Source organism: Schistocerca cancellata, chromosome 3 (assembly GCF_023864275.1).
Source record: "Schistocerca cancellata isolate TAMUIC-IGC-003103 chromosome 3, iqSchCanc2.1, whole genome shotgun sequence".
NCBI lineage: Eukaryota > Metazoa > Arthropoda > Insecta > Orthoptera > Acrididae > Schistocerca > Schistocerca cancellata.
Genome location: NC_064628.1, coordinates 509,770,988 through 510,059,345, shown reverse-complemented (window position 1 = coordinate 510,059,345; position 288,358 = coordinate 509,770,988). Strand labels below are relative to the sequence as shown.

The 288,358-nt window shown below is 42.8% G+C and overlaps 6 protein-coding genes across 6 annotated transcripts; 5 read left to right on the top strand and 1 right to left on the bottom strand.

Annotated features, from left to right (window-relative positions):
* Nucleotides 1–3,333: 3,333 nt before the first annotated feature.
* Nucleotides 3,334–7,591, bottom strand: LOC126175297 (cuticle protein 12.5-like). The gene is made up of 2 exons (XM_049921964.1): nucleotides 7,535–7,591; nucleotides 3,334–3,662 (listed from the first exon to the last, which is right to left on the bottom strand). Exons 1-2 carry the CDS (start codon nucleotides 7,544–7,546, stop codon nucleotides 3,363–3,365), a joined length of 312 nt encoding a protein of 103 aa, XP_049777921.1. The 5' UTR covers nucleotides 7,547–7,591; the 3' UTR covers nucleotides 3,334–3,362.
* Nucleotides 7,592–31,715: 24,124 nt separating this feature from the next.
* LOC126175299 (cuticle protein 38-like) lies at nucleotides 31,716–37,112 on the top strand. The gene is made up of 2 exons (XM_049921966.1): nucleotides 31,716–31,750; nucleotides 36,768–37,112. Exons 1-2 carry the CDS (start codon nucleotides 31,739–31,741, stop codon nucleotides 37,053–37,055), a joined length of 300 nt encoding a protein of 99 aa, XP_049777923.1. The 5' UTR covers nucleotides 31,716–31,738; the 3' UTR covers nucleotides 37,056–37,112.
* An 18,217-nt stretch (nucleotides 37,113–55,329) lies between these two features.
* Nucleotides 55,330–59,509, top strand: LOC126175301 (cuticle protein 38-like). Its single transcript, XM_049921969.1, has 2 exons — nucleotides 55,330–55,363; nucleotides 59,214–59,509. Exons 1-2 carry the CDS (start codon nucleotides 55,352–55,354, stop codon nucleotides 59,478–59,480), a joined length of 279 nt encoding a protein of 92 aa, XP_049777926.1. The 5' UTR covers nucleotides 55,330–55,351; the 3' UTR covers nucleotides 59,481–59,509.
* Nucleotides 59,510–72,139: 12,630 nt separating this feature from the next.
* On the top strand, nucleotides 72,140–220,485 carry LOC126175298 (cuticle protein 12.5-like). Its single transcript, XM_049921965.1, has 3 exons — nucleotides 72,140–72,181; nucleotides 74,386–74,676; nucleotides 220,404–220,485. The coding sequence occupies exons 1-3, from the start codon at nucleotides 72,170–72,172 to the stop codon at nucleotides 220,410–220,412; spliced, it is 312 nt and encodes a 103-aa protein (XP_049777922.1). The 5' UTR covers nucleotides 72,140–72,169; the 3' UTR covers nucleotides 220,413–220,485.
* LOC126175296 (cuticle protein 38-like) lies at nucleotides 218,126–220,485 on the top strand. The gene is made up of 2 exons (XM_049921963.1): nucleotides 218,126–218,257; nucleotides 220,107–220,485. The coding sequence occupies exons 1-2, from the start codon at nucleotides 218,246–218,248 to the stop codon at nucleotides 220,410–220,412; spliced, it is 318 nt and encodes a 105-aa protein (XP_049777920.1). The 5' UTR covers nucleotides 218,126–218,245; the 3' UTR covers nucleotides 220,413–220,485.
* A 28,330-nt stretch (nucleotides 220,486–248,815) lies between these two features.
* LOC126176383 (uncharacterized) lies at nucleotides 248,816–266,422 on the top strand. Its single transcript, XM_049923541.1, has 3 exons — nucleotides 248,816–249,009; nucleotides 263,203–263,329; nucleotides 266,077–266,422. The coding sequence occupies exons 1-3, from the start codon at nucleotides 248,816–248,818 to the stop codon at nucleotides 266,362–266,364; spliced, it is 609 nt and encodes a 202-aa protein (XP_049779498.1). The 3' UTR covers nucleotides 266,365–266,422.
* Nucleotides 266,423–288,358: the final 21,936 nt, after the last annotated feature.

The window sequence follows — 288,358 nt, the reverse complement described above, 5'->3', positions numbered from 1 at the left end:
TATTCCATAGCGGAATATATTCTTACGAAAGGGCATAAAAACCACTTCAGAAGTACGAAGAGCCTTTCCCACTCATCGACATACTTGGTCTGAGTAATAAAAGAAGCGATAGAAGTTCGGATATGCACCAGAAATTTTTACAGAGACGGAGGTTACGATCTGATTGGTGCCTCGGTACGAGTACTTGAAATCCATCGTTTTCAAAGTAATAAGACCACAAACATAATTATTGTGGGATATGTGATGCTGCGGATGGTCGCCGTTCCACTTTGAGCCCTCAGAAACGGTGGGGGATAGGGGATTTACTGCCTCACTGACGATTTTCTGCATTTGTGCATCCCAATCCCGCTCTCCAAGTGACGTCAATCGGTGAGTAGCTCTTAGAATACCAAGCCACGTCCCCTCGAGAAATGTCAGGTTTGAACGCCAAAGAAAGTCGTTCTTATCATCGAAAGCTGGAGCTTTAACTCATTTTCGGCGCGGTACCCTCGAGAAATGACAGGTTTGAACGCCAAAGAAAGTCGTTCTTATCATCGAAAGCTGGAGCTTTAACTCATTTTCGGCGCGGTATGGACACCGAGAAATTTTTTTCGCAAATATGCCGCCGCGAAGAACTTCGATGTCACGTCGAGAGTGTAGTTTGCTAAGTAGGTTGTCGAGCAAAAATTCTACTATGAAGTCACATATACACGGTCAAAGCTTCTTCATTTTTTTAAAACAGCCGATAAAATTCGAATTTCTTCTGGTATAGTTGATTTATGTGTACTCTCATTGACTTTTTAGTTTAACTGTATGGGTGACGTCCGATTTCTTTGTCACAGCAGTAAACAACGATCGGCATATGATCTGATCGGTGTTTTTCGGCTGCTACCACGAAAATAGAGTACCAAGAAAGCCAAAACGAAACACAGATCAGTGATGTATTTTATCTAAATAATTAGGCACAGGGTTCCGTGTAAGTGATCTACCTTTGAATAAAGGTAGACTTCCTTCACCTATGATTTCGGAAAACAGCTCATCTTTTCTATTTTCTTCCATCTCCATGTCCCATTGTGAGCAGTGAACACTAAAATCACCAAGTACTATTTTAAATTGTCTCATTGAGATGATGGCCGCAATCAGGTGATCTTTCGTCATCAGTTCCCTCTGCAATCTATGTACAGTGACAATAATAACAACACTGCTATTCATATATATAAACGTGAACAGAAACAAGAAAATAGAAAGGCATCACACCCAAACTGCAAAAAGGCATGTAGTGGCAAATTAAAGTGATTTATTTATGGATTTAATTAGGTACATTCCATGTACCGATTGGTTGTAGTTAAACTCACTGGGTTCTAAGTCCTGCAGTGCGTGCTGTGTACACTGCAGGAAGCTGAAACATCGTAGATACGGTCATTAATCGGCGCGCTTGCGGAGTGTACTGAAAAAAAGAGAGCAGCACTTCAGCTTTCTACTGCAGGGTGAAAATATGGTGCTGCTGGCAGTCAGAATTGGAAATGTTCCCTGTTCTCTCTTGTTTTGGCGTCAGTATCCTGTTTGCCACTTGGCTATGCATGTTGATTTCTTTTGAACTGACTGTTGGCGAAGGGTTAAGAAGGTTGAAGTTTTCCGCACGAAGTGCAATGTCTACTGAGAAGGAAGATCTTGCACTGCTGGTAAAGAACGGCAGCAATCGCAGCGTGGGAATGAAGGCGACAAAAACAGCTGCGAAGAGGCCCCACGTCAGTAAATGGGCTACAGAAAATGATGAAGAGATTTGAAGAGACAGGTGAATTAGATTGATGCAGCAGGAAGAGGAGATCGCCCGTTCACGTGGCAGATGTTGGTGAAGTTGCTGCAACTGTTGCCAACCGCGCAGCACGTGCCCCAAATTCTGCAGCCAGTGCTTCAGCTATGTCACGGAAATTCTCTCTGACCTGGTCAACAGTTCAAAAGTCCGCTCCGATAGCTAAGTGGTCAGCGTGACGGATTGCCGTCCTATGGGTCCGGCTTCGATTCCAGTTTGGGTCGGGGATTTTCTCCGCTCAGAGACTGGGTGTTGTCTTCATCATTTCATCCCCATCCGGCGCGCAGGTCGCCCAATGTGGCGTCGAATGTAATAAGACCTGCGCCAAGGCGGCCGGACCTGCCCTGCAAGGGGCCTCCTGGCCGATGACGTCAAACGCTCATTTCCATTTCCAACAGTTCAAAAGATTTTACGGCGCATTTTACACTGGTATTCCTACAAGAGTCACCAAATGATGCCTCAAGATAGGCTGCAACGCCGTGACTTTTCTCTTTATTTTTCGACACTCATGGAAACTGATGACATGTGGCTGAGAAATATTCTTTCGAGTGACGAGGCACATTTTACTCTGCACCGTGATGTGAATGCATGACAGAACTGTCACGTATGTGGTTCTATATGCCGTACGTTTGCAGGAACATCCACTGCACTCAGATTATGTAACTGTTGTGAATGTGTAGTGTGGTTTCATAAATTTCTTCATTCTCGGTCCGATTTTCTTAGAGGTGATTACAGCTCACGGGCCTGTCAGACATACAGTGATGTATGCACATAATCCTCCTTACGCAACTAGTTTGACAGTTTAAATAAATCTCCGCGTTTTCAGACTGATGAGTAAAATACAAAGGTCTGAGCAGCAAGTACAGTTGCGTCGATAACATCATTCAATATTCTTTCAACATTAAATAATTTTGGTAGATCCTGAATTTATCCCATTTAATCCAGAAAATTATGATGTAAAGCTAAATTCACTGATCAGATCTAGGCTGCAGCCCGTTGCTGATCACCTGGTATTTAACCCATGGAGTTATTAACGTAGGTATGAAGGGGAATGTGAACAGTACATTATTTTCATTGTCACTGATCTACTTTTAAAATTAAAAGATAACTCGATCTTTCGGAGAAGCGCGCCAGTTGTATTCATTAGGGTTAGTGAACATTCTTCGAATTCTGGCGCAAGAAAAATTCTTGGCGGCATCAGAACTCGATCATGGGTCTTGTGCGTGAAAGACTCACATGCTGAATACTCAACCACATTGCTGGATTAAGTAATGTGTTACATGTCAAAAATGAAATATTCTAAGGGATTACAGGTTTGTGGTGTCTGGTTTCAGGAAACGCTTTTCCTTCATTTTGAAGGATAGAAAGTGTTAAGTTTTGGTTGCGTGCATAACAGTAATTAAGTGTGGGCGAATGCTAATTAATGTTGCCATTTTTATGCATAAGAATGGACATGCCGTCCATTATTGACGCCAGTAACGAATTACGTATGATAGGTCAGGGTGTAATTTTGAAGACACTGATTGTAATAAATACTCCACTTTATTGTCGACAAGACACAAGTTAGATTTTAGTGATATTTGAGAATCGGAGCAGCGACAGCAGGTGCAGCATAGGCTACTGGTGCGTGGATGGCGGGGGCGGCGTAGGCCACGGGGGCGGCGGCGATGGCGGGCGCGGCCAGGAGGCGGGCAGTCTGCGACACGCGGTACGTGTTGGCGTACGAGGAGGCGGCGGGCGCCACGGCCACGGGGGCGTGGGCCACGGCGACGGCGGGGGCGGCCACGGCAGGCGCCACGGCGACGGCGGGGGCGGCGTAGCCTCCCAGGTAGCCGGCGTGGGCGGCGGCCACAGCGCACATCAGGATCACCTGCCGGTCGTACACAGTTGATGATTTGACTTTTTCACAGTACTGGATGAAACCATATTCTCACAATGAAAGAAGCACACATACAGTTTTTTTTTCTACATGTTGATGCAAGCTTGGCCGTCACGTTATCAAAACACTGCTGTGCACCTTCGAAAAAGTACGTCAACTGGTCTCTGTAATGTCGCCAGTCAGAGCATAGAAATAAAGTCAAGAAACATTGATATGTATATGAAGACCATGTGCCAAAAGGTGTTTTACCTCCATTAACCATCGCTGTCAAAAAATTTAAGAAGTATTTATGATTTGTAATTCGATAGTCAGTTGAAATAGACATGTTACGAATGGACCACCTAACGTTTTAAGAACTCATCATTTTACAGAAATTTCTGTTATCAACGAGCTTGTCTGAGTGCTAGGTTCTTTCACGTTACGTTTTTTTGTAATGTATGATACTAATCTAAAATTTTACGCTACGTTATATAATCAGATAGAAGTTGAACAGGTAACAAGCTGTAATACGAAAAAGCGACATTTAAAAAGATGATAATTTGATATTAAACCGAAATGTAAGGAACGATAAAAAAATCCGTTTGAGGGCGTTGCTGCAGGTTATATGCGAATACATAAACACCAAGATGTACGCAACGGATTAGTGGCATATTCGTGTCTTTCCGACCTGAATGCCGTACATGCAGACAGTTGAACTAAGGTGACGTTGTTATAATAGGAGTCCAAAAAGTATCAAAGTGCTTTTATACTTTCTTCTGTTGCCGAAGGACTAACACGGGTTGCCGAAGGACTAACACCGGGAAACATGCATCGGAGAATGTGGAATGTGTATGGAGAGGCATGTCTGCCGAAAAGCACTGTTGCGTAGTGGAGCGCCAAGTTCCTTGCGACAAGGGGTAGTGATACGTCAAGGGAACGCACACTCCCATATCGCAAATGTCGTAACGCTGAAGTTACGACTACTCAAGTGGAATTCACTCGAACATCCGCCCAACAGTCCTCATGTATCCTCAGATTCCTTAATTGAGGCCTTGAAGTGTCGACAATTCCCGTAGCATGAGGATGTGCAAAAGGCAGTTATGGACTTCTTCACGCAGTAGCACATGGTGTTTTATTAAACGAGTGTCTTCAACCTGGTGCGTCGGTGAGATGATAAGCTCAATGCTTACGGCGACTTTCTCTGATTGGGTACCGATTCTGGACTGCATGGCCTTCGAACGGAAACTTTTTGACCGCCCCTTATATATAAGATTTTGTATTACATATCATTAAAGAGCACACAGAGACTATGACCTAACTACTGCGATTCAAATTCTAGGCTTAAAAATAATAATTGAAATACTCGTATTTTGTGGAGACGTCTATGATTATTTGTCCTCTCCAGAAAGCAAGGAATATGGACAACTAAATAATTATGTACATAATAACAGAAAACAAGTACGAGATTTTAACTTAACGTTTCAGGTTTTTTTTTTATTCGTCGCTATTGATTTAAAGAGTACTATGTGCATCTAAACTTTCGTATCAGATGAAAGCTATACGCTGAAAAGGGACTTTATCTCGAATTTAGACTGTTACAGAGAGTGTTCCACTAAATCGACTGACGGGTAAAATAGATTCAATCACTGAGACGGAACACAGTGTACTACGATGCCAATGCTTATTTTTCAAATTCTGGGAAGGCTTTTGTAGTAAGGTTGGAAGAACATCACAAACGAATTTCGAAAACAGTGCTTACCTTATAAGTTTCGTAGTAAATATTCTGTAGGCGTTGCAAAATGTGACGTCGTTAATGGTGATCCATTTGGAGAATGCAAACTTCAACCGCCCGGAAAAGTCAAACTTACTGAAGTATTTCGGACTATTATGCAATAGCCTGATGAATTTCTTATTGGAACTGTTGGAGCCCATTCCCGTTCTGCGGAGGACCTGCTCAAAGGGGGCGGGGGGGGGGGGTACTTCTAACTGAACTAACATTCCGTTGCCGTGTGCTAGAGCTACAACCCCCTCCCTACCACTCCCACCGCTCCTCCCGCCGCCCCAGCCCCCTCATCCTTTGAAAGGGGGCCAAACTATTGGTTTCAACAAGATATCATGCTATTCATCTGACCGCGGCACAAGAGCCCGTTATATTTTAATAATGATGATCCTCTTGGAGGATGAGACTATTTCAATTTCCATAATGAAAGGATCTTATGGCATTGCTGTCCGGGAGGCCCCATCCGGGTACGTTCGCCCGCCAAGTGCGAGCATTATTTCATTCGACGCCCCACTGTGCGACTTGCATGCCGGTGATGACGATGAACTGATGAGGAGGACAACACAATACCCAGTCCACAAGCGGAGAAAATCTCCAATCCTGCCGGGAAGAGAACCCGGGCCCGCTGGATGGAAGGGAAGCACATTACCGTCCAGATAAGCAGGCGGATAATTTCCATAATAATTTGTAACAACCTCAACACGAAATCGTGCTGCCCAAGAACATATCACGTTCATTCGAAATAAGCAAAATTTTCAGACTTCGATGAAAAATCTAAAAAAAAGGTAACTTAAATATTTAATTCCCATGAATATCTATAAAAATAAGTTTAGAACGCTCGGACAGTAGTAGATGAGTGAATTACTACAGAAACAACAAGTATTCGAAATCCCTAGTTACATATTCAACGACTAAGACATTTCACAGGCAATCTTAGAAGAATTTATCTACGCTGAAATGGTTTCATTAAAATAGATAAGGCGAGAAAGTGTAGGAGCTCTCTATTTATTTCTCTCTCTCTCTCTCTCTCTCTCTTTCTCTTTATTTCTCTTTCACCCTCAACCTCTTTATTTTCTGAAATTGTTCCCATTCCCAGCATTATGGCTACGCATTCAATAACAACAATTTTCTATGGGTAGATACTACTGTCATCACCACGCACCATTAACACTAAGCTCGGGGAAAGAAAAATTTATTTGTCCGCAAAGTGTATCAGTTTTTTACAGTGTGTTTACGCATTTTATTTATATGCATCGTTTCTAGGACGAGTTTTTGGACTGGTCTGGTATTTGCCAGCCACTTGTGGAAAACAGTTTATAAATTTTGCAGGGAGCGCTTTTTTCCGAAGAAATGGTCGTCAGTCTTATCATTGTGTGACTCACTTCTCAGCTACATGTTGAGCTATACTAGGAGAATCAGATGACAAATGATTTAAAAAGATTGATTATTTTACTTTATGAAGAACGCAGACACATAAAAGACTTCAAGAAAGTTTTAAAATTTTTTACATGGGGGACTGATGACCTCAGATGTTAAGTCCCATAGTGCTCAGAGCCATTTGAACCATTTTTTTTACATGGCTGGAGCAGCAAACGTCGAATGAAATATCCTTGTAGAAATAGTAGACAACCATTAAGTTGCAAATTGGAAGGTTTATTAAAACCCATTTATCATGGTTTCAACGTTTATAAAAACGTGTTCTTCAGAAGTAAAATATGGACAACTGGATTACGAGCTGTGACAGAGGTATGTTAAAATGTAGTCGAAAGGCGTCCTGAAATATGAAATTTTACCTCCATATTAAATTAAAACATGCACAACGTGGGTTGTTGTCGTACGATACTTCCTCGCCAATGTACAGTTAGTGAGGGCTATGTTTTGACGTACCTCTTTGACAACATGTAACCCAGTTGCCCACTTTCTCCTCCTGAAGAAGATGCATTTGTGAGCGTTGAAATCATGGTAAAGGGGTTTTAATAGACCTTTCAATTTGCAACTGATTGGGTGTTTACTATTTCTACATGGAGACTTCACGAAAAGATAAGTTACGGAGAGAAAAGAAGTAAAATGGAGTGAAACTTGTTGAGTCGACGTTAGGACTTACCAGCTTGTACATGTTGGGTAGGTGTGAGTACAGCGGACTGTGGCGACGGACCGCTGTCCGCGCCTCTTTATACCGCTGCGCCGCCGCCCCCTAGTGGACCACTGGGTCAGCGCGGCGCTCCCGGCCTTGACGGCGCCCCACACCTGGCGTAACTGCCGCCGCCCGTCTCGCCTTACTCACTGCGCTATTTTTCTACTAGCCGACTGCACAGCGGTATTCCATCCCACCAAACCACCGAGATGTCCCATTTTCATGACGAAGCATTTCAGTAATTAAAACACTAAGAATTCCGAAGGACCTTAGCCGATTTCCCTTACTCACTTAAAGAGAGTTCCTAAATGGTCCCTTAAAAACAGTTCCCTGGGCTACACTTGTCAAACCTTGGGCTCAATCTCTGATGACTTAAATGTTAATGAAATGTTGCACTCTCCTAATTTTATCTTGTATATAAAAATAAATTTTGTGTTTTCAGCCAAACATATTTCACTTATAGTCCTCGAGGCATCCTTCTGACAGGAGCTTCACGTTTTGACGTGAACCTATTTTCTTACTCCGATTTGAGCTTCTGCTTTTCAGTTTAGTTTGCTCAGTTATTGTTATACAGCCTAACAATGATGAAACTTGCACCTACATTATGATTAAAACTCTTCTGGGTGTTGCACCAAGTCACTGTATAAGGTACTTTAATTATAGAGTTAAAACCAACATTTCGACAGTACTGAAACGGCTTTCCTCACGATAAGACTGGTTCTTCTTCAGGGCAAGATTCGTTCTGGTGGAGAAAAGGTGACTCTATTTATTACAGATGATCGGTGTCAATAGTCATATTTTTGAAACATTATTGGCCCTAGAGTGTAGAAGGCTAGTCATGACGAATGGGGAAGGGTAGGAAAGAGGCTTTTTGTGGCTTAACCGGTATGTCAGTGATTGGCGACAGTCTAAAAAAAATCAGCGCTTGGCTTTTGGCGGGCATTTTTTCTTCCTGGTGTGCACGGAAATGCACGAACAGTTTCCTCTCTCTCTCTCTCTCAGTCGCCTCTCGAATTTTACACTGACGCGTCCACGACTCATTCGCCATCATAGAGACTTAGTGGAACAAGGTAGGCTGTCCATAGTCACTGTGGTGTTCCAGTATCGCAGATTTCTTGTGCTGTGATAATGACACATGGTGTTCATGCTCTGCTACTCGTGTGCTAACTGGTCTCCCTGTGCAGCTACATTAGTTGAAGAATCAATAAGCCTCTCCCGATTGAGAGTACTTATGTAACAAGGTACGAAAGAGTGTTTATATGCAGTCTCCAAAGTAGGAGACAGGTAACGCAGAATTTAGGGTGTAAAGAGGATCATAAGTCGTTTTGTCTAGCAGTTTTCGAAAGCTTGCATTACTACGTGTTTTGCTTGCTTCTAAATATGCACGATGAATAATAACTGTTCTACAATAGGAAAACCCTTCCTACAAGAAGAAATGGGTTCATCTCACATCTGATACGGCTACCAGGGATATTTAACATGGCACTGGATAGAGCAGAAAAGGCAAAATATTTATGAGGTTGACGAAGATTTCAATAACCGAAACTGTGTAAGGATTTTGGATGTAGTAATTACGTGGTTGGATATATTATCACATCAAAAGAAGAGTTAGATGACAGTATTAAACATTTTGCGAAGATTTTTATAAACAATAATATACACAATTTTCTGATCATAGCACTGTTCCAATTCAACTTTTGAGAGAGCTTATGTATCTTTCATTTCAGGAAAGTGTAGAATATGTCCTGGAAAACTGACGATACCACCATTAATAATGCCACCATTGTAATAGCACATAAGGTTAAGCATTACGGAATTGTGTGATCATCAGATTGCCTTTTATCACAGTTCAGAGCCAGTTTTGTACTGGGAATTAAAGACATGAAATGTATTATTGTTCATTATTCAAGTGTGGTTTATCGACGCATCAATTTAGATTTCGAACTATTTTCATAATTTACTTAATTTCTGGAAGGTAAGAAGAGGATTTACTTTGGTGCCAAGGTTTTTAGTATGTAAAATAAAGATTACCTTCATTACGATTTTCGTATTATATTTCCTTCCTTATTCACCATTCTCACGCTGTGTACGAGGTCTAATCTACTATTTGCAGAAACGTCCTCTGCGCAGAGTGGCCGGGCGGTTTGAGGCGCCATGTCACGGATTATGCGGGCCCTCACGCCGGAGTTCCGAGTCCTCTCTTGGGCACGGCTGTATGTGTTGTTCTTAGCATAAGTGAGTTTAAGTAGTCTAGGGACCGATGACCTTAGCAGTTTGCCCCCTTCGGAATTCACGCACATTTGAACAGAAATGTCCCCACTATCTTCTTTCTTTACCCAGCAGTCCCATGTAAGTCTCTCTTATCCCCAACGATGCAGGAAAATACTCGTGTCAGCCACAGTTTTACTTTGCGAGTGTGTCGTTTGTTAACTCTTTTTGTGGCGCGTCTCAAATAGAAACTAAAACGACACATAATTCACAGGAAATGACGATGTATGCAGGCAGGACCAGACAGAGTATACAATGAGAGGCTGTGACACGTTGTTCAGCACTCCATGCGATGCCACACTGTACTATTATCCACCATATTTTCGGAAGTCACTGTGTACGAGTGACTAAAACGAAGAAGTACCTCCCCATGCAACTAGAATTCGGAAATCGGTCGCGTGGCATCGACTTCTTGCTGTGTAGTGCGATCTTTGTACCGGCCGGAGTGGCCGAGCGGTTCTAGGCGCTACAGTCTGGAACCGCGCGATTGGTACGGTCGCAGGTTCGAATCCTGCCTCGGGCATGGATATGTGTGACGTCCTTAGGTTTAAGTAGTTCTAAGTTCTAGGGGACTGATGACCTCATAAGTTAAGTCCGATAGTGCTCAGAGCCATTTGAACCATTTTTTTGCGATCTTTGTGTTGACCGCCAACTTTACAAAAGCGTTGTTATGGATCCAATGTTAGCTAAATATTTGCGACAAAGAAGCTACAAATATGATTGCTGCATATTTGTGACAAACAAGACTACAAATATCACTGCTGCTCGTTTCATTCGCTGTAATTTAAGCTGTGCTCTTAGGTTCTTTCCAATTCACGGTCTCTGAAAATGCAGCGAATCTGGAAATAAACAGCAAAGTATTTGTGACATACAAGAATATAAATGTAATTGCTGCTCATTACACTTGCAGCAATTAGATTAGATTTCTGCCCAACGACACACTTTGAAATCGCAAAATATGATCGATTGCAGGGCACTCTCGCTTCTGATTTGGTGTCATGCTGCTTAATGTTCTTAGGGAAAATGATCTTTATTACTACCTGATTTCATACATCATGATGAAATGGTGAGCAGGAGTTGTTACTCTTGCTTGTGTGCTCTAGTGAAAGAATAGCGATAAGCTTCACCTGCATTCAAAGGAATAGGGTACCGATTTAAACGACTGCAGCAAAAGTATACGGCGACTGATGGCCGAGGGAAGCGCGTTTTTTTCTGTGGAACCTGGGTGAAAACATTTGCTGACTGCCGAGTTCCACGGTCTCATTGTGCAGAAACGTTTATGTGGCGCCGGTCGGTTGCTGGTCGCGTCCAAGTAGGCTGACTACCGCCGAGAAGTGGCCGCTGCAATAGCCAGCGCATTGTAGACCGGCAAGGCAGTTCATTGTAGACCGGCATTAAAGCAGAGGATGGGACTTGTTAGGCAGGAAGCCGACGAGACAACTGCAAGCTTTCTGCGAATTTCTGTGGGACAGGCCACTGGCGGCCAGACGTCCAGACTCGGTTACAAAACATATTTGTGAAAGTACAAGGCTTTTAGCGAATTTACGGCGGTTCTTTGGAAACTTACAAATGGATGCAACAGGGGAGATAACGAGCTTTTTATGGAGGGGTGTGGTTCCAATCCGGTCATGTTGTTAGGAAAAGACACAGCATAAGTGCGTGGGAAAGAGGCCGCGAAGCTGAATCTGTTTTTTTCTTTTCCCCAATCAACTTTAAAGTCTCTGATTGGTCAAATAGACGAATGCAGAGCAAGGAGCAGTATGCTATCTGCGAATGCTGCCCTACAGCTCGTGATTGGCTTGTGCTAAAGTTGGAGTAGTCTAAGATGTAAATGTGCTTTGCTACCGTCCTGGCGAGGTACGCGGAGAGAAAGAGAAGAGGTCACTCTTGTACTGGCGCTTTTCTAGTAAAGAACTGCAGGTCTCCACCTAAACGGTGAGACTTGCTAGTGCGCCACTTGGAGCATGTGCCAGTCACCTTCTGAACCATCAGAGGTACTGCTTCTGGCATCACACACACAATGAATGATTCATGGGTGTACTTATTTGTCTTGAGTCGGCCGTCTAAACATTTGACACATTACGTCACGCATAGTCGCGGGACAGAGTCAAATTGGTATAGGAGACCAGCAAACGGGTCCACCTGCTGACTGGAATCCATCGAGGCTCATAGAGAAGTACCTGCGTTCCGAATTAGCCGAACGCGAGACCGCATACTTGCATTTTTCGGGCGTGCGCCATTAACAACAGATTCCTGCCATCCATGACTTCAGTCGCCGAACGCATCGTGATGCGCCACTCTGACCAGGGGAAGGGTGAAGTATTCGCTGCTACGGCGTAGGGCTCCAATATATGTTCCTCAGCACCCTGTTCTTTCGAACCATACTTTTTTTTTGGAATAGTAGAGTTTAGATGCTTGATTGTGGAGTAGTTTTTGTGGCATACACCGGATTCACGTGTATGAAGTAAAAATGTAAATGTCATATGACTAGGGCCTCCCGTCAGGTGGACCGTTCACCAGGTGCAAGGCTTTGAGGCCACTTCGGCGACTTGCGCGTCGCTGGGGATGAAATGATGATGATTAGGACAACACAACACCCAGTCCCTGAGCGGCGAAAATCTCCGACCCAACCGGGAATCGAACTCGGGCCCTTGGGATTGACATTTTGTCATGCTGGCCACTTTTTTTCCATTTTGTTCCTTGCGTTTGGTCTGGGCGGACGTCACAAGACATCCGTTCAACTTGGTTGTTGATTCTTTTGCTCAGTTTCTTTTATTACAGAGGCCGAACGGCCTTCTGATCGAACACGCTGAGCTGCCGCGCCGGCGTCACTCAGCTACCTAGGGCAGACACGTGTATGAAGTCACATAGAACGAGTAATGTTGTGGCTAGTGTCATGTGTCGATCTCCAGCTGATCACTTTGTCCGCCATTGATCCCATATTAGTGAAAGCGTTTGTCAAATGAAAAGGTTTGTGTGACCTTTCTTTAGTCATTCTTTTGTCTCGTGATGTTAAGAATGACTAAATCTTTTGTCATTTAGATCACAAATTCTCTCGGTGTTATGATAAAGATTACCTTTGCAATTTTATTAAAGTCCTGATTACAGAAGAAAGTGGCAGCCTTTCAAATATTCCGAATAAAAACGGTGAAATATTTGTGGCAAAAATTATGTAAACATCGTTGCTGGCTGTTTAAAAAAAATGGCTATGAGCACTATGGGACTCAACTGCTGAGGTCATTAGTCCCCTAGAACTTAGAACTAGTTAAACCTAACTAACCTAAGGACATCACACACATCCATGCCCGAGGCAGGATTCGAACCTGCGACCGTAGCGGTCTCGCGGTTCCAGACTGCAGCGCCAGAACCGCGCGGCCACTTCGGCCGGCTCTGGCTGTTTCACTCGCAGCAGCGTCGTCTTCCGTTTCCTAATCCGAATGAAGACACGAAATAGAAGAAATTAATTTCTGATAGAGTGTGCTCTTATATGCGGATAACATCGAACGTTGCAGAATATAATTCTATTTCACGAATAAGAAAGCCCTAGCGGGTGTTACAAAGGCGAAGACGAAAAAAGAAAAGAAGAAAACCGTGTATCAGGACGCGAACATATTTCCTTAGACTCCCCTGTCGCACGTCTCTAGCCTCGTGACCACTCCGATCAGTTACCGTTTCGACAATTATTATCGTTCGTCTTAGAATTTCCTTAGGAATTGACAGTCGATGGCGTTAAATGATAACAAATCGTACCCAGGGTGCCGTGTTTAAGATAAATCTTCAATGAGCTCTGGCCCTAAAACAGCATAGTGTCATAACACGGAAGTTGTAATACGGTAACAACGAAATACGATGAATCCTCTTAAAATTAACGAGGATGGGACGTCACGTGACCGATTTCCGATTTCAGACGAACGCCAGTCGAAAGTGTTTGTGGCTTCCTAATTTTAGTCAGTCGCCACCCTGTGGCTATTTTAAAAGCAAAATAGCACGTGTGCGAACTTGTAAGACATGAAATCATGCCTAAAGTTTACGCAGTGCATAACTGCACGCAGAGGAGCAGTGAAACTACGAATATGTCTCATTTTATGAGCGTACTGTTTAAAAATATTACCTGTTACCGGTTTCGTTAACTTCTGCAGTACAAGAGCACAGAAAGAACATGCATGTGTTTAACTTTACTTGAATATGTGAATTAATTACTTTAAGCTAGGTTTTGTAATTTACTTATGCACTATCATGTACCACGTTTCTTTGTTTTGACTTCCAACAACGTGGCGGAGGGTTGTTTAATTTGCTTCACTCTGGTCACAGTGCTGCCTGTCTACGGTTCTCTATCTGTTTGGACAGGGCTGGCATCCATGTAATCCTGAGAACTTGTCATTCTAATAAGTATTCATTGTTTAAAGAGTTAACAAATGTATGCTAGACAAATTACAATTGAACGAGGAACTCTTAATTGAGACGGAGTAAATACAAGGGTCTGCGGCAGCGAACTGGGCAGTAGCGATGAATAAAAGATCGGTGGTTCTCTCGTTACGGTCCTGTGGCGGGTGGTAACGAGAACGAGTTGCAGTAATGCCCAGGCGGACTGGATTACGCGTGCCTCGAGTGACCCAGTGAGAGGGCGGGCCGTGTAAACCGCCAGACTCCGCCCAACTGTGCCGGTAGCCCGTAGCTCGCCGCCTTCCCCTATCAATATGAAAATCTCTTGAGTGTAAGGTTTGGGCAAAATAATGCGAGCACCCAATATATATACATATATATAGCGAAGAGTGGCGCTAAATGGACTTAATCCCTCCGACGATCAGTAATTAAAAATCCTGCATCACAGTTCCGAACAGTCTTAGCTACTGGCAATCGCACTGTCAGCAAGAGGGTCTAATACATGGGTGTCTATCACAGACAGAGATATAATCAGCACGAGTACACTATCTGTCTCCTCCCAACCCTGAAAAAGAAAAAAATTAGGGTTCTGTACCTCAGTCGATAAAAACAGCAACCTTATAAGATCACTTCGTTGTCCGTCTATTAGGATACCTTCTTCTCAGAAACTTTTAATACTTTTTAATACTCGCAAACTCACTCATCAAAACCTATAGAGATCCTATTGACATAGAATCACGAAATTTGGTAAGAACCAGTACTTCACAATACAAGTAAATGAAAAAAACCCGAAAATTGTTAATTTGTAATTATATCCTTTTATGCCATTTGTTGACAATCTGTTTGTCTGTCTGTCTGTTAAGACCCGTTTTCTCAAGAACGGGCAGAGGTTTCAAGATGAAACTTATTTCAGTACTATCTATGGTCCTTTGGTGGTGCGAAACCATTTATGCTTCTAAGCCAATGCAATCAAAAGATACTCCCATTTATGACACATATTTTGTTACTCACGAACTAAAAACCTATAGATGAACTGTCTACATACACAGACAGAACTCGCACTTGTCCGGTTTCTTTCGCCTGCAGTCTTCTGACTGGTTGGATGCGGCCCGTCACGAATTCCTCTCCCGTAACAACCTCTTCATCTTGAAGTAGCACTTCCATCCATGTATTCAATTCTCACCATTCCCTTACAGTTTTTACCCTCTGCAGTTCTGTCTATTACGGTGGATTGGTCGATTCGTTGGAGGGAACATACAACGAGGTCATCGGTCCATCGGATTAGGGAAGGATAAGGAAGGAAGTCGGCCGTGACCTTTCACAGGGACCATCCCGCCATTTAACTGCAGCGATTTAGGGAAATCACGGAAAACCTGAATCAGGATGGACGGGCGCGGGTTTGAACAGTCATCCTTTCGAATGCGAGTCCAGTGTGCTACCTACTGCGCCACCTCGATCAGTCTAGTACAGTGAAACGTATTATTCAATGTCATAACATATTATCTATCATCCTGCCACATCTTCCTTTCAGTGTTTTCCATATGCTTCTCTCTTCGCCGATTCTGTAGAGAATCTCCTCGTATCTCAATTAATCAGTTCATCTAATTATCAACATCCTTCTACAGCACAAAATCTTAGACGCTTAGATTCTCTTCTTCTTCGGTTTTCCCACAGTGTGTGATTCACATTCATACAATTCTGTGCTCAAAACGTACATTCTCGCATATTTCTTCCTTAAGGCTGACCTCTTTTGGCCGGGAGTGCCCTCTTTGCTGTGCCTGTCTGGTTTTTCCGGCTCCTCGCTTCGTCCCTCATTTGTTACTTTGCCTTGAAAGTAGCAGAATATATTTACTTCACGTACTTCTGTTTCCATAATTTGATGTTAAGTTCCTCGTTAATCTCATTTCTGCTACTGCTACATCCGTCATCTTTGTGTTTACTCTCACTTCGAGATCTAAGGGTAGCTGAAATACAGATAGTCAGGAAGCCAATGTGCACTGCCACCCACCCAATAGAAAAAAAACCACGAGTGAATGGAATATCAGAAAAAGTGTGCGATTGGATTGGAGAGTTTGTAGCAAGCAGCGCATAGCATGTCATTCCGAACGGAGATAAGTCTTTAAGGAATAAAAGTAACTTCGATCGTGCCACTGGGGAGTATTATAGGACCCTTAAATTTCGCAATACATATGTAAATGATTTAGTCGATAACGTTGGAAGTTCCATGAGGCTTTTGGAAGATGATACTGCTGTATACAGAGAAGTTTTAGCGAAATGCAGGAAAAGCTGGTGCAGGGAGTGGCAATTGTCTCTCAACATAAACAAATGTAACGTATTACGAATACATAGAAAGACCGGTTATTGTGCGATTACAAGTTTGCAGAACAATCACTAGAAGCATTTACTTCCATAAAATACTCGTATCTAGGAGTATGCGTACGGAACAATTTGCAGTGGAACGACCACGTAAAATTAATCGCGAGCGAGGCAGTTGCCAGGCTGAGATTCTTTGGAAAAATCCTCAATAAATTTAGTCCACCAACACAGGAAGAAGCTTACAAAAACTCGCTCGACCAGTACTTGAATACTGCTCGTCAATATCGGATCCGTACCAGATAGGACTGACCGAACGAGCTGACGCAGTGGTTAGCAGACTGGACTCGCATTCGGGAGGACGACGATTCAAACTCACATCCGGCCACCCTGAATTAGGTTTTCTGTGATTTCCCTAAACCGCTTCAGGCAAATTCCGAAATGTTTCCTTTAAAAGGGCACGGCCGACTTCTTTACCTGTCCTTCCCTAATCCGATGAGACCGATGACCTCCCTGTATGGACATCTCCCCGAAATCAACCAACCGACTAGATAGGACGGATGGAGGAACTAGAGAAGATCCGAAGAAGAGCACAGTGCGTTTCGTTACAGATTCATTTAATAAGCACGAAAGCCTCATAGAAATAATCAACCAACTCCAGTGGCAAATGCTTCAAGAGAGGCACTCTGCATCCCGATGTGGTTTATTGTTAAAGTTCCGTGAGCGTACGTCAACAAATAATACCTCGCGAAAACACTGTGAAGATAAAATTAGAAAGATTCGAGTCCACACAGAGGCTTACTGGCAATCGTTTTTCCCGCGAACTATTAACAACGGAGACAAGAAAGAGGAAGTGACAGTGGTACGAAAGTACCATATGCCACGCATCGCAAGATGGCTTGAGGAGTATACATGTAAATGCAGATGTGGAAGTAGATGTAGATGCAGATGTAGATTTAGAAAGGGCTGCAGGAAAAAATTTAGAAATAGAGAAAGAAGGTGTCATTGGAAGGAATGCTTTAGAACACGAGCAGGTCAATGTAAAATTCAGTGAAACTAGAACAAAGAAAAAAAGCGTCAGTAAAAGAGTGGAAGACGAATCTAATAGTTAAACGCTGAGGAGAGAGCGGGAAGAGCACACTGAAAGTCTATAAGAGCAAACAGTTCTGACGAACTAATAGAAGAAGAAACGTGAATCAATATGGAAGACTTAATTGACTTACACTACTGGTAATTAAAACTGCTACACCACGAAGATGACGTGCTACAGACGTGAAATTTAACTGACAGGAAGAAGATGCTGTGATACGCTAATGATAAGCTTTTCAGAGCATTCACACAAGGTTGGCGCCGGTGGCGACACCTACAACGTACTGACATGAGGAAAGTTTCCAATCGATTTCTCATACACAAAATACACAAACAGCAGTTGACCGGCGTTGCCTGGTGAAACGTTGTTGTGATGCCTCGTGTAAGGAGGAGAAATGCGTACCATCACTTTTCCGACTTTGATAAAGGTCGGATTGTAGCCTATCGCGATTGCGGTTTATCGTATCGCGACATTGCTGCTCGCGTTGGTCGAGATCCGATGACTGTTGGCAGAATATGGAATCGGTGGGTTCAGGAGGGTAATACGGAACGCCCTGCTGGATCCCAATGGCCTCGTATCACTAGCAGTCGAGATGACAGGCATCTAATCCGCATGGCTGTAACGGATGGTGCAGCCACGTCTCGATCCCTGAGTCAACAGATGGGGACGTTTGCAAGACAACAACCAGCTGCACCAACAGTTCGACGACGTTCGCAGCAGCATGGATTATCAGCTCGGAGACCATGGCTGCGGTTACCCTTGACGCTGCATCACGGACAGGAGCGCCTGCGATGGTGTACTCATCGACGAATCTGGGTGCACGAGTGGCAAAACGTCATTTTTTCGGATGAATCCAGGTTCTGTTTACAGCATCATGAAGGTCGCATCCACGTTTGGCGACATCGCGGTGAACGCACATTGGAAGCGTGTATTCGTCATCGCCATACTGGCGTATCACCCGGCGTGATGGTATGGGGTGCCATTGGTTACACGTCTCGGTCACCTCTTGTTCGCATTAACGGTACTTTGAAGAGTGGACGTTACATTTCAGATGTGTTACGACCCGTGGCTCTACCCTTCATTCGATCCCTCCGAAACCCTACATTTCAGCAGGATAAAGCACGACCGCATGTTGCAGGTCCTATACGACTGCTGCTACGGCCAGCATATTCACCAGATCTCTTACCAATTGAAAACGTCTGTTCAATGGTGGCCGAGCATCTATCTCTTCACAATACGCCAGTCACTATTCTTGATGGACAATGGTATCGTTTTGAAGCTGCATGGGCAGCTGTACCTGTACACGCCATCGAAGCTCTGTTTGACTCAATGTGCCGGCCGGGATGGCCGAACGGTTCTAGGCGCTACAGTCTGGAACCGCGCGACCGCTGCGGTCGCAGGTTCGAATCCTGCCTCGGGCATGGATGTGTGTGATGTCCTTAGGTTAGTAAGGTTTAAGTAGTTCTAAGTTCTGACCTCAGAAGTAAAGTCCCATAGTGCTCAGAGCCATTTGAACCATTTTTGGAATTGGTTTCATGCTTATCACACGATGTGATCGGCGATTGGAAACGTTATGTCACAGTGGTTCCAAAGTGAAACCACATCCTTAAATCAACTGATTGTTTAAAAAGTCCGGCACACAGTTTTAATCTGCCAGCAAGTTTCATATCAGCGCACACTCCGCTGCAGACTGAAAATCTCATTCTGGGAACTGATTGTTTACTTTTTCACTAGTTTCTTCATATATTCGTTGCTTATTAAGATCATAAAGGTTAATGCTGCGAATAACTTCAAAATTATATTTTTTCCATACTGTTGGTACAGGGAAGTGTAAGAAAAGTAAGGACACATTCATAGGATTTAACGATCTAGAGAAAGTGTTTGAAAATGTGAAATGGTAAATATAGTCGAAAAGCTCAACTAAAGCAACCTATGGGTAATGTCGTGTAATACACGAAGAAGGAGAATGGAAGATCAAAAACAAAGAGCTCGGATTAGAAAAGACAGGTACATATCATTTCCCCCTACTGTTCAATCTATACATGACGGAAATAAAACATGGTTTTCAATAGTAGTATTAAAATTCAGGGGGGAAGGAACTAAGTGACAGATTCACTGATGACATTCATTTCCTGTGTGAAAGTGAAGAAGAATTGCAGAATCTATAGAATAGAACGAACAGTCTAATGTGTACACACTCTAAACTGAGAGGCCACCGAAGAAGGATGAAAGTAATCAGGAAAAGCAGAAAAGTGATTAACGATGTACTTAATGTCGAAATTGGTACCCACCACGTAAAAGTAGCGAAGGAAGTTTGCTACCTTGGAAGCAATATATAACACATGACACACAAAAGAAGGAGGACATAAAAATCAGGCGAACAGGAGCAAAGAGCACGTTCCTGTGTAGAAGTGGTCTACTAATATCAAACATAGGCCTTAATTTGAGGAAGAAAATGCACGTTCGGTGTGGTGTCGTCCAAAGCAAAGTTGGCACCTGTCAACGCGACGACAAGAAACGATAGTCACTGCAAGCCGCATCCACGAATGAGCGACACAGGCATACTCTCGCCCACAATCGTTTCGCTACGCCGCCGCATCCATTCTTCTACTTACGGCCGAGCACAATACCTCTCTGCCCAGTTTTCGATTATCGACTAAGATGATAGCATCGTCTTCTAGTAGGTCAGAAGTCTCAATAGTGTCTTAGGCAGAACTGTAAGTGAAGTAATGTCAATTGTTCATCTAGTGAAGAGACTTGCATTTTGTCTGTACCAAGTGTGGTGTTCAGAGACAGTTGTAGATACTCATGGCAGTCCTATGGAAATGGATTGCACAAAGTTAATTAATTCTTCTTATCGATGTCATAATGAAACGAACTAATATTTCACGTGTTGTTGCATACACTCGGTCTCGTCCCGGAGGGACCAAAGAACCCACCGTTGTACCGGCGAGTGTATTGTCTTCGGACACAGCATTTGGAACACAGTATTGTCTGGAAGTGAGCTGTGGACTCTGGAAATACGGAGGAAAGACTCGAAGCGTTTGAGAAGTAAGAATGTTGAAACTTAGGTAAACTGATGAGATATGGGGAAGTGCTTCACGGAAAAGGAGAGGTGAGTAACGTGTGGAAAACGTTGCCAAGAAGAAGTGACAGGATGATAGGACATGTGTTAAGACATCGCGGAATAACTTCCATGGTATTTGTACTAACAGAGAGCTGTAGGAGAAAACCGAGATTGGAATACTTCCAACAAATAATTGAAGACATTGGGAGCAAGTATTAATCTGAGATGAAATGGTTGACACAGTAGAGGAATCGTGGTGAGCCGCATCAATCCCAGCCATTAAAAAATCAATTTTGTGTACTCTGTAGGCTATTCATTATGTTCAATAGCTCCTACAACTCTTCTTCAGTTTCACAAATAATAACCATGTTATCAGCGAATTTTTATCTTTGATATTCATTATCCTTGGTTCTCTTCATGAATTTTAATTCCACTCGTGAGCCTTTCTTTTATTTCCGACATGGCATCTACAGTATATAAACTGAACTGTAAGAGCAAAAATATACATACCTGTCTTATATCCTTCCTAATACGAGCAACTCCGCCCTGGTCTTCCGTCCTTGCCGTTTCCTCCTGGATCTTCTACATATTATATACTACCCGTCTTTCCTTATAGCTTACACCTATTATACTTGGAATTTCGTAAGTCTTGCACCATTTTATGTTGACCAACGCTTTTTTTTCTAGGTCGACAAATCTAATGAGGGTGTCCAGTGAGGATGTCCGGATTTTGATTATTTCTATATCTCTTCCTGTGTACATCTTACAATTCAATATCCAATTTCGAAATCACTGTCCACCATCATGTATTACAGCTGGAATCTCCCATGTGTCCCGCTCTTTTACATCTATAGCTCTTCACTTTGTGATTTGTGAACAGTGCATTCTCTATTAATGGCTGAAATTTGTTGCAGAACTCAGTTAGTCTTTCTGTCATTCCTCTAATGAATACCATGTTATTGCGTTACTCTGCTTCCAATTCCTGTTCATAATAATTCACTCTCTGCCTTACTTTCCTCCTCATGATGAATCCTACTCCCGTTACTAAATTTTATGCTGCTGTTTATTTGTCCGGTATTCGTCCGACCAGAAATCCTGATTTTCTTTCCACTGATACCCGCTATATTTATACTTGGCCTTTGCATATACCTTTCCAGATTGTCTAGCTACCCTATCAGATTCAGACATTTGCTGTCCCACGTTCTGAATTGTAGAATGTTACCCTTTCATTGTTCTCATGGTTTTCAGTCCCTTGGCATTCTCTTCCCGGAGGTCCGAATGAGGGACTAATCTATAATTTTTTGCAAATCTAGAAATCGTCGTGATACTTTTTCAATTACAGACCACTTGGCCTGTGCATATACACTGTATGTCTTTACTGCAGTCTTTTCATCATATTCTGCGTCCTTAAGTTCTTGATCATTGCACATTCTTCATCCTTTCAGAGACAATAACCACTCCAAAGGCAAGAGTGTATCCCCAAACACTGTCTGCTCCGCCGCCCTTTTCGAGAAGATCATTGGCCGTCGATATGTCAGAAGTTATCGCTGATTGTTTTTGATCGAACTGGCTAATCGCCAATGAAATACAGATATTATAATAAAAGGAAAAAAACTTCACACAGAAAATAACGTCGTACAAGAAATATAATACTGAATTCTAGTCAAATCCTAGATCTGTTATGAACGCTTTTATCGTAGAATGTGATATGTAGGTAGATGATAAATAATTTACACTACAACAAGTAGACAGCAATTGAATACAATACTATTCGTTTTTTATTTAAGTAGCACTTTTTCGTCTCCTACAGTGTGTGTGTGGGAAATTTAAATGTGGATGAATATGAGAGAAATTTTAGCATCGTGGCCGAGAAGAAGGTTTAGACAACCATGGATAAGAGATTTACTGTTCCTATGTCAATTACTTACGCGTTTCTGCCTCTCGTTGATTCTGATTTGAAAGTTACTCCTTCAAGCGCCAGCCACTTTCACAATTTTAATAAATATATAGTGAGAACAGAAGATTTGGCCATACCAGGACTCGGATTTCCTCGTAATTGCCATCAGCCACATTAATCATTTGCTGCAACAGTCCACCACAAAAACAAATAATTGAAGCCGTAGTTGAAGGGAAAAGTTCTCTGGCCTCAAACACATTCACACACACACACACACACACACACACACACACACACACACACACACAAAATTAAAAAAACAAATAAGTAAACAGAAAAAGAAGTAGTTAAGTAAATACACTCCTGGAAATTGAAATAAGAACACCGTGAATTCATTGTCCCAGGAAGGGGAAACTTTATTGACACATTCCTGGGGTCAGATACATCACATGATCACACTGACAGAACCACAGGCACATAGACACAGGCAACAGAGCATGCACAATGTCGGCACTAGTACAGTGTATATCCACCTTTCGCAGCAATGCAGGCTGCTATTCTCCCATGGAGACGATCGTAGAGATGCTGGATGTAATCCTGTGGAACGGCTTGCCATGCCATTTCCACCTGGCGCCTCAGTTGGACCAGCGTTCGTGCTGGACGTGCAGACCGCGTGAGACGACGCTTCATCCAGTCCCAAACATGCTCAATGGGGGACAGATCCGGAGATCTTGCTGGCCAGGGTAGTTGACTTACACCTTCTAGAGCACGTTGGGTGGCACGGGATACATGCGGACGTGCATTGTCCTGTTGGAACAGCAAGTTCCCTTGCCGGTCTTGGAATGGTAGAACGATGGGTTCGATGACGGTTTGGATGTACCGTGCACTATTCAGTGTCCCCTCGACGATCACCAGTGGTGTACGGCCAGTGTAGGAGATCGCTCCCCACACCATGATGCCGGGTGTTGGCCCTGTGTGCCTCAGTCGTATGCAGTCCTGATTGTGGCGCTCACCTGCACGGCGCCAAACACGCATACGACCATCATTGGCACCAAGGCAGAAGCGACTCTCATCGCTGAAGACGACACGTCTCCATTCGTCCCTCCATTCACGCCTGTCGCGACACCACTGGAGGCGGGCTGCACGATGTTGGGGCGTGAGCGGAAGACGGCCTAACGGTGTGCGGGACCGTAGCCCAGCTTCATGGAGACGGTTGCGAATGGTCCTCGCCGATACCCCAGGAGCAACAGTGTCCCTAATTTGCTGGGAAGTGGTGGTGCGGTCCCCTACGGCACTGCGTAGGATCCTACGGTCTTGGCGTGCATCCGTGCGTCGCTGCGGTCCGGTCCCAGGTCGACGGGCACGTGCACCTTCCGCCGACCACTGGCGACAACATCGATGTACTGTGGAGACCTCACGCCCCACGTGTTGAGCAATTCGGTGCTACGTCCACCCGGCCTCCCGCATGCCCACTATACGCCCTCGCTCAAAGTCCGTCAACTGCACATACGGTTCACGTCCACGCTGTCGCGGCATGCTACCAGTGTTAAAGACTGCGATGGGGCTCCGTATGCCACGGCAAACTGGCTGACACTGACGGCGGCGGTGCACAAATGCTGCGCAGCTAGCGCCATTCGACGGCCAACACCGCGGTTCCTGGTGTGTCCGCTGTGCCGTGCGTGTGATCATTGCTTGTACAGCCCTCTCGCAGTGTCCGGAGCAAGTATGGTGGATCTGACACACCGGTGTCAATGTGTTCTTTTTTCCATTTTCAGGAGTGTAGAACTCACACCCATTCACCTAGACACACTACACACGCACGCACACACACACACACACAATTTCCTAGATATAATTTTTATAACCATAACATTCCCAGTCTTAAAATTTCTGTTAAATAACTGTTCTACATAAAATTCTATGTGGCAGCAGTAGACAAATTATGAAAGAAAACAGCTGCAATAAAAAAACATGAAAATCCAGGAAAACTACAACATATGGTTACAAGGTATATACAAGGTGATGTGAATTACCCTTGCAAACTTCCAGGACTTGTAGAGGGGAATGATAACATAATATTTTGAGTGGGAACCCATACCCGAAAACGTACTGTTTTCGTGCAACAGCAGTTTGAAAACATGTTTGCTACGGAGCTATGGAACATGGGGTAAGTTACGCCGTATCGACTGATGTCATTTGACGTCGATCCTACGTGTCTGACCAGGTTCGAGCCTCATTCACATGTGTATGGGTGTAAGAGCAACATGACTGAATCACGTTTGCAGAATGCACCGACATGAGCCTTCTGAATGGCGAAGCTCATGGTAATGGAGGAGCTGCTCGTCGTCTATGCCAAGGTCTTTCTCCACCATCGCATACCCTTTTCGCCACAATTACACATCGGTTTCGAGAAAGGATACCTTCGCAGTCAGCAGGCGTGACTGTGGTGCTCCAAGGAGACGCCGCACATCCACACTGAAAGAGGCCATACTGCATCATGTTGAAGAGAACCCGTCAGCGAGTACATGAGCAATTTCTTTGGCTATTAATGAGTGGAGCTGTAAAACAAGAGGGTACTCGGCTAAGCCTAATCAATTACTTGTAAAGGTGGTCGCGTTACCAACATGTTTTCAAGCGGCTGTAGCACGGAAATGGCACGTTTCCGAACATGGGTTCCAATTCAAAATATTATCTACTCACTCCCCTCTAGAAGTTTAAAAAGGGAATTTCCGAACACACTGTATGCAAAACTTTATCGGATTTTCTAATTTGTAAATATTGTCTTAAAAACGCCAATTTATATGTGTAAAAGTAGTAAAGAGCATTTCTCCTGTTTTATAGAAAGATAAAAACCCCATTGATTACCGTGAAACTTCAGCGAAACATGACTATGAAATAAAAAGAAAAAATAAAATAATTGCGTTTGGCTCAAGATGGACTCTCTCCAAGAAATATCAAACGGACAGAAGAGCTTCGACCTCCAGATGATTAATAATATTTGTTTTCTATCGAACGCGAGATAATAATGTACTGACTTTTAGTCAAAGAAGTCACTCATAGATCCTTTTTTCGTTTTTAATTTTTAATTTTCATTTTAAATTAATTCCGTCCTCCGTCTCTGCACCTGCGTCTACATTTATACTCGGCAAGCCGAGCGAGGTAGCGCACTGGACTTCCATTCGGAAGGACGCCCATTCGAATACCCGTCCGACCACACCGATTTAAGTTTCCTGTGGTTTCCCTAAATCACTTAAGACAAATGCCGGGATGGTTTCTTTGACAGGTCACGGCAGGTTTCCTTCCCAAACCTATCTTAATCCTAGCTTGCAGTCAGTCTCTAACGACCGAATTGAAGACGGAACGTTAAACACTTATACTCCCTTTTTTTTTGTTCCAGTCGCGAATGGTTCGCGGGAACACCGATAGTTGATAAGTATCCTTATGATATCATATCTCTCTGATTTTAAGTTCATAGTCTTTCCTCGAGTTATACATAGGAAGAAATATAGTGTTTGACTCTTCGAAGAATGTACGCTCTCGTATTTCTAACAGTAAAGCACACTGCGATGCAGAACGCCTCTCTTGTAGCGTTTGCGACAAGAGTTGCCTGAGCATCGTCCTGAAGCTTTGGTGCATACTAAGTGAACCAGTGACTCAAGGCGCTGCTCTTCTTTGGATATTATGTATCTCCTCTATCAGACTTATTTGTCACGAATCCCAGACTCGCGACGGATATTCCAAGTATCGACCGGTCGAAGATTCTCCCAATGAATTTCAGACTGGCATCTGTCTTACTCACGATCAATTTTACGCGGCCGTTGTACTTCAGATCACTCCGTACATATACTACTCGATATTTTATGAACTGACAGCTTCCAGTGATTCTTCTAGAATTGTGTAATCGTATAATAGTGGGTCTTCCTGTCTATTTATGTGCAATACATTTATTTATGTTGAGGGTCAACGGATAGCCACTGCATCAAGCGTAGATCCTCTATAGATGTTCCTGCATCTCAGTACATTTTCTAACGCTGAATTCAACACCACCATCTCCGAAAAGGCTCTAGGAGCGTCCGACTCTATCCACTAGGTTATTTATGCAGGGTGAACATCAGTAAACCCGACAAACTGCAGAGACGAATTGCTGACTGAAAGCGGAGGAAAAAAGGTTCTATGAATATGTGTCCGGAAAGGCACCGTTGCCACGATAGATGGCCATGACGAATGAAAACTCCTCTGACCACGAGCCGTGTGTTCCTTGCACGTTGAAGGTCTTATGATGGGCCCAGCGCACTGTAAGCAGCAGAAAACTTCAGTATTCCTGTTGGGAGACAAGCCGAGATGGTATTTGTGTATGCCAAGCAGATGGAAACGATCGAGATTCAGCACCGCTGTACCAAAACAGGTACCCTCGCAGACACCAACCACATCACACAACTTTTCAAGACCTTTTTGGGGTCCTTTCGGACAGACGGACGTGCAGGAAGGCAGCGGTCTGTGCGTACACTATTTTTGGAGGCCCGGGTTCTACAGGATAACGACGTGATCCCCTGTACAAGCTGCAGGCAAGTCGCCCGCCAACGTGGTGTAAGCCAAAGTACGATTGTGTGTATGCTGCACGTCATCCCTATCACCTGCAACAAGTTCAAGGATTATCAGCAGCGGATTCCCCTCAACGGGAAGGATTTTGGCGATGGTTTTTGCACCAGAGCATCACAATTATGATATTTCTGTCATCAGTACTCTTTACCGACGAAGCAGTCTTTACGAGAACTGGCATCTTCAATCTGCATAAACGTCATCTATGGGCTACAGAGAATCCTCAGGGAATAGTTTAGGCGTCATAGCATCGATTGAGCACCAGTGTGTGGGCAGGAATTCTTGGCAAGCAAAGACTTGGACGGGTTATTATTCCACAACGCCTGGACGGAGCAGGATACCTGGGCTTCGTGCGGAATCCTCTGCCTGGGGTGCTTGAGGGTGTGCATTAAATGCGACTTGTTATGTGGTTTGTGCATGACACAGCACCTCGCCACTTCCACATTGGAGTTCGACGACACCTCAAGTCTTCCATGGACGATGGATACGGCGCCGATGCCCTGTAGAATGGTCTGCTGCACCACCGGACTAAAACCCTCTGGGTATTTACCTCTGGGGCATCTGAAAAGCATTTTCTGTCTGAATCAGTTTCTGAGGTGCAGACCCCTCAACAGCGTGACTACGACTCCTGTGACCGATGTTGTTGTTGCACGCTCACCGCCCATTTCCAGACTCATGTTAATAGGATCTCTCTTCCACTCATGAGGTACTCTTCGCTCCTATGGCCCAACTACGGTACACTGCTGCTACGAGAGGGGCAAGTTCTGTCGCATGCTCTTTGCAGAATCGTAATGCTGTCTCGTTGGGTTCATTGGTCTTTGCGCTGTTTAGTGATTTCAGTTGCTTTTCCGCCCTGTGGTCACTTACTTCGATATTCATCACTGAGCTGCTCGTGCGACGATTTAAGGGAAGCAACGCAGTACGATCACCCTCAGCGAAAGTGTTTTGAGAAAAAGAGTCGAGTATTTCGACCTTCATTCTGTCTTACTCGAAACTACGCCGTCGTGGTAACGCAGTATCTAGACAGATAGCTCCGATCCTTTCACTATTTTAAAATAATAAGGAGACTTCTCAGGATTTTCTGCAGACTATGTAGATAGAATTTTAATTTCATATTCGTTGAATGCTTCATACATGGCTTTCTTTACACTGTCTGTGATTTGATTCGGATCATGAGGTTGATAGCGGCTCGTAAAGAGCCGAATAAACAATTTTTTCTAACTATATTTTTGAACGGAACGGCAAGGAAAAAAGTGTTCCCGGTCGCACTCTCCGCAGTGATATGGTGATATAAACGCGGAGTTTATACTTTATCAGACGATGTAAGTGTCATAATTAATTTAAATAGACGAACAGCGACAGATACATTTGTTAATGGTGTTCCTCGAAGAATTATTCAGCGGTTCTGCACAATAGACTTGTCTCTGGTTTCCCGAAAAAGGAAAGTATGTTCAAAATAATGACTCTGAGCACTATGGGACTTAACATCTTAGGTCATCAGTCCCCTAGAACTTAGAACTATTTAAACCAAACTAACCTAAGGACATCAAACACATTCATGCCCAAGGCAGGATTCGAACCTGCGACCTTAGCAGTCCCGCGGTTCCGGACTGCAGCGCCTAGAACCGCACGGCCACCGCGGCCGGCTAAAGTATGTTCAGTTATGTGCAATGAATAGGATAATACCAAAAATATCTGCAGTAAATAAACAGGAGTCAGTATTGTACAATGTTGTAGGTTTTTGGTGATGTATTGCGAAGAGAATTTTATTTGGGAGTAACTTACTACTGAGCTACTGTAGCAGGTGAGATCACCGACATACTATAATCGGTACTTTCAGAAACAAACAGATCAAGAGCTTGTTACATTTTACATATTACCACCAAATAATATCTCATGACTTAATGTTTCGGGGCAATTCATCGCATAGTAAAAAAAAAAAAAATATTTATTGCAGAAAAGACGGCAATAAGTGCAACATATATTGTGTAGACTCTATGGAACCAGGTATTCTAAACGCAGCTTCCCGAAGTACATAATACACTACTGGCCATTAAAATTGCTACACCAAGAAGAAATGCAGATGATAAACGGGTATTCATTGGACAAATATATTATACTAGAACTGACATTTGATTACATTTTCATGCAATTTGGGTGCATAGATCCTGAGAAATCAGTACCCAGGACAACCACCTCTGGTGGTAATAACGGCCTTGATACTCCTCGGCCTTGATACTCCTCGGCCTTGATACTCCTCAAACAGAACTTGGATGGTGTGTACAGGTGCAGTTGCCCAAGCAGCTTCAACACGATACCACAGTTCATTACGAGTAGTGACTGGCGTATTGTGACGAGCCAGTTGATAGGCCACCATTTACCAGACGTTTTCAATTGGTGAGAGATATGGAGAATGTGCTGGCCAGGGCAGTAGTCGAACATTTTCTGTATCCAGAAAGGCCCCTACAGGTTCTGCAACATGTGGTCGTGCATTATCCTGCTGAAATGTAGGTTTTCGCGGGGATCGAATGAAGGGTGGAGCCACGGGTCGTAACACATCTGAAATGTAACGTCCACTGTTGAAAGTGCCGTCAATGTGAGCAAGACGTGACCGCGACGTGTAACCAATGGCACCCCATACCATCACGCCGGGTGATACGCCAGTGTGGCGATGACGAATACACGCTTCCAATGTGCGTTCACCACGATGTCGCCAAACACGGATGCGACCATCATAATGCTGTAAACAGAACCTGGATTCATCCGAAAAAAATACGTTTTGCCATTCGTGTACCCAGGTTCGTCGTTGAGTACACCATCGCAGGAGCTCCTGTCTGTGATGTAGCGTGAAGGGTAACCGCAGCCATGGTCTTAGAAGTTGATAGTCCATGCTGCTGAAAACGTCATCGAACTGTTCGTGCAGATAGTTGTTGTCTTGCAAACGTCCCCTTCTGTTGACTCAGGGATCGAGACGTGGCTGCACGATCCGTTACAGCCATGCGGATAAGATGCTTGTCATCTCGACTGCTAATGATACGAGGCCGTTGGGATCCAGCACGGCGTTCCGTATTACCGTCCTGAACCCACCGATTTCATATTCTGCTAACCTTCACTGGATATCGGCCAACGCGAGCAGAAATGTCGCGATACGATAAACCGCAATCGCGATAGGCTACAATCCGACCTTTATCAAAGTCGGAAACGTGATAGTATGCATTTCTCCTCCTTACACGAGACATCACAACAACATTTCACCAGGCAACGCTGGTCAACTGCTGTTTGTGTATGAGAAATCGGTTGGAAACTTTCCTCATGTCAGCGCGTTTTAGGTGTCGCCACCGGCGCCAACCTTGTGTGAATGCTCTGAAAAGTTAATGATTTGCATATCACAGCATGTTCTTCCTGTCGGTTAAATTTCGCTTCTGTAGCACGTCATCTTCGTGGTGTAGCAATTTTAATGGCCAGCAGTGTAGCACTAATGAAATTTCTCGTAAGTTATTTACCGGAATTTGAAAGAAAATCAGTGCTCTCAGATACAGTACAGAATAAGAAGATCATTTTCTTTACTTAATAATAACGTTTTCCCTAACACGCGGAATTGCTCAGTATGCAGGTACAATAAACTTTCCCCAGTTACACGAAATATTTCACTCGTAACAAAGTAAACTTTAAATCTATTTTAATACAACTTCTTCTTTTCAATTATTCGCAGGTCGTGGTTTTGAGGTAGTGTTCTTGCTTCCAGTGCACGGGGTACAGAGTTCGATTCCCGGCGGGGTCAGGGATTTTTCCTGCCTCGAGATGACTGGGTGGTGTTGTGTCGTTTTCATTATCATCATACATCCTCATTACGGTCGGAGGAAAGGCAATGGCAAACCATCTCCACTATGACCTTGCCTAGTACGGCGGTGGGGGGTCTCCCCCATCGTCCCCTACGCTTCTCTGAATATGGGACCTCACCATCATCTATCAATTATTTGTGTTATTTCTTCGCCAAAGATGTACTTTTAACAGAAAGTAATGGAATATGGAGTACAGAATAAAAAAGTTTAGTTTTGTTTTAAACGTTAATGTTTTTATGTGTCACCTGAGGAATGTCAATTGCTAATACGTTCGTTTTTATTAACTTTAGACTACTGAGCCGCTTTGTAGTATATAAGCTGATGGGATGAGGCGATAAAAATAAAGAAATTACGAAGTTTGTGAATCGACTAGTTCCACATTATACCGAAAGAAATCGTGTAAATGACATACGTAACATGATGTTAATGTAAGTACTGCAGTAAGAAGCAATAACTTTCTTGCGGCGGAAGTCTACGGTCAGAATATCGATGACTTACCGGCAACCAAGAGTTCTGCCGTCAGACTAATGACCCTAACGAGAGCGAGTATATCGCGAATGGGTCAAGAGCACAATGGCGCGAGGTGGGGCCGCCACGGTCTCTAACTGGACCGCCGCCACGGAAACATGACCCAGAGCCAGCGAGCAGTATATAAGGCGCACCGTGCCAGGGGAGGCATCAGTTGCCCGCAGCCGACGACACGCACACCCTCATCATGTACAAGCTGGTGAGTACGCGGTCCGAACAATTACACTGAGGAAAACAGCTGACACGGGCTGCATGTTGGCCTTTCGTAGGAACAGAAAAATCCCTGGGGGAGGGGACGAAGTGGTTTTCACGAACAGAAGGGAGCCTCGTCCACGAGACCCAGAAAACAGTAGACACCGGCGCCTATGTTGATGTCATATTCTCTTTCCATAGGGTGTTCGATGCAGTTCCGCACTGTCTGTGCCAGTGTACGGAACATCAGACCAGCTTTGTGATGCGTTGTAGAATTCCTAGAAAACAGAGTGCAGCATAACCACCTTACTGGAGAAAAATGTTCTGACCTAAAAGCAGTTTCGGGAATAGTCTCCCCAAGGGAGAAGTAGTGACTTAAAAAAAAAAAAAAGAAAGACACGTTATTACAGAAAATATGCTGTTTATTTACTAGCTTTGCCCATCTTCACAAGACACGTATCTGTATTTACCATATGGCTGGTGTGGACAGTTGTATCTATGTCACCACACTTGAATGTATCTCATATCCTCTTTACCCTGCTCCATGTGGTACACGTGACAACGATACTGTATATACAATGGAGAATTTGTTCAAATTCCTCTGACCACTATGGGACTTAACTTCTGAGGTCATTAGTCCCCTAGAACTTAGAACTACTTAAACCTAACTAACCTAAGGACATCACACACATCCATGCCAGCGGCAGGATTCGAACCTGCGACCGTAGCGGTCGCGTGGTTCCAGTCTGAAGCGCCTAGAACCGCTCCGTCAATCCGGCTGGCGAGAATTTGTTGTTATTGGATTACACAATGTGTCGCACAGGCTTATTTGGCGTAGGTGTTATAACGTCTTTTTTTTTCAATACCTGAGAGCTGCAGGACGCATCGTACTGGTAACGTTTACAAAAGTCGAAACGCTAGAAAGGTGTATCGGAATGCAAGAATTGACAGCAGACAGTCGACACTTGCAGTTATTGGCAGTTGACACACAGCTTAAGAAATGTAGCATAATGCGCATAGATAACCGGAAAGAGCCATTGCTGCATGATTGCATTATTGTCTAAAGCAGTCACATGCATTAAATATCTGGAAATATGGAGAGTTTGTATACGGAGCAGTTTAAAGTGGCACCATCAACAAAAACTAATACTAGGAAAATAGGTTTCAGACTGAGATTCATTGGGAGAATGTCCAAGAAGGACGAAGGAAGTATCTTACGAAATCCTCTTCAGAATGGTACTTCGGTATTCCTCGTCAGTCTGGAATGCTTACGAGATAAAACTGATCGACGAAATAGGTCCAAAGAAGAACGGCGAGTTTCATTGAACGTTCGTTCATTAAAGACAAAAGCATCACGGACATGAGGATCATATCCAGTGGTTGACGTACGACAGCTGCGTTCTTTCTCACGGTGCGGTTTAATGTTAAAATTCTGACAGAGTACTTACCTAGAAGACTCAACCAACATATTGCTTTGTCCTGCCTCTTGAAAAGATCATAAATGAAAGATTAGAAAGATTTTAGCTCAGACGGAGGCTTGTCAACAATCGATCATCTCGCGGCCTATAATCAACTGCAACAAGGAGGGCGGCGAAAAATGAGAATGGTACCTCAAATACCCTTCGCCACACACTATAAGGCAGATTATAATATATGCCTGAAGATGTGTAAATGGAAGTGCAACAGTGTCCGAAATCAGGCGCCGGTGAATAGCTTTGCCTTTCAGATGGCACAAACTGATAGCCGAAATTAACGCCACTATCCAGCGGCCAAATCATCATCTACAATGTTACACATCTCACTCCGGAAATACTGTGAGACGGTATCTAATGTAATCTAGGACATTGGCTTAAGATTAGTGATCTACAGGGTGAATCAGAAAGTACTTCACAACTTTGGAATGATACAGAAATGTACTGAGACAATTTACACAGTCGGTTGGTGTGTCATTTTGCAGCAAACAATCTCAAGTTTCACTCACATAGTGCACCAGTACCCTATTCGGCCACCAGGAATGCCAGCGTAGCGCAGAACTAAATTGGCTACTTTCACTGATGCGAGCGTGCTCGATGTGTGTTTTCGTGTCATGAAACGAACTCAGCAACATCTGCTCGGCGTAAATTTCGTATGTGTGTTCTTCTCCTACAAACAATTTAGCCGATCTGAAAAATCGAATCTACCCTGCCGTTGCGAAAGCTACGCCCGATTTGCTGCAACGAGTGTGGGAAGAAACTGATTACCGGTGGGATGTTTGCCGCATCGCAAATGGTAGTCACATGGAATGAAAATGTCACTTGACACTTTTGTGCAAAACTTGAGATTGCTACAAAATGCAAAATATACCGATTCCGTAAGTTATCTCAATAAATTTATATGTCATTACAAAGTTGTAAAGTCCTGTTTAGCCCACCTGTATAATTTAATGTCATCACTTTCCCTTCACCTAGCCAGTGAAATGTTATCCCTTAAATTTCCTTCTACTAGCACAATATGAGCACGCTACTCCTCAGTGGAACCCCTGGGCACGACCATGCGTTAGTAATTTCGGCTATGTAGCTTGGTTCATGGAAGGTTTGCTACTACAAACAGATTTTACAACCTATCCGAGGAGATATATGAATGGGAACACTCTTACGTGACTGAATAAGGTACAAAATAGTCATTTTATTGAGGGTGAATCCCTCTTGCTTCACTTTAAGAATTCACTATTTAATTAGAACTCCTGAAGACACGAGTGCCTAGCTGGAAATTTTTGTAGAACTGTTACTGGAGTCAAGACGAAATAATGTTTTGTTCAGCATTGAGACTACAAAAAGTTTTACATAAATTTTGCAAATCATTCTCGATGATGTTTAAATTTCCAAGAACCAAAGATACTCGTGTTTTAGATAGTAACTCTCTTGTTTCATTCCTTAACAACAGCATCACACTGTTTTAGTACAAAGCGATTTGTGTGAGTTTAGTCCAAGTTTCACGCATGCTGTAATTAACTTCAATGAATACAATGCTTTTGATTTTATCATTTTTGCTGAGAAACCTAGAAAATAAAATTACACAGTTGAACAGAGGCGTTTGAATTCTGTGATGTTTCTTTGTTACTGTCTTGTGGAGTTCAATAAGCGTTTGAAATATGTTCTGCCTGCTATATCATTACAAATAATAATGAATCTCAAATGTAAAAAACAAATGCTTTCAGGTTTTCCATCACTGCGGTCTGGAATAGGTTTCGAGTGCTGGAGTGTTCTAGATTCTTGGTTCCGTAATCTTATTGAGAATTTACAAAGCCATTGCGTAAAAGTGAAAAAAAGTGAAACTACAGTTTACAGCTTATAAGGGCTTCTCCCTATCTATAACTACATGCGAGCTAACTGCTATCTACCTAGCGATAACGAAACTATCTTAGTTATTCAATTATAAATTAAGAATGTGAATACGACAAGAAAGTTAGGTTAGTGTTTCGTATGTTTCACAAGATAATGCAGTATCAAATGTGGTACTCTAATTAAATATGTACCACAGCAAAAACGTTGTAATTACATTTGCATTGCGCTACATTATTGTGGACACATTCTTTAATTTTTCGAAAAAGCATGTTTACTATTTCGACTCTCACGTCCATTGTGTCCATATCTTTAGCAGCACATCCCTGAAGGAATATCGACATTGACGGTGTACAGATTCAAGAAAGCCAGAATCGAAATTCTTTTGGAATAGCAGAACGCTTCATGTTGCTATTAGTTCTCGGAATAATCATTATTTTACTGCTTCTGCGGTGAACACTAGCCGGCCGCTGTGTCCGAGCGGTTCTAGGCGCTTCAGTCCAGAAGCGCGCGATTGCTACGGTCGCAGGTTCGAATCCTGCCGCTGGCATGGATGTATGTGATGTCCTTAGGTTAGTTAGGTTTAAGTAGTTCTAAGTTCTAGGGGACTGATGACCTCAGATCTGAAGTCCCATGGTGCTCAGAGCCATTTGAACCATTTGGTGAACACTACAGCCGCTAACGAAACTAGAGAAACCATATCTTACTGTACCACATAGAGTGGCTAATTTACAGTTTTCGTCAAAAAATTGTGAAAATGCCATATAGATTATAAGCCACATCACAACTACTTTACTTTCGAAACTTCCTGGCGGATTAAGCTGCGTGCCGGACCGAGACTCGAACTCGGGACTTTTGCCTTTCGCGGGCAATTGCTCTACCGCGAAAGGCAAAGGTCCCGAGTTCGAGTCTCGGTCCGGCACACAGTTTTAATCCGCCAGGAAGTTTCATACCAGCGCACACTCCGCTGCAGAGTGAAAATCTCATTCTGAATACTTTACATTCCTCTGAGAAGTTGCCAAGTGACAAATGGTCGCCAGGAAAATCGATAATAACTCAGAGAGGCAAGGTTCTCTTTTCACATATTCACTTGAAACATGTGGGATCCTCATTAGAAATGTATTCGTAGTCTTCAGATTACTGGTCATTGGAGTTTGGTATTTAGGAACACGTAACAGCCGGCCGCGGTGGTCTAGCGGTTCTGGCGCTGCAGTCCGGAACCGCGGGACTGCTACGGTCGCAGGTTCGAATCCTGCCTCGGGCATGGGTGTGTGTGATGTCCTTAGGTTAGTTAGGTTTAAGTAGTTCTAAGTTCTATGGGACTTATGACCTAAGATGTTGAGTCCCATAGTGCTCAGAGCCATTTGAACACGTAACATATAAAATTTAAAGGCATCGGAAGTGAAGGAACTAACCTACATTGGGAAGTAGTGTTTAACATTCAGTCAATGATGAGTTCGTAAGAGACAGAGTATAAGTTCGAACTGGAAGAGATTCTAGCATGAAATGTATCAGTCCCTTTCCAAAGGAATAATCCAGTTATTCACATTGGGATTTAGGAATCCCGTAGCAAATTATACGTAATTTGCTTGACCAGGGGGAGATTTGAGATCATATCCAGAACGTGTTAACTTCCGTGTCATGTTGCTTGTATCAGAGATAAGTGTTATTCTTTATCATAGATTAAAACTGGTTCTTTTGCAGGTGATCCTTCTGTGCGCCGTGGCCGCCGCCCACGCCGGCTACCTGGGAGGCTACGCCGCCCCCGCCGTCGCCGTGGCCCACGCCCCCGTGGCCGTGGCGCCCGCCGCCTCCTCCATCGCCAACACGTACAGGATCTCGCAGACCGCCCGCGTCCTGGCCGCCCCCGCCGTCGCCGCCGCCCCCGTGGCCTACGCCGCCCCCGTGGCCTACGCCGCCCCCGCCATCGCTGCTGCACCCGTCGCCTACGCTGCCCCAGCATACGCTGCTCCCGTTCTCAAGGTGCACTAAGCAAAGCACCTCTGAAGATCGAACAAGATATATTTATTCAATAAAGAAAACATAACTACAGAAAAAACTGTGCTTTTCTCTTGATAATCCATATCCACTACTTTATTAACCTGTTAATGTAGTAAAACTTAGGACAAAAAAGTATTAAGAACATAGATCGATGGCTCTGATCTTGTATAACATTTGTGTATAAACGATGAGTGAGGTGGTGCAGTGGTTTCAAAAGGCTAGTATCGTCTTTCCAGTTGAGCATGGTGTTTTTAATTTTAGGAAGTATCCCAAACAACGAGGTAGAGCAGTGGTCTGATACTGGTCCCTTATTCGGCAGGAAGGCCTTTCAGTTCCCATCTACCCATTCAGATTTAGGTTTCCATTATCACATTAAATTGCTTGAGGTGAATGCCTGGAAAATTCCTTTGAGAAGGTATTGCCAATTTCCTTCTCCAACTTTCCCTAATGGGCTTGGGAGCCGTCTCTAATAACCTTATTGTTCTTCCTAGGCCATTAACATATCTGATAGGAGAGAGGTACATTATTGTTATTTTGTTTCTTTTGCCCATATTGGGTTAAAATATTCAAACTTGACATAATATAATTATAAAGGTGAAACATTTACATAGGTTTTTAATGTTGACAAAATATTTAAAAAGTAAAGTGTAGTTCTTTTTGGGTTTTGTGAGGAGCAGTGAAATGAAAACCGAACACTCACCACTACGGTACCAGGGCATTATTTCATTCAAAAGTAGACACCGCACTCGTTACGACATTTATCCCAGTGGGAGACGAGATGGTCAATTCATATTTTGCTGACACATCCAAAACCGCATCAACTCTTGCACTTCGTCGTCCTGCTGAAACCGACGTCTTTCTTCACTTTACCAAAGATGTGAACATCACACAGTGACCGATCTGGGCTGTACGGAGGCTACTGCAGTGCTTCCAAACCAAATAGTTGAAGTGTGTCCTTCGCTCGTCTGGCAGTGTTTGGGCGTGTACTATCATACAATAGGATGATACCGTCTGACAGCATTCCGACAGCCTGAGGCCAAATTGCAAAACCAGCAATGGAAACATCCAACGTCTCTCCAGCCAAACAAATCCAAAACTATTCACACGAGTTCCATTAAGGTCCTGATGACCTCCTTCTTCGAGTGCAGGGCCACTCTGCTCGTCGAGTTCCTCGAGCTTGGAACCGCATTAAGTACACAGCACTTTGCTGAAACTTCGACGTGTCATACAGTCAAATCTCCCAGGAATGCTGTCGGACTAAACGATAACGACGATAACGGCCGCCCCGCAACTGCCAACTGGACGAAGGCTACGCTTCTACAATTTTACTGGGAAACACTGCAACATCTTCCGTACAGCCCGGATTGTTCACCATGTGATTTTCAAATTTGTGTGGACCTGAAGAAAGAGATTTGTAGACTTCTGTTATAGTTGGACAGAGAAGTGCAAGAGTGGGTGAGATTGTGGAATTTAAGGGGCCGACCACGTTTTACGAAATAGGACTTGATGGACTCGTCTCCCACTGGGATAAATATCTCAACAAGTGTGGCAATAGCTTTTGAATGGAACGACTGCATGGTCCCTTTGTGATGGGTGTTCGGGTTTCATTTGACAGCCCCTCGCTTGGCTGTGGCCAAGCGATTCTAGGCGCTTCAGTCTGGAACCGCGCGACCGCTACGGTCGCAGTTTCGAATCCTGCCTCGGGCATGAATGTGTGTGATGTCCTATCGTTAGTTAGCTTTAAGTAGTTCTAAGTTATAGGGGACTGATGACCCATAGTGCTCAGAGCCATTTGAAGCATTTTTTTGAACAAAAAAAAAAAAAAACGAATCAATAATGTAACGTAGAGAGGTGAACATCTCAAAATGAAGCACTGCAGATTCACCAAACGTTCAAGAACCTGCACTGCGATACTTTTACTACGCGAGAGGGAACGTTACATATTTTGCCATGTTGTATGGTATTGATTAAAGAAGCAGGTAGGTAGTAATCATGAAGTTGGAAGCAGGGGTTGGGATGGATGACATGAACGGTAATAAAGAATGGTATTGGGGTATAGGATGGGTCATGAAATGGAGAAGATAGCAACATGGAAAATTTGATAAGAAAGTGGTGGGATAGGGAGACGGGAGTTAGAGCTATTAGTACGAATTAAAACACGTGGTTTTCATTATCTGGGAAGGGTTATCAGTGAAAGTTTCGTTAAGAGAGGATATGAAGTTTGTGTGCGTGTAGTTTTGGAGAGATGCTACAGTATAGATGCGGCAACATATCAGAACTGGAAATTTGATAGAGGAAATGAGCCTTTTAGAGTTTCGGATAGAGTAGGATATATAGAGATGTTCAATGTCAGCGACGAGATGGTAAACGATATATATGTTGAGGAAGGTAAACGGTTGCAGACGATAAGATGGAGTGTATAGCATTCGAGTATTTGTATCTGTAAGGTGGCAGCTTGAATGAATGTTAATTTTATATGCCTGTAGATGCATATGACACCTGACATACTTCAGTGATAGTGAGCAACTTTGCCTATCAAAATGTAGAGTATGTAATGCCAAAAGTGATGACACACGATTCGGTGGTATTGCCACACCTAACCCAACTCCTTCATATCAATGAGCAGAAGACGAAAAAAGCTACTGGAAGAAACGTTTTAGCTTGGGGACAGACACAAGTTGCGCAGTCATGGCCTGCATACAGCTACGGTGAGCCACAGCGACAGGACAACGAACGCACTGGGCGATACATCGAAGGGATCAGGTAGCGGCCCAGTGGAGAAATTCTTTAGGAAACGGTATTGGGGAATTTACAGATGGATACAAACAGGCCAGAGACGCACCTGATCACGTGAAAGGCCCGTGTCGCTCTTGTTATGTACACGTGTAACTTTTAGGCGTCAGGAGTGGGCACAAAATGTCCGACTGGCTGAAATAAATTCGGAAGGAGTAGAAGTGGCGATATTTCGACGCAGTTTAAAGGTAGTCCCTTTGCGACTGGCGGGGTAGTTTTCACAACATGAAAGGAAAGTTCCCATTGGTCTGAAAAATCCGTGACGTGAAGCACGGAAGGGCACATGTAGGGGACAGTTTGCTACGAAAGACACAATACAGAAAACTTTGGGAACCCTCCTCTGAACCAGCGTCAAGTGTATAACAGGGTGCATCACGCTCTGCACGACGCCAAAAGAGGAATTTCTGTGTGAGCACTGCATTCACTTTGGCTGACATTCAGCTAGAAATTAGCTGAAGAGTCGTTGAGCTCCGATAGCGGAAAAACGAAACAGCCACGTAGTTAATTGTTCTTGCGAGAACTGAGAGGGCGTTGAAGCATACACACTGCTCCATCTATGCAAGTGTATATCGCCATATTTTCCAGACTATGGACGAGTGCATGTTTTCTCGCTTAGCGAGAAACATAGGACAATTTAGCTGATAAAGTTAGTAAAGATTTTGATTAGCTTTTTATTGGATTTTCAGAAGTCGAGAGCAGCCATACAGCTGACAGCACGTTGTAGCTGAAGGTAGATGCCGCTAGCAGAGGCATAAAATTGTTGGATCAGCAGCTTGCATCCACTGCGAACATGAGCAACCTTGAGTACTCTTTTGCACATCTTGTCAAAAAAACTAAACAGCCTCTATAGACTTGATTGTCATCCTAAATAGTACAGAACTTAGAACCGGAATCGGATGATTCGTCGTAATATTGACCAACTCAGACAGTGCTTCACTATCTAGAAGTAAGAAAAAAATCTTGTTGAGAACCTTCTATTGAAATTTGATGTTGTTGTGTCCAGAGTTATTTCTGCTACTCAGGACGTAATACGCTATCTTCAAAATGTCCTGAAATTGCCATATCACAATCTACGTAAGCCCGTGTACTTCTTTGACAAAAAAAAGAAATTAAACAAATTTTGTACAGCGAAACACCTATGTGCTCTGTAATAGAGTAAGGGTCCACTTCTAACCCCTAACTAACGCACTCACAGGATGTTTTTGCTGATTTCTGACGAATGTGAAAAGGAGTGGAGTGACAGATAATGGTGACACTGCCAGGATTCGAACCTGGAATCTTCTTAACGAGACCATTACTTGATCGAATATACACTGCTTAGCAGAAAAATTAAAGCACTCAGGAGGGGAGAAGGAAACGAAACTTCAGGGATTGAGAGGGTATGTAGTGTTATTTCATTGATTAGAAAATGAAGACCAATTTACAAAGAACTTGGCAGTATGAATCCACTTGAAACGTCCCCTTAGAAAAAATTGTACAAGACTGTGCTTAAACTGACACACAACATTTTTAGCGCAACGCAATCTGACTTTCAGAAATCCCTACAAAAGAATGGCCCTGACTAACATTAACCTATACCTTTCACAAATCACTTACCTCACAAAAACCTTAATTTCTCAAGCTACTGCAATACAGCGAGCGCCACAACTACCAGCTAAATAAAACATTCAAACTACTGAAGGCACTAACTACTGGTAGGCATAGTTAGCAAATGAAAGATTTTAATAGAGAACAAACAATGTATTTACCTTAATAGTGTTGAAAAACCATAATATACATAGCAGTTCATAATATCCAGTATAACAAATTTCAAAACTCCGCCATCTCTCTCCCCACATCCACCACTGCTGGCGGCTCACCTCCAACTGTGCAACGCTACGCGCTGTTCACATCCAGCTGCCGCTGCCCAACACTACAATGGCAGACAACAATGCAAACTAGCCACAGACTGCACACAGCATAGCCAGTGATTTTGATACAGAGCGCTACGTAACGTTGCCAATAAGAAAACATAAACAGCCTACTTATACACTTATCAGTATGACACCACACCCCCTTGCCCAGGATACCTGCACTTATTCCACAGAAAACGGTCTCAGAAAGTCGTTGTAGCCCCTCCTGGGTAACCCAGCCCTCAACCGTTTTAGATGGTCCTGGATATTGTGGATGCTGCCCCTGTGACAGAGTTGTCGTCCGAGATGGTCCTACATGTGTTCTATTGGGGACAGCCCTGAAGACTGTGCTGACCATGGCAAGAGCTCAACATCACTCAGACAGTTAATAAAGACATGCACCATGTGTGAACGATATTTGTCATGTTGAAAAATGACATCACGATACTGTCACATGGCATGGCATCAGGACACATGATGTTCGTGACGTACTGTTCTACCATCTAACTTCTCTGTCACTACCAGGCGTGACCTGAAATCACACTGGATTGCTCCACACTCCATGGCGCTAGCAGTAACACCGCTGTGACTCTCCAAAATATTGGAAGACTGAAACACCTTTCCAGGTCGCCTCTGTGCTCGCCGGCAACGGTCATCCAGTGTAGTGCAGAACTGCGATTCATCGCTGAAGGCAGTGTGACGCCATTCGTCAGCATCCAAGTTTCCCAGTCCCGGCACCACTCTAAACACAGCTGTTTGTACTGTGGCGTCAACAGAACCATGGAACAGTAATTCCCTCTAGTACGGCTGGTGCTTGTCTCTGACCAATGGTGCATGTTAACACACAATTTTGGAGGGGGCTCATTACTTGTATTACGAGTATTAAAAAAAAGTGGTGTCGGAGAGAATAGGCCAAGTGAAATTTTCATAGGTGTGGAGGGTAGTGAAATGTGCACCCTCTTGATGAGCCAGTACAATTCCAGTAGCTTTTTCTATTGTGGGATTTCTATCAGATGGTTTGTCCAAGGTGTTTTAATGTGTTATGAGAGGTGTGAAACGATACCCCATTTCTACTCATCTTCCCCAATAAAGTTCCCCAAGTCTATAGAATGTCGTTTATGTGGTATAGTCCATATATCGAGGTCCGGTAACAAAGTTGGCACCTCGCTTCGATATTACAGAAGATAACTAAGTCTCGCTGCATACTGCAACGGTGAATGGGAGGCGTTGGCGAAGCTACAGCTCTAAGTCTAACGCTAAACTCTAATAATGAACATTTGTCTGTGTATTCCAAGTGAAGAGTTATGTAAATTTGTCTGTATCCATTGATACTTTAATATGCAGAGGCAGTTGTAACTGCGCAGAACATCCTTGTCCAATGAGTTATGCAAAGTTAAGTAAATCTTCATATTTATCTTGTAATGAAATGAACTAATATTTTAAATTTTCTAGTTCCCATTCGTTCTCCTTTCGGAGCAGGTAAACAAAAAAAAAGTGCAGCTACCAGGAAGAATGGCGTGAATTAGTGAATGAGTCCATATTCGACATGTCGAGGTGGAATATATATCAAGAATAAATGATTGTACCGTATACGTCGTACGTACAGTTCTGCCAGTGCCCTCCCTTGCACGAGTAAGAAAAACAGTAACTTACAACGTTCACTACTTAAGAGACTTCAGACGAAATTCAAATGTGAAAACATGCGCATCTAGGATGTGGTAGTTTGCGTACCGCTCTCCGTTCCCCCTTAACCGTTCTAGTCGGAAATGGATCGCTGGAAGAACGATTGTTAATAAGTCACCGTTTAAAATCAAATCTATCTCGTTCGTGGTTTTTTCTCGAGGTATACGGACGAGGGAGTTGTATATTAGTTGATTCTTCTTGAAATGTATACTCCCGGAATTTGAACACTAAACACACTGCAATGTTTAACGCCTCTCTTGCAGAGTTTGCCACAAGACTCGACTGAGCATCTCAGTGGCGCTTTTGCGCCTAGTTAATGAACCTATAACTAAACGTGTTGCTCTTCCTTGGATCTGTTCTGCCTCTTCCATCAGCCCTACCTGGTGCCAATCTCAGACTCACGTGCAACATTCAGATACTGCTTGAACGATGGTTTCGTAAGATACACTTCTTGAGTATTCTTCCAATGAATCCCAGTCTGGCATTTGTCTTACCCGCGATAAGTTTTATGAGTATGTAGTCGTTCCACTTTGCTGGGTATTTTATGGATATAGGGTATTTCTGTCCAATTACACATTAATACGTTACATTTGTTTATGCCGAGAGTCAAACGTCAATCCCTACACCAAGCGTCGATTCTCTGCAATGTTCCTGCGTCTCTGCACAATTTTATAGCTTTTCGACATCTCTGTACACAACAGCATCATCCGTGAGAAGCCTCATGAAACTTCCGACGTTATCCGGTAAGTCAGTTATACACTATCTGATCAACAGTAACCGGAAAAATAATAGTGGGCATTAATATGCGCTGTCCCCACACTACGCCTTTATTCCTGCGTGAACTCTGCTTGGAACACCGTTAGCTAAGTGTCTTAATGAGAGTGAAGGATTGGTTCATCAAGAGGCAAACACAGCGAGGGTAGTGATGTTGGATGCTTTGACCTGGAGCGAAGTCGACGTTCTATTTCATCACAAAGGTGTCCCATTAGACTCAATTCGGGACTCTTGGCAGGCTAGTCCATTTCAGAAATGGTATTGTCCACAAAGCACTGGCTCACAGTTGCTGCTTTATGACAGCGTGGATTGTCTTCGCGCTACAGTCAGTCATTATATCCGAGCTGTAACTCTACTGTACGAAGTACTCAATGCTGTAAAATGTGTTCATATCCCTCGGCAATTAGCGTTTTCTTAAGCGCAACAAGGAGACCACGAAAACCATCCCCATAACGTAACACCACTTCGGCCGTACTTCACTGACCACAGGCAACTGAAATCTGGTTTCGCAGGATAGAGCGGATCAGGTAATGGTTGTGGATGGGGCCGAAATCAGTTACTGTTAGTTGCACAAAACACACAAACTTTATTTTCCTAAGAACCACTTAATTATACATTGCCTTAGAAGGATCAAACTAAAACAATACGGCTGAAGGCCTAATTAAGAAAACTTGCGAAACCTCCTGGGCTGAAGGCCCAAAGCCACACCAAAATCAAGAATGGCTGAAGGTCTGAACACAAGATATAAAAATTGCTATAAAGAATACACACGGCTAAAGGACTTATTTAAAAAAGATATATTTCACGTAAATACTCGGCTGAAGGAAACACACAAGACACTGAACAACTCAGGGCTTAGGGCCTGGGTAACAAGAATTTCAGATAAAGGAAATTTTAAAAAAAATTAGTTTTAATCAAATTAATTTTCAAAATTTTAATTTAAGATGGCTGAAGGCCTTATCTTAAAAACATTTCACGTGAAAGCTCGCCTGAAGGTCACACATTGGACATTGAACAACTCAGGACTTAGGGCCTGGATAGCAAAAAATTCAGAGAGAATAAACTTCCTTTTGTGACGACTCCCTAACCCAAGGTCCTCGGCGGTACTTTTGGGGCAGCCCCCACAAATTGTATAAAGCGTGGGTAGTGACCAGGATGTAGCTATGTCTGTTGGCCGAAAAATAATTAATGACAAGAATTGCGCCAGCTAGAATGAAGAGATAACTTATCTTTATTTCTGACGAAACGTGCACCAGCAATACAAGTCCAAGTATTACCCAAGAGTAATCCGTGTACTGAGCCTAGTCGAATACAATAGCAACTATCACACTGTAATGGCTCAGCTATATACTCCACGAAAGGCTAGCAATAGACAATCGACAGTAGACTGTCCGTCTCGGGGCCAGCTCTCCTCCTTATATGCAAAAGGCAGAGGGCGCTGCGGACCCGAGCTCAGCCACGGCGCGACCTCTTCGTCGGCGGCAGCGCCCTGAGAAGCCGACGCCCGCGACAGGGACTATGGCCAGCGATGTCACTGTTGGTTGGTTGGGTCCGTGGATACAACACTTTCAAAATTTTAGTTATTAAACAAATCAATCTTCATATTTTTAATTTAAGTCGGCTAAAGGCCTTATTTAAAATTAAAACAAACTAAATTAATAAACGGCTGAAGGCCTCGCACAGTAGACCAGACTAAAATGAAAATCACAATCTAAAACCAACAGAACAGTGGTGTTCAGATGTGTTCCGAGGGTCGGCCAGAGGAGGTAGCTGTAACGTAAGGTGAGGTGAGAGAGGCAGCCAAGAGTAAGGTTAAATAATAGGATGGCAACCCGACCCAGGGACAGCTGAAGGACCGATCAACAACCTAATCAATTCCCTTCCGCCTGACCAACGGTACGACAACGCAAATTATGAGCCAAGGACGAAGGTACCAGCAGCACTACATCTTCCAAATTGGCGTCTAAGAACAGCCAAGGCACAATAACTACGGTTAAGAAAAATATATGAAGAAACAACTAAAAGACTGTCGAACTACACGCCATGCCGCACAGCATCAGCACGGCGAGGAAAAACACACTGCTGGAAAACTAGGCTAACGACCAGAGAAAGTAACTGGAGCGTTAACGGCCACAAGGCAGAAAATACTGCTGGTGCACTTCACTGATAAGTAACAACCAATTTAATAGTTAAACATCATACAGGAAGACGGCTGCAAAATTTTCCCGACTCCAACACACCATACGCTGCTGCTAGCCGGAACAGCCCAGGAAGCAACAATCGATAATAAACGAAGAGATGTCACAGCAGTTGAGGTTTCATAACAGGTTGACTGATCACTCAACTGGTTCGATTCCTGGCGGGGTCAGGGATTTTCTCTGCCTTGTGATGACTGGGTGTTGTGTGATGTCCTTAGGTTAGTTAGGTTTAAGTAGTTCTAAGTTCTAGGGGACTGATGACCATCGATGTTAAGTCCCATAGTGCTCAGAGCCATTTTTTTTTATCACTCAACTTCAGTGACCAGGTTCGGTGGGCAACCAACTTGGTAGCTCTTGCAGCTATTGCCTCACAATCCGACCGCGCGTGCACGCTGCCAGCGGTCCCGGCCTGACATTGCGCGGCGGAGACTTCCTCGCTGCTCTGTCCCAACGGACTGACTGCCACACACACCACCACGTGGAAACACAGCGGTCATACCAAAGACGGTACAGTACTAGTAGTATCGATAAGCGCTGCTGCTGCCACTGACAGAGGCAAGTCAGCAACTCGTTATGGTAGTAGCTCAGGGAGAAATAAGACGCCCCTCGATTGCGACAAAATGCCAAAGAACAAACTACATCAATGCGTAACGTTCTCCAACCAATAGCCAAACCGGAACCCGGCCATCGGATTGCCACACAGTATGGCGTGATTCATCACTCCAGATCACTCGATTCCATCCAGTTGCTCATTACATCACCTCAAGCGTCGCTTAACGCTGACTACAGAAACGTATGGCTTATGAGGAGCTGCTCGATCGTTGTATCCCATCCTTTTTAGCTCCAGAAGCTAGCTGGATTGCTGGTTGCACTTTAGAGCTCACGAGTGATTCCTTCCGTTGATTTCATGAGACTTTTGCTACCGCTCTCCACAATGATCGACGGTCCCTGACCATCAGTACCTGAGGTCAGTTCGGTCATGGTTTAGCATGGTTGTTGCTTTAGGGTACCACATCACCACTAATCGATTTGGGGTGGCTTTTCAGTGGGGTTGAAATGTACTTCATGGATTTGTTACTCTGGTGACATCCAATGACTAGTCGCGTTCGAAGTTACTGAGCTCTCCTTAACAGCCCATTCTGCTATTACTGTTTCTCTACTGGCGGCATAATACGCCCAGCCTTCTTTTATACTGGCAGGTCCTCCTGTCGTGACAACTCGGGGTCAGTTCTGCATTACATTGGCGTACTCGGGTACTGTCGATCAGATGGTGTATGCATCGTGAAAAGTAGTAGGCATTTAAGATTCCATTCGTGTACGTCTGAAGCCATATCTACGCCTGAAGATTTGTTTCCGCTGAGATTGACATTACGTTTCCTAGAAACTCTACATAAAAACAAAAACCAACCAAAGTTGTAAATTTCACTTTCTTTATTCACTCGATGACTAGTTTTGGACGGGACCCACTTTCAAACCATCATAATATCGTCAAAAATAGTATTTCCGAAAATACAAAAACCATGTCAAAAATGTGCAAATGAACAGTTACAGCATATACGGAACTATATGCTGTAAGTATATGCTGGAAGTTCGTAAGAAGTTCTTCAGTCCAATCATACAGGAGGCCTTATATTCGGACCGAGCGAGGTGGCGCAGTGGTTAGCACACTGGACTCGCATTCGGCAGGACGACAGTTCAATCCCGTCTCCGGCCATCCTCATTTAGGTTTTCCGTGATTTCCCTTAATCGTTTCAGGCAAATGCCGGGATGGTTCCTTTGAAAGGGCACGGCCGATTTCCTTCCCAATCCTTCCCTAACCCGAGCTTGCGCTCCGTCTCTAATGACCTCGTTGTCGACGGGACGTTAAACACTAACCACCACCACCACCTTATATTCGGTATGCCTTTATTATTTTCACTAGCCGGAAATGTGTCGAACGCGTTCTGGATATCAAGAAAACCGGAATCTGCATCGGTTCCGATATCTACTGCTTTCTGGGTCTCGAAGACGAACAGAGTGACCTGAATACATACTATCGCTCTTTTCTGAAGCGATGTTGTTATGAGAATTTTAGTCTGCAGAAATGTAATATCCGAGGAGGAAACGTCTTCCAAAATGCTACTAAAGACTTACGTCAGAAATAGGTCTATAGTTCTGAACGTCCACTCGACGATCCTTCTTGAAATCTAGAATGACCTGCGCTTTTTATCTCGTTCACTAGCAACGCATCGTTCCTACAGCGACTTTAGGTACACTGTTGCTAGAAGAGAAGCAAGTTATTTCGCGTAGTCTATCTAGAATCGTATTGGTATCCCATCAGGGTCAGTGGCCGTTCCCCTGTTGAGCAATTTTAGACGTTTTTCTCTCCAGTACTAATTTACTTCGGTATCTGTCGTTCTTGGAATGGTTTAAAGAAGGAACCATGGTACGAGGTTCATCAGCGAAATAGTTTCGTAAAAAGGTGTTTAGTACTGTTTAGTATTACGACCTTCTCTGTCATTTCTCATGTCGATGTCATTATGATCAATCCGTTTAACACAAGACCAGACTAGGTTTCGCTGAACGCTTCACGCATGTTTTTTGTTTTCGTTTTACTTGCCAGTATGCCTCATTGACGTGCAAGAGAGAAATATCAGATAAAATGAACAGTTGCCGAGAAAATGGTATGCAATACCAGACTAAAATTCTTCGAAGAATGGGTAGTACTATTACTCAGTAGCCAGTACAGTCATTCGATATGTTGCTCGTCGGTTACATGTTGGATATGTTCGGTCGGCTGGTTGTTTGTCACAGTCTTACAACAAATAACTGCTACTGGTTGGACTCTCTCACGAACTGTGTGGAGAGACATTCGTTGGAAATACACCAGGCCTCTAAATACGACAGCTTCCCGCTTAGAGTCTCCAATTGCAGCTTGTGCTGGCCTCTCACCATACCAAATTCCCCGACTCATAGATTACATTACTTTAATAACCATCAATTGTGTACTGTCATGTATCTAATCTGAAGATCACAGAAGAATAAATTTTATAGGAGAGCAGAATTACTGCTGAAAGAACAGAATGAGTTTAACCTAAATGCTTATTTTTATGTATTAAGAAACCTACTAGTTTGAGCAGCGTCGAGCGCCCCAGCGGATTGAAATAAGGTCGTGGAGTCGGCCGTCGGCGACGAGGAGACTGGGCCTTCCTCCGCTTGTTCCTCCGCTTGTTCCTCCGCAAGAGAACAAGAACGTCAAACAGAGAAGCCACGACATGCTGCCATTGAGGTCCCAATCCGTTTGTATAAACGACAATCGATTTTCTCATTTTTAATTCATAGGCTCTGTTTCGTAAATTGCCTCATAATTACGGTTACGGTAACTGATTTACCATGCTGGAAGATTTCATTTTACAGATGTTATTTTAATCTTATACTTTTTAGACTGGCTTTGGACAGCTGTACGTTTTACTTTGGCAGGTTAGCAGCTTCACATGTTTTAATGTCAGACGCTCGTTTTCTCATGTTAAGAAATTTTAAATAATGACTATGTATACCACATTTTAACCATTACATTTGCGATACTAATTAATCATGTCCCCTAGCATCGTGCCCTCTGCTGGCCTCAGTCTCTTTGTATAAATACCAGACGCATTCTGATCGCCACCAGCTTTTGCTATGTACCTACATGTTTAGTTTGATACTATGTCAGAATATTTTATGGTATGTACTGCTGTTAATCATGTAAACACTTCTTATCTTTCTTATGTAGCACCAGGCCTTTTATAGATTTAGCATCATCAAACTAACTAAGTTGGTTACACATTGTTCTTGTCTGTAGCAGATCTGAAGATGGCAATAGCCGACATCGGTAATAGTGAAGTGGAACAGTTTGTGTGATCAAGATGGACCTGTTGTTGTTGTTGTTGTGGTCTTCAGTCCTGAGACTGGTTTGATGCAGCTCTCCATGCTACTCTATCCTCTGCAAGCTTCTTCATCTCCCAGTACCTACTGCAACCTACATCCTTGTGAATCTGCTTAGTGTATTCATCTCTTGGTCTCCCTCTACGATTTTTACCCTCCACGCTGCCCTCCAATACTAAATTGGTGATTCCTTGATGCCTCAGAACATGTCCTACCAACCGATCCCTTCTTCTGGTCAAGTTGTGCCACAAACTTCTCTTCTCCCCAATCCTATTCAATACTTCCTCATTAGTTATGTGATCTACCCATCTAATCTTCAGCATTCTTCTGTAGCACCACATTTCGAAAGCTTCTATTCTCTTCTTGTCCAAACTATTTATCGTCCATGTTTCACGACCATACATGGCTACACTCCATACAAATACTTTCAGAAATGACTTCCTGACACTTAAATCTATACTCGATGTTAACAAATTTCTCTTCTTCAGAAACGTTTTCCTTGCCATTGCCAGTCTACATTTTATATCCTCTCTACTTCGACCATCATCAGTTATTTTGCTTCCCACATAGCAAAACTCCTTTACTACTTTAAGTGTCTCATTTCCTAATCTAATTCCCTCAGCATCACCCGACTTAATTCGACTACATTCCATTATCCTGGTATTGCTTTTGTTGATGTTCATCTTGTATCCTCCTTTCAAGACACTGTCCATTCCATTCAACTGCTCTTCCAAGTCCTTTGCTGTCTCTGACAGAATTACAATGTCATCGGCAAACCTCAAAGTTTTTATTTTTTCTCCATGGATTTTAATACCTACTCCGAATTTTTCTTTTGTTTCCTTTACTGCTTGCTCAATATGCAGATTGAATATCATCAGGGAGAGGCCACAACCCTGGCTTACTCCCTTCCCAACAACTGCTTCCCTTTCATGTCCCTCGACTCTTATAACTGCCAGCTGGTTTCTGTACAAATTGTAAATAGCCTTTCGCTCCCTGTATTTTACCCCTGCCACCTTTAGAATTTGAAAGAGAGTATTCCAGTCAAAGATGGACCTGTAAAATAAAATTTCCTGTGTCTCATATAAAGCTCATTACGATCACAGCTACACTTCTTTGTTTTGTGATTTTCGCAAAGGTTACCAGAGGTCCTCATGACAAGCAACAGGTTACGTATAGTAACGGCAAAAAATTTAGAGTATGGTCTATGCTAAACCTTTTGGGTCTGTTGGTGGTCTCAATCCGTATCTAGACCTCTGCCATAGGAATAGTATTTACATCCTAAGGAGCTCACAGCCACCGTCATTCAAAAACCCTCTGATCACATTGTATTGATGCTTCTCGGACTACATGAAACGTACACGATAATTGTAAATGTATAGCCCTTTGGATCTAATTCCTTGAAGTCGCACTTTTGCAGAGAGATAGTGGCATCATGCGGACACATAGCCACGTGTGATGCTGATCATAATTCTTCTCTTTGGGGTACCTCAAATTTTGTCCGAAGTAAGAATAGCGACTCGAAAGTGTCAGTTGAAGAAAGTACAAAGTGTTCCAAAGCTGCCTAATCTAAACTGTTTTTACACAAAGAACGATAACAACAAGCTCATGAATGTTACTTAAAATACCTTCACTATGTTGTGGTTTGTATCATTCAATGAAGAATCAGATACGGTCGCAGAACACAATAACTTCTGTGGAAAAAAAACCTACTATTGTATTAATGGTGCAAATAATTCAATTGGTCGTGGGAGTATATGGACCAATTACTAATACGACTGCAACTGTTCAAAATAAACTTCTGACTTCCGGCCATATATTGGGCTATGTTCGCCAGTTTGTTACTCGGTTTTCTCAGTGCTGTGCAGATATTCGCTCATGTCCGTCTCGTCAGGAATGCATGTTTAAAAACTGACGAAAATGGAGAATTCTGTGACCTGGAATTTTAACAACGTCGCTGGCAATACTTTAACAGCGTCTGTTGAAGCGTATACTTAGCATTCGCCTGTGTGTTTAACTTTTTAGTTCTGAGAGAGTACATTAGGAAGACGATGTCTCTGGATTAATAGCCGCGCGGGGTAGCCGCGCCGTCTAGCGCGCCTTATCACGGTCCGTGCGGCTCCCCCCCTCGGAGGTTCCAGTACTCCCTAATAGAATGACTACGTGTGTTGTCCATAGCGTAAGTTAGTTTAAGTTACATTAAGTAGTGTGTAGGCTTAGGGACCGACGACCTTAGCAGTTTGGTCCCATAACTCCTTACCACAAATTCCCAATTTTCTGAATTAATAACTCCCAAGAAGGTTCCTTGAGCTCAAGTTACTTTGAGTAAGTTGGGGAAGTTATGTATATCAACTTGACTCGCGTAAACAGTGTCTCAACAGCTTTTACCAGGCTATTTGGGTACTGATATAACCCCGGCAACAGAACACTACCACAGTCTACCAGTTACTTTAAAGCATAATTATGTGCTAAAAGAGAGATCACAGCGGCTGATGAACTCGTGCAGTAGTAGGTTAAGCATGTGAGTTCTGGAGGTCGCTGTGCTCGTGAGTTCGTAGCTACTTCCAGTAGCCCAGGTGAGTACAAGCCAGAGTTCTCTAGTGCCTCCTGAAGTGGTCGTAGCCACCCCTTCAGTTTGTTCCGTTTTTATACAGACTCTAAAATTGTACGTTCCCACATGTCAGAAAGAACAGATGCCATCTTCATATAGTTAAGGTTAACCGGCCATTGACCTCCTTTTCTGAGCTGGATGCACACGCATTGCCCGAACTCTTACGGGACTCGGTAAGATTGTCTGCCGCGAGTAATGAGTGTAATGGGCAGGGACACTATGAATGTAGTGTGTGCACATTAAGTTGGGAATGTGAGTCTCACGGGGAGCGTGCAAGGGACAAATCCCTGCAGTCACACTATTCTCTGTTTCCTCGGTGGCTCAGATGGACGCCGGCACGGTAGCTCAGCGTGTTCGGTCAAAGAGCTGGTTGGCCTCTGTAATAAAAAACTGAATGGAAGGATCAACCAACGCACTTTAACGGATGTCATGTGACGTCCGCAACGACCAAACACAACGATCAACAACGAATAAAATGAAAAAAAAAAGATGGATAGAGGGTCTGCCATGTAAGCAGGATGTATATCAATACCTGACGACAGCTTAGGGTCTTGATTTAATTATAATTTTATTATTGATGTTGACGCTGCATGAGATACAAATTGTAGTATAAAGAAAACACTAGAATATGTATGATATGGTAGCTACAGAGGGATATAAAGATTAGCACAACACAGGAAGAGAAAGGAGTTGACATCAAACCAGGCGAAAATCGTGTTGACAAAAGAAAAAGAAAGTGGTTCAAATGGCTCTGAGCACTATGGGACTTTACTTCTGAGGTCATCAGTCCCTTAGAACTTAGAACTACTTAAACCTAACTAACTTAATGACATCACACACATCCATGCCCGAGGTAGGATTCGAACCTGCGACTGTAGCGCCTAGAACCTCTCGGCCCCCCCGGCCGGCAAGAAAGTGGTCAAACGGTTTTATTGCCTAAGAAATATTGGCAAATCTGATGATTTATCAGATCAGCGTAGATTGTCAGATTTGTTAGGATTCGTCGAGCTAGGTTTCAAAATAACTAAAGCAAAGACGAATTTCATAAACAGGAGAAGCATGATTTATCAATAGCACTAACCAATACCGAAGTTCATTTCAGTACGGCTAAATGAAGTTGGCAGAGTAGGAGGCAGTGAGTGTGCTTGTTTTCAGGACGCACGTTCGTGTCAGTATCTGAAGTATGTTCTTGAGAAAGACGCAGAAAATAGTTTCACTGATTCTGTCGCGCTGTGTTGAACTCCAAATTCCACAAAACGTGTATTCGCTCTTTTGTGTAGTAGAACTGGACTGAATCCTATAATTCAGGATAATACTCTGCAGGTTCTTAGATATAAGTTCAGCAATGTGAGTTTTCTTCAAGCGAGAGTATTGTCTTTTTAAATAGTTTTATTATTGGCTATGCAGAGCACTTTCATAGCGTCAGTAAAATCACTCTTTCGTCCTTTTCTGTAGAGTTTAATTGAAAACAGATCCTCTACGTTATCTGCACGGTTTTGGCAGTAGACTCAAAATATTCCAACAGTTTCGTGTTATCCTCCATGGTACTCACAGAACCATTTGAAAAGGTGTTCGAGCAACTCTCAGAGCAGTGGACTACAAAGTGTCCGACTGGATTGCAGAAGGTACATTATGAGCCGGCCGGGTTGGCCGAGCGGTTCTAGGCGCTACAGTCTGGAACCGCGCGACCGCTACGTCGCAGTTTCAAATCCTGCCTCCGGCATGGATGTGTGTGATGTCCGTAGGTTAGTTAGGTTTAAGTAGTTCTAAGTTCTAGGGGACTGATGACCTCAGAAGTTAAGTCCCACAGTGCTCAAAAAAAAAAAAAAGAAGGTGCAATATGGAACAGAAGTAGATTTTGTTCATTCCTTCTATAACCCATGCTTGATTTAAGTGTAATACTTGACAATGCAGCAAAAGGAAGGAAACAAGCGTTTAACGGCTGGTCGACGACGAGACCGTTAGAGTTGGTGCATGAATGGAGATGGAACTGCGATGACATTGGCCACCCCTCTCCAAGGAATCATCCACGTATCAGATTTAAGCGATTTAGGGGAACCTAATTCTGACTGGGCGTTAGAATCCTGGGGGCGAGCCGACATATTCACCACTGCACTACCTAACAATGCAGATTGCAGTACAAAGTCTAGTCCCCATACATTTAAAGTAACACTCCATCACAGAATTCTGTTGTGCTGATCGTCATGTTTTGTTGCAGTGGTGATAGTACACGTCAAGAGCAGTGCGTTTGACTCGAGAACGCGAGCAGAAGTAAAACGAGATCAAGAGCACGAGTGCGCAATCTGTGCCTGCCGATCTAGACTGCTAAATGGTCACACCGCGAGGCCTCGCGTCCACTGGCTACGCGCTATATAAGTCCGCCGCTGCAGTTAGCGGCACCAGTTGCTCGCAGACGACAACCGACTCTCCCACACCATGTACAAGCTTGTGAGTATCCCTCTCTCTTGCTGCGTGTCTGAACGAATGTGGGGGTAATGAAACTGTAGGTCAGCTGAACATACGATTTCTAGAACTTTTTTGTCGTAGATGAATGTAAGAAGTTACAGCTGATAGCAACTACAAGCTGACATATGTTGCAAGAGAACTGTCAATAATAGACTACTAAGATTTCTACACTCGGAAAGTCTGAAATAAGACAAGATATGCTGTCTTGGTCTCTGTATTGTGCAGTGTTTTTTCGGTTTATAAAACTATTATGGTACTTATTTAGCCGGCCGGGGTGGCCGAGCGGTTCTAGGCGCTACAGTCTGGAACGGCGCGACCGCTACGGTAGCAGGTTCGAATCCTGCCTAGGGCATGGATGTATTGCGGCAAGAAAAAGGAATAAAAGTGAGATAGTGTTAATACTTTCGACCTTCTTTACTTACTCTGCATTACTGCAGATGACGTGTCACTGATCACATTTGTACTGTGCATGCAGTACACGTGAGGTGCCTAGTTGTTTCCACTGCCCTGTGTGGAATACATAAGTTCTTGTACACTTCACTAAACTGCTGTCTTCATGATGATGATGTCCCCAGCGCAGAAAACAGAACGCAGGTCGTGGGTTCTTTTTCTTGAGGCTGAAATTAACTTCGCAAGGAACTGCTGCTACGAATAAACTATAACTCATTTGGGATGCCACTCGCGTTTTTATTGATGTAGACACGAGAAACTATTCTTGATCACAACGTATTGAACATATCTTTCAACAGTCATTATATCTGTCTAAAATAACATGAAATACATCCTGCCACAGACAACATGTCTGTCTACTGGAACCGTCAGAACTGGAGTAAATAAAATTGTATGAAACAAATACTTCTATAACACACAACATGTCTGTCTACTGGAACGGTCAGAACTGGAGAGCCGGACTGCCCGAGACACTTCGCACGCCAAGCCAGCAAGGCGTGACCCGAACTCCACCGAAGTGCATCGGCAGTAATATCGTCAGTCTTTTGTTTTAGTAATACTTTGATTTCAATAATTTTGAAATGACGGATTGATAGCTGGCTGTTGAGAGATGTTTATTTTAAAAAATGAAGTAATTTGGATGACAGGTTTAATTAATAATAGCAACTAAAGTTTAACGTTTTGGCGCCCCACCGCCGAACACAGCAGCCAATCACAGAGCAGCGGCGTCATGCAGGCGGGCTTTCTCACGGGAATGGTACCGAATCTAACATCTGTCACCGGTACCTCATCCCACATTGCGTCATATCTAGGCTTCTTGCTTCTCTACTGCCCTGGGAATAGCTTCCTGGAGCCTAATATGATGGCTGAATAAGCCAGAAATATTACAGTGTGTGATGTCCTTAGGTTAGTTAGGTTTAAGTAGTTCTAAGTTCTAGGGGACTGATGACCTCAGAAGTTAAGTCCCATAGTGCTCAGAGTCATTTGAACCATATGAACTTATTTACATTATTTGTAAACACATTATGGAGTAATAGGCATAGAAATGAATAGCTTTATGTCAGTCAGTGATTACTCAGACAAAAGGTAATATTAGTTCATGTCTCCTTCTCGTGATCACGTACATAAATCAACAGAAATCTTCCAAAAGTAAAAGAGTTTTTAAAATTTACTTACAACTTAAACGTATAGTGAAGAGAAATCATCAGACATATTTACTAAAGGTTTCCAGTTCTATGATTCTCAGCAATCCTGCACTAAACGTTAGAACAAATGCATGTAATCTGTCCCCTTGGAATCTCTTTAAGAAACATCTGAAATCGATTGAACCGAGATCCTTTGTTCAGTAAGGAGTTATTCAAAACCAGCAACTATCCATAAATTAACCATGGAATGATAAGAAATGTTTTAAGAAACTGAATGTTTTAAGTATTTTTCTACAAGAAAATCAGTTCTATTGCTTCATGTAGGCTGTTTACAGTTCCTGTCATACGCTTGCGAAGGTTGTAACTAAGGTTCTGCGTAAGGACTTTTGTCTGATAACGAAGGACTCACATTGTTAATTTTTGTGATATATCTCGATCACATTTAGTGTTAGCAAGTGAAATGGTGCAGTGCTAAGGTACTGGATTCTTACTTGAAAGGATGGTGGTTGAGAACCTCATCTGGGCATTTAGATTTTTCATGGTTCCTTTAAATCATAAAAGGCAACTAATAGTTATTTTTATAGGACCCAGGCGATTTCCAATTTATCTTTCTTAAGCTTGAACTTGAGCTAGCGTTTGTTGTTGTTGTTGTTGTGGTCTTCAGTCCTGAGACTGGTTTGATGCAGCTCTCCATGCTACTCTATCCTGTGCAAGCTTCTTCATCTCCCAGTATCTACTGCAACCTACATCCTTCTGAATCTGCTTAGTGTATTCATCTCTTGGTCTCCCTCTACGATTTTTACCCTCCACACTGCCCTCCAATGCTAAATTTGTGATCCCTTGATGCCTCAAAACATGTCCTACCAACCGATCCCTTCTCCTAGTCAAGTTGTGCAACAAACTTCTCTTCTCCCCAATCCTATTCAATACCTCCTCATTAGTTACGTGATCTACCCACCTTATCTTCAGCATTCTTCTGTAGCACCACATTTCGAAGGCTTCTATTCTCTTCTTGTCCAAACTAGTTATCGTCCATGTTTCACTTCCATACATGGCTACACTCCAGACAAATACTTTCAGAAACGACTTCCTGACACTTAAATCTATACTCGATGTTAACAAATTCCTCTTCTTGAGAAACGCTTTCCTTGCCATTGCCAGTCTACATTTTATATCCTCTCTACTTCGACCATCATCGGTTATTTTACTCCCTAAATAGCAAAACTCCTTTACTACTTTAAGTTTCTCATTTCCTAATCTAATTCCCTCAGCATCACCCGACTTAATTTGACTACATTCCATTATCCTCGTTTTACTTTTGTTGATGTTCATCTTATATCCTCCTTTCAAGCCACTGTCCATTCCGTTCAACTGCTCTTCCAAGTCCTTTGCTGTCTCTGACAGAATTACAATGTCATCGGCGAACCTCAAAGTTTTTACTTCTTCTCCATGAATTTTAATACCTACTCCGAATTTTTCTTTTGTTTCCTTTACTGCTTGCTCAATATACAGATTGAATAACATCGGGGAGAGGCTACAACCCTGTCTTACTCCTTTCCCAACCACTGCTTCCCTTTCATGCCCCTCGACTGCCATCTGGTTTCTGTAAAAACTGTAAATAGCCTTTCGCTCCCTGTATTTTACCCCTGCCATCTTCAGAATTTGAAAGAGAGTATTCCAATCAACATTGTCAAAAGCTTTCTCTAAGTCTACATATGCTAGAAATGTAGGTTTGCCTTTTCTTAATCTTTCTTCTAAGATAAGTCGTAAGGTCGAGCTAGCGTTTAATCAATAATATCGTCGTTGTCGATGGGAGGTGAAATTATAATTTTCTTTCTTTCCCTTCGCACTGAGCGTTTAAATGTTATGTCCACTTGATGTTCTTTGTTTTGTAAATTCGACGTACACTAACTAGTTCTGACCCAGTGTACTAATTCTCTCAGTATATACATTTGTGAAACGAATGTGATGGTCATCATAACGACATGTTTCTGTTATTAACTACATAACAAAGAATAATACTCTAGTCAGATAAAAAAGATACAGTTTTACTTTTCCCTACGAAAGATGTAGGTCAATTCCTGGACTATTTTTCTACGTGAAACTTTCTCTAATGCGTCTCATTTGCGACCTCTAGGAGTGTGATCTGCCGTATTAACTGTATGGTCAGCCTGACAACACCGTAAATATTACCGTACATAGTTGTAAAAAGTGACTTCATATGGTGTTACTTGCAGGTGATCCTGATGTGCGCCGTGGCCGCCGCCCACGCCGGCTACCTGGGAGGCTACGCCGCCCCCGCCGTCACCGTGGCCCACGCCCCCGTGGCCGTGGCGCCCGCCGCCTCCTCGTACGCCAACACGTACCGCGTGTCGCAGACCGCCCGCCTCCTGGCCGCCCCCGCCGTCGCCGCCGCCCCCGTGGCCTACGCCGCCCCCGCCATCCACGCACCAGTAGCCTACGCTGCACCTGCTGTCGCTGCTCCGATTCTCAAATATCACTAAAATCTATCTTGTGTCTTGTCGACAATAAAGTGGAGTATTTATTACAATAAGTGTCTTCAAAATTACACCATCCCCTATCATACGTAATTCGTTACTGGAGTCAATAATGGGCAGCATGTCCATTCTTATGCATAAAAGTGGCAACGTTAATCAGCATTCACCCACACTTAGGTTATGGCTGTGTACGCATCAATTTTTTCCCTAGTGAGTACAAATTTATTCGAAATCTAACGTTTTCGGTTAAGTACTCATGTAACTTATCTCCACTTTCACCCATTGTCTGCCTTAACAAGAAACACTTTACTACTTCAGTACAATTAAGTGTTGCATTTTATTGTACACTCGTAGTTGTTTAAAGAGCTGTTCTACGCGTCGTCCTGACAATGGATTCAATAGTGCACTCGTCTCTGCAAAGAGCTAAGACTTCTTCCAAATAGCCCCAAATCGTAAGAGAAGGTTGCGCGGTTTTTTTGCTGCAGTTCCTCAACGGTTTCAATGGTAATGCTGTACAATTCGCTTTCTAGAAGTTTCCAGCCAGAAAAGTCCAGAGAATTTAGGTGAGGTGATCTTTGACGCCAAAGTACGGCTCAACGTATCCATCTTGAATCATATTTACACGTTGGATGTCGTCTTACATCAACAACGATATGGCCTAATGAGAGGATCACCAAATCACACCTTCCCCGAGAAGTGTTGCTGTCATGGTGAGTCATGAACAACATTTAGGTTTACGTGAAACCAAAGAATGTTTGTTATGGACGTTAAATACACCATTATTCTGAGCCTCGATTCGTGTTTTAATAAAATGTTACTTGTAAGAGGATGGCTGGCTGCAGCCAGTTTTTTCATCCACTGAAAAAAGAGGTTCTCAAGGACCAAAGTTCCTGTGACTAAAATATGGAACGTCATGGAGATAGGATGGATATAACGAATAGCGTTGTAAAATTCCCCGTACAGTACCAGTAGTGTGACTCGGTACAGAAACATGTGTCGCTATTGTTCTCGTCGTATTTCCTGAAGAGGTTTAAGTGATTGTTAAACATCCTCATTTTCGGGAGCGCGGCAGACTGCAAACCAAAGAGGCCCGGGTTCGATTCCCGGCCGAGTCGAGATTTTCTCTGCGCAGGCACTGGATGTTGCATTGTTCTTACGTTCGTATCGTCACAACTGACATTCCACAACTGAGATGGCTGTATGGCAACGTTCCGAAAGCCCATAAAAAAGAAAAAGAAAGTACTTCAGGTGAGATGCGTGCTGGTTTTCCTTCTCGTTTCACACATGCGAAGCGTCCCTGTTGTCGGAGGGGTGCATGTAAATCTACGACATTCTGCCTGTCTTCGATCAGGATTTTTTTCGGAGCAAACATACAGCTTGCGACTTATTAACGTCAGCGCCACCATCCATGAAATTCCTGTCTGCATTCTCTCCGTTGCTATAACGTTCCATTGGGATACACATAATATTTTGTAGACAGATGACGTGACTGATATGACTGTGCACTGAATCCATTCCATACGTCCTGTACGTACGGTCTGACTTAAATTCCACACCCTTTCTCGGTGATGTTCATTTCTGCAAACAACATCACATCACGAACCGCTTCAAGAACGCAACGAGTGAAGCATAACGGTACTGAGGATGAATGAAGCCAGTGGCGGCTGGTACCCACCAATGACAATCACAGCGTAAACGACTCGTATGCGGGCGCACGTTAACTGGGAAGTTTTTCTTCCGTTATCGCATAGCTTCACCTAAGTTATTTGTTGCTGTTACTATAGATGACTTTGTGTTTACTACATATCAAGGAGAATTATGTTTTTTCGTCAACGTAAGTACTGTTATCAGTACAAATAACCATTCAACAACATCGGAAATTGTATGTAATGTAAAAGTATTACTGATCAGCGTTTTACAAATGGTTTCTCTCTTAATTCAAGATAACACACACACACTGTCACACATACAGCCACAACAACAACAACAGCAACACACACACACACACACACACACACACACACACACACACACACACACACACAAACGCGTGCGCGCGAGCGCGCGCGCGCGACAGACAGTGATTGCAGACCGAGCGCCGCCACACGGCAGGTCTAGAGAGACTTCCTAGCACTCGCCACAGTTGGACAACCGACTTTGCTAGCGATGGTTCACTGACAAAATACGCTCTCATTTGCCGAGACGATAGTTAGCATAGCCTTCAGCTACGTCATTTGCTACGACCTAGCAAGGCGCCATTACCAGTTACTATTGATACTGAGTCATGTACAGTCAAGAGCGACGCTCATCATTAATGGATTAAAGTTAAGTATTCCACCAGCTACGTCCGTTTTTCTAAAGTCTAATTTCCTTGTCCTGTTCCAGACCTCACGCCAGCCTGCGTGAGCTAAAACGCGTGCCTTTCCGCTTCCTCTATTACCCGGTGTTGGCTCTCCTGCCAACCCACAACAGAAAGAGAGAGAGAAAGAGAGAGAGAGAGAGTGGATTCTGAGTTATGTATAATAAAGGATATAACACAAGTGATTAATTTAATGTTTAAACAAGAGTTTCACGATCCAGTCACATTAAGGTGACCACGACCTATGTTCTACGTCAACGTGCAATAAGCACTCACAGACGCAGAGTTGCAGCAGTAGCAGTGAAGGGTATTGAAGCGTGTCAGGAGGAAGCGGATGAATGCTGCAATCGTCAAATGTGTGTGAATTCCTATGGGACCAAACTACTGAGGTATTCGGTTCCTAGCCGGCCGCGGTGGTCTAGCGGTTCTGGCGCTGCAGTCCGGAACCGCGGGACTGCTACGGTCGCAGGTTCGAATCCTGCCTCGGGCATGGGTGTGTGTGATGTCCTTAGGTTAGTTAGGTTTAAGTACTTCTAAGTTCTAGGGGACTTAAGATGTTGAGTCCCATAGTGCTCAGAGCCATTTGAACCATATTCAGTTCCTAGACTTACACACTACTTAAACTAACTTATGCTAAGAACAACACACACACCAATGCCCGAGGGAGGACTCGAACATCCGGCGGGATGGGCCGCGCTATCAGCGACATGGCGCCTGTAACAGCACGGCCACTCCGCGCGGCTGCAATCGTTGTCGTAATTCGAAAACGGAGTAATTTATCTGACATCTAAAAGTACATGGTGAATGGCTTTTTGACCAGGGCTGGAAGCATTTCTGAAACGGATGAAAGTGCACCGGCCGTGGCAAAATGGGACTATCCAAAACCGACGTTGAGGCAACTATGGTTCACCACGTGTCATAGATGACAGGGGTTAAAGAAGGCTGTGGCGATGTATACGGGTGAATAGACGTGTAAATGTTGAGCAGCTGACCACCTATATGTATCAAGGGGCTACCAACTGTGTCTCCTAAATGACATTTCGCCGGAAGTTGCTCCCTGTGTTCCCCCACAGCAGGCACCTCGTTCATCCACCCATCCTTACCATTGTTCTTTGCGACGAAGGCTGGAATTTGGACGCGTGTCGCAACCGGACGTCCACTGAGTGGCCACAGGTGGCCCTTACAGATAAATCACGTTTTATGCTCAACAGGCATAAAACGTCTGAAAGCAAACACGGTGCAACGTCGGGAGGTTCCAGGCTCGAGCAGGGTCCTTATGGTCTGGGAAATGTTTTCGTTGCGGTCCCTGGATGACCTCGTCATTTTGGAAGGCACAGTGGATCAGCTAAAGCCTGCATGTATCCTTGGGGATCATGTACACCCATACATGCAGTTAGCTTTTCCTCGACACGATGGCATCCACCAGCAGGAGAAAGCGATTTGTCACACAGCTCGCAGTGTACGGGCGTGGTTTGAAGGGTGCGGGGATGAGTTTACAGTAATGTCCTGGCCAGCAAAGTCCTCGGATTTAAACCCAATCGACAATCTGTTGGACCACCTCGATTGGGGTGTTCGCGCCACGGATCCTCAACCGAGAAACCTAGCGCAGCGTGGCAATCGGTACCTTCCAGAAAATCACTGACTCTTCCTGCACGTCTCGCAGAGGTCCGCGCTGCAAAATGCGTATTTTAGGCATTTGACGGGTGATAACATTAATGTGATTCGACAATGTAGATAACTGTGTCAGTGGCGTGGAGTTACAGCTGAAATCGCTACAACTGAACAAAGCTCAAGAGTCCGCTGGAGTCCTCATCAGATTCTACACAGAATATGCGGCTATTTTGGCCCCTCTTTAACGATAATATGCCGCAGATCAGACGAACAAAAAACTGTGGCCAACCGTTGTATTTGACATTTCTTTGTTGTAGAAAACATTCTGAAATCAAACTAACATGATATCTGGAACCGAGTGAAATCTCCATTCCAGCCAACATGAATTCCTGCTACATCGGACATGCGAAACTCACTTCGCAGTTTTCTCATAGGGCACCCTGAAATCCATGGATCAAGGTAGTCAGGTAGATACTCTACTTCTTCATGTCGGAAAACCATTTGACCAAGTACTACTCCAACCATTATGAAGAAAATTGCAACCTCATGAGGTATCAAATGAAATTTGTGACTGAAGGTTTATTGGTCCCACAAACGTTTGTGCTACTGTAGTTAACGTAAGCAGACACTTAACTCAGTATTGGTAAATTATGAAGCTTCAATTTTATGCTCAGGCATGACGCCAGGTACTTGTAGCACTGACAGGGTATTCCGTACAGGCTGCTCTATGGCTGGCCAGACGCCGGAAACTCGTCCGTGCGGAATTCTTGCAGCGTAACGTGCATTATCGTTGCTCACCATTGATTTAGCCTATTAGTGTAACTTTTTGGAACTTTCCCCCATCTTTCTCTGATGTATACGACGGATTTGCGCATAAATTCATATTTTCACTTAAGATCACAATTCTTCTTCAGTTTCTCTTTCTAAATGTTGCACTTTCGTATTCTTTTGTGCTGTCTGAGTTGACACGTTGTCCGTCGTCGCCCGGTACCTCTGTTCTTGTTCCTGCAAGTTTCATCTTGCAGTATGTACTGCCTCTGCCATCTGGTCATAGGTCTTCTGACAATTCCATCGATGTTATTTCCTATCCTCGGGTAATTCATTGCGCAGTTCTTTCCTTAATTGAAGGGTTATCACGCTTGAGGTTCAAAATGATTCAAATGGCTCTGAGCACTATGGGACTTAACTTCTGAGATCATCAGTCCCCTAGAACTTAGAACTACTTAAACCTAACTAACCTAAGGACATCACACACATCCATGCCCGAGGCAGGATTCGAACCTGCGACCGTAGCGGTCGCGGGGTTCCAGACTGTAGCGCCTAGAACCACTCGGCCCCTCCGGCCGGCCCATGCTTAAAGGGCTAAGCGTCAGCATTATATAGATTGTGTTTTCTGCTTCGTTAGGTGGTATGCGAACAAGACTTTCACATACCAAAAAGTCTGTCTTCAGTGATGTGTAATGTAGGTGATGAGAAGCCCCCCCCCCCCAAAAAAAAAAAGGTTCAAATGGCTCTGAGCACTATGGGACTTAACTTCTGAGGTCATCAGTCCCCTAGACTTAGAACTAGGTAAACCTAATTAACCTAAGGACATCACACACATCCATGCTCGAGGCAGAATTCGAACCTGCGAGCGTAGCGGTCGCGCGATTCCAGACTGAAGCTCCTAGAACCGTTCGGCCACACCGGCCGGCTGTCGTTTTGTAGCTTGTCTATTTCGCGTCTTCATTGTCGGTACAAAAATATGAATAATTCAGGAAAAGGAAGCGGTAGAAAAACTGTTAACTCTAAAAGAAGTCCGTTATTGAGAAAAGAGCAAAGGTGAGGAAGCATTTAGTTTCTGATAATGTAATGAACACCATTACAACAACTGGCAATAAGCAACCATTTAAAGTTGTCCGTATGAGAGGCAGTTATTTTGTGAATTTTCGGCAATGAGCTGACATGATCATTATTAACACAACTAACGCAACTAAGACAGTCGCAATAGTTCGCGAGTGAGCTGTCGGACGTCAGTGTCCAACAGCCACAATATGTCAGCAAACGACCGCGCTGCCATCGTCAGATAGGTTGATGAACTAACTGACTGACGGAGTGCCGGCACCGCGGTTTTATCTTCTCCTCGCTGTCTCTGATCGGTCGCACCATCGGCCGTTTGCGCCTAGCATCCCTAGCCACGTTCCTGTCGCCGACACAGTGTTTCGTCCTACTGGTGGTTGTGCGGTACAAGCGCTAGAGCTGCTTGCCGTCCTTGTTGATAGTATGTCCGTCCCTTCCGAAGGTGCTGCCGCTTTTCACGAATCGTCCTACCGCTAATGTCGGCAGTCAGGGCCGTCGTCTTGTCACCGGGTCCTCAGTAAGAGGGGATCGCAGGCTACTTAGACTTTGGATAAACAGCTGTGTTTCCATGAGGACTGTGATAACCTGATGAAAGAAAATTAAAATTCGCGACTGTGGCAAATAAACACACTGCTGCCCATTAAAACAGCAATACCAAAAAGGATAGTAAATTTTACTTATTTTGAATACACAGTGCGGCATAAAGGAAGCATGATTATCCCTGCGGTGGGCGCGTGGCGGCATACAGTACCGCCAACTCAGTTTTTTTTTTCCGTAATTGAGTTAGCGTGCCAAGTACACAACAGTAGTGATATATATGCTTCGATGACATTGTCAGTCGACAAGTTTCACAGTTGTCGCATTATAAGACAATTCATAATATGGTTCAAATGGCTCTGAGCACTATGGGACTTAACACGTGAGCGCATCATTCCCCTAGAACTTAGAACTACTTCAACCTAACTAACCTAAGGACGTCACACACATCCATGCCCAAGGCAGGATTAGAACTTGCGACCGTAGCGGTCGCGCGGTTCCAGACTAAAGCGCCTAGAAACGCTCGGCCACAGCGGCCGGCCCGTTCATAATAGGCGTGACTGATCTGTGAAGTGGTCAACTACACTGAGGCGGCACTGCCTACCTCACGCGCCCGGTGATGTAACTAAATGTGGCGTAACCTTTCCTGAATGTCTTGAAGATCTGAAGCTATATTTTACAAAAACACTTCGAGTGAATGATTGTTTGGTTACTGAAGATTAATATTATACTTTTCCTATTGTCTTGAAGGTCCGTCCCAAAGAAAGGATTGACGGCAGACGAAATTGAGCGACTTCTTCTGGTATCATCTGACGAAGAGGATTATGCTGATTTCTCTTACAGCGATGATGAAGCAGAAATAATCAGGGCTGAAGATTATGTCAGTGAATCCCGAACGGCGGGAATGAAGTGAATCAATTACCAAGTGATGAATGCCATTTTTATACTGGTTAAGGACCACGCAACATTATAGATAAATAATGAGTCAGTGGTGCCATGTAAAAAACAACGTAAGAATAAAATCAGTGTCTTACCTGGTCCAAAACGCCGCAATGCTACAGGAGCTAAAACTGAAATTGAAATTTTTCTCAAATTTTTTGTTCCTGAGGTAGTCGATGTTGTTGCGAACACCAATAAATATATAAACAACAATAGATCATCTGTCAATTACGCGAGAGACTTACACTGCAGAAATACGTCTGCTCCTGAAATAATGGCTTTCTTAGGAGCACTGTTTCTCATTAGGGGAAGGCACAAACGTATTAGAGCTATGGGCATCAAATGGCACAGGGATGATTATTTTCAGGGCAGCATTTAGCTACAAGCGCTTTCTGTTCTTTCTCCGGTCGCTGAGGTTTGATGATACCTCAACGAGAAAAGAGCGGCTTCCAGTTGACAAAATGGCTGCCATCGGTGATCTCCACTTTGCATTTCTGAACAACTGCAGAAATAACTGCAGTTGTTCGGTTTCGTGGACATTGTGATTTTGTGCGGTACAAGCTCAATAAGCCTGCCAAGTATGGTTTGAACATGTGCGCATTGTGCAATAGCAAGACATTTGTAACTTTGAAGTACACTGCAGCAGACACTATCCTGGACCATATGTTACATCTAACGACCCTATGAATATTGTGAAAAGATTAGTTGAACCAATAAAGGGCACTAACAGGAATGTATCAATGGACAACTATTATAGCAGTTATCGTTTAGGACAGTGTCTTCTAGAAAATGGGCTAACCCTCATAGGATCACTGGAAAGAACAAGAAGGAAATTCCTCCGGAATTTTTGCCAAGCAGGTCGCGAGAAACTGTAAACTGTCATTTCGGATTTTAAGATGACCTCTGTCTTGTTTCGTGCCAAACGAAAAGAAACGAGGCTGCGTTTTTCTGTCGTCAGTGCATGAAACTAATGAAACAGACACTTCTGCAGGAAAGTATATTGTGAATCTGAACTACAATTCAACCAATGGAGTCGCAGATACTGTTGATTAAATGTGTACATGAAATTTATACGTTTTGATTGGCTGTGATCCAGCAAGCGTACGCTATTTAATTACAGGATGTATATACAGCCACATCTGTTGCACAAAACTTTTGTCGGTGGACCATGGATTCTATTCCACTAGTTCAATCTTCATCAGAATAAAAAATTACATGGAATACATGTATCACATCATGGTTAAAAGCGTCTGAGCAAAAATGCTCTCGTCAAACAGAAATGTCACAGGAACAAAAACTAAAGTGTAAAAGTATAGCATGATTTATCTAGTTGACAGTCATGTTATAATGTACATGTAAAAGAAGGGAACTAGCTTTTCGACTTATCTGGCAAACTTACGTGAATCAAAACATCTTGCCATATTCGCACTTGTTTACTTGTTAATATTAGTTCCCAAGTCATGGAATATAGCGCATTGGTTCAAGTAATGTAATGTAACGTTATGTTGTGTAACACAACACATACCATCATGTAATTCAACATGACATTTGTCGTGCAGTATGACAGAAGGTGTCATTAAAGTTCAAGGTGCATGCATCCCCACTCTGGGATACTTCCTATTATACTGTACATGCACCTCCCCCTTTCCCCACCACGCCTTTCGGATCTTTCCCAATGCTGATGCATCCCACTCTCTATAAGAACATAAATTTGTGTCTGTTTGTTCTTACACCCCTCACCTCACATGTAACAGGGATTGGGACTAGGAGAGTTCATTGAGCTGGAAAAGTATGGTTAACTCGTACAAAAGCATGAATATAAAAAAGTGTTTTGATTTAAATATGTTTGAAGCTTCGAGATAAGTAAGAAAGCTAGTACCCATCTTTTACATCCCTAACTCCGCCTAGGATACATTCTCCTCTTTCTCTCTCTCTCTTTTTTTTTTTTTTTTTTCATTCTGGTTCCCAACTTTTGTCCTATCGTAATTTTAACATTAGTCATAGCATAGCAACCGATATAGATTTTGTTGACTCGATATATGTTTTTGTATTGTCTTTCGAATCGTGTTGCTTATATCGTGGCAACGGATAAATCTTTCAAGAAAAAGCAAGAGGACCATTAATTACATTGTCCACCTTTTTAGAAAATTTAAACAGATTCGCACAGCTCTGAAAATTAGAAGTGGCGCGCATAAAGAACTCTAAAAAAACGTCTTTTTCCACGCAAAATGACAATGAAGCTAGATTTTGGAAATCCAATTTTCAGTTTTATAGTAAGAATTCATTTGTTATTTGACTCCATTTAAACCGTTTCTGCGCATTCAGTTCACGAAGGAACGAATTATACGCGCTACATTTAGATCGAATGTAAATCACCGTATCTCGACGATGCAATTAAACTACTGGATAAAAAAAATCGTTTTGACACTATTCGCCTACGCGCAAGGTTTGAACCGCTTCGAACAAGTTTAATATACAGAAGTGTCGCTGAGAAACCTCCAAAAACAAATTAAAACGTGGTATCTAGACAGAGAATCAAAAATGTTGAATAAAGAAAGTATGTTTTAACTTTATCTATTCATCTACCTTCGGGCATAGTTTGAACCTATTCGACAAGTTTAAAGTATGGAAGTGGTGCACTCCAAAAACCCTAAAAAAGTGATTATTACACTTCAAATCCTAACAGAGCAAGGTTTTTTCAAAGTGTCAAAACATATCTTAGACAATGGTCCGATGCACTGGGGGACCAAATTTTAACCATCATTCTCTCTCGAGTACAGAGTCTGATTTTGCACATAAAATCGGAACGAGGGTAATTGCTTTTGCATTAATTTCAGCCCAAAAACTTTTTTCTTCAAAAGGAATTAATCGAATAGCACAGCTTGCCTGGGCTCCAGCTCCAGCTATAGTGAAACACGGGTTCAAAAATTTTGATAGTGACCGCCGGTCCGGGATTAAATAAAAGCATTTTGCTCTGTGTTGCTCACTCAAATAGGAACCGAGCACCAAGATCCGCCATCCCCTACATAAACCACGATTCTTCGCGTCCCCTCTTCAGATGTATTTGTTACAGCGCACGATAGAAAAACAAATACTTTCCCTTGACCATATGGGTTTGCCACTAGGTTGAAACTACGTCCACTGATAAAGTGCAGTCGTTCGTGTTATGTACAGAACCATTTGAACACGAGCTTGACAACTTCCAAAGTGCACTACGGAAATATTGTTCAGGCGGTAACGTCAGAGTTATTAAGTGTACGATCGGATTATAGAACCTACATTACGAAATTAAAAACATGGGAGAATAAGAGTTATACTATTCATTCCTTTTGTAATTATTCACGATTTAAGTATAATACCTGACAGCACAGAAAAAGAGAGATGATAAGTGTTTAACGATCCTTCGACGTTGAGGTAATTAGAGATGGAGAATGAACTGAGACTGGGCAGAGAAGTGGAAGGAAACCGGCCGTTCCTCTCAAAGGAATCACCTCTGTATTGACCTTAAGTGATTTAGGGGAACATAATTCCTTTCGGAGATCAGAAGCCTGGTTATCTCCCACCTGCCCCCTCCCCCCACTCCCCCCCCCCCCCCCACCAGTGGGCGAGTTGAGTGATTTACCACTGCAATAACTAACATAGCATATTGTAGTTCAAAGACTTTTTTGTGATGCATCCCACATACAGGGTGAAAAGTATTTGAACCGACAAACTCTGGGAGGTTGTAGGGGACATCAAAACAAATATTTTTCCCTAATGTCATTTTTTCCTATGAGGAGTATTTAAACCGGTAGAGGAATATTTTCCATTTTTTTGTGACCAAGACACAACACATTAACACAACCCAATTTCAGTTACAATAGATTTTCAAAACTGCCTCCATTGACACGTAAACAAAGATTACATCGTTGGATCATGTTCTGTCTGACGCGGGCAAAAACCCCAGGTGTATCCTGAATTGTTCCTGCTGCTGCTACTATCCGGGCAAACAGATCCTTTTCTGATGAAACAGGAGTTGCGCAAACAAGGTTGCGCATCTCTTCCCACACAAAAAAGTCCAGAGGACACATATCTGGGGATCGAGCAGTCCATGGTACAGGACCACCTCTGCCGATCCACGTTTCTGGGAACCGTCGGTCCAGAAATCGACGCACACGATAGCTGAAATGTGCCGGCGCCCCGTCATGTTGGAACCACATACGTTGTCTTGTAGGGAGCGGGACGTCTTCCAGCTATTCTGGCAATGCTCTGTCGAGAAAACTGTAATAGCGCCTGCCATTTAATGGCCGAGGTAGCAGATACGGCCCAGTTAAACAGTCTCCAACAACACCAACCCACACATTAACGAAGAACCGAACTTGATGAGTGCTAGTAACATGTGGGTTATCCTCACTTCAAACATGCGAATTGTGTATGTTGAAGACTCCATCTCGCCCGAACGTTGTTTCATCGGTAAACAACACGGACAATGGAAATGTAGGATGCATTTCACACTGTTCCAGGTACCGCTGCGAAAATTGTGCTCTGGGTGTATAATCAACTGGTTCCAGGTTGTGGACACGCTGTAAGTGAAATGGAAGTAACAACTGCTCTCAACGGACTGTTCTTACATTCGTCTGATTCGTCCCCATGTTACATGCAGTTGCACGAGTGCTGATTGAAGGATCCCGCTCCACATGCTGCAAGACAGCTTCCTCAAATTTCAGCGTTCTTACCGTGCGACGGTGTCTTGTCCAGGTAATCTGCTAAATGACCCGGTATCACGCAGACGTTGGTACATAGCAGCAAAGGTCGTACGATGCGGGATACGGCGATTAGGATATTGCTGATAAACCTGCTGTGCAGCTCGTCTGTTGTGGTGCGCTACGTAGTACGCACCAACCATATCAGTGTACTCACTCCATGTGTATTGCTCCATTAGTAAACAGAGACAATGCACTACTACACTGGTGGACAGCAGTTGCCTACAACTGAAGATCATAACACGGCCTCTAACAACTGAAGAGCGGTATACGGCCACCAGCGGTTTAAATAATCCTCCTAGGAAAACATGACATTCGGGACAAATATTTGTTTTGATGTCCCCTACATCCTCTCAGAGTTTGTCGGTTTAAATACTTTTCACCCTGTATATTTAAACGAGAACTCTCCCAGAAAACTCTGATGAAGCGATCGTCGTGTTCCGTTCCGGGGGTGATAGTACACACCAAGAGTAGTGCATTTGTTTCGAGAACGCGAGCAGAAATCGAACGAGATCAAGAGCACAACTACGCAATCTGCGCTCGCCGACCTAGACTGCTAAACGGTCACTCCGCGAGGTCTCGCGTCCAGAAGCTGCGGGGTATATAAACCCGCCGCTGCAACTTACCGGCACCAGTTGCTCGCAGACGACAACTAACACTCCCACACCATGTACAAGCTTGTGAGTATCCCTCTCTCTTGCTGCGTGTCTGAACGAATGTGAGTGGTGAAAATGTAGGTCACCTCATGCTGAAACTCTCTTACCATTCATGAATGTAAAGCGTTATAGTTGATTGCAACTGCAAGATGACATATGTTTAAAGATAACGGTCAAAGTTTACTAGAAAACAATAGGAATTGGTTCTTTAGAAATCAGTCTGGACTCAAAGTTTTTAAGGCAGATGGTCATTGTATTTGTTCTTAGGGCTAGCTCGTACGCTCAGAAGGCAGCGCGCTTAACATGTGAAATCCGTATTGTGCAGTGTTTTTTCTGGTCTATGAAACAATTACTTGATTACATTACTTATGAAGGCATTATGAAGTAATAGACACAGACAGACATGGTGCACCAAATGTTGGCCTAAGTCGTCGCCAGTAATTTGGTGCTATTTGCTGTGCATATAGTTAGCTTTTTCGTATTCTACACGGTTTTTAGATTATACTTTTGAAAAATCCGTCATTGTACATAATTATTGACTTTTGTATAATTAGAATTTTATGTTAATCGTGTACATGTGTGGCTTTTGTTGTTCAGTCCTTGTAATACTGTGATTAACGATGTATAAAACCCAGTTATATGGTTTGCCACGCCACAGCCGTTGTGGTTCACCTTAACAGTATCGTGTATAATAGGTGGTGGTTGCGAGTGCATGTCAAGAGGTAGTTCAAAATATTTCGAGATTCACTTTTAGATAACAGAAATTTAAGTGACGGTCTAATAGTGTTGGCTGAAAAAAGTACTCGTATGGTGCCTCATTCAGTATAGAACAGAAATTTTATCTGCGCTAATTCTATCCACAGGGGATTTTTCTCGATTTTATGTTTGCGTCAGCGTTCCTTTGTGTTCTGAAAGCTATATAGTGTAACAGGTTGGACGCCATACTTCACCACAGGAAAAGCTGAAAAAAATGGCTTTTAGATATCTTTTACATGTCACTTTTGCTTTCTATCGACTGTCGAAGAGGAATTTTTGTTATAAAATGTAGCTTTATGATAATCAGTGGCTGCAAGCACAAAAGCAAAAATGATTTTGCCTGTCCATCTCGCCATCCTTTACACTGATGAATAGAAACCTTCCAAAAATAAAAGAGGTTTTGGAAAATTTACAATAATTGCAACTGAAACATACAATAAAGCGAAAATATCAAACGTTCATTAAAGGTTTCCACTTCCATGCTTCTGAGCAATCCTCCAGAAAACAAAACAAATAAGAGAAATCTGTGGATTCAAATCTCTTTATAAAACGCCTGGAGGACACAAGAACAACTGAACTAACATCCTGTATTCAGTAAGGAGTTACATAAAACCGGTAACTACCCGCAAATTAAACGCCCTAGAAGGGTAAGAAAAGTTTTAAGAAATTAAAGATTTTAAGAGAAAGTCAGGAAGTCAGTTCGGTTGTTACATGTACAGTGCCTACAGTATATATATGTAGAGGTTACAGCTAAAGTTGTATGTAGGAACTTTCGTCTGGAAACGAAGTACTCACAGTGATAAGTTTCGGGATATGTCTCAACCACATTGTTACCAACCGAGGTGGCGAACCGCTAAGGCACTTCAGTTTGAGAGGGTTGTAGTTGGAAACCGCATCATGTCATTCAGATTTAGATTTCTTATTGTTTGTTTAAATTATATAAGGAAACTACTGGTTACCTTAAAGGGATGTGGGCAATTTCCTACTCTGTCTTTCCTCAGTTTGAATTCCTTCAATAATGACATTGATTGTCTACAGGATGTGAAACTGTATTTTCCTTTCCTTCCTTGCTCACTGAGTGTTTACATGTTACATCCATTTGATGTTCTCTGTTTCGCTGACAGCACATACTATATGTGTGGCAGGCGTGATTCATCACACAATTGCAATTTTTGAGCGAGTGTACTTCAACTCTCTCAGTATATAGAACTTGTGAGCGAGTGGGATGGTCATCAAAGGAAACGATAATACTACAACGAGAGGAAGGAAAACAGATTCGATTTCGTTTTTCTTCATAAAAAGGGACGGTCAGTTTCTGGACATATTTTCCAATATAGAACTTTATCCATCAGTTTCCGTTTACGACCTTTAGGGCAGTGACAAGTAAATTTTTGAGTATGGTCGGCTTGACAATACCGTAAATATTATCGTACATAGTTGTAAAAAGTGACAGCGTATGGTGGTATTTGCAGGTGATCCTGATGTGCGCCGTGGCCGCCGCCCACGCCGGCTACCTGGGAGGCTACGCCGCCCCCGCCGTCGCCGTGGCGCCTGCCGTGGCCGCCCCCGCCCTCGCAGTGGCCCACGCCCCCGTGGCCGTGGCGCCCGCCGCCTCCTCGTACGCCAACACGTACCGCGTGTCGCAGACCGCCCGCCTCCTGGCCGCCCCCGCCGTCGCCGCCGCCCCCGTGGCCTACGCCGCCCCCGCCATCCACGCCCCTCTGGCCTACGCCGCCCCTGCTGTCGCTGCTCCCATCCTCAAAGTGCACTGAAGTGAATGCACCATACTAATGGAATTAAACTACCTAAATGTATTACTATTTATGTAAGAAATAAAAAGTTATTTAATTATATTTCCGATCTATGGGTATTTTATACTATTTTTTAATTTACATGTACTTATTAACTTAAACCAATTTTCTGCCAAAGGAGAAATCACTAACATTTCGATATCAGGACCACACGATACATGGTGTTCATTTTAACAGAGGACAATGGAGGATCTCGAAAACTACACATCAGATCAGAAAAAGTTATAATACCAATTTCTTTGTTTGGCAGAACTTCCAATGATACCTTAATCGACCCGTCACCCACCCCGTGAGCAGGTGGCGGGGGGAAATTTTGAAATATTCAAATGGAACCCCATTTTTTTTTTATTGCAGATTACGATTCTACGGCAAAATCCAATATCCAGTGGTACGTGGGACCCCACCGTCATGCTGCGCAGGTAGGAGGGCCAGTCCTTAATAACTTCTAATAGGAAACCCCATTCGCAATGTTGTACTCCACCGACATATCGAACAGGGGACTACTCGACGCGCACTGTGGCTATGGCTAGAGACGAACGCTGCTCTACTTTTCCAATTAGAGTAAGTGTTCAAAAATACTACCGCCAACATCAATACACCTAGTGATCCCCTTTTCAAGTGACCGTACACGTCACAGAAGAATATCTGCGAGAATGTCAGCTCAGATGTTTCTGATGTGGACGACCTCGTTCCAGACCGTAGCGCCTAGAACCCCTCGGCCTCCCCGGCCGGCCGATGAGCTAAGGAACAATGACAGTATGAGAGAAAGACATTATGAGTGTGTAACGGAACATATTTAAGGCTTTACTGTACCGAAGTATGCGATACCCTCCAAATTCAACCAGTTTAACGAGTATTTATGATTATAGCAAAGGTATTGTGTATGTTAACAATGATTGCATAACATGTCTCCATAAACAGTCAACCCAGTAAATTATACTGAGTAACTGACCCACACAAAAGTTAATATCACTTGATCACTGATACAGCAAATGTCATCATGTAAAAACACTAAGTTCATCTTAAATAATTAATATGAAGTACGAAAAATAGTCGACAACTTAGGTATTTTGGATCTCCTTAAATAAAAATCACCCAGTGAAACCTATTTGTTCACTAGGAGCGTTTTCACTCAGTATTCACGAAATCAATCCTATTTTAGACGAAAACCAATGTAATTCTTAAAAATTCATGTTCATTACTTATTTATGCAAATTAGAGAAGTCAATTGACGAACTTCTAAAAAACGGCCTTTTTGTAACAAAGAATTATTCTGTCAAGTCAACAAATTTGTCTGTCATTTTAATAACATGTTAAATTATGTCACTCGATGCAAATTAATAACTTTTCTGCACAAATTATGATAATAGATGTACATGTGACTTGTAAACTATATCTCTTTTTAGTAGTTCTTTGACAATGTTATAAATACAAGCAGCAAGAACGGTCGGGAGGCAGTCGGAATGTCACTTGGGTAAAGTGTGTTTGTGTGTTATTGTTTGAGGTGGATAAACAATGCAAAGAACATGTAAAGAAAGTACTACTTTGTGTTGTGTCATGGTCTTTGGTGGACAGTGGAATTAAGATGGCCACCAGAGCAATAAATATTTGAAGTTTACATATTTGTTGGTTTCGCTCGTTCTTTATCATCAAAAGCATATAGAAAATACAGGACCTCATGTTTTTAACCCTAGACAACCAGATGTAGAGCCAGCATCAGCATCGAGAGACAGCAGCGATCCAGCAAGTAGCAGCGATCCAGCAAGTAGCAGCGATTATTACAACACAATGCATTTTAATGGCGCCAACCTAACATCAAGTGCTAACAAGCTCCGTAAATGGGAGTGAAATAGTGCGATTATAGCAATTAGCAATATCTACGACCAGGCGACCATTACAAAAGTGGGGGCTCAGCTGGGATCGTTAAGTGCATCGATGATAATAGTGCAGCGATAAAATTCGTAAGTGCCTAGCAGTCCAAACTAGTTTATTTGTGCAGTGTGGCAGCAGTGAAAATATGTCAAACGGAAAAAACGTGTGTATGTGCGACTACGAAAAACAATCATCACAGCGCTCGGAAGATTAACGTCTGGATTATGTCAATGGAATTCATCAATCAAGACTTCAGCTTCGACAAAACCGAATAGAAGTGAAGAAAGCCAACAGGAACACCGATCACGACATCATAGCTACATATAGCAAGGTATTTTGTTGTTGTTGTCATTTAAAATAATTAATAGTTAACATGTCTCTACCTGAGAGGGATGAGATCGTAGGAAATGTAAAAATTGAACCAGGGGATGGTGAACAATTAAACTTAACAGAGTGGCTAGCAGCCTTTGCAACTCAAATAAGCTCGCAACTTAAACAATCGAGTGAACAAGTAAGTTCAAATTTTGATCTATTAAATACTCATCTCAATGAGAAGTGTGAGGAAATTAAAACTACCCTCAGTAAGGACACTAGAGAACAGTTGATACACTTCAGAAAAGAATTTCAAGTTAAAGTTGTAAGTTTAAATGAAAACATACAAGCTATCACAGACAGCATTGCTGTCATCTATAACAGAGTAGATACTGAAGCTAAAAGATTAGATCAGAGAATAGATAAAACATCAGAAAACCTTAAACAAGAATACAACCTGTATACCACTAATGTAGATACAAAAGTAGAAAATATACACACTAAATGTACACAATTGGAGGACGCATTGATGTCCAAACAAACGATTTACAATAAAAATACAATGTATGGGCACATCCAAGTGAAATGCTTTCCTGGTGAAAATCTGCACCCTATTGACTTTATTCACCAATGTAAGGATATGTTTGTTGTAGGAATGTCAGATAACATAAAAATTAAGTTAGTAAAACGGTTTCTAGAAGGGGTGGCCCTATCCTGGGCAAATGAGAATAATGATTCTTGGAATACTTTTGAAGAGTTTGAAGCTAAGTTTATTTGCAAATTTTGGTCACAATCCATACAAGCCAGATTAAAGTCAGAATTTCTAAATGGACCAGTGTATAGAGGGAAAGTAGGGGGAATGCAAAAATTTTGCAGAGATCAATTGAAAAAACTTGCTCACTTGAATAACTCTTTTGATATTATGACACAAATTGATGTTTTAAAAAGAAGGTTACCAGACAGACTGCAGTGGGAATTGGTCCATGGACCAGACGATTCAATGGAAGAGTTCCTGAAATTTGTAGATAGATTAGATAGGGCCTTAGAAAATAACCAAAGTTTTGGCTCTGGCAACAACCAGTATGGGGGGTGGAACAGGAATGTAAATAGAGATTATTATGGGAGGAGAGACTTTGAAAATTCTGGAAATAATGCTCCAAATAGGGGAGATAGGAGATATGAAAATGATTTCAGAAACAATACACAGGAGGGAGGATGGAGGAGAGATAACAGGAATGATAGAAATAGGTATTGGGGAAGAGAACAAGATAGAAGGGGGTTTGTTGAAAATAGTGAACAAAACGACAACTACAAATGGACAGACCGAGGGAACCAGCCGGGAAACGGTTGCCAGTCCCACTAGATGTCCGTAGTTTTGGGGCTAGACAATATTATGACAGGACAACACATAACCGAAACTGGAAAAGGAGGGGATACAATGTAAAGAGTAAGTACCATGAAAATACTGATGTTGTTAGAATGAATAAATTAGAATTTAATAAAAGGTTTTGGGATACTATGAGTAAAAGTGATACACTTAATAAAAACAGTGTTCAAGCACAGGTAGTTAGTGAAAGTGGAGAAGTTGAAGGTATTGCAGAGTTCCATAGTTGGGCTGAAAAAGATGCTGGTGGTAATAACAAGTCAGACACACCACAAATAGAATCTATTTTGGGGGGTTTATTTGATAAGAAGGGGGATGACGAAGTGTTTAATGGAGCCAAAGACTCAATTGCTGAGATTCAGATACATAGGGGGGAAACTGAAGATGGGGTTGTTGTGGAGGAGGAGGAAGAAGTAATAGACATTTAAATAATGATCCTAAATCAAGTGATGTTATTGATGAGAGTGTGGAGGGAGAAATAAAAGTATTTGTAGAATTGAAAAGTGATGATGAGGTAAAGGTAAGTGATGTGACAAACATGGGTAATAATGAGGTTAATTTAAGTGAAATGCAGACTAGGGAATGTGTATCTGAGGACAAGCTATTGCCGATTGGGAACTATGAAACACTAATCTATGAGAATGGTAATAATAATATTAAAGAAAATATGAAGGGATGGAATGTAAATGTGTGTTTTCAAGAAAAAGGGGAAAAGTTTTTAGAAGTTTTGTGGAACAACTATGGACACTGTATAAACAAAGATGCCTTTTGGAAAGAATTAGCAAAGGTAAGTGCAACCTTGTATCCTACATGGTGGACAAGAATCCGTAGTGGACTTTATAAAAAAGGGGGTGAAAACAGTAGTTGGTTAAGTGACAACACAGTGTTACAAGGAACAGATGAGAACAAAGGTTTATGTTTAAATGTCAATGCTTTGCAAACAGAGAGGGATGTGTCTAAGTGTAGGAAAGAGACATTAGACTTAGGAACTAAAGAAATTGAAAATGATCTATTGTTTGAAAGTACTGAAATAGACAAAGATGTTGAGCTAGGTTGTCCATATGTTAAAGTAAACATTGACATTGGTCCATTTGAAATAAAAGGAAGCCCACATCTTAATGCGTATAGACTTATCTTTCCCAGATCAAGAAGGTTATTTGGATTAAGAAACATCACTGAATTGAAACCATATAAACATGATTAAGCACATTTCCCTGTTTGAATACAGTTACTTACCCATTTTCCGTAAAGCATGTTATCAGCAAAGATTTTACGGGGTGTGTCAAATAGCAACTACCACTCATCCTACAGACCCTGGAAAAGTTCCAGATCTCTGAGAGAATGGTTTTATATTTTTATTGTCACTATTGAATATTAAATTTTGAGACATCTTCTTTACTTGCAATGGGCAAGAAGGTGACAAACATTTATTACTTTCCTTTTGTATTGTTGAATATGGGACATACTTGCACCAAATAGAAGACAATGTAAAAATCGTTGTGCAAGACCCATCATTTTGTTACTATTGTGTTCTTAGGCATAAGATTTGTGTACAATTTTCTACAGCTAATCAGACGTTCACCAAGTTTGATGTTTGTGTTATGTTGTGACAAATTTAAGTGTCCAATTTTAGTATTAATATGTTCTTGTACTGTCTTGACTATGTGTCTCAATGGGAGACAAGATTTTTTTAATATTTCCTTGTTTTTCAAATGCATATTATACTCATACATGTGACTATTCTAGTGTTTGTGTTCATATATCATGTCCATACGTATAATTAGGTTCTTTGTTTTCATTTCTTTTCTGTGGCTCAAAAGAGCAGACAGTTGCAATATTTTCCTATGGACATATGACCTGTCCATCTGTGTAATATATTTATGTTCCCTCTATTATCTTGATTTGAAATAATTTACATATATTTTTTTTATATCTTAAAATCGCATGTGTTATATTTGTGTCTGTGTTTGATTATTTTCCATGTGGCTCACTGGGAGCAAAGATTAACATTTTTTTTACTTTCATATATTACTAATTAATTTTATTATGCTGTCATAATGAATGACATAACACAAAGTGCATTTGAAACAACACAACTAAAATATTTGCAGGAAAAAGTCATTTTGAAATGGTGTAACGGTCATTGCATACATACACATTATGCATAGTAAAACAAAACAAAAAAATTATTAAAGTAGTACTTTTCCAAATTTTAACCATTTGACACATTTGTCCTAGTCGGCTAATATCATTAACATTCTGTAAATGATATTACCCGAGGGGGGTATTGTAACGGAACACATTTAAGGCTTTACTGTACCGAAGTATGCGATACCCTCCAAATTCAACCAGTTTAACGAGTATTTATGATTATAGCAAAGGTATTGTGTATGTTAACAATGATTGCATAACATGTCTCCATAAACAGTCAACCCAGTAAATTATACTGAGTAACTGACCCACACAAAAGTTAATATCACTTGATCACTGATACAGCAAATGTCATCATGTAAAAACACTAAGTTCATCTTAAATAATTAATATGAAGTACGAAAAATAGTCGACAACTTAGGTATTTTGGATCTCCTTAAATAAAAATCACCCAGTGAAACCTATTTGTTCACTAGGAGCGTTTTCACTCAGTATTCACGAAATCAATCCTATTTTAGACGAAAACCAATGTAATTCTTAATAATTCATGTTAATTACTTATTTATGCAAATTAGAGAATTCAATTGACAAACTTCTAAAAAACGGCCTTTTTGTAACAAAGAATTATTCTGTTAAGTCAACAAATCTGTCTGTCATTTTAATAACATGTTAAATTATGTCACTCGATGCAAATTAATAACTTTTCTGCACAAATTATGATAATAGATGTACATGTGACTTGTAAACTATATCTCTTTTTAGTAGTTCTTTGACAATGTTATAAATACAAGCAGGAAGAATGGTCGGGAGGCAGTCGGAATGTCACTTGGGTAAAGTGTGTTTGTGTGTTATTGTTTGAGGTGGATAAACAATGCAAAGAACATGTAAAGAAAGTACTACTTTGTGTTGTGTCATGGTCTTTGGTGGACAGTGTAATTAAGATGACCACCAGAGCAATAAATATTTGAAGTTTACATATTTGTTGGTTTCGCTCGTTCTTTATCATCAAAAGCATATAGAAAATACGGGACCTCATGTTTTTAACCCTAGACAACCAGATGTAGAGCCAGCATCAGCATCGAGAGACAGCAGCGATCCAGCAAGTAGCAGCGATCCAGCAAGTAGCAGCTATTACTACAACACAATGCATTTTAATGGCGCCAACCTAACATCAAGTGCTAACAAGCTCCGTAAATGGGAGTGAAATAGTGCGATTATAGCAATTAGCAATATCTACGACCAGCCGACCATTACATGTGGCAGTGGAATATAGTTATCAGTGACAGGATAGTGCCGGGTATAGAGTGAAGGAGACAGTGCCAGGGGGGTGGAATAAAGAGAAAGTGGAAGCGAGTGAGAGTCACTGATAATGAGACACACAGTATATGACAAAAGCAACGAGGAAGACAGAGAGAGATGGTGACAGTGAGAAGAGGCCTCAGTAGTAGCAGCGAAAAAGGAATGAGATATTATCAGTAAGAAAGAGCAAGAAAAAGAGACAGTGATAGTGATAAAAGACTGTAGTAGTAGGACAGAACGAAGGGGCTGTGGCTGTGACACAGCAAAGAATGACGGAGAGACACGAATAGATAATGACAAGCTTTTGGGCTGGATGCGAGAGTGAGAAAGTGCAACTGGGAGTGGGTGAGTATGAAAAAAAAACTAATATGTTCGTATTTCAAAAGTTTTAAAGGTGCTGAGGAAAGTAGAACGAGGCAGCTGTTACCCCGTTTTTCAGTCACAAGCTTTTAAATACACAGAAAAGTTTTCGTTTATTTTTTGCTCCAACAGAAGCATCTTTCCCCTGGTAAAATGTTCTTTCTGAACTGATTGGCTGCAGGCAGTTTCATCCACTGGAAACACGAAGCTCAAGGACCAAAGCTCCTATCACTAAGACAAAGAACTGTTAGAGATAGTAGTATGTCTACAGTGAATAGCACTGTAAAATTCTACATACAATGCCAGAAGTGTGAGTTAGTACAGGCATATTTACCACTGCTTTTCTCGTCGTAGTTCCTCAGCTTCGGGAGTAATGCTGCAGGCCTTCTTGCCCACTATTGTCGGAGGGATACACGTAAATGTACGACTTTCATGGTATTTTTGTCGATACGTACATATAGCTTCTGATTAATCACCGTCAGCCCTACCTTCCGCTGTGACTCCACCTACCACTTTACAGACATACGACGTGTGCTACGACTGTCAACTGTATCCATTCTATCGTGCCTGTATGTACGGCTTGGTTACAAGAGTTCTGTAAAAACACCGGATTGATGATAGCTTCCAGTGCACAACGAGTAAAGCGTAACGGTGGTTATATGGAATGAAACCAATGGCACCTGGTACCCATCCATTCACAATTATCACATATCAAGCAGAATTATTTTTTCGTCTACATGAGTACTACACTCGGTTCCAACAGCATACAACAGTCGATATTGTGTGTATGCATGTAAATGCATTACTGATCGGATTTATACAAATGGTCTCACTCTTAATTCAAAATACACAGAGATAAAGACACACACACACACACACACACACACACATACATACACACACACACACACACACACACACACACACACACACACACACACAAATAGAGAGCGAGAGCAAGCGCGATCGGGGGGGGGGGGGGGAGAGAGAGAGGGGGGGGGGGGAAGAAAGGACGGGATTTGAGTATTTGAGGTATGAATATCAAAGGATGCAATCAATTGATAAATGTAATACTTAAATAAGAGTTCCTAATTACCATTGTATCTTTAATATCTTTTAATGTTACCTCGGGTAGGACAACTTTATTGCCTGTAATATAACATACAGTCACCATTAATCTTTATTTTGCAGTTTCCATTACCAACTTTAGCCCATATAAACAGGTACTCATCAGCATTTAATTTCTTCTTCTTTCTAGTACTCAACACAAATGGCATACTGGGAATAAGTGTACCATATGGCACTTTAGCTAACAGTCCTGTTGTCTCTGCTATACTCCAAGTCTTCCAAGCCAAAATGTTAGCATCTGGAAATGCTTCAAGGCCACCATAGTCACAATGATTACCCCACACTACAGCTATTGTCAACCATGTACTACCTCCAAACAGAGCTTGTACATCACATGTGAAGTTCAGGCGGAGTCCTCGAAATACATTAGGACCTCCAATCAACTGCTGCTTGTTAAACTGTCCAGCCAAATCAATATCAATAGCCTTCAAAGCACGATACACAGGAACGCTGCGCCGTCAGCGACGACGCCATGCACGTCGCAGAGGCATTGCTGTGGCACGTTAACACAAAGTTACGGAATAGGAAGAAAGCACACGAGTTCACTGTTTTGTCGGTTCATTAGAAACCTTAGCGAAAAACTAATCCGTATGCTACCATAATTTACTTATTTGCTCTGAATAGTGACTTATGTAATTGGGTTATGGAACAAACCCTAAATAAGAAAGGAAGCTCTCATTGCACGGAAATGTGAGAATGAATTATATATGGTACTGACTAATGATTTTCTTCCAAACAGCTGTTCAAGGAATAATGTATTTTCCCTACATCATCACAGTACATTTATTCTCACATGATATTTATTGGAAACATGGCATTGATATGAGGAAAAATTAATTCCCCAAATTACAACATTAGAAGTAAAATGGTCGTTACTCTTACTTAAGACTTACTTCAGAAAAGAAAGAAGTCAAATACGCTGCCAACTAAATGTTTAACTGCTTACATTATATTAAAAAACCGATTAGATATCTAGGTCAAATTCGAAATTCAGTCAATAACTTCCTTAGAGGTATCTTCACTTATTTCACGGACGGTTTTTTGAAACTTCCTGTGAGATAAAAACTGTGTACTGGACGTAGTCTCGAATTCCGATCCTTTGCCTTTCGTGGGCAAGTGGTCTATCGACTGAGGTGCCCAAGTACAACTGAGGATCCTTCCTCACAGCTTTACTTCCGCTAGTGCCTTATCTCCTATCTTCGAAACTTCGTAGAAGCTCTCCTGCGAAACTTACAATGTTAGCACTCATGGAAAAAACGATATTGTAAAGGCATCACTTAGCGACAACGTAACGGATGTTCCCAGGAATGTTTGGAAGGTACGAGCCGAGGTCCTGGCGGAATTAAAGCTGTGAGGAGGGCTCGTCAGTCATGCTTGGGTAGTCCAACTGGCAGTTTGCCGTCGGTTACGGAGTGGCGAGGACGTGCGTTTAGGTTCCCGTCGGCCACGTGTTGCGCGGGAACTTGTTTACTTCGCGTGGGCGTGAGTCGTTAACCACAAGTTCACTAACGCAACATTGAGCACTTCCACAGGAAGAACACTATTGACATTACGTTCCAAGCAGTATGTATACCATCCAGAGCATATTAAGTAGGAAAGTTTTTGCATGATGAACTCGATCTAGATCCACAGGACATCATTGGTATCAATTTCTTTATCACGGCCAGTGTCGTCAAAGATAAGACGACCAACGAAGGTGGTAGACAGCGCTGCCAGCAAGCTCCACATATCAGCCCTGTTACCATTGAACATGCAGGCCTAGGCATGAGGACCCTCCGTGTTTCCGAGCTACCTTTTGTGGTACTCGCTGATGCGGTTATCCCCAATCTTACGCGGTACGGGACTGTCATTAGCCATGGGGCTGAGAAGTGACAGACTTTTACAACGTATCCCGTACTCACTGGAGTAAGACAGGGAAAACTTCTACTCACGAAGAGAGTTACTTCCTACTTAAATATAGTCGGTTGTCTTACAGTTATCATGTAATCCGGGCAACCGCGCGCGTGCTCAGGATGTGGACAGGAGGATCATGTTCGCTCCGATTTTGTGCAGCAAATCACCCAGATTCTACACGCGAAGCGGAACACCATCATCGTCCTTCGATTCTACCATTTACTTATGTTCAAATGACGACGACTACGGCGTCTGGCGGTGGGGGTCGGGATAGATTACCACTGTAGACTGACGGATACGTTATTGATGAGGCATAGAGGGAGTCGCCAGGTAGCCTCGAACAGCAGGGAGATGGCCCCGAACACGATGAGTGGACGGATGTTGATCCACGAGTCGTGACAACCCAAGCTTTTCTCTCGGAAGGGGCAGTAAATTCGTATCTACATAAATTCTGTAGTCTCACGTAATTAATCAGCCTTCGCTCTGCAAACAGAAGAAACGCAACCGGACGACGCCTGACGACTGTCTCTTGTGAACGCTTACACACGATCTTACTGGTCTCCGTCGTGTCGTGGACGCACCTATTACGATGGCGTCGGTCGATAGTAATCCCCGTTTCGGAATTGAGTCTTTTGATTTTACTTCGCCTGGAAATCCGTTCGGATATGGAGGAAGCAATGGAACACGGTCGCAGCCGCAAGGAAACACGACAAGGGCGTCCTGGGTAACCACTGTAATACACCGGCAGCGTCTCTCCTGAGGATCGTATGCGGACGACGCGGAAGACGACTTTTTGGCGGACTCAGTACTTGTTGTAGAGGGAAAGCTACACCCTCACCATCATCGCCCGAGGAAGGAATATTAACAGAGACGACAGAGCGACGCTGGGTTAAGTCAGCACAGTTCGTATTGACAACTGCCACTACCTTAAGAGGGCGAACGACAGTCATATCGAAACGCGACTATCAATATCAGCATAGTCCGGTCGCGCGAAGCTGTCATTGTTACGCGACGCACTTCATGCGGCCGCCACTGACGTGGCCTTACTGCGAAAGGTATACGTTCTTGGCTTCCTGGACATGCATACCTCATGGGTCGGATATGGGCAGTGGCGTCGCAGTTCTTCTCAAGGAAGGTTTATTGGCCACTAATGTAAATACCTACCGAATGCCCGAGGCATGGCGCTTACGGTCCAAGGAGCACATTTCGTCTACGATTACGCACCGTCGGGTGTCGGAAAGAGACGTGGACGTTCACTATTCTTTGATGAAGGTTAGTAAGTTGATTTGAAGAGCAACTAGTGCGGTCATCAGTACCATCTTTGCTGAAGAATTAATGCAGTTATGCAGAGACACGACAGATGGTATGATAATCGGGGGCGATTTTATTTGTACACCATCTTCCTCACCGCTCACGAAGCCCAGCGCTGTCATTCACGAGCTCGGCTTGATAGACACTTTCGCCAACATCTATGTTGATACACCGGGTTTCATGTACTTCACGAAACATTCGTCTAGTAAAATTAACGCGGTATATACCGTCCGCTGCCTCAGGAATGCGGGCACGGCAGGCGAGCTGTGGCCGGCAGCTTTTACTGACCACACTGCTTTCGTCTGTACCCACACGTGGACGCTACCAGGTGGGGTACAGCCACAACCTGTGGAAATTCAACACTGCTCACCTCGCATCAGGGGGTGGTGAGCGACAAGTAGAGACTGTGCCTATGTCGACGAGGGGCGTACACGTCAGCTTTACAGTGGTGGCTGGACTATGTCAAGCCGAGCCTTCGACGTACCTTGAAGACATTTAGAAGTGAAGCTGCGACGTGGAGGAACAGTACTACAGAGCTCTATTATGTCATCCTCAGGGAGTATTCTTCTATACTTCCATCACATGACCGCCAGATAATTGTAACCAAGCAAAAGCCAAGATTGTGACGTTGAGCTGTCAGCACTGGGAAGGGACAATCATTCGCATACGCCAAACGGTCGCAATCGCCAACGAACGGCCCTCCATGTACTGTATAGCCATGGAACGAAGGCCGGGGCACAGGAATTTGATCTGCGAGATGGCGATACAAGACGGTGTCCGCCAGATCATGCACCCTTAAGCGGAGAAGGTATCCGATCCAGAGATCATTGCTGCACTTGCTGGTTTGATACTGCGACGGTACAGCCCCCAGAAAGGCGCCTTATAAACTTCGAGAGCAGATGCGGATCAGCGTGCCGAGCTGGTTGTATTCTATATGACTATTGGTGCAGCGCGAGTTGACGTTTTACAGTAGAAGTGCGGGCGGTAGTGAATCACGTGCTGGCCATGCGTGGCCGCCTAAAGCGGCAATAGCTTCGTAGCTCGTCCAATAGATGTCGGAGTTCTTTGAGCTCTGCAGTCACCATGTATGAGAAATTCTGATGCTTAGCAGACGACAAACCTTGCTCTGAAAGCAGGTGTTGGAAGGCCTTTGGGGAGAAAAATGATGGTAACTGGAGCCATAACTAAACGAACTTATTAAAGACAGAAAATCACATATCTTCTAATAAAATGTGAATCAAGTAAGATACTGTAAAGCCAGTACAACAAAAATAAAGGGAAAATTATAGTGGATGTAAGGGTATAAGTGCTTCCTAAGTGCATTGAATAGAGACCTATCCGAGAACTGAACCAAAATTGTGAAAATATTTATCACAATTTTGGTTAGTTACAGTTAAAAAGTGTTAATATTTTAGGCCGGAATGTGCATTCAGTGCTGAAAAATCAGCAAATTTTGCCTCAAGATTAATTTATATCTTGAAATAGCGACAGCAAAAGAAATAACAATAGTTAGGAAAAGAGAAATAGTTTCATAATTAGTTGTTTATATTTATTAACAATAATATTACCAAAAGTAACATTTGTCACGTTAAAAGCGTAAGTTATGCAAAAAGCAGTATGTGTACCAAACATCTAACTTCAGCATGAAAAGATGATAAAATTTGGAAGTGATTTCTTACATAATGTATATATCGACAGATTTATATTTCCACATCTCAGAAAGCAAATATACTTGATTTGGCTCATGTGAACTACATGAAAACATAAATATCAGCCGCACGGGGTAGCCGCGCGATCTGGGGGGTTTTGTCACGGTCCGCGCGGCTCCCCACGTCGGAGGTTCGAGTCCTCCCTCGGGCATGGGTGTGTGTGTTGTCCATAGCGTAAGTCAGTTTAAGTTACATTGAGTAGCGTGTAGGCTTAGGGACCGATGACCTCAGCAGTTTGGTCCCATAAGACCTTACAACAAAATTTCCATAAATATCCTGCGGCCATATTGATCCCGGGCAGCCTGGTTTGAGTAGTATTTGCGAGTAGTTTCTGCGTAAAATGGACGGGCGGCGAGTCGATCACTTCGTGAAAGTACTGAGATTTTTCTAAGTGCCGGTTGTGGACAGAAAATTTTCGAGTGTGTCGCCAGTGAATATTTAGATATCTTCGAGTAGATCCCCGGTTTAACATACACACACGCAACACAAGCAATACACAGAATATCTTCGACTTAGAGTATTTTTTCGTCGGGGGACGATTCCAAGCTCTGAAACTTTACTGCCAATTTAGAGCGTAAAAACAGACTTGTGATTTGTGCCAGTTAGCATCTGAGAGCTTTAACTGAAGCAAGTTGGACTAAGAGTTTTTCGAGGCTTTGGTGTGAGTGAGGACCTAGCTGCGATGCTGCCTGATTATTTACGTTCTCGCATAGGATTGGTTGGTGTTGATTACACTTGATTCCGCTGGTCATAAGAAAAAATAAATCTAACGATTTCGTGAAACTCTTGCGAGTTGCCCATTTTATTACGGAAAACGATGCATTTTTGATTGGTAATTGTAATTTTCTATTGAATAATTTGGGCAAATACGACGAATCAATGGTTGGCCCCTAGAAGTTAGCGCAGTCGGGCTTTAGAAAAATCCACCTTTCACTGTGGCGTGTGGTGGTGTGCTGCTAACTAAAAGTTTAATGTATAGATAATTTGCACTGTTGTGCTGGAGGCCCAGGGCTGTTTCAGTGATCCACTGGATATTGAATTTCGAATGACATAATTTTGATTCAGTGCTTCAGTTTTACGTTTACATTTTCATGTTAGATACTGCATTTATAAATTAGTGATCAGTGCAATACAGTCGCAACACACGCTACGCTTACTCCGGAACTCTAACAGGAACTGCTAGAACCGGTGCCTGAAGAAGAAGTGTTGGATGCCATAGGAAAATGGGCACCCAATAATACACTGGGTCCGGAGGGGTTTCCCTTGGAATTTTATAAGGACGTTCCGGAGGCTGTTAGTGCCCTATTGGACGACTGTATATCAAGAACTCATGAAGCCGGACGTGCAATCTCAGGCTGCCTTTGTGGAAGGTATCATCATCCCGATACGTAAACCTCGCGGAAGATCACGTATTAAGGACTAGTGTTACTACATTTGTTGAACTGTGGCATGAAAATTTTCATACGCCTATTGGCGTATCATATTGAACTCAGCGTAAGACGTCTAGAATCCTATTAAAGGATCAGGCATCGATGGGTGGGACGCATAATAACCGTGCCGCTCTGTCTCACTTCAGGGATTTGATTACCGTCGCTAAGATGTGTCGTTTACTTGGAGCTTTGGCTGTGACAGACTTGAGTCAAGCATCTGACTGCGTACTTAACTGTTGCCCTCCAGAATATGCACTACCCGGCCGCTTTCGTCGAGGTGGTGCTCCTTCTGTTACACGGCGCAACATAGAAAGTACTTGTCCACAGTAGATGTTGAAAACCTTGCAGATTCGCCGCTGTGTTACGCATGGATTCCCATTTCGACGATACTGTACGCCGTAGCAGTTGGAACCGTTGTTGTGTGATATGCGAAACAGCCTGACGGATTACCTATCGTTGGCACCCTTTTCAGGTGCACTGCGTACGCAGATGATCTGTGTGACTAACATGACGTCCGCAGAGGCGTGGAGTGTAGAAGTGTAAATGTTCATAAATCTGTGGCTTCGAATATTCGCACTGACACCTGTAAGCGCCGGCCGCTGTGGCCGAGCGGTTCTAGGCACTACAGTCTGGAACCGCGCGACCGCTACGGTCGCAGGTTCGAATCCTGCCTCGGGCATGGATGTGTGTGATGTCCTTAGGTTAGTTAGGTTTAGGTAGTTCTAAGTTCTAGGGGACTGATGACCTCAGACGTTAAGTCCCATAGTGCTCAGAGCCATTTTTGAACACGTAAGCATCGTCCCACTCAGACTGCGCTACGTAATCCGTTGTCTTGGTATCAACGTCACGGACGACATCCCACGCAAGACACCGCTTAACTACCGGAGCCTCTCGCGACGTATTCGTGTTGGACTTGTGGATGCTTGCGCCCTGACTTTGGACCTTCTTCAGCGGACCGAATTTCTTAATGTCTATGAGGCATCGGGAATTCCGCTTGTAGCGGAGGCGCTACCAATGCCTGAACACACAACTCGGAGCCTCATGGCTGCATTCGGTTCATTTGTCAGTGCTATAATGATATCTAAGGTACGATACGACTCCCTCACTCTTCCTGGGGAACGCTACGGACTTGACCACACCAGTGTTCGTGATTGAGCGGTGTGCACCTCAAGCTTTGAGGGCGATGCCCGATCACTCTCGCAGGCGTACTGATGAACCCTATGGCACCGTCTTCCCTTGACCCTCCGGTGGCGCTCACCGAGCTAGTGGTGCCATTTTTCTATTTTACTATTTTGAGAGGTTTTAGCTTGAGTATAGCGACCTATGTGACGTTCTCCCTGTCTCTCTTTTACCAACGACGAGTGACATCTATCGCACCGTCGGTCTCCCATTGTCGTCCAATAGACATATAACGTGTATTGTGGGAGGAGGGGGGGGGGGTAGCATGGTGCACTGTCATCGCCATAACGCTAGTTTCAGCCTTACGCTTTGGCCTGGTACGTCACAGTGAACAATAAACAGATTATTCGAGAGCAACTCCATAGGATCCATCTTATAGATTCGCCTTTATACATATAGGGTAAAGTTCAGCATACAGACGAACACCGGCTACATTGTGGGCTGGAAGAAGAGAACTGCTATTTTGTTGTAAAATTTTGCCTTTTTGATGGGTGTCACCAGCTTGTGTCGATTTACTTACCCTCGTACACTTGGACGATGTTTATTACCCGAGGACGAAATGTAGCACCGATACGACGATCAGAAGCAACCGGATTCATTGTTTGTTTGGAGGTGGTGTCATAGATCTCACCGATTTTTGGAACTATTTAAACGATCGTCATTTTGCTATTACAAAGTATCCTAAGTACAGTTCTTGTGGAACGTCTCCCACGATCCGTCTCGCAGCTGGATCATTCACGGCAGGAGATGAATTTCATACACCACACGTAGTTAATTGATCAGATAGTAGTACCTATCCGACGTTACGAGAAGGTGTGCCTTGAAGATGAGGCGGCGCTCGTAGAGTATCGATGCTGCATGTGCGGTTTCCAAAGGTCACAAGTCTGCTTTAATCTGCGAGGAAGATTCATATTAGAGCAAATTATGCTGCAGAGTGAGGCGATGAACTCAGTGGGTTGTGCACTGTCAAGCTTCACTGTTTGGGGTGTCAGGCTCAGGCTGAGTATACCATATAATCAGATAACTCATGATTTCAATACACTGATTTAGCATTGTATACAATACAATACCAGACTGTGAGTTACTTATCCATATGCAGAGACCATGCAAGGGCCCATTTCTTCGGTCTGATGTCATCTCAGTTTATTGTCGCTGAAGCCTACTTCCTGTGGGCTGGTCGACAGCCGTATCTGTCGAGTGACTCACGTTTGCTAGGGCCAGCGACCTTCCGCCTGATGGAAACAAACGTAGCAGGTTGGAAATTCTGTAAGTTACACATATATTTGTGAAAAGAGTATCAAAATTCTAAAAACATTATGTTATCCTTCAGATGTAGACAGAATAACATTGCGAGGGACTATAATTTATAGTATATATATATGAATCACTTTTACGAGGGAATTGGACAATAATGGTATTGCAATACAATACTAACATTATTCGTATATAGAGAGGTTCATATACTTACGGTCCTAGTTTGACAAGGATGGGCTGTGTAGTCGGTCGCAGCCCTAGTGTGGTAACCATTCCTGTATTTGTCTAAAGTAATTTAGGGAAACAACGGAAAACCTAAATCAGGATGACCAGACGAAGACTCAATCTCTGGTCTCCCGAAAACGAGACCGGTCTGTTTAAAATACAGATACTTCATTCGGTTTACCTCTTGTGTACAAAACAGTTTTGCAAAGGAGCTATTTAACAATGTAAAAGGCTGTACATTCTTATCATGTCACTGCACACACTATCCACACTATACTATCATTATTTCATAATGTAATACTGCACGATGTCAACCAACATCAGGGCCATACCTCCAAAGGTTGGTTTTCATTTCACGCGCAGCAGTTTCCTATTTACTAGCCTGAAAAACTGAATCAGCATGCCTCTATAATGAGTGAGATGTTGAGCTCTAAAAGACAATGTGTTTTTATTACACACTGCATAGCTTCGAGAGTAAGATTTACCAGAAGGAAAAAGCAAAGAAGAAGAAAACATCGTGTGAAAGAGATATGTAATGATACAAGGTGTCAACTTGGCTTCCGCCGTTTGCCGATAGGTGGCGACAACGGTAAGTAACGGTCGAAAGAAACAGTTCGCAGACGTCAGGCAGTTAGTTTGGAACTCGGTCAACATAACATCATTCAAACCTTAGTCGATTTGTGCCTGCATCATAAAGTTGTTCTTGATTGAAAATGTCAGTTAACAAGCCTAATTCTCGTTATTTGCGGGAGGTGTTACTGTTTTGTTTCAATATGAAGAAAACAGCGGCTGAGTCCATTGAATGCTCTCAAGTACGTATGATACAGACGATATTGATGAAAGAACGTGTCGTGAGTGATTTCAACGCTTCAAGAACGGTGATTTTAACGTCGTGGACCAGCATAGTGGTGGAAGAGAGGATGTCTTCAAGATGCAGAATTGGAGACATTGCTGAGTGAAGATTCGCGTCAAACTCAAGAAGAATTGAAGAATTGGCACGATTAGTGGGAGTGACACAGAAAGTCATTTTAAAACCTCTCAAGGCTATGGACATGATTCAGAAAGAAGGAACTAGAGTCCCGTGTGAGCTGAAACCAAGAAACATTGAACGGCGTTTGTGTGTTTGTGAACAGTTGCGTCAGAGGCAAAAACGGAAGGGATTTCTGCATCGTATTGCGACCGAGGATGAAAAATGGGTTCATTACGATAACCCTAAACGCAAAAAATCATGGGGATATCCCGGCCATGCTTCCACGTCTACGGTCAAACCGAATATTCATGGCTCCAAGATCATGCTCTGCATTTGGTGGGACCAGCTCGGCGTCGTGTACTATGAGGTGCTAAAACGAAGTGAAACAATCACAGGTGCTCGGTATCGAACGCAATAATGCGTTGAGCAGAGCATTAAAAGACAAACGGCGGCCGCTATACAGCGAGAGGCACGATAAAGAGATTTTGCAGCACGACAACGCTCGGCCCCACGCTGAAAAAGAGGTCAAAACGTACTTTGACACGTTAAAATGGGAAGTTATACCCCATCTGCCGTATTCTCCAGACATTGCTCCCTTTGACTATCACCTGTTTAGATCAATGGCGCATGGCCTGGCTAGCCAACACTTCCGATCTCATGAAGAAGTCACAAATTGGATCGATTCGTGGATCGCTTCAAAAGACGAACAATTTTTTCGACTTGGAAGCAAAGTTGTACACCTTGCGCATGTTTTACTATCGTTATTGTTGTGTTACTTTTTATACTACAGCCCATTCCAGGTTATCTACTTAATTCTTCATTTGCATAGAATGAACTGATTATCAAATAATCTTTACCTGTGTTTATGAGCAAGTTACTTTTACTAATCTCTTTAGTCTCCTATTACACGATTTTATTGCTTGGTAGAACTGCTGTTTCGAGGCTTATTTTTATTCTTTCTCGGTAAATGTAAGTCCAGTCTAGATCTTGCAATGGATAGTACAGTAACTCAGGATCTCGAAATTCTAAAATTTTCATTTTATGTACCTCAGTGACACCAGGTGCTTGCAGCTCTGCCAGAGTATTCTGCACAGCCTGCTCTACGTCTGCTCAGACGTCGGAACGTCGTCCGTATGATTCTGGTAGCGTAACACACATTGTCTTCTTCTCTTCACTTATTTATCCCGTCAGTGTGCCTTCCTGTGACTTGCCCCGTATTTCCGTTATGTTGTTGACGCCTCTGCACATGAAATAGACTGGTTAAACTTTTATATTTTTACTTCAAATCACTTTTTCTTCAGTTTCATCAAGTCGCACTTTTGTATTCTGCTTTACTATCTGTGTTGACACGTCGTCCGTCATCACATGGTATATTTAAACAATGTTGCAGAGGCAACGAAGAAAGCATACCAAAGTTTAAAGGAACTCACAATGCACAAGATTGGCGAAGAGTTGCAGAAGCTTTCGGAGTTTGCTGACACAATAGCCTCATACTCAGAAATCGTTAACAACAGCTCGCTCGTTGAAAGATCCGAAACCAAGTTGCACAAGTCACACCAATACCCAAAGTAGGTAAGAGACGTAATCCGCTGACCCATGTCATGTCGATTTGCAGTATTGGGAGAATATACTGAGTTCGAATATCATAAATTACCACGAAGAAAACGATTTATTGGCAAATAGCCATCACGGATTTAGGAAATATCGTTCTTACGAAACACATTTAGCTCTTTACTATCACTAACTAATGAGTGCTATCGACAGAGGACGTAAAACTGATTCCATATTTTTAGATTTCCAGGAGACTTTTGTCACCGTTCCTCACTAGCGATTTCGAATCAAACTGCGTGACTGTGGTGTATCATCTCAGTTATGTAACTGGATCCGTGATTTCCGATGAGAAAAGTCACAGTACATAAAACAGACGGAAATCAATCGAGTAAAGCAGCTGCAATATCTGGCATTACCAAGGAAGTGTTATGGGCCCTCTGTTGCTTCTAGTCCACATAAACGATTTAGGAGACAATCAGAGCAGCCCTCTTGGATTGTTGCAGATGATGCTGTCATTTACTGTCTTTTAAAGTCATCAGATGACCAAAACGAAAAACAAAATGATTTACACGAGATATCTGTGTGGTAACAGGTAAAAATGGTTAAACCGATTTACATGTCCAAGCTGACAAATGTACAAATGTGTGTGAATTCCTAAGAGACCAAACTGCTGAGGTCATCGGTCCCTAGACTTAAACACTACTTAAACTAACTTAATGCTAAGAACAACACACACATTCATGCCCGAGGGAGGACTCAAAACTCCTGCGGGAGGGGCCGTGCAATCCGTGACATCCTCGGCTACTTCGCCTGGCTCCAAGCTGACAGACTGGTCTTAAAGTTCTAATCAAAATTTAACACTGTCTTTTGAGAGAGCTGATTAATTTAAGCGACACAAGGGCCAAGAAATGGCCCGATTGACCAGGAAAAACTTGATTCAGAAAGGGCAAGACACAAAAGGGATCCAAGCCAAAAGACAAAAATACGCGAACTCTGAAAAGATTTAGGCTCACGCTAACCAGGGAAGAATCAGGTCAAACAGGAGTCACCGTGCCATAGAGCTGCTTCACATAGGCTAACAGCAACGGTGATTCTTCAATTGCTGTCCAGTAACATGGTGCTGCCGTTATGCTCACCATCAGACCGGGCCATTTGCACGCATACACTGCAGAAACAGTAGCCGACTCATCAGGCAACAGCAGGTCTCTCGTAAAATAAGCGTCATGCGACAAGATTTCAAATGGTTCTGAGCACTATGGGACTTAACATCTGAGGTCATCAGTCCCCTAGAACTACTTAAACCTAAGGACATCACACACATCCAAGCTCGAGGCAGGATTCGAACCTGCGACCGTAGCGGTCATGCGGTTCCAGACTGAAGCGTCTAGAGCCACTCGGTCACAACGGCCGGCATGCGGTAAGAAGACGCCGAAAAACACCGCCAGGTCAATTATTACGATAATACACTTTCAGCAAATAGCTGGCGAAACAAGCCACCAAGAGTAAGGTACAACAGTCCCGCCAAACGCCGACTAACAGTTTAAACTTATAATTTCAAGAATAGTACAATGTAAATGCTGGCAAGAACCAAGAACAAGCATTTCAACATAACGAAACTAAAAACATGCTTCACGTAGATTTTAAATAAGCATCTTAACTTCCCTTCCGGGTTGAAACGCTGGTGCTATTAATAATATAAGGTCAGATACCAGTACAAGACGGCCTGTAGAACCATCCAGGCTCCAAGAATCAGGTGAGCGTGTCGCCTCACAACGCCCAAGGGAGCCAACACGGAAATTTTTACAGCTCTCCGGCGGCGCACTCGGCATACTAGTGGATCTGGCCTTATTAGAATCTAAAAAAATAATTAAAAGAGCACATTAATTATAAATGTTCATGACAGTACCAGCAGCAACTGCGTCCACTGTCACATTCCCACTGCATACACAGACGGTGACAGTAATAATGTTAGGTACCATTTAGCAAGCCAAAAAATGAAAAACTATCACCACAGTCGTCACACCCGGGAACTACAACGAAGTTACTTTTCAGGAGAGCAACACAGGGCGCTCAGCGAACGCAGGTGGGCAGGCTCAAACAGTTTGAGTAAGAAAGACACGCCACTCTACGTCGGATCCAAACTTTCCGGAAGGCACGGATTCAGAATTCAGGGAAGAACCACGTAGGGCAGGACAGTAACAACAGGGTCCGCTAATGCCGCCAAACTGAATCACATAACACGGGGAGACCACAGGAGAGAGGTGCCCTTTCAGAGCACCGGAATAAGCCCAGTTAATCAGAGTCGATCCAGTTGCAACGATTCCGTCAGAGCAAATCGGTGAAGACGCCGATCACCGGCGCGTGACAAACACATTTCCTCCACCCGACTTCCTTCCCCCTGGTCCCCCGGTGACTGTGCGTTCCACCACTCGTCCGCCTCGCAAAAATTTCAGGCCGGAAGACGCGGCGCAAGAGCTCCTCCCGGCGACCAGAGGAGAAGCCAACCAGAGATACGATCTACAGACTGAAATCGATACAAGCCGACACGGTTCACATAGCAACTGTCATTAAACTCGGGCTTACAGCTACCAAATTCAAATTAAATTACCTTTTTTGAAGTGCTGTCTCTTTATACAGGGTGAGAAGTATTTAAACCGACACACTCTGGGAGGTAGTAGGGGACATCAAAACAAATATTTTTTCCTAATGTCATTTTTCCCTATGAGGATTATTTAAACCGGTGGAGGCCTTATTACGCTCTTCAGTTGTTAGAGGTCGTATTACGATCTTCGGTTGTAAGAGGGCGTATTACGCTCTTCAGTTGTAGGCAACTGCTGTCCACTAGTGTAGTAGTGCATTGTCTCTGTTTACTAATGGAGCGATACTCCTGGAGTGAGTACACTGATATGGTTGGTGCGTACTACGTAGCGCACCACAACGGACAAGCTGCACAGCAGGTTTATCAACAACAATATCCTAATCGCCGTATCCTGCATCATACGACCTTTGCTGCTGTGTACCAACGTCTGCGTGATACCGGGTCATTTTGCAGATTACCTGGGCAGCGACGTCGTCGCACGGTAAGAACACTGCAATTTGAGGAAGCTGTCTTGCAGCATGTGGAGCGGGATCCTTCAATCAAGACTCGTACAGTTACACGTAACATGGGAAAGAATCAGCCGAATGTAAGAACAGTCCTTCGAGAGCACTTGTTACGTCCATTTCACTTACAGCGTGTCCACAACCTGAAACCAGTAGCTTATCCACCAAGAGCACAGTTTTCGCAGTGGTACCTGGAACAGCGTGAAATGCATCCCACATTTCCATCCTCTGTGTTGTTTACCGATGAAGCAACGTTCTGACCTGATGGAGTCTTCAACATGCACAATTCGCATGTTTGGTGTGAGGATAACCCACATGCCACAGTTACTAGCGCTCATCAAGTGCGGTTCTTCATTAATGTGTGACATTGTGTTGTTGGGGACTGTTTAATTGGGCCGTATCTGCTACCTAGGCTATTAAATGGCAAACACTATTACAATTTTCTCGCCAGAGCATTGCCAGAATTTTTGGAAGACGTCCCGCTCCCTACAAGACAACGTATGTGGTTCCAACATGACGGGGCGCCGGCACATTTCAGTTATCGTGTGCGTCGATTTCTGGACCGACGGTTCCCAGAAACGTGGATCGGCAGAGGTGTACCATGGTCTGCCCGATCCCCAGATATGTCCCCTCTGGACTTTTTTGTGTGGGGAGAGATGCGCAACCTTGTTTACGCAACTCCTGTTGCATCAAAAGAGGATCTGGTTGCCCGGATAGTAGCAGCAGCAGGGGCAATTCAGGATACTCCTGAGGTTTTTGTCCGTGTCAGACAGAACACGATCCGATGGTGTAGCCTTTGTTTACGTATCAATGGAGGTATTTTTGAAAATCTACTGTAATTGAAATTGGATTGTGTTAATGTGTTGCCTCTTGGTCATAAAAAAATTAGAAAAGTGTTTGTTGGTTTAATTAATTTGCCGCCAGAGAAATCTTCCTCTACCGGCTTAAATACTCCTCATGGGAAAAAATGGCATTAGGGAAAATATTTGTTTTGATGTCCCCTACAACCTCCCAGAGATTGTCGGTTTAAATACTTTTCACCTTGTATGATTATCTTACAAATCATACTTCATCCTCAGCTATCAAATCTCTGTGCGGTACATCCGCTATTCAGCTGCTCATTCCACCATGATCCAACAGCCTCTCTTAACGATTCCACAACTGCTGCTACTTAAGGCTGTGAGTCGACTCGATTGTTACCTATTAATTTGCCAGCGCTTTTCTCAATAATGAAATCTTTGGAAACCAGAGACGATATATCGCTCATCTGTTCAGCATGCAAAGATATTTAAGGTGGCAATATTGCCAAAAATCAGCTAATTTTCATTAGGTGTGCATTCAATGAGCCATTGAGAGATAATATACCAAAGTAACTATGATTTACTATTATTTCATTTAATGTATAAACCTTACAGCAAAGGACTTGGAAGAGCAGTTGAACGGAATTGACATTGTCTTGAAAGGAGGATATAAGATGAACATCAACAAAAGCAAAACGAGGATAATGAAATATAGTCGAATTAAGTCGGGAGATGCTAAGGGAATTAGATTAGGAAATGAGACAATTAAAGTAGTAAAGGAGTTTTGCCATTTGGCGAGCAAAATAACTGGTTATGGTCGAAGTAGAGAGGATATAACATGTAGACTGGCAATGGCAAGGAAAGCGTTTCTGAAGAAGAGAAATTTGTTAACATCGAGTATAGATTTAAGTGTCAGGAAGTCGTTTCTGAAAGTATTTGTATGGAGTGTAGCCATGTATGGAAGTGAAACATGGACGATAAATAGTTTGGACAAGAAGAGAATAGAAACTTTCGAAATGTGGTCTATAGAAGAATGCTGAAGATTAGATGGGTAGATCACATAACTAATGAGGAGGTATTGAATAGAATTGGGGAGGAGTTTGTGGCACAACTTGACAAGAAGAAGGGACCGGTTGGTAGGACATGTTCTGAGGCTTTAAGGGATCACCAATGTAGTGTTGGAGGGCAGCGTGGAGCGTAAAAATAGTAGAGGGAGACCAAGAGATGAATACACTAAGCAGATTCAGGAGAATGTAGGTTGCAGTAGGTACTGGGAGATGAAGAAGCTTGCACAGGATAGAGTAGCATGGAGAGCTGTATGAAACCATTCTCTGCACTGAAGACCACAACTACAATAACGTAATCGTGGCCATAATTTAATCAAGTTATAGGAAGTTAACAGAACAATAACAGCATAATACGTCAGGTACGTGGCGTTTCCCTAGGCGCATACAAAATCAACAAACTTCAGAAACGCGATCACACACTTGCTGAACACTTTCAAGGGAAGAGAGTGTCTAAGGAAGGTTGTAGTACCTCGAACGTTGCTACCGGGACAAGAGCCGCTGCATCAGTGACCGCCGTGTTGGCAGTTAGTGGCGCTCCATACGTTGTTGAACTTGCTGTGTGAATATTTTTCTTGAAGATAACAAGCCTATCTCCTGACTCAAATACCGTGACGTGGCTGAATGAATCAGCACACGCAAGCGAAGAATACATACGCCCTCTCAGGTGCTAGCCGTGTGGGGCCATTGAGATCTTGCATGGCCATGAGTGTTGTCCTCCTGAATCCCATATCGCGGAATAATAAATCGGAGCCTCGACAGGTCACGCCCTTACAGATGTCGCACTTCGACTCGTTCTGATACTGTCTCCACCGCCTTGCGTAACACGAACCAACCAATATTAAAACGCCGCTTATGATTAAGAAACGCTCTGTGTACTCTTTCCTTACATACGGAACACTGAAGGCGTTATTTCTGGCTACATCGAGCTTTTGGGCTGAAACTTCCTTTGTTTTCATATCCAGACATGTGGCACATTTTATGCCGATTTGGCGTTTGTTCTTACCGCCTTCACGGTTCTGCGGGTTTAATGGCCAGTAGTGTTATATTTTTGAAGCATGTTAGCGTAGATTCCATAGCCCGAATAAGACTCACAAATCAGGACTTTTTGAGAACAAAACGGGCAGCCAAAAACCCACCACTTCGTCAGCTGCTTTCAAAAGCTTCTGCAGTGCATACTGAAAGTTGGGCTTCTTGAGTAAGCTCTCTTTGCTTGTTTGAATTTGCCTGCCGCTCTGTTTTGAGGCAATAAACCGCCTTCCGCTGGGTTCTCATAGTCTCTATATCATAACCTGACGGCGTACTGTAGTGATCCGTAGATCATAGCCAATGAAAAATTTCTGGAATGAAAACGCATACTCACGAGCAGAGCCCATTATATCTTTTATGGCAATGAAACATAAATTAATTACCAAGAGTGTGGTGTCACCGCCAGACACCACATTTGCTGGGTGGTAGCCTTTAAAGCGGCCGCGGTCCGTTAGTATACGTCGGACCCGCGTGTCGCCACTATCAGTGATTGCAGACCGAGCGCCGCCGCACGGCAGGTCTAGAGACTTCCTAGCACTCGCCCCAGTTGTACAGCCGACTTTGCTAGCGATGGTTCACTGACAAATTGCGCTCTCATTTTCCGAGACGATAGTTAGCATAGCCGTCAGCTACGTCATTTGCTACGACCTAGCAAGGCACCATTACCAGTTACTATTGATGCCGTAAAACATGTACCGTCAAGATCGATGTTCACCATTTATGGATTAAAGTTAAGTATTCCACAGCTACGTCCTTTTTTGCTAGTCTAATTTCCTTGACCTGTTCCAGACCTCACGCTAGCCTGCGTGAGCTAAAACGCGTGCCTTTCGGCTTCCTCTCATAACTGGTGTTGGCTCTCCTGCCAACCCACAACAAAGAGAATATTTCCAATGGTGATAAAACGAGACTAAATGGCAAGCTGAGTCTTTCATAAGTAGTTACAAGATGTAGTGAATCTTCAGTACATAAAATGAAATCCTTCGAAATAGAAAAGAAAAGAAGAATAAACTTCAACACACTTTCTCTTCTTTTCATACCGAAACTGTCCAAATATTATTTAAATAGTAAATATGACTAAGTTGTTCGAACTAGTTAGTGCGATAATTTTTGTAGTCATTGGCTTTCGTTCTCAAAATTACACTACTAAATTCATACTGTGAGTAGATTATCATGTGGTGCTCCAGATTTTAGTGAGCAGTCCAACCTTATTTTCCACCTGAGTGAAATCAGACAGACCATGGAAGTATATGATTTAAGTATGCATTTCTATACGACGTATGTACTAAAATGTTTTGTTTTTCTCTCTGTTTCATGTCGTACATCGTGGCAGGTGGTTCATCGATGTTCCACCGATGCAGTAATCATAAGAGCACCGACAGTCTGCGACGGCGAGAACATTGGGTCTTGGTTCTCAAGGTGCCCTCTGTGTATCATTGTAAAGTTGATGTTTAAACCGAATCTATAAAAATGTATTAGTTCGTAAGAAATCATGTAATGATCATTTCTGTCGCGTCTATTTACTGTAAATAAAAAGAGAATTATTTAAATGTGTGTTAACTGCGTCTAGTAAGTAGTGTAGTCATTGTACCAATCGGAAAAGACTGAGGTTATTACAGTTTGACTCACTTCGAGTTAACGTTTAAAAATCAATAGCTGATGCATTTGAAGGAAGAATAGGCCTTCATTGCTAACCTTGTGCTGATCCATGAACATTACTGTGAAAGTTATTAGTGATCAAGTTATTTTGGGAAAACATTTGAAAGGGGTGTTAGTAGACAGTGTGAAACAGCCGCTCTCTGAACGACTCCCACAGCTACATAGGCTAGCGTGCTCACTTATTAACGTTAATGAGCTTAACGTCACTTAACAGTACGCCAGTAGGCACATATGGTAAAGTATGACTGAAGTAACTGGCACTAAACATAGCTTAAACCATGTTTTCAGTTATAAAGGGGGCTAACACCTCTATAACTAAACAGGCACTAGCCTGAACAACGCCGACAATAAATGCCAGCATACGGAGGTAGCTTTAGAAATAACCAGCGCTCTAAAGAACTGGAACAGTTCTCGCTGTAGGACTTTGCAGATGAGACATCAAGAAAGCCACTGAGAAAAATGAATGACCACGACAACGAACATTCGTTCGTTGTTCCTGGCGCAATACAAGGGTAGAACTTAATAACTTATGCACGTCCGTAAAATAACCAGCATGAGCAAGTATACCAATTGTTCACATAGTAAAATCAACAAAGATTCGTTCCTTACAAGCTGCTAAGAAACAACGACAATCCTCAAGGATCTCAAAACAACAGCTAATACTAGGCCGACAAATTATAAGCCACTAGTCGTTCACTACCAAAATACACACGACACATAAGTGCCTAATCACAAATTATATGTTCAACGTGTTCAAATGTGTGTGAAATCTTATGGGACTTAACTGCTAAGGTCATCAGTCCCTAAGCTTACACACTACTTAACCTAAATTATCGTAAGGACAAACACACACACAACCATATCCGAGGGAGGACTCGAACCTCGACCGGGACCAGCCGCACAGAAATTATATGTCAGTGGCTCTACCTACGATGGAGCTATAAACAACTCCTGAAAAGGTAATATGCGATAGGCCAGGAACACACCCACCAACAAAACCACTCTGACAACAAATTAGCATTGCCAGCCGCAGGAAACAAATTCCAGCCTGGTGCTGATAGAACTTGGCCAAAACTAATCGGAACTTTCGCATTTCAAAATAAGTTACGAACCAATGTCACAGTGGAGAAAAACAATTCAAATAACTTCAACTTCCAGACGCGTATGCACAGGGTCTAACACTGTGCCGATTTCGTTGCAAATGCTCGAACTCACTACGTGAATACGGCTACCACAATTACGGACACGAATACAGTATGCCAATCGGATTGCGTAACTCAGGTATCAATGTACAGCTCCCTGTCCTAAGCCTCTGGAATAACTTCCGAGCACTAAACCTCCAAATGTCTCGCACGCAAGGCAAACGTAAGTATCCCATTAGGAACGTCATATAACGCTAGAAACCTCTCAAAGCGATCAAAACGATATCATTAGACGTGGTGCCAATTTCTGCCGGTAACACACGATCACTGGTGCAAAACATGAGACCGACACAAAATGAAAAACTCCCTACACCTGGTTCGCACAGCGAACAAGCACAACACGTATTCCTAATCACTAGCCAAGCGTTGTTTGCTAACCCACCCCCAGTGGAGCCAACGAAACTCAGAACGCGTGATTCATGATAGTTTAGGAACACAAACACCGACCAATTTTGATCAGAAAGGTGCGAAGTAGAAAGTCGTTTGCGGTAGCGCCAGCTGCAGGCAAGCGCGGATGTTATGCCCTACAAAATATAGCACAAGCGACGCAACATTGCGAGGTGAGACAGCCCCGTGAGGTATAGAAAGTTGACACAGCACTATATGAGCATAAGAGCGCGGAAACCTTTCGACACCAGTGGTTGCCCAACAGTTTAGTATACAGTATGTGCCGCAAGGCATAGCAAAAACCAAGCAAATTCAAAACTTCCAGCCTCAAGCACGCTAGCTTGCCTAGGTATGAAAAATCTCTATACTAATATACCACTGGAGGAAACTATTAAAATTATTTCCCACAACTTTGCTAGGAACAATTCCAGTGGAGAAACATATTAGTTAAATATGAAAATAAATCAACACTAGCCGAGACGTAACATAAAAGGTGCTGGGGTAAGGCCAAGCAATATTTCGGAAAACTACACCATGGGCATTATTTATGTGATATTGTCAAATATTATTATTCAAAGACATAAGTCCTATAGTCCTATGAAGTGAAGTAACTACCAGGTACCAAATGGAAATCGAACAATAACTAATGTTAAGTGCATTTACTCTCGAATTCTATAAACGCCGGTGTGGCCGAGCAGTTCTAGGAGCTTCAGTCGGAAACCGCGCGACAGCTACGGTCGCAGGTTCGAATCCTGCCTCGGGCACAGATGTGTGTGATGTCCTTAGGTTAGTTAGGTTAAAGTAGTTCTTAGTTCTAGGGGACTGATGACCACAGATGTTAAGTTCCGTAGTACTCAGAGCCATTTGAACCATTATTATAAACGTTTCATGACTAGACAGCGTTATTAAACGATATATGTATACTCATGAAATTGAATTTGTGTTAAAACAACAAAGCTGAAGTCGCTCAGCTGCGGATGAGGAAAGAATATACACTCCTGGAAATTGAAATAAGAACACCGTGAATTCATTGTCCCAGGAAGGGGAAACTTTATTGACACATTCCTGGGGTCAGATACATCACATGATCACACTGACAGAACCACAGGCACATAGACACAGGCAACAGAGCATGCACAATGCCGGCACTAGTACAGTGTATATCCACCTTTCGCAGCAATGCAGGCTGCTATTCTCCCATGGAGACGATCGTAGAGATGCTGGATGTAGTCCTGTGGAACGGCTTGCCATGCCATTTCCACCTGGCGCCTCAGTTGGACCACCGTTCGTGCTGGACGTGCAGACCGCGTGAGACGACGCTTCATCCAGTCCCAAACATGCTCAATGGGGGACAGATCCGGAGATCTTGCTGGCCAGGGTAGTTGACTTACACCTTCTAGAGCACGTTGGGTGGCACGGGATACATGCGGACGTGCATTGTCCTGTTGGAACAGCAAGTTCCCTTGCCGGTCTAGGAATGGTAGAACGATGGGTTCGATGGCGGTTTGGATGTACCGTGCACTATTCAGTGTCCCCTCGACGATCACCAGTGGTGTACGGCCAGTGTAGGAGATCGCTCCCCACACCATGATGCCGGGTGTTGGCCCTGTGTGCCTCGGTCGTATGCAGTCCTGATTGTGGCGCTCACCTGCACGGCGCCAAACACGCATACGACCATCATTGGCACCAAGGCAGAAGCGACTCTCATCGCTGAAGACGACACGTCTCCATTCGTCCCTCCATTCACGTCTGTCGCGACACCACTGGAGGCGGGCTGCACGATGTTGGGGCGTGAGCGGAAGACGGCCTAACGGTGTGCGGGACCGTAGCCCAGCTTCATGGAGACGGTTGCGAATGGTCCTCGCCGATACCCCAGGAGCAACAGTGTCCCTAATTTGCTGGGAAGTGGCGGTGCGGTCCCCTACGGCACTGCGTAGGATCCTACGGTCTTGGCGTGCATCCGTGCGTCGCTGCGGTCCGGTCCCAGGTCGACGGGCACGTGCACCTTCCGCCGACCACTGGCGACAACATCGATGTACTGTGGAGACCTCACGCCCCACGTGTTGAGCAATTCGGCGGTACGTCCACCCGGCCTCCCGCATGCCCACTATACGCCCTCGCTCAAAGTCCGTCAACTGCACATACGGTTCACGTCCACGCTGTCGCGGCATGCTACCAGTGTTAAAGACTGTGATGGAGCTCCGTATGCCACGGCAAACTGGCTGACACTGACGGCGGCGGTGCTCAAATGCTGCGCAGCTACCGCCATTCGACGGCCAACACCGCGGTTCCTGGTGTGTCCGCTGTGCCGTGCGTGTGATCATTGCTTGTACAGCCCTCTCGCAGTGTCCGGAGCAAGTATGGTGGGTCTGACACACCGGTGTCAATGTGTTCTTTTTTCCATTTCCAGGAGTGTATAATCGCCGGTGTGGCCGAGCAGTTCTAGGAGCTTCAGTCGAAAACCGCGTGACAGCTACGGTCGCAGGTTCGAATCCTGCCTCGGGCACAGATGTGTGTGATGTCCTTAGGTTAGTTAGGTTTATGTAGATATAAGTTATAGGGTACTGATGACCACAGATGTTGTCCCGTAGTACTCAGAGCCATCTGAACCATTATTATAAACGTTTCATGACTAGACAGCGTTATTAAACGATATATATATACTCATGAAATTGAATTTGAGGTAAAACAACAAACCTGAAGTCGCTAGCTGCGGATGAGGAAAGAATATATATGGGGCTCCAGATTTTAGGGAGCAGCACCGTTCTTACTTTCTCCTATTTTTCCCTTGAACCACATCCGGCAAGGTAAGAAAAGTGTATTATTTACTTATGTCGGAATGATAGCCTCAGAAAGTTAGAAAAAGGAAAAACTTAATTTCTTTTGAGTGACGTATTTTCAATAATACAGCGAAATTGTGTCCTTTTAGTATGTGAGTGTAAATTTGACATTGGTAGTCATTCAAAAGTAATGACAGAACAATAAAGATACGCGAAATTTAGCCTGTTATGCTTATTTATTTACAGTTTCATATTACAGATGTGTTTGACAGAAAATGCACATAGAAATTTTAAGGAGTAACGAATCTCACATTCGCATAGCTGACACTTAAGAAGGGATTGCGGATAGGTGGCACTCGGTGGGAGTGTGGAACGGCCATGAGGCGTACCGAGATAGTCCGTGCAGCTGCGATAATGCTGTGCCTCGGATGGCGCAGTGGTTATCGCACCTGCCTAGCAAGCGGGAGATCCAGCATTCGAATCACGTTGCGGTACATACACTACTGGCCATTAAAATTGCTACACCAAGAAGAAATGCAGATGATAAACGGGTATTCATTGGACAAATATATTATACTAGAACTGACATGTGATTACATTTTCACGCAATTTGGGTGCATAGATCCTGAGAAATCAGTACCCAGAACAACCACCTTTGGCTGTAATAACGGCCTTGATACGCCAGGGCATTGAGTCAAACAGAGCTTGGATGGCGTGTACAGGTACAGTGGCCCATGCAGCTTCAATACGATACCACAGTTCATCAAGAGTAGTGACTGGCGTATTGCGACGAGCCAGTTGCTCGGTCACCATTCAAAATGGCTCTGAGCACTATGGGACTTAACGGCTATGGTCATCAGTCCCCTAGAACTTCTTAAACCTAACTAACCTAAGGACATCACACAACACTCAGTCATCACGAGGCAGGGAAAATCCCTTACCCCGCCGGGAATCGAACCCGGGAACCCGGGCGCGGGAAGCGAGAACGCTACCGCACGACCACGAGCTCGGCCACCATTAACAAGACGTTTTCAATTGGTGAGAGGTCTGGAGAATGTGCTGGCCAGGGCGGCAGTCGAACATTTTCTGTATCCAGAAAGGCCCGTACAGGACCTGCAACATGCGGTCGTGCATTATCCTGCTGAAATGTAGTGTTTCGCAGGGATCAAATGAAGGGTAGAGCCACGGGTCGTAACACATCTGAAATGTAACGTCCACTGTTCAAAGTGCTGTCAATGCGAACAAGAGGTGACCGAGACGTGTAACCAAGGTGCCCCATACAATCACGACGGGTGATACGCCAGTATGGCGATGACGAATACACGCTCCCAATGTGCGTTCACCACGATGTCGCCAAACACGGATGAGACCATCATGATGCTGTAGACAGAACCTGGATTCATCCAAAAAAATGACGTTTTCCCATTCGTCCACCCACATTCGTCGATGAGTGCACCATCGCAGGCAGTCGTGTCTGTGATGCAGCGTCAAGGGTAACCGCAGCCATGGTAACCGAGCTCATCGTCCATGCTGCTGCAAACGTCGTCGAACCGTTCGTGCAGATGCTTGTTGTCTTCCAAACGTCCCCATCTGTTGACTCAGGGATCGAGACGTGGGTGCGCGATCCGTTACAGCCATGCAGATAAGATGCCTGTCATCTCGACTTCTAGTGATACGAAGGCGTTGGGATCCAGCACGGCTTTCCGTAGTACCCTCGTGAACCCACCGATTCCGTATTTTGCTAACAGTCATTGGATCTCGACCAACGTGAGCAGCAATGTCGGGATACGATAAACCGAAATCGCGATAGGCTACAATCCGACCTTTATGAAAGTTCGAAACGTGATGGTAGGCATTTCTCCCCCTTACATGAGGCATCACAACAACGTTTCACCAGGCAACGCCGGTCGACTGCTGTTTGTGTATGAGAAATCGGTTGGAAACTTTCCTCATGTCAGCAAGTTGTACGTGTCGCCACCGGCGCCAACCTTGTGTGAATACTCTGAAAAGTTATTCATTTGCATATCACAGCATCTTCTTCCTGTCAGTAAAATTTCGCGTCTGTAGCACGTCATCTTCGTGGAGAAGCAATTTTAATGGCCAGTAGTGCATTTCCGCTTGTCGCCGCTGTTCCGCTTATTGGCCCGCTGCAGCTGACACTAGTGATCCCCCTTCAATTTACATGTAGTGTTTTACAGCTGCGGGCTCTGCGTGGTGTCTGTTATTTCGAAGGAACAGGCACCTTGCATTCATATATATTCTGAAAATGGTATGATTTAGTTTGGTATGCTGCCCTGAAAAGTAACGCAGATATGTGTGGAGTGAAAAACATACTGTAATATAATAATATGACGTCACCCTGATGCCATATTTAGAATGTTCAAGTGTGTGGGAATTCCTCAGGGACCAAACTGCTGAGGTCGTCGGTCCTTAGACTTACACACTACTCAAACTAACTTATGCTAAGAACAACACACACACACACACACACACACACACACACACACACACACACACACATGCCCGAGGGAGGACTCGAACCTCCGGCGGAAGGGGCGGCGCAGCCAGTGACGTGGCGCCTCAAACCGCGCGGCCACTCCGCGCAGCGATGCCGTATTTACTTCAGCGATCTGTGTACTGTACATTGTGTCATTTACAAAATGTTACGGCGGTCTATCCCATAATTTAAGAGATTGTCACGAAAACTGCTGTAGCTTCGTATTCAGAACTGCTTCTGATAAACTGCTTGTCCACCCAAAATATCTCTGGAACAATAACAGCTATTGGAAAACGACTTTCACCGGAATCAATGTAGGGCTGGGGCCCATGAATGTACATATTTGGAAACATTCTAAAACGAAAGCATATGTGTTTTTTAACACAAACTTATGTTTTTTTAAATGGACCTCCTATATTTTTTCTTCAGCAATCCATAGAATGACAAATCACATATACAATGGCGTTGATTTCATCGCAATATTCCCATTACATCCCGAGATATTAAGACGCGAAGTTGACGCTTGAAACACCCGACAGGCGCCACTAGCGCACGTCCTGAGGCTCAGGCGTGAACCCCATGCTGCCCGTAATCGCGATGTGATTGACATGCGTAATCACACTTCCATACTTATCAAGAGGTCCGAAACGAATAATACGGTCTGCTGCCATCCTGCATTAACGTCGTACATTCCAGCAGGTATTTATCCCATTGGCTAGGGGTGATGCGGTTCTGTAACATATCTGTGTACCGCAACGTTAGTCACAAAGTTATCTTCGCTTATCGTTAATCCGTTACTAAAAAGGTAATGCCGTTCAACGTTAAAACTTTAGTTTACTGTACATCTAGCGCAAGTGACAGTTAATCATTCACTCGTAGTAGTAAAATTTATGTTGATGGTTTTAGTGAAACGAGTAAGTGGACTAAAAGTTTTACGGTTGTTTAGGTAAAAATGTTTTGCTTTGGGAAGTTCAGGTAGGACATAGAAGATGAATGTAAACATGTTTAACCAATTACTTTTATTATCACATAATTATCAATGTTATGTTTATCTAATGCGTTAAATGACAAATTGTTGCAAACAAATGTTTCTTAACATCACTGGGTAAAATGGCCCTTTGTAGAAACTTCCACTGTGATACCAGCACTACATACTAAACATAGCGTTCACATCTCATGCTCAAAGTGATGCCCATTGGCTGGCATACATAGGGTCACTTTGCGGATGAAGGATGCCCTACTTCGTGCTACTGTTTCCTCTTTGATGGCTGTACAAGCATCAATAATGCGTTGTTTCATGTCCTCTGGTGTTGTTGGTTCATGTTGGTAAACAGCATCCTTCACTGCTCCCCAAAGAAAATAATCCAGCGGTGTGAGGTCCGGAGATCGGGCAGGCCACCTAACTGGGCCACCTCGTCCAATCCACCTACCAGGGAACTTAAGGTTCAGAAGTCGTCGTGCTCGTAAGGCGTTATGTGCAGGGCATCCGTCATGCTGATACCACATGACCATTCTCCGGTTCAGAGGTACGGTGTCCAAGAGAACAGGAAGATTGTGCCGTATAAATCTGGAGTGTTGTCTGCCATTTTGGATGCCATTTATAAAGAAAGATCCCATAATGGTATTTCCAATAATCCCACACCAAACATTAACTTTCCACGGACGTTGATGCTCTACCTGACGGAGCCATTTTGGATTGTCTGCGGCCCAATAATGCATATTCCTCATAGTGACAATTCCTTTGTTGGAGAATGATGCCTCGTCGGTAAAGAGAACATCTGCAAAAAAAAATTGGATTAGTCAGAGGTTTTTGCTGAGCCCACCGACAAAATGTTACCCTTTTGCGGAAGTCATTTCAATGAAGATCCTGGTGTAAATGAACATGGTAAGGATGAAATTTATGTCGTTTAAGAATACGATGTGCACTTGATTTCGACATACCAACCTCATGTTCAATTTGACGTGTGCTGATTTGAGGATTCACAGCTATGGTAGCGAGCACAGCAACTTCAGCACGTTCATCTGTGCGTGTTCTAGGACGATGTCGAGGTCTTGGATTTAAGCTTCCCGTTTCACGTAGACGAGATATGAGACGACCAAACATCCGGCGCGAAGGCGATGGCTTGTCAGGGAATCGTCTTCTGTACAGTCGTTCTGCCTGAAAAGCATTTCGTCCACCTACAACAGGATACAGTACAGGTATGTAGAGTAGGGTAGAAAACAGACATATTAACTTAATAATCATAATGTTCGCTAACAGTACTATCAACAAACAAGCAATCTCATAACGTATTTCCAGTCAACGTACATTCTCCATAGATCAGCAGCATTTCTACCATATCTTCATGTATGTACATTATACTGTACAGTATAAGTTCCACAACACAACGTTTATTCACAATGTGTACTACCTCCGTGCCGTCACTAGATTACTCTGATGCACGACTACACTGGTAAGCGGTGTACTGCACGCCAACAACAAATGGGATGCTCGGAGGGTGGTGGAGTACGGGAGTTTGCATGGCTCGCAAATCATAAACAAGGCGAAGTGGTAACTGTGGCAGTAGTGGGAACTATGCTGGACACTTGACTAGGTAGAGCCAGGCCCTTAGCGACAGGCACAATGGGTCATATAACGCATTAGATAAACCTTATTTTGGGTGTGCAGGATAAATAAGACAACCTGATGGGTGTACACCGATCGGTACTGTTTCACATTGTGTACGTAGATACATAAAACGCACAAGAGGGAAACCATTATGTGCTTATGAGAGTTGATGGCAGCAGACCGTATTATTCGTTTCGGACCTCTTGATAAGTATGGAGGTGTGATTACACATGTCAGTCACATCGCGATTACGGGCAGCATGGGGTTCACGCCTGAGCCTCAGGACGTGCGCTAGCAGCGCATGTCGGGTGTTCCAAGCGTCAACTTCACGTCTCAGTATCTCGGGATGTAATGGGAATATTGCGATGAAATCAACGCCATTGTTTATGTGCTTTGTCATTCTATGGATTGCTGAAGAAAAAATATAGGAGGTCCATTTAAAAAAACATAAGTTTGTGTTAAAAACACATATGCTTTCGTTTTAGAATGTTTCCAAATATGTACATTCATGGGCCCCAGCCCTACATTGATACCGGTGAAAGTCGATTCCAATAGCTGTTATTGTTCCAGAGATATTGTGGGTGGACAAGATAGCTGGTAGGTAGGTAGGTGGTTAGTGTTTAACGTCCCGTCGACAACGAGGTCATTAGAGACGGAGCCCAAGCACGGGTTAGGGAAGGATTGGGAAGGAAATCGGCCGTGCCCTTTCAAAGGAACCATCCCGGCATTGCCTGAAACGATTAAGGGAAATCACGGAAAACCTAAATCAGGATAGTTGGAGAGGGGATTGAACCGTCGTCCTCCCGAATGCGAGTCCAGTGTGCTAACCACTGCGCCACCTCGCTCGGTAGATAGCTGGGACACCCTATATATATATATATATATATATATATATATATATATATATATATATATATATATATATATATATATATACTGCTATCATATAGAAAGCTACACAAAGCGATGGAATGTGACTATTAAATGGTCTGCGTCCTGTCCTGCTTTTCCTCCGCTTGATATTAGGTTGAATATGACACTAACACTAAATGTGAGAGTATTTAAGACACAAATGTTAAAATTATTCGTGTTTTTTCACACTTTGGTCTCAATGCACTATATGACACACACACACACACACACATATATATATATATATATATATATATATATATATATATATATATATATATGGTGTCCCAGCTATCTACCGAGCGAGGTGGCGCAGTGGTTAGCACACTGGACTCGCATTCGGGAGAACGACGGTTCAATCCCCTCTCCAACCATCCTGATTTAGGTTTTCCGTGATTTCCCTATATATATATATATATATATATATATATAATTATTCGTGTTTTTTCACACTTTGGTCTCAATGCACCATATGACACACTCACACACACACACATATATATGGTTAGCACACTGGACTCGCATTCGGGAGAACGACGGTTCAATCCCCTCTCCAACCATCCTGATTTAGGTTTTCCGTGATTTCCCTATATATATATAGGGAAATCACCATCCTGATTTAGGTTTTCCGTGATTTCCCTATATATATATAGGGAAATCACCATCCTGATTTAGGTTTTCCGTGATTTCCCTATATATATATATATATATATATATATATATATATATATATATAGGGAAATCACGGAAAACCTAAATCAGGATGGTTGGAGAGGGGATTGAACCGTCGTTCTCCCGAATGCGAGTCCAGTGTGCTAACCATATATATGTGTGTGTGTGTGAGTGTGTCATACGGTGCATTGAGACCAAAGTGTGAAAAAACACGAATAATTTTAACATTTGTGTCTTAAATACTCTCACATTTAGTGTTAGTGTCATATTCAACCTAATATCAAGCGGAGGAAAAGCAGGACAGGACGCAGACCATTTAATGGTCACATCCCATCGCTTTGTGTAGCTTTCTATATGATAGCAGTATAAATTATAATTGAGATCGGTAAAACGTGGGGTGCGAAAGAGAAACCCTTGAAGTTCTCTGACGCTATACGTACTACGATAATTAATACGTCAGTAGCCGGTTCAGTTGAAGAGGAATGAACAGCTCTAGAAAGGCCAATCAGGGAAGAAGGTTCAAGTTTGCCATTAAAATTCAAGGTGAAAGGATATCAGTGAAATGATTCGCTGATGACATTGCTATTCTCCGTGAACGTGAAGAAGAATTAGAGGGAGCGTTGAGTGGAACGAACTCTCTAATGAGTACAGAATGCGGATTGAGAGTAAATCGAAGGAAGACGAAAGTAATGAGAAGTAGCAGAACTGGGAACAGGGAGAAAGTTAATGTCAGGATTGATGATCACGAAATAGATGAAGTTAATGAATTCTGCTACCTGGGCAGCAAAATAACCTATGATGGACCAAGCAAGAAGGACATACAGAGCAGACTAGCACAGGTAAAGATGGCATTCTGGCATTACTGGCCAAGATAAATCTACTAGTATGAAATAAAGGCTTTAATTTGAGGAAGAAATCTCTAAGAATGTACGTTTGGAGCACAGCCTGCCTGGCAGTGAAACATGGATTGTGAGAGAACAGGAAAAGCAGAGAATCAAAGCATTTGAGTTGTAGTACTACAGAAGAATACTGAATATTAGATGGACTGATACGGTAAGAAATGAGGATGTTCTCTGCAAAATTGGTGAGGGAAAGACTATATGGGAAACACCGACAAGAAGAAACGACAGGATGATAGGACATCTGTTAAGACATCAGGTATTAACATCCATGGTATTAGAGTGAGGTGCACGGGATAAAACCTGGAGAGAAGCACAGATCTGAATACATCCAGAAAATAAGTGAAGATGTATGTTGCAAGTGCTATCCTGAGACGAAAAGATTGGTACATAAGAGGCATTCGTGGATGGCTGCATTGAAACCATCAGAAGACTGATGACCCCAAAAAAATGGGAAAAATCAAAATTATGTAACGTTTGATATCAATAGCTGAAAGTATATCCTAAGAAAATCGAAACGCTTGAGGATCATGAATATTTGTAGTGCAGTACAAAGAAAACAGTGTACTGTAAGCAAAGGTACAGTTCGTGTTGCTGCTGGGTAAAATGACAACAGCAACAAACCTGACGAAAGAAATCTTGTTTATAATATTTATTTATCTTTTTTTTATTTATTTTTTTTTTTTTTACGAAAGGCATGAAGTCTTGAAGTATCTGTTTGACAGAGTACATTGCAACCTCTAGTTTCAGGTCCACAAACAATACGATATTCAACAGCCAAAGTAATAAGAAAGATGAAGAATATAGTTCCGCACATCAATTGAAAGACATTCTTTTTACACAAACATTACATTCCTGCACGTATTGTAGGGAAATGTAATTTGTAAATAATCCTCCAGAGAACTAAATTATAAGCCAGTCAAAGCTCCGCAGGCTGGCCATGACGAGCCATTCAGTACAGGAGAAAACTTGTTATTTATTAATGCAAAACTAATACTGGGTAGTACCCCATCTTAAGCAGTATTTTATTTTGATATTTGTAAGGTGTTGTATACCCTGCAAAATGAAGTGCACTGAAGTTATACACCTCCTAATATCGATATGGCATCAATAAATCACATGATTTGGGGCATTGAATGGTTGTTTTAAAATATTATTTGTTTCATGACACAAAGTCAGTAGGCAAATATACACAATGTTAATTTATTCCTGGACATTCCTGGATGATACATAAGCATTGACGACAGACGACAAAAGTAATGGACTATGAGGACGATGAACATAGAATTAGAGTCAGGCGGTCATAGCAGTCAAATGGTAGGACAATCCACAACATCTTCGAGTGCTCTGAATAAACATACAGCTACATTTGGCAAGCCTTTCTGCTTACACAGCAAGAGAAAATATCATTCTCCTTGAAATAAAATTCCAGGGACAGCGAACCTGACAAGACGAACGGATCGTCCCAGCCATATCTGCTTGTGTAGACTGCAGCTATTTTTGCGCATCATCACAACGCCCGTTGAATCAGGGAATTTGGGAACTGGATATAGAGTTAGAGTTCAGTGCTAAGTAGTTAGCTGTTGTGCAGCCAGTTACAATAAAAAGTAGGGTATTTGGCTCTCGATCGCTGGCGGATAGCGAATGGGATCAAGAACGCACTGGCGTAACGCGCTACCGGTCCAGATTGCAAACGAGACGACAGAACTGCGAGCACGGGAGCCACTCCTATATAAGCTCACGGCGATTCTGCTCCACATCAGTTGTTTGTAGACGACAGCAGACCTCTCACATCATGTACAGGCTGGTGAGTATGTAGCTATGTCCACCACCTGAAGTCAAATACAAGAAAGACCACCCACCGTGCATGTACGGTATTCGTGTGAAGTAAAACTTTGATTTTAACATACAGGCAATAACTTGTTGGAATTTTTTTAATTTGATAATACTGGTTATTAAAAGTCTAAGACAGCAAGTATTGAGTAGCAGGTGGTTACCTACATTCATACATTCTTATGCAACTCAGTACTTCGGCTTGTGTAATGGCATGTAATTAGTGTGCATCGTGCACCGTCGCCGTATTCTTTTTCAATAGCCACTTAAAACAAAATGAGTTTCGTTTTTAATTTTTTTTAATTTTTTGAGTCGTCAGCCTTCTCACTGGTTTTATGCAGCCCGCCACGAATTCCTGTCCGGTATCAACCCTTTAATCTCATCTCAGAGTAGCAATTGCGATTTACATCCTCAATTATTTGCTGGATGCATTCAAATCTCTGTCTGCCTCTACAGCTCCTTCTGTTACCAGGGCACTTATCCACTGAAGTTTTAAGAGATGTCCTATCATTCTGTCCCTTTTCTTTGCCAAGAAAACATACTGTACTGAAAAAAACTAATTTCAGTGAATAGTTAAAATTGTGGACATTTATTGTTTTATGTCCGCCATTGACGAATGGTGCATAAGATCCAAGCACAATTCTGGTGGACGTTATATGAATCCGCAAAGATTAATATTCCTGCTTATTTATGTTTTTCATTTGTATGTTACAGTCTGTTTAGAGACACGCGGTAAGGTTCATTTTCACAAAACATTATGGTAATTACGATTTACAGCATATTTACTCCAGACATTAAGTGACGTCAGAAGTTCATCCCGTTATCGTATCAGAGAGTTTCAGATATACGATAGTAGAGTACAGGGTCATGTATTCCATGTTTTGGTTAATTAACATGTATCTGACATCAGCGGCATAGTATAGCTGGTACAATTTGCCAATTAGTGCTTCCGTTTGAAGGAAAGGATACGTGGCTTTCGAAAGGCAAGAGGAGTTGTCAGCGGGAAAGCGCTCTAGTGGAAGAATGGTACAACGGAAAACACAAATGTTTCTCAACTTGTAAGATTCTCACTATAGTGCTGCATTCTCTTCTTAATGTTTGACGTTTTGTTACAGTACCAAGGTAATCATTTGCCAATACCGTAGACTCATTAAAGTCATAGTGCTCAGTTTTCTGTTTGTGACCACATTAATAACAATGATAACATGATATCGGTTTTGATACTTGAGTAAGTTAATTTCTTCATTTATAGGTCGATTTTCCTCGAAAGATTCTAATATCGCTTTATATTAACAGAACTTCATATCAAGTAAGATTTTATGCTCTAAGCTAATTGAAATATGATACGGAACTCTTAATTTGGAATGTCTAGCCCAGATAAGAAAGAATATGAATATAAACGTCGCCTAGTTGAAAAAAAACACTTGAAGAGTTGTAAGAAAAGGGAAAATTAAAGAAAAATGACAAGCAAGCGTAGTGTATAGCTCCTTGGTTAGATATGAATAAACATCGGATGCTTGGAAATTGTAAATGCAACTGCATATGGGACTCATAAGGGTCTTTATATTTTGTTACATGGACTGGCCTGTGAAATCATTCGATTTGTGTGAGACTTCCTGAATAATGACGATTAGTTTGCATACTAAAGTTCAGTGGCAAACTCATCATCGTACTGAAACTGGGCTGGTCATGAGTCGTGCTTGTGTAACTCAGTCTAATGGCGGCGTCGTGATTAAGTGGCTACGGTGTTAAACTGTAGACCAGATGGGCCATGTTCAACCCTCCCTCGTGCAACTCAATTTTTAGTTAGTAATTTGTGCGACAGCAAATGGGGGGATTTGCTAACGCCACAGATAATTATGCGTCGAGTTTGATAGTACACCCCCCCCCCCAACAAATTATCATAACGAACTCACAGATTGGTTGTCTAAACACCTTAGGAAAGATCTGATCTTTATACATATACTTAATTCTGCCGACGCGGTTCCTCACCGTGTTCGGTCAGAGGGTTGCTCGCCCTCTGTAATAAATAACTGAGCAAAGGAATCAACGATCAATTTCAATGGATGTCATGTGATGTCCGGCCATACCAAACGCAACGAACAATATCGGACAAAATGAAAAAAAAGTCGGTAGAGCACTTTCCCATGAAAGACACAGTTCCTGAGTTCGAGTCTAGGTCCGGCAAACGGTTTTAATCTGCCAGGAAATTTGATCAACATACTTCTTTCTTTTATTTTATTTAACTGTTACGCCCTGTCATCGAGATAGTCATGTTAATTAATAAAACTGCTGTTGGACCTACTACTTTCTTTTCTTTTATTCAAGTTCGACGCTCTGTCAACGAGATGGTCATATTAATTAATACAATTGGTGTTGGAGTAGAACATGTGACTACATGTTACTTGTGGGCTGTGTAAAACAGAAGTTTTCCGAAGAACTATAGGAAAAATTTAGCTCGTTTCCAGTCCAAGCTTTGTAGTGAAAGCACACTAATTGTAGTAACGTAATAGGTGACTAAAATTAGTCCTCTTACTTCCTCACCAGGACCTAATTGAGAGACTAGCAATTTCTACACATGAACGATGGTCCCTTCCTGTTGCAGGTGATCCTTCTGTGCGCCGTGGCCGCTGCCCACGCCGGCTACCTGGGAGGCTACGCCGCCGTGGCCGCCCCCGCGGTCGCCGTCGCTCACGCCCCCGTGGCCGTGGCGCCCGCCGCCTCCTCGTACGCCAACACGTACCGCGTGTCGCAAACCGCCCGCCTCCTGGCCGCCCCCGCCATCGCCGCGGCGCCCGTGGCATACGCCGCCCCCGCCATCCACGCGCCTGTGGCCTACGCCGCCCCTGCTCTCGCTGCTCCCCTCCTCAAAGTGCACTGAGTGGGAAGGGGCTGTGTCACTGATATTCCACACATAATGAATCATCTTTATTTAATAAAGACATCATAAACCGAGTACATGTAATTTATGTTCATTCCTTCTATCACTGCGTTTCAATTATACAGTCATTCTAATTCGTAGTTAAGCCGTGTTAAGTCACTGTTGATCATAACCTTATAAAAATCGAGGAACATCCAGCAGAAACCAGCGACACAAAGGTATTAATAGAGGTTTCATACAGTATGGGCATTCGGGTCACCAAGTACTGGAGAATAATTGCTGTATTACTTTCAAGCCTGGTACACACCTATCCCACTACTGTTGATGGACCTCTGTGTTAAGCCATTCCTGCTGCCAAAGCATCAATTTTGAAGGCGCACTGAGTACAGAAGCAGTCAGTAAAGAGCTAATGGGCATGCCTTTTCCGCGCGGATTCGTTCGCTGATGAGTTCGATACAGGTACTGAACACACGTTCTCCTTCCCTTCCAAGTGTCCAACTCATCCGTCCACCTCTGTCTGTCAATCTCTTTCTTCACACCCTCTCTGTTTCCTCATCTCCTTCTCCCCCTCTCTTTGTCCATTTTCTCCGCCCTCTTTCATCCATATATACACATATACATTCTAATTTATACATATAACCTATTAAGGAGACTGCCTTGGATTGTAAGACCTAAGTTTCAGATTTTGTTTGATCCATAACATTAGTATGGCTCAAATGGTTCAAATGGCTCTGAGCACTATGCAACTTAACTTCTGAGGTCATCAGTCGCCTAGAACTTAAAACTAATTAAACTAACTAACCTAAGTACATCACACACATCCATGTCCGAAGCAGGATTCGAACCTGCGACCGTAGCGGTTGCTCGGCTCCAGACTGTAGCGCCTAGAACCGCACGGCCACTCCTGCCGGCAAAATTAGTATTATCTCTGGGCGAAAGAATAATATATGCTAATATTGGGTTAGCAAGATGGATGTTTGACAAACAGAACTCAGTACGTTATACCGGATGGCGAATGTGCCCCAGAAATGAATATAACATCTGGTGTCGACCAAGGAAGTCTAATCTACATCATGTACCACAATGCATCTAATAGTTTGTGGCGAAGGGTACTTCTGGTATCACTAACGGATTTCCCCTTCCGTATTCCATTGACGAATGGTACGTGGGAAGAATGACTGTTGGTAAGCCTTTGTATTAGCTGTGATTTAACGATTTTTCTCGTCGTGGTCTTTTGAATAGATGCATGTGCAATGAACTTATGTTTTCCGACTCATCCCAGAAAGTGCGCTCTCGAAATTTCAGTTGTAATGCACAACGCCTGTTTTGCAAAGTGTGCCACTAGAATGTGTTTAGCATCTCTGTAACGCTCTCGTGACGACTAAACTGATCCACTGACGAAACGTATCGCTCTTCGTTTGATCTTCTACATCTCTCGCAATAGACCTACTTGGTAAGGATTCCAAACTGATGAACAGTACTCAAGATTTGGTCGAACTTTCTTGATGGATGACATTTCGTTAAGACTCTTCCTCAGTCTGGCAAGTGCTTTTCCTAATATTTGTTTTATAGGGCCATTCCACTTAAAGGTGCTCTGGATAATCACTCCTATCATTTTACGGCAGATATTGTTTACAGCAATTTGTCGCCAGTACTGCAGTCGTACAATATTGGATTCCTTTCCTAAAGCGTTGACAATAATTGCATTTATTTACGTTCATGGTTTTCTGCTTGTGCCTAAGCATACATGTCCTCTACACGTCATTCTGCAATTCGATACTGCCTTCTGGAATTGCTATTTTCTTATAGACAACTGCATCATCTGCGAACAGTCTTAAAGAAGTTACGATGCTTTCTAGTAGACAATTTGTATACATAACTCCTGGATCTGGTCGTAAACCTGGCCCGATAATCTGTTAGATAGTGTTTTTTGCAGTAAATGACAGTGCGGTGTGGTGTTAGTTGCCTTCCTGAAGTCAAGGAGTACGACATCAACTTCAGCGCCGTTGTCTATAGCGCTATGGATCTCACGGTAGAACTGAGCGAGCTGAGATCCAATACCTCTGTTTGCGGAATACATGTTGATTTTTTATAGAGCAGATTTTCGTTTTCCAAAAATTCATAATTTTTGAGTATAAAACATGTTCATAGTTCTACAACAGATTGAGGTCAACAATACAGGGCCATAATTGTGAACATCTGTCCTATGACGCTTGCTGAAAACGAGAATGACCTGCGCTTTTCTCCAGTCGCTAAGTACCTGTCGTTGCTCCAAAGAGCTACGAAAAACTGCTGCTAGAAGTAATAAGACTTTTAATGTTCTCAATATGCGTAAACAATTTATCAGAAAGATTCAGCAACAATATAAAATTGTAGGCTGAAGATGTCGTTCTCGAAACTTATGTCGTTACATGACTGAAAGGAAATGGAGGACTTGGACGAAATTTTCGTTTGGCTAATGAATTGTGGCTCTCTATAAAGGTGGACAGAGGCGATATGAAATGAATAGATCTTTCACTTCTAGGGAAGGCGAATGGAATATGTAGATTTGTTGGGAGGTTCTGGAGAAATATTTGCAGGGCAAATCGAATGGAAAACACTAGTGCGACGAATTCCAGAATATTGTCCCAGAGCTGTAGTCCTCATCAAATAGGCAAGACAACATACGCCGAACAGATCTATTGACTTGCTGTATAAAGCGTCGTTTCTCCTTCGCCCAATACATGGCAGAGTAAGGAAGATGGAAAATTAGGATTTAACGTCATCTCGATAAGAGGTCATTAGAGACGGAGCACAAGCCCGGACGGTTTCGTAAATGAGAAAGGAAATTGTCCATGTTCTTTCAGAAGAACCATCCCAACATTTGCTGTAAGTAATTTGGGTAAATAATGAAAAACCTAAATTTGGGTGATCAGAACGGGATTTTAACCGCCGTCGTTCTGAATGGGAGTTCACAGTGTTCAGCGCTGCGCTGCCACGCTAGGTATCAATGGAAAATAACAGAAAAAATCTATAATATTGGTATAACGTTCCTCCACCATGTTCTACACAATTGCTTGTGGAGTATACAGGATATTTTACGAATTCCCTTACTGGCATCTACTTGTAATGGGGACTTATTAGGTAAAGTTTTGATGAGAAACCCATGTTCAGAAATGTACCGTCTGGATACAAAATAACTTTGAGGATCCAATCGCTTTCAAATCTCCGCTTCACGGTACTCACACAAAATGAGAGGGGGGCCCGTTCACATATGATTTTCGTCCTGCTAAACGTCTCAGATAATATGGTGAATTAGCAGTTATGAGTGCTGACGGAGGACTCCACAGACGTGCACTTGGGCTTGTGTACCGTGTGTATGAAAGCACGTGTCGCAGATACACCTTGCGCAACGAACATCTGGGCAGTCACATGGAGCAGCCCCTGTGAAACACTCTTAAGCTTTTCCGAGAATTGTCGCCTGTGCCAACGACCAACTACATGCCACGAATCTACCAAGTAATTAAATTAGATACATTTACCTAACCCAAGGCGTAGAAGCTGTAGTGTTAACATCCACTGCCTCAGGTGAAGACCATGTAATTCATATCACGCGTTCATCTACCCTCCAGGTGCTGGCTCACACTTGGTGGTTATTCCTCAGGAGATTACAAAACAGAATCTTCTTGAAATCATTGCTGTTTCCAGCGGGTAATCTGCCTTTTTGTTACACAACAGTCTCTCCTCTCATCTCCTCCCTGCCTGAGGCCTCTGGGGAAGTATTGCAGCAATTGCTCTACAGCTTGCGGTTCCTGCTGCAGCTCGCCGTTATGTGTCGTGTGAAAGCTCACTCGGTGTATCGATTTGTTGTTACGCCAGAGCATAATGGTTCGTTAACGCAGATTGTATAAAAACAAGGGCTGTAAGAGAACCTAGCTGCGTATCTGCGATCTGTTTGAATTAAATGAACCGACCATAAACTGAGGTACCATTATCAGCAACGTGAAATTTTTACAACGGTACATAATATTCTTCCAAATTAACTGAGCTATAGTAACGCACAATGCATGAATAGGTAAACTTTCGATTAAAGTTATGTGTTGGCCATTAGATTGTTACTAATATGCTCCTGAAATGGGATAAGGAGCAACAGTTGCAAAGATCGCAGGCAATTCAGTAATTATTACTCGTTTCTAGTGGCTTTGAAACATCATTGCTATAGACTGTTGATTTGTTGAAACAGTATCATTGTATTTGCAATCTAAGACGCCTCACTGTCGTTGTTATTGTCATTCGTATTCAGTATATGAATAAGAGTCTAGGGGACGATTGAACCTTCCATAAGTATTTCTTTGTTGTTGTGGTCTTCAGTCCTGAGACTGGTTTGATGCAGCTCTCCATGCTGATCTATCCTGTGCAAGCTCCTTCATCTCCCTGTACCTACTGCAACCTACATCCTTCTGAATCTGCTCAGTCTATTCATCTCTTGGTCTCCCTCTACGATTTTTACCCTCCACGCTGCCCTCCAGTGCTAAATTTGTGATCCCTTGATGCCTCAGGACATGTCCTACCAACCGATCCCTTCTTCTGGTCAAGTTGTGCCACAAACTCCTCTTCTCCCCAATCCTATTCAATACCTCCTCATTAGTAACGTGATCTACCCATCTAATCTTCAACATTTTTCTATAGCACCACATTTCGAAAGCTTCCATTCTCTTCTTGTCCAAACTATTTATTGTCCATGTTTAACTTCCATACATGGCTACAATCCATACAAATACTTTCAGAAACGACTTCCTGACACTTAAATCTATACTCGATGTTAACAAATTTCTCTTCTTCAGAAACGCTTTCCTTGCCATTGCCAGTGTACATTTTATATCCTCTCTACTTCGACCGTCAACAGTTATTTTGCTCCCCAAATAGCAAAACTCCTTTACTTCTTTAAGTGTCTCATTTCCTAATCTAATTCCCTCAGCATCACCCGATTTAATTCGACTACATTCCATTATCCTCGTTTTACTTTTGTTGATGTTCTTGATGTTCTTATATCCTCCTTTCAAGACACTGTCCATTCCGTTCAACTGCTCTTCCAAGTCCTTTGCCGTCTCTGACAGAATTACAATGTCATCGGTGAACCTCAACATTTTTATTTCTTCTCCCTGGATGTTAATACCTACTTCAAATTTTTCTTTTGTTTCCTTTACTGCTTGCTCAATATACGGATTGAATAACATCGGGGAGAGGCTACAACCCTGTCTCACTCCCTTCCCAACCGCTGCTTGTCTTTCATGCCCCTCGACTCTTATAACTGCCATCTGGTTTCTGTAAAAATTGTAAATAGCCTTTCGCTCCCTGTATTTTACCCCGGCCACCTTTAGAATTTGAAAGAGAGTATTTAAATCAACATTGTCAAAAGCTTTCTCTAAGTCGACAAATGCTAGAAACGTAGGTTTGCCTTTCCTTAATCTTTCTTCTAAGATAAGCCGTAAGGTCAGTATTGCCTCACGTGTTCCAGCATTTCTACGGAATCCAAACTGATCTTCCCCGAGGTCGGCTTCTACCAGTTTTTCCATTCGTCTGTAACGAATTCGCGTTAGTATTTTGCAGCTGTCACTTATTAAACTGATAATTCGGTAATTTTCACATCTGTCAACACCTGCTTTGTTTGGGATTGGAATTATTATATTCTTCTTGAAGTCTGAGGGTATTTCGCCTGTCTCGTACATCTTGCTCACCAGATGGTAGAGTTTTGTCAGTACTGGTTCTCCCAAGGCCGTCAGTAGTTCTAATGTTGTCTACTAATGGGGCCTTGTTTCGACTTAGGTCTTTCAGTGCTCTGTCAAAGTCTTCACGCAGTATCGTATCTCCCATTTCATCTTCATCTACATCCTCTTCCATTTTCATAATATTGTCCTCAAGTACATCGCCTTGTATAGACCCTCTATATACTCCTTCCACCATTCTGCTTTCCCCTCTTTGCTTAGAACTGGGTTTCCATCTGAGTTCTTGATATTCATACAAGTGGCTCTCTTTTCTCCAAAGGTCTCTTTAATTTTCCTGTAGGCAGTATCTATCTTACCCCTAGTGAGATAAGCCTCTACATCCTTACATTTGTCCTCTAGCCATCCCTGCTTAGCCATTTTGCACTTCCTGTCGATCTCATTTTTGAAACATTTGTATGCCTTTTTGCCTGTTTCATTTACTGCATTTTTATATTTTCTCCTTTCACCAATTAAATTCAATATTTCTTCTGTTACCCAAGGATTTCTACTAGCCCTCGTCTTTTTACCTACTTGATCCTCTGCTGCCTTCACTACTTCATCCCTCAGAGCTGCCCATTCGTCTTCTATTGTATTTCTTTCCCCCTTTCCTGTCAATTGTTCCCTTATGCTGTCCCTGAAACTCTGTACAACCTCTGGTTCTTTCAGTTTATCTAGGTCCCATCTCCTTAAATTCCCACCTTTTTGCACTTTCTTCAGTTTTAATCTACAGTTCATAACCAATAGATTGTGGTCAGAGTCCACATCTGCCCCTGGAAATATCCTACAATTTAAAACCTGGTTCCTAAATATCTGTCTTACCATTATATAATCTATCTGATACCTTTTAGTATCTCCAGGATTCTTCCATGTATACAACCTTCTTTTATGATTCTTGAACCAAGTGTTAGCTATGATTAAGTTATGCTCTGTGCAGAATTCTACCAGACAGCTTCCTCTTTCATTTCTTAGCCCCAATCCATATTCACCTACTATGTTTCCTTCTCTCTCTTTTCCTACTGTCGAATTCCAGTCACCCATGACTATTAAATTTTCGTCTCCCTTCACTACCTGAATAATTTATTTTATCTCACCATACATTTCTTCAATTTCTTCGTCATCTGCAGAGCTAGTTGGCATATAAACTCGTACTACTCTAGTAGGCATGGGATTCGTGTCAATCTTGGCAACTATAATGCGTTCACTATGCTGTTTGTAGTAGCTTACCCACACTCCTATTTTTTTATTCATTATTAAACCTACTCCTGCATTACCCCTATTTGATTTTGTATTTATAACCCTGTATTCACGTGACCAGAAGGCTTGTTCCTCCTGCCACCGAACTTCACTAATTCCCACTATATCTAACTTTAACCTATCCATTTCCCTTTTTAAATTTTCTAACCTACCTGCCCGATTAAGGGATCTGACATTCCACGCTCCGATCCGTAAATGCCAGTTTTCTTTCTTTCTTTATACCGTTCAAATTTTGTTTGTGCTTTAGTGATTCTGTGGTAGATTTCATGTTCAGAACCTTATAAACAGATGGGAATTCTATAAGTATTCTTCCGACTAACAAATTACTGCATACTACGAGCTTCATAAAGAAATAAGAGTATACCTGAAGAATTACCAATAACTCTATCCACACTCCATTCTATCGTAGGTTTTGTAGGACCGTTTATCTAAGAGTTAGGTAATTTAAATTTAAACGTGTTGCAGAACTGTACATCAAAATTTTCTACAAAAAAGTATAAATCATTTATAGTTAATGCCATTTGATACTCTGAAGCAAAAATGCTGTAGTGTCAGAGGATATTCGAAACTGTCAGCGTAATTTGCAACAGTAATCTCCTAAATTTATTATATTTGACGTGTCTTGTCAGGATGGTGGGCTTGTGGCATTTTTCAATAATTCTTTAACCTATGTCCTCTTTATAAAAATTACTACTTCATACGCAACAAAGGATCATTCTTCTGTACTCCAGGCTACGGAAGAACTGTTAGTTTTTGGAGCCGTAGCATATACTGTTTTCAGTGTAATACCTGCTATACAATTGCAAATAACGAGCTTTTGATGCAACTTTTACCCACACAACTGGTCACTTTCTTTCATTATTAGCATCATGCTGCACGATCTACAAACCTCACAGCTATATACAACGTGCTGTAATTCTCTTAGTATTTACGAATACATGTCACCGGATGGTTGCAGCTAATGATGTTTTCTAGTGGATAGTCACTGCCTTTTTACATTTTGAGCGATGTGAAGATGGTAGTAGACAGCAACCGAAACTAGTTATCGTGCATTAATTGTAAAAGGAAAATGTTGTTTAGGCACTAAAAATTTTTTACTTCAAAATATTTTTATATAATAAACTACATTAAGACCGCCTCTCCTCCCTGACAATGTCAGGCTTCACCAATCTCCTAAATGTAGGGTGGAGATGCTGTTAGACGCTTTTGACCCTGGAAGGAGAATATTGTACTTGGAACAAAGAATCAATCATAATTGCTAGCATGAAGTTATAGAACACAAAAGTCAAGTCTGTATAAATGATAACAACTGAACATAGCGAAACTTCGGGTTATTCGTCTCTTTATGAAGCACATTCCATAAGAACTAGACATGTAAACGAGAATTCCAATTGATTCTGCATATAGAGTTAGCAGAGGAGTGTATGTAACAGGGATTAGAAAAGTGAAAGAGAAGAATGCGGAACGAATTACAGGAAGAACTGACATTACTAACAGTGTATTTACAAGCAGGTTCAGATAACGCAGACAGAACCAGATTAAGCTTAAGTATACGAGTTGTAAACCAAGTTTAAATAGAAGACTGTGACATAGATGGAAATAATACCTCAAAAACGTTTTCGAGCGGTAGAACTGTCTGAATGAAATGACAGTCTTCAAAAATTCACATTTGTTTTCCAATTTCACTACATTACTATTAGAATAAAAGATACATAACCTCACAGTCATTTGATTCTAACCCCAGCAATAGCTTAGAAAAGTGGCAATAAATAGTTTTCGTTTCATCATTTTTACAATAATATTTAACAGGTGCTCAATTTGTAACGTATTTCGTCAACCTACATCTGTAATACGATAACAAGACGTGCAGAAGATATTGTAAAGATCTGACACCACATAGATCGGCAGATCAGTAGTCAAATCGAAACCAGCTGTATTTTGGCCACCATCTTGTCCACTGCACTACAGATTTGTTTTTGTGATCGTGTTTCGAAGTTACTGATACGTTTGTGCAAAACTGTAAACAATGGACAAGAAAGCCAAGACATTCACAGAAATGGAAACACCTCAGCTCATCACAACGAGACTGCCACGCCGTAAGAACAAAGTGAGTGACTGTTACAAAACACTTTCATGCAAACATCAGTCCAGCTTACAATGTGACACCACCTCTTACTAGGTTTTCTCTTCCTTCACACGATAACCACAGCATTTATGAAAAGACTGTTTAACATCTGCATGATCCTATTGTGACACTGTTTTTGTAATGCCATATAGCCTGATGATGAGGTATACCCTCGAACCATGTCGCACAATATATAAATAACACATTAGTTAACAAAGTTTGTGACTGGTAGCGGTAGTTAAAATCCTTTACATACTTTTTTAGACAGTGACAGTCGAAAAATAAAGTGGCTTCAAAGACAGGATAAAACTCGTAGACCCCACAGAGCTTAACGTCTCCATTGACGGACAGTTTACTATCAACAGCATTACATGTACCCACTCCAGGAGACACTGCACAAAGGTTTGTAATTTAATATAAACTCTGGCACACGGCTTGGAGATTATTTGCTTTTCGCAACCATCTCTAATCCCCTGGCAGGACAAGCACCGGAAATAAACCTATCTTTCACCACCTGGTTTCCATCTGGCTCCAACCAAACCAAGCGCCACCATACAGGTATGCTAAGCTCCCTGTGCTATGGGGGATGATGAAGATTTACTTGGTCTTACGGATTAATCATAAACTGGCATTAGTTTCATCTACAGCTGAGCCAATGTGATCGTTCCACACAATATTCATGTAGGTTCTCACTCCAAAATATTTGTATAACATGACTACCAGTACTTGTGACAAGTTAGTGCTTTGTTTTCAAGAAGTACTACAAGGTAATTAAATATACTGAAATGGATCCGGATAGCAAAGGCATGGACATGGGTGTGGTAAGGGCTGGTTACCCAGAAAAGAAATATTTTTTTCAAACAGTAACATTTATTTCTCAGAGTCGTTTTGTTCCTTCCCTCTTTTCTTAAGGTTATTTGGTACAATGGTAATCCTTATATAAAAGCAACTCTTCGTTAACAATAAATCATCACATCAATTTACTGAGCTCAGTTATTACTGCTTTTATCTTAATTTGAAATAAAAGATTTCAGCTATAAAAAAAGATAGAATTAAGAAAAATTCAATATTCAGTATGAATTACCATAAGATTTTGTTAATCAGATAAAACTTAACGCTCTGAAAGCATTCTTCCAGTTTCCATTTATATTTCGACGCTAACAAACATGAGAGCGCTTCTGAATTTGCATCCTCCAGATTCGACTGTCAGAGAGAAACTTTTCACTTATTTTTCATCTTTCCTTCGTGACAAGTGAAAATGACCCAGCAGAAGACATATTTTCTGTGGTGTCACCGCCAGACACCACACTTGCTAGGTGGTAGCTTTAAATCGGCCGCGGTCCATTAGTACATGTCGGACCCGCGTGTCGCCACTGTCAGTAATTGCAGACCGAGCGCCACCACACGGCAAGTCTAGAGAGACGTACTAGCACTCGCCCCCAGTTGTACGGACGACTTTGCTAGCGACTACACTGACGAAGTCTTTCTCTCATTTGCCGAGAGATAGTTAGAGTAGCCTTCAGCTAAGTCCATGGCTACGACCTAGCAAGGCGCCATTAACCATTTCTAGAGAGAGTCTCACTTGTATCATCAAGAATGCTGTATACAAATGATGGATTAAAAGTTAAGTATTCCAGCAGCTACGTACTTTTCTTTGTAGCATTCATTACGTGTCCTGTTTCAGGCCTCGCGCCCATCTGCGTGAGCTTGGCGCGTGCCTTTCGGCTGCTTCCGGGTGGCGTGGCTGTCTTGCTTCGCCACAACATTTTCCTCAAGTAACCTCCTAGGTGGTAACCAAAGATACGAACCAAAAAGAATAATGATGCAAAATTATGGTTAAAAAACCACGAAACTAAGCGGGTTGCGTCATGTCATAGGCACCGTGAGGTGTGATATTACGGTGCTCAACATTACATTTTTCTATTTTAGTAATTGACTGCTAATCTTTTCTTCATGGTGATATTTTGGAAAAATTTATCTGCATACTACCGATTTATATGCTTCGTCTTTGATAAGTCCGTCATCTGCGAATAGCCATTAAAGTATGACACGAACAGCAACGTTGCTATCAAACTCCCCTGGGGCACATAAGCTATTACCTTTAGTCAGCTTCTTCTGGATGAGCACCACAGCATTGACAAATTTGAAGAAAGACATCGTTTCGCCAGGATCCATATTAATATTCTACTTTCTTTGGTATTACTTGTTTTGAGCGCTGCTCCTTTGCTACTGCATCTGAAATCGTTTTAACCCACTAACACAGCACTAAATTAAATGAAAATTACAATGTAACAAACCTATACGGCTGTACGTGACGTAGTCTTTCGGTGAACGCAGTTATCACCTATAACAGAGGTGCATACCTCTTCCCAGTAATGAAATTTATGTTTTGGATCATGCACTATGGCGAGAGTGTTATACGTTATCAGATATGGCACATCATTTTTATTTGGCGAGGACAGTGTGTCGGCATCTGTTATAGATAAGTACTGTGTTTGGGGAAACACTTCATTCATCACAGCTGTATAGACATTTTTATATTGTAACTTTCATTTAACGTGATGGGCTGTTATGTTTTTACATACACTTGAAAATGAGGCAGGTTCGAAACCAGTAGTGCTTAAAACAAAATAGTTCTAATGGCTCTGAGCACTATGGGACTTAACTTCTGAAGTTAACAGTCCCCTAGAACTTAGAACCTAAGGACATCACACACATCCATGTCCGAGGCACGATTCGAACCTGCACCGCAGCGGTTGCGCGGTTCCAGACTGTAACTCCTACAACCGCTCAGCCACTCCGGCAGGCAGTGCTTAAAACAGAACAATTTTAAAATACATCCTAATGGAACGATGTCTTTCGTCAAAATTAACTTTGTTGTCTGTAGATGACTCTCCGTCCTGCATGCCACACTTTCTTTCTGTTCAGTGACAAATTTCCTGCACTGTAAGATAGTTTCCTTTGAAAGCGTCGAAATGAAACTGAATGAAAAGCTTTGAGTAGTTTCAGTAGAGGTATTAAAACACTGTTCAACGGGATAACTCGTGACAAAGAGCTGAGTAATTTGCCACGCGGGATTAGCCGAGCGGTCTTAGGCGCTGCAGTCATGGACTGTGCGCCTGGTACCGGCGGATGTTCGAGTCCTCCCTCGGGCATGGGTGTGTGTGTTTGTCCTTAGGAGAATTTAGGTTAAGTAGTGTGTAAGCTTAGGGACAGATGACCTTAGCAGTTAAGTCCCATAAGATTTCACACACATTTGAACATTTTTTTGAACCTGAGTAATGCGATCAGTGTAGCTTTGATTTGGATTGCTGCGCTGCAGAAATATCGAAATCGATGTAACATTTGCTGAAGTTCCCCTTGTTCTCTTTGAAACGGTTCCATTTTGCTGAGATTTATCCTCTCCATTGAAATACCACAGTGGCAACTATTAGACGAATAAGAGAAGAGCATACAATGACACAGTGATTTGTACAGTATTTTGGGAGACTAGGAGCGTCCTCTAGTGGCGGATGGGGGATGCCACCAGTTATGGTGCGGTGACCCGAATAACCAAGAACTCAGAATGCTAGAACACACCCTCTCAAGGGAAAAAACGGAAGGTGGGCAAAAATATGGAAACATATTACCATGCCTACTATAGTGTGAGAAACCGTTGACATTCAAAACAACTTCCAGTGGTCTCAGAATGTATAAATACAGGTCGTGCATAGCTTTGAAGAGAATCTTATACCATTTTTCTTGCAAAACAGTGGCAAGTGTAAGCAACGATAATCGAGGTAAATTGCGACAGCGAAACTTTCTTTGCAAATTAGGCCACGGAGGCTCAATAATATTGAAATCTGGTGCCTGTAGTGGCCAGGGAAGATGCGACAATTCATCGTAGTGCTCACAAATCAGTTCTGGACGATGCGAATTGTGTCAACAGGGGCTCTATCGTCTTGTAACACAGCATCGGCGTTGGAGATGAAACATTGCACCATCGGATGGATTTTACTGGCCAAAACTGCCACAGAATCCTTCTCAATAATGCGACCTTGGGGCCCCGGAATTGCACCATGTATCTACCCAGACCATCACCGAACCTCAGCAATGTTTCACATTTCAGATGTAAACTCAGCCAGAAACTGGATACAGTGTCAAACAAGACTCATCCGACCAAATGATTGTCTTTCATTGCTCCATAGTCCAGGCTTTATGGCTTCGGCATCACGTTTTCCTGTGTGTGGATTTTTATCACTGATGAATGGTTCTGGAATTTGAGCTCGCCCTTCAGTTCCCTGCTCATGTAATGTATTCGTGTTGTTTCGGTGCTGACAGGATTCGCAAGTGCGACATTCATTTCTGCAGTGACTTTTGCACCTGTCGTCCTCTTATTTTTCGTCACCATCGTCCTCAATGACCGTCTGACATGATTACCCAACACATACTTTCGTCCGTGTTGTGACTTAGCGGCCGATGTTTTTCCGCTTCTCCTTGTGTGTGATGCCTCCTGAAACGCTAGTCATTTCGACTACCCGGTTTACGGAAATATCCATCATCGATTAGAATTCACTTACCTCAGACTTAATGCACTTACAATGATACAGAACACTGTTCTGACCATGAATGACACTTTAAAAGTGTTGGGAACATTGAACAGGTGCCGTTTGTGGTCAAATACAACATTAAAACCGCTTCTCCTTGTGTGTGATGCCTCCTGAAACGCTAGTCATTTCGACTACCCGGTTTACGGAAATATCCATCATCGATTAGAATTCACTTACCTCAGACTTAATGCACTTACAATGATACAGAACACTGTTCTGACCATGAATGACACTTTAAAAGTGTTGGGAACATTGAACAGGTGCCGTTTGTGGTCAAATACAACATTAAAACCTGAAAACTTGTCTAACATCTGAATTTATGTTCAAACATGCACGTCTCGCCGTGTTTCCATGCTTTTGAGCTACCTCTATAAATATGAACATCTCAGCTCAGAATAACGGGGTGGAGATCTCAGCGGTGGTACTGTGACCAACGAGACAGGCAGCCCTCCAACTCGGGTTAGTGCCAGAGGAGTATGTTACTGTGAACAGTTCAGTGATAGGGTTGATCTCATTAGAATCGACACCAAACCAACACCGGCAACTATAGTTCAAGAATACATGCCGACATAGCTAGCTGAAGACGAAGAGATAGAAAAAATGTATGAAGTTACTGAACGGGTAATTCAGTACGTAAAGGGAGACGAAAATCTAATAATCGTAGAGGACTGGAATGTGATGATAGGTGAAGGAGGAGAAGAAACGATTACGGGAGAATGTGGTTTAGATACCAGGAATGAGAGAGGAGAACGCCTAATTGAATTCTGCAATAAATTTCGGCTTATAGTAGCGAAAAATCTGTTCAAGGATCAGAAGGAGGCATACTTGGAAAAGGCCGGGTGGTACGGGAATATTTCAGTTAGATTACATCATGGTTAGGCAGATATTCCGAAATCAGACACTGGACTGTAAGGCGTACCCAGGAGCAGATATAAACTCAAATCACAATTAGTAGTGATGGAAAGTAGGCTGAAGTTTAAGAGATTAGTCAAGAAGAATCAATACGCAAAGAAGTGGGATACGGAAGTACTAAGGATTAAAGAGATACTGTTGAAGTTGTCCGAGGCTAAGGAACAGCTCAGCAGGCAGTTCAACTGAAGAGGAATGGACATCCCTAAAAGGGGTAATCACAACGTTCGGGAAGAAAAACGTAGGTACAAAGAAGGTAACTGCGAAGAAGCCTTGGGTAACGGACAAAATATTTCAGCTGATCGATGAAAGAAGGAAGTACAAAAATGCTCAGGGAAATTCATGAATATAGAAATACAAGTCAGTTAGAAATGAAATAACTGCAGGGAAGCTAAGGCTAAACGGCTGCGTGAGAAATGTTAAGAAATTGAAAAAGAAGTGATAGTCGGAAGTGCTGACTCAACATACAGAAAAGTTAAAACAACCTTCGGTGACATTAAAAGCAGGGGTGGTAACATTGAGAGTGCAATGGTGATTCCAACATTAAATGCAAGAAGACAGCGGATAGGTGGAAAGAGTACACTGAAGGCGTCTACCAGGAGAAAGAATTATCTGATGGCGTGATAGAAGAAGAAACAGGAGTCGATAGGTTAGAGATCAGGAAGCCAGTATTAGAATTTAAAAGGGCTTTGGAAGACTTAAGGTCAAATAAGGCAGAAGGGATAGGTTGCAATCCATCAAATTTTCTAAAATCATTGGGGGAAGTGGCAACAAAACGATTATTTACGTTGGCATGGAGAATGGTATCAGTCTGGCGATAAACCATATGACTTTCAGAAAAACATCATCCGCACAATTCCGAGATAGCAAGAGCTGACAAGTGCGAGAACTATCGCACAATTATCTTAATACCTCACGCAGCCAAGTTGTTGACAAGAACAATATACAGAAGAGTGGGAATGAAAACTGAGTATGTCTTAGATGACGATCTGTTTCGCTTTACAGAAGTTGAAAGCACCAGAGAGGAAGTTCTGACGTTGCGGTTGATAATGGAGACAAGACTAAAGAAAAATCAAGACACCTTCACAAGATTTGTCGCTCTGGGAAAAGCGTTCGACGTTGTCAAACAGTGCAAGATGTTCGAAATTCAGAGGGAAATAGGTTTCAGCTACAGGGAAAGAAGGATAATATACAACATGTAGGAAAACTAAGGAGGAACAATAACAGTGAAAGACCAAGTACGAATTTCTCAGATTAAAAACGGTGTAAGATAGGGATGTAGTCTTCTTCCCATACTGTTTAATCTATACATCGAAGAAGTAATAACGGAAGTAAAGGAAAAGTACAAGAGTGGAATTAAAATTCAAGCTGAAAGCGTGACAATGCTAACATTCGCTGATCTCAATTCTACCCTCAGTGAAAGTGAAGAAGAATTACAGGATCTGCGGAATGGAACGAATAGTCTAGTGAGTACAGAGTACGAATTGAGAGTAAATCGAAGAAGGACGAAAGTAATGAGAAGTAACAGAAAGGAGAGCACTTCAGCAAGCTAACTTCAGGATTGGTGATCACGAAGTATATGGAGTTAAAGAATTCTACTAAGTAGGCAGCCAAATAACCCGTGGCGGATTGAGCAAGACAGATATCAGAAGCAGGTTAGCAGTGGCGAAAAGGGCATTCCTGGCCAAAGGAGGTCTATTAGTATGAAACAGAGGCTTTTATTTGAGGAAGAGCACAGAATTGTTTGGTAGTGTAACACGGTGTGAGTGAAAGCAGGAGCAGAAGAGAATCGAAGCATTTGAGATGTGGTGCTACAGAAGGATGTTGAAAATTAGGTGGATTGGTAAGGTAAAGAATGAGGAGGGTCTCCGCAGAATCAGCGTGCAGTGGAATATAAGGAAAATCTTACAAGAAGAAGGAACAGGATGACAGGGCACCCGTTAAGACATCAGGTTTTAACGTCCATGGTACTAATAAAAGGGATCTGCAGTCAGAAGACTGATGACTAAATAAACAGGGGGGGGGGGGGGAGGGGGTCAAATTAAACGAGACATACGAATAAAAGAAAGTGAACTGTTTGGTATTTGAAAAATAATCGCCATAACTATTGAAACGTTTGTCCCGCTGTAACAGAAGGCGGTCAGTGTCTTCATGGAAAAATGTTTGCCGTTTCCCACGGAACCATCGTTGTACCCAGGCGTACATCTCCTCGTTCGGAACAAATAGACGGCCATAATGTATTTCTTCAGCGCTCCAAAAATATGAAAATGGTAGTTCTGTAGCTCAATGATATCGTCCATCAACACTCCTGGTCGTTTGGACCTGATGGCGCGTGTCACTTTTAGCAGACTGTCCTCGTATCGCTGTGCGTCATTTGTGGCTCCTTGAACCAAAAAGTTTGAGAAATAAAAGAAAAATGTCATCTCGACTTTCCCGTGTACATAGCTTTGGATGTTTCCTCAAGGGGGGGGGGGGGGGGGTTGAATCCATGTTATGTTCTTCCATTTTTGGCTCTGACGCTTGCTCTCCATTGTTCTCCAGCTCAAAATGATGACACCATGGTTCATCTACCGCCACAAAACGGGACAGAAAATGATATTCTTCATCATCGTGATAGCGTTCCAGATGCTGCACTGATGTCGACATTCTGTTCTGCTCCTCCGTCAGGCTGCGGGGAATCCGCTGCACACAGATTTTCCGGAACTTCAGTTGCTATGTCATCATAGCGTGGATTGTACCGTGGCTGACTCCCAACCCTAGTCGAACGTCTTATACCGTGCACCGTCACTCGCGTCTGAGGGCAGAATGAACCGCAGCAATGACAGAAGTGGTAACGACACGGTAAGGGTGTATTGGCTAACCGTTGTCTTTCACTGACACCTGACCTTCTCGAAATCGAACTCTAGCCAAGGGCTGAGCAGCATTGTGCTCTTTATCTGTTCTATGCGAGCAGCTGTCACAAATTGTATCTGGCGTGCCTCCAGAATTTGGGCGCACAGCAGTCCGATTGGCTAAATTCGGAGCTAATTAACTCTAAAACGAAGCAACATCTCTAGATTATTTTTGTGAACTGTTATTTCTGAGCACAACCGAAACTACAACATCCTTAAAAATTTTCAGACTGTTTGTGACCACACATCATTATGGTATATAGTGGATTCTCTCAAAACAAAAGCGCCTGTGGTAGTGTAGCAATTCCAGGTAACGTAATAAGACTATGATGCAGCTACAACTATGTAAATGACATAATTGTTACATGGAGGTTACCTTTCTGTAACTGGTGTATATGCAACGGAAAAATTGAGAAAAGAAAAGACCTGGAAATTTTATGACAATCTCCGAACGGAATTAAAGAAAAAGTAAATAAGACAGACCATGCGATTACATGTGGTGACCTAAACGCGAGAACCGGACGTCAAACAGTCCCAGAAGAAGTTGGCACTTTCGGATAACAAATCATCAGTGATAACGGGTGGGAGATAAGACAGTTCAACACATACAATAAACAGAAAATATGTAATTCCTTTCTTAGAAAGAAAGACATAAATAAACTTAGCCGCGCGGAGAGGCGCACTGTTAGAGGCGCCATGTCACGGATTGCGCGGCCCCTCGCGCCGGAGGTTCGAGCCCTCCCTCGGACTTGTGTGTGTGTGTGTGTGTGTGTGTGTGTGTGTGTGTGTGCGTTGTGCTTAGCATAAGTTAGTTTAAGTAGTGTGTAAGTCCAGGGATCGATGACCTTAGCAGTTTGGTCCCTTGGGAATTCACACACATTTGAACATTCTTTGAAATAAACTTATGTGGACAGCATGAGGTTTTAAATCAATTAGAATACCTTTTTGGAAATTCAGAAATGAGGAATTAAATACAAGGCGCAAGAGTGTATGGAGGAAGAGAAATATATTCATACCAATTTCTCTTAGGTGGAAGGTTAACTTTAATAGCAACACAGAAGAAATTTGCTAAAACGAAACCAGCTTCTTTGGAAGACGATTCCAAGTATATTTATTACAGAAAGATAACATCAAAAATTTTATCGAAAGAGACTACAGGAAAACCTGCTAAAAATTCCAATTGCGGATTATTTGGAGGCAGAGTTGAGCAACATAAAAAACTATGCAAAGAGCAGCTTTGGAAACAGTCAGTAAGAAGAAACAATTAAAAAGGAGAAAGAACGTTAAAAATTTTGCCAAATTCTACTTCATTAGTAAAGCTTGACATTGTCTGGATGGAGGCAGCAGTATTAACGTAATTCATACAATAACATTTTTTTTCTAGAATAGCTTTTACAACCAGATCGCAATTTAAATTACACAGTTAAAATATGTTGACTAGTTTCGACTGCTTACAACAACCATCTTTAGGTCGTTCACATCGCAAAAACGAGTTGCAAATGCGTTGCAAAACGTAACCAATAGTAGCAGCCATGCAACTAATATGCATTCGTATTACGGACCAACAATACCAGGACAGTGCGCTAATAAAAGTGTCATCGAGAGCGAGTCAGGTTTTAAATCATAATTTCGAAAGGTGCAGGTAATAATGAAGGAAAATGGCCACTTGCATAAGTGTTACATGCAGCTTGTCATCCTGTTTCGCCTAAAATGCAGCGAGCCCAGGTTCGATTCCTGGCCGGGTTGAAGATATTATCTGTTCGTTGACTGGGTGCTGTGATGGCGTCTCCTGAAATCAGACTTGCAAGTCGGCGGCTGAACTTACCCGAAGGGGGCCTCCCAGCCATCAGTGCCACAAGATCACTTCATTTTTTTACCTGCAGCTTGAGCGATTATGGTTTAAAACCTGCTCGCTATCGATAACGCTTCTGACGGCATACTATCCTAGTCTTGTTTTCCTGTAATACGGATGCTTGTCACTGCACAAGTGTTGCTAATGGCTACTATTTTCAATGCATATTCAACGGGATTTTTCAACTTGAACGAATGAGGATGATTGTCGTATGTGACTGAAACTAGTCATTATGTTTTAATTGTATCATGTAAATTGCGGTCAGTACACTAAGAGTTCCTCATATAGAAAAGTTATTATTCAATGAAATATATTTTCCTTTGCGAATTTTGTATGTAAAATAGTCCACTACATGACAGTGTTTGCGAGCGACTTAGTTGGCGAGATAAAAAAGCTTACGTTTGAAAATTAGGTAACTACACATTTACAGCCTCAGAGGGTGGCTCTAATATTGGCAGACATTAAGCATGTCTTTGAGCACGGCCTAATATGGATATAACTAAAATAACCAACCATGTAAATACCGGTCGATTGCATTGTACGTCTAGTTGCAATGTAGTCCATACATGCTTTCAGATTAGCCTACACCAAACTACTGTTGTGAATTCAGCCCCTCGGTCCCAGACTGAAATCGACTAGGAATATTGACATTTGATGCATACTATCTATTTATGAAAATACAGATCTTCAAAATTCTTCGAATTAATGTTTCACGCTGCAGAGGCTTGTGTTATTTCGAAAAGTTCTTATAAATTAAAACTATTAGCGTCACCGGGTCTCGAAAACTGGATATACAAAAGCTTCTACAGAAATATAGAAAAAGAAAATTAAAAATGTACAAATCGAGTTATTTGTTTTAGAAATATCTCATGGGGCGTGAATGTAGGTCATTGAAGTCGATGATTAAAAGCGCTATAACGGGGGTGATCTAAGTGACTCGACTAATTGTAAGTATGGAAAAACTGAAGGTATTAAAACTGTTTCAGACTTGCTGAAAGAGAGATCTGTTACTCCATTCACGAACTGGTCAATTAATCTTGATAGATATCTTGAAATGGCGCTCACTGACACAAGCTAACTGACTTTCAGCTATGTTACTGTACCCTGTGGGTGTCTGGATGATCCTTCTCGAATATCGCCCAGCACGTTCTGTTTGGCGTGCAGTACGAGCTAGTCGTCCTGTTTCGAGAAGACTTGGCAAGCAGAACTGCGCACGATAATTTCTGTGACGTTAGATAAGCAGGATATGAGGTACTGGCGGAAGTAAAATTGTGAGGACGGGTCATGCTAGGTACATTCGTCAGTAGAGCACTTGCCATCGAGTGGCAAAGGTCACTAACCATGTGTGATTCATTGTCGTGTAGAAGGGAGAGAAATATTTTGAATACTACCTTTCTGTTGCTGTCTTCCGATTTTCCTGCGAGTTGGGCCAAGATATAAGAGGTATAATAGATATAACTGATAAAACAGATTTTCGGTCTCGATCTACTCCATGGGCGATTTTTATTTTTATTTTTTACCTTTATACCAATTCCTTTGAAAACTTGTTGGAAAGTGATGTATTTCATAGACGTCAATCTTCTTGTCTGAAAGCGCCTGACCTCAGTGCACCCAGATCTTCAAAAATACTTGCAAGGAATGTTGATAGCGTGACGCATTGGGATAGGGGTCGATATGTTGGATTTTCTGTACACATTGTTGTCCAGGGATGTGCATAATGTAAACTTAACAGCTTCTCCGACAAAAATCGTTCGTAGTTACCTCAAGTTACATGCATTTAGATGTTGAGGAAGATTAATATAGTTCATTTGTTCCTAGTTGGAGAACGAAGTCTTTCACAACACCACTTTTCTATTAAACGTTCTCAGACTTTTTACCACGTCATTTTATAATAAAACATCAAGCTTTTGACGATTACCTCCACCATCTTCGTCAGGTGAAACCTGACAGTCAAAATGGTTGCAGCGGTGGTCTTATAAAGCTCATAGGCGGATTCTGTTTGGTCGGTAATTACATAAACTGATGCTGCCGTAGATGGCGTCAACGTCAGCGCTGGAAGCGCTACTATTTCCGCCGTAACGTAAACATTCCGAAGAACATCTCTGAATCTCCTTTGCACCAAGAGCTCGCTTCCATGCACCACTAAGATTATATCCGCTGTCACGGTTGAAGAATTTCTCACGGTTTCTTATTTCCACAGCCACTTTAATTGCGGAATCCCAGTATGTTGGTACCTGGGACAAAACTTTTGTATTGCCAAATGGTACTTTATGTTTGTCTGTGAGGCTGTGCTCGGTAACTTCAGATTTCTCCAGTTCTCGATGTTTAATATGCCGTTGATGTACTGCACAGCTATCGAAAATAGTGCAGATGGACTGACCGGTGCAATGGCTTCTGTACTCACAACGAACTTCGTAAATCCCTGGGATCTTGAGGCTGAGTGTGTCCTTAACAGGACGTAGCATCTCCTTTATCTTCTTAAGAGGTCGGAAAATAGATCTCACACCTCGTCTTCCCAGAACTCTGCGTATTATGCTGACTGTAGCGCCTAGCATATAGCAAACACCCTGTCTTCTGTAAACTGAATCTTTCTCTCTAGACTGGACTGTGTACTGTTCTGAAAGTTCCTGATAAATTAAGACTGTCTTTCTTGGACAGTTCGCTTACCAACTGAGTTATCCAGATGAGACACACGATCCATTATCACAACTTCAGTGTTACACGTACCTCTCTCCTATTATCCAACTACGCAGAAACTCTTCTGCATACCTTGATGGATTAACAGTCCTGGGAGAAAAGATACTGCGAACAAATGGCTTAACCAAAGTGTACTGGTTTCTGGAAACTGTGGTATTTCAGTTTCTTTTTTTGTAAATTTATAACTATTTATTAGTGTTAGCTTTACTTCGTTGTAGAATATTTTTAAGGACTTTTAGAGGAAACTTTCTTACAGCTAGTAGTCTAACACGTATGATGTATACATGCAGACTGAAGCGACGAATAAAAATCTGTACTAATGCCGGGATTCGAACCTGGGTTTCCTGCTCACTAGGCAGATGTGGTAACCATTTCACAGCCATGACACAGCGACCTTTGCATAACTGCACGGACTACCCTAGCATGTCTCCCTCCTCAGCACAAATTCCCATCCATCCTCAGCCCAATTAGCATTCCCACTAAACACGAACAGAATTGCAGATGCTCTCCAAGTGTATTGGAATAGCACTTCGGCATCGAAAGAAACGGGAATTTGGAATTGTGGAGGGAGGCGAGTTAAGGTAGTTGTCCAATGCCACTGTGCCAGTTTGTTGTAGTGGTTAGCGCATCTGCCTGCTGAGCAGGCGATCTGGGTTCAAATCCTGCTCTCGGCACAAATTTCATTCATTGTATCGGTCTGCATGCTTGCATCATAGATGTTTGACAATTTAAAAGGTCTTTGGAAGTGTATACACTCCTGGAAATGGAAAAAAGAACACATTGCCACCGGTGTGTCAGACCCACCATACTTGCTCCGGACACTGCGAGAGGGCTGTACAAGCAATGATCACACGCACGGCACAGCAGACACACCAGGAACCGCGGTGTTGGCCGTCGAATGGCGCTAGCTGCGCAGCATTTGTGCACCGCCGCCGTCAGTGTCAGCCAGTTTGCCGTGGCATACGGAGCTCCATCGCAGTCTTTAACACTGGTAGCATGCCGCGACAGCGTGGACGTGAACCGTATGTGCAGTTGACGGACTTTGAGCGAGGGCGTATAGTGGGCATGCGGGAGGCCGGGTGGACGTACCGCCGAATTGCTCAACACGTGGGGCGTGAGGTCTCCACAGTACATCGATGTTGTCGCCAGTGGTCGGCGGAAGGTGCACATGCCCGTCGACCTGGGACCGGACCGCAGCGACGCACGGATGCACGCCAAGACCGTAGGATCCTACGCAGTGCCGTAGGGGACCGCACCGCCACTTCCCAGCAAATTAGGGACACTGTTGCTCCTGGGGTATCGGCGAGGACCATTCGCAACCGTCTCCATGAAGCTGGGCTACGGTCCCGCACACCGTTACGCCGTCTTCCGCTCACGCCCCAACATCGTGCAGCCCGCCTCCAGTGGTGTCGCGACAGGCGTGAATGGAGGGACGAATGGAGACGTGTCATCTTCAGCGATGAGAGTCGCTTATGCCTTGGTGCCAATGATGGTCGTATGCGTGTTTGGCGCCGTGCAGGTGAGCGCCACAATCAGGACTGCATACGACCGAGGCACACAGGGCCAACACCCGGCATCATGGTGTAGGGAGCGATCTCCTACTCTGGCCGTACACCACTGGTGATCGTCGAGGGGACACTGAATAGTGCACGGTACATCCAAACCGTCATCGAACCCATCGTTCTACCATTCCTAGACCAGCAAGGGAACTTGCTGTTCCAACAGGACAATGCACGTCCGCATGTATCCCATGCCACCCAACGTGCTCTAGAAGGTGTAAGTCAACTACCCTGGCCAGCAAGATCTCCGGATCTGTCCCCCATTGAGCATGTTTGGGACTGGATGAAGCGTCGTCTCACGCGGTCTGCACGTCCAGCACGAACGCTGGTCCAACTGAGGCGCCAGGTGGAAATGGCATGGCAAGCCGTTCCACAGGACTACATCCAGCATCTCTACGATCGTCTCCATGGGAGAATAGCAGCCTGCATTGCTGCGAAAGGTGGATATACACTGTACTAGTGCCGACATTGTGCATGCTCTGTTGCCTGTGTCTATGTGCCTGTGGTTCTGTCAGTGTGATCATGTGGTGTATCTGACCCCAGGAATGTGTCAATAAAGTTTCCCCTTCCTGGGACAATGAATTCACGGTGTTCTTATTTCAATTTCCAGGAGTGTAGTTTCATTTGATTGAAGCATCTGAGTCTTGCTTTCAGGCGCGATCCCCCGTTTCGATCGATGCTGAGGTGCTACTCCAATACAATTGGAGAGCCTTTGCAATGGTGTTCGAGTTTAGGGAGCGTGAGTGGGTATGTGGATTGAGGAGGGAAGTGTTCTAGGGTAGTCCGTGCAATTGTGCAAAACCACTATGCCAGACTTGCAAAGGTGTCTGGAACTATACAGTTTCGTTTGTCTAACACATACTTAAAAGAACTTCAACAACATGGTGGGTAGTATATCTTATCGGTTCCCAAGCAAATTCCAGTTTTTTTAAGCAGTGAAAAATTTAAATTTGCGATAATCTGGGACTCGAACCCAGATTTTCTGCTTACTGGGAGCAGTATTAACTATAGAGCTAGATGTGCCTGCCTCTAAGCATGACTCAAACTTTCATTGTCACTCATGTTTCTCCCTATGATTTCCGGACACTAATATCACAAGTCGTCTCGCGTGGTATCTGGAAATATCTCCACTATGGGACTGGAAGTTGTGGAGGGCCGTTATTACCCTGCCACAAGGGACGTATAGTAAATTAATCAAATGCAGGAAATGAAGTGAATAAATACGAGGATGAATTGAACGACAATTCAATGACATGAAATGATATCAATCTATATCGTTCCGATAGGCTGCAGTGCATGTTTAAAGCTGGCACCATCTCATGCCGTTGAATGTTCACTGATTTCATCCACATCGATCTGTTCATTCAATTGGAATACATACAATTCATTTTCATCTATTTTTGAAGCGGAGAAAACTATCGTGATCAGTGCTTTACCAGCATTTACAGACATGACTTCTGCATCCAGATAGACTTCTAGAGATGAAGACACTGTCTCCTTCGTTCACATGAAACTCGTCTTAACTTCCTCGTGTACATCATCCTCAGTTGCTCATTTTTGTAAAGATTTCGCTGCAGATGTTGAGAAACATGAACGGAAGAATTATGCCTAGACACTCTCGCGAATAAGATGTGAAAATACATTAAATGTATTAGAAGTTGCTAATTTTGACAATTATCAGCAGTATTATTGATTAACGACAATGAAAATTTGTGCCGGACCAGTATGTGAACCCGGATTTCCAACTAATCGCTAGTGGTAGCCTTACCATTTCATTTTTAATTTTTTAAAGCTTCAACCAGAAGACCATGTCTGCACAGGAACTATGTCAGTTGAGCGACGGCCCCGAAGTTCGTCTTTACTCAGGCTTGCTTTCCGATTTGTTTTGCAATACGTAGTAAGTCATCCTATGCGTCATTTCCCTACCTTTAAGAAAAATGTCTCCTCTATACGGTTATACACATAATGGATGTACGACTACAGATTGTAGACACATGACTGACGACATACTGGAATTTGGGTCTGACGGTGAATGACGTTCGGATAGCTAATTGGTAAGGCGACCTCTCGCGATAAGTTGGCTCTGAGCACTATGGGACTTAACATCTGTGGTCATTAGTCCCCTAGAACTTAGAACTACTTAAACCTAACTAACCTAAGGACATCACACACATCCATGCCCGAGGCAGGATTCGAACCTGCGACCGTAGCGGTCACGCGGCTCCAGACTGTAGCGCCTAGAACCGCACGGCCACTCCGGCCGGCTCGCAGTCCGGCGTAAATTTTAACTGTAGTTAATGAGTTATACAGCTGATGGTTGTCCATATTTGAAACTTCGAATACATTTAATGTACGAATATTTCGTAACGTCTGTAGTCACCGCAGTGCCTGTTTCTTCGAAGACGCATGCAGTTTCGTAGATATGTTAATGGTTGTGAAATTAATTTTAATTGTACTTCAGTGTACGTGCAAACGATGTGACCTGCATTACTCAGTAGTAGGAACACCGCTCCATTTAAAAATAAGTGCTACGTTCATCTGTATGTAATTGTACTAGGAATTTAAATGATGTGCCATATAGTAATCTTATATCTTTCTACAGCATATCATGAAAGAGTGATGTTGATTGGCAAGCATCTGTTGCCTCTATAATCACAATATTTCAGTCCGAGATAACTTTATATTTTTGGTTCATTGATTATGTGTGATCACTTATTTTACACCAACGCAAGATACCACTCCTTCTCAAGATACCTTGCCTGACAAGAGGAGTTAAGGACACAGAAGTCTTTGCAAATGCTCACATTTTGGTACACATATATACCTTTGTGAGGTATGTAAATGGTTATTGAGAGAACTCGGTTGGCACAATGGCACGTCACAGACATCCTCCATCCTCACGTATTACCTCTCATGTGACAGTATCGTGGTGCCAGTTTTAAATAATACAATGCTACTCCACACATGGCAGGTGTCTCAGTGAACTGTATTCCTGATGTTGAGGAATTCCCTAGGCAGTATGATCCGCAGTTCTGCCCCTGTCGAACATGTGTTAGTACGTCAACTCCATCCCAGACATTCGGGATATTAAGGACCAGTCACAACAGCCTCTGTTGGTCCATTGCGCATGCGGGACAGCAGCTGGTCAAATATTTACCAAGGAAAATCGGCAAACAACCGTATGTTTTGGAAAGTTATTTTATTGAGACAAGCAGTCTCGGCATCTCAGTAATGTCGTCTTCAGGCCCCATACGCACTTCATGTGTAGACAGATGTATCGATACTTGCATACTGGAGGCATCAGTACCTGAATACCGTGAAATCATTTTTGAAAGAAGCACTGGAAAGTACATGAAGTGCATATGGAGCGTGAAGGTGGCACTACTGGTTGTCTAAGTAAAATAACATATTAAAACGTACGGCTCTTTGGTGATTTTCCTTGGTCAATAAAAGTCACAACAGTTGTTGGCCGGCCTGCCTCAAGAGAGGCTACAAAGGCTACGTGCCACCCTACCGAACTGAATCAGTGGGTCCATCCGGGCTAAAATGATGCACTGTCATACTAATGAATTGGCTTATGCTACCAAGTTCTTTGTAAATTTGACTCGAGTCTGTAATCACTCCAATAATATCATATACCCTCACAGCCTGTGAAATTTCATTTCGTTTCCTACGCCCTCTCCCGGCGCCCCACTTTTCTTTTGTGAGGCACTGTATGTATGTCTCTTATCCATTACCTCGAGACTGTTAGATCTAGTCATGTATATCAAACAACTGTGGCGGAACTCGTAGCGCTAATTCCATACTGCGGGGAGTGAAATGTTGTACAAATAGAACTGTATTCTCTGCTGTATCTGTACGAGCTCGCAGAGAGGCAGATGATCAACTCCTGAAGTAATAGATGATCGACACCAGGACCCGAAGCGTGGGAAAGCTCTCCGAGAGTAGACAACTCTGTCGTTGAACAAAGGCAGATCGGAGGATCTCCCTTATCAGAAATGGTACCAAGGTCCATTACGTCAAGTAGTAACATTTAACATCTGAGTTACTGGAAAACCAACGTAACAATGCTGAACCTTTGCTCATGTTGCCGGCCGCGCTGCTGCTACGGTCGCAGTTTCGAATCATGCCTCGGGCATGGATGTGTGTTATGGCCTTAGGTTAGTTAAGTTCAGGTAGTTGTAAGTCTAGGGGACTGATGACCTCAGATGTTAAGTCCCATAGTGCTTAGGGCCATTTGAGCCATTTTTTGCTCATGTTGATGCTTTATAATTGCAGTTTCATTTATTAAAAATTAATCTGCACAGAATAATAAATGAATTAGCTCACTACTACGAATATAGGTAGGTTTGGCCAAGCTATAACGAGAGTGTGCCTCAGACAGGCATGTGGAAACAAACTCTGTCTAGTAACAGTCACCAATCAGCATTCATGACGTGAAAAAGTGTAATAAATGATAACATCCAAACAGTTGCAGGATAAAGATTTATTGAAATCCTTGACCACGGTTCCGGTATATCTAAATATACCTTCATCAGAAGCAAAAATACATTAAAATTACGTCATGCAGTGGAGATGCATGAAACAATCGTGCCAAAGGTGGCACCATAAGTTAAAATTGAAATATCACCTCCATCTGTACAGCATAATTATAAAGAGATCAGTACTGATAGTATATTGCGTTCGAATTATGCTGTACAGATGGTGGTGATATTTTAATTTCAACTACAGGTGCCAACTTTGGCACGATTGTTTTATACATCTCCACTGCAGGATGTGATTTTAGTGTATTTTTGCTTATGATGGAGGTATATTTAGATATACCGAAGCCATGGTCGATTTCAATAAATCTTTATCCTGCATTATCATTTACCGTGAAGATTTTAACAGTTGCTGCTTCAGCCATGTTTAAAATTTTGATTTATAATAAATGGACTAGTTATTTTCAAGTAAGTGAAAGTAATATAAATGATAAATTTCGCTTGGGAAACGTTAATTTGATTAAAATATTAGTATTTAAAGACAGTGAATTCATGTTCAATATTTGTGGTGCTCGAGGTAATACGATCAGGCCTGGCGAACAGTACCTTAATTTATGAATTGCGAGTGGCTGTTACTAATGATTGATTGTTTTATATCCTCAGATAAGGGTTAGCACACCTCTCCCGAGCATGGCTTTTGTAGACTTTCAAGACGATACTTTTCAGTTAAGTAACGCCTTAGTTGGCATCACAAGTCTGAGTGCACCTTTGTCTGGTCCTCTCACCAAGGAAAAGTCCATGGTAGTACCGGAAATCAGAGTCAAGTCCACTGAGCTGGTATCACCAGACACAAGAGTTGCCTTATTTCACTTAGTCGAATGAATAAGGTTGCATTCCTTTTTCATGAGGTAAGGACTTGGAACATTATTGTCGTGACCGTACTAGCAATTCCAACATCAGCACTTAATTTCACTGTTAAAGACTAATGTTTGCAGCGGTGACCTAAGAATAGAGGAAATCCAGTGGGGACGACGAGAAGCTTTAGAAGATACGAGGTAAGTAAGCCTCTTCCCAAACAACCAGCGAAACACCTTGCTCAAACTGCTAGGATGTACTCGTTCAGTTTATGAAACGCACAGCTCTATACGCATCTTCACATAAGGTACGAATTACGGTGTTAGTACATTTAGACACAGTAATGGATAATGGTAAGAGGGTTCTCTACGTCGAGTTCCTCAGTAGAGGATGCCAGAAAAGAGGAACTGCTGTTGATACAGGATACGGGGGATGTATGAAATCAATACAGGTTTTGATGTAAATTTTTCTTGGCAAAAATAACTGTTAGCTTCGAAAATAAGTTTTACATGTTAGCCCATTCTAGCAAGATGTTTGTATTATAATATACTTCTGCGTCTACTTAAAAATTTTAATCCCGTTGGAAACCAGTCGTCAGTATAACGACATTCATTAAAACCAGAGACTTTTTTTCTTCTAGTATAACCTTATGCTCAAGATCTGTATGCACCTTATTTCCTTTCATGACTGGTCAAACTACTCTCTGCTAGGAGGACAGCAAGCATTTACCTTCAGATTGACATGCTCTCTCTGCTGTATATTGATATGTTTGAGAAGGGGGTAGGTAATGTAAGCAATATAGCTTCCAAGGTTTGAAAAATATCTGCTAAATAGTAATGTGCTCACCAAGCACACATGTATAAGAAAGTTGTTGAATAAGGACGTCTTGCATTTTATGTGTGGATAAGCCATAATCCAAGAAGTGAAAACAGACCTGAAAATATCAATCCATGTTTTATGGGGATCATAATAGTGATTAAAATATTGCATTTAAACTTCATAATGTGCATTGCTTTCTCCAAAACGAAGTAGTATTAAGACGTTGACAATATTAATATCTCGTTTCACACAACTTCATCTCGGCATAAGCTGAAATTTTGTTGTTGTTTTGGTCGTCTTCAGTCCGAAGTTCTCCACGCTAATGTTTCCTGCGCAAGCCTCTTCATCTCCGAATAACTACTGCAACCTACATACTTCTGAATCTTCTTAGTGTATTGCTCTCCCTCTACGACGTATACCACCTCCTACCCCCCATACTTGCCTCCAGTACTAAATTTATGATTGTGTGATGTCTCAGAATGTGTCCTACCAACCGATCCCTTACTTTAGTCACGTTGCGCTACAGATTTCTCTTTCCGTCAATCCTCTCCAGTTCATCCTCATTAGTTACGTGATCAACGCATCTAATCTCCAGCATTCTGCTGTAGCACCACATTTCGAAAGCTTCTATTCTCCTCTTATCTAAACTATTTATGGGCCACGTTTCACTTACATACATGGCTATACTCCATACAAATACATTCAGAGAAAACTTCCTGATGTTGTTGTTGTTGTTGTTGTTGTCTTCAGTCCTGAGACTGGTTTGATGCAGCTCTCCATGCTACTCTATCCTGTGCCAGCTTCTTCATCTCCCAGTACTCACTGCAACCTACATCCTTCGGAATCTGCTTAGTGTATTCATCTCTTGGTCTCCCTCTACGATTTTTACCTCCACACTGCCCTCCAACGCTATATTTGTGATCCGTTGATGTCTCAGAACATGTCCTACCAACCGGTCCCTTCTTCTGGTCAAGTTGTGCCACAAACCTCTCTTCTCCCCAATTCTATTCAATACCTTCTCATTAGTTATGTGGTCTACCCATCTAATCTTCAGCATTCTTCTGTAGCACCACATCTCGAAAGCTTCTATTCTCTTTTTGTCCAAAATATTTATCGTCCATGTTTCACTTCCATACATGGCTACACTCCATACAAATACTTTCAGAAACGACTTCCTCACACTTAAATCTATACTCGATGTTAACAAATTTCTCTTCTTCAGAAACGCTTTCCTTGTCATTGCCAGTTTACATTTTATATCCTCCCTACTTCGACCATCCTCAGTTATTTTGCTCCCCAAATAGCAAAACTCCTTTACTACTTTATGTGTCTCATTTTCTAATCTAATTCCCTCAGCATCACCCGACTTAATTCGACTACATTCCATTATCCTCGTTTTGCTTTTGTTGATGTTCATCTTATATCCTCCTTTCAAGACACTGTCCATTCCGTTTAACTGCTCTTTCCTTTGCTGTCTCTGACAGAATTACAATGTCATCGGCGAACCTCAACGTTTTTATTTCTTCTCCATGGACTTTAATACCTACTCCGAATTTTTCTTTTGTTTCCTTTACTGCTTGCTCAATATACAGATTAAATAACATACTTAAATCTATATTCGATGTTAACAAATTTCTCTTCGTCAGAAACGCTTTGCTTGCCATAGTCAGACTACGTTTTGTATCCTCTGTACTCCTACCATCATCAGTTATTTTGCTCCCCAAATAACAAAACTCATTTACTACTTTAAGTGTCTCATTTCCTTACCTAATTCCCTCGGCATCACCTGATTTCATTCGACTACATTCCATTTTCCTCTCTTTCATTTTGGTGATGTTCATCTTATATCCTCCTTTCAAGACACTGTCCATTCCGTTCAGCTGCTCTTCCGGGTCCTTTGCTATCTCTGACAGAATTACAATGTCATTGATAAACCTCAAAGTTTTTATTTCTTTTACCTAGACATTAATTCCTGCTCCAGATTTTTCTTTGGTCTTCTTTAATGCTTGGTTGATGTACAAATTAAATGCCGGCCAGGGTGGCCAAGCGGTTCTAGGCGCTACAGTCTGGAACCGCACGACCGCTACGGTCGCAGGTTCATATCCTGCCTCTGGCATTGATGTGTGTGATGTCCTTAGGTTAGCTAGGTTTAAGTAGTTCTAAGTTCTAGGGGACTGATGACCTCAGAAGTTAAGTCCCATAGTGCTCAGAGCCATTTGAACAAATTAAATAACATTGGGGATAAGCTACAAACGTGTCTCACTCCCTCCTCAACCACAGCTTCCCTTTCATGCCCCTCGACTCTTACAGCAACTGTCTGGTTTCTGTAGTTGTAGATAGCCTTTCGCTCTGTGTCTTACCCCTGCTCCCTTCAGAATTTCAAAGACAGTGTTACAGTCAACATTGTCAAAACAGAAAACGTATCTTCTAAGAGAAGTTGTAAAATCAGTATTGCCTGCTGAATCCAAGCTGATCTTCCCCGAGTTCGTTGAAATTTTATCCTTCAAAATTTTAAAAATTCATTTACTATACAGCTGTGTGCAAGGTATGAATGTATTAAATTAGTCGCAACCACATATTATAAAGACACTTGAAACTCCATCGCTGAATCAATTGTTTCTCAGTACGTTTGAAAGACGCTCTCCAGCAAAACCAGAACAAGGAGTTTCAGATTCTCAAAGTCCCAACAGTAGATGGAAGGGACGGGTAGGCATAAATGCAATACAGCTGGTTTACTAAATCTTTAATAAATAAAGATGATTCACTGGGTTTGGCACGTCACTTAGACGCGTCGTTCTCAGTGGACCTTGAGCAGAGGAGCAGCGACAGCAGGGGCTGCGTAGGCCAGAGGGGCGTGGATGGCGGGGGCGGCGTAGGCCACGGGGGCGGCGTAGGCCACGGGGGCGGCGGCGACGGCGGGGGCGGCCAGGACGCGGGCGGTCTGCGAGATCCTGTACGTGTTCGCGATGGAGGAGGCGGCGGGCGCCACGGCCACGGGGGCGTGGGCCACAGCGACGGCGGGGGCGGCGATGGCAGGCGCCACGGCGACGGCGGGGGCGGCGTAGCCTCCCAGGTAGCCAGCGTGGGCGGCGGCCACGGCACACAGAAGGATCACCTGTGACACAACATGATTGCGTTAAACATCTCAGGTGAACTTGAATGATGCTATAACAGTACAAATAGCACGTCTCATATTGCCTGCAAATTTACGGTTTTAGTTTCATAAATTTATGTTCATAATATAAAGCCAAGGGATGTAGAAGATGGTGTTTGAAACGAATTTGAGTGTTTTTGAATCCCAATTATTTCATGGGTAAATTGCAGAAGAAAATGTTTTGCCACTTGCTTCTGCCATATTTTCTGTAATTTCTTCATGACTTTTCATATATTTCATTTAAATATGTAGGACTGCTATTTTTTGTGACTTTAAAGTCCTATTTGTTTCAAAGAACTGTATGAATAACATACATATATTGTTCTACCTTGCAATGATATTCATCAAATATTTCTATAACGCACGTGTTATCTTTAATCCTACAAATGTTTTCTTTTATTTTACAATTTCTTTTCTTTTACGGGGATTAAAGGGACCAGACTGCGATGGTCATCGGTCTCTTTTCTTTTACGGCTATTAGAACTTGATAATTAGGTCTCTGTGACTATCACAATCAGTGAAATTACACTCACCTCTGGAAAAAGGTGGGAAATCAGTTCTGTGAAATTTAGCATTGCGACAAACTGGGGTGGTGACAGTCTCAACTACATTACAAGGTTGTTGATTTTAGATTGTGTGCTAGGATGTCTAGCTAAATAAATAACGGAGTTCAAAAATATTAGTAATTAATCTACGTTCTATTACTCTATCAGTCTGACGTGTGGAACGCTGTTGCTAATGGGATGTGTTTGTTGGTGAGGTTTACTATTTATGCTTCTGATTTTTCTTCCATCAGGCAAAGGATATCATCCCCAGATTCTCACTGCATCTGGAAAATTAGGCAAAAAAAAGTCGTTTTTAGTTTCCAAAAGAGAAATTTGAGAAGAGTCTATGTAAAGTAATTTATTCTTGTGAATATTTTTATGGGGCCATCACGGAGTTGCCGTCGACGTGAGGACTGAAGATGTCAACAACTGCTAAAAACCGGTACAAAAGGATAGAAGTGGGTGAAATGAGAATGCTGTGTTTGTTGTACAGGTCACCAGAAATTGAATATGAGGGACCTTAAGTTACTGAAGTGTCTCAGAAAATTCAGGAGCGAATGATGTGTAATGACATATGACGGGAAGAGAGCAGGTTCACGTTCCAAGAAAGGCGGTGGAGATGACACTAAAAAATTCCAAGGGAAGGGGATCATAGAAGAGGAAGATCATTTGTATTCGAGAGGGCCGAAGTGAGAAACAAACTTAGCTTGCATACGATGCTTTCGTTTAGTGTCTCGTAAAGTCACCAAATGATGAAAACCAATTGCAAAATAATTTAGACAAGATATCTGAAGGGTGCAAAAAGTGGCAAATTGACTCTAAATAATGAAAAATGTGAAAACATCCACTTGAGTACCGAAAGGAATCCATTAAATTTCGATAACATGATAAATCACACAAATGTAAAGGCTGTGAATTCAATTAAACATTGTACTTAGGCTTTACAATTACAAATAACTTAAATTGGAACAATCACAGTTTATGATCTGGGGAAAGCAAACCAAAGATGGCGTTTTATTCGTAGAACACGTAGAAGATGCAACAGGACTACTAAAGAAAGACTGCCTACACTACGATTGTCCGCTTTCTCCTGGATTACTACATCAGATAGAACTGACGGAAGACTCTGGAAAAGTTAAAAAAAAAGGGGGCCGTTCGTTCCGTATTATCGCGAAACAGGGGAAAGAGTTCCACCCATATGATTCGTGAGTTAGGGTGGCAATAATTGAACCAAAGCGTTTTCCGTTAGGGCATGATCTTCTCATGAAATTTCAGTCACCAACCTTCTCCTTCGAATGAGTAAATATTTCATTGGCAGCCTCCTACAGACAGAGGAAGGATAATCATAATAACATGGGAGAAATCAGACCTCGGACGAAAAGTTTTAACTCTTTTTTTGTGCCGCAAGCTGTTCGAGAGTGGAACAGTAGAGCAATGCCTTGAAGGCGGTTGTATGCACTCTCTCCCAGCCACTACAGAGTAGTCATTTACATGTAAGTAGACGTAAAAGGTCACACACAAGACTGGTAGAATTCCCATAAACATTAACTCTGCACAAGACACCTAAAGAAGCAGCACAATAACAAAAATAAGGTTGATGAAAATATACTGATGACTGCTGGACAGCAGGAAAAAGATAGAATATAAAGATTCAATCCTTAGTGTCAGCTTGGAAATCCTCGGGGTATAATCAGTTGTCTAATTGGAAAACACTTTCTTCCTTCATACACAATGGACCCTATCGAAGGGTGTGAGGTTTACGTGTCTTTTACTGTCGGTCCCTGTAATGGGCATATAGGTATTGCTGTGTCATACTTGTATTTTATGATGATGAGAGAATAGATACGGAGTAATATGATGCCAGCACGTTGTTTTTTTTTTTTTGTTTTGGTTTTAGGGCGCAAAACTGCTATGGTCATTAGCGCCAATGCCAGCACGTGGTATACTTGTCTGTAACTGCACCTGGAGGCAACCGGGCTTAAAGCCTCCATCGAATGAACGGATCGTCAAGCGGGTGATTGAAAAATACCACTACCATAGAACACTGGCCATTTGTGATGGACCCAGACCAAACAAGACTAACAGAGGACCTTGAACGAAAGACAAAGAGGGACAGCACCTACCAGTGAAGGTTTGCTTGCTCCAGGGGAGAGTATCACTCAGATTTGGAAGAACGTATACCTTCTGACGTCTGAAGGCCGATGGAAAATATCATGCGGAAGCCTATTCACAAACTTTAGAATAACAAATATGAGGAATGTAGGAATGCACAATTTCCCCGTATGTTCCACTCCCTTACCGACCGTAAACTAAAACAGAATAATTAAAGTACACACAGCGGTATTTAAGCAATCATTCTTCCCGCGCTGCATACGCGAACAGAACACGACGAAAGCCTAAGACGCGGATCAATGTGAACTACCCTGTGTCATGCGCTTCACTGTATTTTGCAGAGTATCGACGCAGATTACAACAGTGCCACATGCCTTTGCTTGACGAGACATCGTGAAACGACGAAAACTTAATACACGTCATTGGCGCAAATTTGGTGATCAGTTACTATATGGCACCACGTCTCCTCTTTTTGACGGCCAGACGCTGGTGGAGGAAGTTCGTTTAACCAGCACGATTCGCAGAGCAGCACCTCACAGGCGTGCGTTAGCGATCCCCTCTGCGGAAGCGAAAGATTTCTCGTTCTTATGTTTTTTATTCATTTATGTCAAGATGGTTTGGTTCACGAGAAAAATTAGGAAAAGCAGATTCATTCAGTGCTGAAGTAATAAATTATTTGTTGAAATAAACGGTTTAGCTCTCTGCTTAATGCACCATGGTAAACAGTAAGCGAAACTTGATACACGAGCTCGAGTGGCTAAATAACAGCGTAGAAAATTTGCAAAGCTGGGTTTGATAAAATGACATAATTTTGAATGAAAGAGACGGTCTAGCTGCAGAATAAAGACGAGTGACTGCTTCTAAATACGTTGTAGATACCAGAAGAGTTCAGAATGATCTGGATGTATAGAAGGATCTGACTGTCCGGCTGGAGAGCCCTTGAAGAGTAATGTTTTGGTAAAGGCCTGAGTTTGCATTATGTTTATAACTAGCAATTAGAAAAACGTGGCTATGATTCATTGTTTGCATAAAGTGTGTTATAAAACCTGTGTTCGTCTCAATCCAAGATGATTTTTAGGGTTCTGTACCTGAGTCGGTAAAAAAGGAATCCTTATAGAATCACTCTGCTGTCCGGCTATTTGTCTGTCCGTCTGTCTGTCCGACTTGTAAGACCACTTCTCTTCAGGAAGAACAGTACAGGTATCAAGTTCAGATTTATCTCGCATACTAAGGCATACAGACCCTTGGTGATGTAAAATAACTTCGTTTCTGAGTCAATGCACTCAAAAGAAACGACCATTTATGTCACATGCTTTGATACTAGAAAACTCACTCATGAAAACTTATAGCGTACTTCCCGTTAAACTAGAATCATCAAGTTCGGCATGGATCAAAGTGTCAAGCTTACATTGCACTTGTAATCTGTCAAAAATCTCAGGAACTACTGCACGGACATTGACCTGGTTTCCAGAAATAGGTAGAGTGATTCACGAGGAAGATTTTTGTAAATAATTTACAAACATTTCGTGCTAAAAGACTGAGCTACTATGAAGTGAAGTGCTCAGCCGCAATGAAAACGATGCCTTTGCCTACCGTGCTGACAGTCTATTCCTATGACATGTACAGCATCTGTAGTGTTTCGAAGCAAAGTAATGCTGGTGATCAGTGTGGGATTGCTCTTCCATTGTTTGAGTTGAGGTTCCATTATCCCATAAGGTATCCATTGAAGCGTTCCGTAGAACAATTCGACATATGCGCAACAACAACAGCCCTATGACCGGCTGTACCCTTTTCCTCTCTTGTGACTGTCGTCAAACTTTATCAGTAATCGCAACGGGGACAAGTGCAGAGAAAGTTTGGTTCGGTTGTCTTGGGGGAGGAGAGCAAACAGTGAGGTCATCCTCCCGAATGCGGGTCCAGTGTGCTACCACTATGCCACCTCACTCGGTCAGAGAAAGTCAACGCATGGGCAACTGCCAGTTAGCGTAGCATGTTAACAGAACTCAGAAGTTAATAAAATAAGTAAAAAATTACAAAAGCAAATGCAAATAACAAAAAAAGAAATTACTTAAAATCAAAACACTTTCGAAAGTCTTGAAATTCCCTGGACTGATATCGTGCTAGTATCGATTTCGATAAGAGGCAAAAACTGTCCAGATTCTCGTATCCTGGGATCGGTGGACTGTCTATATGCGTTATTAAGTTCATACGGAACCCTCGGTGCTCTATACCTACTCTCACTTATACGGACCTTTAGTGGTTTCCCCTCTCACCAGCAGCCTCAGTACACTAGAGGCCCAGTCAGTTCGCATGTCTGGCTGGGTCGTGCCACTCACCAGCTTGTACATGATGGTAGGGCGTCTGTTGTCGTCTGCTGGCAACTGATGCCGTTCGCCCGCCTGTCCACCTTATATACCGGCCCTCTGTGGGTCAGGCGGCCTCCAGCACCCGCACTTGCAGTCCGAAACCAGGCTTTCGCAGCTCTATGCTGTCCTTGGTCTCGTTCCGTTTGACTTATCCAGGTGTAGTGTAGCTGATCCCTTCCGTAATGTGATGATTTATAATATAATTTATTATGTCTACAACATTGCTTCCACCGTTTTGCAGTAGACGACAGTAGCGGCAAGTGGGGTTCAGGTGGTTGGTCATAGGAGTAAAACAATAAGCTCAGGCATCTGTAAACATAATGCCATAAAAATATTAGTCGATTTGTGATCGCATCGTAAGGTTATTCTCCATTAAGTACGTCAACTTACGTACCCATTTCTCGCCATTTGCGGGAAGTTTTAATTTTCTGCTATAATATGAATAAACCTGCGGCTGTGTCTCTTAAAATGCTGGGTAAGACCAATGATGAGGGAACTACTAGTGGAAGAACGTGCAGAGAATGTTTTGAACGCCTTAAGAACGGTGGTTTTGATGTCGAAGATCGGCATGGCGGTGGAAGACAGAACGTTTTCGTAGCTACTGAAATAGACGAAGACAGTCACAAGACATCATTATCGAAAGCAACTGATGCGTTCGAGCCCAGCACTGAAACACAAACGGCCACAATACAGCGACAGACATGTAAAGGCAATTTTGCGGCAGGTCAGTGCTCGACCCCATGTCGCAAAACCCGTCAAAATATACATGGAAACGTTGAAATGAGAAGTTCTATCCCTCCCACCATACTCTCCATACGTTGCCCTCTGACTACCACCTTTTTCGATCAGTGGCATACAGTCTGGCTGACCAGCACTTAACAATCATATGAACAAGTGCAAAATTGAATCGATTCATGGATCCGCACAAAAAACGCCCAGTTCTTTCGCCACGGGATTCGTATGCTATCCGAAAGATGGGAGAATGTGGTGACCAGCGATGGTCAATTCTATGAATCACAATTTTTTATAAGTTTTTCAAAATAAAACCCCGAACTTCGAGAAAAAATGGTGGAAGCAAAGTTGTAGACCTTGTATGTTTCATGTACGCATGATGTAAAACAAAAAGGCGCTTTGACATCCAGTAGGCAAACGAGGTCATTAGAGATGGATCTCAATCTCAGAACACAGACGAATTTTCTAAGGATTCGGTCACGTCCTAGTCAAAGAGACCAGTCTGGTACTTGCCGTAAGGCTATACGAGTATATGGAAACCACACAAGCCCTAGGTTTCTTTCATCTATCGCTGGATAGGATTTTCAACTTCGGTCCTTCCTAAAGCGAGTATCTTAACCACTGCTCAACCTGCTTAGTATCTGAGGTACAGCCACTGAGCAGTCTGTGGGGAGAGGGAGGGTGTTACAACATTGATTACGTTACCCAAGTTACACTACTCATTCATTGTCACTGATGGATATGTATTGTCGATTAGTAAGCTGATACTGTTTATTGTTCCTGACTACAGGAATTAATTTTTTGTGTTTTAGTCGGTTAGTGTTATGCGCTGTGTTGATCATAGGAGATGCCTGTATTTTAACATCGCAATCTACGTCATGTGTTTGGTGTTAATGAAAAAAAATTGTGTTTGTTAAAGAATTATTTGCAAAATGTGCTGTGATATTTGGATCAGAAGCTGGCCTGATTATGGGACTTGGTACCAAAACAGGTTGCCAGTAGGCAAATTTATAAAGTACAACTATAGACCAAAATAAATAATTACGAAATACAATGAGATTTTCACTCTGCAGCGGAGTGTGCGCTGATATGAAACTTTGCCTTTCGCGGGTAGAGCACTTGCCCGCGAAAGGCAAAGGCAAAGGTTCCGGATTCGAGTCTCGATCCGGCACACAGTTTTAATCTGCCAGGAAGTTTCAATTACGAAATAGTTTCGCATTTTGCGACTATCAGTTGCCGTCAGCTGTTAACCACACACCAAAATTTGTGCCGGACCAGGACCCGAACCTGAATTCCCGCTTAGTGTGAGCGGTCCCCTACATCACTTCAACTCTCTGAACACGTCCTTAGGACCGATCCAAACCTCCATATGCCAACTCTTATTCTCTCATAATTCCTGATACTGCACAGGGAGACAAATATATCGTCATTTTAGCCTGTCGAGGCAGGGATACATTACTGATGGCTACAATGTTTCTATACAGTGTCTTTACCTTCACGATACAGTGTCATTCAGACATTCATACATGGACTTTGTATTGTAAAGGTACCTACACTGTATAAACACAGGCATTCTACCGATCAATAAAGTAAATACTGTTTTGTTAAAAGGGATATGAAAGTATCTGTAAACGCAGCATTGCTCCCGTATTAGATGTATGATCTAAGGCGGAACAAATACGCTATTCATCGAGCTACAGTCTGATGATGATGATGTTTGGTTTGTGGGGCGCTCAACTGCGTGGTTATCAGCGCCCGTACAATTACCCAATCTTTGCTCAGTCCAATTTCGCCACTTTCCTGGATGATGATGAAATGATGAGGACAACACAAACACCCAGTCATCTCGAGGCAGGTGAAAATCCCTGACCCCGCCGGGAATCGAACCCGGGACCCCGTGCTCGGGAAGCGAGAACGCTACCGCGAGACCACGAGCGGCGGACAAAGAGAGCTACAGTCTGATATGCCGCTAAAGAGCCCCTTGAACTTGCCTCAACAATATATTTGATGAGAAAGAGATGTTTTCTCGTTGCGTGAAGTGCATTCCTATCAAGTTCCGTGCCGTATGGGGCAACCACGACTAAAGAAGATATCCGCTACCACCACCTTTGGTTTGTATTGATTTAAAATTTCGTATGAAACCAGTACTAGAATCTTGTTTGCCATTAGAAGTGCCGTTTATCAAAATGTTGCGCTATGTCGTAGATAACTAACAGAATTTCCTCTGTCACAATATATCTATCGTTTACCGTTTATCGCGTTCTGCGTACAACGCATTCATCGTACAGAAATTTTATGGCTTGGTCATTATAGTAATTTACGTAGTCCTTCCCATTTTGACTCTCTTATAACTCCCAACGAGGTGAACCTAACAAGAATTTGAGTGTATCACACAGGAGGAGATTTCTACTTTTTCACACTACGTACAGAATGAGAGCCATAGATCTACATAAACATGAGGATAGTGAAGAAAAGTAAGACCTATGTGCAATGAAGTTCCAGTAAATTGTCATACAGCAATTAGCATTAATTTTGATTTTCGTCTCGTGTTTGGTGATGATAAGAAGAATTTTTACAGGCCAACGAACTGCTTCGGATGAAGTCCTCTTGCAGACAGCCACTCCTTTTTCCTCATATATACATCAGCTTGCAATTGGTAACAAATCCTGCCTTCTGTACATGGTAAACTCAGATATAATTCCAGAAAGTCGTGTTGATCATTAAGAAGACTTTCTTAAATAATGCATGCAACGGCTAGAGGACACCATGTACAGTACAGTAGACACTCCATATTGTTGACTTTTGCCAATTACATGGCCTTTTCTTTTTTTGCTGCGGTCTAATGTAGAACATTTCTCACCGCATTACGACATGTCTACGGGGACTCCTTAAATAAACAATATTAACTTATAATTAACTTGTACATACATAACGTAGTAGAATAAGATGAGTGTATGAAAGGAACCTGAATTCCGTGGCGTAGGTTCCAAAATTAAAAGAATGATCTTATGCTACTCACACCAAACATCTAAAAAAGATAAGTAAAATAGAGGCAGGGACTATAAGCCACATCAATGAATATACAGATCTTTGTCGTCAATGTTCTCACTGGTCTGATGCAGCCCTGAATTAATTCCTCTCCTCTGCCAACCCCTTCATGCACACAAGCACTTACACTCAGATTCCTGATCACTTTTTGCATATGTTCCTACACAGCTTTTATTCTCTACGCCTACTTCCAATACCATGGAAGTTATTCCTTCATTATGAACGTAAGTCCTATCATTCCGTCCCTTCTCCTAATTCCTAATCGTATTTTCCACGCATCCCTTTACTCGCCATTTCTCGGAGAACCTTCTCATTTCTTATCAGGCCATTTTATTTTCAGTCTCCTTTTATAATAACGCATCTCAAACGCTTCGATTCCCTTCTTTTATTTGCTACACAGAGTCCGTGATTTACATACATAGAGTTCTGCGCCCCAGTTACATTCTCAGAAAATTATTCCCGAAATTACGTACTATGGCCGGCCGGAGTGGCCGAGCGGTTCTACGCGCTACAGTCTGGAACCGCGCGACGGCTACGGTCGCTGGTTCGAATCCTGCCTCGGGCATGGATGTGTGTGATGTCCTTAGGTTAGTTAGGTTTAAGTAGTTCTACGTTCTAGGGGACTGATGACCTCAGAAGTTAAGTCCCATAGTGCTCAGAGCCATTCTTACGTACTATGTTCGATAATAATAGACTTATTTAGCGGGGAATGCTGCCTTGGCCTGTCCTAATAGGCATCATACACCCTTTTTCTTCGTCCTTAATGCATTATTTTTTCGAAGGTAACAGAATTCCAGCACTTTGTCCCAATTTTGATGGTTTATCGAAAATCTTATTTCTGTTACTCCAATTTTCGCCTTTCTTTGTTATACTCACAGCGCGTAATCTGTGCTCATAAGACTGCTCACTACACTAAACAGGAACTTTAATTCCTTCTCACTTTCACTGAGAATAGCAATATCACCGGCAGATATTTCCATTGGTATACATTCACCCGGGATATTAGTCCGTCTCCTGAAGCTTTGCTTTATTTTCATCATAACTTATTAATTAAGGTATCGTTTGAACGATGGTGAAGAACGACTGCGTCCCTGCCTTATGCCCATTTTACTCTGCGATATTTTGTCTACGTATTCCACTCCAAATTTTCCCCCTTGGTTTTTGAGTGTACTGTTTATTGCCCTTCTGTGCTTATAGGCTACACTTGATCCTATGAAGCAGTCTTGGTCTTTATTTTTTTTTTAAAAAGACGTCTTGCACTATCAAGCATAACGCCAGAACTGCTTCTGTGATGGCTTTACCTTTCCAGTCTGATCCTTATGCATACATCAAAGAATTTTTGCATCACTTCTGTTCCCAGAACTCCTGAAGATAGACGTTGACTGTGGATATTGTGTCACAGACACAGTCACTTTGACTGTTCAGAGATGTCACTAAACCTCCCAAAAACAACCATGTATGAACAGCGCGTATTAGACGGAGGGAATCCGACAGGCGATCAGTTCCAGTCATTCCACCAGGAAGGAGGTACACGGCTCGTGTTATCTGTAGTTCAACCATGCCTAGACGATCAATACCGCGGTTAGATGGAGTCCGCATTGTTACTTCGTGCCAGGAATGGCTCTCAACAAGGGAAGTGTCCAGGCGTCTCGGAGTGAACCAAAGCAATGTTGTGCGGACATGGAGGAGATACAGAGAGACAGGAGCTGTCGATGACATGCCTCGCTCAAGCCGCCCAAGGGCTACTGCTACAGTGGATGACCGCTACCTACAGATTATGGCTTTATAGTGAGGGCTGCGCGACGCTTGATTGCGAATATTAACACGTCTTTATCTCGGAATGCATATGTTTTCGGACCCATGTTTGTTAGACTTATTTTTCTTGCTTCGATGAGTACTATCACCTATCGAAGGATTCGACACCTTTTTTTGAACACCCTGTGTAAACCAGTGTACAATTACAAGGAATTTTATATACATCTGTTGTAACCAAAAGATGTCGAAAATATTTTGCCAATTTTAAACATTATTTTATCTCCCTGGTGGGTCTGCAGGTAGTTTCCACACAATACTTGCTTATCACTTTACCGATGCAATCCGTAATCGTACTGATGAACGAAAGGAAAACTTTCCCTTTGGGTGGCTGTCGTTCCTCGTCGATCCTAGTTCTCTCCCTAGAGCGATGTGCTCGATCTATGTCCTTGTTGGAATACCGGTTCTTCTTAAATGTCGACCGTAGATGACACTTAGCCCTAGGGAGAGAATCAGGATCGACGAGGTACAACAGCCATCCAAAGGGAAAGTTTTCCTTCCGTTCATCAGTAGGATAACAGATCGCATTGGGAAAGTGTTAAGTAAGTATGGCGCAGAAACTGCCTTCAGACCCAACAAGAAGGTAAAAGAATATTTAAGATTGGCAAAAGATGTAAGACATCCTTCGGCTATACAAGGGTATATACGAAATTCCCTGGAGTTGTAGACTGGTTTATACAAGTACCACAAAAAAAAGTTTTAACACCCACCTGATAGAACACAAGAGGAATTCCTGTCTGGGACATACGAATGAATCGGTCGTAGCGGAACATCTTTACCAAGAGGATGACCATTAAATAAAATTCACTGGAGACGAGTGTCATATCGAAAACATCTCAGTATTACGTCTGTGTGTGTAGAGAGGCTAAAAATTGGTTCAAATGGCTCTGAGCACTATGGGACTTAACATCTGAGGTCATCAGTCCCCTATAATTTAGAACTACTTAAACCTAACTAACCTAAGGACATCACACACATCCATGCCCAAGGCAGGATTCGAACCTGCGACCGTAGCGGTCGCGCGGTTCCAGACTGAAGCGCCTAGAACCGCTCGGCCACACTTGCCGGCTGTAGAGAGGCTATTGAGGTTTATAAACATCGCAGTAATTTTAACAGATAAGAGGAAGGTGTCAAATTAGATAAAATTTGGATGTCAACTTTGCAACGTAATGGCGAAGAGCGATTACTGGGTTAATCCCAAAAGTAAGGTTCCCTATTTTTTATAAGTACATAGACCCGTTTATTTCTACAATGATTTATATCAATTTACAGCTTGAACATTTAGCTATTTTTCGACATAATTACCATTTTCGTCGATGCATTTTTGTAGATGCTGTGGCAGTTTTTGTATTCCCATGTCATACCAGCTCGCCGCCATGCTGTTCAGAAAGTTATGAACTGCCGTGATTGTTGCTTGGTCTCAGGTTTCGTCATCCGTGACAATTGAGTCCAGAAAGTTATTCTGTTCGGCTGCAAGGCGGTGAAGAAATGCGCGGGAAACATTAACTCGTTGCCGCATGTGGTCCTGAGTCGGTATGCGTGGCACCCATCTTGCGCCCACCTTCCGTTAGTTCAATGTTTCCGTTAAAATTCTGTGCGTAGTGCTTTGGGAAACTTCAGAAACCAACGTACAGTGATCATCCAGGGTGATCCACCGATCTTCACGCATGCTTTGCTCAACCTTCAACACTGTCTCCTCAGAAATTGATGGTCTCCCGCTGCTTTGTTCGTCATGAATTTCGGTCCGTTCGGCTGCAAATTCTCTACACCACTTAAGAACATTTTTGACATCCATGCACGACTCACCATACACTTCCGTCAGTTGGCGATGGATTTCAATCGGCGCAGTGCCCTTTGCGTTCAAAAATCGAATAACTGCGTGCAGTACGCACTTGGCGGTAACATCCAACGGGAGCTCCAATCTCTACGGCTGTCAAGCCAAGACTGGGCGCCTCAGCGCAGCGTGCGCATGTTTACACACAGCGCGTGCAGCACTCTTCATAGCAGTGTGACCAACTGCCACACAAACAGAGTTCTGTACTTATAAAAAAAGTTGGAGACCTTACTTTTGGGATTACCCTTGTACTTTCAATCGAGAATGTTGGCACTAACAAAGATAATTTCATAGATGAAGTCACGTGATGGACTGTGGTGTTCTCTACACTGCCCATATATTCGGCGCATCGTCGAGCTCTAGTAGCAGTTCGTCACTTTACATCTGAAGATGTACCTCACATTCAAGAGAAAACATTAGGAAAAATTTTATACATCGATCACAGCCTATTGGCTCGGAAGTTTTAAGCGATGTCAGTATCAATCTTGAAAGCTTACATTATAGCCTACAGTTTGTTTCTGACTGGCTGGGTGAGAATCTCGTTTCACGTTATTGTATAGCTTAGCACAGTCGGAGGTGGGTAGGTTCTAACGTCGTTTCAGAATTTGACGGAAAAACTTCAGGAATGGACTCCTCATATAAAAAGAAGAAGCCTAGTAAACATGGCTTCTAAAATGTATACCTTAAGAGCTATGAGCACTTTTTTATTTCGGTAACGTGAAACAAATCTCTTTTTAATGCAAGCTCTTTGCTTTCCATATTTTGGGAGAGAGTAGTATGGAATGAAACAAGAAAAAAAATCCAGTAAACATGGACTCTAAAACGTATATGTTAGAAGATGTGAGAACTTGTTGATATTGGCTACTGTGAAACACTTCTATTGAACTTGCTCATAATTGTTAACATATGCATTTTACGGCCATTGTTTACTGGACATTTGTTATTGCTTTGCTTCATACTACATTTTCACAGAATATGGAAAGCAAAGAGGTTTTAGTAGATATGTTGCACAGTATCGAAGATGAAGAAGTGCCCGTAGGTCTTAAGGTATGCATTTTAGAGCCCATGTTTACTAGACAATTTTTCTTCCTTTTACATGAGGAATCGTTTCCTGAAACTTCACAGAAGCTCTCCTAGTTCTGCAAGGTTCGCAGGAGAGCTTCTGTGAAGTTTGGAAAGTAGGAGACGAGGTACTGATGGAAGTAAAGCTGCGAGGACGGAGCGTGAGTCGTGCATAGGTAGCTCAGATGGTAGAGCACTTGTCCGCGAAAGGCAAAGGTCCCGAGTTCGAGTCTCGGTCCGGCACACAGTTTAATCTGCCAGGAAGTTTCATATCAGCGCACACTTCGCTGCAAAGTGAAAATCTCATTCTGGAATGCAATAAGTAGTTTACACCTTTCAATACTGTGTACGTGGAGATTATCTCCCTCTAGTTATATACCGTTTCTTGCGTGGGAATTTCTATGTATGATAATCACTTGCTTTCTACGGAATAAATACAGTACAGGAGACACATGAGACAGATATTCAACACAAAGGAAGGAAATAGAAGTTAGGCCTATACACTGAATTGCAAACCCGTATCCCCATATCACTGATGTAGATTTGTCGTAGAATTTTGGAACATATATTGTGTTCGAGCATTATCAATTACCCGTACCTCAAAGAAAACGATTTACTGCAATTACTCAACACCGCTTCAGAAAATATCGTTCTTTCTCTTTATTCATGTGAAGTAATGAGTGGCATCGGCAGGTGGTCCCAAATTGTTATTTCTAGAGTTCTAGAATGGTTTAGGCACAATTCCTCAAAACAGGTTTCAAATCCAGTTGCCTCAGTTGCTAGATTCGGGATTACCTGTGAGAAAGGTCACAGCTTGTAGTAACTGACGGAGAATCATCGAGTCGAACAGAAGTATTATCTGCCGTCCACAAGGAAATGTTACAGGTCCTGTGCTCTTCCTAATTCGTATAGGCTAAACGATTCGGGCTACTATATAAGAGGGTCTCTTACACTGTCTGCAGATAATGTCGTTTACCGTCTCGTAATGCCATCAGATGTTCAAAACCAATTGCAAAACGATGTAGACAAGATATCTGTATGTTGCGAAAAGTGGCAATCGACTCTAAGTAATGAAAAGTATGAGGTCATCGCAATTGTACTAAAAGGAATCCGCTAAGTTTGGGATACGTTATAGTTCAATTAACTACTTAGGGTTTACAGTTACGAATAACAAACTGAAACGATCATCATAGATAACGTTGTGGAGAAAGCTAACCAAAAACTGCGTTTTATTGACAAAACACAAGATTCAACAGATTTGCTAAAGAGATTGTCTACACTACGCTTGTCCGTCCTCCTCTTGAGTACTGCTACGCGGTGTGGGGTCCACATCACACAAGACTGACTTAGGACATCGACAGGGTCCAAAAAAGGGCAGCTCGGTCTATATTATCGCTAAATAGGGGTGAGAGTTTCACCGACATGGTAGGCAACTTAGGGTGACAATCATTAAAACAAAAGCGTTTTTCGTTATGGTAGGATCTTATCAAGAAATTTTAATCAGTAACTGTCTCCTGCGAATGAGAAAATACACTCCTGGAAACTGAAATAAGAACACCGTGAATTCATTGTCCCAGGAAGGGAAAACTTTATTGACACATTCCTGGGGTCAGATACATTACATGATCACACTGACAGAACCACAGGCACATAGACACAGGCAACAGAGCATGCACAATGTCGGCACTAGTACAGTGTATATCCACCTTTCGCAGCAATGCAGGCTGCTATTCTCCCATGGAGACGATCGTAGAGATGCTGGATGTAGTCCTGTGGAACGGCTTGCCATGCCATTTCCACCTGGCGCCTCAGTTGGACCAGCGTTCGTGCTGGACGTGCAGACCGCGTGAGACGACGCTTCATCCAGTCCCAAACATGCTCAATGGGGGACAGATCCGGAGATCTTGCTGGCCAGGGTAGTTGACTTACACCTTCTAGAGCACGTTGGGTGGCACGGGATACATGCGGACGTGCATTGTCCTGTTGGAACAGCAAGTTCCCTTGCCAGTCTAGGAATGGTAGAACGATGGGTTCGATGACGGTTTGGATGTACCGTGCACTATTCAGTGTCCCCTCGACGATCACCAGTGGTGTACGGCCAGTGTAGGAGATCGCTCCCCACACCATGATGCCGGGTGTTGGCCCTGTGTGCCTCGGTCGTATGCAGTCCTGATTGTGGCGCTCACCTGCACGGCGCCAAACACGCATACGACCATCATTGGCACCAAGGCAGAAGCGACTCTCATCGCTGAAGACGACACGTCTCCATTCGTCCCTCCATTCACGCCTGTCGCGACACCACTGGAGGCGGGCTGCACGATGTTGGGGCGTGAGCGGAAGACGGCCTAACGGTGTGCGGGACCGTAGCCCAGCTTCATGGAGACGGTTGCGAATGGTCCTCGCCGATACCCCAGGAGCAACAGTGTCCCTAATTTGCTGGGAAGTGGCGGTGCGGTCCCCTACGGCACTGCGTAGGATCCTACGGTCTTGGCGTGCATCCGTGCGTCGCTGCGGTCCGGTCCCAGGTCGACGGGCACGTGCACCTTCCGCCGACCACTGGCGACAACATCGATGTACTGTGGAGACCTCACGCCCCACGTGTTGAGCAACTCGGCGGTACGTCCACCCAGCCTCCCGCATGTCCACTATACGCCCTCGCTCAAAGTCCGTCAACTGCACATACGGTTCACGTCCACGCTGTCGCGGCATGCTACCAGTGTTAAAGACTGCGATGGAGCTCCGTATGCCACGGCAAACTGGCTGACACTGACGGCGGCGGTGCACAAATGCTGCGCAGCTAGCGCCATTCGACGGCCAACACCGCGGTTCCTGGTGTGTCCGCTGTGCCGTGCGTGTGATCATTGCTTGTACAGCCCTCTCGCAGTGTCCGGAGCAAGTATGGTGGGTCTGACACACCGGTGTCAATGTGTTCTTTTTTCCATTTCCAGGAGTGTATTTTGTTTGCGGCCGACTACATATGGAGGAAGGCTCATTCTAATAAAATGAGAAATAGCAAGTTTAAGAGTTCCTTTTTTTTCGCTGCTGTTCGAGGGTGGTACTATAGAGAAATGGCTTGAACAGGGTTCGATGAACCTTACGTCAGGAGTTGAATTCTGAAATGCAATGCAATCATGTAGATGTGGTCGTAGATGTAAAGTGGCACTACACTAATGTTACAAACGTCATGAGATACCCCCTAATATGGTTTAGAACCTCGTTTTGCCCGGTGTAGTGCAGTAACTAGGTATGGCATCGGCTAAATAATTCGGAAGTCCCCTACAGAAATGTTGAGTCATACTGACTCTGTAGCGTGCATAACTGCGAAAGTGTTGCCGGTGCAGGATGTTCCGAACAAACTGACCCCTCGATTATGTCCCATAAATGCCGATGAGATTCATGTTTGGTGATCCGGGTGGCCAGTTCTGTCGGTAGAATTGTCCAGAATGTTCTTCAAAGCACTCGTGAACAAATGTGGTCAAGTGACATGATACCGTAGTTTGGCAACATTAAGGCCATCAACGACTGTATAAAAATGCTTTCAGTATTACGTAACTTCAGTGAGTGGTTAGAAATCACTTTTTCAGTCACTCAGTGACCATACAGGCACCGGAACGTAAGATAAAAGACAGAAGGACCAAATACTGAATTCGGTCTTCAGAAATTGTTTCACCGCTAAAGATCGTAATATTGTTCCTCGTTTCAACCATCGCACGAACGTCGGAATGGCAGATGTTGAGCTATCCCACTGCGAAATAGAAAAGGAGCTATGGTCACTTTCTAGTGGAAAGGCATCAATTCCGGATGAGGTACTTGTGAGATTCTACAAACACTAGGCGAAAGAACTTGCTCTCCTTCTACCAGCGGTTTACCGTAGTTCTCTGGAGAAACGAAGGGTACCTAGAGACTCGAAGAAAGCTTAGGTCACTTCTATTTCGAAGAAGGGTTGTAGGACAGACGCATATAATTTTGGCCTGTATCGTTGACGTCAGCCTGTTGTAGAACAAGAGAACATGTTTTACGGTCAAGAGTCATGTCGGTTCTGGAGAAAAAAAAATCTGCTCTATAAAAATCAAGATGGATTCCACAAACAGAGATCTTGCGAATCTCAGCTTTCTTTGTTCCTCCATGAGTTCACAGCACTGTAGACAATGGCGCTCAGGTTGATGCGGTGTTCCCTGACTTGAGGCAGACATTTGGCACCATCCCGCACGGCCGTTCAGAGAGTATCGGACCAGATTTTCGACCAGATTCAAGACTTCCTTGGCGATATAACTCAACATGTCGCTCTTAACGGGACAGAATCGAAAGGACCGTTACCGTTTACGATGCATGTAAATGTTCTGGTAGAAAGCGTCGGGAACTCTTTAAGACTTTTCACAATGATCAGATTGTCTATAAGATAGTATTAACGCCAGAAGACAGTATCGATATTCATAAAGACCTACAGAGAACTGATGAATGGTGCAGGCTCTGTCAGTTGACCGTGTACGTAAATAAACGTAACATAGTGGGCAGACAGGGAAAGAAACCCACATCTGTACAGCTACGATTCGGCTGGAAACAGTACCCACTGTAAAATATCTAGGAGCTGGTTGGCTGGTTCAAATGGCTCTGAGCACTATGGGACTCAACTGCTAAGGTCATTAGTCCCCTAGAACTTAGAACTACTTAAACATAACTAACATAGGGACATCACAAACATCCATGTCCGAGGCAGGATTCGAACCTGCGACCGTAGCGGTCTCGCGATTCCAGGCTGCAGCGCCTTTAACCGCACGGCCACTTCGGCCGGCTATCTAGGAGCAACTTGAGTATTGTTCACCTCTCTGGAGTCCTTACCAGGTAGGGTGATAGAGAAAAATCAACGGCCGAGCGGTTCTAGGCGCTACAGTCTGCAACGACGCCACCGCTACGGTCGCAGGTTCGCATCCTGCCTCGAGCATGGATGTGTGTGATGTCCTTAGGTTAGTTAGGTTTAAGTAGTTCTAAGTTCTAGGAGACTGATGACCTCAAATGTTAAGTCCATTAGTACTCAGAGCCATTTTGTTTTGAAAAATCAACGAAGAGCGTCAAAAAAACTCCAGTGGCAGGCGATACGAGAGAGATTTTGTGGCTCACAGAGAGCTTTACTACTGAAATTTCGAGAGAATATTTCCGGAAAGCGTCGAACAACCTATTACTTCTTCTGACGTACTTTTCAAGAATTCAGCACTACGAGAAAATTCGAGAGGTATGAGCTAATACAGAAGCTTACCGACACTCCTTCCCAAGCGCTACTTGCGACTATTATAGGGAAGGGGACATCAGTTAGTGGTACGACAAATATATGATGTACATGTATATGCAAATCCGCAATGCATACAATTTCGATATCTGCTGTCTTTCCTGTTACTGCAGTTTTAAACATTAACACTGACCGCTGTAGCTGATTATGAAAGACAGGAAGATGGTGCCCCTTATATCTATTCACATGTGTCTACAGTTGCAAGTATCGTATAGAAACTGGAAGGAGATCAAAGTACTGCGAGAAATTTGCGAAGGCTCATTTCGGAACAGTAGATGTAACTAAACGAGGAATCAAGTACATATCACTTATGCATCACAATCATGTCACAAGTATCGCCAACACAACACGTATAAAGACTTCATTAGAGTCAGTAGCGCCCACTAACCCCTCTGCTGTCATCAAGTTGTGGTGATATCCAGTACGCGACCAAGGGCAAGGTGGGCGTACAGTTACAAATTAACACGGACGCGGTGGGCTGACCTAGTCAGCTTCGGATTCGCAATCGGCAAACGCTGAACCAGAGCGCAAAGTGGATCAAGAGCAGCGTCTGCGGGAGCTGTGGCCGTGTAGAGGCAGAGGACGAGGGCGTGGCTCGCAGGCCCCACAGCTACCGCCCGCTATATATACCGACGGCGAACCTGGCTGCGGCACCTGTTGCTCTCGCCGGACAACTCTCATCACAACATGTACAAGCTGGTGAGTTGCCTGCGCGATGACACCTACCTCCGAGTGACTTAGGCCATTACTTCCCTTCTCTTGTTTCTTAACGGTTTCCCTACGCTATGGCGCTATTTCTATCAGAACAAATTACGGCACCCAACAGACTATTGAATAGCCGGTACAAATGAAGATTAGTCATAAAGTTTAAACTGTTGTCGTCTTCAGTGCAGAGACTGATTTGATGTAGCTCTCCGTGCTACTCTATCCTGTGCAAGATTCTTCATCTCCCAGTACCTACTGCAACCTACATCCTTCTCAATCTGCTTAGTGTATACATCTCTTGGTCTCCCTCTACGATTTTTACCCTCCACGCTACCCTCCAATACTAAATTGGTGATCCCTTGATGCCTCAGAATGTGTCCTACCAATCGATCCCTCCTTCTAGTCAAGTTGTGCCACAAATTTCTCTTCTCCCCAATTCTGTTCAGAACCTCCTCATTAGTTATGTGATCTACCTATCCAATCTTCAGCATCCTTCTAGAGCACCACATTTCGAAAGCTTCTATTCTCTTTTTGTCTAAACTATTTATCGTCCACGTTTCACTTCCGTACATGGATACACTCGATACAAATACTTTCAGAAATGACTCCCTGACACTTAAACCTAGACTCGATGTTAACAAATTCCTCTTCTTCAGAAACGATTTCCTTGCCATTGTCAGTCTACATTTTATATCCTCTCTACTTCGACTTCATTAGTTATTTTGCTCCCCAAATAGCAAAACTCCTTTACTACTTTAAGTGTCTCATTTCCTAATCTAATACCGTCAACATCGCCCGACTTAATTCGACTGTATTCCATTATCCTCATTTTGCTTTTGTTGATGTTCATCTTATATCCTCCTTTCAAGACGCTGTCCATTCCGATTAGCTGCTCTTCCAGGTCATTTACTGTCTCTGACAGAATTACAATGTCATCGGCGAACCTCAAAGTTTTAATTTCTTCTCCATGAATTTTAATTCCTACTCCGAATTTTTCTTTTGTTTCCCTTACTGCTTGCTCAATATACAGATTGAACAACATCGGGGATAGCCAACAACCCTGTCTCACTCCCTTCCCAACCACTGCTTCTCTTTTATGTCCCTCGACTCTTATAACTGTCATCTGGTTACTGTACAAATTGTAAATAGCCTTTCGCTCCCTGTATTTTACCCCTGCCACCTTCAGAAAGAGAGTACTCCAGTCAACATCGTTAAAAGCTTTCTCTAGGTCTACAAATACTAGAAACGTAGGTTTTCCTTTCCTTAATCTATTTTCTAAGATAAGTCGTAGGGTCAGTATTGCGTCACGTCTTCCAACATTTCTACGGAATCCAAGCTATCACCTCCAAAGGAGTAAAGTTACGTAATTAATGTTCCCAGTCTTGGTACACAGTGTAATGCCCGCGCCACTGCATTACTGTACGCTGTTAGAACAGCCTTAACGAAATGGCGCAGCCCATCTCCACTTTATCACTGGGTTGTGACATGTCACTACAATGAAGCAAAAAGTTTCCTACGTGCTGTTTTTGTGTAATAATTAATACTATGTTACTCCGTCGTATTCTAGTACGTATGTGCCCTAGGCTTTTCCTTTCTGGTGCTTTTTACTCGCCAAAGTTTTCTGTTTCTGAACGTATTGGCACTTATTTCTGTTTCTTACTAACGCTTCGCTTCATAGTTTTTGTTTCTCTTTCTTTCTACTACATCTCGACTTCAACCAGTAAGGCAGCAATGTGGAGGAGACGCTGCTTATGATTTTGGTATGACACTGGTGCAGAACCCAGCCTGGCCTCACTGATTTACGTTACTTCTGTTTCTAGCAGCATTTATGTCAGCTGAAACTGCTAGCGAGCCTATAATCTCGTTTCATCCTCTACGGTAGCTTTGTTTCTTATCTAAATATCAATATCTGTTGGCGAAAACCTCTTTCGCCCCTAGTTTGCTATCTTCAGCTGCAACAATCGACATTTTGTTCCTTGGTATGCCATCTATTCCTGATGGCACAGTGTATGCTTTCTTCCAATGTGGCAGACGTTTTGCTCCATCATCGCTTTCTCTCTCCCTGCTAGTTGTATGATTGCCGCTTTATTTAATCTAAAATTTAAATTTCGTGCTGACTAACACGTAATTTGAATTTAACAGATATTTCGTCTTTTCTGCTGTGAGCGAGGATAATTGAATTGAGTCAGGAGGTGTCACTTTGAGTATCTTTTTATACTATTTAACTTTAACATTGACATGGAGTAGTTGCAAGAACGAAGAACTGCACAAAAGACAAGGTGTAGCAAGTGGAATGTATCGGTATGTATTACTCCTTGAGTTCCGTTGGTATGTTACGACAACTGCGTCTTATAAAAGCGGGACGTCAGGATCGGATCGCAGTTCGTTGTTTGCCTAAGTCGTGATGTTTCTGCAAAGTAATATAATGGGAATGGCGAAACATTTCATGCAATGCGATTCAAGTGATAAAACTGATATTCACCAGATGATTTATTTTCCGACAAAGCCCTCTTTGTGCCATGTTATACGAATTGACAGTAGCAGCTCAGTAGCTATTATGATGGTTGTATGACCTAGAACAATGAGTGGCGAAGTCTCCGTGAGGCATTGCTGACAGTATTGAAGAGTAAGGGCAGCCAATAATTTCATTCACTCACAAAAATTGGAAGCTGTATTCTGCCTGGTCCACGATACACATACAGCCACAACGGTTTGAACGGAAAGTACATTTCTAGAAGTTAATATATTTACTCGGGAATGTTCTGGTTACAAAATTATTAGGAGGACAATGGTTTTAATTACTTTTTAGTGAGTTTTCCAGTGGTGACAAAAACTTATAACATGACAAGCACATTTCACATTCTGTAATTAGGAACTGATATCATCTACCCTAGTCTCCAGATGAGATAGTGCAGTAAAGAGATTTGAGTGTGTCACAAATTTGCGTCATTTAAAGTATGCAAAGTACTTTTATGACTTTTCTTTTACTGGAGAAATATTCTGATCTCTATTTTATCAGCCCCCCTCCTCTCTCTATCTCTTTGTCTTTCTCTGTCTCTCTACCACCGTTTCTTACTCCCCTCAACCACCCAATCCATACTCACACACAACCATAAAAACAGTACAGATAACTTGCTACTATCTGCAAGAAATTGTAAATTCTGCATTCAGGAATTCCATTTTACTTCATTTTCTTCATCCCTCTTCTGTCGAATAACTTATCTCAGCTGTTGGTGTTACTGCCTCTATGTCTCGTTTCTGAAGCCACTGGAACAAATCCACAATTGTGGACGAAAAAAATGCTTGAACAGCTGCGTTCAGTGCAGTTTTTTGCCTCTTACAGTAATTGTCATTCATAGCCAAGACATTCATTTTTGGTGATGTAATGCACAAATCACAGACGTGCTCGCGTATCAATCGATTTATCTTGACTGGCTACACTATACAGACACGAGCATCTTCACATATTTGTAGCTCTAGTTGCACCATGTTACAAGTGAGTAGCACCTCTTGCCACCACTGCCAACACGGCCTCCTGTAGAGCTGTGAAATACACGTTGTCGCAGGTGATCCTGATGTGCGCCGTGGCCGCCGCCCACGCCGGCTACCTGGGAGGCTACGCCGCCCCCGCCGTCGCCGTGGCCGCCCCCGCCGTGGCTGTGGCCCACGCCCCCGTGGCCGTGGCGCCCGCCGCCTCCTCCATCGCCAACACGTACAGGATCTCGCAGACGGCCCGCGTCCTGGCCGCCCCCGCCGTCGCTGCCGCCCCCGTGGCCTATGCTGCCCCCGTGGCCTACGCCGCCCCCGCCGTGCACGCCCCTCTGGCCTACGCGGCCCCTGCTGTCGCTGCTCCCATCCTCAAGTTGCACTGAGAAGGGCAAATGTCAGTGATGTATCATCCATTCTGACTCATCGTCATTTAATAAAGACCTCATAAACAGAATATATTTAATCTACGCTTCGCTATTGCTTCTCTCCATTACTCCAGTCCTGTAGTTTGCCCTAAATCGTAGTTAAGCCATGGTAAAACATTGTTACTTCTTAAGCTAATATAAATCGTGAAACCTCGAACAGGAAACAACGAACACCAGGTGGCAGGCGGCGAAATCACTAAGTGTTGCAGTCACCCAGTACTGGAGAAAGACTGCTGTGTTGAATGTTTGTCTAAAGTGGAACCTAATGATGGGCTAAGCAGTTCAGGCAGCAACAATGGACACACAGATAATATGGCACAACACAATGTTCTTTGAGTACCCAACGGGCATGTGGAAACATGACGTAATGTCTTGGTAGCTGCTCTGTACGTGTCGAATCTGAAATTTTGACGATTTGTAAGGGTACGATTTATTCGGTTTCCTACCGCAACTACCTTTTTTCAGTGAAACTATCTTCACAACAATGCAAAATTCTGTAATATGCAAGATGGGGTTTCTCGTAGGTACCTACGTACAGATGCAAAACATCTGTGATTTCTTTGTGTCGTTGCAGGAACCGCTTGGCAAAGAGCCATTGTACTGGTCTTACATTGTGTTCAGTGAACCTATCCATAAATCAGTGTATCGATCTTAGCTTGTAAACAACACTGATAGAAAAACAAACTCGATACAAAACGCAGTATTACTGAATGCAAGGTTGATGCTGAAGAGTAAAGCAGGTATTAGTGTACCTATAACATAGTACAAGATTGCCAATATAATCCTTGCAGCACGAGATGGCCATGTTCACCTACTTGCCCAACTGTTGGAAAATGCAACAAGCGTGACAAATTATCACACAGATTTACATGCTGTACAGTCTACAGAGTATAGCAGTAATTTCAGGGAAGACTTCATATTACACTGAGAACGTCGATACAGCAAAATCAAGCAGAACAGGAACTCTGGCAAGATGCAAACAATTTTCCAATCCCAAAGCCTGACATGGTTAACCTCTATCTAGTCAGATTACAGAATGAGCATCGACAAATGAGAGCTCTTGGAATTCAAATATCGAATCGCAGCACTGAATGACAAACTGCGGAAGAATCGAAAATATAAAGGGATATTTTTCTAAGTATGCGGGAGCATAGCGTTCTAGTACTTACTATTGCAACCATTCATTTCCTTATTATATCGATATCCTTAAGAACTTAAATATTCGGTCATAAAGAAAGAGAATGCACTTACATATAAGCCCTATGCAATGGTGAGATAGAACAGCACGGGCGCGTATTCCTTCAGCTGTCAAGTTTTAACTCAAGAGAGAGATTTTCTTCTGTTTTTAAAATAATGAACTTCACTGAGTTTTAATTTTAAGTATCTGATTTTAAGTTTCTGATGACAAAAGAAACACTAGACTCTCTCAAAAACTGATCATTTGCTTTTTACTCTTTCTTACTGTCTGATTTTTCAGAGACTTCCGTTTATTTACAAATACGTATGTGAACGTTAACATGACGTAATTTGGTGTTTCATTGAAAAAATGACATACAAATAGGAAAAGTAGAGAACGCATATAATTTACAGTAATTCAACAACTGCTTTGTAACACTTACGATGAGACCAATTACGTGGGACATAACACAAACATGGGTATGTAGCTGCAACGGAAAATTACTTTCATAATTATTTAATGACAAAGACAATTAATTTGCGCACGACATGAAATTTTCGACCAACAACAGTACATCATATTGCATTTAAAAACAGAAAAGCCGATGATGACAGAAATGCAGAGAGCAAGGTAGGACGACAAATGACCCTTGGAGTTCCAATAAAAAAGAATGCAATGTAAAAAAAGTATCACAAATGAATGGAATAAGTTTATGTGTTCATTTTCGTCGCTTTCTGTTCGAAGATGTATTAGTAGACCACAGTGTGATTGCACTTGCGAGGACTCTTCTGTCAACTTATCATGATTTCTTAGCTTGATATTTCCTGAGAACATGGTGAACCGCTTGATAGTACACGCACAAATGTTCTGACAATATGCACAGTGCGATCCATTTTCTTCAGTCGCCACTGTAGTTATTTGCTGTAACATAACCACATGTTTTCTGTAATGGCCGTGGGCCGCCAAGTGCAATATAGTGTGGTCAGGCAGTAGATGAGTTTGCTTCTACACAAGTTACACAGTCGATACATAAAATTCTGTGTATATATTTTCACAGCAATACAAAGCACTCCAAATCAAACGAAATGCAGTTATTCTGTAATAATTGACCGGAGACCAAACGACGCTACTCTTCACCTGCATCAATACTCCATATGCCATCTGACGGTATATGGCGGAGGACGCGGAAACGTCCCCTTAGAAAAATTAATGAATTACTGTGCTGATAAACCTCTTACATTATTTGATTTTCAAACAGCTGAACAAAACTGAACGTACTCAGACATTACTCTCTTTGCATATTCTGATCAACACTAAACTGACACACAATATTTTTAGCGCAACGCAATCTGACTTTCAAAAATCCCTACAAAAGAATGGCCATGACTAACAGTAACCTATACGTTTCACAAATCACTTACCTCACAAAAATCTTCGTTACTCGAACTACTGCAATACAGCGAGCGCCACTACTGCCAGCCAAATAAAAGATTCAAACTACTGAAGGCACTAACTACTGATAGGCATAGTCAGCAAATGAAAGATTTTGATAGAGAACAAACAATGTATTTAACCTCAATAGTGTTGAAAAGTGATAAAATATATATCAGTCCATGATATCCAATATTACGAATTTACTCTTTCTGATGGACACACGTCCAGATCGTCCGCTCTCAAAATTCCGCCATCTCTCTCCCCACATCCACCACTGCTGGCGGTTCACCTCCAACTGCGCAATGCTACGCGCTGTTAACAGCCGACTGCCCAACACTAATAGCAAATTCCATCAATGCCACCCAGCCACAGACTGCACACAGCACAGCTACTGATTTTCATACAGTGCGCTACGTGGCGTTACCAATATCAAAACCTAAACAGATTACTTACAACACTTCTGACTAACTGATCCGCCTCTCCTTTCCCTCTTGAGACTAGGACGTGGACAGATTGATTGTCAGTAAGTCTCTGTATTATCTCTAAGTTCTCGAATTTTCTCATCGTAGTCATTACGGGAGGTGCATCTCGGAGGAATGAATATGTTGTCCGACTCTACTCGGAAAGTATTCTCTCGAAATTTCAGTAGCAAAGCTCACCGAGGCTCACAACACATCTCTTGTGCGTCTGCCACTGGGGTTTGTTGAGCATCTCTGGTACCGCTCTCGCGCTGACTAAACGATCCCATGGGGAAAAGTGGCGCTTTTCCTTCATTTCTCTCTCTCTCTCTCTCTCTCTCTCTCCCCTATCAGCTCTACCTGGTAAAAGCTCCAGAGAGGTGGAGGTGAACAATATTCAGGTTAACCCAGTGGGTTTCTTGTCCTATGTATGCGCAGTATGTTGCATTTGTTTACGTTCATGTTGACAGAGCCTGCACCATTCACCAATCCTCTGAAGGTATTTCCGCATATCTATACTGCCTTCTGGCGTTACTACTTTCGTATAGACAATCTGATCATTGCGAAACGTCTTAAAGGCTTCCCGACGCTATCTACCAGAAAATTAACATGCACTGTAAACAGTAACAGTCGTATCACACTTACTCGCCTACTCCCGAAACTAGCTTTATATTTTTCGACTCTGTTCCGTTAAGGACGTCGTGTTGAGTCCTATCGCCAAGGAAGTCTTGAATCCAATCGAAAGTCTGGTCCTGTAATCGGTAAGCTCTTTTTTTTTCTGCGGTATGGTGTCAAATTTACCGAAGTCAAGGAACACCAAATAAACCTGAGCGCCGTTGTCTACTGTGTATGAACCTCATGGAGGAACAGAGCAAGCTGAGATTCGCAAGATCTCTGTTTGTGGAATCCATGTTGATTTTTATAGAGCAGATTTTCGTTCCCCAAAACCGACACTGTTCTTGAGAATAGATCATGTTCTATTATTCTACAACTGGCTGACGTCAACGATACAGGAGTAATTATGTGCCTCTGTCCTGCGGGCCTTTTGGAAACGGCAGTGATATAGGCTTTTTTCCAGTCGCTAGGTACCCTTCGGTGCTCCAGCGAACTACGATGAACTGCTGGTAGAAAGGGAGTAAGTTCTTTCGTGTAATGTTTGTAGAATTCCACTGGTATCTGAAACCAGTCCTCATGCCTTTCCACTACTAAGTGAATCTCGCTTCTTTTCTATTCCGCGACCGGTTAGCTCAGTATCTGCCATTCCGGCGCTCGTACGATGGCTGGAAGGAGGGACGGTATTACGATCTTCTGCAGTGAAACAATTTCTGAAGACCGAATTCAGTATTTTGTCCTTCTCTCTTTTATCTTACGTTTCAGTACCTGTATGGTTACTAACTGATATAAAAGGTAATTTCTAACCGCTTACTGATTTTACATAAGACTAAAAGGGTTTTTAGTCAAGTCGGTAGACAAAATGTTACTTTCAAAGTGAATTAACGCTACTGTCATTGGTCTCCTTTCGCTCACTTTCACTTCGTTCGCCTTTTGTTTGTCACTTTGGTTCTTAATTGCCTTGAATCTGTAATGAAGCTCTTTTTGTTTATATAGTTGTTTCCTTACACAGCTTTTAAACTACAGTGGGTCTTTCCCCACCCACAATAGATTACTCTGAACTTGCTTGTCTAAGGTACTGTTGCAGGTGGGGTGCCAGGAGGTGCCGTATTAAAACTTGGCGAGAACTTTCCAAATGATTTGCTTTATTCCACTACAGCGCTCTGTTCACCTCGGTCTGCATCACTGTGACTGCAATGCTGAGGAAGCAACCCAGTGGCCTGTGCAATGCAACGCTGTGTCGTGCCAGCCTTGGCCGGCCCGCTGAGTCCTGATGACGTCAGGATGGCGGTGCCAGCAGCCGACTCAGTGGCCACCGTCCCCATTGACTCCACACTGCTCCGCCGGTAGCTGTAGGCCGACCGCGCTGCTGCTTCTTCCTCGCTGGTGTAGCTGAGAATGCGGCGGCAATGACCACCTGCGATCCGGCGTCCGAATCTGCGGCCCTCGCCTCGGAAGTCTCCGGCATGTGTCGGGAGCCGAGCCAACGGTAGCGAGCCGAAGAGTGGCCTGCCCTGGCTGGCTGCGGACCCCACGTCAGCCTCAGAGGATCGAACCAACGATCCGCCGTGGACTGGGAAGCTGGTGCCACATCTATTGCTGCGTGTAGCACGGCGGTGTGACTAGCCTCGTCATACAGAGCTGCCACACTTGAATGACTCTCGTTGGAAAACAACACCTATTTATACTCGGCTGTGCGCCTCTGTTTCGCCAAGAGCTTAGCTTTGCGTCACGTATACATAACACTTAGGTTGGCCCTCTTCTGCCTGTGAATTGCGTTATGGAAACTGCTGTGTGCGCCCTCTCCAGCACTTTTACGCCCCCATGGCCACTATTTGCCTTCGCAACTGCTGGTATGCTAACTTACTGCAATCCGGCACACATCTGGCCGTAACTCGTGCTCCAAATATCGCACAAAACTAACTTTCCCTATTATAAACGGTGCTGCTGCTACATTATTCCCCCCTTTGGATAGACCCAGTCCCTGGTACGACCTTTAACTAGCACTTGACTTGTGTGGGACGGCGCTTATGACATACTTACTAACTACTAGAAAACTTGGACGTGGTCTAGTACTCCCAAGCACATGACATGAGGGGAAAAACATAAAAAAATCCGTAATGGATGACCACTCGTCTGAACGCTCGTTCAACCCCTCACCTATGCCCATGGAATCCAATCTACTGGGACTTGGACTACCCTCAGATCCCTCTGGGAATTGGCTCCCCACCTGATCAGAAAGAAAACAACATATAACAAAATTAAGGCTGCGATGACACTTGGCACAGAGGTGTTGAAAATGATCGTTGTTTTCCATTGTCTTTCCCTACACTGAGACACAAGATAAACAAGCTGTTCGGCTAATATGCACCCCTCTTGCTCTAAAATAAACTGAATTACGGATCTCAACAGACCTATCTCCAGAGTTTGATTTAACAAGGTCAGATTCTGCCTTGGCAAAAACTCTAAAGTGGTTTCTGGCCAGTACAGCTGTGGCTGCATAACATTCAATTGCGTGACTCCTGAAATTTTCGCTGGCAGATGGCTGGTTTGTCCTATTATGTTACACTTAGTACCATTGATTAAAATTCTGCTTCCTTCGAGATCTACACGTTTCGCTTCCGTAAACACGCCTTGCTCAAAACAACTTGCTACTACTACCAAATTCTGGTAGATGGAGAATATCCAATGCATCCCGACCTGTTCCAAGCTCAATTTTGGCTCTATGATGTCCCATGGACAGTCTATTCCTTTCACCCTAACTAAAAATAACTGCACCGTGCATGTGTCCGGATTGGTGCTTACCACCCTAGCTGGACATATCGTTACCTTCCTCTTCGGAAGGACTGCTGCCCCAGAAGGCTCACAATACTCGAAAACACATATACGAAAATGCAATGCCTAATTACTCTGCACAAACCTAATGATACAAGACACGAAAACAAAAAAAAAACTACAAATATTCTACTACTTTCTCGATCGCAAACGATACGTTACTTCATGCTGTACTCTATCTTCCTGGTTTTCTCTGCGCTAAACACCTCTCTTCACTCTTTCTTCCTCTTTCCTTCCTGTGACACGACTGGAATCACATCCGGGCAACCCGTAAATGGCCGTAACCGCCCAATGTGTACTATCGTCGTTCTAGCTGGGAGCAGAAGCTTAACATTAACGGGAGATGTGGTTTCAACAACTTGGTATGGTCCTTGATACCGCGTGATGAACTTCTTAGTTTTTCCTTTTTGCATGTAGGGGCTGGACAGCATTACCCATAGCCCCACTTTATACTGCGGTAAACTTCCTTTCCTCGTCCTTGCGAATTGACGTACAGATTCATCAGTCCTTCCTTTCTGTAGCTTCACTAAATCAAAAGGTGATGGCGTTTTTCGCCTGTACACTCATATGGAGACAAACCGGTATTTGTATGGACTTTTGCATTGTATGTGCATACAATATGCTTCAAATACTCATCTCACTGATGGTGATAAGAATCCACATAAAAACTCAGCATCTTCCCTATTGTTCTGTGTACCCGTTCCGTCCTTCCGTTGGCCTGTAGATGCAACGTGCTCATCCTCAACTTCTTTACCTTCAACAATTTGCCAAGTTCCTTCATTAAATCCGACATGAAGTTGGTCCCTTGGTTAGTAATTATCGTGTCCAGTACACCAAACTTCAAAATCCAGTTGTTTACTAACGCTTGCGCGACCATTACTGCCTTTTGATTTGGCGTAGCCACCATCTCCACATACCTCGAAAAATTGTATATTATTGTCAGAACGAATCTGTTCACCGATGGTGTTCGCCTAAAAGGTCCTAAGACATCAATCCCCAGAAAAGAAAATGGACATGTCGCTTCCTCTAATCGTTGCAGCTGTATCTGTTTCTGACTCAAATCTGCTCGCTGCGCACATTGTATACAATTCTTGACATACTGATCCACATCTCCTTTCCTACGTACCCACCCTCTCCGCCACTCTCCTATTCGTCGCTCTACACCCTCCATGACCGGATAACACGTGATCATGTGCTTCCTTTAAACCTCATCTCTCAGCTTCGCTGGCACTACTACCCTAGGCCCTAACTTCCTTTCCCTGCACAGAAGACCGTCGTCCATATTCAACTGTGGCTGCGTCCGACACAATTTACAATCGTTGTCCGCGTCCTGTAATTTTTTACATACTGCTATCTCATAACCTATGACTTCTACTTTTGCCACCTTCCTACTTAGTGCATCCGCATTACCGTGCTTCTTCCCAGGCTTGTGCACCACCTCATAGTCGAATTCACAAAGCCTCACATTGCATCGAGCAAGTCTAGTGGACGGATCCTTCAACCCCAACAACCACTTCAACACAGCATGATCTGTCACTACCCGAAATCTTCTCTCATATTAATAGCATTTAAAATATGTGATTCCATAGATTACGTTAACATCTCCCTCTCTATTGTTGAGTAATTCTTCTCTGCTGCATTCAACTGCCTAAACGCATAGACTGCAGGGTGTTATTTCCCATCAATTTCCTGACTAAGAACACACCCTAATGCTTGATTCGATGCATCGCGTGCTAGTTTAAACTCCTTTTCAAAATCTGGAAACACGAGATCCGGACTTGATGTTAACACTTCTTTCAGCTTGTCAAACGCTTTCTGACACTCTTCTGTCCACTCAAATTTTACACACTTCCATAATAATCACGTCAATGGCTGTGCTAAATCTGCAGAACCCTTCACGAACTTTCAACAGAAATTGCAAAGTCCAATGAATGACTGCACTTCCTTAACTGATTTCGGTTCCCGAAAATCCCTTACAGCCTGTACCAACCTCGGATCTGTTCACACTCTCTCCTTACTGATAATATGACCCAAATATTTAACTTCTTCCAATGCGAAATGACGCTTCTCCAGACTCAACGTCAAACGAGCTGCTCCTAACCTCATAAAGACTTCCCTTACCCGCTGTCTATGTTGCTGCATACTACCTGAAAACACTATAATGTCATCTAAATAGACAAGACACTGCCGTGGTTTCAAACCCCTCAAGACACTGTCTAGAAACCTCTGAAACGTTGCCGGAGCGTTTTTCAAACAGAATGGCATTCTAATGTACTGGTAATGGGCTCCAGGTGTAGAGAAAGCAGTTTTTGGACGATCCTCTGGAGCCACCTCTAACTGATGATAACCACTTGTTCAATCCATCATGGAAAAGTACTGGCACCGTCCTAAGTGATCCAAAGTCTCCGATAAGTTTGGAATGTGGTATATGTCCGTTACTGTCTTATTATTGAGATATCGGTAGTCACAACAGAACCTGTATTTCTTAGTTCCATCCATAGATTTTTTTAGGCACAACGACAATTCCCGCTCCCCAGAAACTATTATTATGCTCTATAATACCGTCCGCAAGCTGCTAATCAATGTAATCCTCCACAATCGGCTGCAGATACCTCGGTATTCCGCACAGTTTACGGTAAACAGGCGCTTCATTCCCTGTTGGTATCCTATGTAGAACTAATGGATTGCTGCTAACGGCCCTTGTGGAAAAAAACAAATCCTTAAATTCCCACAATAATTCTTCCATACGCTCTCTTTCTCCTCCTTTCAAATACTTAATTTTGTCACACAAGGCAGTTCTAGCGGCAGTAGTGGTTGGTCGCTTCGCCTAGCTCTCTAACACCAATCTTCGTCAACTGGCACATCGAAATTTTCTACTAAAACTGCTTTACTCATATTCGCGTCTACAGCACTAAAATTATCCACATTCACGGGAACCACTCGCCCGTCGTTCCCCTCCTGTACGCGTACAACACTACGTTTCACTAACTCACATTGAACTCAAATCGTCATTATCCTCCAATGGTTCAATAACACATACTGTACCCACAGGTAGATTCGACTCCACCCTTACCCAAAGCGGTTTCCTGGTGCCACTAGAGACACACTCATGCGAATTAAGCCTTAATGCTAATGTACGCTGTTCAATTGGGTTGTTCATTACGTTGAACGCCCCTCGCGACAGCTCTGCATCGACAACAGTTTCCCATAGCTGAAATAACATTCCACCAAGTTCCACAGTTCGTTGTCCAAGGTCAATTTTTGCATGATGTTGATGCAAGAAATCTACTCCTACGGTCATGTCGTAGACCTCGCTTACCCACGGTACCACCTCCATGCATGCATTAAATCGGACTTTCCCTATGTGAAAACCAACTGTTGCCGACCCCAAAGGCGTGATCTCCTTATTCCCCACTCCGCGCAACCTGTAACGTGGTGGGTCTAACTTCCTTCGTCCCATTTTATTCTTAGTAGCCACAGACATTTGCGCCCCTGTGTCCAACAAAATCTTAAACTTTTTAGTTCCTATGATCCTACCACTGAACGTTCCACCTCTGCATACGTATACGTAGCATTGAAATTAAACGGGAGCTCCCTTAGGTGGGTCTTTCGCCCCCTCTGCCATTTAGCGCTTGTCCACCTCTCCTATCTCCACTTCTCCATCCTCCACGCAGCTCACTTCCCCTCCCCCCCCCCTTACTCTATTCCTTGGTGACTGGGTACATTGCCTCTTCACATGTGCTGTACGACCACACTTAAAACATTTCACACCCACTGTAAACACTGTTTTCCTCTCGCACGCCCCTGTTGCCACGTCTATTTCCTCACATTGAATTGCCACCTGAATGGCCGAATACAAATCTTTCAGATCCCCTTCACGCACTTTCCGTGACATATGCGCTGGTAACCCCCTCAAAAATACATCAAGTGCCCTTTGCTCGGCCTCCTGCAACAGAACACCGTTTGCCTCAACACTCTGACCCAAATCGTAAGAATACTCATTAATTTCCCTTTCGCCGGCCGTTGTGGCCGTGCGGTTCTAAGCGCTTCAGTCTGGAACCGCGTGACCGCTACGGTCGCAGGTTCGGATCCTGCCTCGGGCATGGATGTGTGTGATGTCCTTAGGTTAGTTAGGTTCAATTAGTTCCATGTTCTAGGCGACTGATGACCTCAGAAGTTAAGTCGCATAGTACTCAGAGCCATTTGAACCATTTGAATATCCCTTTCCTGTCCGAAAATATTTCAATTGTCTCCCCCTGTCTCTTTGACATTGTACTTAACCTCTCTCTAAAGTACCGAGTGCTATTCTGTTTTATGTACCTTTGCAAAAGCCCTTCGTTTAACTGCTTAAACTGTTCTGCCTTCCTTAAGGCCTCAGAACACCTTACATATGTCTTTGCTTCACCCGTTAATCTAGTCTTGGCTACATGTAACAACTGTTCGTCAGACCAACCATTCATCACAGCTGAAATTTCCAACTTCTCCACAAACGAACGCACATCCTCAGATGCCTTGCCAGAAAAGGGAATAATCAAACTTGTGGCAGCTGGATCGATTTCCTGCACCCTAGGCAACAACGACTGATCAGATGTGGTATCCCGCTCACTTCTAGATGCTAATTCACTTCTCAACTGTGTATTGTCTGCTACCAATTGTGCTACCTATTCCTTTAAAATCCGCACCGCTTCTGGTTCTGACACACCTTGCGTCCGTAACTCTGCCATTGTGTTACTTTCGTTCCCAGTTAGTCCCAAAACAAAACAATTAAGTAGAAGAATAATCTGCCTTTCTACGACTTCACATCATCATACTCAGTAACATCAAACTCAAATTAACACCAAAATTAATTAAACGCCACAAAACAATGTTACTCACAAAGCGCACTAACACTTACTAGCCGGCCGCGGTGGTCTAGCGGTTCTAGGCGCTCAGTCCGGAACCGCGGGAGTGCTACGGTCGCAGGTTCGAATCCTGCCTCGGGCGTGGATGTGTGTGCTGTCCTTAGGTTAGTTAGGTTTAAGTAGTTCTAAGTTCTAGGGGACTGATGACCACAGATGTTAAGTCCCATAGTGCTCAGAGCCCAACACTTACTTGGACAACAAAATATACTATGCCCATGCAAACATCTAAAAATGTGGCTTGCCGGGAGCATTACTCGAAAAAGCAAAAAATGGAAGAAAACGTCCAACACTTATAAAGATCAATTTTCTCAGCACTCGCCGTATCTTGTGACTGTACTGCAGGCAGTGGGCTCGAACATAGTACTGGACAGATGACGTCCGGTATTCTGACACCAAATGTTGTAGGTGGGGTGCCCGGATGTGCCATATTAAGACTCTGCGAGAACTTTCCAAATGATTTATTTGCTTCCACTACAGTACTCCGTTCACCTCAGTCTGCATCACAGGGCTCTGCAATCCTGAGGAAGCACCCAGCGGCCTGTGAAATGCAATGCGGTGTCGTGCCAGCCTTGGCCGGCCCACTGAGTTCCGATGATGTCAGGATGGCTGTGCCAGCAACCAACTCAGTGGCCACCGTCCCCGTTGACTTCACACTGCTCCACCAGGAGCCGTAGGCTGGCCCCACGGCGGCTTCTTCCTCACTGGCATATCTGCAAACGCGGCGGCAACGACCGCCCACGATCCGGCCTCCAAATCTGCGCCCCCTCACCTCGGAAGTCTCCGGCATGTGTCAGGAGCCGAGAGACTGCCAATGGTAGCGAGCCAAAGAGTGGCCCACCCTTTCTGGTTGCAGACCCCGCATTGGCCTCAGAGGGTCGAACCAATGACCTGCCGTTGACTGGGAAGCTGACGCCCCATCTGTTGCTGTGTGTAGCCTGGCGGTGTGATACGCCTCGCTGTCAAGGAGAGCTGCCACACCTGAATGATTCTCGTAAGAAAACAACACCTATTTATACTGGGCTGTGCGCCTCTGTTTCGCCAAGCGCGTCTCTTCGCGTCACGTATGCATAACACTTAGGTTGGCCAGTGGCCCTCTTCTGCCTGTGACTTGCGCCATGGAAACTGCTGTGTGCGCCCTCTCCGGCAGTTCTACACCCCTGTGGCCTCTGTTTGCCTTCGCAACTGCTGGTATGTGTAACTTACTGCAATCCGGCCAGCACCTGGCTGTAGCTTGTGCTCCGAATCTCGCACAAAACCAACTTTCCCTATCCTAAACTGTGGTGCCGCTTCATTATACTGAACAATGCTTTTGAATTTTTTTAATTTTTCCTCCACATCTTCGTTCACAGTGCTATTTGTTACTGAGATATTCTGCAGTTTGTATTCTGCCACTCTTCCTAAGCAAAAGTAATATCCTACCTTTCTTAACATTCCTTGTTATACATGTTGTCAAACCTGCTATCGCAGCCTTATGATTACTGATACCGTCCTCTACGTTAGGCCGGCCGGGGTGGCCAAGCGGTTAAAGGCGCTACAGTCTGGAACCGCGCGACCGCTACGGCCGCAGGTTCGAATCCTGCCTCGGACATGGATGTGTGTGATGTCCTTAGGTTAGTTAGGTTTAAGTAGTTCTAAGTTCTAGGGGACTGATGACCTCAGAAGTTAAGTCCCATAGTGCTCAGGCCATTTGAACCTCTACGTTAATTGATTCGATAAGTTCAGGACTGTTGGTGGCTAGGAGGTCCAAGACGTTACTTTTTTGAGTTAGTTCTCTAATTATCTGTTAGAAATAATTTTTGGAGGAAGTATTGAGAATAACGTCATACGGATAATTGTCTGTGGTAACAGTTTTGATAGCATGACTCTCCCAATCAGTGCTTGGCTAGATGAAGTCATGGCAACTGCACAATCATGAAAGTTACTAACGATATTCTGCAAGTTCTTTCTGAAGCGCTCTACTACTGTATCATCTGACTTTGGCGGTGTATAAAAGGATCCTATTACATTTTTGCCCGACTTTTCATGCTTAATATCACCCAAAGTCATTTACATTCAGAATTCGTAAAAAAATTCACTGCATGCTATCGAATTTCTTACTACAATTAACCCTAGCATTACCAACGTATTTTTTGTTACATGTAATACCAACGGGGGGGCCTCAAAGGCTCATAAAGAATACCACAATTTATTTTATCATAAATCAAGTTTATTTACTTCTGATACCTCTAACAACAATTCAAAATGCTTAGACATTGTTTTTGTATACTGGATAATAAAAGATGTTATTATAATAGGAATAAAATGAACAAATCACGAGATTCAGTTTATATATTTTTTGGAATAATGTTTCAAAATAGTGTTTTCTTATAAAAACGACTTTTTTAATTCGATACACTACATGAAGCAAACAAAATTTACTGTCTCATTCTGCAACGCATTTTTCACACAACACTGTCTTCCTGCAGTGTTTCCCACAGACGTGTTTGTGGCACTGAGAGCAGGTAACAGTTGACTTTCCCAGCTTGTTGTACTTGATCTTTTTAGATGCAGCTTCTTGACAGCATAGGTGGCACCGTCCACGTGTTCCTGGTTCTGCTGTTGAGGATAATGGTTCTACAGAGCAGCTGAGCTTCCGTTGTGTGATGCTTTCCATTGCCATTATTACTGGCTTCTGAAGTCCATACAAATTTTGTGCCCGTTTATCTACTTGAGATCTTATTAGTTCGAGACCTAAGTTAGTGATAAAAACTCTTCTGCGGTTTAGCAAATTCTTTTTCCAATTCGGAAAGTTGAGGAGGAAGAGTGAATATGCATTTATTGCTGCTATGTCAATGAGTGTGTAGAAGAGGGACAAAGGCCATCTTCTAGTTCCTCTCTTTGTGCTGTAGTGTCTTGCCATCTGGTCTATGGTGTCCACGCCTCCCTTTGTAGAATTATAAAAAAGATTTATGTTAGTCTTTTTTGAGTCTTCATTCAACACCCCTTCTGAGTGATAAGTTGAAAGCATCAACAGCAGTCGTTTTGGCTTCTCGCGGACTAGCGTTGATGCAAGAGTAACTGGTGGCCTCTGTGTCTGAGGGTCAGTATAAGCAAAGATGGAAGAGTGTAAACTGCGGCCAGTTGTAGTCTTCAGCTCTTCAGGTATGTGTCGTCTGTTAGACTGTAGGGTGCCAACAAGTGTGAGGTGAAAATCATTCCATAGAGTCTCAGCAAGCTCCACTGAAGTATAGTACCGATCTGTGGTAACATTACGGCCTGATTTTTCAATAGGTTTTATTAGTCTCTTTACAATTTCCATCGGTCCATTTGAATGCTGTGTATTTCCTGACTTGCCTGTATAGATGTCCATGCTGATCACATATCTAGTCTCAGAATCAGACAGCATTCGAATTAGAATGCCGTATTTTCCAGGTTTTTCTTTTAGAAACACCTTGAATGGACAGCGAACACGGAACAAAGACAACATCTCATCCACTGTTGTATGTAGACCAGGAATGAAATACAATGGAAGTGAAGAATTGAAGCTTTCAAAAATTTCCCTCATTGGAGCAAACTTGTCAGTCTGGCGACGAATTTCTCTTGTGTTCTTATCATCAAACCTCAATATTTTAGTCAATTCGAAAAATCGGGTCCGACTCATTGATCCATAGTACACTTGTCGGCCCTGAAGCAAAGACCATAAATCTTGGACAGGTATCTTATTGTCATGATTTGAACCCATGATTAGCAAGAGTCCTATATAACAAAATAACTCATCTTCATCTGTGTGCTGAATACCTAGTCGAGAAGCCTCTTCATTTGAGTGTAGTTTTATTAGATTCATAATTTGAGGTGTAAAAAAGAGCTCTATAGCCTCTTTTGGAGACGCAATTCTTCCTTGTTGTCGTAGCCCCATTCTTTCTCGCACTATATTTTGTACAGAACGCCGATATTGTCGAGATGGCTTCGTAATATACTCTCGTCCACTTTTTGCAATGAATTTATCACATTCCGTATCATTATCATCTGGTGGATTGGCTTCAACCTCATCTTCATTCTCAGACGATGAATCAGTTCTAATTTCTTCCACATCATCATCCACTTCACTTTCCTCTAAATCTGATTCGTTCAAAACTTCTTCTAGCACTCTTTCAATGGAACTATCACGTAAACGATGTCTACTCATGTTGCTGGTTCAACAGCAGCAGAAACACTGAAAATAACAATGGTCCGCTTCATAATAATATGTCTGAAGGCAACAATGCCAAAATTCGTTTCATGGTAAGAATTTGAAACGAGAGACTCAACCTCGTAAATCTTTCCTTGCTATTACCAACGGGTGGGCTTCTAAGGCCCACAGAGAATTAAATCAAGTAAATGAATTTTAATTACATTTTTATTCCGAAATTCTGTAATGACTCAATAGTACATTCAATAACGAACAATTACCTTTGCTTTCAAGTTCATATATCAAAGGGTGTGGATACAACATAGAAAAACTGAGTCAGTGGGCCTACGAGGCCCCCCCGTTCGTAATTCTAGGGTTAATATGCTGCCGACATTGGCGAATAACCTATCCTTACGGTAAATATTCCAATACAAATGAAATATTTCGTTCCTTTTCTCTTCTGGTTTGAACTAACTTTCTGTTCATAATATTATCTGGGAATTTTAACCATCAATAAGCGCTACTAATTCTGAGATCTTTCCTCTGATGCTCCTGCAGTTTGCTAACATCATATTCATCTCCTCTGGAACAAGGGAACACTACAATACTCCACCCGAAAGCAGAGGGCGGAATCTTCGCAGCCAATACTATCTCAGAATCTACTTTCACCCCTTTCACCTGCTCCAAAACAGAGGATTGGGATCGATCCTGGATACGATGCTACAAATAGTGAGGTTTCAAAGAACAAAAAATATAAAACTGCGAAAGTATCACGGAAGAGCCTCCGGAAACTTGCCTGCGTAATTCATGTAATTCAAGTGTACTCCGTACAGCTATCCGAGTCGAAGTGTCTACCCAGTTTAGGACTCGGTAGTGCTTCTCGGGTCTTCTTGCGACCTTTGTGCCAACGTTTTTACAGCTGCCTCTGTCGAGCTCTGTCCTCTTAGATTATGAGCGGAGATGTCAGAGAGACCAAGTAGGAAGTGATTAATGTCAACGGCTTAGCTGGTTTAGACTGGGCAGCCGAGGTGAACGTAAGTTCCCACTGATAGAACCTTCCTGGCCTTTGTTTCAAGAAACCACGGGACATCTAAATCAGGGCTGCAGGACACATTCAATTTTAGCGTCATCAGTGCTCTTCCTGCTGCTTAATATTTTTCGAAGCTTGCTTAAAATTAATCACAAATGTAATCCCATTTTCATTTTAATTTTGCCAGCCCCCGGTACCTGAATGGTCAGCGTGACGGATTGTCAATCCTCTGGCCCGGATTCGACTCCCGGCTGGGTCGGGGAATCTTCTCCGCCCAGGGTTTGGGTGTTGTGCTGTCCTCATCATTATCCTTTCGTCCTCATCGACTAAAGGTCGCCGAAGTGGCGTCAAGTTGAATAACCGGCACCCGGCGAACGGCCTGCCTGATGGGGGGCCCTAGCCGTACGATTAAATAACATAAATTTTAATTTTTATTCCTGTATCAACATTAACGTACAAATGCGCTACAACTTTAGTCTCATATTCTTAATACGAGCTGTAACCAACATGTTTGTTGCCCTGTACTGGGACTTGCGAAACCAGTGGCTCATTGTTTACAGGTCTGCAGTACTCACTTTGACTTCTTCAAACTCTAAATGTCCTCAGATTTTACTGAAGTCAAAAACTAATAGGAAAAGCTAGGCAGCACTAACTCTATGTGAACGGAAAATAATTTCAAGTGACAATAAACGATGAATGTTCACTCTGTCATTAACAAACGATCTTTCTGGCCATTTATTATAGCAACACAACATTCTTCAAAGCCCTAGCGTGTTCTTGATGTATACTGACAATATATTCAAACTATGCGTCGGTAAGAGTCTGATATTATCCGAAAAAAGATCGGAGTACTACCTACCCACATAAACTTACTTAATCCAAAAGCAAGTGCCACATAAACTAAGTTCTGGCGTAGTCTATTCAGACTGCGCTGATAATCCGGTAATTCCAAAAATAAAAACTCGAAATTTACTTCAAAACGGTGCTAAAAATCTTCAAGGTCTAAATTGTGCAGCTAACAAGACACGCAGACTGACAAAATGGCTCCCTACAGACGGCCCTCCCTGTTTTGTCCTGTAAAGGCAGCGCTTTTACACTACGCCGAAATGACTGCCCAGCACCCAGTTGGTTTCTTTTGAACAGGTTCATCATACTGTGCAGTACTTCACGCGGACATATTGCCTGCCAGTAAAGTTGCTGGTTGCTTTTACTAAATTTCTAGTGTTTTTGTTGTCCTCACTATTACTAATTTTTGTTTCCTGGTTGCTTCTACTCTATTACGCTATTATTCAGCTAACTCTCTAGTAGGCCCGCTGCATAGTTTTGGCGTTCGCACTCTCGACTGCGCTGGCCAATGTGATGGTCTTGCGAGTGTCGGGACTAGGGAATAATTTTGCTGCGTGGACCAGTCACAGCTTCATCCTCACTTCTGCTGTAAGCGCGGCCTGTTTATCACATGCTTGTACTGTATGTTGAAATTCAGCAGGCAGGCGAGTCCAAACAAATAGGTTCCCATTGGTCAATGCCCCACCACATCATTTGGGAGACCACGTTGAAGCTGCCTTCTGTTCTGTGTTGTCCTATTCAATGACTGAATGCTCTTTCTGGGTTATTTCTCGTACCTCTCTCAGTTATATTTCTCAGCTTATAACAAAATTTGTTTACTGTTCATTTAAATTTTTATAATTTTTTTGCTTTAAAATTTTCGTAAATTGGTACTATATTTTCCTTGGATGTAAAGTAAAGTGTGCTCTACTGGAGTTTGAAGTTCTTGGCATTGTATGTGAGAAATGTATGTAAAATACTACGTAAATTGTTTATTCCGTTAAATTATTTTCTGACAACGTTTTATACTTAAAATCGTTTGTGTGTATAATTGTTCATGTTGATGTAAATATGGCAGTTTAAGAAATGATCACGCTTAGGACCAATGTAAGAAGTAGGTGTTATATAAAAGCCAGTGTCCTTTTGTTTGAAGCGAAAGTGGCTCTGGGGAGTGCAAATGATGGCAAGGGCGAATTGGCGCGCTACCTAGAGCAAGAGCGGGAAGCAAGTTATACAGTCCGTAGACAGCAGTGATTGAGGCAACACTTTTGTGGAGCAGGGGAAGCTTTGCCTGTAAATTCGCACAAAAATGCCTCGGATGAAGACTGCAAACGGCTTGCGGCATTCCTGCGAGTTGCTGGGCTACTGTACGTAAAACTGAACGACGCCAAGAAGAGAAATTGAGCCCATACAGCATGTTACTTGCAGACCGTACTGTGGGTAGTGTAGTCGTCATAATTGTTTGCCACACCCAAGCCTACAGCCACCAGATAAGATTTTTTTTGTATTTTTACTTTTGTACAGCGTGAATCATTACTTTAATCTGTGTTTTAATAATCATTCTTGAACGTTAAAGAAACTGGTTCACCCTATAATTTCATGCTAATCATACACCTTCCTGGTTTTTTGATTAATCTGAGTATCCTGTTTTACAGACTTGTGAAGGGCCAAGTTTATATAAATAGGCACAATTTAAATTGTTTTTGTGTAAATAATGAAAACATTTTCTTAACCATAGCAAAGAGTTATAGTGAAGATCTTTTTACGTAAAATTCAATCAAAACGAAGCCAAGTTACTAGAATCTATTAAATGACTATACAGAGATAGTTCAAAGAATAATCGCTTTTGAAAGTTAATTCCAGTAAGAAAGAGGTTTTGTTGAAGTGAAGTGTTAAGTATAAAAAGCGTGTGTTTTAGTATCTACGTATTTTAGTATTTAAGTTTGTTGATTATAGAAAATGCTTTTCTAAAATCGCCCCCTGGGCCATATATTTTTTAGCTTCCTTGAAGTTATCTACTGGGACTTTTCTCTTTTAAAACGTAATGTATAAGGCTGTAGTCCAACAGTGTTTACGTAGAGTAATATTTATGTCAAGAGGTAACTTAAACAGTAGCAAGAAAGTGGGAAAAATTCATACTTCTGCTTTTCCAATACTTCACTCTTTCATTCCCTGGATAGGCTAGAGACCGTTAGTACATGTTTTAAACCACTAAAAGAACTCGGAACTGAGTTGTCTTAGGTTTAATATAATACTATTCATATTGCGTTTCTTTCTAATCGCTGGATAAGATCTTAGGAAAAGAACTGAATAGTCTGATTTACTTAACCATTAGACACAACATTCGGTCAAATACTGTAAGAAGGGTAACTCTATCGATTAGCTTTTCCTATTAACGGGACTATCCTTCCATAGTATACATCATTTGTAAATTATTTGGAAATTTGTAGTAAGGTCGTATGGGACCAAACTGCTGAAGTCATCGGTTCCTAAGCTTACACATTACTTAATCTAACTTAAACTAACTTACGCTAAGGACGACACACACACACCCATGCCTGAGAGAGGACTCGATCGTCCGACGGGGGAAGCCGCACGGACCGCAAGACACCTCAAACCACTCGGCTACTCCGCGCGGCCTTTATTTGAAAACTAAGCTAAATTTTAGGCTAGTAAGAGGATTTTACGTGGCTTTCCCCATGACAGGACTCTTTCTTCTGTTGGGGTACAGTATACGTGGCAACATAGAGACAGGGTCTTGTGTTATTTAGGTGAAAGCATACAAAATTACTATAGTAATGGTATGGTTATAAGCTCTGGTACATTTTCCAACAATTGATGTTATAATCGGGCAAAGCGTAACATAATAACCATGTCAAAAATACAATGAGGTTGCTGAAATCTGCAGAACTTTGGATAGCGGCTTTTACCATTCCTTAAATTACATACATATACTAGTTAAAATGATTATAAGGCCACTATGATAATGTTCCACGTCAGACGTGTTACTCAAGTTAATATAAACTGAAGAGCCAAAGAAACCAGTACACCTGCCTATTACGTGTAGGGCACGCAGAAGTGCTGCAACACCACGTGGCATGGACTCGACTAATATTTGAAGTAGTGCTGGAGGGAAATGACACCATGAATCCTGCTCGACTGTCCATAAATCCGTAAGAATACGAGATCTCTTCTGAATATCACTTTAGAAGGCATCCCAGATATGCTCAATAATGTTCATTTCTGGGGAGTGGACGTGTTTAAACTCAGAAGACTGTTCCTGGAGCCACTGTGTAGCAATTCTGGATGTCTGGGATGTGTCATTGTCCTGATGGAATTGCCCAAGTCCGTCGGAATGCACAGTGGACATGAATCGGGCAGGACGCTTACTTAAGTTTCACCTGTCAGAGTCGTATCTAGACGTTTCGGGGGTTCCAAATCACTCCAACTGCACACGCCCCACACCACTGCAGCTTCAATAGTCCTCTACTGACACGCAGGAGCCGTGCGGAGTGGCTGCGCGGTTAGAGGCGCTATGTCACTGACTGCGCGGCCCCTCCCGCCGGAGGTTCGACTCCTCCCTCGGGCATAGGTGTGTGTGTTGTTCTTAGCATAGGTTAGTTTAAGTAGTGTGCAAGTCTAGGGACAGATTACCTCTGCGGTTTGGTCCCTTAAGAACTCACACACATTTCACACATTTGAACATTTGAACACGCAAGGACCATCGATTCACGAGGTGGTCTCCGTACCCGTACACATACATCCGCTTGATAGAGTTTGAAACGAGCTCGTCCTTCCAGGCAACATGTTTCCAGTTATCAACAGTCCAACGTAGATAACTACCGGCCTAGGCTAGGCGTAAAGCCTTGTTTCATGTAGTCATCAAGGGTACACGAATGGGTCTTCTGATCTGAAAGTCCATATCGATGATGTTTCGTTGAATGGCTCGCACGCTGAGACTTGTTGATGGCCCAGCATTCAAATCTGCAGTAATTTACGGTAGGATTGCATTTCTGTCACGTTGAACGATACTCTTCAGTCGTCATTGGTCGTGTTCCTTCAGAATCTTTTTCCGGCTGCAATGTGGGAGATTTGATGCTTTACGGATTCCTGATATTCCCGGCACACTCGTGAAATGGTCGTACGGGAAAATCCCCAATTCATCGCTACCTTGGAGATCCTGTGTCCCATCGCTTATGCGCCGACTGTAACATCAGATTCAAACCTACTTAAATCTTGATAACTTGCCATCATTGTAGAAGTAATCGATCTAATAACTGCGCCGGACAGTTGTTGTCTTATATAGACGTTGCCGAACGCAGCGTCGTATTCTGCATGTTTACATACCTCTGTATTTGAATACGCATGGCTATAACACTTTCTTTGGCGCTTCAATGTATAACTGTGATATTATCTTAAACGATTCTAGTGCTGGATGTTCAATGTGTGGATGTGGTGTGTTGGCAGAAGAGCCAACACCGTGTTGCTAGAGGAGGCCGAAATGCACGCGTTTAAGCTCACGCAGACTGGCGTGAGGTCTGGAACAGTTAAAGGAGTTGAGTCTAATAAATAAAGTACGAAGCTCTTGGAATACTTAACTTTAATCCACAATTTGAGAACATCGGTCTGACGGTACAGGCATCACTCGATGAATAGCAATTGAAGATGGCGCCTTGCTAGGTCGTAGCAAATGACGTAGCTGAAGGCTATGCTAACTATCGTCTCGGCAAATGAGAGCGTAATTGTTAGTGAACCATTGCTATTAACGTCGGCTGTACAACTGGGGCGAGTGCTAGGACGTCTCACTAGACCTGCCGTGTGGCGGCGCTCGGTCTGCAATCACTGACAGTGGCGACACGCGGGTCCGACGTATAATAGCGCACCGCGGCCGATTTAAAGGCTACCACCTAGCAAGTGTGGTGTCTGGCAGTGACACCACAGGATGCTTAAAGATGTGCAGTCTATAGCTTGTCCCGTCTTTTGGTTTCAGAGCTCGTCCCTTCTTGTCGAATTCTTATAAACATCTACCATTTTGTCTTCCTGTTTACACATGTGCTCTCGATGCTTGGAAACATATAAAGAATATCAGAAAATATGTCAGAAATACACCAAACCTGACATTGAATAAAACACTGAAATTATCAGGTTTGCCTAAAACGTGTTTAGGTTGCCTTGTTTTCAGCCTTTGTCGAGCGTCAGTATAAAAACGCAGAATTTGTGCCTCTGACTCGTACAAAGAAATAGCGGTACGGTACAATTTAGCTACAGCGGAAAGTCAGTGTCCGATTATCACATATACATTTTCGGAGGTGGAAAAGGATTGTCTTTCTGTGTAGAGACCACTGCCTTACATTGCATGATGTTGGAACGGCTGTGATGAAGTAAGTGACGTCACTCGTACATTTCACATCTTCTGGAGACCCTGACAATCCTGCACTTTTTGGCATACATGACCGAGCCGATTCTTCATGAATGGAGGGACAATGGAGAAGTGCGGTGGGTACGTGAGTCTCTAGGCACAAGGAGAAAGTGGGTATTGGTCACACGACTGTCCCTTTAGGCCACAGTAACAGATATCGTATACTGAGAGCAGATTTTAGTCAGCAAGGGATACCAAAACATTGGGATCTGTGGCTGATCTTCCTGCTAAGTCCGGACAAGTACAGACAAAGTGTAAGTTGGAATCGCCAACGTTAGGCGGGGAAAGGAGTCCCAGGGGGAAATACTGTCAAGCCAGCAAGAAAGGCTAATGTGAGCACTCGGTGCGTCCAAGGTGTGGAGGAGAATCTGCACGCGGCTGTTGAATGTACTGGATGCAGTAGGTTGCCAATGTCACATAAATGTGATCAAATGTCAAAAGACTCAGTACCCACATTTTGCTGCGAGACGTGCAGGAAGAGAATAAATGGGGTTCTCTAGGCTGCAGACAAGGATGTGGAACGTTGTCGACTCCAGAGCCTTGGCCAGTTGTACTAAGTTGCTAGGTTGAGGATCCATCGATGTGCTCCCACATAATCTCGACTGGCTTAAAATGCGGGGAGTCTGGTGGCCAAGGGAGTAGGATAAACTCATTTGGTGCACTTCGAAACACACACGTACACTACGAGCTGTGTGATATGTTTCATTGTCCTGCTGGTATATGCAATTGTGCCGAGCAAAAACAGACTGACGAAGGGGACAATGATAGATAGTTCTGATGATTCATTTTCCTTTCCAGAACGACGTGAACACGCAAGGAATGCCACGAAAACGTTCCTCTGACAATAACGTTCCCTTTTTCAAGATGGACCCTTCCGAAGACTGTTGCAAGATATTTGCTTTAAGACGTTTCACGGCGTACACGGCAACAGCTATCTGTCCGATGGAGCATAAAACACAATTAATCTGAGAAGGCTACCTGCCTCCGCTTAGTTGACGTCCTGTTTGCTCGCCATTGTGGCCGAGCGGTTCTAGGAGCTTCAGTTCGGAACCGCGCTGCTTCTACGGCCGCAGGTTAGAATCCTGCCTTGTTCATGGATGTGTGTCATGTCTTAGAACTACTTAAACCTAACTAACTTAAGGACAACACACACATCCATGCCCGAGGCAGGATTCGAACCTGCGATCGTATCAGCAGCGTGGTTCCGGACTGAAGCGCCTAGAACCGCTCGGCCACACCAACCGGTTAGCGCCACTTTGCCAGGCACGGTATACTTTGACGTCAGATAAACTGCTCCGCTTCCGCAGTACGACAACGATTGCTCCGTCATCTACGTCCCCCCAACATGCTCCATACACCCTACAGTGCTACTGCTGTCACCTGCCGTATGTGAGTGGTTACTGCACGTTGACGTCGAACATAAGCAATTATCTCCTTAACGTGAATCTACCGTGTAGTAACTCATGTCAGCGAGAATGATTGTTCCCACACGGATTCTGAAGCCACGCTCGATTCGTTTAGTGTACACAGTTGATTACATTAATTATGGTAACTAGCTTCGCAAAATGGGGACGGACCATGGATAACTTTTTGTAGCAGCATAGCCAGAACCGTTCGCTACCCTCTGGTCGGGAGCCAAGTGGAAGGTTTAAACTACAGGCTCAAACGATTGTGCGACTATCTAGGACACGGGTCCCTTGATCTCTACTATTGAGTGGGTCATTTCAGGCTCCCTCCTTGAAAGGGCTGAGATATTCTTCGAAAAGAAAGCAGTTACTCATATAGCAGACTTGACCTACAGGTGGCGTTTACATACTGTACTTGAAATATAGCTTTGTAATTCCGATTATCAGTTAAATGCTACATTCTAAGAGGACATCATATAGGAGGTCTAGGTCATCACATTAGAGAACCGAGAGTGGCAACTGTTCTTAAAGAGCAGGATAAAGAGGACTTTTAAAAATAGTGTTAATTAACTGCAGGAATGTCCATGGTACGGTCTCAAAAAGACTTTCTTGCTAACTTTAATAATAACCGGCTAATAAGAGGAACAGGAAGTTGAATGAAAACGGAAGTGCGTAGAACAGCGACATCTTAGATCTCCATTAATGTGTGTATCTCAAGGATAGACTAGCCGTAAATTGTAGTAGCGTATTTATTGTGATTTAAGACACAGAAGAGGGGCTATCCGAAGGAATCTAAATCTTATTTTAACAAATAACCCTCAAAATTCAGCTTAAGCTTATTATTATTTCTGATGTCATGAGTCATCTCTGATTCTTTGCCCACTTGTGCTTATTTGTTAGACCACTACTATCTATTGTATTCCAGTACATTTATTCTCATACCCCCGTACTCGCCGCCTCTAATATCTCCATAATCTTGCGATGTGTAGTGGCCATGAATCTGTCCCATTTTTCTCGGGAAGCAGGCGAACTTCGTAACGGCGGTGTTATGCTCACCACATTTGTCGTCCATCTTTCGTTATTCCCTAAATCACTTCACGCGAATTCCGAAACAGTTTCTTCAACAAGTTCACTGCTATTTAGTTTCTTCGCCCTTGTCCTACTGCTTCTGTAATGACCTATACGCCTGTCATAAGTCCCTTCTTCCATCAAAATTACTTTTCTCGTGTGTCCTAAGGCTTCTTAATTTTTAGTTTATCTAATTAACGTTCAATTTTTCCTGATACATAGAGTTTCCAGCGCTTCAGTAGTATCATTATGTGGCTTTGTCAATAAAAGCACATCAGACCTCAAATTTATTTTACAAGAATATTATACTTTACAGCAGAATGTGTTCTGAAACTTTCTTACATTCCCCGCAACAACAGGGCTGAGTTCGGATGCCTATCTAGTGCACATTTTCTACCTAGTACAAACTTTAAGACATGTTACAGTTCCATTTTCTTCTTCCATATCTATAGACCAAAGCGTATCATAATCAGACCGCTAAAGAACGTTTATTTCTCCTGAGTGAGACTTCATTATACAACTTTGTTCATTAGACCTTCTTTGTGACCATACTGTCAGTTTAATAGAATGCCTTTCCTCTGTTGTATTTGGTACACATTTTATGCTCAGTTTCTAGTAACTCTCACCTCTTATGCCGTACATTACTTTCACATTTCCTGTTTTAAAACAATACTCATATTTTTTGCAGCCTTTTCTTTCCATTAAATAGTTGTTGGAAATGTTGTATGATACGGCTAACGAAAATGTCATCTAGAAACTACCGCAATGGTAATTCCTCTTCTTGTGATTTTACTCGTCTTCCTTACCTGTCTTTCAGATAATTCTATCCTACACAATTAAAAAGTAAATTGGGAATGGCAGTAAACTGCTATACTCTAAAGTAGGGCATCCACGGTGACTGAGGTACGCTAAGCACAGCTGACGTCATTGACCTACCTATTATGTCATAAACCAGGCTCTCCTTATCAAGGAGATCATCACACGTACCAGTGACATCATGAGCCTTATTGCTTACGTCATAAGGCCACGTCTCCTAATCCCTCCCTCCCCCTCCACTTCAGCCAATCACCAAGTAGTATTAAAAGTAGGCAGTGAATTACGTAAAATGGTACCAAGTCCGAAGATATGCGGTAAATGACGTAACCTTCATTTGAGTAGGCGCCAAGTTCAGAGCTATGCATTATTGTTCGAGAAAGTCAAAGATAATTGTGTATACATGCCTCTACATTATGTTGTTGTTGTTGTGGTCTTCAGTCCTGAGACTGGTTTGATGCAGCTCTCCATGCTACTCTATCCTGTGCAAGCTTCTTCATCTCCCAGTACCTACTGCAACCTACATCCTTCTGAATCTGCTTAGTGTATTGATCTCTTGGTCTCCCTCTACGATTTTTACCCTCCACGCTGCCCTCTAATGCTAAATTTGTGATCCCTCGATGCCTCAGAACATGTCCTACCAACCGATCCCTTCTTCTAGTCAAGTTGTGCCACAAACTTCTCTTCTCCCCAATCCTATTCAATACCTCCTCATTAGTTACGTGATCTACCCACCTTATCTTCAGCATTCTTCTGTAGCACCACATTTCGAAAGCTTCTATTCTCTTCTTGTCCAAACTAGTTATCGTCCATGTCTCACTTCCATACATGGCTACACTCCATACAAATACTTTCAGAAACGACTTCCTGACACCTAAATCTATATTCGATGTTAACAAATTTCTCTTCTTGAGAAACGCTTTCCTTGCCATTGCCAGTCTACATTTTATATCCTCTCTACTTCGACCATCATCGGTTATTTTACTCCCTAAATAGCAAAACTCCTTTACTACTTTAAGTGTCTCATTTCCTAATCTAATTCCCTCAGCATCACCCGACTTAATTTGACTACATTCCATTATCCTCGTTTTGCTTTTGTTGATGTTCATCTTATATCCTCCTTTCAAGACACTGTCCATTCCGTTCAACTGCTCTTCCAAGTCCTTTGCTGTCTCTGACAGAATTACAATGTCATCGGCGAACCTCAAAGTTTTTACTTCTTCTCCATGAATTTTAATACCTACTCCGAATTTTTCTTTAGTTTCCTTTACTGCTTGCTCAATATACAGATTGAATAACATCGGGGAGAGGCTACAACCCTGTCTCACTCCTTTCCCAATCACTGCTTCCCTTTCATGCCCCTCGACTCTTATAACTGCCATCTGGTTTCTGTACAAATTGTAAATAGCCTTTCGCTCCCTGTATTTTACCCCTGCCACCTTCAGAATTTGAAAGAGAGTATTCCAGTCAACATTGTCAAAAGCTTTCTCTAAGTCTACAAATGCTAGAAACGTAGGTTTGCCTTTTCTTAATCTTTCTTCCAAGATAAGTCGTAAGGTCAGTATTGCCTCACGTGTTCCAACATTTCTACGGAATCCAAACTGATCTTCCCCGAGGTCGGCTTCTACCAGTTTTTCCATTCGTCTGTAAAGAATTCGCGTTAGTATTTTGCAGCTGTGACTTATTAAACTGATAGTTCGGTAACTTTCACATCTGTCAACACCTGCTTTCTTTGGGATTGGAATTATTATATTCTTCTTAAAGTCTGAGGGTATTTCGCCTGTCTCATACATCGTGCTCACCAGATGGTAGAGTTTTGTCATGACTGGCTCTCCTGAGGCCATCAGTAGTTCTAATGGAATGTTGTCTACTCCCGGGGCCTTGTTTTGACTCATGTCTTTCAGTGCTCTGTCAAACTCTTCACACAGCATCTTATCTCCCATTTCATCTTCATCTACATCCTCTTCCATTTCCATAATATTGTCCTCAAGTACATCGCCCTTGTATAAACCCTCTATATACTCCTTCCACCTTTCTGCTTTCCCTTCTTTGCTTAGAACTGGGTTGCCATCTGAGCTCTTGATGTTCATACAAGTGGTTCTCTTCTCTCCAAAGGTCTCTTTAATTTTCCTGTAGGCAGTATCTATCTTACCCCTAGTGAGACAAGCCTCTACATCCTTACATTTGTCCTCTAGCCATCCCTGCTTAGCCATTTTGCACTTCCTGTCGATTTCATTTTTGAGACGTTTGTATTCCTTTTTGCCTGCTTCATTTACTGCATTTTTATATTTTCTCCTTTCATCAATTAAATTCAATATTTCTTCTGTTACCCAAGGATTTCTATTAGCCCTCGTCTTTTTACCTACTTGATCGTCTGCTGCCTTCACCACTTCATCCCTCAGAGCTACCCATTCTTCTTCTACTGTATTTCTTTCCCCCATTCCTGTCAATTGTTCCCTAATGCTCTCCCTGAAACTCTCTACAACCTCTGGTTCTTTCAGTTTATCCAGGTCCCATCTCCTTAAATTCCCACCTTTTTGCAGTTTCTTTAGTTTCAATCTGCAGTTCATAACCAATAGATTGTGGTCAGAATCTACATCTGCCCCAGGAAATGTCTTACAATTTAAAACCTGGTTCCTAAATCTCTGTCTTACCATTATATAATCTATCTGAAACCTGTCAGTATCTCCAGGCTTCTTCCATGTATACAGCCTCCTTTCATGATTCTTGAACCAAGTGTTAGCTATGATTAAGTTATGCTCTGTGCAAAATTCTACAAGGCGGCTTCCTCTTTCATTCCTTCCCCCCAATCCATATTCACCTACTATGTTTCCTTCTCTCCCTTTTCCTACTGACGAATTCCAGTCACCCATCACTATTAAATTTTCGTCTCCCTTCACTACCTGAATAATTTCTTTTATCTCGTCATACATTTCATCTATTTCTTCATCATCTGCAGAGCTAGTTGGCATATAAACTTGTACTACTGTAGTAGGCATGGGCTTTGTGTCTATCTTGGCCACAATAATGCGTTCACTATGCTGTTTGTAGTAGCTAACCCGCACGCCTATTTTTTTATTCATTATTAAACCTACTCCTGCATTACCCCTATTTGATTTTGTATTTATAACCCTGTAATCACCTGACCAAAAGTCTTGTTCCTCCTGCCACCGAACTTCACTAATTCCCACTATATCTAACTTTAACCTATCCATCTCCCTTTTTAAATTTTCTAACCTACCTGCCCGATTAAGTGATCTGACATTCCACGCTCCGATCCGTAGAACGCCAGTTTTCTTTCTCCTGATAACGACGTCCTCCTGAGTAGTCCCCGCCCGGAGATCCGAATGGGGGACTATTTTACCTCCGGAATATTTTACCCAAGAGGACGCCATCATCATTTAATCATACAGTAGAGCTGCATGTCCTCGGGAAAAATTACGGCTGTAGTTTCCCCTTGCTTTCAGCCGTTCGCAGTACCAGCACAGCAAGGCCGTTTTGGTTAATGTTACAAGGCCAGATCAGTCAATCATCCAGACTGTTGCCCCTGCAACTACTGAAAAGGCTGCTGCCCCTCTTCAGGAACCACATGTTTGTCTGGCCTCTCAACAGATACCCCTCCGTTGTGGTTGCACCTACGGTACGGCCATCTGTATCGCTGAGGCACGCAAGCCTCCCCACCAACGGCAAGGTCCATGGTTCATGGGGGGCTCTACATTATATCAGTATAATATTCAAATGTTCAGTAAAAATGGTGCCAGACTGTGTTATATCCGTGAAAGTCAAAGACATTTGCCTCTGAATTGTGACACACACATACACACTTCTTCACATGGTTGATGGAAGCTGTCAAATCTCACACTCGTAAGAAACACGATCTTTGAGTAATGCAACGTCCGAGTTACCCGATGTCTCAATCTCGGATAAGTGTGTTGAATCTTTGTAACACGGAACAGATAAACGGACCTCACCACAATTTTAGTGGTAAAAAGCTTTTATTTGCGAAACATCTTTTTTCTACACGTTAAGGCATGTGTAATAATGATTAAACATGACACACCTCTTGCAGTAAGATAGCCCCCGCTCTCCCGTCACCGAGTTGGGCGCACTTGCTTCTATGTGACTGCTGCAGACATCATACTAGCTTGACCGATATTTTCAACTCCTTTGTGGAAAAGAATATGATGCCTCGTCCGAGATGCAACGTGTGCTGCAAAATCTCACGTGAACTGTTTCCATATCGATAAAATGAACTTTTGGCAGACATCCCTCAACCAATGGAATGTCGTCATTCTGTAGAAGAAAATGCACATTGTGAGTATACAGGTTGACCTAAAGAAATTAAGCTTTGCCAATATACCACTAACTGGACAGATGAAACATGTTCACATTTCTGAAAAGCAGTAGGAGAAAGTCTCTGTAAACGTCTACGGCACCCAATATCCAGATTATGAGTGGATGGCTGTGGAAGACAAGGGAGATCACAGAGAAGTCTGAGTTGTAGTGCAGCGTACCACAAAACACCATCGCAAGGAATATGTGAATCTATTAACGTTACAGATAGGTAGCAGAAATGTGTATCACTTCTGTTGCATAGAAAACTTGTTGAGACTAGTTCATAGCATTAATACTGTCCACCGTGAGTCCATCTTGATATGTAAATACCGTCTGTGCTGTTTTCATTCCCAGGAAAAATTAGATGCACATATGCAGATTTAGTTGACTGTGCACAGTTTAAACCAGATTAAAATGTATTGCCTGGTGGCCAGTACCATTCTGTAAAATTTACAAACTTCAGCAACTTTCTGTTTTAAAGTAAAAAGAGGAAAATAAGACTCAAAGGAGAATTAGCATTTCGCTTGGCAGAGGTCTGCTATATTTTCAAGGAATTGTTTAAGGAAGGCTGTGTAAAACACAGATACCACTATTATTTCCACAAAGCGTACCAAAGCGCAGCGCATCCCAGCTGTAACATGAATTACAAACCTCACTATGCGGTGCCAATCGTTTCCCGCAATGTGAGCAGTTAGAATGTGCATTTTTTTGAAGACGAACATTTATAAACAAAAGACAACAAATAGTGACAAACAGATTGAATTAAATCCAGGTTACATTTCTCATCTGCCATGTAATATGGATAAATATATATCATTTACAAAGAGTATTTCAGTAACGCATCTAGGAAAGTGATGCAATATAAATTTCAAGTTTATCGATTCACTAAATTTTTTGATGTGTTCCCTTGAAATGTTTGAATGTTACCTGAAATCCGATGAACTCAATGTAATGAGAGCTGATTTTTGCCATGATCTTGAGTTAAAAAAGGGTATTTTTACTTATGAATATGTGACCAATGAATTGATTTTGCTGGTAGATCACCCATTGACAATTAAAAATTTCCATGTTCTTCAGTTTCACCATTTTATTTACCGGGAACCAGCAACTTTATTCAGTTTCTTAAAGCATTTGTGAGCTGTTCTGTCAACCGTTGCAGTATTTATATTAGGTGACTAGTTTCGAACCTTGGAGGTTCTTTTTCGATCCTGGTCTACTGACGTTGCACTTACAGTATATGATCTTAATAATAAACATCAAAGTGGCAACATATGCTTTATAAATCTTTGTAAAATGAATGCCACAATCAACACATTCCTCTTATCAAGTGAAAATCAAGAAAAGTTAACTGCAAGTGTTGACAGAACCGTTAATAAACGCTCTAAGAAAAAGCTTTCAAAGTTTATTAACAGGTGAAACGAGAACAAAACTTATGCACCTAAGAGCTTCCAGTGTGTGGAATGTATTGAAGAGTTAAGCGTTGGGATAATATTCCGATTCATAGTCAAAACTGACATGTTGTGACGTGTTCCAAAACTTTCGCCATCTTTGCCTTAAGACATGTGAACTGCATCGTACTCGTTACATTACTTCACTTGGCTTGCTGTGGGATGTTCTGCTCAAAATTACTAAAGCTGAATTGCAGTTTATAATAGATATCGAAGAACTCCAGTTTCTTGAAAGAGCCATTAGAGATGGAACTGTCCATTGTTCTGGCAGACAACAGGTTCATGGCCAATTATGATCACAAAATAGACGAATTCGTTTGCCTTGAAATAAATAGCCTGTACAGACGGCCGTTGTTACAGTATCTCAGGTGACCACTTTCGAAATTTCGTGATGTATAATGTACCACATCAATCCAATATACGTTTTAGTAGTCGATCTCACATTCCCAAGAGTACTGATGCTTTGTATTCGGATTTGCCCTTACGTTCAGATAAATACTGACACCATCTGATAGTAGGAAACCTAAGGAAGTATTTTTGACATTGTATGATGAGAAAAACTATGTTATTGATTATAGAAATCTGAAACAATGTTTACAACATAAACTGATTTTAGAAAAGATTTTATAATTAAAGCAAACACCTTGGTTGAAATCATACATTGAGATTAACTCACAAGTATGCAAGACTGCATGCAAGAAATGTAACAAGAATTTTTTCAAGCTGATTAATAATTGTTTATTTGGAAAACACATGGAAAATTTGCAAAAGATTTGAGATGTAAGGCTATAAATATCCTGAGAAAGCAGATATAGTGCAACTGCATTAACTGATAAACCAAATTTTCGAAGTAGCGCTATTTTTAACGAAAATTTAGTCACTATTGAAGTGAGTTAGGCTAAATGGAGGGTTTGATAAAGTAGGAGTAGGAATGGCCGTTTTCGATATTTAGGAAACCTTGTCTATTGACTTTCACTAAGAATAAAGATTAAGCAAGTTTCCAGCAAACCATGTAAAACTGTGATACTCAGACACCAATAGTTTAATCTATGATACTAAAACTCCCAATATCTAAGAGAATATCAGGACCGATATGCATACGAGGTTCGATATATCGAGTTTTTCTGTCCATAACAGGTACAATATTCCGCTGCTGAATAAAAAAGAAGTTGGGTTAATGAATGTCGAACTTCATGGTAACTCCTCTAAAGAATTTATTGGCCTCTGAGCAAAAATGGATGCTCCTGAGCCTGAGTCTGGACGTGTTACATGCACAACAAAAGCCATAAAACGATGTCTCGTTAATCTGTTATCCATAGGTGACTACAGGCAATTCGTTTTCGATTCAGAAGTACAAACGACTGAGCAGTAAGTAATTCAGTCCATCCTACAATTAGGCCAGGTGATCTGTGCAAAAATGATAAATATTTGATACTTCCTGATGAGGTAAATACTTTGCCTTTCTGTCATTACCACATGAAAAATTATGATGAGTAAAACACAGAAATTGGAAAGAAAAACACGGGTACAAAGAAGGTAACTACGAAGAAACCACGGGTAACAGAAGAAGTACTTCAGTTGATCGATGAGAGAAGTTTATACAAAAATGTTCCGGGAATTTTAGGAATACAGAAATATAAGTCGCTGAGGAATGAAATAAGTAGGAAGTGCAGGGAGGCTAAGACGAAATGGTTGCATGAAAAATGAGAAAATATAAAAAAAGAATTGATTGTCGGAAGGCATGACTCAGCATATAGAAAGGCCAAAATAACCTACGATGAAATTAAAAGCAAGGGGGGTAATATTAAGAGTGCAATGAACGCTGTTAAATGCAGAGGAGAGAGCGGATAGGTGGAAAGAGTACCTTGAAGGCCTCCATTAGGGTGAAGATTTGTCTGATGTTATAGAAGGACAAACAGGAGTGGTTTTAGGAGAGGTCCAATATTAGAATTGGAATTTAAGACAGCTTTGAAAGACTTAAGATAAAATAAGGCAGACGGGATAGATAACATTCCATCATAATTTCTAAAATCTTTGGGGGAAGTAGCAACAGAACGACTATTCATCTTGGTGTGTAGAATATATGAATCTGGCAACATACCATCTGACTTTCGGAAAAATGTCATCTACGAAATTCTGAAAACTGCAAGAGCTGACAAATGCGAGAATTATCGCACAATCAACTTAACAACTCATGCATCCAAGTTGCTGAAAGGAATAATATACATAAGAATGGAAAATAAAATTGAGGATATGTTAGACGACGATCAGTTTGGCTTTACGAAAGGTAAAGTCACGAGAGAGGCAATTCTGAAGTTGCGGTTAATAATGGAAGCAAGACTAAAGAAAAATCAAGAAACGTTCATAGGATTTGCCGACCTGGAAAAAGCGTTCGACAATGTAAAACGATGCAAGATAGAGAGATGTAAGATGGGGAGAGATGGGTCATATACAATATTTACAACAGCCAAGAGGGAATAATAAGAGTGGACGACCAAGACCGAAGTGCTCATATTAAAAAGTTCGTAAGACAGGGATGTAGTTTTTCTTCCCTACTATGCAACCTGTAGATCGAAGAAGCAATGATGGAAATAAAAATGGCTCTGAGCAGTATGGGACTTAATATCGGAGGTCATCAGCCCCCTAGAACTTAGAACTACTTAAACATAACTAACGTAAGGACATCACACATCCATGCCCGAGGCAGGATTCGAAACTGCGACCGTAGCGGTCGCGCGGTTCCAGACTGAAGCGCCTAGAACCGCTCTGTCACTCCAGCCGGCTACGAAGGTATCATTGACATTGTGTTCTCTGGGCAGCTATTAAGATCACAGGTTATAGTAGCAGTAGATGTCTTCATATTAATGGTAGGAACCACCTTTATCTCTCTTCTGTCATCGTCTCTTTTTCTGCGTTTTACCGCTATGGCATTTAGCTGAGAAATATTTTTGATTAAAACTCCGTGCTTTGTTGAAAGACCCTGTGCTACGAAGTCATGACTATATTGAAAGGACATTATGTGACGAACAACAAAAGGTCACAGCTTATGGAAACAACAATCAAATTAAATCAAATACCTGTTTCATGGTCGGGAGATCTACCTCCCACAACGGAGGCCAAGGACTGGAGTCACGATCGCAGTTCGCATACTGGCATACAAATCCTCTCCTCTGAATTTCAACTTCCTCGAGTGTCGCTTCTTGTCAGGGAGAAATCGTGCTCACCAATAGTGTGTACCATGTCCTGTGATCTGTCTCGACCTATCCTATCGACCGAAAGACTCTGTTGACTCCATGGTTTTTCACCATTTGTTTCTGATCTACCTTCATGCATTTCCAGGCTCAGAAGTGGTATATAATGATTGCTGTACTGTTGATGGATGAACCAGTTTTGCCCACACACTTGCAAGGTGCAGTGAACTACACTCTTAACTAAATGGTCAACCACCACCATTATTACACCAGCTAAATGTTCTTAACTGACAGTGACCCCCTGAGCAATCTCCAGGCTATCGACCAGTGCTATCCTCGATATCCATTATTGGCTGCTATCCAAGATCTCCTATATGACCTCCAGCAAGCTGGTCGGTAAGCCTTCTTCGAATGGACCGCGTTGGAATCCCAGGGAACGAATATGTAGACTGGTTGGGCAAGTTAGTTACCAAGATGCCGATTTTGGGGATGAGGATACGGGAATTGTACATCAGTTGTTGGAGATTTGGGATATAAACTCCGAACCATAAAGGAGATCAAGACCATATAGCAGTATTCCCTTTGTGCTTCTCACAGGGGACCTACTGTTCTAGGTCAGCTTCTCATAGGGCTCCACTTGGCTGAACCACAGCCACATCTTGCAGCCTGCAGATCCACTCGCGTAAGGGTGGGCTACATCCTACAGGAATGCCCTAATTTGGCAACATTATGGCAAAATTTTAAACTTATTGACAAACTTCTTCGGGTGCTACTGGACGATGCCGAAGTGGCTGTTCTGGTTTTACGTTTTTCTAGTGAAAGGGGTTTCAAGTCCTCTCACTGACCTATGGCACATTGGCGTCGTTAGTCACTTGGTACATTGGAGTGGTGCACCTGACCGACCCAGAGGGCCCATGGCTGCCCTTGTTAAATGGTTCGGCCTGGCTGCTGCCTTTCCCACCTTTCGAATTCTTCATATTCTTTTACATCCGTCGTTGCTGTACCATCTCGTCGTCAGAGTCCTTCCTCCTGAGGTTTTATTAACGTGTACGTTATTTTCTTTCAGCAATGGAGGGTGTGGAAGAACGGGTCGTATGCAGTGGACGTGTTTCCGGTCGCATAACGTGTGATGGGGCCTGCAGATGCTTTCTAGGCGGAATAGCTATCCCACCTTCACTCTTTTACCCCTGTCTTACTTATTCTTGCTTTTCTCTCCTGGTTTCTTGATTCTGAGATACAGTCAGGTTCATTGGGATTTTTTTCTTTTGTGTTCTTCCTCTCTGGGGACTATTCATGACTTGGCAAATAAAGAACTGAGGAAGCAATGATATCGCAGTCTGATCCTTTAAACCCCGTCAATCCATCCATCCATTAAATGAAGTGATACTGAGGGAATTAAATCAGGAAATAGACACTAACAGCTCAGTTAGTTCTGTTATTTGAGGACCAGTATAACTGATGACGGCAGAGATAGGGAGGATATAAACTGATGACTAGAAATTGCAAGAGTTGCGTAATTCAAAACGAGAAATCTAAATTGAAGTATTCAGAAGTAGTTTCTGGAGGTGTTTGCCGGGAATATAACCTTGAATGAAGTGAAACGTCGTCGATTATCTGTTCACACATTAAAAGAATTCTCTCTTTTGAAATGTGAGGCAGCAGACTCTACAAGTCTACAGAAGACTGGATGGGGAGACTAAATAAGGAATAACGAGATATTAAATCGAATCATGGAGAAAAGATTATGTGTTGGACTGTTTTTTAAGGAAATAGTGAGCACGGCATTGTTGGCTGACAATGTATCGTTACAGTCCTCGCGCATAGTAGCATCTTTTTCCGTGAAGTATATATATAAATATACATCGACTTTCAGTCCTCGCACTTAGTGGATATATATATATATATATATATATATATATATATATATATATATATATACACTTCACGAAGACTGAAAGTAGATATATATTTATATATATACTTCACGAAAAAAGATGCTACTATGCGCGAGGACTGAAACGATACATTGTCAGCCAACAATGCCGTGCTACTTGACGTTTAAACTAAATTCTCCACTTGCTGTTCAAAATCTAAGACTATGTTACTGAAGCACAGCAAAGCAAACCCCACAATCAAGTATTTGTTTCGGGATGTCTCTATACCACTAAAATGTACGACATGTTGGATTATGCAAATGATTGGCATTTCAGCGCGTCCAAACAAATCATGAGTAATGCCATCTAAATCCCTATTTATACAAGAATAAATTTTTATCTGTTCAGAACGTATGATCTCAAAAACAATGATTCGATTTATATGTCGTTTTTCGCAAAATGATCAGCATTGTCTGGAAAGGATTTGTAGCTATACAGGTTTTCCAGGAACAATGTCCCGGATTTCCGTTAAAATCTGCTGCGAGAAAGACAATACTGCAATTTTCGGCATTATAAATCTCACCAAAGGCTTTGCGAACTTGCTACTTTGGCAGCAAAAATTACCGTGTAATCGAAACAAATTGCAGGCGAATCTGTCTTCTACAGATCGACTCACAGCGCCGTGGATTCGGACGATATTCTAAACTGTCGAACAGAGTTTTTAAACCAGTTGGATATTCCTGGTGTCCCTCCGAATACTTTGCCACAAACAATCCGTACCCCAGTAATTCTTCTGCGCAACGTTAATCCATCTCGATTGTGAATAAACAAAGCACGAGGTCAAACGTTTCAAATCTGTGGATTAAATCTCGAATACCCATCCTTTTCGCATGGACAGTTATATGCTGCACACTCACGAGTGGGACAGATGGGAAATTTGATTTCGCACAAGATGGGAAGACCAAAAATATTGTACATCCCAAAGAACTTCAATAACCTTATTCACATATAACGCAATGATGAATAGATCATTCTTTTACTTATTTTCTATATACATGTAAGTGTCTGCTTCGTTTGTATGTACCTACGTCCATTAAATTACAAAACAACTGAAAACGACTTCTGAAATTTTCCCGGCGTATTTCTTCTTCTAATAATTTCCGGGTATGCAGCCGGATCCCGTCGACATTCTGCCACGATATTTCGGCCCAGAGACGTCCGGCCATCATCAGGTGAGTACACAACTACTGAAGAGCCCAGGTGCAGTCGCGGTATTTATGCCGAATCTCGCGCATGTGAAATGTACTGGCATCCTACAGCGCATGCGTCAGGTGTTGACATGCGCAGCAAAGCCGAGTTGTACGTGCTGCCCTCGGTGGTGGAAATAAAGGTTCATCTAGTCATTGAGTATCGAATGACACTGTCGATTCCGCTGTGATTGTATAATTTTAATAACAGGATTCCAATTTTTATCCAGCTGAAAGCCGTTGTCACGATTTATAAGATTATTGGCAAGACGTATTTCCACTGATTCCTTGATTACGGAATCCCAAAAACCGGAAACCGGGGATCCGGCTGCATACCCGGAAATTATTAGAAGAAAAAAAAACTGAAAACGACATTGTGATGCATGTGGTTATTATCTAGTTACGTATACAAGGAAAAGTTAAGCGTCGTGTTATTCTTTCAGAAATCGCCACTGAATGTTTCTAGTTTGTGAGAAGATCGTGTTATGCCTCGTGTGAGAAAGAAGTACCTCCTGCAGCAATGTCGAATTCGACAGCAACAGAAGCGTGGCTCATCCAGACTGTGGTTTATTTGCGGCATTCCTGCTATCATTGACTGGGATACTATGCCTAGCTCTAAATGTGGAAAAATGTAAGTCTATGCAAATGAGTACGAATAACAAACTTGTAATTTTCGGTTACAATATTACTAGTTTGCTGCTTGTTGCAGTCATGTCGTTTAAATATCTGAGCGTATCGTTGCAAAGCTATGTGAAATGGAACTGTGGTATGGGAGGCGAATGATCGGCTTCGGTTTATGGAGAATACACTGCGCATAAGGAACACGAAGATAAGATTCGAGATTTAATGGTTCATACAAAGGCGTTTAGACAGTCGTTTTTCCGTCGCTCTTTTTGATAGTGGAACAGGAAAGGAATTGACTAGTAGTGGTACAAGGTACCCTCAGCCATGCACCGGTGGCTTGCGGATGTCGATGCAGATGTAGCACACGAATTTCACAGGTGTGGCACACTCAACTTCATGGAGAACCTCAACGGCCTCCAGGTAACCATTGTTGCAGGTTCTCTTAACGCACCAGCAAAGAGAGGTGAAGTAACTGTAGTGCGCCCAATAACAAAACTGCTTACAGGAGGGGCAACACGTGCTAAGAGACCCGATTAAGTGTACAGCACACGCAGAACGGAACTAGCCATACACTACCGGTTTTCGTCATACGGCCCAAGTGCGCATTGTGATAGTAAAAGGTGTGATTGGATACACAACACGATCATCCCTGATGCATTCAGTTGTTAATTTGGACAGCAAGTGTTACAGTGCTGTAGTCTCCACACTGGTAGCTCTAAAAATAGCTCTGAGCACTATGGGACTTAACATCTATGGTCATCAGTCCCCTAGAACTTAGAATTACTTAAACCTAACTAACCTAAGGACATCACACAACACCCAGGCATCACGAGGCAGAGAAAATCCCTGACCCCGCTGGTAGCTCTGTCTTCGAGATCTGCTTGATGTTGTCTTTCAACAAGACAAGCAAGATCGCCTGTTGCCCTTGCTGTCCTGGCCTAGCCGATACGCAGAATGTTCGCTTGTGACCTAGCCATATCATTCTCTAGATCTCTCGTCCACGGGTAGCCAAGATACTGGAACGCCCCTACCCGAATCAGTCTTCTAGGATCGCCGTGACTTCTACGCTTCCGGCCGGGTTCCTGCCATTGTGTTCGCCAGAGATGGCAGCTACGTGAACTAAATTTCCTTCCTTGTATAGCTCCAAATACAGTAATAATTTACTCGAGTACACTGTCTATGGTGATAAGGTAAAATTTTGTGATTTGCTATCCTTCCTGATTTTGCCATATATTGGCCAGATGAATATTCTGTCTAACCCGTATAGCTAATAACAAATGATGGGGAACTGGTGCAATTTGAATTTTCTAATGTGGATGAAATGACACTATTTCAGAGACTTTACTGGCCTTATAGAGATATGTGTAGAATGAAGCAGTGAGTCAAAATTTGTACCAAGGCCGGGAATCTAACCCGGTTCTCCCGCTTACGAGGCACTTACGTTAGCCACTAACCCATCTTGACAAATAAGTTGACGCAACTCTAGGGATTGCTCTGATAGGTCTCCCTCGTCGATCCAAATTATCACCGCCGTCCAGTTTATTTTAAATTCATACATAGACAATATCTGTATGAGACCAATAAAGTCCCTGAAATTGTGTCTTTTCGTTTGTATAAGTACCTCCACCTGGTTTTTGGGTGCTGTTCCAGAACATGGAGAGCCTCAGCATTTCTGTTCGTGTGGAAGGGAGAATTTAAAGCAAACCAGGGTGGAAGTGTGAATCTGGGTCGAGAAGGGAGGAGTTCCAGGGTAGTCCGTGCAGTAGTACGAACCGCTTTGCCAAGTGGCTTAGTGGCTAACGCACCTCCCTCGGAGGCAGGAGATCTCGTTAGATTCCCGCCCGCCGCGCGGGATTAGCAGAGCGGCCTAAGGCGCTGCAGGCATGGACTATGCGTCTGGTCCCGGCGGAGGTTCGAGTCCTCCCTCGAGCATGGGTGTGTGTGTGTGTGTGTATGTGTGTGTATGTGTGTGTGTGTGTGTGTTTGTCCTTAGGATAATTTAGGTTGTTCTTGGATAGCTCAGTTGGTAGAGCACTTGCCCGCGAAAGGCAAAGGTCCCAAGTTCGAGTGTCGGTCCGGCACACAGTTTTGCCGGCACGGTAGCTCAGCGTGTTCGGTCAGAGGTTTAGCTGCCCTCTCTAATTAAAAAAAAACTGAGTTAATTGATCAACGACGAACTTCGACGGGTGTCTTCATCATTGCCTTGTACGTGAATAAGGCTTCTCAAGTGCTCTCGGATGTACAATATTATTTTACTTTCCGTCTTGCGCAAAAACAAATTTTTCGACTATCCCGCTCGTGATAATGCAACATATTACTAACCAAGTGAAAAGAGCGGATTTTCGAGATTTAATCCACAGACTTGAAACGATAGACCTTGTGCTTTGCTGACAGTCATTGAAAATCCTAGACGAAGGTGGAACTGTAGTCGGTAAAATGAAATAGCTTGTCGCTGGGAACGAGAGGAATACGTGAAATGTGCACGTCTTCTCAGTTTGACTTGCCATTCAGAATTGTCACCGCAGTAACCTTTAGCGTAAATTTTTCTACTGCGGGCCTGGTTCCACTGCACAGTCGAGGTGGATTAATGTTGATCAAAAGCATTACTGAGACCCCGATTTTTTTGGTTCAAATGGCTCTGAGCACTATGCGACTCAACTTCTAAGGTCATCAGTCGCCTAGAACTTAGAACTAATTAAACCTAACTAACCTAAGGATATCACACACATCCATTCCCGAGGCAGGATTCGAACCTGCGACCGTAGCGGTCACGCGGTTCCAGACTGAAGCGCCTTTAACCGCACGGCCACATCGGCCGGCTCCCGATTTTTTTGACTAAATATACGGTGTGACCCCAGGAACATATAAAGAGATTAAAAACTCGTTTCGATAGCTTAAGATATCTTCCGCATTCACGACGCAGTTAATCGATCTGTAGAAGACAGATTAAGCGCAATTTATTCTTGGATGACCTATTTGATGACACTGATGTCGATATTTTTTGCTGCCAGAATAACAAGTTCGCAAAGTGACTGAGGATTTTTGTAATCTCGAGAATTGCAGCACTGTCTTTGTTGCAGTCGACATAACAGGAAAGCGGCTACATTGTTGTTGGAAAAATTATTAGGAATGTGTGTCGGCTGGTCCCAGCGGAGTTCGAGTCCGCCCTCGGGCATGGGTGTGTGTGTTTGCCCTTAGGATAATTTAGGTTAAGTAATGTGTAAGCTTAGGGACTATTGATCTTAGCAGTTAAGTACCATAAGATTTCACACACATTTGAACATGCCGAGTCCGCCCTCGGGTATGGGTGTGTGTGTTTGTCCTTAGGATAATTTAGGTTAAGTAGTGAGTAAGTTTAGGGACTGATGATCTTAGCAGTTAAGTACCACAAGATTTCACACACATTTGAACATTTTTTTTAATTTCCGCCTTCGTACAAATTTTCACTTGTCGTTTCAGTCTACATCCAAATTCTAAAGTGGGTTTTAATTGCAGATGCATACAGATACTTGGGAGGAGGAACACATTTTGTTACAAATCAGTGAATGCACGTTTAGGGACAGTGGATGTAACATAATAAGAAACTAAGTGTATTCATCATCACAGATGCTATGTACGCCATAATCTGGTAAATATAGCATACAACTCCTAAGACTTCATCATGGGAACAGCACCCACTAACCTCTCCGCTGTCATCAAGTTGTGGTGATATCCAGTACGTGACCAAGGGCAAGGTGGGCGTACAGTTACAAATTAACACGGACACGGTGGGCTGACCTAGTCAGCTTCGGATTCGCAATCGGCAAACGCTGAACCAGAGCGCAAAGTGGATCAAGAGCACCGTCTGCGGGAGCTGTGGCCGTGTAGAGGCAGAGGACGAGGGCGTGGCTCGCAGGCCCCACAGCTACCGCCCGCTATATATACCGACGGCGAACCTGGCTGCGGCACCTGTTGCTCTCGCCGGACAACAACCCTCATCACAACATGTACAAGCTGGTGAGTTGCCTGCGCGATGACACCTACCTCCGAGTGACTTAGCCCATTACTTCCCTTCTCTTGTTTCTTCAACGGTTTCCCTCTGCTATGGCACTCTTTCTGTCAGAACAAATATACTTTTGAACAGTCAGTGCATATGAAGAGTAGTTATAAAGTTTAGACTATCACCTCCAAAAGAAGTTACGCTATTAATGTCTACAGTCTTGGTGCACAGTGCAATCCCGCGCCGCGGTACGCTGCTAGAACAGCCAAAACGAAAAGGTGCCGCCCATCTCCACTTCACCAGTGGGTTCTGACATGTGACTGCAATAAAACTAAAAGTTATTTACGTAACGGTTTTTACGTAATAATTAAATTTGTATGACTCCCTCGTATTCTAGTACGTATCTGTCCAGGACTTTTCGCTTCTGCTGCCTCTGACTCGGCAAAGTTTTTGCTTCTGAACGTATTAGCACGTGTTTCTGTTTCTTACAAACTCTTCCATTCGATGTTTTTGTTTCTCTCTCTCTCTGTTACGTCTCGACTTCAGCCAGAGAGGCAACACTGCGACTGAGACGCTGCTTAACCTTTTGGTATGACTTTGGTTCCAAAACCCAGGCTGGCCACACTGATTTACGTTACTTCTGTTTCTAGCAGCATTTATGTCAGCTGAAACTGTGATTAGACCTCCCTTCCTTCCCCCATTACGTAATTGCTATTGGAAATATATTTCATCCTCTACGGTAGCTTTGTTTCTTACATAAATATCAATATCTCATGGTGAAAATCTCTTTCACCCTTTGTTTAGGTATCTTCAGCTGCACCAGTCGACATTCTGTGTCTTGGTATGCCATTGTGTATGATTTAGCGCTGACTATAGTGTAAACTGAATTTAACAGATATTTGGTCTTACCCGCTTTGAGCGAGAATAGTTGAATTGAGCTGAGAGGTGTCACTTTGTGTGTCTTTTGGTAGCATTTAATCTTAACATTGACTCGAAGTAGTTGCAAGAACGAAGAACTGCACGAAGGTGAAGTGGAATGTATCGGTGTGTATTGCTCGTGGAGTTCGGTTGGTATCTAACAACAGCTGATGTTTTACAAAAGCAGGATGTCAATGTCGGATCGCAGTCCGTTGCTTGTCTAAGTCTAAATGTTTTAGTACACTAATCAGATGTGAATAGCGAAAGATTTCATTCAATGCGATCTAAGGGAAGGATAAAACATATTTGCTAGATGATTTATTTTCCGGAAGAAGGGCCTTTGTGCCAAGTTAAATAGATTGACACTATCAGTTAGCAGCTATGATGGAGAGTGTACAACCTTATACAATGAGTGACGAAGTCCCTCTCCCCTTCCTTACTCCCCTCATCCCCCAAACCACACACCCATACAGTCAAAAAACAATATGGGTAACTTTCTACAACTTGTAGGACAGTGTAAGGTCTGTATTGAGAAAGTCCATTTTATTTCATTTTCATCATCCCTTTTCTGTCGAATAACTTATCTCAGCTGTTGGTGCATATTAACCTTTATTTAGGATTACTGTCTCTATGTCTCCTTTCTGAAGCAACTGGAACAAATCCACAGTTGTGGACGAAAAAAATGCTTCAACAGCTGTGTTCAGTGCAGTTTTTTGTCTCTTACAGTAATTTTCATTCATAGCCAAGACATTCATTTTTGGTGATGTAATGCACAGATCAAGGACGAGCTCGCGTATCAATCGATTTATCTTGACTGGCTACACTATATAGACACGAGCATCTTCATTATTTGTAGCTCTAGTTGCACCATGTTGCAAGTGAATAGCACCTCTTGCCACCACTGCCAACACGGCCTCCTGTCGAGCTGTGAAATACACGTTGTCGCAGGTGATCCTGATGTGCGCCGTGGCCGCCGCCCACGCCGGCTACCTGGGAGGCTACGCCGCCCCCGCCGTCGCCGTGGCCGCCCCCGCCGTGGCTGTGGCCCACGCCCCCGTGGCCGTGGCGCCCGCCGCCTCCTCCATCGCCAACACGTACAGGATCTCGCAGACGGCCCGCGTCCTGGCCGCCCCCGCCGTCGCTGCCGCCCCCGTGGCCTATGCTGCCCCCGTGGCCTACGCCGCCCCCGCCGTGCACGCCCCTCTGGCCTACGCCGCCCCTGCTGTCGCTGCTCCCATCCTGAAGGTGCACTGAGAAGGGCAAATGTCAGCGATGTATCATCCATTCTGACTCATCGTTATTTAATAAAGACCTCATAAACAGAATACATTTTATCTATGCTTCGCTATTGCTTCTCTCCATTACTCCAGTCCTGCAGTTGTGGCAAATCGTAGTTAAGTCGTGGTAAGACACTGTTACTTCTTAAGCTTATGTATATCGAGAAAACTCGAACAGGAAACAACGAACACTAGGAGGTAGGCGGCGAAATCACGTAAGTGGTGCAGTCACTAAGTATTGGAGAAAGTTGTTGAACAGTTATCTGCAGTGGAACCTAATGATGGGCTAAGCAGTGATGGGCTAAGCGGTTCAGGCGGCAACAATGGACACACATATGATATGGCACAGAACAATGACCCTTGAGCAGCCTACGAGGCGTGTGGAAACATGGCGTTATGCCTTGGTGGCTGCCCTGTACGTGTCGAATCTGAAATTTTGACTATTGTTGAGGGTAAGTTTCTGAAATTTTAGTAGTAGGATGTTTGGTCGCAGGTGGCTCCATTTAGAGTAATAATGAAATGTAATTTATTCGGTTTTTTTATCAAAATTACCTTTTTTCTATGAAAATATCTTCACAACAGTGAAAAATCTGTAATATGCAAGAAAAAGTTTCTCGTAGGTACCTACCTACAGATGAAAAACATATGTGATTTCCTTGTGTCGTTGCAGGAACCGCTCGGCAACTCGTCGTTGCACTGGTCTCGCATTGTGTTCAGTGAACTGGATACCAGGCATCAACCAATTCTTCATTAGTGAACCTATCCATAAATCAGTGTATCGGTCTTAGCTAGCAAATTACACTGATACAAAAACAAACTTGATATAAAATAGAGTATGACTGAATGCGAGCTTGATGCCAAAGAGTAAAGGAGGTGTTATTGTACTTATAACATGGTAAAAGATTGTCTATCTAACGATTGCAGTACGAGGTAAACCATGTGATATTCACTTCCTTGCTGAACTGTTGGAGAATGCAACAAAGACGACAAATTAACGCACATATTTACATGTTGTACTTTCAACAGAGTACGGCGTAGTTTCAGGGAAGACTTCATATTATACTGAGAACGGCGATACAGCAACATCAAGCGAAACGGATGCTGTGGCCAGATGCAAGCCAATTGCAAACCCCACAGCCTGTTTTGGTTAAGCTTTATCTAGTCAGATAGTACATTACAGAATGAGCATCAACAAATCAGAGTTCTTCGAATTCAAATATCGAATCGGAACTCTGCATGACAAGCTACGGAAGGAACGAAAATATATAGAGATGTTTTTCTCACTATGCAGTGGCATAGTATTCTAGTACTTATTATGACTTATTCCTTGATCTGTCAAGAGAGAGATTTTCTTCAAGTTTATAAATGAATGAAGTTCATTAAGTTTTAATTTTTAACTATTTGATGAGAAAAGAAACATTACGCTCAGTCAAAAGTTGATAATTTATTTTCTATTCTATTATCGAATCGGAACACTGCATGACAAGCTACGGAAGGAACGAAAATATATAGAGATGTTTTTCTAACTATGCAGTGGCATAGTATTCTAGTACTTATTATGACTTATTCCTTGATCTGTCAAGAGAGAGATTTTCTTCAAGTTTATAAATGAATGAAGTTCATTAAGTTTTAATTTTGACTATCTGATGAGAAAAGAAACATTACGCTCAGTCAAAAATTGATAATTTATTTTCTATTCTTTCTTACTGTGTGATTATTTTACGGACTTCCGTTTATTTAGATATATGAACGTTAACATGACTTAATTTACTGTTCCGTTAAGAAACTGACATACAAATAAGAAAGGCAGAAAACCCTTTTAATTTACAATAATTCAACAGCTGTTCTGGCACAATTACGATGAAATCAATTACGTGGGAAGATCACAAAACAGTGCCATGTAGCTGCAAAAGAAAATTACTATCATTGTTATTTAATGAGAAAGAAAGTTAAGTAACGCATGAAATTCGCGACTGAGAACACATCACATTTTATTTAAAAACAGCAAAGCTCAAGACGCTAGCGATGACGACCGTAATGGAGAGAGCAAGGAGGGACTACAAGTGACCCTTGGAGGCTCTGGAGTGAATGGAACATGTTTATGTATACGTTTTCCTCACTCGCTTTTCGAAAATGGAAAGCTAGAAAAATAGCTTGAAAATGATTCGATGAACCTTCTGCCTGGTGCTGAAGAGAGAATTTCAGCGTAAGTATGTAGATGTATTAGTAGACCACAACGTTATAGCACTTGTGTATGAGGACGCTTCTGTCAACTTATCAAGAGTTTTTATCGTGGTATTTCGTGAGAACACAGTGAACCGCTCGATGGTACACGCACAAATGTCCTGAAAGTATTCAAGTGCGATGCATTTTCTTCAGTCGCCACTGTAGTTATTTACTGTAACATCACCACATGTTTCCTGTAACGGCCACGGGACGCCAAGTGCAATAACAGCGTGGTCATGTAGTAGATGAGTTTGCTTCTACACGAGTCACACAGTCGATGCATAAACTGTTTGTACAGCGCCAAAGGAACTGGAGTAGGCATGTGTATTCAAACAGAGGGGTATTTAAACAGGCAGTATATGCGCTGCGGTCGGCAACGCCTATATAAGGCAACAAAGGTCTGGCGCAGTTGTTAGATCGGTTACTGCTGCTACAATGGCAGGTTATCAAGATTTAAGTGTGTGTGAACGTGGTGTTATTGTCGGCGCACGACCCATGGGACACAGCATTTCACAGGTAGCGTTGAAGTTGGGATTTTCCCGTAAGACCATTTCAAGAGTGTACCGTGAATATCTGTAATCAGGTAAAACATCAAATCTCCGACATCATTGCGGCTTGAGAAAGATCCTGCAGAAACAGTACCAACACGACTGAAGAGAACCGTTCAACGTGACACAAGTGCAATCCTTCCGGAAATTGTTGCAGATTTCAATGCTGGGCCATCAACAGGTGGCAGCGTGCGAACGATTCAACGAAACGTCATCGATATGGGTTTTCGGAGCCTTGATGACTGCACGACACAAAGCTTTACGCCTCACCTGGGCCCGTCAACTTTTGGACTGTTGATGACTGGAAACATATTGCCTGGTCGGACGAGTCTCGTTCAAAATTTTATCGAGAAAATGGACGTGTACGTGTACTGAGACAACCTTATGAATCCATGGAGCCTGCGTGTTAGCAGGGGACTGTTCAAGCTGGTGGAGGCTCTGTCAAGGTCTGGAGCGTTTGCAGTTGGAGTGATATAGGACGCCTGATACGTATAGATACGAGTCTAACAGGTGACAAGAACGGAAGCATCCTGTCTGATCATCCGCATCCTTACATGTCCATTCTGCATTCCAAAGGAGTTGAGCAACTCCAGCAGGGAAATGCGCCACCCCACACGTCCAGAATTGCTACAGGGTGGCTCTAGGAAGACTTTTCTGAGCTTAATCTCTTCCACTGGCCACCAAACTCGCCAGACATGAACATTATTGAGCACATGTGGGATGCCCTGCGACGTGCTGTTCAGAATAGATCTCCACACACTTGTACTCTTACGGATTTACGGACAGCCCTGCAAGATTGATGGTGTCAATTCCCTCCAGCACTACTTCAGACATTAATCGTGTCCATGCTACGTCGTGTTGCGGCATTTCTGCGTGCTCGCGGGGGCCCTGCACGATATTAGGCAGCTGTACCGTTTTCTTTGTCTCTTCAGTGTATTTTCACTTCGATGCGATGCTCTCCAAATCAAATGAAACGCAATTATTCTGTTATTATGGACTGGAGACAAAACGTCGCTAATCTACATCTGCATCAACAGTCCTCAAACCTCCTGAGGGTATATGGCGGAGAATACTTCTGGTACCAATAACTCGTTCCCCCTTCCCTTTTCTAAAAGACACTGGCGTGTGGAAAGAGTGATTGTCAGTAAGTATCTTTAGTAGCTCTAATTTCTTGAATTATCTCATCAGAGTTATTACGCGAGATGTATCTGAGAGCAAGTAATACCTTGTCCGACTCTTCCCGAAATGTATTCTTTCGAAATTCCGGTAGAAAAGTCACCGTGACTCACAACATTTCTTCTGTAGCGTTTACCACACGAGTTTGTTGAGCATCTCTGTACCGCTCTCGCGCTGACTAAATGATCCCAGGGTGAAAAGTGCCGCTCTTCGTTCATTTCTCTCTATGAGTTATTCCTAGATATTTTACAACAGATACAGTTCCCAGCAGTAGTGTAACTGCACAGAAGAGGTTTTCTTTTCCTATGTACGCGCAGTGTGTTACATTTATTTAAATTCGAGGTCGACTGACAGAGCATGAACCATTCGTCAATCCTCTGTAGGTCTTTCTGCAAATCGATACGGTCTACTGGAGTTACTACTTATAGACAACCTGATCATTGCGAACGGTGTTAAAGAGTTTCCGACGATGTCTACTAGAACATTTAAGTACAATGAAAACAGTAAGGGTCCTGTCACACTTCCTTATAGTACTCCCGAAATTACCTTTACATCTTTCGATTCTCTTCCGTTAAGAGCGACATGTCGAGTTTTATTGCCAAGGAAGTCTTGAATCCAGTCGAAAATCTGGTCCGATACTCGATAAGCTCGTTTTTTGAGTTTTTGTCCTCTCTCTCTCTGAACGGCAGTGCGGGGCGGCGTCAAGTCAAGGAACACAGCATCAACCTGACAGCCGTTGTCTACTGCGCCATGAATCTCATGGAGAAACAGAGCGACCTTGCATTCACAAGATCTCTGTTTGTGGAATCCATGTTGATTTTTGTAGAGAAGGTATTCGTTCTCCAAGACCGACTTGATTCTTGAACATAAAACATGTTCCCTTATTCTACAACAGGCTGATGTCATCGATACAGGCGTAATTATGGGCGTCTATCCTACGGCAGCGATCTGGGCCTTCTTCCAGTCGCTAAGTACCCTTCGTTGCTCCAGCGAACTACGATAAACTGCTCGTAGAAAGGGAGCAAGTCCTTTCGCGTAATGTTTGTAGAATCTCACAGGTGTCTTATCCAGACCTGATGCCTTTCCACTGCTTAACGACCCTAGCTCCTTTTCTGTTCCGCGGACTCTTAGCTTAATATCTCCCATTCCGACATTCGTACGATAGTTGAAAGGAGGGACCGTATTATGAACTTTCGCGGTGAAACAATTTCTGAAGACCGAATTCAGTATTTCGGCCTCCTCTCTGTAATCTTACGTTTCGCTGCCTGTATGCGTGACTGAAATGGTGATTTCTAACCTCTTACTGATAGTACATAAGACTAAAGTTCTTAGGGTTTTTACTCAAGTCTGTAGACAAAATGATACTTTCAAAGTTCCAGATTTTAAACATGGCTGAAACAGCAACAGTTGAAATTCTTCACGGTAAATGATGACTGCCAAAAAAGTTGCAGGATAAAGATTTATTAAAATTCTTGACCATGGTTTCGGTTTGTATAAATACACAAACATACACAAACAGCAGTTGACTGGCGTTGCCTGGTGAAACGTTGTTGTGATGCCTCGTGTAAGGAGGACAAATGCGTACCATCACCTTTGATAAAGGTCGGATTGTATCCTATCGCGATTGCGGCTTATCGTATTGCGACATTGCTGCTCGCGTTGGTCGAGATCCAATTACTGTTAGCAGAATATGGAATCGGTGGGTTCAGGAGGGTAATACGGAACGCCTTGCTGGATCCCAAAGGCCTCGTATCACTACCAGTCGAAATGACAGGCGTCTTATCCGCATGGCTGTAACGGATCGTGCAGCCACATCTCGATCCCTGAGTCAACAGATGGGAACGTTTGCAAGATAACAAACATCTGCACGAACAGTTCGACGACGTTTGCAACAGCATGGACTATCAGCTCGGAGACCATGGCTGCGGTTACTCTTGACGCTGGATCACAGACAGGAGCGCACGAATGGAAAAACGTCATTTTTTCGGATGAATCCAGGTTCTGTTTACAGCATCATGATGGTCGCATCTGTGTTTGGCGACATCGCGGCGAACGCACATTGGAAGCGTGTATTCGTCATCGCCATACTAGCGTACGGGCCTTTCTGAATACAGAAAATGTTCGACTGCTGCCCTGGCCAGCACATTCTCCAGATCTCTCACCAATTGAAAACGTCTGGTCAATGGTGGCCGAACAACTGGCTCGTCACAATACGCCAATCACCACTCTTGATGAACTGTGGTATCGTGTTGAAGCTGCATGGGCAGCTGTACCTGTACACGCCATCCAAGCTCTGTTTGACTCAATGCCCAAGAGTATCAAGGCCGTTATTACGGCCAGAGGTGGTTGTTCTGGGTACCGATTTCTCAGGATTTATGCACCCAAATTGCGTGAAAATGTAATCAATGGCAGTTCTAGTACAATATATTTGTCCAATGAATACCCGTTTATCATCTGCATTTATTCTTGGTGTAGCAGTGTTAATGGCCAGTAGTGTAGATAAGCGGCAGTGGTCTTCAAAGTGGTAGAAAATGCCTTTATCTCTCTTCTGCCTCTGTCTCTGCCTCTTATTATTCTTTCTGCTGTTATTGTGTTTTTCTGAGAATTATTTTTCATTGAAATGAAATGAAATATGTGGCTATCAACCATTGGTACCCTCGATGTCTATAGGTGGCTGCTATCCATGATCTCCTGTATGACCTCCATCAAACTGGATGGTAAGTCTTCTTCGTGTGGCCGCTGGTCACATTGAAATCCCAGGAAACGAATATGTAGACTGGTTGGGCAAGTTGGCAGCCAGTATGCCAATTTTGGGGATGTAGATACAAGACTCCTACACCATTAGCTGTCGGAGGTTTGGAATATGGATTGGTGCGCCCTGGATTTTCCAAATAAACTGCGGACCATAAACGATGGCGCTGTAATAGTCACAAACATATGGCTTAAAATTGTAGACGAAAAGTTGGTAACAGGTAGGTTTTTTAAATTAAAATACAGAACGTAGGTACGTTTGAACATTTTATTTCGGTTGTTCCAGTGTCATACATGTACCCTTGTGAACTTATAATTTCTGAGAACGAATGCTGTTACAGCGTGATTACCTGTAAATACCACATGCAATAAATGCTCAAAATGATGTCCGTCAACCTCAATGCATTTGGCAATACAAGTAACGACATTCCTCTCAACAGCGAGTAGTTCGCCTACAGTAAAGTTCGCACATGCATTGACAACGCGCTGACGCATGTCGTCGGTGGATCACGATAGCAAATATCCGTCAACTTTTTCAACAGAAAGAAATTCGGGAACGTCAGATCCGGTGAACGTACGGGCCATGGTGCTTCGACGACCAATCCACCTGTCATGAAATATGCTACTCAATACCGCTTCAACCGCACGCGAGCTATTTGCCGCACATCCATCATGTTGGAAGTACATCGCCATTCTGTCATGCAGTGAAACATCTTGTAGTAACATCGGTAAAACATTACATAGGAAATCAGTATACATTGCACCATTTAGATTGCCATCGATGAAATGGGGCCAATTATTCTTCCTCCCATAATGGTGCACAACACATTAACCCGTCAAGGTCACTGATGTTCCACTTGTCGCAGCCATCGTGGATTTTTCGTTGCCCAGTAGTGCATATTATGCCGGTTTACGTTACCGCTGTTGGTGATTGACGCTTCATCGCTAAATAGAACGCGTGCAAAAAATCTGTCACGTCGCGTTATTTCTCTTGTGTCCAGTGGCAGAACTTTACACGACGTTCAAAGTCGAATTCCTGGTGCATAGAAACATGATACGGGTGCAGTCGATGTTGATGTAGCATTCTCAACACCGACGTTTTTGAGATTCCGGACTCTCGCGCAATTTGTCTGCTACCGAAGTGCGGAATAGCCGCGACAGCAGCTAAAACACCTACTAGGGGCATAATCATTTGTTGCAGGTCGTGGTTGACGTTTCACATGTGGCTGAACACTTCCTGTTTCCTTAAATAACGTAACTATCCGGCGAACGGTCCGGACACTTGGATGATGTCGTCCAGGATATCGAGCAGCATACATAGCACACGCCCTTTGGGCATTTTGATCATAACAGCCATACATCAACATGATATCGACCTTTTCCGTAATTGGTAAACGGTCCATTTTAACAGGGGTAATGCATCACGAAGCAAATACCGTCCGCAGTGGCGGAATGTTACGTGATACCACGTACTTATACGTTTGTGACTATTACAGAGCCATCTATCACAAAGCGAAAAAAGTGGTCCAACTAAAACGTTCATATTTCTTTACGTACTACACGAATATGTAATAAAAATGGGGGTTCCTATTTTAAAAAAAGCGCTGTTGATATCCGTTTGACCTATGACCTAGTGGGCCAACCATAGCGCCATCTGGATTCCCCCTTCAAGCTACACGAGTTCGTTCTTTGTAGTTTTTTCGTTTGATGCTTGGATAGTTGGGCCGGGTCACTATCAATGGACCACTCTGTATATATCGAATATAAATTGAAGCGTGAAGAAGTAATTTCTGGAGGTGTTTGTGTGAAATACAGCATCGTAGTGAAGTGAAAAGTGATAGATTTTCAGTTCACTCAAGAAGAGAATTCTATCTTCTGAAATTTGGTGCTACGGAGGAATGCTGCAGTCTGGGTGGGTAGACCGAACCAGAAACGATGAGATACAAAATAGAAAAGAAATGTGTGACGGAACTTGACTTTAACAACGGATTAGTTGATGCCACACATCCTAAAACATCAAGAAATTTTCAGTTTGGTTAAGGGAGGTTTCGTCTTCTGGCAGGAAGGGAATCAACAATGCGAACACCAATAATTTTCCTTTGTATAAATTCTGTGAGGTAGTTCAGAGAGGATTGGGGAGCGAACAGAGGTTCAGGGCACTCTCACCCCCCTGGGATGCTGTCCCTAAAGGCGGAAGAATCAGCAACGATCAACGGCATGAGGATGCAGAAAGCAATGGAAACCACTTCTTTACAGACACATAATGTGTATCCACAGGACATGTGCCCTAAAGTTGAAATAGTGTCATGATCTCTCCACTGGCAAAAGCTCCAGTAATGGCCCCCATTTGGATTTCCGGGAAGAGACTGCCAAGTGGGAGGTGACCATGGGAAAAAGACTGAATAACCACCGAAAGGATATCGTTCTATGAGTCGTGGTGTGAAATATGGTAGGGAAGATAGAAAATCTGAAAAGGGAAATGCAAAGGCTGAATCTAAATATAGTGAAAGACAGTGAAGTGAAATGGAAAGATAATAAGGATTTCTTGTCGGATGAGTATTGGGTAATATAAACAGCAGCAGAAAACTGTATAACGGGAGTAGGATTCGTTATGAATGGGAAGATAGTGCAAAGAGTGTGTTATTGTGAACAGTTCAGTGGTAGGATTGTTCTCAACAGAATATACAGCAAACCAACACGACAACAATAGTTCAGGTATAAATTCCAACGTCGCAAGCTGAAGACGAACAGATACTGAAAGTATTTGGGAACATTGAAGGGTAAACCGAGATAAAAATCTGCTGGTCACGGAGGACTGGAATGCAGTTGTAGGGGAAGGAGCGGAAAGAAGGGTTACACGAGAGTATGGCCTTGGTACAGGGAATGAGAGAGGAGAAAGACTAATTACGTTCTTCAATAAATTTCAGATAGTAAAAGCGAATATTCTATTCAAGACTCACAAGAGGAGGAGGTATGCATCTAAAAGTCCGGGAGATACAGAAAGATTTCAGTTGGAGTACATCATGGTCAGGCATGTATTCCGAAAGAAGATACTGGATTATAAGGCGTACCCAGGAGCAGATACAGACTCAGGTCACAATTTAGTGATGGTGAAAAATATAGTGAAGTTTAAGGATAATTACGCAAAGAAGTGGGACACTGAAGTAATAAGGAATGACGAGATATGCATGAAGTTCGCTGAGGCAATAAGCAATACCTCACTAAGCAGCACAGCTGAAGAGGAATGGACATCTTTAAAAAGGGCAATCACGGAAGTTGGAAGGAAAAACATAGCTACAAAGAAGGTGACTGTGGAGAAATCATAGGTAATAGAAGAAATACTTCATTCGATCGATGAAAGAAGAAAGTACAAAAATGTTCAGGGTGACTCAGGAATACAGACATACATGCCGCTGGGGAATGAAATAAATCCGAAGTGCAGGGAAGTCAAGACGAAATGGCGGCATAAAAAATGCGAAGAAATCGAAAATGAAATGATTCTCGGAAGGACTGACTCATCACATAGAAAAGCCAAATGACCTTCGGTGAAACTAGAACCAATGCTGATAATATTGAAAGTGCCATGCGAATTCCATCGTTAAATGCTTCGGAAGATTTAATATCAAACAAGGCAGAACTGGTAGACAACACTCCATCAGAATTTCGAAAATCATGGGGGGAATTGGCAACAAAACGACTATTCACGTTGGTGTGTATGTATAAATCTGGCAATGTACTATATGTCTTTCCAAGAAGTATCATCCGCGTAATTCCAAAGACTGCAAGAGCTGACAAGTGCTAGAATTACTGTACAATCAGCTTAATGGATCATGCATTGCTGAAAAGAATAATATACAGAAGAATGCAAAAGAAAATTGAGACTGTGTTAGGTGACGATCAGATTGCCTAAAGGAAAGGTAAAGACAACAGAGAGGCATTTCTGACGTCGCTGTTGATAATGGAGGCAAGACTAAAGAAAAAGTCAACACACGTTCAAATGGTGCAAGATGTTCAAAATTCTGAGAAAAATAGCGGTAAGCAGTAGGGAAAGCCGGGTAATATACAGTGTATACAAGGGCCTAAAGGGGACAATAAAAATGGATGTCTGAGAACGAAGTGTTCAGCTTAAAAAGGGTGTAAGACAGGGATATAGTCTTCCGCCAATAATGTTTAATGTACACATCGAAGAGGGAATGATGGAAATAAAAGAGTACTTCAGAAAACGAACTGCATTTCAAGTGAAAGGATATCAGTGTTATGATCCGCTGATGACATTGCTATCGTCAGTGAAAGTGAAGAAGAAATACAGGACCTGCTGAACGGAATGAACAGCCTACTGAGAACATAACATGGATTTACAGTAAATAGAAGAAAGACGAAAGTTATGAAAAGTAGCAGAAATGAGGACACTGAGAATATCAACATCAGGATTGATGGTCACGAAGTAGATGAAGTTAAGGGATGCTGTTACCAAGGCAGAAAAATAAACAATGATGGAAGGAGCAAGAATTACATGAAAAGCTGACTAACACCGGCAAAAATGGCATTCCTGGCCAAGGGAAATCCTCTAGCATCAAACATAACCCTTAAACTGAGCAAGAAATTTCTAACATTTAACGTTTGGAGCATGTGTGATAGTGAAACATGGACTGTGGGAAAACCGGAACAGAAGAGAACCAAAGCCTTTCAGATGTTATTCTACAGACGAATTTTGGAAATCAGATGGATTGGTAAGATAAGGAATGAGGAGGTTCTGCACAGATTCGGAGAGGAGAGATATATTTGGAAAACACTGGCAGCAAGAAGGGACAGAATGATAGGACATCCGTTAGGACATCAGGGAATAACTTCCATGGTATGAGAGGGAGCTGTAGAGGGTAAATAGGGTAGAGGAAGATTGGAATACATCCAGCAATTAATTGAGGACGTAGGTTGCATGTGCTACTCTGAGTTGGTTGGTTGATTCGGGGAAGGGACCAAACAGCGAGGTCATCGGTCCCATCGGATTAGGGAAGTGTGGTGGAGGAAGTCGGTCGAGCCCTTTCGAAGAAACCTTCCAGGCATTTGCCTGAAGCGATTTAGGGAAATCACAGAAAACCTAAATCAGGATGGCCGGACGCGGGTTTGAACCATCGTCTTCACGAATGCCAGTCCGCTCTCCATAGCCAAACTACCTATCACACGTTTCTACTGTGCGTATCTGTCCAGGAATATCCAGTAGCAGAAGAAGTTTTCATCGTCAGTATTTTGCCGGCACTGGGAGGAGAGATGATGGCGTATAGTTCTTCATCAACAGACTTTGCTCCAAAGCCCTGAATTATATCCGAAACTTCACTATAGTGTCTCTCTGAGTGAAGGCATCTGACACATATGCTGGTGATCCTTCCATCGGATGGTGATGTTAAGCTCAGCGGTGTTATTTGAGAGGGGTAGGCACACTCTCTCATACCTGTCGTTGTCAAGGACAACACGAGCACTACACTGCACACTATGCACGCTCACCACGGTCACTCATACTAACTGGTACAGCTTGGATATTACTCAAACTTCACGAACAGAAGATGCCACTACGCGTGAAGACTGGGACGACGCATCATCACAGCCAACAATAACGTACGTTATATACGAGGCTGAGTCAAATGAAAACCTTAAATTTGTAATAACAAATCGAAATTTCGCGCCGTTGTCCTGTAAGTTGGTAGGCGTGCTACAAACAGCGTGCAGAATGGCCTGTAGGTGGCAGCATAGTGCAGATGTACACATACCGTCGCAGTATCAGTATAAAGATGGCCGACCCACTTGCGACTTGCACCAGGGAAGAACAGCGTTCTGTTATTCGGTTTATGCGCCATGAAGGTGTGAAACCTATTGAAATTTATCTACGAATGAAGGTTCAGTACGGTGATGCATGTCTGTCACGGCAGCAAGTCTGCGAATGGAGTAGGAAGTTCGCAAATGGTTTGACTTCAGTGGAAGATGCTCCTCGTCCAGGTCAGGCACAACGAGTTGTGACTCCACAGAACAGTGCAGCAGTTGAAGCCATAGTGAAGAAAAACCACCGAGTGACACTGAATGACATTGCAGCATGTTTACAGATTAGTCATGGGTCAGCACACCACATTGTGCATGATGTGCTCCAGTTTCACAAAGTGTCTGCAAGATGGGTGCTACGGCAGCTGACTTCTGAAATGAGAGAACGACGTGTTGATGCTTGTGAAGAACTTCTTCGGCGCTTTGAACGAGAAGGTGATGGATTCCTTGCAAGAATCTTTATTGGGGACGAAACCTGGGTTAACTTCCACCAACCGGAAACGAAGAGAGCGAGCAAGGAATGGCACCATTCCTCATCACCAAAACCATAGACGTTTCGAACAGCTCCTTCAGCAGGGAAGGTTATGCTGACTCTCTTTTGGGACGAAAAAGGCGTCATTTTGGAGCATTACATGCCTAGAGGGACCACTGCCACCAGTGCATCATACACAGATCTCCTAAAAAATCATCTGTTGCAACAATCACAGACCTGCATTTTGAGTGTCTTCCACATCCACCATACTCACCAGACCTAACCCCAACTGATTTCCATCTGTTTGGACCACTCAAAGATGCAATGGGAGGAAAGAAGTTCTGTTCTGATGAAGAGGTACGCCACGCAGTGCGTGAATGGTTGCGGGGACTGCCAAAGCAATTTTTCTTCTAAAGGAATTTATGAACTTTGTAAGCGCTGGAGGACTTGCATTGAGCGTGGGGGAGATTATGTTGAAAAGTGATATAGCTTTGTACCACTTATGCACAACAAATAATATTTAAAAAAGATTTAATGTTTTCAATTGACTCACCCTCGTACATAAAGATGGTATCTGTTCTTTCGGACATATTCGAAAGAACAGATACCATCTTCATATATATATATATATATATATATACAGTTACCTATTTCGTGTAAACCACATCAAATACTGACGAACCGATTCCACATACCAAACGTGAGGAGAGGGGCTAGTGTAATTGTTTAATACAAACCACACAAAAATGCACGGAAGTATGTTTTTTAACACAAACCTACGTTTTTTTAAATGGTACCACGTTAGTTTTGTAAGCACATCTGAACATATAAACAAATACGTAATCAGTGCCGTTTGTTGTATTGTAAAATGTTAATTACATCCGGTGATATTGTAACCTAAAATTGACGCTTGAAACCTCCGACGTTCAGTTGCGTGTGTAACAAACACGGGCCACGGTCGGCCAGCAGCATCTGCAGGGACATGTTTACGGTGACGACCGTGTTTATGAGTGTGGCTGTAGTGCACTGTTGTGGTTTGGTCTAGCTGTCGCAGTGTCCGCATGGAGCTATTGTTATTCTGCATTCGTCTCCGCACGCAGACCAACTGTAGTACACCGTGTTACCAGACGTCTGTGATAGTAGAGTGTTGTAGGAACTGTGACCATGGTGTATTCGAACTCTGAAAAGGCGGAGATGATACTCATCTATGGCGAGTGTCGATGAAATGCAGCTGAAGCCTGCATGGTGTATGCAGAACCGTACCCGGACAGAGAGCATCCAACGTGCCGCACATTGAAAAACATCTACCGCCAACTGTATGCAACAGGTATGGTCGTAGCACGCAAACTGGTCCGTAACAGGCCCGTCACAGGAGAAGCGGGTGCAGTTGGTGTGTTAGCTGTTGTTGCCATGAACCCACACATGAGTACACGTGACATTGCGAGAGCCGGTGGACTGAGTCAAAGTAGTGTCATGCGCATACTGCATCGTCACCGCTTTCACCCGTTTCATGTGTCGCTAGATCAGCAATTACATGGTGATGACTTTAATCATCGAGTGCAATTCTGTCAATGCGCATTAACAGAGAATGCGTTGCAGTTCTACCTGTTTGCCGATGAAGCGGGTTTCACAAACACGTGGCAGTGAATCTACGGAGCATGCATTACTGGTCCGTGGACAATCCTCGCCGGCTCAGACAGGTAGAGCGACAGCGGCCGTGGACTGTAAATGAATGGTGCGGAATCATTGGCGACCACCTCATTGGTCCTCACTTCATTGCAGGGGCCCAAACAGCTGCAACATACATCGCGTTTATACAGAATGATTTGCCAACGTTGCTCGAAAATGTCCCACTGGAAACGCGTAGACGTATGTGGTATCAGCATGATGACGCACCTGCACATTTCGCAATTAACACTAGGCTGACCCTTGACAGGATGTTCGACGGGCGTTTCATAGGACGTGGAGGATGCATAAATTGGCCAGCCCGTTCTCCTGATCTTACACCTCTGGACTTCTTTCTGAGGGGTACGTTAAAGGAGAATGTGTACCGTGATGTGCCTACAGCCCCAGAGGATATGAAAGAACGTATTGTGGCAGCCTGCGGCGACATTACACCAGATGTACTGCGGCGTGTACGACATTCATTACGCCAGAGATTGCAATTGTGTGCAGCAAATGATGGCCACCACATTGAACATCTATTGGCCTGACATGTCGAGACACACTCTATTCTATTCCGTAATTGAAAACGGAAACCACGTGTGTATGTGTTGAAAGGTGGCTACACCGAGTCACAGCGCCAGAGATTGCGCCAAAGAGTATTATTCAGCCGCCTCCACTGGCAGTGCTTGTTGAGAAGTCGTCGTGGAGAGTGCTTATTGAGAAGTTGCAGTGGGCAGTAGGAGTTCTGATGTAGCCGTGACTAGTTGTGAGCATGTTGTGTGCAGTTGTTCTGATGGGCTAGACAGCCGATGCTGTTCGATTGCGGATGTTGTAATGATCAGAGTGTATGTTTCGTCAATATATATGAAGGTAAAGAAATTTTTTTTATTTCAAATGTCCTAACTAACAATGTCTCTTGGTCACAGGTTCAGTCAACAAAGCATCTGGCTTGTGTTCACATATTGGAGTGTAATTCTGGTTTCTATATGCAATTATAGTATTTTTGTTTTTTTTAATTACTTCATTGTAAATGGCGTTTAAAGCATCTTGTCGTATTGAGGAAGAACTGTGCCAGATGTGTACGTTGAATCACACTTCCACACACAGAACAGTTACACTTGTGCTTTGTTGTTTCGTAGCTTTTATAGTTGCTGGGGACTTAATTAATCGTGTTAACGGAAATTTTCTTTCATTCTTTGTTGTTATTCTATGCAGTCAGATTGCGGAGTAATACTAGTCAGGGCCAACCGGTTACGAGACTGCGTAACCGGACAGGCAGCGACTAAAATTAAAAATATTTGCGTAATATTTAATTAAGCCCCCATGCACGTGGCGACCGCTGCTTCGGATCGTCCCGTGTAATTCTTTTGATAGTAAAAATAGCAGACAGTAGTGTCGTTGTAGTAATTTGTACTTTAGTAATTGTAGTTTATATTGCATGTATAGATTTTGTAATTGAACATTTGCAGTTGTCTTGTCATTCTTCTGACGGTATTTTTGCAGAATTTAATTTTTGTTGTCTTGTATACGGGTTTGACAATTTTGTGCAATTATGAAGATTTCAATTGTTCGTTAATCGTGTTTGTCGGGAAGCATTTCGTGTGAATGGTATTGTTGGAGATAAAGTGTCATTGTGTGTAATTTTCGTATAGTGACGAGTTTTGTATGTTTTGTAAATGATTACGCGATCGATGAAAATGGCAAAAATGATGGATAGTGAGAATGACGAAATTGTTAACATGGCGAACTCGCCAACACAGGAGAACAGTATGATGAATAATGAGGTAGAAAGCAATTTAGTAAGTCGGGAAAATAATCCGGAACCAGTTCAAAACTTTTCACAATCAAAAAATTTTCAGAATTCGAGATTAACGACAGAAGATTCTGGAATAGTATTGAACACAGATAGCTTTATAGCTATGACGAAGGAAGTTGGTTTTGCGGGGAATGATAGGGGCGAAAAGAATTTCGAACAAGTTAATATGGAGCAGTTGATGAGTGCAATATTAAATTTGGGATCACGGTTAGACTCACATATAGGAACAATTAAAACTGAGATGGGAACAATGGAAACACGGTTAGACTCGCGAATAGGGACATGTTTCAAAAACATGAAAGATGAATTAAAGAAAGAAATTAGAGAAGAAGTACAACCGATTTTGAATGCTCACAATAATAGATTAATTTCAACAGAAATCAGACAAAAGGAACAGGATAGAGAACAGGAAGAAAGAGATCGCGTGATAGTACAAAAATTTTCAGAGTTAAATTTACAACGTGCACACGATAAGGAAGAAATACTTGAAAGAATCCAGGAATCCGTACCAAATGACAGAATAAATAACCTAACACAACAGTATGAACAGTTAACTACTAAATGTGTCAATACTGAAACCCGAGTCGCGACACTTACGGAAGACGTAAATAAACAGAAAGAACAAATAGGTGACTTATCGGAAAGAGTTGAGAAGATTTCAGATAAATTGACAAGTCTTAGTTTAAATGGGGACAGAGATTCGAATGATACAGGTCCATTGCCATTTGCAGGAACCGAAGAGTACCACAACATAGATAAACATGTAGAAAATCAGGGAAAATTTAATGAACGCGTTAAAAGAGAATTTGAGGCATTACGAAAGCAAGTCAAACAAATTGAAGGTGAAATCGTAGGAAAAGACAGCAGAAGAAATTTAGAATCACAGATAACAGAGGGGTTTGAAGAAAGTAATTTATTTGATTTACGAGAAGCGCCAGGCGCGCGAACTTGACAATAATCGACATTGGGACTGGGACAGACGCGGTAGGTCTTTGTCGCCACGAGGCGAAAACTTTGACTATAAACACTTCTTAACTGTTCGGAAATTTAAGATCTTTCGCAATTCTAAGAACGACATACATCCATGTTCATGGTTAGATCAATTCATGTACGCACTTCCACCAAATTGGCCACTAAGTCACAAACTGGAATTTATGTGTGGATATTTAGAAAACGAACCGGCGACGCGCATGCGCGCAATTATTAGAGATTGTAATAATCTAAATGATTTTTATCATGCATTTCCATCGGCATATTGGTCCGAAAACACGCAAGACAGAGTCAAACATAGTCTTATTATGCAGCGTAATTTTAAACAGTCTGAGTTCCGCACGCCGGCAGAATACTTTGAAGACATGATTCGAAAGAATCAATTCCTTTCCAACCCTTATAGCCCGACTGAATTAATTCGCATTTGTTTAACTAAGCTGCCACAATCCATAAGACAAATTGCTTTAGCCGGAAGATGTAAAGACGACATTGAGACTTTTAAGACGTTGCTACAAGAACTTGAGTATGACAACGACGACGGGACTTCTTGTAATTTTTTCAGTAATAGTTATCACAATAGATTTTCAGAGAGAAGGGATAATGATCGGAACGGACGTTATATGGGTAATTTTGAGAATAACAGACAGGATAATAGATACCAGCCTTATGACAATAACAGACGTTCTAACAGAAATTACACAGAGAGTTATAATAACGGAAACTCCTAGCGGAATGATCAATCATACGGAAACGGTAATCGGTATCATCAAGACAGAAATTATTCATACAATAATAGAAATTCTTACTACAGAAATAACCAGGGTAGTAGATATAACAATAATTTCAGAAGTGACAGTCGAAATTACACAAGAAGTAGTCATGCAGATAGCCAGAAAAATAGAAATTTTAATAACAGACACAACCAAGAATTTACATCTAACAGACAGAAGGGACCTAATTGGCATCCTCCACGTGACAGGAATTCAGAGAGACAAGTGCAAATAGTAGAAATTGATCCGCGAAATGACGCGAATAATCAAAGACGTGACGCAAACAATCGACAATGACTTGTAGCTTCGGCTTCTGGCAGCAATATAGACGGTTCAGAAAGTAATGACGCTACGACGTTACACTACGTACGCCTGGAAGACATGAGAGACATTTTGCTAGACGAAAAGGAAAATAATGTAGAAGCATTTTTACATCCTGTTATTGAAGTATGTGTGGGTAAGAATAAGTTCACTGCGGTTTTAGATTCAGGGATCCCATTGAATGTTATTAGTGAATCAGTTTTTCGTATATGTGTAAGAACTATTGCTTGTCCTGTGTTACCTGTTTCTAAAACTACAATTTGAGGAGCTATTTCTGGAAAAAGTGTGGAAGTCAAACAACAGACCAACCTAAATTTCATTTGTCAAGGATACGAATTTTCTGCTAATTTTATTATTGTCCCATTACTCAATACACAAATTATATTAGGTATGGAGTTTCTTAACACACATAAGGCAATTTTAAACTTTAAAGAAGGAAGTGTGAATTTGACTGTTGCCGGAATGCAGAAAAGTTTGAAATTTTTCGAGTGTTTAACAAAATCTGAATCAGACACAAAATGTTTAAGGTTTCTTACTCCTGATGTTTTCGCTGAGTATTATGACGACAATGTGTTCATTCATGACAACGACAATAGATACAGAGACGGGATGGATGATATAATTAATAGCGAAGAATTAATTAGTGAAAAGGTTAAGAAAACTGAAGTGCCAGATGACGTTGCAAGAGAAGAACTGCACCAAATTTTGACTTCACATGCTACAGTATTTAGTCATCACACAGGAACTATACAATGCTTACAATATTTATTTAAAGTAAAAGAACACACACCATTTCGGGGGAAACGTACGCTATTCCTTTGGCTTACAGAGACGAAGTTAAGAGTGAACTTCAATACATGTTAGATCAAGGCATTATTGAGCCAGCAGTCAGTCCTTATACCAGCCCATTACACGTCGTTCTTAAAAAGGATGGGTCGATTCGTTTGGTTCTGGATTCCAGACAGATAAATAATATCATCATTCCTGAAACTGACTGTCCACAAAATCTGGATGAACTTCTTCAACATTTCCAAGGAATTAAAGTTTTATCCTCGATTGATATGCGCGCAAGTTTTTGGCAAATAGAACTCCACCCTGATTGTAGAAAATACACTGCCTTTTTAGCCTTTGGTAACTGTTATCAATTTCGGAAATTACCGTTTGGACTTACTGTATCTTCAGCAGCATTCATTCGTAGCTTAAACGAAATTTTACCTGTTTATCTTCGGGACAATATTACTTCATATGTTGACGATATTCTTATTGCTAAACGTTCTTGGAGTGAGCATAACAAAATTTTGGACTCATTATTACGTATTTTTGCAAGAGTTGGCATTACAGTGAACTTTGAAAAATCTGAATTTGGTCGTTCTCAGGTGAAATTTCTTGGTCACATTATTTCTACAGACGGTATTCTTCCTGATCCAGAGAAACTAGATGCTATTCGTAATTATGCTGTTCCTACTACAAAACGTGATGTTCGTAGTTTCCTTGGTGTCTGTAATTTTCTTAGGCGCTTTGTTAGATTGGACGATTTGGCCACACCTCGTTTATGTGAACTATCTGGAAAGAATTCTAATTGGTGTTGGGATGAGGAAGCTCAATCAGAATTTGAACAACTTCGTGATGCTTTAGTTCAAATGGCTCTGAGCACTATGGGACTTAACTACTGAGGTCATCAGTCCCCTAGAACTTAGAACTACTTAAACCTAACTAACCTAAGGACATCACACACATCCATGCCCGAGGCAGGATTCGAACCTGCGACCGGAGCGGTCACGCGGTTCCAAACTGACGCGCTTAGAACCGCACGGCCACACTGGCCGGCGATGATGCTTTAGTTGCTGCTCCACTTCTTTCACATCCGGATTTATCTAAAGATTTTTGTTTGGCGACGGACTCATCATACAAAGGCCTAGGTGCACATTTATTTCAAGAGATATAAGAAAACGGCGTTGTAGTACAGAAAACTATTGCATTTGGAAGTCGTGTTCTCTCTAAATCAGAAAAGAATTATTCGATTACGGAACTTGAAGCCTTGGCTGTTGTTTGGGCTTTCATAAAATTTCGCATATTTTTGTATGGCAGACATACTAAGGTTTACACCGATCATCGAGCTCTGGAATTTCTTATGTCAGCAAAATTAACACATGGAAGATTGTCACGATGGGCGCTGTATCTACAGGAATTTGATTTTAGTATTGTTTACATACAGGGTTCTTCAAATATTATTGCTGATGCTTTATCACGTGCACCTATGGGTTTGAAACAAAGTGCTGAAGAGGACTGCAAAGAAACCAATTATTGTTTGATGTATATTCAAGGTGTTGCGTTTGAGAATTTTATTTCGTCTTCGCTCCAGGACATCGCTAATGAGCAAAATAAGGATCCAATCTGGAAGAACATTAAGGAGAAGTGGAGGAGAAAGAAAAGCGTAGCGATTAGACAGTATTATTTAGTTCGAAATGATATTCTTTTTAAACGAAAATCAGTCGACAACTCTGTTTGGTTAGTTTGCATTCCTGATGAGTGGGTTAATAAATTGATTCAGTTATGCACACTTTGGTCCCAGAAAATGCTTTCATAAATTACGAGAAAATTGCTACTTCAGTAATATGGAAAAACGTATTCGATCTGTTCTTCCCAAATGCAAATTATGTCAAAAGGCTAAGCCGCCAACTATTTATCACAGAGCACCGTTGTTTCCTATCATTCCAGCGAAATTAAAGGAGATTTGTTCGGTCTAGTGGTTCGTTCTACTAATGGTTTTGCGTACATTTTGGTAGCAGTGGAACTGACATCAAAATATGTGTGTTTTACACCTTTACGCAAAGCAACAGCTCGTTCAGTATCTAACGCTTTCATCAAACATTTTCTTAAAGAAGTGGGTCATGTTGATAAAGTTATATCAGATAATGGATCGCAGTTTAGCTCTAAAATTTGGCTTCGTACTCTACGGCGTCGTAAGATTAAACCAATTTTCATTTCACTTTTTCACCCTCAATCTAACGCTTCAGAGAGATGGATGAAGGAAATCAATAAATTATGTCGACTTTTTGTCATCGGAATCACAGAACGTTGAATCAGTATCTTCATATTTTTCAAAACATTCTGAATGAACTTCCTAATGATTCAACTTCTTTACCGCCTATATTGATATTAAAAAATAAAGCACCGACAAATCGCATTTCTGAAATCGTTCCTTTTCCGCCTTCACGGAAACTGCGGCATTCTGAAGTTGTGAATTTGGCTCTGCAAAATATTGCATCTGCGGCTGCTAGAAGAGAGAAATCAGCTAAACGTCCTGGTCGTTTAAAAACCTTGTCAGTTGGTCAAAAGGAATTAATTAAGTCTCATCGTTTGTCTCACAAAGGAAAAGGCTTGTGTCGCAAATTTTTTCTCCTTTATAACGGTCCATATAGGGTTCGCAAAATTATTCATGATAACACTGTCGAAGTAGAAACTCTTAAATTTCGGCGCTCTAAGGGAATACATCACATATCGAACGTTAAAATTTTTGTGGAATGACATACTTTTGAGAAACTAACAGTTACACGTAAACACACGGAGAGTACAAGGATACCGCGCCGTGTTCCGGCGGCGGCACATACTCAAAGCAACAGTCAAGTCTGCGCGCCGCACAAGGCAGTCGTTGACCGCAAACAAGTACTTCCTACGTCACGCGTACCTACAGCTGATCGAGCGCTCAGTGCGAATGCACTGACAGCCGTAAAAAAATACACAGTTTAATTTCTCTGATTAAATTCAGTATAAAGCTATAGTGACTTGATAAATTATGTTATTAACGTTCAGTATTTTTCAGGATACGGTTGTATAAAATATTAAAGAACTTCAGGTAAATTCTGTGTGTGTCCGACGTTAAGAGGACTTGCTATCGAGAAATTTTCAGGAAGAATGTCATTTCGAAGAAGAAACTAATAAACTAAAAAGGTAACTATTAATTGAGTTTATTTTTCAGGTAATATATTTCCACTTTGGTACGTACTTTAGACGTAATTTGCTGCTCGCGATTACGTGATTTATACTTTGTGTTACCTGATTTTGACAATGATTGATTAATGAACAGGGTTGTTAATTATGTATATTATGCATCGCTTGGCTGCACTGCTTTTTTCACTGATGTCACATTTTTTTTTTGTTATGTGCCTGCTGTGCTTATCTATTTAAATTATAATTGTCACCTGATTAATTGTACTGATATGGTTATTTATGTAAGTTATACTTTGTGATTTATCTGCTTGCGCTTACATGTTTACTTATTAAGATTACATATGAACATTTATTTGCTTATGCTGATATGATGCTAATGACCTGTTTATTATGTAAGATATATATTTGCTGCTTTGGGTATGGATTGCATATTTACACTTTTTGTTTTGTTGTCATAACTACTCTTTATTTTGGTATATAGAAATGCTGATATACTGTGTACAAACATGGAGCTTAGGTCACACTATGGTATAAATTATAGATTGTTCGCTTGGCAGAGCCTCGTTGTAGGGATTGTGCTTCATCCACTTGTTGACATTCTGTTCTCTACTGGTATATTTACTCGCTATTGCATGTTTTGCTTACGCTCAGTGCTTTATATTTTAAGATATGAAAATGAACTGCTATAATTCTACGAACGACATTGGTACAAGAAACTTCATTGAAGTCACATGAGCTGGAGGTTCTATGGAAGCTGTATAAATTTATGCTAATAGAAAGGAAGCTAACGACATGACATACCAACACTAGGTTTAGACCATTGACAGTTATTACATTGCATTCTTCGTGAGCAATTGAAATAGGAAGTGACACTTGACACAAGAAATACTCCACATGTTCGCTTCTAATTTGCCATGATTCTTGAAGTGGTGTACACACTGTGCAATATTACGATCAGTCACACTCCGTACTCTTACTTACTTACTGAAAGTTATTCGAACTAAAGGCTGTTAGAGGTCATGTATGCATTTATTTTATTTAATGATGGACAAGGTAACCAAAATGTATTTTATAATTCATAATGAGTAGAATATTTGGGTCAGATGGACTACACAGAGGTTGTGTGTGGACATTGTGTCTTCGGATTGCATGGGATGATAAATTGAAGTTTGCACTAGGATTTTATCTGTACTTGTTTGAGGAGACTGACTAGAGGAAAGAGTTGTTATGGAAGTGAAATGATATTGGTGATAAGGTTTATATGTATCGATGTATTGAAGAGGTATCATTGAGGTATTGAGATTGTGTGAAATTGATGATTATTGGAGTTTTTGTGAACAAGAGGTAAGGTAAATGGTATTGATGATAAGGTTTATATGTATCGACGTAAGAGGTATTATTGAAGTATTAAGATTATGTGATGATGATGATTATTGGAGTTTTGGTGGATAAGAGGTGAAGTAAGTGAGGAGTATTTTTTTTTTTTTTGTTGGTCTATATGGAACAAGGAGGATGAAGATGGCAGACTAGAGCACTCAAGTGGAAAGAAGATTGTCTACGCACACACTTTGTTAAATCAATAACCAGTATATACTTTTTTTGGAGAGAGGAAGTAATTGCATATCTTGGCACACTGACAGTTGTTCAGCAACCGTACATTTCGATCTGGCTTGGCAAACATTGGTCTTGACATGATGACTATGAGGTTGACTAACTATTATTGACTGTTATACACTGTTACCACTACTACTTGATACACATGTTGAACATCAAATTTTGACAGAATTGCATTTACACAGTTAACACTATTCAATTTCACAGTAGTACTTAAATGTGAATGAAAGATGAGTGAGTGTGTTTTGTGTGTTTCCCCTTCCTAATCCCAAATAATTGGTACCGACCCATCTCCTAAATATTATTTTACATGTTTGTTGTGGCCTGCACTGACAGCCATAAATATTATAGGTTTAATGTTATTTGTGTATTTGTAATATTTAATATGACAATTATCTGATATCATTTGTGTGTTTATTATTATTTGTATGTCTAGTGTAAGAGCATTGATAACAATTTTGTAAAAGCAATTGTGTGTGCATTCAAACTGTTGTTCGTGTTTGCACCTATCATCATTCATGGGTGCCACCTGGAAATGTTTAATTTCTGCTGATAAACTCTGATGAACTGTCTGATTAGTGATAGTGAATATTATGGACTGTTACCTGCACTTGTTCAACATTACTGGGTGCCACTGATGGACTGCTTCAACTGAAATGATGTCACTTGTTGGTGTCTGCACCTGCTCAACATTACTGGGTGCCACTGATGGACTGCTTCTATTGAAATAATGTCACTTGTTGGTGTCTGCACCTGTTCAACATTGCTAGGTGCCACTGATGGACTGCTTCTACTGAGATAATGTCACTTGTTGGTGTCTGCACCTGTTCAACATTGCTAGGTGCCACTGATGGACTGCTTCTACTGAAATAATGTCTCTTGTTGGTGTCTGCACCTGCTCAACATTACTGGGTGCCACTGATGGACTGCTTCTACTGAAATGATGTCACTTGTTGGTGTCTGCACCTGTTCAACATTGCTGGATGCCACTGATGGAACTGCTTCTAATGAAATGATGTCACTTGTTGGTGTCTGCACCTGTTCAACATTACTGGGTGCCACTGATGGACTGCTTCTACTGAAATAATGTCACTTGTTGGTGTCTGCACCTGTTCAACATTGCTGGATACCACTGATGGAACTTCTTCTACTGAAATAATGTCACTTGTTGGTGTCTGCACCTGCTCAACATTGCTGGGTGCCACTGATGGAACTGCTTCTACTGAAATGATGTCACTTATTGGTGTCTGCGCCTGCTCGCCATTTTTGGGTGCCACTGTTGGAGCTGTTTAAATACTGCTGATGAAATGTTATGAGACTGCTATTTGCACCTGTTGATCATTGCTGGGTGCTACTGTTGGAACTGTCAACTACACTGAAGAGTCCTACTTGTTTGTTGAACTATTGAAAGGATTTTATGTGAATATTTGTATAAACTGATTTTTTGTGTGTTTACTGTTTATGAAATGTTATGAGACTCTTACCTGCACCTATTCGTCATTGCTGACGCTATTGATTGAATTGTTTAACCACATGATACATGTGTAAACTATTATGTAAAATCATATGTATGCAAGCATTTGTATTCCTTACTGTATTTTATGTATTAGGTTATTGAAGGGTCAGTGCAAAGCCAAAATTTATTTAGTTATGTGATATTTACTTATTAATATTACTTTTTAAATTTTTGTCTGTATTTTTTGGACGAATTTGGTGATATTTTCACCACCAATGCTGGCAAAAATACCATCAAATTCTAGCCCGTGGAGGAGGGGCATATGAAAGGTGGCTACACTGAGTCACAGCGCCAGAGATTGCGCCAAAGAGTATTATTCAGCCGCCTCCACTGGCAGTGCTTGTTGAGAAGTCGTCGTGGAGAGTGCTTATTGAGAAGTTGCAGTGGGCAGTAGGAGTTCTGATGTAGCCATGACTAGTTGTGAGCATGTTGTGTGCAGTTGTTCTGATGGGCTAGACAGCCGATGCTGTTCGATTGCGGATGTTGTAATGATCAGAGTGTATGTTTCGTCAATATATATGAAGGTAAAGAAAATTTTTTATTTCATATGTCCTAACTAACAATGTCTCTTGGTCACCAGTTCAGTCAACAAAGCATCTGGCTTGTGTTCATGTATTAGAGTGTAATTCTGGTTTCTATGTGCAATTATAGTATTTTTGGTTTTTTTAATTACTTCATTGTAAATGGCGTTTAAAGCATCTTGTATTGAGGAAGAACTGTGCCAGATGTGTACGTTGAATCACACTTACACACACAGAACAGTTACACTTGTGCTTTGTTGTTTCGTAGCTTTTATAGTTGCTGGGGACTTAATTAATCGTGTTAACGGAAATTTTCTTTCATTCTTTGTTGTTATTCTATGCAGTCAGATTGCGGAGTAATACTAGTCAGGGCCAACCGGTTACGAGACTGCGTAACCGGACAGACAGCGACTAAAATTAAAAATATTTGCATAATATTTAATTAAGCCCCCATGCAGTGTACCTCACCCCTCATGGTAATGTACATGTGCGTTAGTGAAAAAGACCAATAAAAAGGTGTTAGCATGTGGACGTGATGTGCTGTTCCAGTCTCTTCTGTACCTAAGGTCCATCACCGTTCCCTTTGGATCCCTACGTAATTAGATGCTCTATATACACACGATCGAACAGCGGAGGAGTGGTACTCAAGCGTCAACTTTAGGTTACAATATCTCCGGATGTAATTAACATTTTACAATGCAACAAACGGCACTGATTACGTATTTGTTTATATGTTCAAATGTGCTAACAAAACGAACGGGGTTCCATTTAAAAAAACGTAGGTTTGTGTTAAAAAACATACTTCCGTGAATGTTTTTATTGTTTGTATTAACCAATTGCACTAGCCCTTCTCCTCACATTCGGTCTGTGGAATCGATTCTTCAGTATTTGATGTGGTTTACGAAATATATCCAGCGGTAATGTTAGGTGACTCACCCTGGCTTACCAGCCATTTGACCATCTTCTTCTGTGCAGATGCACAAACAGTGTCCGAACTCTTACGGGAATCGGCAGTATAGCCGCGAGTAATGAGTATAATAAGCAGTGGCACTATGAATATAGTGTAGGACAATAAGTTGCGAATGTGGGTCTCACGGGAGGCATGCCAGAGATAAGTCCCTGCAGTCGCTATATCCTCTGTGTCCTCGGTAGCTCAGCTGGATAGAACGTCTACGATATAAGTAGGATATCCCGGGTTCGAGTCCACAGTCACCTTTCTGTACGCTAGCGGTACGGACGTCTTGTTTACGTCCTCGCCGCGCAGCTCGCTCGCGGAGTTGTTTACGTGATTCAGCCGTCTTAGCGCGCTATTTTTCCTTCGACAGAGAATGGCTTATGCCAACAGAAAATCTACACCGTAGATAAGCTTTGCACCTGAATATGCCCGACCAAAAGCACTGGAAATAGGTTTATCAGAGATAAAGTCAAGATTGATTGCAACGATCTTGTTGGCATCCATCTGTCGATAGTGAGCAGTGTGGCATACGTGAAATTCGTTAACGAAGACATATGTGACAAAATTCTAAGTCCAACTCGAAGTGGTCTTAAGTTCCGTCACTCTGATGGACACACTGGTGACGTAACTGTGGAACATGTGGGACTTGGACTGCGGACGATACGTGTATTTGAACTCCCTTTCGAGGCACCTTCCGAGGCAGTGGAAAGGTTATTAGCCATACAGCTGAAAAGTGGGTTCAGTTCACTACATACCCGGTTCTCAATGGAGTACGACAGATCCGCATAGAGCTAACAAAACATGTGCCGTCCTGCTTATATATAGGTGCCTGCCGTGAAATTATTATTTATGATGGCCAGCTGAAGACATGCTCGGGATGTGGCAAAGAAGGACAGCTCCGTTCCAGCTGTATGCAACGCAGAATCACACAGTTACCGACCCCCGACCGCGATCACCACTGGCTCCTACTACTACCACCACATCGTCGTCTCCGGTAATGCCTCACGCTGTTGCGGAAGGACCGACGTCTTTCCCTCCTCCTCCCGGCATGTGCATTGGTAAGCAATCTCTGGGACAGGGGATGGCCCTTGACTCCATGGTTGTGCCTACCGATGCTTTTGTGCCTGAACATCCGTATCCCCAGGCGTCTTCGGACACTGAAGATCACATGCGCAAGCAACAGTCGCCGAAGAGACGTCGGAAACGGCGGATAGCCCCGTATGACACCTGCAAGACGCAGTCTCAAGACGATGAGGATCACACCTATCGTTGCCCCGATGGACGATTCCGTGGTGGAAGCACCAGTGTGCACCCCGTCAGAGGTACAACCATCTTTGCATGCACCAGACGCTGTACCTATGGACGTTGAACAGCAGCTGAGCCAGCACCGCTCTTCCACCGCCGACATGACGCCGCCCTCGGACTCCACAGGTACTCCACCGGACGCACACCATTCACGCTCCTTTGCGTGGTCTGACAATGACGAAACACCCACCGTTGAGATAGCAGCGAATGCTGCTCCTCCATCCGACGACTGCTAATCAACAGAGTTGCTGGGTGGGGACGTGCAGACTACTGGGGCATCATTCCTCTTCGCTGCTGCTCTTTGTGCCTCCAAGAGCGTCCCAGTAGTCTCAATTCCATAAGCTTGCAGGATTGGCTCCATCAGTGTCAACACCATTGGCACCCCTGTCAAACTATAATTGCTCCGTGAAATGCTGAGGGTGTCGGACCTCAATGTTGCCCTTTTGCAGGAAGTTCACCTGGCGACGTTCCCTAATATCTATGGCTACGTGTCCTACCTCACGCCGTGTGCTGACTGAGGCAGTGGGACAGCTATTCTTTTAAAGGAAGGTAGACGACGTGATTAACCTACCATCGGATAGGGGTCTTGCTGCGACTTTCCACGGTGTCCGAGTCATCAATGTTTACGCTCCCACGGGCACGGCTAAGCGACGGTAACGGTCGCGATTCTATTCAGAACAGGTCGCTCCTTCGTTTGTAGGCCGCTACGACCATATTATTCTTGGGGGCGACTTCAGTTGTGTGTTATCCCAGAAGGACCAACATCCCCAGTTCAGCACATGCCAGCAACTCAAGCTGCTCGTGCATGAACTGAACCTCACCGAAACTTGGGACCGCATGCATGGTGATCGGCCTGGATATACGTACGTCACCAGCCATTCAGCAAGTCGTCTTGACCGTGTCTACGTTTCCCAAGGAATCGCAACTGCCATGCTTGACGCTGAGCTATGGCCTACAGCCTTTCCGACCATATCACCTACATTTGCACTGTTTCGTTCCAGAGGTAGAAGGTGTGGCGCGGTCGAGGCCTGGGGAAACTGAATGTCGCCCATCTCAAGGATCCGCAATGCAGGCAGGTCGCAGAAACGACGTGGAACAACTGTGTGAGACGCCTTCCAGCGTATCCTTCAACACTCCGGTGGTGGCTCGACTGCACCAAGCCTGCTTTACGTCGTTCGATGATGAATTACGGTCGCGACAAAATGCTGTGGCAACGACATACCATGGAATAATATTTCACAATTCTATGGGAACTCTCAAACCATGCCCCCTCTGTTCAACGACAGGTTTAAATTCATCGTATTAAGGCGAAGATAATTTCTCTTATGCGTCACCGCCTTGAAGGCTCAATAGTACGCGCAAGGTGTCACGATTGTGTACTAGGAGAGCCCCCGTCCATGCATCATATTATCCGAGAGAAGCAGCGGTGTTGGAGAAAGCTGGTCAACGCCCTCGACGTGCCAGTTGGTCGTCAATTGACGTCCCAGAATGACATCGTAAAAGCCTTTGTGAATCACTACAACCAGTTCTATGCAGCAGAGGACCAGAACATAGGGGTAACGACTGATGTACTCCGTTCCTTGACGGGTACCCTGGATAAGGCTGCTGTGGAGATTCTCACAGCTGCAGTTACGGCTGATGACGTCGTGGATGCTCTTCATAAGGGTTCGGCGAATAACACCGCAGGTCCAGATGGGTTCCCACTCGAGCTTTACCGCACATTCCACGAGATCATGGGCTCACGCTGGACTGCGATGTATGAAGAACTGAACCTTGGTCTTCCCCTCCCACCAGAATTCGTAGAAGGCTTGCTTATCCCGGTCCCCAAGCCATCGGGAGGTCGGGGAGTTGGGCATTATCGGCCGGTGTCCATGTTAAATTGTGACTTCAAGGTTTTCACCCGGATTCTTGCAACTCGCCTTCGACGCGTCATTCCTCAAGTCATCTCTCTGGATCAAACGTGCTTTAGTGGTGACAGTAACATTCAGACGGCACTCAGCGATTACCATAATGTCATAGCCCTGGCCACGACCTGCCGCCGTAACGGTGCCTTAGTGACAGTGGACATCGACCACGACTTTGATAGAGTGAGTCATGCCTTTCTGGAAAACGTACTCCGACGGATGGCCTTTCTCCACAGGTTTATATACATCGTCTTGTGGCTCCTCCGAGGTGCCACGTCGCGAGTGCTGGTCAATGGCGGTGTGGTGGGCCGTATTAATGTCATGTGGTCCGTCAAGGATTTCTGCTGTTGATGCTGCTTATCGCCATCGTCCTTGAGCCACTGTTACATGGTTTGAGGAGCCGGCTGACAGGGATAAAAATGGGGGGGGGAATGCTTTCATCTGCAGCGCCTACGCAGAAGACGTGGTGTTCTTGGTTCTATCGGAGGATGAAGTGCGAGAGGCACTGGCATGGGACTGCTGCAGGTAGCCATGTGAACCTGACGAAATCTAGTGCTATGTCTGTCGGTAGAGGTCTTCCAACAGCGAGTGTGGCTCCATTGCCATTAGTGGACAAGCTCAAATGTTTGGGGATCACCTTCAAGCGTGATGTACGGCGCACGATGTCATTTAACTATAAACGCCTGCTTCAAGCTATCCGCACCAACATCCGTGGCAACCTCCTGAGAGCATTGGACACGTTACAAAGGGTGGATTTGGTTAACACTCAGCCGACCATTGTGGCCGGAGCGGTTCTAGGTACTTCAGTCTGGAACCGCGCGACCTCTGCGGTCGCAGGTTCGAATCCCGCCTCGGGCACGGATGTGTGTGGGGTCCTTAGTTACGTTTAAGTAGTTCTAAGTCTAGGGGACTGATGATCTCAGATGTTAAGTCCCATAGTGCTCAGAGCCATTTGAATCATTTTTGTTAACACTCATCTAGTCTCGCGAGTACCCCATTTAGCACAGATTTTACCGCTGCCAAAGGCAATGGCTCACAGACTTCAGGCGGCGTTCGGCTACTTTGTGAGCGCGGGTCTTATGCTCAAAGTCCGCTACGACACGCTGACACTTCCTCCTCGAGATGGCGGCTTTGGCCTTGTCAACGTCCAAGCGAGAGCAGCTGCCCTTTATGAAAGTACGATGGTTAAATCGTGGACCCGCCGCCGTACCGGATTATCGGGAAGCCTGATTGATGAACTGGCCCCTCCCTCTCGAGTGGCACCTGCTGCAGTAGCCCATATTTCATCCTCGCTCTCACATGTCAGGACCTTCCTTATCGAATACAGGTATGTCCATGCCGATATGCCTAGTACCAGAAACCCTATCGCACGTGCGTTTACCGCCTAATGATGAGAAATCATACTCGGAATGTTGTGGGCTGTGGTTTGGCGTTCTGTGCACCATGTCCTCCTCGACGCGAGCGCTCGTGCGACCTGGTATCTGGTCGTTAATGGAAAATACATGACACAACTTCGTCTACATGCCATAAAAATGACGGATTGGCCGCTGTGTTCTCGTTGTCACCCGCTTGATAGGAACGAACATCGACTGATGTGTGGATCTTCTGCAGAGGTGTGGCAGCTGATTCAGAAGATGCTTGCCTTTCTTCTACGTACGACTCCCCATGCCATTACACCGAAGTTTCTTCTGTTCCCAGATGAGACATACTTCCCACGTACGAAACTGGATAAAAGGCCTCTCGATCTCTTATTTGTTCTATAAAGGTGATAAGAGTGTTCTTGATTTTTGGACGTTCCTGCAAGATCGCTTTACTTTCCTCGTGCACCATCCGCGATACCGTCAGTACTATGCCAACTTTTTGGGTATTGCCTTCTTCGATCCCCTCCTGCAGCTTGGTTGTCTCAGGTATTTCAGTCAGATTGTATAATACCAGGACTCAGTCCAATGTACCGGCAAATGCAATATTCTTCGTGAAGGCGTGCCTGGAATATGCCTGACTGCCTTGGGATTCAGGGTGCGTCTACCCACAAGTTGGTGGGACACGGATGCCATTTTGTCTGTTCTGCCAGGAGGGCGTTTTCTTTAATTTCTATAATTCCCTTTTTATTTTGTTTGTTATTGATGGTAATTACACATAAATGATTTTCGCCTGGAGGGTGATCTCAACATACATATATATATAAGTCCCGGTCGGGGCACACATTTTCAACTGTCCCCGTTGACTTATATAAACGCCTGTATGCGGCTAAGGGTATTCATTTGATTGTAATGACGTACGACTTTGTGTTTAAAATAAAAGCTTCGCTAGCACTTTCACTTGCGGTTCAAAATCTAGAGTATGCTACTGACGATTCAGCTAACCACCTCCGCAAGTTAAGCATTTATTCGGAATGTCTATATTCCACATGCTGGGATATGCAAATGATTAGCATTTCAGCTCGTCCAAACAAAGTAGGAGTAACGTCATCTAAATCCACGTTTATATAAAAATGAATGTTTGTTTATTTAGAATGTATTATCTCAAGAACAATGGAGCAATTTAAGTGCGGTTTCTTGCAAACTGGTCAGCATTGTCTGTAGAGGGTTTACAGTTATATAGCTTATACGGCTGTTGTTAAAATATAGACATTACGATATATCAATATAGAGACGCGATTCGACAAACATCGATACACATCGGCGAGCAACGATTCGTCGGTAATCGATATATCGATACAATAGGGGCAATATCGAGCAAGGCAATTCTTATTTTATATTACATTTTTTCAGAATTTTCGATAAATATTGGAAGCCGTTCTTTTGAAATTGTAGTAGAACATAGTTTAACTTTCACTGTGTAAATGCCTCTGACTACTTTCTGAGCTTTCATCATGTCTAGTCCTTCTCTTTAACTGTGTGAAGCAAGAAGTGTAGATGACACAAAGAAGAACGGAATAACAAGACATCCGATAGGAAGAAATAGCGCACAAGTTGCATTAAAAATAATTTTCAACACTACTAGTGTGCTGTTTCCTCACTGATGAACAAGAGTCTAAATAGAAGACTGGTCTTTGCGGTGGGCCTGGTCTTTGCGGTGGGCGGAGCCATGCGGGGGGGAGATACTGACGTAATCGACGCTCGGTGCTACCTACAGAAACTGAAACGTTTAACTTCACCACGCAATACTGATACTACAATTTCTAGATCGAAGGCGTTTGCAGAAATGAAAAAGCAGGGAAGACGACAGGAAGTGCTCCAAATAAATCCGATACATCACGTAATCGAACGATGGACCTATTGGACACCTTTTATTGTGCGAACTGTAGTTACCAATGTAAACAAAGTGATTATCGCCAAGTGTGAACGTGCATCATTTTCAAAAAATGGTTCAAATGGCTCTGAACACTATGGAACTTAACTTCTGCGGTCATCAGTCCCCTAGAACTTAGAACTACTTAAACCTAACTAATCTAAGGATATCACACACATGCATGCCAGAGGTAGAATTCGAACCTGCGACCGTAGCGGTCACGCGGTTCCAGACTGTATCGCCTAGAACCGTTCGGCCACCCCGGCCGGCGCATCATTTTCGTTTCAGTTCTGGCTATGAGGGGGATAAGCAGGATGCTAGCTTGTTGATGTACAGAATATCTAATAATAAATCAATACTTACACATACAGCTCTAAAACTGGCAGTATACTTAGGCTGAGCCGGCCGGTGTGGCCGTGCGGTTCTAGGCACTTCAGTCTGGAACCGCGTGACCACTATGGTCGCAGGTTCACATTCTGCCTCGGGCATCGATGTGTGTGATGTCCTTAGGTTAGTTACGTTTAAGTAGTTCTGAGTTCTAGGGGACTGATGACCTCAGATGTTAAGTCCCATAGTGCTCAGAGCCATTTGAACCATTTGAACTTAGGCTGAAGCGCCAAACAAACTGGTATAGGATTGCGTATTCAGATACAGAGATATGTAAACTGCCAGAATACGGCGCTACTGCCGAAAACGCCTATATAACAAAAAGTGTCTGGCGCAGTTGTTAGATTGGTTACTGCTGCTACAATGGCATTTTATCAAGAGTTAAGTGAGTTTGAAGGTGCTGTTATAGTCGGCGCGCGAGGGATGGGACACAGCATCTCCTAGGTAGCGATGATGTGGGGATTTTCCCGTACAACCATTTCACGAGCTTATCGTGAATATCAGGAATCCGGCGGAACATCAAATCTCCGACATCGCTGCGGCCGGAAAAAGATTCTGCAAAACGACTGGAACAACGACGACTGAAGAAAATCGTTCAACGTGACAGAAGTGCAACCCTTCCGCAAATTGCTCCAGATTTCAGTGCCGGGCTATAAACAAGTGTCAGCGTGCGAACATTCAACGAAATGTCATGGCAATGGGCTTTCGGAGCCGAAGGCCCACTCGACGCAACACATTACGCCTCACCTGGCCATGTCAACACCGACATTGGACTGTTGATGACTGGAAATATGTTGCCTGGTCGAACGAGTCTCGTTTCAAATCGTATCGAGCGGATAGATGTGTACCGGTATGTAGACAACCTCATGAACACAACGACCCTGCTTGTCAGGAGGGGACTGTTGAAGCTGGTGGAGGCTCCGTAATGGTGTGGGGCGCGTGCAGTTGGTGTCATACGGAATCCCCGATACGTCTAGATACGACTCGACAGGTGCCACGTACGTAAGCATCCTTTCTGATTACCTGTATCCATTCATGTCCATTGTGCATTACTACCGACTTAGACAATTCCAGCAGAGTGGCTCCAGGAACACTCTTCCGAGTTTAAGCACATCCGGTGGCCACCGAACTCCTCAGATATGAACATTATGAAGTATATTTAGGATGCCTTGCTGTTCAGAGGGGATCTCCAGCCCCTCGTACTCTTATGGATTTATGGACAGCGCTGCATGATTCATGGTTTCAGTTCCCTCCAGCACAACTCAGACATTAGTCGAGTCCATGCCACGCCATCTTGCGGCACTTGGGCGTGCTCGCGGGGGCCCTACACGATATTAAACAGGTGCACTAACCAGTGTCTTTAGCTCTTCAGTGTACAATGTGGAGCCGATATTTAGTTTTTGCCGGTACATTGTTATACAGCTGAATATGGTATTTATGTATGGTATCCCCGATATTAAGCAAAAGAACATTCCTAATAATTTTTCCAACAACAATGTAGTAGCTTTCTTGTGAAGTCGACTGTTAGAAAGACAATGCTGCAATTCTCGAGATTACAAAAATACACAGTGACTTTGCGAACTTGCCATTCTGGCAGCAAAAAACACCGAAATCAATGTAATCAAATACGTCATCCAAGAATAAATTGCGGTCGAATTTGTCTTCGACAGATCGATTAACTCCGTCGTGAATGTGGACGGTATCTTAAGCAATCGAAACTAGTTTTTAAACTCATTGGATATTAATAGTGTCACCCCGTATATTTAGTCACAAAAAATCGTGGTTTCAGTAATGCTTTTGCTCAACATTAATCCACCTCGATTGTGCAGTGGAACTAGGCTCGCAGTAGAATAATTTACGCTAAACGTTATTGAGGTGACAATTCTGAACGGCAAGTCAAAAGGAGACGACTTGCTCATTTAACGTATTCCTATCATTCCCACTGACATGCTATTTTATTTGCCGGCCGAAGTGGCCGTGCGGTTCTAGGCGCTGCAGTCTGGAACCGCGAGACCGCTACGGTCGCAGGTTCGAATCCTGCCTCGGGCATGGATGTGTGTGATGTCCTTAGGTTAGTTAGGTTTAACTAGTTCTAAGTTCTAGGGGACTAATGACCTCAGAAGTTGAGTCCCATAGTGCTCAGAGCCATTTTGCTATTTCATTTCAACCGACTACAGTTCCACTTTTGTCTAACATTTTCAATGACTGTCAGCAAAGCACAAGGTCTATCGTTTCAAGTCTGTGGATTAAACCTCGAAAATCCACTCTTTTCACTTGGTCAGTAATGTGTTGCATGCTCACGAGTGGGATAGTCGAAAAATTGGTTTTTCCGCAATACGGAAAGACCAAAAATATTGTACATCCCAGTGCTCTTAAGAAACCTAATTCACGTATAACGCAATGATGAAGAAATCATTCTCTTATTTATTTTCTACGTAAGTATCTGCATAGTTTATATGTATACTTCCAGTAAATTTCAAAACAATTGAAAGTGGCGTTGTGATGGGTGCGGTCATTAGCTAGTTACGTGTAGAAGGAAAGATTAAGCATTGTGTTATCCTTTTCATGCAGTCGTTAGCTAGTAACGTATACAAGGAAATGTTTTGCATCGTGTTATCCTTTCAGAAATCGTAACTGATTGCTTCTAGTTTGTGATAAGTTCGTTTGTGCCTCGTTTAGGAAAGAAGTACCTGCAGCAGTAGATCGAATTCGACAGCAGCAGAATCGTGGCTTGTCCAGACCGCGGCTTAGTCCCGATATTGCTGCTCGCATTAGTGCGGATACCATGACTAGCACACGGAAATGGGACCGATGGGTACAAAATGGTTCAAATGGCTCTGAGCACTATGCGACTTTTCGCCTAGAACTTGGAACTAATTAAAAGAACTAATTAAACCTAACTAACATAAGGACATCGCACACATGCATGCCCGAGGCAGGATTCGAACCTGCTACCGTAGCGGTCGCTCGGTTCCAGACTGTAGCGCCTAGAACCGCCTAGAACCGCCCGATGGGTACACGAGTGCCACACTCTACCTAATGGAGAACCTCAACAGCCCCAAGCGACTAACCCCGCAGAGGCTCGTTTGGATGCGCAGTATCGTATAGCCTCGTCACGAACTTGAGTTAATAAGACAATTATCCACACAGACAATGGGACGACTTAGGCAGCACCACGGACTGCTAGTTGGTAAGCATTGTTGCAGCTTCTCTTGTCGCCCTAGCTAAAAGAGGTGAACCAAGAGTGGTGCACCCAATAGCAAAAGTGCATATAGGTAGGGCAACACGTCTTCTTATTCATACGAGACCCGGTCTTTGTACATGTGTCATATCCCTGTGTAGAGGCACTGAGGAGAACGGAACTGAACCGTGAATTTACTTTCAAATTCTTTTCTTAAAGAATTTACTTTATTTACTAGCGATTCATTAAGAACATTAAAATCTTACAAAATAGACTTCGCCAATATCTAGATCGAGAGCTACCAGATGAACAAGCTGGATTTAGGAAAGGAAGAGTAATTAGAATATACCTTGACCAAGAAGCCACGGTGAGAACTATGTATGGAACAACGAAATGGATAAAGATTCAGAAAGTGGTCTGGCAAGGCTGCATACTGTCACCGCACTTATTCAATCTGTATGCAGAACATCTTATGAGGAATGCGAGGCTAGATGAAGGAGAAAGAGGACTTAAAATAGCTAGAATAAATGTAAACAACCTCAGGTACGCGGATGATACGATCCTGTTGGCAGAAAGTGAAGAAGAATCGAGAACACTCTTGCTGAAGGCGAAAGACGAAAGTGAAAAGGCCGGTCTTAGGCTGAATGTGAAGAAAACGAAAATTATGGCAACTACACCTACCAATTCGTGGGATAAAGCAAGAGAATCCATGGAGGTAGTGACCACATTCAGTTATCTTGGTTCCCAGATCTCTGCTGATGGCGACTGCAGCCATGAAATCCGGAGACAGGCGATGTCAAACCTTGACAAGGTTATAAGATCCAGAGATATAACACTAGCAACAAAGATCCGTATTGTGAGGGCTATGGTCTTTCCAGTTGTGATGCATGGATGTGAGACCTGGACCATTAGAAAGGCTGAACGGCGAAGAATTGACTCCTTCGAATTGTGTTGTTGGAGGAAACTTTTTAGAGTTCCATGGACTGCAAAGAGAACCAACAGATCAATATTGGAGCAAATAAAACCAGATTTCTCCCTGGAAGGTGTAATGTTAAAACAAAAGCTGACCTACTTTGTACACACAATGCGAAGGCATGCCTCGCTGGAAAAAACATTAATGCTGGGGATGATTGAAGGAACTAGAAGAAGAGGACGTCAGAGGATGAGATGGGTCGATGACATCACAGAAGCAATGTGTTCCAATCTGGAAGGTCTACGGGAGAAAGTGCAAGACAGGAAAAAGTGGCGCGATTTGGTTCATGGGGTCACGAAGAGTCGGAACCGACTAAGCAAATAGAGAGAGAGAGAGAGATAGAGAGAGAGAGAGAGAGAGAGAGAGAGATTAACACATTTAATCACACTAGGTGAGCGTGGAAGTAGTTGCCGGGGAGTAACTGATGAAAATGAAATTACCTTTAACAAATGGGAATTTTATTCATAAAAGCCTTTTCAAAAAGAGATTTAAAATTTATAAGCAGAAAAGCACCCTCGAAATATCAAGTTACAATTTTCTTTAGAGTCAGAAAGAACAATATTGACAGTATGAGCCTTCGGGATGAGAAGCTTGCCGCTCCCTTTCAACACGGCCGTAGTCACGACCGCTCACAACAACCTCTGAAAGACTACACTGGTCCAAATCTGCAACACACTAGATTACTTTAAACTAAAAATTTTAACAACTCACACAAACACATTAACTATGCACCCAGTAAGAGGGGTGGAAATGGTACAAACACTCACACTAAGAAATTATTTGCCACCGAAAGTGCAATTTGTTCTTAAAAGGACTCTTACGGAGGAAGGGTGACAACTTTATAAAAATGACTATTTAAATACAACCCATGAAATTCAGCCTTACATAAAATGTACAACATGCTCTACATTACACATATACCGCCTCGGAAGATGATATGCAAGATAAACACATATTTCAAGAATTCGGTCTTTACATCTTAATTCTACAAATTCGTTAACACCGAATCCGACAAACATGACAGAGGCAGCTATTAACGTATGGCAGATTGACAGGGAGATTACTGAACAACCCGAACCGCAGATTGCTCTAACCCTCCCCAACTCCACAAGGGAAAAACGGACCACCCAATTCACAAATAACCACCTTCCCGCGGGTGGTCAAACGGAGAAGAATGTTGGGACGACCCCAACACAAAGCGGCTGGTGACCTCACCAAGAAAACAAGTATAATTTAACGAGTAAATGAAACAACATATCTCCAATCACTTAACTTCTAATAAACTGCGATTTCTGGCGAAGACCTGGCGCAGCACCCCCAACGCTCTCCCGAACCGACCGCTGCCAGCCGCTTAAACGGACGCAGGAAGGCGCGCCGATCTCCCGTCTCACGGCGTCGCAGCTCACCCCGGCCAGCCCGATGTCGTGGTTTCGCTCCTGTTGCTCTCGTGTGGACCGCGAAGCCACTACCCCTTTCTATACGGCGCGGCCCACTAGACTCACGTGATGACCTCACATGCGCCGACGCTAAAAGCGGACAAGTCATCTCGTGTGTCAGTGCGCGACCGACCAACCGACCTATCCAACCGGCAATGACCATTGCCCGAGCAACTCGAGCAGACTGGTGGCCTAACGCGCAGACTCAGATGCAGGAACTCAGCCCCGACCGGGCGACCACTAGCTGAGTTCTGTTACTGGCGGAGTGGTAGGACTCTCATTTTCTGGCTTAAAGTTTGATCCAAACGCCAGACGTCTCGCACTCCGACGACAGGCAGACACTAACTGCCGCACAAATGCGAACGAGAGACAGACCAGCAACTGGTGACGCGAGACTGACCTAGCCTCACCCTGACTGATTGACTGACCGACCGAGCTCATAGCGCCCCTTAAATGCACGTGAACAGTCAACTGTTCCCCTTTCCCACAAGAGGGAGACACCAAAGCTGCGATTGCCACAGCGGCGCCACCGCCAGAAACGTAAGGTGACTGCGGCGAGCTCTTCAAAACAGCAAATTTTACCACGGCTCAGGAACTAACCAGACTCCATTGGTTGTCGTCATATGGATCCAGTGTGCCGTGTGGTGGTACGAGGAATCATTGGATACACAACACGGTCATCCCCGGTGCGCTTAGCTGTTAAGGGAACATTGTATGTCCTATGACGCCAATGTTAAATTATCGAATTTTGTGACCCGTTATCTTAGAAACTTCTTAAGACACCAACTTACAATTTTCCATAATTATTGAATGTACCTTTCTAGAAACACTGAACTAGAATTATGACTAAAATTCTGTTTTGGTGCATGTTATCCTTTTTTTCACACACTCAATTTTTTGACAGAATAAAGTAAATAAAAGAACATAAAAACAAAACAACTCCGGATATTTTAGTTATTTTAGTTCCTTGTGCGTTTAATCTCACACTTGGCATGCTGTGAAAATTTCATGTCTCTGCCATCAGTGCTTTTTTAGAAAACGGGTCTTTCATTGCAAAAAAATGTATTTCAGAGATATTGAGGTATAAAACTTTCTTATTACAAATTCTTATACAGACTTACATTTCTGCGTCTTTTACACACTAGAACTGCCCTGGCTCATTGTCTGTATGTTCTTCAGTGTCACAACAGCCCATTGCTTGCCTCCTCATTTTCTTTCTTGCTTCTTTTGTCATTTTCTGAGCAGCTAACTCTGCTTCACGTAGACGAAGCTCATCCAGTTCCCGCAGTCCTTTAGTTGTGTTCTGTCCAAATCTTACCATTAACTTCTCCAGAACCTTACGTCTTTCATAGCTTCCATCATTAAAATTTAGTACACTATCAGAGACTGCTAACTTTAGAGTCATAAGGCCAACAAATACATTTTTAGGCACACTGCTCCACACAACATTATTGAAGGACTCATTCACAATCTGGGTCTTTCCATGTAAACACTTCTTTAGTAGCCGGCCAGAGTGGCCGAGCGGTTCTAGGCGCTTCAGTCTGCAACCGCGCGACCGCTACGGTCGCAGGTTCGAATCCTGCCTCGGGCATGGATGTGTGTGATGTCCTTAGCTTAGTTAGGTTTAAGTAGTTTCAAGTTCTAGGGGACTGATGACCTCAGATGTCAAGTCTGATAGTGCTCAGAGCTATTTGAACTTTTTTAGTAGCTCAGGATTTGCCAAATCTCTGTAAATAGGTTTTATTGCCATAATATTATTATTTTTACCACTGTCACCCGTTTCTAAAGCTACTTTCCTTTTCGATGCACAGAAACATTATCGTGGCTTTCTTGACTGCTAGCACACGTGTTTTTAAGTACTTCAGAAGAGAATTAAGGTCTCACATATCTGTTACACGTAAATTTGCGTTTCTTGAAGTTACTTTTACGCTTAGTCATTTTATTTACGTATAGAAGGCAAAGAAGTTAGCTTACTACAAAAATAGTCGATAATTACACTATTTTCAACGAAAACTAGTATCAGAAACAACGGACTGATTTGTTTATTCGTAATGCCAACTTCTGAGACGTAGCAGTAGGCACAAAAAAATGTTCACAACCTTTTAGACTGTGTAGTTTCCAAGATATGACTGCTCAACTGTGGCAGTATATGCGTAACCGCGAAATTTAACAGTTACACGTCGACATTCAAAATATTATTTGAAAGTCTCTCAATTGTGTGATTTTAATGTACTATATACCAAAATGTTCTGGAAAGTCCAAAGCACATTATGGAGCAGAAAACAGAAAATGTCGAATTTCAACGAATTTGGACAGGAAGGGTCATAGTGCTGTACTCTCCAGGCTGGTGGTTCTAGCTTCTAGATCTCCTGTTCGTTATTTTTCAAGAAGATAAGGAAAACTGCATATTAGAGGTGCCTTACTGACACAGAGGTTGTTCGCTTGTGACCTAGACAGAACGGTCTCGAGATCTCTCAACCATGGGTTGCCTAGAGAATAGACGAATCAACCATCAAGACTCACTGTGGCATCTGCCTTGCCGGGTTCGTGCCACTCTGATCGCCAGAGATGGCAGCTCTGTGAACCAAATTTCTTTTCTTGTACAGCTCCAAATTTAGTAGTAACTTAATCAAGTATCCTCCCTACTGTATATGCTAATTAGGTAAAATTTAGTGAGTTGCTACCCTTCCTGATTTTTCAATAATAATTGGCAGGAGAATACGTTACCTAAACCTTGTAGATGGTAACGAATACTGGGGAAATGGTGCAATTAAAACATTCATACACGTGTTCCATTTGCAAGTTGCTTATAGAAACTCGGGAGGTCAACGTCCTGCCAGTAATGAGTGAAGGCATTTGTATGGACAGTGGACTGTAACATAATAAGGAACTAAGCTACTCATCATCACGTATGCTACAACTCTATCATCTCGCAAGTATGGCAGATATGTTCTAAGATATCAAAATGGAAACAGCGTCCACTAACCTCTCTACTGTCACCAAGTTCCGGTGATATCCAGTACGCGACCAAGGGCAAGGTGGGCGTACAGTTACAAATTAACACAGACGTGGTGGGCTGACCTAACCTGCCGCGGCGGTCAGCTTCGGATTCGCAATCGGCAAGTGCTGAATCAGATCGCAAAGTAGATCAAGAGCACTGTATGCGGGAGTAGTGGCCCTGTCACAGCCAACCGGCGGGGGCGTGGCTCGAAGGCCCCACAGCTACCGCCCGCTATATATACCGACGGCGAACCTGGCTGCGGCACCTGTTGCTCTCGCTGGACAACAACTCTCATCACAACATGTACAAGCTGGTGAGTTGCCTGCGCGACGACACACACTTCAGAGTGCTCGCTTCACTACAGGTCTCCCATGTCTTATGGGACCGTTTCTGTCAGTGCAGAATTACTACACCCGAGAGTTTTGAATGTTCATCACACACTAGGGTTAGTCATAAAGTTTAAACTGTGGGGCACAGATTTCAACGTGCACCAGTGCTGTAGACACGTGGCAGCAAAAACTTAGTAAATGAATTACATAACTTTATTTTTGGGAGATGACAGTTTTAAACATTATATCTCCCTCGTGTTCTAATAATATCCTCTATTGAATTTTCCCTTCTGCTGGTCCTTCCTCGACAACGCTTTTATTTCTGGACAAATCAGCAGATATCTCTGCTTGTTACTAACGTTTCCCTTCGTATCCTTTCTCTCTTCCTACTACATCTTTCTTTCGGCTGGGTGAGGCAGCGCTGTGATTCAGCCGCTGCATTTGTTTTGGTATGACGTAGGTTCAAAACTCAGTATGGCACAATGATTTATGTTAGTGCTCAGTTTCTAATAGCCTTAACGTCGACTGTAGTTGCAAGTAAACCCTCCATCGTTCCATTATTCGTTTCGTAGTTACATTTACAAAATTCTACTAGTTTTAGCTCCTCCGGTATCTCAGCTGTCTACATTTTAATCCAACACAACGCTGTACTCATGAAGAAGACTTCAGAAGTTTTCTTCTTAACTACACACAGTATCATATTTGATGGTGAACGACATGTTTCCTTCACTACTGTGTATGCTTGTTTTCTATGTAGCAAAAGTTTTGTGATTTTTTTCATTGCCAAATTCTTATTCAACAGTTCGTCATCTCTCTTTCTTTCAGCTACTTCCGTCATTGCTGCGTTATTTAATCTTTAATTCAAACTTTGTGCCGACTAATGTATCCAATGAATTTAACAGATCTTTCGTCTTCTTTGCTTTCACAAAAAACGGTTGAGATGTGTTGTGTAGTGTAGTTTTGGGTGTGTTAGCATAATACTTAGTCTTAACATTGGAGAAAAGCACGTTGTCGAGATCGAACCATGGTCCGCTGTTTGTCTTTGTCATGATGTTTTACTGCAACAAACAAATAGAAATACGAAAACATTTCTTTCCGTATGCGATCCAAGTGGGAAATCAAACCACTGTTCACCTGACGATTTGTTTATCGACAACATTATTGTGTGATTACGAAAATGACCTCCGCGCGAAGTTAAACAGATAGGCAGTAGCAGCTCAGCAGCTAGGAGGGAGTTAACAGAACTTGGCCACACAGACGAATAAGTGATGATTTCTCCGCGAAAAACCCTTATCTGTCGTAGATAGTTAGCGTACACAATAATTTAAGGTACTCGAGAAGATTGAAAGCAGTGTTTCTGCTTAGGCTGTCATTCAGATACAGACAGTAAGCCAGAAACTGGGCACAGTTGTGATAAAGTAATATACTAACAGAGGAATGTTCTGGCTAGAAAACTAGTACTAGAGCAATCCTAGTGACAGTTTGTTCTACGACAAAACGTAAAAATAGACCTAGCGCGTCCCACCCATCAGAGATGCAAACGCATATCACGGTGCAGCTAGACACTAGATGAGATGGTCTCGTGAAGAGATTCTACAGCGTTAAAAATTTACATGAACCATTTGTATAGGCACATAGGTAAAGCAAACTAAGTTTCACTAGCAGGAACTGGAAAAAATGCAATCAGTCTTCAAAGGAGACTGCTTACCGAATGTGTGTGACATTTTAGGATGTGTTTCAAGCGCGTGGGAGACATACCAACTAGGAGTAACAGGGAATACTGGACGTTCACAATGAAGGACAGCACATAAGAGCACAGTTTGACTCACAGGTGAGTGTCACAGAAGCGCTGAAAATCTGTAATTGCAGACGCTTGAAGATAATCACTTCAACCACGAATTTCTACTTACAACCTTTTGAGAGCTACTATTAAGTAAAGAATGAAAAAAAAAACACATTTCAGCTCTTTAGATGTTGCTCTGATAGAGACGGTAAGTCAAGATTTGGGTACCAACACAGCGCACCATGGTTTGCGGATCACGTATGTAGATGTAGGTAAAGACGTATCAAAACGTTTCTAGGTCAACAAGAGCTGAACACCACATTTATTACTCCGTCAGAGTGTGAAAATAGGGGAATCTACATGTAGGCTATTTCTTTCAATTTGGGTCTACTTTGATCTCTGTCTCTGTCTCCCTATCTGGACTTCTTTGCCCCCCCCCGCCCCCCCCCGCCCCCACCCACTCTCCGCTCCGTCACCACACCTCCAAGGGCATAAAAACATTATGCATAACTACTTAACTTTCTGCCATTTTCGATAGGTGGTAAGTACCGTATACAGTATTTCTATATCACTTGCATTTTCTCTACTCATGTCCTACCCAACAGCATACATGAGCTGTGTGGTGCACATTTCATTCGAATTAGTTATATCCTCTCTGTGTGCCCTTTTTGAAGTCAATGAAGCAGATCCACTGTTTTAGACAAAAAAAAAACTGCCTCTGCTGTATTCAGTGTATTCATGATGAGACATTCGTTTTGGCAATATAAAGTACAGATCACAGCCGCAGGCCGCGTATTGTTTGATTTACTTTGCCTAATTTCATTTGACGGACATGAGCACATTAAGACATTCATTACCCTATGTCATCGCATTAAAAATGATCAGCACTACCTGGCACCATCGCCAGCAAGAATCTTCTGTCGAACTGTGAAATGTACGTTGTCGCAGGTGATCCTGATGTGCGCCGTGGCCGCCGCCCACGCCGGCTACCTGGGAGGCTACGCCGCCCCCGCCGTCGCCGTGGCCGCCCCCGCCGTCGCCGTGGCCCACGCCCCCGTGGCCGTGGCTCCCGCCGCCTCCTCGTACGCCAACACGTACCGTGTGTCGCAGACCGCCCGCCTCCTGGCCGCCCCCGCTGTCGCCGCCGCCCCTGTGGCCTACGCCGCCCCCGCCATCCACGCCCCTCTGGCCTACGCCGCCCCTGCTGTCGCTGCTCCCCTGTTGAAGGTCCACTAGGACATGTACCTGAAGCTATGAACAGAGCTATTTATTGTCAATAAAGGACATAAAAATAGTATAAGTTCTTCATTTCTTCCTAGATGGTTCTTACATTAGGAACCTGTGTGGATTATTGAATCACTTGTTAAATGCTTGCTGCCAAGCCCCTTTCTCGGCTGGACGGGCTGGACTTACACATGTGCTCTCTCACACAGCAACAGATCATCTTACAAGCAATTGTCCAATATGAAACGACTTTTTTTAATCATTTCTTACAACTACACTTTCAGTAATACTTTTTTCAGATCTAGGTCATGCAAAAAGTATACTTTCATGAATCGCTATAAATTCACACTGCATTCTTAAGATCTTGGAACGAATAAGAAATTTAATGCTACAAACATTTTGTGGAGACACGTGTCTAATGTTGTACACTCAGAATGAAACTAGTAACTGGTTTAACGTTTCCATTAAAGTTATAGTACTTAAAGTCAGTTTCTATAAAATATTTCCGCGTTTTCTGCTGAGTTGAAACTAAAGTACTATGTCTGCAAGTGCGTTTATACAACACTTTTACAGAGTGTAAAATAGCACAATATCGTAAATCCAATAACAAAAATTACATTTTCAGACTGCCTTTGGTATGATGTGCGTTCAATAACCAACGCAACACGTTTTTTTCTGAAAGCAGGTTGGGTTTATTCAGGATCGCAATAACCATATAATTCCCCACTCTTGGAGCTACAAGACCGTATTTTCCAACATAATCTCTGTTCAATGTGACGGCCTTATGCCACTATACTGGGAGCCCCATATGCCCGCATGGAACCACTCTACTGGTCGACGTCGGAGACAACGTCTTCCTGCATCAGTAACCTTCCCATCATCCAAGTACTGCTTCCCGTGGAGTGCATCCTCCATTGGGCCAAACAGATGGAAGTCGGAAGATGTGATATCCAGGCTGTTGGGTGGATGAGGATCAACACGCCTTTGAGTGCCCTAACTGGAGCGTCAGCAGTACCAGCAGGCAAGTACAGCTGAGCAGCGAGGTGTTTGAGTCTGATAACTGGACCATGTCGAATGAGAATGTCAGCACGTTCCAACACTGCAGCAGTTACAGCCGTGTCCAGCAGGCCGGCGCGTTGGAGATTGGACAGGTCAGCGCGGCCTTGTTGCGACGATAACAGGCGCCTCGCCCAGTGACTTAACGTGGTTTTGTTCACTGCCAGATCACCTAAACATTCTGCAAGAGCCTATGAATATCCGCGATGCTGTGGTTTTGTGCCAGAAGGAACTCAATGACAGCTCGCTGCTTAGAACGCACCTCCGTTGCCGACTCAATTTTAAAGGCAACGTATAGCGCAGCCACATATCGAAACTTTATGAAACTATAGGCGTTGAAGCGGGAATATTCAACGATTTTCCACAGTAAGTTCCGCATTTTTTCACAGGAAGTTGGCCGAGAAAAAAAGTGTTGCATTACTTATTGAACCTACGTTGCATTAAGGAAACATACATTAACTAATGTAAGTGACATTATAGTCTCTATATGCCACAAAAGTTGCTAGTGTAGCATACTTCAAAGAAAATTTGAAAAGAGAACTGTCAATGTCTGTGAAATGATTTGACTAAATGTCACAAGTAAAACAGATTAGATAAATTTTTGAGACTGAATTATGCTCTGGATATTTCTCAGATAGAAACTGGGCAGCTCGACACTGCTGTTTTATTGAACACTAACCTTTCTAATTCTTGGAACGAATAGCCATTCCTCTAGCAAACAAATCACTTTCTATACCGTTGCACACGTAGCTCAATTTTGTTGACATGCAGATGTGCACAACTCAACTACTTACTTTAGATTGGTTAAGATGTTTTAAAGTGAATCATTATCCATGTTGTAGAGACCCATCTAAAGGGCTACACTAGTTTTATACAGAACTAGTTGAGTACCCGGCATTGCCTGTATAAGTGTCTATTCCAGTCATCTATTAGTACATCTCCTACTTCCCACTGCCCATTTTCTCCTTCTTCCCCTCTCTTTCCATCTCCTCTACCCCCTGTGTTCGTCCACCTTTTTCATCACCTACACTCTCCGTCCATCCTCTCCTGTCCCTATCTCTGTCCATCTCTTTCACCCAGTCTCTGTCAATCTCCACCTCTTACGCTTTCCATCTCCTCCTCTCCCCTCTCCTTGTATATCTCCTCCTCTTTCCATGCCCTGTCCACCACCTCCTCTCTCCTCTCGCTGTCCATTTCACTCTCTTCGCTTTATCTGTCCATTTCCTTCTACCACTCTCTCTGTTCATCTCCTCCTCACGCATTCTCTGCCTATCTCTTACTTCCCGTGTCTCTGTTCATATCCACCTCTTTCCTTTCTCGATCTCCTCCACTCTCCTCTGTCTCTGTCCTTTTCCCACCCCCATCTCTCAGTCCATCTCTTCCTCCTCCCTACCTGTGTCCATCTCGTCTTTCATCTCGCTGCCTGTCCATTAGTTCCTCCCACCTTGTCTCTTCACCTTATCATGGTCACCTCAATAGGAGGCTGGTAGTTCTTATGCCCACAATATTTCTTCCCTGATCGTAACTAACGTGCGTACCAAGTTTTATTGAAATCGTCCGGGGATTTACGATGAGCTTTTACCCATAGGTTTTCCAGCTTACACACACATGTTTTTAACATATTCCACACGTATTTGTGTACATATTTCACTTGTACCTTTAGCGAATTTCGGACTGCAGTTTCATTTCCAAGCAGCTCAATGTTGATGACATGAACTATGTTCTGCACAATGAAATAATTTTGCAGGTACAGCCAGTGATATACGTGGACTGCCCAGAGAGTAATGCACTGCATTTTTATCAGCCGAAAAAAATACTACAAATGCGAAACGTTACGTATGTATTATTTGAAGTCTCCTAAGTGAGCGCGACAAGTTTCCGTCACTTCCGACAGATAGCGTAGCTGCAGGACTGTTTCAAAATGGCGTCTGTGGATGACGTACGTTACAAGCAACGTGCCCTCATAGAATTTCTCACTGCAGATAAAGGAAGTGCGGGGAATATTCACAAACGCTTGTACCAAGTCCATGGAGCATCTGCTGTCAACAGAAGTACAGTTTGTCGCCTGGCAGGGACGGTGAGGTCATCAGAAGATGGTTCGGTGGAGCTCCACGATTTGCAGCGGTCGGGGAAACCATCCACAGCTGTCACTCCTGACATGTTGCAGCCAGCTGATGTTGCCATTCGCGAGTACAGATGAAAGGATGTCATTTGTGGAAGACATTTTGACGACGATGAGGAGATGATTCACACAGTAAAGCACAGGCTCTGCCATCAGGACAAGGATTAATACCGACAGGGCATACACGCCCTTGTTTCACGCTGGGAGAAGGCCATAGAACTGGATGTAGATTACGTGGAAAAATAGGGTGTGTAGATAAAATACTATTTTTTCGTGTGTGTAATTCTCATTATGTTCATTACAGAATTGTTGAAGAAAAAGAATTCGGTGCATTACTTTATGGGCAACGCTCGTACTATATGGCTACTCTTTGTGAAATGCGTTGTGAAAAAGAGTTGATATTAAAGAGGTGATAAATTAAACTTCATGCATGATGCGACAGTTTTTCACGCATCTCAGTGTTTATGATGTCATATCTCCTTCACTATATGCAGTATAATTTTGTTGGTACTTTCAGTGGTATATGTGAATACTGTCTGCAAAATGTGTTGCGAATACAGCCAGTAATAAAGAAATGATAAATTAAAACATCGTTCTTCACACGGCAGTTTTACAGCATTAACAGCGAAAATGTCGTAAGCGGTAAACTGCTTTCCTTTTACCATTTTGTCAGCGAGAAAATGTTCGGAAAGGATTGGAAGTATGTGTACAGTTTGTTGCAAATCACTAAGTTCTCTCATTCTCAATTATTGGACGATCAAAGTATGGACACTGGTGCGTCTTGGGTTACACCGCTTTTTAACCTCCGCAACTTTGATAGGAAGGTGACTCTTACACCCATAGCGAGTCAGTCGACACTGTAAGTGATATGTGTAAAACGTTTGGCGGAAAGGAGGACTTATCATGCATACATAAATATATACACTGACGGAAAAAACGCAACACCAAGAAATAATTAAAGTGGAGTAACGAAAATTTGGGAATGCATTTGTCTGGGTAACATATTCAGGTGATAAAAATTGCAAGATGACAAGTTAAGGTAAACCCGAGATAAGCCATTGCGATTGTGAAATGCATGTACATTAATAACCTGTGTAAGCGCTAGACAGTTGAATGCGAGTATGGAAACTTGAATGAGCCGTGGGGGGCTCACAATCGATATCACGTACCTTGATTTCGGGCATTATTCACTGGCGCTACTATTTGCAGCGCGAATCGATTGTAGCTTGTCGCCGGTTATGTCTGGCAGAGCAAGTCCTGAAGTAGGCCTTGAGCAGTGTTGATGGGGCAGTAAGAAGCGAGACAGCGATTGACAGCGGACGAGAAAGCACCACGGGTCGAGTTCCGGACACAGTGGTTCAGATGGCCATTAGCTCTGTTTATGTCAAGACGTACTGTAACTGGTGAAGTCGGAGTTACGACACCGAGCTGAGTACGGCGTCCTTGTGTCCACGTCCGCTGATTTTTCCGGCTTTGCTATTCCTTAGTTCCTTAGTCTTCTGAGCTCCGCGGCCGATTTATCAGCGGCTGGCGGCCGCGGAGACTTGTTACACACCGCCTTGGTATTTATTGGGCGCCTTGGAGGCGTGTCCGCGAATGCCTTAGCGTCGCCGGTTCGCGCTGACTACTAATAAGTTTTAAGTTAAGTAGAGGCTATATTACTTAATGCTCTGATCTATGGAACCTTGTTTAAAGTTTTACTTAAGGTTGTACATCTCCTTTGGAATACGCCATGTTATGAATTTCGAGTAGCTAAGCTTTCGTTTAAACTTGCTTAAGCACGAGATAATGACTTGATCATTATATTATGCGAATATTTCCAAATCATCTAAACATTATTACTGGTTGCGCCTAAATTCTGATTGTATTTGCCTCACTTGTGGACAACCTTAATCTATTTTGCTGCTGTGGTACTTGATAAAAGTTTCGGTAGACTTTATGCTGATTTTAGCAGTGTGTTTGCCCACTTGTATGTTAAGGGCCTGTGTAATTAAAAAAAAATTGTTTTCTGCACATCCTTTGAAGGCATTAAATGATCTTTTCTTAAATTGTCTTTAAGATACCACTGCTGTTGCCCTTTGAGCAGCTTTTCTTCTTTAAGGAAAGAAGTATATTTTTCTTATTTAACTGTTTTATACTTATTCTGGCACTATGTTTTGTGGCTTGTTGAGGTAAAATCTTTCGTTAAAGCCAACTATTTCTGTAAGCAACTAATTTTCCCTACTTTATTGCTCATAATCATTTGTGATTGCTGTATTTACGTAATTATTAATGCTATTACGTAGTGGTTAAATAAATGTAACCATTCAAAAAGACAAATGACGTCGCTATTCTGGGCTCGCCCTTCCATGCTTTTTCCTGTCCTACCCAAAGTTGTGTTTAGGGATTTCAATGCATCCATTGTGTTGTAAAGGTGCCGGATGTCAGTTTGTGAGATGAAGTTCCATTCCTGTTGCACTTGGTCGGTCAGTACAGGGACGGTGAATATTGTTTCTGGATGGCGAGGGCCCAGTCTTCTTGCGACTGTACATTTTCGTGACCACCGCAGCCGGCAGTGATGTGCAGTCGCTACATTCCTGCTAAAGCTTTCTGCAGTATTGCAAATGTAACGTCCAACTTCTTGTAGCCCTGTTACACAGTGTCGTTAAAATTCAGTGAGGTTCTGATATTTCGTCTTTATCGCCTTAAAACTCACCACGTCGAATGCCAAAGATAACTAAATCTCAAAATCGTTACAGCGTGTATTTAAAACAAATCTGATTTGTATATTCATAATGGCGCTACTAGCGTCACTCTTACGGGACTGGTGCGAAATCTGAATAGACATCACCTGTAAGATGGGGAAACACACCTACCAACTTTCGTTTACGTCGCGCAACTAATTCTTGGCGTTGAAATTTTCTTCCCGTTATTGTAACTACATGTTTTTTTTTTTATTAAATGTATTAAAGCAAGAGGTTCAGAGAAATAATCAAACATACAAACTATAATTTTTTTCTTCTCTTTCTTCTGACAGACATCAGAGTTCTTTTGAGCACAGTTTCTGCAGTACCAAGCTATACCAGGCCTCTTCTCAAAGCTCAAACATACTGCAATCGAGAGACTGGATGGTGGTCGAACTGTGTGCTACGGATATTCTAAAGATTGATGAATTTCTATGTTTCCTTGGTAAAGTAGAGCATCTATATACAGCAAAACGTCTACGAACTATGATGAATAATATGTTTATAAGCCCCAATTCGGTTGAAAAAATATTTAAAAAAACTGAAGGTATTTATTATTTTCGACACCTCACTAAAATTGTATGTGACAGTGGTTGCCAGGAGTCAAGCAATAAGAGGATGTAAAATTCAGTGAAATTAATTATCTTTGGAAAGACGTTAGCTGACGTACCTCGCTAATGATAAAATTAATTAATACCTATTTAAGAGAACTATAATTAGAGCTTGTGTCCAAACTTACAGAAATAAATTCTTTCAACGCCCCACCATTTCAGTTCACTCTGCATGGGTACTCGCCATGTGTCCAGGTAACGTAGTATGCAATTAATGTCTGACACAAAATCATAGCTCCACAGTATGTTATGTCGGTTTGAAACCAAGATTTTTACATTGTAACTATAAACATACCTCTCTGTCGTGAAAAGAAAAAGTCGCCACGATATTTGAATGGGTGCTTTTCGAGAATAATATGCACTCTTTTTATTTCTTACTGTCATTAGATGACAGATAGCACAATATCGGAATTTTCTTTGTAATCTTGTCCCGCGGCATCGTCACAGAAAAGAAATGACGATCTAAGGTCATCTACAACAAAGCAGAACTAGATCGTTTTTCCTATAGCAACAAATGTGGATTTGATTAAGTACTTCATTTCCTTTTTCACTCATCCATAGCGAGCAGACAGAAGGTGATGCTGAACAAGTCAGAAACTGCACTGCAGCGCCAATGAAAGTGGCACGCCTTCCTAATATCGAGTAGGACCCCCGCGAGCACGCAGAAGTGCCGCAACACGACGTGACATGGACACGACGATTATCTGAAGTAGTGCTGGAGGTAATTGACACCATGAATCCTGCAGCGCTGTCCATAAGTCCAAAAAAGTGCGAGGGGGTGAAGATCTCTTCTGAGCAGTACGTTGCAAGGCGTTCCAGATATGCTCAATAATGTTCATGTCTGGGGAGTTTGGTGGGCAGCGAAAGTGTTTAAACTCAGTGGAGTGTTCCTGGACCCACTCTGTAGCAATTCTGGACGTGTGGGGTGACGCATTGTCCTGCTGGAATTGCCAAAGTTCGTCGGAATGCACAATGGACATGAATGGATGCAGGTGATCAGATTGGATGCTTACGTACGTGTCATCCACCAGAGTCTTATCTAGACGTATCAGGGATCCCATATCACTCCATCTGCACATGCCCCATACCACTACAGAGCCTCCACCAGCCTTAATAGTCCCCTGCTGGCATGCAGAGTCCATGGATTCATGAGGTTGTCTCCATACCCATACATCTTCATGCACTCGATACAATTTGAAACGAGATTCGTCCGACGAGGCAATATATTTTCACTCAACCACAGTCCAATGTAGGTGTTGGCGGGGCCAGGAGAGACATAACTCTTTGTGTCGTACAGTCATCAAGGGTACACGAGTGGTCCTTCGACTGTGGATGCCCATATCTATGATGTTTCGTTGAATGGTTCGCACTCTGACACTTGTTGACCGCCCAGCGTTGAAATCTGCAGCAATTTGCGGAAGGATTGCACTTTTGTCATGTTGGACGATTCTTTTCAGTCGTCGTTGGCCCCTTTCTTGCAGGAGCTCTTTCCGGCAGCAGTGATGTCGGAGATTTGATGTTTTACCGGATTTATGATATTCACGGTGCACTCGTGAAATGGTCGTACGGGAAGATCCCACTTCATCGCTACCTCGGAGATGCTGTGTCCCATCGCTCGTGCGCCGACTGAAACACCACGTTCAAACTTACTTAAATCTTGATAACCTACCGCTGTAGCCGCAGTAACCGATCTACCAACTGCGCGACACACTTGTCTTGTACAGGGTGTTACAAAAGGGTACGGCCAAACTTTTAGGAAACATTCCTCACACACAAATAAAGAAAAGATGTTATGTGGACATTTGTCCGGAAACGCTTAATTTCCATGTTAGAGCTCATTTTAGTTTCGTCAGTATGTACTGTACTTCCTCGATTTTTATGATCAAATTGTAAATTTTCACAATCAACATGTGTGGGCTGACGAGAATCCGCACGCAGTTGTGCAATCACGTCATCAACACAGATTTTCTGTGAACGTTTGGGCAGGCATTGTTGGTGATATCTTGATTGGGCCCCATGTTGTTCCACCTACGCTCAATGGAGCATGTTATCATGATTTCATACGGGATACTCTACCTGTGCTGCTAGAAAATGTGCCTTTACAAGTACGACACAACATGTGATTCATCCACGATGGAGCTCCTGCACACTTCAGTCTAAGTGTTCGTACGCTTGCCGGCCTGTGTGGCCGAGCGGTTCTAGGCACTTCAGTCTGGAACCGCGCGACCACTACGGTAGCAGGTTCGAATCTTGCCTCGGGCATGGATGTGTGTGATGTCCTTAGGTTAGTTAGGTTTAAATAGTTCTAAGTTCTAGGGGACTGATGACCTCAGATGTTAAGTCCCATAGTACTCAGAGCCATTTGAACCATTTTTTTGTTCGTACGCTTCTCAACAACAGATTCGGTGACCGATGGATTGGTAGAGGCGGACCAATTCAATGGCCTCCACGCTCTCCTGACCTCAACCCTCTTGACTTTCATTTATGGGGGCATTTGAAAGCTCTTGTCTACGCAACCCCGGTACCAAATGTAGAGACTCTTCGTGCACGTATTGTGGACGGCTGTGATACAATACGCCATTCTCCAGGGCTGCATCAGCGCATCAGGGATTCCATGCGACGGAGGGTGGATGCATGTATCCTCGCTAACGGAGGACATTTTGAACATTTCCTGTAACAAGGTGTTTGAAGTCACGCTGGTACGTTCTGTTGCTGTGTGTTTCCTTTCCATGATTAATGTGATTCGAAGAGATGTAATAAAATGAGCTCTAACATGGAAAGTAAGCGTTTCCGGACACATGTCCACATAACATATTTTCTTTATTTGTGTGTGAGGAATGTTTCCTGAAAGTTTGGCCGTACCTTTTTGTAACACCCTGTATGGGCGTTGCCTACCACAAGACGGTATTGCAGCTGTTTGCATATCTCTGTATTTGAATACGCATGCCTATACTAGTTCCCTTGGCGCCTCAGTGAGAAGTAAGAAATACTTATAAGTAATATTATAAGTATGGAACTAATATCATAATGTGTCTTCCACAGATAACAACTGAAATAGTCGTAAATGATATGGAATAGGTCAAAAAATTTTAATCAAATTTTCGTTCAGAAAACAGTACCAAACTTATTTTAGTATACAATATCATATTTCACCAGTAAATTAGTTCCGTGAGTGACTAGAGAGAGCAGTCGTACCGCGTTAAATCACAAGGCGTTCATCGGCAGCTGAGGAGTACAGTGTAGTGGTAACGTAAGAGAAAGCCACGGTGGAATCGATGCAGCAAGACTGTGTAAGCCCGGTACTAAGGGCTTCGTAACAGCAAAACGCCTGCCGGCTGCGATGCCCGCTTCGTATCTTGCGGGCCGGAAACTGTGCCCTTTGCCGTCTCTCTTCGCCTTTTGTCGCCGTAAGGCGAACCAAGTAAGTACCTCTCCCTGTTACAACAGCCTATGAAGTTCATATCGATATCACCATCCAGCGGGAGCGTGAATCTTTCCATTCCCCCAATGGGCCAGTGAGAATAACAAGAATACCACAAGAAAGGAAATGTAGGCTTTCCAAAGTACGTGAAGTTATTTCTAGGCTACTGTAGTTAATGATCGGAAGAAAGAGAGTTTACACTGATTATTTGCATATTAGTGTCCTGAAGAGGTGATACTGTTAACAACATGTATATCACATGGTTCTGCTAAGAACGGCGTACACGGAGTTGGTCACAAACTAGTCCGTAAGTTCTTAAAGATACCCAATCGTGGACGGGCTGCCCTTTTAAAATTTTCTTCCTCCTCGCGGTATTACTGATCTATAAATCAGAAGTAGCTCAAAATTTGTACAGGCAGTCACGATTATTAGTCAAATCACTTCTGATAAAACCATTTACATAGCTAATACATTGTGATGATGACTCCAATATTTGGGAAAAGTTAAAAAAATAAAAATAAAAAACAGCACATTGTTTAACTAAGGTACCATTTTCTTTGGTACCCCTGACTGTACAGTCTATAAAGACAGTCAGGCTACAGATAACAATCAAAGAAGTACGTTATGCCTCCAGTTTCCTCTTCTGTTGCTAATCTGGGAGAAATATACAAAATTTATTTTCCTGTCAGATATACATTTAAAAATTTAGGTTAATTATGACACACATCATCATCATCATAATCGAATTTTACAATTTTTTGAAAATAGTAGGCTACGGAGATAGAGAAGGTGCTTCTATCTATATGTGCCAATAGTGGTCAATTTAACTTCAGTCACTTAGGAGAAAAGTGTACCTGAATGATAAAAATTCAGGTTTCCAATAAATCGCAAAAAGAAGATTTACGAAGTTGTTAGCTCAGCTCTTTGCAGTTTTAGAACATTCCAGCTGTATTTTCCTATCTGTCATCTGTTACTTTACTCTCCATACTCTATCTTTTCATTTTTTAAATTTATCCTAGCTTCCTTGGTAACAGCTTCTGTAGTTCTCTCCGCTTTGGTTAAAATGGTTCAAATGGCTCGGAAGACTATGGGATTTAACATCTGAGGTCATGATGTCCCCTAGAACTTAGAACTACTTAAACCTAAATAACGTAAGGACATCACACACATCCATTCCCGAGGCAGAATTCGAACCTTCGACCGTAGCGGTCGCGCTGTTCCAGACTGAAGCGCCTAGAACCGCTCGGCCACACCGGCCGGCTCTGCTTTGGTTACACACAGTCGATTAACAGAGATATTCCTTCCAGTCTGGAGGTCTTTTTCAGAACATGAATCCTAGAAACTGAACCCTCATTGAAAGTTGTTACTGCATCCGTTACATCTTTCCTCTGCATTGTTAGCCCGACAAATACAGCTTCCAGTATTCGCTCCCAACCGTAGCTGTTGATTATTTGTGGTTCTGTGAGAGACCATGGACGTGACTCCTAAGAAGATATATGTTTTGCAGATGTCTCTATTCAGGCATAATAAACTCTTTAACAGCAAAGAATGCTTGTGAGGGTAATATATGTCCGTACACCCAATTTCTGTAGGTCACTGCTGAACCAAATAATGTGTCCTGTTGGATGTTGCTTTGAACTGGTTGCCTAGAAACCTCCGTTTAGTATTAATTTTTTTAATTCTCGAGCATTTATAGCTCAGAAAAGACGTATAGTAACATAGAAAAACACGGCAGTAACTACGAAGCAAACGTGTTTCAGATTCCTAAAGCAAGGAGTAAACAAATATGTCATTATATATTTGGTTGCGACTTTGCCACAGCCTTCAAGATGCACCTGTACTTAAGTTCCGGCAGTCAGAGCCTTCTTGAATTCATCTGTGTCTACGAACCATGTCAAAAAACTGACAAAGGAAGGAAAATAAAAATACTTTACGTGTTCTGACGCACTTTAAAATGACAGAATGACGGGGTAAATGTGTAACGCTACGTTAAAACTAAATTTACAAACATACGGAAAATGAAAAATCTTCATAAACTACAAAATTTTTTGGAATCAGCATGAAATGTTCTCATCTGTAGAGCAGAAATAATTTTTCAAATTTTTGGTCATTTTTCACGAGCAGGTCGCCCTAAACGGTACTGTACTGGTAGTCAAAATTTTTATGCTTGCCATCTGGTTGTTGAAAATGTATTTACCCAGATAATGAACACCTTACTGTCCAAAAGTATGTGATTTTATTTCTGCACTTCGATATCTCATATTCCTAGTGTTCCTGAAAGGTGACAGACGTTTCCATGGGATTGCAATGGCATAAAAGGTGGCTCAGCTTTTTGCACTTGCCTGACGCCAGTCCAAAGTGGCCAGAGCAGCCAACAACTATTCCCGGAAGGGGCCAATTTTCCTTGTGTTTGCACACAAGTGCACTCCATTTCATATTGTTTGAAATGTGTATAAAATCTCAAAGAGTACAAAACAGTAAGGACTAATCGAGAAAAAACAAGTAGAACTCAGAGAAACCTAAAGTACCTCACTGCGACATTACTGAAGTTGTGATGCACTCTTAACATAAAAAAGAAAAAAAATTAGCACTGACATCTGCTCTACAAAGTTCTGAATCTATACTAAGGTAGAAAAATCCTCAAGCCCTTAAAACAAAAATAAATAACGCTACTGAAAACAGAATTATAAAGTCTCTTTCCACTGGAAAGTCAGCTCATACAGAACCTAATTTGTGGAAAATGCAAAGGTACCACTTAGAAAATGTGATGAAACGCTAACCAGAGCAGATAAGAACACAGACAAGATAAGCATCTTGACAGACCCTCGTGAGAAAGCGCTAAAATAAATGCTGTGTGCAAACACAAACAACCGATGCTGCTCTTGCGTGCTGCTCTTCCATGGGCTGCTGGACTTCTACGAACTAGCGTTAAGTTTTCTTGAAAAGCTGATGCAAAAACTCTACTTGAGTTGCTCTTCATGGTCTTGTATAGTCAGCAAATAAAATAAATTTATCACATGCTAATTTTCCGAATGAAATACCATCTTAACGTATGAACTGCCTTTAATACACACAGCAAATTTTAAATGTCCTAAAATGTAACTTTGTGGAGCACCACATTTAATTAAGAAGCGGTATGATGGGAACGTGAAGATTAAAACAGAACTTCTTCGTAATAATAGGATTTGTTTTCTGTTTGTGATGTATGACATGCACCATGTTGTAGAATTTCCTGTGACACAACAGTATTCACCTTCACTTACAAGAATGTTGACTGTAAACTCTACTAATAGTAAGTCCAGCACATTTCTTAGGTGAGCTAATTCATTCCTTTATATAGTATAGTATCATTTACCGTTGCACAAAACTTCCTCTCCCTGTTCGAGGATCGCCTACCATTGCCTAAATGATGTGTGACTTAGGATCAATTATTTGTTCCTAGGTATTAAGTTTGGTCTTGTCTTCCTGAACCGAATATGTTCGTTAAACACAAATTGAAACGGTATGAAGACTATACTAGCGAATTACAGTAACTTGACAGAAAGTGGTCTTCAGCACTCGTTCTCCACTGAGTAATGATTGTGCAAGCGGTCTGTGTAAACGACCGCGAATCTTACCAGTATTATTCAACCGTTGCTAGCGGCAATTACATTTTTCTTCTTTATTTTCTGATTATTTTTATCAACTGCGTCACGCAAAACAAAATAATTATAATTACTTTATATCATCTTAGAATGTCAGAATCTGTACATTGACTTTGACGATTTTAAACTTCCACTGGCAGTACACTAGCTTGTATGCGCATTTCAGTAGGAGAATGAGAGCTTGTTTATGTGACTTCCTGCAACCGTGTAATCGCGTCTTCTTCATCCTCCTGAAAATGGTTCAAATGGCTCTGAGCACTATGGGACTTAACGTCTATGGTCATCAGTCCCCTAGAACTTAGAACTACTTAAACCTAACTAACCTAAGGACATCACACAACACCCAGTCATCACGAGGCAGAGAAAATCCCAGACCCCGTCGGGAATCGAACCCGGGAACCCGGGAGCGGGAAGCGAGAACGCTACCGCACGACCACGAGCTGCGGACTTCTGTTGCAATCTCTTTCGAAAATCATCGGTTTCTCTAGAGCATCCGACAGTAATTATCTTATTCTTAAAATTTAACATTTCTAGTAATTGTTTCATTCACCTTCATAGACAGCAAATACTTTCAGCCGGTCTAATATTATTGTGGTTCATGGAGTGCGGATATCTCTCAGTATTTTGTCCATCGTGTACTTTCAATTACGTTGCTGAATTTTGGTATGTTACTGGGGTGAAATATTCCTCCGAATTAATTGTTCTTACTTGATAAATTTTCAATTTCAACTTTCGCCGTCTTCGTGAGTAGGTTTTAGGATCTGTTGTAAACCACATGGTCTTTGTGTCTTTTCTTGTAGTTTTCCTGCATTTAAAGCATCCTCAGCAGCCGCTGAAGATTAGCGTGTGCTTTTCCCCAATCAATAGCATCATACACTTAATTAGGCTGCTTAACTTTTGTAAAATACACTGACGGAGAAAAATCACAACACCAAAACAAAGTAGTTAATGTAGAGCAATAAAATTTTGGGAATTCATTTATCTAGGTAACTTATTTAAGCGATTAACATTGCAATCTCTCAGGGTAATGTAAGCACAAGGTAAGTTATTGCAAATGTGGAATGCTAGTACATTAACAACCGATGTAACCGTCATAATGTTGAATGCAAGCATGCAAACGTGCATGCATTGTGTTATACAGCTTCCGAATGTCTATCTGTGGGATGGAGTTCCATGTCTATTGCAGTTGGTCGGTCAATACAGGGACGGTAAATCGTGTTTGTGGGCAGCGCAGGAGATGGCGTCCGATTATATTCCATATCTGCTGGCCTGAAGATAGATCTGATGATCAATCAGGCCAAGGCAACATATCGAAACTCTGTTGGGGACGTTGGGTTGCTACAGCGGTTTGTGCAGGAGCGTCATTCTGTTGGACAACATCCGGTGGAATGCTGTTCATGAATGGCAGCATAACAGATCGAATCACCAGAGTGACGTACAGATGTGCAGTCATATTGCCTGCGATAATCACGAGAGTGCTCCTGCTGTCATACGAAATCCCACCCCAGACCAAAACTCCAGGTGTAGGTTCAGTGTGTATAGCACGCAGACAGGTTGGTTGCAGGCCCTCAATTTGCCTCCACCTAACCAAAGCTAACACAGGCGCGAGGCAGAACTCGCTTTCAACAGAAAACACAACAGACCTCCACCCTCCTCTACAACGAGCTCTCGCTTGACACCACTGAAGTTGCAAATAGAGGTGGTTTGGAGTCAGTGGAATACGAGCTGCAGGGTGTCTGCTTCGGACCTGTCCTTGAAGTAACCGTTTTGTAACAGTTCGTCGTGTCACTGTGGTGCCAAACGCTGCTCAAATTGCTGCTGCTGATGCAGTACAATGCACCAGAGCCACACACCGAATACGATGGTTTTCCCTCTCGGTAGTGTCACGTGGCCATCCGGAGTCTGGTCTTCTCGCGAACGTACGTTCTTGAGATTCCCTTTGCCAGCAGTCATGAATAGTGGCTACATTCCTGCCAAGACTTTCTGCAGTATTACAGGAGGAACATCCAACATCTCGTAGCAATATTACACAAACTCGTTCAACTAAGTGAGGTGTTGATAATGACATCCCTGTTGCCTTAAAGGTATTTTTGGCTAACATCAATTCACCACGTCCATTCTCAAAGACAACTAACGCTCACAACTGGTCCAGCTTGTATGTACAGCAAACCTGCGCTTCTAGCACCACTGGTGAAACTGGTGCGAAATTGGAACAGGCATCATCTTTCATGTATAGAAATAAATGTACGGATTTCTTGGTGTTGTGGTTTTTTTTTCCGTCAGTGTATTTTGAATGGCCGTCTGCCGTGGGTTGGTAGTGGCATTACGGCTACTGAAGGGAGGAGGGGTTCGGACCATGGCAGAGGCGAATCAAGGGAGGGAGGGGCTAAGGGGCTGCTGACCCCTCCCCTCGCCCGCTGATCCAGAACGACACTTGTTACTTATAACACGAAAATAAAGAAAAGAGGAAGACTCCGTGCAACATAACTTTCAGACATAACGGTCTCGAAAGTTTCTCGATGTTGTAGTTGATATTATAACAAGTTAAGAACACCTTCGTATACTGTAGAGATGCTGGAGACAGCACGATGACACAAAATTTCTATGAGCTCAGTCCCTCTGTCTCCCTACGCCCCTTGCCTTGTCCCTCCCCCCTTCGCCCAACCAAATCCTGGATTCTACTGTACCCCTGGCTTCGTGTGGCTGGCGAGGAAGACAGCTGTTCGCGGAGGGTGGCTACAGAAACGTAGTCTATAAATATGCCGATCCTTTATTTTTCTAACATGCTTGAAAAACTGCAACTGCGCACCCTCATCCAGGGCGCGGCATATCCTTAACCCATAATGTGCCCGCATCACAACGCTAAGCGCGGGGGACGACCCTGCTACTTACGTACACTGGTCAAGGGTTCGAGGCCCAGTGACACAGGTGGCAGTTGCGTCATAGGAACCCATCACACACAGGATGGGCGTCATAGCATAGCCCAACTGTCTGATGACGACTGGCTGCCTCCGGGATGGTAAATATAGCTGTCTGGAGAAATCGTCTACAAGATGAAGTTTCTAGAAGAGTCAACAGAGGCTGAGGATCTCTCATCGCCTCGTCAAAGTATGATCAGTTAATTCATTCTTTTACACTGCAAAACGTCTTTTACACTTCTAAAATTCATTTTATTAAGTAAATAAATGCTTTTGTTGAGTACCGTAAAATCTTATTGAAATTTTAAACGAATAATCATACCAACTGTATTTGACTACTGAAGAAGTGGCCTGTTATTTCGAGAACTGCCGATCTCCAAAACTGATAAGCACAATTTGCGTATGTAGAAAATAATTACGTAGTCCATGAAGATTAAATGATTGATTACATTCCTTTATTTTTTTATATCATATGTGACACGATAATGTAAGTGCGGTCACGACCAACAGTGCTCGGTTTCACACTGTCCATAGACAAAAACAAATAAGATTTGACCCCCTTTCTTATTGACACTCTGCCAATACGGCGTTGTGGTGATGCTCATACGATGGTGGCATATAAAACATAAAAAAATTAATTTCTATTAGCTCGCTTGAAGGGCCTGAGCGTGGCTGGGATGCAAAGAACTGCCCAACCCAATTTTTGGAGCGTGCCTTTATTAATTTTGGTGCTGGTGGTCAAGAAAAAGGGAAGTCGCTCGTCACAGTCCCGTACAGCAGAGGAATACAAATTAATGCCTGGCGAAAACTTCAGCTGAAAAGCTCAAATTAGGGCCGGTGCTACTTTCACAGTGTCAGCTACGAACATCTCGATCTGTTTCTTGGAAGTTTAGAGTAAAACAAAAATCTTAGTCGCAACAGTTGCAAACAATATGGAATTCAAAACGTTGATTCACTGTATTTGAAGGTCTAGCAGGGCGTATACTATTCGCCAAAGATTAACTTTGATTTCAAAACACCATAGATTATTAATAAAAGGCAACGTTAAGGAACTCGTCTAGTTCTGGCCTCTAGCGGGATTGGAAGGAAAAAGAGGATGAGAACGAGTGATACATCGTCAGAGAACGAGATTTCTTTTATCTCTCTGATTCAGCACAACAGAATCTGTAACGGTACGTGTCTAGTGCTAGAGAGGGCGAATACCAACTTCTCCGACGAAGGAATTTCATTGTTGCCTAATCGGTGGATAAGGCGAATGAAACAATCTTTCTGATGAATTTTGACCTCTATCTCTTACCGTATGGTTCTCCGGATTTGGCGTGGATACTAAAAGCATCATTTTTTAAACTGTAGAACAAATCATTTGAATTAGATTTTAAACTAAATCTCAAGCAACAGTTCATAATACACATTGCCGACGGAAAAGTGCTCCATGTTGTAGCCATCATCGTCTTCTTCATCTTTATTATAATCGTCATCTTCTTCTTCACTTTCAGGGGTTAGGCATGATGCTTGTTCCGTCCTCGTTAAACAAACTTATCCGTGCCATCTCTTCTTGGGCCTTCGAAAAGTTTTTTCCCCAAGTGCTATCTATTTTATAGATCTTGGTGATAATTCCAGCTCTGCCATTCTTCCCTCATGCCCTTCCATCTAACTCTATAATCGTCTGTTATATCGTTTATTGGTTCAACTAGTAATTTTTGTACCATTTATTTTTATTTTATCATTTCGCAGCCCTTAGTAATCTCATTTCAGAGAACTGGATCTTACTTCTCTTTCGCTTGGTAAGTGTCCAGGTATCAGTGTCTTAGGTAAGTACAGCAACGGCCCCAGTTTTAGTTTTTTTCCCCTCATCTTATTTTTTTTTTAATTTCTGTTTACAGTGCCATACATATATTGAGATTTTGAAAGATTTTTGTCTACATATGACAACGACGGGGTACGCTGTGAAAGATGTCATCAGTCTCGTGTTGAGGCAATAACGCCCGTTCCTCCCGCAGAGCTGCTCGCAAGTCTTGGAGAGTGGCTAGTGGAAGCTGGCCTGATCCAACCCGTCTCCCTAGTGCTTCCCAGACGTGCTCCGTGGGATTCAAATCGGGAGAGCGAGAAGGTCACGCAGTGGGTGCTATATCTTCGGCTTCCAAGAAAACATCAACCACACGTGCTCTGTGAGGTCGAGCATGATTGTCCATCAGTACGAAGTCTGGGCCCACAGCACCTCGCAATAACCGCACATGAGGTCCCTAGATCTCGTCACGATACCTGACAGAAGTTAAACCTTTCCGTTTCACCTGTACAGTTTTGTGAAGGGCTGTTCGTATGAATAACATAATATTTGCCCACACCGTTGTGGATCCTCTTCGATATGGGTCACTGCCCACAGTATTTGGGTCCAGAAATCGAGTTCAATGTTCCCTCCAGAAGCGAATCCGTCGAGTATCACTCTCCAGACCAAATCAGGACTCGTCTGTGAAAAGAAAATTGGTCCACGTGGCACGTTGATGTCTCCAATCTGGACGTTCCCTTCTGTGAAGATGCGTCAGAGGTACACATACAGCACGTCTCCGACAACAAAGGCCACTCTGCCGAAAACTTCTTTAGACCGTTTGCCTCGATACGTCCAGTGGATGCTGAGGGATCAGATTCCAATTGCCCGCATAGAACTAAGGCGGTTACGTCGTGTCCTTACAGTCAAATAATGGTCCTCTCTTTCGGATGTCACCAATGGTTGGACCTGCGCTGCCCTTCGGGATCACCACCCCGTTTGATAGGCGCCCTAACGTCATTGTTGGCGTGGTTGTCCATTGACCGGAATACCACCTTCTGTGCAGAACACTACCTTACTGGCGTCCTTTGACAGTTTGTATGATTGGATTGCGCATTAGATAGAGGACGGGGAAATAGCGGTTTTTTGCTTTAATTTTGGACACCGGTGTAATTGCCACGTTGCTGGGGATGGAAAAATTGCAGATCATTAAACTAGGGTTTTAATGGTATAAGATTACTGTTCACCGTAGTTTCAATGGATTAAGAAAAAAATAGAGTATGTTTGCACCAAGTCTGTATGGAATAAAACCGTATTAAGTAACAAATTTGTGTTCTGTAAGCCTAACTGGGAGGAGAGGGTATGGGTGTAGGGTTGAAGGGCGAGGAAAGGTAGATCCCCGGGTTGTAGTCACGCACTTCCCTCCTTCGTAAGTCTGAAAACTGAAGATCGAGCATGTAATTCCACAATCTAGCTACCCCAATACGCCACAAGAAGCGACTGCAGGGTGTTTCACGAAATTATACAGACCCTCCTTAGCGAGCCTTATGGGTCACTGGCTATGCAGTGCATTAACAATCCTGGGGGTCGTCGGGGTGGGGGTGGGGGTTGGGGGTATTTCTACAAAGTGTATTAACTCTAAGTCAGTTACTGTTACATAAATGCTAACGCAAGAAACACAAATGGGTGGAATCAACCGTAAATCTGCGTACGCTCTTCTACAGTGCCAGAGGTGAAATAGATACTTAATTAACCTGTATGGCAGCCGTATCGTTCATCCAGGGAAGGCAACTTCCCCCACCGTGAGTGGTTGCTCGCTTTTCATTTCACAGACACACTATATCTCCCGAGTAATTTCTGTCCTGCTGTCTTGCGTGAATATCAAATTATTTTTACACAGTTTGTGCTTATATAGTGAAGTTATTTTCAGTTTATTAAATCAAAACTTATTAGCAATTGTTAAGTGAGCTGTTATAAGAAGTTCAACAGCTGGAGATGTCATCTGTCTATCACATTGAAGAGCCTGCCCAGATTGTAAGATGCTGTCAGTATGTATTCGACAATGTCGGTTTCGTCGTCCTCACTATCAGTGTCTGGAATATTTTTCTCAGCTCTCACAGCAGTTGAATAGTTCCAGATGTTTAAAGTATCTGCCTCTGTTACAGCAATAGGTCACCTGGGTACTATGGAACTCAAGATACTTCAACGTAAGTCAAACAGTGCATTACTACTCGTGACTTGAACATAATCAGTCCTTGGAAAATGTACTGTGGATGTGTGGTATGCGGCTCCACTCAGTGCATCCGACTCTATAAGCGACAGCAATTCCTGACTGGAGGAGTTTTATGCAGTATACCAGTAACAAAATTAATAGTGAGAGAAATGCAGTGACCAAGTGACTACAACACAAGGCTTTACAATATGCTATCAAGGATAGACAGCAGCAATGTTCCCAGTCGTCTTTTCCCACGAACACTACAAAGGTCACTGACAACAACACACAAATTATACACATCTCACGCACTGTTTATAGGAACGTATTTTAAGTAAAGTCTCAGCAACTGCAAATAAGAACTCACATAATGCACTAAACATAATTCATTATATAAACAAGAGCTCAGTTAAGTTATTTTATCTGCTCACATAAAAGAACTGCACATGAAATGCTGGGAAGGCTCAGTCTTTCAGTAAAGTCAAGAGCGTGCAGCGCTCGTGGTGGGTGAAGCCAATAAACATTAATTTTATACCATTAAAACACAATATTGAATAATTTTGAATTTTTCCATCTTCTGCTACGCGGCAAATATTTGTCCTAGAGGAATAAGGAGTGCGACCTTTTTTGTACGAGATTTAACGCAGTTTGATTTTGCACTGGGAAACATTTTGACTAGAGGCTGCGGTTTTCAAAATGGATAAAAGCCGCTCGACATCCACGCTAAGACACCACCGGTCTGTATTCTTAGTATGATGTTCGTGATACTTCCTCCCTACCACTGTACACAAATTTGGGACTACATCATTTTTTCATCTAATTTTCCCCCATTGATTGGTCTACTAGCTGCAAATTGGTAACAGCGAAAGACCAAAATGTATGAAAGCTTAAGCAAGATTCTTCCTCTGCGGCAGACGCTTCAGTTTGTTAAATTATTTTCACTGTAATCCATGAATAACATCTATGTCAAAGCTGATCCTTCGACCGATAGATAAGGAATACTGTGAGCTACGTTAATTTTTAACACCACGCTAAATAATTAATGCATCAAGATATACCGCTGAATGTTATAACTGTCTGTGATGGGATATACTTACTTGTCAACAGTTGCCTGTTCTCAGATGCCACAAACTTCCGTCTTCTCAGTCTGTTTCCGATAGGCCTTTCCTTTCCATGACTTCGGCTATAGCTCGCCACCACGTTGCCCTCGACTTGCCTCGGCTCCTTCTCCCTGACGGAGACCAGTTGACAAACACTGCGGCCATCGTTCCTCCATCTGTCGGACATGTACATACCATCTCAGTGCTCGGACATCAATCCAGCTGCGACTGCTTCCACTGCTTCCATCCCCATTCTTAAAATTCATTCATCAGCCAATCAAAGCGGGTCACTCTTATGTTCCTCCGCAACCAGCACATTTCTAAAGCCTCAGTTGTCCCCCTTTGTCTCTCGTTCAGTGTCGCTGAGCCATATTTTTTTTTGTGGTTTTAGGGCGCAAAACTGCTACGGTCATTAGCGCCCAGTCCGGGACTTA

Excerpts from the sequence above, each read along its gene's own strand:
- LOC126176383 (XM_049923541.1), top strand. The coding sequence starts at position 248,816 with ATGGACGATTCCGTGGTGGAAGCACCAGTGTGCACCCCGTCAGAGGTA. Across the intron at positions 249,010-263,202 it reads CATTCACGCTCCTTTGCGTG|CCAACCGGCGGGGGCGTGGC; the intron begins GTCTGACAATGA and ends GCCCTGTCACAG. Across the intron at positions 263,330-266,076 it reads ATCACAACATGTACAAGCTG|GTGATCCTGATGTGCGCCGT; the intron begins GTGAGTTGCCTG and ends ACGTTGTCGCAG.